General features: G+C 39.4%; 4 protein-coding genes across 6 annotated transcripts; all 4 read right to left on the bottom strand.

The window, feature by feature from the left end:
- Positions 1-35,211: 35,211 nt before the first annotated feature.
- Positions 35,212-37,665, bottom strand: TMEM174 (transmembrane protein 174). Of its 2 annotated transcripts, none has more exons than XM_063295504.1 (2): positions 36,267-37,665; positions 35,212-35,422 (listed from the first exon to the last, which is right to left on the bottom strand). In XM_063295504.1, exon 1 carries the CDS (start codon positions 36,925-36,927, stop codon positions 36,316-36,318), a length of 612 nt encoding a protein of 203 aa, XP_063151574.1. In that variant the 5' UTR covers positions 36,928-37,665; the 3' UTR covers positions 35,212-35,422; positions 36,267-36,315. The 2 variants fall into 2 exon arrangements, with proteins under 2 accessions (XP_063151574.1, XP_063151575.1); XM_063295505.1 differs by having other exon boundaries at positions 36,320-37,665.
- Positions 37,666-47,497: 9,832 nt separating this feature from the next.
- Positions 47,498-57,240, bottom strand: TMEM171 (transmembrane protein 171). The gene is made up of 4 exons (XM_063295503.1): positions 56,666-57,240; positions 52,776-53,490; positions 50,288-50,429; positions 47,498-49,303 (listed from the first exon to the last, which is right to left on the bottom strand). Coding segments are annotated over exons 2-4 (774 nt in total). The 5' UTR covers positions 53,407-53,490; positions 56,666-57,240; the 3' UTR covers positions 47,498-49,302.
- A 4,881-nt stretch (positions 57,241-62,121) lies between these two features.
- FCHO2 (FCH and mu domain containing endocytic adaptor 2) lies at positions 62,122-149,043 on the bottom strand. Its single transcript, XM_063295506.1, has 25 exons — positions 148,904-149,043; positions 135,455-135,546; positions 126,166-126,240; positions 125,315-125,456; positions 125,076-125,228; positions 123,974-124,078; positions 123,471-123,569; positions 120,396-120,492; positions 115,449-115,493; positions 106,897-106,969; positions 105,267-105,291; positions 102,410-102,467; positions 101,363-101,541; positions 98,657-98,681; positions 95,756-95,798; positions 88,600-88,694; positions 86,298-86,401; positions 86,068-86,197; positions 83,700-83,811; positions 82,544-82,699; positions 73,579-73,711; positions 70,275-70,474; positions 67,001-67,065; positions 65,759-65,923; positions 62,122-65,036 (listed from the first exon to the last, which is right to left on the bottom strand). The coding sequence occupies exons 1-25, from the start codon at positions 148,934-148,936 to the stop codon at positions 65,014-65,016; spliced, it is 2,427 nt and encodes an 808-aa protein (XP_063151576.1). The 5' UTR covers positions 148,937-149,043; the 3' UTR covers positions 62,122-65,013.
- Positions 149,044-158,920: 9,877 nt separating this feature from the next.
- On the bottom strand, positions 158,921-217,583 carry TNPO1 (transportin 1). Of its 2 annotated transcripts, XM_063295502.1 has the most exons (25): positions 217,478-217,583; positions 217,198-217,311; positions 213,307-213,382; positions 211,134-211,283; positions 209,533-209,639; positions 204,122-204,255; positions 202,798-202,879; positions 201,836-201,958; positions 197,407-197,525; positions 195,399-195,459; positions 194,198-194,366; positions 192,612-192,764; positions 187,423-187,648; positions 186,795-186,966; positions 185,831-185,917; positions 185,243-185,350; positions 184,898-185,056; positions 184,721-184,808; positions 176,732-176,830; positions 176,481-176,576; positions 173,781-173,856; positions 172,873-172,972; positions 169,625-169,699; positions 166,993-167,135; positions 158,921-163,917 (listed from the first exon to the last, which is right to left on the bottom strand). In XM_063295502.1, exons 2-24 carry the CDS (start codon positions 217,300-217,302, stop codon positions 167,028-167,030), a joined length of 2,673 nt encoding a protein of 890 aa, XP_063151572.1. In that variant the 5' UTR covers positions 217,303-217,311; positions 217,478-217,583; the 3' UTR covers positions 158,921-163,917; positions 166,993-167,027. The 2 variants fall into 2 exon arrangements, 1 of the variants encoding a protein (XP_063151572.1); XR_010067345.1 differs by lacking the exons at positions 158,921-163,917; positions 166,993-167,135; positions 173,781-173,856.
- Between the last annotated feature and the right edge of the window lie 70,775 nt (positions 217,584-288,358).

The following is a 288,358-nucleotide window of genomic DNA, read 5'->3' as shown; positions in this document are numbered from 1 at the left end:
TGGAGGGCACAAGCTGTAGAAGGCTGTTTTGGTGATGGATGCCTAAGCGTTTTGGACTTTAGTCTGCATAAAGTATTAAATATTTGCTTTGATTGGTATAAAATATTCAATAAGATACATATTTTAAGAAATGGTGAAACTGTAGCTTCCTTTGCAGCCTTTAATTTTTTTTAAAAAAAAGTAAGCTTCAGAAGCAGTTTATGATGTTTTGTTCTCATTAAAAAAAAGCTGAATTCCATTTAGCAGGCAGCTTAACTCATTAGTATAGTCCAGTGTTTCTTACACTTTAAAATAAGTTTCTTGTTTCTTAACAAAGAACAAGCTAAAGAGATAGTTGACTCATGTTACAGTAAAAATGCAAATTAAGATCCTTTTGGGGCAAAAAAGATGCTGGTTGCTTGAAATGATGAGATCATCAGAGGTAGTATGGAATGACGAGGGATGGTAAGTGAAAAAGAACGTGATTTTTGGCAGCTCTGCCTGGCTGCTGGTGTCTGGTGATCACACATTCTAATAAGCAAGTGCCCTTCATCCACTCATTGTCATTTTGGTAGCCAGACCATATTACTAAATTCTGTTCTCTTCACTTTTGCTCTTTGTGGGTGCATTGTGGATCCAAATTCAACATCCTGATTTAAGCCTTTAGAACTCTAAATGGCTTGGGACTAATTCATGTGAAGGACTGCCCATGTTTTAAGATCACTATCAGAAGCCAATTCATTGGCCCATTTTTGATGAGTCCTTCTCAGTACAAACTGCTATAGCTTATGGACGTTCTTCCTAAGGACTCTGCAAGTTGTGCCTCCACTTGCAAGATCTTAAAAGGTTTTGGAAACCTACCGGTTTCACCAGCTTTTAATAAATATGTTTTCTTGGCCGTGCTGTAGTGGCCCTGAAAATGTTGTTTAGATTAGCTGAATTACTAGCACACAACTAAGTCCTTCTATTTATCTTTGCTTTAACTATAGTAATATGTCAGTGTTTTTATTTTTAGATTTTGTTTGCTGCATTGATAGAGCTTAGTCCAGAAAAGTAGATGATAATATTAAGATACAACCCCCAAAATCAAATGAATAACTATTGATTTTATCAGCATGCAAAATATAGGTACAGATTAAAAATGTAGGAAAAACCATCCTTATTATAGCACGACATAAAGAAGAAGTTGTGGGAGGGAAAGCTTTCACCTGATTTCCCCAAGTATTTTTTTGGAAGTCCACAGTTCATTTAAGACAGGGGTGACTCTGTAGGAGGAGGTGCAAACTAAACTCTATCTTCAGTATATAAATCAATTTTTGAGCTTGGGACAGAAATTTTGATAAAGGGCACCTGGAAACCCTCGTGGGATCCCTTCCAATAGTGATGCGACTATGCTTTATGCTGTCTAAATTTATTTATTTTCTACACTTGTTAAAGTCAACCAGTGGATGAAAAATGCTGCCAGATTTTGAGAGATTCACCTCCCACTGTCAAACTGCTTCAGCTTGAAAGTTTTAAAAATAATGACCTTTTACCATGTGTTGGTTATAACTTGAGGTTGCAAAAACGTGTCTTTAATTAAGGGTACAATGCATTCCACTGCACATTGCATAGGAGTCGTTCCACTGAAGAGAAACAGCTTCATTCTGGTTGCTGTTGTTCCAGTCAGAAGGATTTTCCTGGGTGAGATCAGACAACTGATGAGGGGTGGGCTTCCAGTGTGGTCTTTTTTGAAGGGAAGGTGCTGCATCCTGAAAGCAGGGAGATTTTCCACTGGGGAGTGGTAATCAAGGCAGTCACAAGGCTCTGGAAATACTGACTTCATGACTAAAAGCTGCTGCAGGATGTGGGAAGGATAATGTTTTGGCTCTGTAGTTCCACTTCCATGTTGAAATCAGTGGGACCACTCTCAGCATGACTAAATCAATTCTAAATCAATTCATAATGGGAGGAAGATGAGACTATATTCCAGATACAACTCTCTTGTATTCTTCCTTGCACTCTACGAACCTAACATTTGTATAGCATTTTCAAGTGTACATATATATGTGTATATATATTACTCCCTTCAGCTCTGAACACTCAGACTGTGTTATGATCCCTCATACTGTAGATGTGAGTATTGAGGCTAAGATGGAGTGACTTGCCCAAGGCCCTTTTAATGAGTTCACAGAAGAAGCAAGATTTGAACTGGAGATTTTTAAATTTGTGGTTCAACGTTGTAGCCTTTATTTTGTATAGCAGTGAAGGCTGGATGTGAAGACTGGAGGAAATATTTAAGATTAGCACCAGGAGCCACCAGTCTGAAAATTTCTAAGTATGATTTACATGAAGTAAGTATATTTAAGCTAGCATATTTTAATTAAAACAGTGAGCCGAGTCTTTATGTTATCTATATGTGACAGGGAATGGTATTTCCTATCAGCATGAGCTTTACATTGGAATGGTCATAGAATAAACTTGCACATCTTTAGATCTTAGATGAAATCATAACATTAAATATTCTGTTCGTTCTCCAGCCTGGCACCATCTGATATGGTGGGGCTGCAGCTCCTATAATCCCCCAACTGGAAATGCCAGGTTTAGTGGTACACAGAGATGACCTTGATATAATCACAAGATGGCAATCCAACCACAACAAAGCAAACCTAAAACATCACAGACAGGAGAGTCTGATCCACCCTATCCCAAGGCTTGGGTAAATAGCTTATTTCTATATAAGCCAGAGCTTAAATATTTTGTAGTCTCTCTCTGTGTATGGCCTTATTTATGAAACTGCATCTAGATACATGAGATTTGAAAACAGCTCTACAATTACTCTGACCTTTCTTTCACTGGTTAACAAGCTAAAGATGAGGCTTTTCTGTATCCTGAATGTCTTTGTCTTTTCTGAACCACCTTAAAATAAAGGCTGAAATGCTCAGAGTTCCATGAGACTCTTTCTGTGTTCTCCAAATAACCTCCAATGTCACCTGGGTCATTTCACGCAATATTCGAGTACATCCAACAAATGATTTCATAACCTTGCTGCTCCAGAGCTGCCTGTGGTCCAACACACTTGATTACTTCAGCTTCTGGGAGTTGATGTATGAAAAACTTCAGAGAGCTGCAGATTCTGGAAACCCACAAAAATAAGGAGAAATCGCTGCTGGAACTCAGAAACTGCACCAAATCAGCTCTTCTTTGGCCTCCAAGTTCAAGAAATGGATGACAAATGAATGGAGGGCAAACACTTCAGCTGGGTAAAAGGTGAAGCAATATACACATATGAAAACTACAATTCATATCTGTTAGCCCTTTAAGGTAGTTCAGACAAGAAGCACAACCAGAAGTACTAACTCTATTAACAGAATCTTGCAAGACAAGCATTTCTCCCCTCCTTTCCTTTTACTCTCTGGAAAACTAGGGAGGGTCCCTTCTGAAACATTTCCCATGCCCTCCCTCCTTTTGTGGGCTGAGATATCTTATACACGATGGTTGTCCAGTCTGTGGCTCTCCCCCCTGTTCCCCAAGGTCATTCCCACATACTATTACAGTATCTTGTTATTATACATACATATATTTTCTATTTCAAAACAGCTTTCAAATGATAAAATGGTTGTCTGAATATTAAGGCAATTAAACTCTAGAAACACACAATTAAGAACTATAAACTCCATAAAATAGCAATCTTTCCCCAGCCCTGGCAATTCATGAGACAGGCTCAAGATATCCATAGGCCTGAAGGGAGTGCTTCCCTTCCATATTCTGACAACACCATGCAAGAATAGCTGCAAGGTGTGTAAGATCTGCCATCCATTATCTTGGAGGGAGGTCAGGTGGCTGCAATCACTTAAAACAGGCAATTGAGGCAGGAGAAGGATCAGAAATGCAAACACCCGGTTTCACACTGTGATAGTTTTCTGCTGGCTCAAGGATGGCTAGAGAGCATTAAGAATTAACATCTTCAAAAGACTGATCATCATGCCTAAGATCTTTTTCAAACCAGAATAGTTCCCAAAGCCCACTTACAGTACTGTAAATGTGAGAAGAAAGAAAACTTGGTTAATGTCCCTGGGGAGGACATTTTGAAGGTGGGACCATCACTGAGAAGGTCCTATATCTTGTCCCAGCTCCTGTACAGCCAGCAGTGATGACACAGAGAATACAATCATGGATCAACCTGGGGTAGGTTCAGATGTAACCTGTGCTTGTTTTTAAGAGTTTTGCCATACAAGACTGGGAAAATCTGTCAGAGAACATGTCAGCAGTGGGTAGAGCAGTGTTTCTCAACCTTGGCAACTTTAAGATACGTGGACTTCAACTCCCAGAATTCCCCATGGCTAGCTGGGGAATTCTGGGAGTTGAAGTCCATGTATCTTAAAGTTGCCAAGGTTGAGAAACACTGGGGTAGAGGCAAAAATGGGTAGAACAACTTTTCTTACTTCTTTTGGTGGACCCATTTTTCTCTTTCTCTTGGACATGGACATAGATACATAAACACCAGTGTAATCTATTTGCAGATTGATTACATTCAGACTGTGGATTGCATTCAGCCCGCAGTCCTTTTTCATGGCCTATAGTTCTCCTATTAATCCTCTCACTAAATTCCATTGGGGTAATGGCAAAAAATCAGAAGTACCATTTCCTACTATTTTTATGTAGGATATAAAATAAACTGGATACATTAAAAATATTAAAAAGAAAGATGCAATTCAGCCACTCATAAATGGTCCATTTTTTCTCTCTCTTACCTACAGTACATTCTAGTATGCCACTAGGCAACAGGAGATAGTTCTTGCAAGGCATCTTAGTTGATTGGTTGCCAAATGCATATTAACTTAGGTTAGATCACTTAGCCTTGTCTAAACAGAGGCCATTTTTTTTCAAATCCATTATTATAAATATTTGCTTCAGGGAAAAGGAAGGAAAAAGTGAAGCTGGAATATATGAATGAGAAATCCAGCAACCTTCCTCAACCCAGTATCCTCCCAAATAAGAATTATACCTCAACATGGCAGGAGAACCACCAGACTGAGAATGCCCTACAGGTATCAACCTCTGGTCTTTCAGCAATCACAAATGATGCTTTCAAGGAAGGACTATTTCTTGCGTCCTCCATGAAGTGTATCTAGTGACCCTATAGCATTGTTGGAAATAAAACATTTGGCCTGGAACTGCCTTAGAGTGAAGTATGTTGATGCTAGGTCTGTTTCAGCACACTGGGAAAGAAGGACATGGAGATATGTACCATACCCTAGAAGAAGGACAGAAGTCCCGCTACTTATTACATGTGTTCTTTTTTATCTGCTGAGAGCTGTATAAAGTGAGTGGAAAATGGCTGGGCCCAGAGGTGAGTGGAAAATGGCTGGACCTGTCAAAAATGCATTGAGATATACTGCATATAGTAATCTTTCCTTTAATTCTTCACTCAACTTGTTCTAATGTCACCTTTGTCTGATCTGGTGCCCTCCTTTGATCTGTTGACTGGAAGTTCTGAGAGATGTAATTCCAAACCCAGGCAAGGTAGCCTGTCAAGCACAAAGGTGTTAAATGAAGAAAATTCTATTTGAATATGTTTGTACAACTGAGAACTCATTTCACCAAACATTGGTTGACTAATAACACATACCTCAGGAAACCAGGATGATGGTGATGGCGATTGTTCCAGGAGTTGTTACTGCATTTTAACTGTCAGACTGAAGGATCTTGTATACAGTGTTGCTCCAGTGATACTGTTGGCACAGCTCCAATTAATGTTAATGAGCACTGGATCCTCTCCCTTCTCCCCAATCATCCTTATCAAAATAGCTACTTCTCCATTGCTATTAGCTGCAAAGAAATTCCAATTTGCAAGAATAGCAGGAAAGGAGGAGAAAGTTCAAATTTCTCCCTTCTCATCAGCTTCCCTGATCAAAATAACTGTTTCCTCTATAGTATGGGAAGATGAGCATATCTCCAGGGATCTGATGGGCAAGTAAAAATATCCCACAAGCACATATCATTTGGATTCTCCCTTCCACTCCACACAGGGCCTCTATAACCTACTGTCTACATGGAAATATCCCAGAAATTGTAATTTTTTAAATCTGTTTTTCTGATTGTTATATGTTATTTGTAAAGAAGGGATGGTATCATTATCATTATCATTACCACCATGATCAACATCAAAACTAAGAGCCATGGGCTTTCCATATATGCTCTAATGGAATCTTTGACATAATATTTTCAATCCAGAAAAAAAAGGAGGTCATACTGAAATAAAGATGAAAATAAAGAATGGCTGGGCTCCAAAGAAGTGCTTCATTTTGAAGATTTTTGAAGCAATGCATCCTATCAAAGCTGTATCATGGAGTTACACAGCCCTTCACTGCTAACAGCAAAATGAATCCACCATGTTGTTTTTCTTCTTCATTCCACTCTGAGGTTCTCCTCTGGCTGTAGCTGAAACAGCCTTCGGTGCATTTGTGCAGAAGCCTCCCTCTTCCATCTATTGGAAGAGCAGATAGAAGCTCTGAGGAGATACAAAGAGATGCAAAGGGCCTGATAGGGAAGTAAACTGCTTCATCTCATCCATACCATGAGAAGAATGGCCACACCGCTGCAGCATAAGTCAGATTCAAGACACTTCACACAGGTCTACAAACTGGGTTGGCAAACATCAGCTCCCACCCTTCATGCCTTCATTTGCCTGGTTTCAAAATGGTGCCAGAAGGAAATATCTCTTTTTTACGGGTCTCAGACATGCATGAGAGACCTGTAGAGAGGGGGCAGGACTTCAGTCGTATGGTTGCAGCTACCATCTTGAATATTTTAGTCCCCCATGTAGATGTCCCTGAATATTGACCTTTGACAAGATTTCTGTTCTATGCTTGGCAGTCTCCTGAGCAGAAAAAGAAAGACAAAGAGTGCATAAGTGAATGTGTTTGTGTGTGTGAGAGAGAGAGAGGGTCAAAAGGAACAGGAAAGAAAAAGACTGGCACTCAACATTGCCAGTGGCCCCTGCCAGATTAGCTGTGAGGGAATTAGCCCACAAAACAAAAAAACTTCCCTAACCTTTCCTGCCCTTCCCTAATCACCAAGAAGCCATCAGATTGTGGCAGGGTATAAATGCAATAAATAAATAAGATAAACCATTGGGGTAAAAAGGTAGAGGTGATTAAAAGTTAAACATGCACTGAAGAGGAAAAGAAAATTGACCAAAATGCAACTCTCGACTCTGCCTACAATAAGTGCCCCATTACAGAGATCCATTTAAACCCTAGTCCAGTGTTTCTCAACCTTGTCAACTTTAAGATGTGTGGACCAAATCCCAGAATTCTCCAGCCAGCCAGTCCTTCCTCATTCTTCATTCAAGCACAAGCTTGACAGTAGATTTTAAGGGCTGTATAGAGAGGGAAATTTAAACTACATCCTAAGGGGAATAGCCAATTTGTTCTTAGAACCATGCTTTTGGACTAGTATTGCTTTGGCAGCAGCGTAGATGACCTCCCACCTCTTCCTTCAGGCTGCTCCATGCTTTTTTCTCTCCTTTTCCCAGGCAGATCACTCCAAGAGATTTACAAGCAAGTGGTTCACCCCGCAGCATTAGTACACTACTTCTGCCTGATTCCTGGCAATGCCTGGCAGAAGACATCTTGGCATCCAGCTCTAACTCAGAACGCCCGAAGAGTTATCAGCAAAGGGCAGTAAATTATTTGCTCACAAATCATTTATTGGATTCTGGCTGAATGCAAAGTTCCAGCCAAGAGCCAAAACAAGCAAGACAGATGGATACTGCACCCTGCTGTGGTTCTCCTTTGACTAAAGAGCAGAGTGAACAAGGCGGTTTTCTACATGGGTATCCCCATGACCTTTCCACACTTTTGCTGCTTAGGACATCTTTCATTTTCCTGTCTTAGGCCAGTAAATGCTGACAGTCCCACTCAAGCGATCCTCAAGGTCCACAACATTTGTCTAGAATATAAGTGTTGGCATTTGTTTGCCTTCAGGCCCAGGGTGAAGGATTTCTGGGCAAACCCTTTCCCAGTCTAGTAATCCTAAATTCATAAATGAGTGTGTGTGTATGTGTGCATGTGCATATGAATGGCTATGAATAAATGTGGGGGTGGGGTGGGGAGAGAGTTGTGTGAAAGGGTATGTATGAATGGAATGGAATATGATGGGAAAAGTTGTGTATGACTGATGGAGACCTTGAACAAAACACTCCACTTTGCAACTTTTTGTTATAGGTCCCAGTTGTAAAATCAGGGCCTCATCCCAGCCCCACCAAATTGTGAAGTGCCAATATACCCTCCCCCTTCCCCCTCCCCCTCCCCCTCCCCCTCCCCCTCCCCCCTCCCCAACACACACAAGTTGCCAGTCCTTATTTAGGTGAGACTCCTCTTCAACTGCTGTTCTTTTTTCTGACCAGCTCTCAGCCCAGTGGTGAATAAATCAGAAGCTTTCTTTGTTCTTACAAATTCACCAATACAGTAAGTTAACCTAATTAATGGTACATCTTGACTAATTCTATGCAGATGATATAACCTGTAAATATTCACTATTTACTATTTAACACTACATTTAGGACTATAGTTTGAGGCATGGAGGATTTTATGGGCATCAGTGATGATCTCCATTTAAAGAAATTGCAGCTTTAATTATGGAGGTTTGTCCCCTGTGGGTAATTCTCAATATCTTCCAGATGAAGAAGACCCATTGCATGCAATGAAGGCATCTTCTGAAGCCACTTTCTAATTTAATTGTTAATACAGTCAAACAAAAGTATAAACTACATTCTCCTCTGGGATATAGCACTGAAGTGTAAATTACTAATGAGCCAATCATGTCTTTAGTCCTACAACAGCATAAAAGTCATAAAAAGCCACCCACAATGCTTAGGGCAAAATCTTACCATGCTTTCTATCTTTCAAGTTCAGAAACAAACACTGATCTTGAAGGACACCACGAAAAGAACGCTAGAAAGAAGCTCTATATTTTGCAGCAAATTAGGAAGTCTGAATTTTGCAGGAAGTTTTAAATATCTGCAAAAGAGAGAACCCTAAAATACACCCCAGAGTTGCCCAGTGAAGACTGAGCATGGTCAGTGGGCATGGAAAGCTTATTGGCTGTTGGAGGTTGAAAAACAAATGATGGAAGAATAAATTGAATAAAATATGATGGAAAAGAGTGTGAATGACTGACGGGAACTCTGAACAAAAGACTCCACATTGCAAGTTTTTGTTGTAGGTAGGCCCCACTTGTAAAATATAATGACTATATTTGCACAATCCCCTTCTTAAGGATTACTTCCTTAACTTCTTGGACAGCTTTGATAGCTTCAGTGACCCTGAGATTGATGCTAGTGAGAGTGAGAACTCCTGGTAGAGTCACCCTTGCCTACAAGGCCCAAATAGAAGGGAAGAAGCTAAAATGAATTCACAAAGGGGAGTGAAAGCAGGTGGGGTTCTGCAGGTGTGAGAGAAGGCAACACACCTCCAAGAAGAAATTTCGAAATCAGAAGAACGCAATGGCAAATCGCTTTTGTATTGTCATCAAGAAAACTGTGGAATGATTGCAACATTTAGACAAGTTTAGGACCCTTAGGTTGGAAACACTCTTCTACTTGGGGCAAGGAATGCAAGCAGATGATGGTCTAGAAAATAAGTATATGCTTACCTCAGCCGAGTGAAATAGAAGAAGGGACAATGAATAAATGATCACTGGAATGTCCTTGGAAGAACCTATGTTCAGAAACAAGTTGAAATGATGGGCATTTGTCCATACAGTCACTAGGGGTCAGGCTAGACTCAATGATACTCAACTAATTATTGCATAACCTACTAAATCACAAAGGATCCATCACAATGTAGCTTTGTGACACACCCTGTGAAATTAAACCCATTAAGTTAATGCATAACTCTATGTGTCATACAAATTCCAAAAACTGAATCAACTGTGGGTCAAATAAACACAGGCAAACATGTCATTAAAACACAGATGAATATCATAGCTCAGTGACAATCTGACAATGAGAACAAATTTCAATCTCACGGAAATTACCTTACTTACATTTGTTTGTTTATTCAGGCTAATATGCAAGATTGCCAAATTTCTTAGCTAACTTCAGATTCCATTCTTTGACTTTAACAAATTAGGCGGTCATCCCAATCAACTCACACTTCATTGTTTTTCAATCTATATATACAGTAACTGGGAAGTTAATAATACTACTGATCTACCTTGTGGGATGATTGTAAGGAATGGAGGGATTATCTATTTAAATAACTTTGAATGTTTTTGGAAAATTTGATATAAAATATTAAAATGATGGTGATATTACTTTAGTAATGGCACAGACCAATTTATTTTGATTTACTACCTTAAGATAAAATGATTGTTTAGATGAAATCTGGAAGAAACTGAAAAGAAGATGAGTGTCTTCTTTTTCAGTATCCTGTTTGTATGGATGAGAAATAATAAAATAACGTATGAAGAGCCCTCTTGGATAAGACCAAGGGCCCATCAATGGTCAACTAGATGCATTCAGAAAAATACGTAGAGGAGAGCAATAATTCTCTTCCACTGTTGTTCCATATTTAAGTCATCCTATTTGCTCAGGAGGCAGTAAACAGCCATCATGACTAATTGCCAATGATAAGCTGATCCTCTGTGAACGTATAAAGCTACATGACACTAGGTCAGACCACTGGTGTGTTGGACCCAGCACTGTTTATGATGGTCTCTAGTTTTTCAGGTAAGAGTGCTTCAACATTATTTGTTATTTTCTCCTTTTAAGTAGCATGCATAGTCTAAAGCCTTAGGGTCACATATAACCTGCAGACTTTTTGAAGGTCTCAGAGCTTCCACAACAGTTTTTATTCAGTTGCCATGTTTAATATAACAGAACTGGATTTAAAAAAAAATACATGGGTAATAGTCATATTAATGTATTTAATTAAACTATCTTGAAATTAAGTCAGGGGCATTTTGTCCTGTACCTACCCACTTCTTTGTCCTAACCCCCACTTTGAAACATGGCTCTAGAAATGCCACGGCTGGATCACACTTGGCCCCAATAAAGGTTTTTTATGAGCAGATAATAATTGAGCCTACCAGCTTCTGAGTGCAAAGCATATGCTCTTCCACTGAGTTACAATCCCAGCCTGCCTCATTAGTCTTTAATTCTGTTCAGTGTAACCAACGCTACCTACTTTTCAATCCTTATGGCAACAGAGCCACTGCTAGAATGCAGTCATTCACTGTCTTGAGACTCCATGTCTAAAAGGCATAGAACGGGCTAGGAAAAGAAAAAGGGTTGCAGTGTTAAATCTTAGGGAAATAATTGTGCTATTCTTAGGAACTGGGAAGGGTTTGTCTTCCCTCTTTAGCTGATTGAAATAAAATTAAAGGTACAATTCAAGACAGAGCCATTTGAAACTATGTTGGATGAAAAAATGGTGTTATAGCACTGTAATCAAAGGAAAATCATATTATTTCTTTGTTTATTATTTACTTAACATTGTTCATTTATATACTGCACACTTCCTATTTATAAGCCAGCCTCTTTGCATAAGAAATGCATTTATTGAGGATCTTGATATATTGCATGGTACTATACATTTTCATCTGCAGTTATGTGTTCTAGTAGCTAATAATAAATGTTATTTTTCTTTGGATAACTCTGGGAATTGAAGTCCACACATCTTCAAGTTCCCCAAGGTTGAGAAACGCTGCCTTAATCCCTACACCAAACTGGCTCTCAGGGGTCTCCTCCTCAAGCCCTTTGAATGCTCCCAAACCCACCAGGACTTAGTTAAAGCCACGGGAATAAGTATGTAATCATTTGTTTGCACTGCTTTCCCCAGAGAAAATCAACCAGGTGGCTGTAGCTAACTAAGTCATGAATTCTGCTTTCCACTTCACAGGAAATACAGATGTTTCCAGCTGTTTTCTTGCATGTGTTCTTCCTGGTGGAACGATGGACAAAACTGACAATAGACAATGAAGGAATGGGTGCAGCGCAACTTTCCTGAGTGTTACAAATGGCTACATGCTTAAAACATGTACTTTTGAGGCCACCCAAATGCAATCTGGCAGCCGAAATAACAGGAAAAAAAACAACCCACCTCTTCACCAGACTTGAGGGCAGCCTCAAATCTGAAACACATTTAAGCAAATGCTGTCACTACACACGAAGATTCATGCCAGGCCTCTGATAACTTCAGACAATCTCATCTGGCTGGGTTGTTTGTGCAGCGCTGGGGAAGCAGAACAGTCGCAGGGCAGTGGAGTAATCCGGGTTTGTATAGTGTGATCCCAGGATTTGTCGTTGAAGAAAAACGTGTGCAGCTCTCTGATGGTTTGGTGGGAAGGAGCTCCTTTATCCCTAAAAGGAGGAGAAGCTGCCACTCTGATCTAACTCTCAGGAGACACCGTTCTGTTCATGGCGAAGGAGTTAAGCCCCCTCTCATAAAGCCGTTTTAATCACCCATTCCTGAAGTTACAGCACTTATCGTGAGGATCTGAGGAGGAAAACAGTTTTGTCAGCCTAGTGAAATGGCTGCTGCTAAGGTGGTTCCACAGCTAAAACAACAGGACAGCAATTTGGAAAAGCCACAGAGAGTCCGTGCCTCAGAAGACACGCCTTTTTTCTCTTGTCTTCTTCCCACATCATGTATTACATTTGTAAGGTAGACACTGGAATGGCTTTTGTGAAAATGTTTAGGCAGTCCTGTAAAATAATGGATGGGCCAAACATCCATTCACACAGTAGCCTTGTGGGTGTGCAGAAGCACTTAGTTTTATCAGCACTCCAGCCAAAACTGAGATCCTCTTAAGAGACTTCCAGTGCTTTGTAGACGTACATATACAGACATGCGTTCTGCTCAGCTTATGAAAAATATTGTGTGTGATTAAAGAAACAGACACAAATGTTCAGCTATTCAGAGACAATAGTGCAGTAACATCGCAGAAAGATAGAAGGGTAATTGTGTCCATTACTACAAAGATAAATAAGAGATTACTGTAGTTCAGCCTGACCTTCCACATTTTTAGTTGAAATTATGACTACTGTGTTCAGTGAAGCTATAATTCTATGCCTATTTTCTTGGGACTGAGCCCTACTGAATTCTGTGAAACTTATTCCTAAGTGATCATTCTGAGAAACCATGGAATACACATAGTAGATTCAGTTCAGTACTGGGAATCCACCTAGGATAATTTGGATAGACAGTGATCTTATACAGGTGCAATGTACCCTACATTCAGGCTGTGTTTTTTATTTGTTTAAATAGTGCTGTTGGTCCTCACTGGCTTCATTCTTGAAAGTGAAGTCCTCATTGTGGTGCCCAGAGGCACCAATATACTTTCCAGGATGTTTTTAAGGCACATAATTAGATAAACAAACAAACAAAATGAGAGATTGGCATATTGCAAATAAAACCACCAGGATCATTTGGACTTCTAAGGTTTCTCCAATGTCCTGTGTAGGTCCCACAAATATTCTTAGAAAATGAAAATAGTACAGAGTTGCATCCCATGCTGTGCTTGGAAGCATGCCCACCTGCCCAGATAAAGGTTAGGCTGGATAGGATAGAGCATCCTGGTGGATTAGAGGACCATGATAATCAGTTTGCCATTTGGTAGATTGGTGTTTATGTTCTCTCAATTCCTTTCTGTGGAAACACATGTATCTCTCATCATAGAGTATATCATTAAGTCTGTAAGTTTGTTTATTTATGGGATTTGTTAACCACCTACAAGCAAACAGACTCAGGTGGCTTACAGAACTTACATAGGAATACAGTACAAAATCAGTATAGTGATTAATTAAAACAGTAAATACAAATCTAATCAATTTAATTTAAATACCAAAAGTCATAATCTAAAATTACTGGGGCTGCAATCAATCAATGCAGGGGCTGCAAAATCAGTGTTATATGGTCCCAACAAATGCTCCCAACAATGGGAGTCAGAAGGTTTGCAGACTGTTGCATTTTGGACCAATTGCAGTTTTTGAGTAGTTTATAAGGGCAGCCCCAAGTAGAGCATATTACTGTAGTGTAGCTGGGGCGTGATAAGTGTATGAGTTACTGTAGCCAGGTTCTCCTGCCCCAGGAGTGTCGCAACTGATGTACAGGTTGAAACTGGATAGGCCCCTCTGGCCATGGCTTCTCCTTGCAGGAACCATGAGTTCAAAAGTATCCCCAAATGGCAATTCTGTTCCCTGACAGATAATGCTTGCTCATCAAGCAACAACTTTAGTGGTGACGGAGAACCCTTCAGCTTGTTTCCTCCCATTCAGACTCTGACCGCCTCCAGTCACTGGGAAAGGACAGTGACAGCATCTCCCTCACAGCCCAGGGTAGAGACAGACTGAATAGCTGGGTAACATCAACATACTGCTGATACTGCACCTCAAGCTATCAGATGACCTCTCCCAGGAGCTTCACACAGATGTTAAAGACAGGGTGAAGAGGACTGGCCCTTGTGATATCCCACATATCTAGGAGCATCAAACCAATCTCTCCTCCCCCACTATCATAGATCGGAACTGTCCAGTCAGGAAGGAGTGGCCCCATTGAAGAACAAAAAGTATGAAGGGCAAAGGTAGTTTTTGGCCAAGTGGATGATCCTTTAATATCACATACAAAATCATCAATCCCACTATTGTTCCAAAAATGTGCACTTTGAAGCAACCCAAACACATGAATGGGTGAGGCTGACTATAGGCAAAATATTTATTTTTGCATGGCAACAACTTTTAACTACTTGCTTGCAAATACTGCATAACAAAGTTTGCTGCAGATCAAGTTCCATGCACTCTCATTTTTAGTTGCTTCTCAATAATGTTCACAATTTTTCTCTGGAATCCACAAATTAAACTCTCTGTCATGTTCACTGATTCAATGTAGTTTATACATCGTAACATTTCACATGCCATGGTGCTGACACGCGTTTCTGCTTGGGAGGGAGCTGCTGTGAAACCTTGTACCAAGCTCTGTATCTGTGTTCATTACAATGGAATGTGTTTGGGTTATGTTCTCTGTTCAAGGACTTTTCCCGCAGACCATCAGAAACCGTTAGGAGCACCTGGGATTGTGAACTTGGGAAGATTCTATGGGGGGATGGATCTCATTTACACCGAGGATTTTTAGTTTGCATTTGGCATGCTTTTATCATTCTCAGCTTTCTCTGTGATCCTGCATACTATTCTTTAATAAATCAGATATCTTTGAATTCCTGCTCATGAGTCTGATAGTGTTTTAGAATAAGCAACCATTACATAAAGCTGAGAATCACCAAAGTTGTACCGTTAGCTCTTACCAAGATTAGTTTCTTGTGAGGGAAAATAGTTAACGATGGCCAAGTCTAAGCTCACGATCTGGGGACTTGAGGAGACAGCTAGTTTGATGCCCGAGTCGACGGTCAAGAGCAGAGAACTGAGCCTCACCCCAGAACCTTCAGATTTCCGGAAGGAATCGAGTTCCAGTCCTGAGGTAGAGGAATCTGACGATGGGGGAGAACCAGAGCAACCGGCACCCAGCGAATCGCCTGCAGAGTTGATCACCTGGGATGAAGCGGGAGAACCCCAGCCAGGGACATCCCAGGCGTCCTGGAAGTATTGGTTCCTGCTGACCCCAGACATAGAATCTACCACAGTATCAGCAGAGAGACAGGCTAACACACAAGGGAGGGAGGAATCTCAAATCCCTGAAAGGCTAAGAGTGATGGAGGCCAAAATGGACTTGATGGAGTATATGCTAAGAAACCTGTCTCTGTCATTGGGGGGGCAGGGGAGGCACAGAGGAGATCCCAGCTTCATGCAACCATCCCCCATCCTCCCATCTGGACCGCCGGCGGAGCAGGACCAGAGACGGCTCCAGGATGAATCTCCACCCCGCAGGGCTCGACCATCAGTGTCCCCACCCCAAAGAGGGAGAGCTACTGTAACCTGGGGCCCAAGGACTCAAGCAGCCGCCGATTCCGCTCCAGCAGGAGTGGGGGTGAGAGACTTTTCTGTCAAGTTTGATGGGGATCCAACCAAGTTATCTTTCTTTCTAACTAATGCTAAAAGTTACATGAGGCAGTTTGGAGCATACTTCCCTTCCGAAGAGGCTAAGATAACTGCCATTGCCACCAAGTTGAAGGGTCGAGCGGCTGACTGGTATGTTCAATTAAGTGAAGCTGACTCCCCTGCACTTGATTATTTTGATGACTTCATGTGGGTGTTAAAGCTACATTTTGAGGATCCTCTGGCCAAGGCAAGAGCTAAGAAGGTGCTGAAGGATCTTACCCAGGGCCAACTGTCTGTAGCTGATTATGCCCTGGAGTTTAAGGCTCTAGCTGGGAAAATCCCCGACTGGTCTCAGTCAACCTTAATAGAACGGTTTAAAGAGGGACTCAATCGGAACGTGCTACGGTGGGCGTTGTGTAGGGACGACCCAGAGTCATTGTACTAATGGATCTGTCTGGCAGGCAAGGCTGAGCACACTCAGCATACCTTCATTCAAACCAGAAGACCTGAAAAACCACCCGCCACCATGAGGGGACCCCGAAGTGCTGCGACTGCTGCCTGGCCAGGCTATAGAGCCTGGGATGAGGAGAGAGATCGGCGCTACGCGAGGGGTCAGTGTCTCCGATGCGGAAAGGAAGGGCATCAAGCAGCTGATTGCCCAAAAGCCAAGGCTGGAGATTGAGCATGCAAGCCACTGGCCAAATCGCCCCCCCCTCTCGCGGCGGATGACAGCAGCCAAGGGCACAGCCAACGCTGAGGAAGTATTCTATTTCCCAGGAGAGGCTGAAGACGACTCTAAGGAGCCGGCAGGAAACGCCAGCCACCTGCCATGAAGAGTGCCTGCGGGCAGGTGGAGGAGGATGGGCGCGAGGATGCTATGGTGAGTGCTGACTGTCCCATTTTAGCAGTGAAAGTGAAATTGGGCTCCTGCACAAAAACTACAGAGGTCTGGGCTTTGGTTGACTCTGGGTGCTCCAGGTGTTTAATTCACCCTGATCTGGTTGCTGCTTTGGACCTGCCTAGCTTCCCCCTCCAGCAGCCTTTGATCTTCACACAGTTGGATGGTTCAATGGCAGGGGCGGGGCCCGGCAACCCATTTCACTGGAACTGTCGCAATGCAAATGGGCAGCCACCGTGAGACTTTAAAATTCGTAGTAGCACCTGTTGGCAATCCCTTGGTAATTCTGGGGATCCCCTGGTTGACCTATTGAAGCCCATATATAAACTGGGAACACAGAACTGTGACTTTTAAAGATGGGTTTTACCAAGCTCCTACAGCGGAGAGAGCTTCACGTGCGGGGGTTGGAAGGGCTGCAATCGCCATGCCGCGCCCTAGCTTGGCACATTTAGAAGGCTTGCCCGATCGATACCAAGACTTTGCAGACGTTTTTGGGGAAATGGAAGCAGAACAGCTACCCCCCTCATCGGAAAACTGACTGTGCAATAGAGTTGTTTCCCAACGCTCAATTGCCCAAGCCAAAAATTTATCCAGTCAGTCAGAAGGAGCTTGAGGCATTACGGGACTTTATTGACAAAAATCTATCAAGGGGGTTTATTGAACCTCCAAATTCCCCAGTTGGGGCCCCTGTGCTATTCCGGGAAAAGAAAGATGGCACGCTTCGACTCTGTACAGACTATCAAGGGTTAAATTCTGTCTCAATTTTCAACAAGTACCCTCTTCCGCTCATGAAGGACATGTTAGCTCATTTGTCTAAGGGCAAGATTTTCTCCAAGCTCGATCTTCGTGAAGCCTATTTCCGCATCCGCATACAAGCTGGAGATGAGTGGAAAACTGCTTTTAATTGCCCATTGGGTTCATTTCAGTACAAAATCCTCCCTTTTGGGTTGGCAGGGGCACCCGGAGTCTTCATGCAATTGATTAATGAAGTATTACATGATCATTTGTTTAAAGGGGTTCTGGTTTATTTAGATGATGTTCTCATTTACACTGAAACTGAGGAGGAACATGAACGCCTCCTCAAACAGGTGTTACGCAAGCTTAGAAATGCCAAACTTTCCAAATGTGAATTCCACAAGACCCAACTTGACTATCTGGGCTATAGGGTGTCTGACAAGGGCATTGAAATGGACCCTGCAAAAGTCCAGGCAATTTTAAGTTGGGAATGTCCCCGCACCCGGAGGCAATTGCAAAGTTTCCTTGGGTTCAGTAATTACTATCGTCAATTTATCCAGGGGTTCACTGAGATTGCTTTGCCCCTCACTGATTTACTCCGTACCAAGGGCTTGGGGGAGACAGGCAAAGTAGAAAACCCTGGGGCGGTGTTGAATTGGACGCCTGAATGCCAGGCAGCATTTGAGAAATTAAAAACCCCTTTCACTGCTGATCCTATTCTACAGCACCCCGATCCTGAATGCCCCTTTGTGGTCCAAGTTGATGCTTCTGATTCCTCAGCTGGGGCTATATTGTTACAGAGAGATTCTGAAAATCACTTAAAACCATGCACTTATCTGTCCAGGAAATTTTCTGAAACCAAACACCAGTGGCATGTTTGGGAAAAGGAGGCGTTTGCTGTAAAAGCCGCTTTGGAAGCCTGGTGTCACCTCCTTGAAGGCGCTAAATGCCCTTTCGAGGTTTGGACCGATCACAGGAATTTGGAAGCCCTCCACACCCCCCGGCGTCTCAGTCCTAAACAAATTCGCTGGGCTCAGTTTTTCAGTTGTTTCAACTTCCAGTTAAAATTTATCCCAGGAAAGAAAAACTTTCTGGCCGATGCTTTGTCGCATTTACCTCAGGATTTTGACCAGGGGGCAGATGTGGTTGGGACTGTTCTCACTGAACCACAACTGGGTTTGGTTGCTGTCACTTGGAGCCAGACCCATGCGCAAGCAACCCCACCCCCAGCCCAGTCTGGGAAGCGGAAGGTGCAAGTTCCTTTTCAGTTACAGAAAGACTTTCTCCAGGCAGTGAAATCTGACACTTGGTTGCTAGCTAATAAAGACACTGTTTCCTTCGAAAACGGTCTGGCATGGGTGAAACACCACCTTTATGTACCTGAAACTTTAAGAGCTGAGATTTTACAGTGCTCCCATGATGATAAACTTGCTGAGCACTTCGGTTTTGTCAAAACATTACATTTGGTTCGTCATCAATTCTGATGGCCTACCTTGAGATGCGATGTAAAAGACTATGTGGCTTCCTGTCCTGTTTGTGCAATGTCAAAACGTAAGGGGGGAAACCACAGGGGCTTCTACAGCCCGTGGCCAGCCCGTCCCGTCCCTGGGATGAGATTTCTATGGATTTTATTGTGGATCTTCCTCCCAGTCAGAAGAAAACCGTCATTTGGGTTGTAAAAGATTTTTTTTCCAAACAGGCACATTTCATTCCATGTGCATCCATCCCGTCAGCCCGGCAATTGGCGCGCCTATTTCTCCTCCACATCTACCGCCTCCATGGTAGCCCCTCCCGTTTGGTCAGTGACTGCGGGACACAGTTTACTTCCCAGTTTTGGAAATCATTTTTAAAATTGATTGGCACCAAACAAGCGCTGTCCACGTCTTCCTATCCTGAGACTGACAGTTCTACTGAGATTTTGAACTCCACTCTTGAACAGTTCCTTAGAGCATACATTAACTACCATCAGGTGGAGTTACTACCTTTTGCTGAATTGGCTTACAACAATGCTGTCCATCAAAATACTGGGCAAACTCCTTTCCATGTGGTTTCTGGTCACGACTTTGTTCCCACCCCTGAACTGCCACAACCCCCTTCTCAAACATGTTCTGCCTCTGACTGGGCTATTAGGCTGGCTGCTTCCTGGCCGGTGATTCAACAAGCTTTGGCTGATGCCCAAGCTGCTTACAAGTTTCAAGCCAATAAGTATCGTTCCTTGCAACATGACTTCAAGATTGGGGATCAGGTGTATCTATCTACCAAATTTATCAAGTCACCCCAACCCTCTAAAAAACTCGCTCCCAAGTTCATTGGTCCTTTCCCTATTGTTGGTCTTATCAATCCAGTTACTGTTAAATTGGACCTGCCTCACAATTTGAAACGCTTGCACCCTGTTTTCCATTGCAGCTTGCTCAAGCCTGTCCACCACTCCTCCCGCTGGCATCCCCAACCTCCTCCTCCTGCTCCGATCATGATTGACAGCCAACAGCACTTTGAGGTCAAGGAGGTCGTTGATTTTCGCAAGCTTCGAGGCATCCTCCAGTATCTGGTCCGATGGAAACATTTTCCTCATCCTGAATGGGTGTCTGCTCACCATGTTAATGCTCCTGATTTAGTTCACCGTTTCCACCTTGCTTATCCTTTAAAGCCTGCTGCTTAGTATTTCACAATGTTCACAATTTTTCTCTGGAATCCACAAATTAAACTCTCTGTCATGTTCACTGTTTCAATGTATAGTATACATTGTAATGTTTCACACGCCATGGCGCTGATGCACGTTTCTGTTTGGAAGGGAGCTGCTGTGAAACCTTGTACCAAGCTCTGTATCTATGTTCATTTCAATGGAATGTGTTTGGGTTATGTTCTCTGTTCAAGGCCTTTTCCCGCAGACCATCAGAAACCGTTAGGAGCACCTGGGGATTGTGAACTTGGGAAGATTCTGCGGGGGGAGGGATCTCATTTACACCGAGGGTTTTTAGTTTGCATTTGGCGCGCTTTTATCATTCTCAGCTTTCTCTGTGATCCTGCATACTATTCTTTAATAAATCAGATTATCTTTGAATTCCTGCTCATGAGTCTGATAGTGTTTTAGAATTCGCAACCATTACATTCTCCCTCATAATCTTCACTAGTTCAAACACCTTCATAACTTTACACCTTGCATGTTTTTGCTTTATATTATGGTTATGAGAGGCATCTTTGGTTTTCTGGTAACAAACTCATACTAAATGTCTTCTTCTTGCAGTATAAGCAGGTAGTGTTCAGTGCACTACATGTTCTTTGGAGTGTTACAATAACCCACAGCAATAACAAGGGATTTCTGCCTGTGACTGACCTGAATCCTGGAAAATTGTGTCCTCCGGATTCTAGCAACAGTTGTGGCATTTGCTGGCCATCTCCTGCTGCTGTGCCCAATCAAAGGAAATATCTATAGAGATGCTACATATTGTTGCCATTAGGAAATTTTCTTCTTGATCACTTTCATGTAACCCAAGGTAGATGCTTAATCCAATGTCAGATCTTCCTGCTGTAGATGTCTACTCCACCTGTTTCATGATACCTTTTTCCACGACTTGATCTTCAAGTGTATCTATCTCTTAAGTTCCCATACTAACATGATTAGTTAATTCCCTAAGAGCATTAATGTATGCATTTATTCATTCATTAGGTGCTTGCATTCTGTGCCCAAAGTCAAGCCATTATCTGACAAACCTCATGGAGTGAAATATTTATCCAAAACAGCTTTACTTTGGGGGAAGGTACCTTTTTCTCCTAATGGGTTTGAAAAAAAACATTGTACTTGAGCTGCCAAGCAAGGCACCAGGATAACCCTTTGGATAGCCTCTTTCTTCTTGTCCAGCTTTGACTGCAATTCATAGAATGCAACTATATCCATCCATGGCTTGTACTCTGTATTAATATTCAGGGGCTGGGGAGCAACAAGACTAGAGTGGACCATGCTTATGCAATGTTCCAGGATCCCACCTTCATTGCCAACTGTTGTGTTCTTTCTTAGAGGGTTCTTAACACAGAATCTAGAGTAAGTTGTAACTTTAAGTCTTTATTAGTTATCAGCTTTAACAGCACTATTATATTTTTTGTTTCCCTCTCCAGTCATCTATAAGTCTTTCCTCTGCTGCAATGTCTCCCAGAGTTATAGCTTTTGCATTACTGTTCATGACTTAACCAGTGTTCTGGTGCACAGTTTTGGAGAATATATTCCTGACTGAAGACTGAATCAACAATTAATATCAAAAGCAGTAGGTATGATCCACATCTATAGCAAAGAAAAGGAAATGTTTTCCCCTAAATCTGAGGAGGAAATGCTATGGTCAACATTTTGAGCTACTGGAGGAAATATAAGATTTAATATAAATAATAAATAACAGTAATAATTTAGTGTGGATCACAAGCTCATTAACTGTGAGAACTGAGAAGCAGAAGATGTAATTTAAGGAGGGTAATCAGAACATCAGTAACTCATCAGTTGCAGGCTACATGCCATCAGACTTCGTTCCATTGGGGGAACTAAGGAAATTTTTGTGTCTGTTCTGAACATATCTGAAAGTTTCAGGATCCCATCGACTTAGCTTTTGGTTGTTTTTTACATTCAGATCAATCCAGATATTCTGATTTATTTGAGAGTCATCAACATAACTATTTTCAGAGTGGCAAATGAAATAAAATATTACAGTACAAGACAATATTATAGTAAGAAAAATAAATTAATGGTGAATAAAATTGAAGCCATGCAACACACAAATACTCACATACCCAGACATCCCTCTGGAAAACAGAAGGTTCTTCATCTGGTGGAAAAACCTCTGGATGCATTAAAAACCAGTCATGCAAAGGAGGCTGATTTTTTTTGTTCCCCTACTCCAGTCTTTGTCAGCTTGGCTGTGCTGACTGGGCATAATTGAAATTGTAGTCCAGCACATTTGTAGGGTTAGCCTCCCTAGACCTACCCAGTTGTGACACTCATGCTGTCTGGAAGCTTCGTTTCAGAATTTCCCATCATGAAGTGAGGGGCTGAGAGTTGTCATTCAGCAACAACTAGAGTGCCACAAGTTCCCCATTTTTGGCATAGATGCCTCCAAGCTGATCAGCATTAAGTGAGAATGTTGTTTAATTGGCTCCCAGGATGACCTTTGATAACAGTGATAAATTCATTCAGCCAGAAGAAGGTCTTACCTGTCCAAATGTGACTCAATGTCCAGTTCTTCAAATACTGAATTCAATAGTTGGTGACAGAAAAGATTAGTCCCCACCCCTGCTTTTAACATGTAAGTCTACAATTTACAAAGCAAATTAATTAAGGGGGGAAATGGTTGGATATGAGGTTGGCTGCATAATGAATGTAATTACTTTTTTATTAAAATAAGGGACTTCCCTGTTTCTGGCTTTCTGACTATTGTTTCTCCTTGGCGACACTAAGCAGGGATGGTCTGAGTGGAAAGTTGCTGGAGCTGCATCTTGCCACCAGTGAACAGGAGAAAAGAGAGGGTCAGAGTAAGGGGTCTGTCCCAAGTGAATAGTGCTTTGATTTAACAGCTCCAAAGGCTTTGAAAACCATTGGCCAAGAAAAGTTTGCCACCAACCCATATAATCTCTTATCAGAGGCCATTGAAAGCCCTGGCTCCTGGGGTTAATTCCCCCATCACAAAGTGTTTGAATCAGCCCTAAACTCACATTGAGATGAAAGCCACCAAGCCTCTCCCCTCCTCCTCCCCTGCCAGCTTGCCCTGCAAAATCCACTGAGATCAAGCAACTGGGAAGGATAGAGCATGTTCATCTGTTGGCTCTCCAGCAGGAAGGGCAAGCTCAAAATAAAAACAATAATTAGGGATAATTGCTTGTGTCCAAACACAGGCATTAAAGCACCCCTCCCTTTCCCTTTAGTACTTTGTGAGCTGGAATGAAAGAGACACCCCGTTTTGACAGCTGGGCAGGCGAACAGAATGGGTAGCAGATGAAGTGAGACAGCTTCAGGCATCAAGAGGAGGAAGAAGAGAGGCACCCTGGAGGCAACCAGGCCATAATAGGTCCCACCCTCTCCTTGCCTGATACTGAAGAAGCCTCACCCCCACCTCCAGTCCCACCCATTCCAGCCAACTTTGTCCCGATGAGGACATTCCCAGGAAACACCTTCATAAGCAGCCACTTTCCTGTGGAAAGTCCACCCTCCGTTGTCTAGGCAAAGCATGGCAAATGTTGTGCTTCCAAAGGAGTGTTTGACTTTTGTAAATTCCTTATCTGGACTTTTTCTTTGAGGTTGTAAATGGCTTTTGCCCACTCCATGCTGGCTGGGGAATTCTGGGGGCTGAAGTCCACACATCTCAAAATTGCTAACTTTGAAAAGCACTGCTTTAAAACAACAACAAGCAATGGCAGGATTAAGCCTGAGAGTTTCTCCATGCATGCAAAGCATATGCCAGGCATATGACTGCTGTTCCAAAATACAAAATGCATCACAAATATTGATGAGTTTGGTAATCTTGGCAGATGGATAGAACCCAAAACAAATATTCTGATTTAGGTGCAGCAGGATCAAATATCAAAACATGTCCCTAACATTAGGGCAAAGAAAGAGTTAAAGAATCTATTATTAATATTTTATAGAAGGAAGGAAAAGTTTGAACACTTAAAACCCCAAAATTTTAGTATTAATAGAAGCAAATTAATGCTTAAATGGAGAGGTCTTGAATTAATCAAAATGCTTTCTAGCAAAACTTGGAGAGGATGGCCCCAAGAACCATGGGGACTAATACCTGAGGTCACATAATCCCAAAACATTTTGCAACTATTGCTCTCTAAAAAGAACAGATCCAATTTTCAGATGCTGATCTTTAAGGTTTTTTTATTTTTGGGAAGATCTTTAAAAAAAAGTTAGGTACACACTGGATTTGAATGTATGAAATTCATAAATATAGGGGTCAGATGATACTTCCTTTTAAAAAAGGAATATGGATTCTTCCAAATCTTGAGTTGAATATCTGGTCACTTTGGATCAATTTTGTCATTTCACAAGATGAAATACAGCAGTGCAAATTGAACTAGGATTGTTCTGAGACTTTGTGCACAATTGAGGCTTTTGAAAACAGGGACTATTCCCTGTATTTGCACAAACATTAGACTAAAATGTACATTACAAGTCTGTGGTTTGGTGTATCGAATTACATGTTACTGAATATATGAACCCCAAACTACACAATCATATTTTAGCTTGGTATGTTGTATGAACCCACCCCTTGTGTTTCAGTATGTCTTACAACCATAGAAAATTGAGTTGAGTAAACCATGGTTCAATAACCAAGAAGGCATTGTGTGAACCAACTACAATGCAACACCCCACCCCTACCCTGACTATTTAGCTTTGATTTCATCCTCACTGGAAATGGCTCATCAGAATTAATTTGCCTGCAAATACATCTAATTCTGTTACAGAGTTTTAAAAACTGAATTACATATATAAAATCCTCCTTATGGCCATCTTTTCATAATTTTAAACTCTGTGCAGAATACAAATATCAGGAATAACAAGTAATATAGTATACATAATACCATAAAATTACAAAATTATGAATTACAATTAATCCTTTAAAAAGAAAAAGAAAAAACATTGTTATTAATATACAAAAAAGGAAAATGAAAAGAAAAAAAGAAAAATTATACACACACACACATACAATGTAAAAATGTAAACGTAAAATGTAACCATGTAAAAATCACTAGAACATTATTAAAACTACTTGCTTGAAAATTATACTTTTCCTTCCCATTATACCCTGGCTGTTGACTGCAACCAAAACATTAGGAAATGTTGCTGATTTCTATTTGAATCCTTTAAAGGATCCTTGAATTCTTTGTAGGGAAAAATAAAAATAAAAAAATCTATTTTGATTTTTCTTTTCCCCTACAACCCATACTCTAGATGTCTAAGTTTGCCTTGCAGTGTAATATATGATATATAAGGGATTCATTCTTGTTTGAATTTAGTTAAACTTCCATTATGAATATACATTATTAGTTTTGCCATTGCTGTGTATTCTCCAAATTTCCCAGTCCGATGTGGTTGGTGAAGTGTCTCTTTTCCAGTCTTTTGCCAGATTTGCCCTTACAGCCATCAACATGTAATTTAATAAATTATATATATTTTTTGTCTATATGTTCTGGAACAAATCCTAGTAAAAATATTTGAAGTTTCAATTCAAAATATTTTTTTAGATTTTTTAAAATAATAATTATTTCTTTCCAATACATTTGAGTTTTTTTTTTTTGCATAACCATTACATATGATAAAATGTTCCTTCTTTATCATAACATTTCCGTTTTTATTATATTATTTGTTTTTGAAATTATTGATGGAATTATCTACCATCTGTAAAACATTTTCTACCCTTTTTCCCTTGGTTGTAACTTGGGGTGGATTTTGATTTTTTTTTTGTAATTCCTCCAATTGTTGTATCACAATTGTTTCTGTAAAAATTTGCATCCACTTCATCATGCAAACTTTGACTTGTTCTGTTTCTATCAGTTATAAACTGTTATCTCATCTATAACAGTTTATGTGTGTGTACTAATAGGTGATCTTGGTTCAGTATAAGTATTTCAAATTCTGTCATCTTCCTTAAAATCCCTCCTTCTTTCTCAAGATCACTTTTTATTTATAATAATTTGTAAATATCTCAGCCATGGTAAATTCCTACCCTCACTGGATCAGTCTTGCGGTGTCTTTAATCTGTTTCTGGAATCTGAATGCACCATACTGTATCTGGATACCTAATTACACGTTTCCTGCTGTAATTATCCCTGAAAGCATTTGAAGGTGAGGCTAGTGATGAAATTGCTGGACTTATTATTCATTTTAAGGAGTTCCGTGTTTTTATCAAACTTTGTCTTATAATACGACCTGTCAGAGTTCAGCTCTTGAGTCCTTGCGTGTGAACAGCATTAGCGCAGCATCTCTCCGGCGCTCCGCAAAACTACCCAACTTTTGCCAGGCTTCAGCAGTTTTAAGGAGCACCATGACAACTAATCGGAGGATGCTTAAAGCAGCGGCAATTTCGTCTCCGGCCCCGATCCGCCAAGGTGGCCAGGCCAGGGCAGGCCCACAAGGGGCCCCTTCCGCGCGCACCGGCGACCCTCTGCTCGGGGACAGCCTGTGGGAAAGCGCGCGCGCGGGTCGCGCCAGGTGGAAGGGTAGGGGGCTCGGGTGGCCGGTGAGGCGAAGCGCCCTCCCCCTGCCCGAGAGGGGCGGCCGGCGCCCCGCCCTATAATCGCCGCCGGCTTCGGTCGCCCGGCTTGCCTCGCGGCCCTGCGCAAGGTCGATCCCGAGCATAAGGAGGGCGGCGGGAAGAAATGACGCACGCGCACGATATGCGGGGTTCCGGTTTCTTTGTAGGCAAATGCAGATCAGATGGGGACCGTGAATTCATCAAAACAACGGACTAAATTACACTCTGCAGCTTAATGTATACAATGGCATGCGAGCTTCATTAGGAGAGCCACATCCGATTTTGGGGGGTGGGAGGTGAAGCCAGCTGGATCGCAGATTAATACATGGAGCAGAGCCGTCCTTTTCTTTTTCTTTCTCCCCTTACCTCTTTGCAAATAGGACACTCTAACTCTGTTTACCGGAAAGAATTCCATCTGCAAATTGCATTTGTAAGAGGCTAATTGAATTGACGAGATAGGCCTAGAAATTGGATATGGGGTCTTTCCAAGAACCAGAATGGAGACGGAGGCTTATATTTCGCCCCTGTCAGGTTGTTGCAAATAAGTTAGCATTTTTCTTTTAAAACATGCAAAATCTCAGCTGAAGATCTCACCTGCTAAAAATGATTCTGGTGGTTTCTCAAAGTCACGTGTTTTTGCCAATACATTACATTTGCTAAATTTATGCTTTGCTAATGTTGTGATTCAGGAATCAGAGAAGAGTAGTAATTGGTGAAGACCCCTCCAGTCATCCTTATCAGTAGTTTGTCATTGTCCTCCTCCTGGGGTATTTGGAGTATGTTTTAAATATCTCAGTTTAGCCCACAGTTCTGAATTTCCTGGTATTCTGTCATCCTAGTATTAACCAGGAGAGACAATGTTATTAAGATCAAGGTCTACCAGATTATGAGGATGACCCTTCAGGGAATACAAGGAATAGTGTTGAAAAGATTAGTAGATAAGATGTGCTCATGTTGGCCATAGCAAAGCTTCCCCCCCCCCTTTTTCCTTCTATCCTAAAACTAAAATCTGTATATTTAACTGATGAGTAGGGTACTCAGAACTTAGTTCTGAGTAAACATGTCCATAGGATTATGCTGCACAAATATAAACAGAGGAGAGAAAATATAATTGTTTTGTATAGGATCTACTGCAGGGATATGCCAAGCAGTGCTTGACCTTCTACCACGTTGGTGTGTGTGCTCATACCTCTTAGCGAAAGCATGCTGCATATACTGCGCTAGCAAAGTCTCACTGCTGAGAGAAGTATAATGTGCATTGTTACTGCTTAGTGGCAACCATTCAGACAAGCCACAGAACAGAGGGTAAGGAAAGAGAAGCTGGATGATGCTAGGCCAGTGCTGAGGCTGGCTGCCTTTTGCCCTCCTCAGCTGCCACCTAGTGGCATCCAACAGGCTGATGAATTCTTTCTCCCAACTGGTTGTTAAAGAACTGTAACTTGAAGAATGAGGGCCTGTGGGCTTTTCTTCATGGAATAATGTTTTGTGTGGGTACGTTCAAATGGAGCTCAGTTATCTTGGGCTCCTTCTGGGCAGGGGTTTAGCGCTATTCTGGAACAACACTATTGAACAATGCTACACCCAAACAGTGGTAAACCGCAGTGCAAAAGAAACCTGGCAATCAGCTGATGGATGGATTCCCACGCAAAACACTTGTGCCCGACCAAGGCAGATTGGCAGGCGCTATTTGCATACAAGTTTGGCATTATCCCAGAAGGGTGCTAAAACTGTTCCAAAGCCCCCTAAACAACAACTGATATGCATGGGGAGAGTTGTGCCTGAAGCAGCAGAGAGAGAAGCACCTTGTTCTAGCTCCTGCTTCACTGTGGAGCTCTCCCCCGCCCCCCACCATTAGCTGCTGTTCAGGTGGATCCAGGTCTCCAGGCAGGTGAATCTCTTTGGAGTCCTAGCAGGTTCAGGTGGAATGGCCACTTTGGAAGAATAGGACTTCCTGTTGTCTACAGCAGAATGGCCTCCAGAGATGGTGCCCAGGACCCAAGGGGAGGGGACATGCTGCATCAGCCAAAAATGGCAGTAAGTGCTTGGTTCATCCCACCACCAGGGGCCATCTGACTGTAACACCAAGCAAATGGTCAAAAGTGTGTCAGATTGCATCTGTGGCAAAACTGCTGCAATTTGTTGTTTGCTTAAAGGGGAAAATACAACTTTAAACAGAGTTTATTCTGCCTCAGTTATGGGTTGGGGGTGAGATGAGGACAGGATAGAAAAAAGATGTTGCCAGCGATGTTGGTTAGGTGTAAATGGGAAAGTGCCTCACTTTATTGCTTTTCCATCCTTCCTCTCCTTCCTTTTTTCTTGTATTTTATTTATTTAATTTTTATCCCACCTTTATTATTTTTATAAATAACTCAAGGCAATGAACGTACCTAATACTCATTCATCCTCCTATTTTCCCCACAACAATCCTGTGTGGTGAGTTGGGCTTAGAGAGAGTGACTGGCCCAAGGTCACCCAGCTGGCTTTCATGCCTAAGGTGGGACTAGAACTCCCAGTCTCCTGGTTTCTAGCCCAGCACCTTAACCACTAGACCAAACTGGCTCTCCAAAAACTGGAGAGTAAGAATGTAAGTATGAAGGTAAGGAGTGTAACATATGGCTAATCTTTAAAAATTCTTTTTGATTAAAGAGTAAGGTGAAAATACATAGTGTACATTAGAGAAAACAGTTCATTACAAGTGCTTTGCAACTTTTCATTTGCACATATGTAATTTGAGATTGTTTCGCTATCATACAGTATAATTCCAGTTCTGTCTGGATCAAGCTGAACATTTGTCACTCTTAGAGGTCTCTGTGTGGTCCTCACTGATAAATGACAAAGGGTAGCATTTAGTAACATTATCTCTGGAGAACAATAACTTACTGCTATATTTGTAATCAATTATTGTTGGCTGTTCTCTTTCAGTGGGGTAACTGAATGAAAAAGAACTCCTTCCTGGCTCTCATCCCTTCATGCTTCATCTTGGGAGTCAAAGAGAAGGGGGAAAAAAAGCAAACTCAATGCTATTGCATAAGCCTATGTTTTTTTGTCCATTTTGTGCATTAGATGCTGTACAGAATTGGATCATGGGATACGGCTTAGTTGCAGGGTATGTGCTTGCATGCAGAATGACCCAGATTCAACCCTAGGCACCTCTTGTTGAAAGGTTGCATGTCATGATGAGAAACAGTTCTTTGCATGAAGTTCTCAAGAACCAGTGCCAATAAGAATGGACACTATTAAGTTTGGTAGTCCTGACCTGGCATGAGGTGGCTTCCTTTGCCTGTAGTTCTGGTTCTTGCAAATCTTCCTAGCTGTGGTCACTATATTATGTGAGAACATGTACATAATGTGCACTTCCTGATATTAAAAGATTAGAATGTAAATAAGGATTGTCCAACAGGTCCTAGCCTCCTCTGGGCCACCTTTAATGGGAATGAAGGTCAAAGCCCAATCTCACCAAAGACTGGATGAAGCACCAGAGAGTCCATGCTCAGAACTTCTCCTAACAGGAAGTGCCTTCAGGCACCAAATTGCAAGGGCCAAATTTAGCCAACTACATTTTTTTTATAGGAAAGCAGAGGGAAACATTGTACTTGGCTGCTTACTAGTAAGGGGGAAGAGCCTCACTTGGGGTCCCATCCCTGATGTAAATGCATACAGAGGATGCTCATACCACTTACATATAACTAAATTGCCTAACCATCTCAAACAGTGATGCTCACAATCCTAATTTGTTGGAAAATGGTGTGTGTTTTTCAGGCTAAATCAGGGTGTCTTACCATTAGAAGAGTCCAGCAGAAATGCATGTAGGGAAAAGAGACAGAGAAATAGAGAGAATAAAGTGGCATAGAAGCACTGGAAAATAGATCTGTGCCATTGCAAAGCCAGTCCAGCATTCCTTAAGGTAGCCTGCTGCCCTCGGCTATAGAGGACAGGGCTGCCCTGAGTGTTAAAGGACACGTTGCCAGGATCTCTACACAGGATTGAGGGGAATCATCTTGTACTTTGCTTTAAACAATAAGATGTATCTTAGCCTGGCCATGTAATATTTACAGGAATATTAGTGCTTTCAAACTTTTCATCTTCCATGTGCTAAATCCATATTCTACATCAGGGATAGGCAACCTGGTGCCTTCAAGATATTTTAGGGAATTCCCATGATCCCTGACCATTGTCTTATGATTCTAGAAATAGTGGTCCAAAACTAGCCTGCATCCAGTTCACATCAATATGTCATACATTATTCATGGAATAGATTCAAGTGACTATGTTGCCAATTTGTTCTCTGGACATTGTTTTGGGTTAGTTAATGTATGGCTTATATTTTTGGCAAACAATTAACATGCAAAAACATTATCACATGGCTTCAAGGCATCTTACCACAATGCATGGATGAACATGCAATATTTTATGTGCTACAGTCCAGGTGCACATTGCTTCATTGAGAATTAGGCCAACATGTAAGATACACTCTGACATTTAGACTTTTGAGATGACCTCATGTGACTTCACGGTGCCCAGTCATTAACAGTGCAGGAGAAAAGAGAAAAATGAATAATATTTATTCCTATCAACACAGGCAAATGCTGTTTGTCTACACTGAAAGCAGTGGAGCAGATTTTGCACTGATGTACTTTCCAAGGTTTCTATTAGTAGTAAAATCCATAGAAGATTAACATGGTGCTTTCAACTTACCACATATTTTGGCAAATTGCTGCTAAAGAAAATACTATAAAACCAGTTGGTTCCTTTCTGCCTAGGCTCTAAGCCAGCTTTTCCCAATCCGGTGCCCTCGAGTTGTAATGGGATTGCAAACTTCTGAAATTTCAAGATTCTCAGCCAGCAGGGTCTTTAGGAATTTGGGGTGTTAACAGCTCTAATCCATCTGAAGAACACTAAGTTGGCAAAGATTCCTGTAAATCCTCTGTCTTTACATGATGGGATCCTTGTAGGAATGTTAGATTCACATGTTTATTACAGCTTTTGGCATCCTCTTCCAGGGAAGCAACCCATGAAAGTTGTCAGTGGATGTGAAGTGTGTGCGAGGGGGGAGGGCAGTTTCCTTCTGTGGGACCAGCATGGCTATCGACAGCAAAACACTCTGAACTGTAATAACAAGAAGATTTTGTGGTAATCTCCTGACTATACAGAAAGTTAAAATCAGAGCCATATGCAACCAATCATGCCAATGATGTATTACTTGTCTAATCATTAACCTAAAGTGCCATATAAGAATTTGTAATCTGTAATAAATCGTTTTGCAGGAATGATTCAGTGTACTACTGACTAATGCGAAACAGGCTTCTTTTCACAGGCAGGGGTCTGCCAAATATTAAGGATGGAACGATTGGGGATGCGGAGTTTCTACTAGAAGAGGAAAAAGAAGATTGGGGATATTTAATGACATAAATTATAGCAACTGTAAATCAATAAAACATCAATGGCGGTTTGCAGATTATTGGGTTTTAAATGTAGGAAGATGAAATTAACTAACAAGAGCTCTGCCAGGATTATGGTGTCATTACGGTTTGCAAATGTGGCTTCAGCTGCTTTTTAAATGCTTACACGTGGAAAATTCTTGGTGGCAGAATTCTGAATATTGGAATATTCCAGAATGTGAAATGCCAATGAAAAGAGAATGAAAACCCAGGAAGAAGAGTTTCCAGTTTGCTGAGTGTTTTCCTGCACAGATACATAAACTACTGTTAAAAAGAAAAGCTGAGCAAGTTGGTTTTGTTTTAAATTTGGACTACATGTCAGTTGGCTTGTGTTAATCTATGTGCCACTTCACTGTAAAGTTAAGCAAGAGGCAGGAGATTAGAAAACCCAGGTAACGTGGGTGCTGACAATGGCCTTAAAGATAAAATAAGCAAATAATGAAGGAGCAATGAAGGAGACTGGGACTCTGTTGGTGCCTGATGTGTGGGCCCCAGATGTTGCTGAATGGCAACTAGCAGCAGCATGGGCAATACAGGTAGTCCTCACTTAACGACCGCAATTGGGCACAGAATTTTGGTTGCTAAGCGAATCAGTCATTAAGCAAATCTGATCCCATTTTACAACCTTTTTGCGGTGGTCATTAAATGAATCATCAGGGGCATGAAGTGAATCACTGGGTGCGTTAAGCGAATCACACGGTTCCTCATTGATTTTGCTTGCCAGACGCCAGCTGGGGAGGTCGAAAATGGCAATCACATGACCATGGGATGCTATGATAGTCATAAATGTGAACTGGTTGCCAAGTGCCCAAATTGTGATCACGTGACTGTGGGGATTCTGTGACGGTCGTAAGTGTGAGGATCGGTCATAAGTCATAAGTTTTTTTCAGCACTGTCGTAAGTCCAAACCATCACTAAGCGAATGGTTGTTAAGTGAGGACTACCTGTAGTTAAGAATGCTGGGAGATGTAATTCAGCTGGAGTGCTACAGGTTATGCGTGACTGTTCCTCAAGTATCTCTGTAAATGCTGCCTTCTGATCGGAGGGGAAACTCCAGAGATGAGAAGGTGAAATGCTCATACCTAGGTGTTGATACATTTTTCTTTTACTGATCTTTGAATGCTTTTCAGATTGAAAAGCAGGGCAAACTCTTGCAAAGACCTTTGACTAGAAGAATTGTGGGAGAAAAGAATGAAAGGTGCACTAATGAATAGTAAGAATAGTCATGCTTCTTTTCAAAGCTCGTTACATCACTGCTACAATCGCTGAACCTGCCAAACCCTGACCAGTTACTAGTTCAAGACTTTTTCACGAGTTTGCTTCCATTTCTATCCATTCTTAAGGCCATGAGGAATGCAGTAATGAGTCATACCAAGCAACTTCCCATTGTGTAATGTCTTTAAATACAAACAGCCTCAACTCAGTAAACTCAAATCCTGAAATTCCCTGTTCTCCTTTTTCAAACTTCATCACCTTGCAACATTTAAGAATTCCCTCTAAGTTAAATATCATTTGGCATTTGGGCCAAAATTGCAGGGATACATGCCAACCCTGAAGCTTGTAAAATTGTGTGGCTGTCCCTGGATTCATGATGTGGAGGAGTTCAGCCTCTGCACTGACACCCATTTCCAGATAAGCCAACATGGGCCATGTGAACCTTGCTTTTTAAAATGTTGTTTAAAAAATGAATGTTCCATCAGGTCTGCAGCTAGAATCATACTCACTTCCTATACATGCCAGGTTTGGCTGAATCATACAACAACACTGTTGGAGTAACGAAGTGACGAAGTAAAATGTATATTAAAAGCTTTATAAATATAAATTAGTGATGCTTGGCCACCAGTCCACATAATTTGCACCTCTACCAGTAATACCTTTATGGAAAATTGCAAGGGAATAGAAAAAGCCCTAAAGTGGATTTCTCTCTCTCTCTCTCTCTCTCTCTCTCTCTCTCTCTCAAAAAAAGGAGCAATACGATTATAGTTAATTTTTAAAATGGGACTAAAATTTGCCTAAAATAGAAGAATTTCCATCCAAGGATAAGGCAAGATGCCAAGAGTCCCCAAACTGGCCAGAGAAGCTGGAGCCCCCGCTCTGCCATGCCTGGGGCCTGGCAATCATCTCTCATCCAAGGTTTGCTGAAGATTCAAAGCCAGGAAGTGGCTAAGGTAAGTTTTGAAAGCAGAGGCACAAAAATGTTGCTTTTGTTGAGGAGCAGAGCAGTTGCTGGAGCAACTTTTTCATTACTGTAGTCATCTTGTCCTGCTTGCTGAGCTCATCTTCACTGTCTTTCTGCCCAACCTTTTGGACCTCTAGTGTTCTCAACTTTGGCAGTGTTTCTCAACCTTGGCAATTTTAAGATGGGTGGACTTCAACTCCCAGAAGTCCTCAGCCAGCATGCACCCATCTTAAAATTGCCAAGGTTGAGAAACACTGCTCTAGACAGTGCTTTTCTAATCACAGTCTAGTATTGATTGCTGTACTTTAGTAAGTACAATTTTTAAAAGATTAACTTATGGGTTGTCTCTTGTTCCATCCTTCCATTTGGCTCAAGAATTACTACAACAGTAATTTAACGTGTGAGTACTGTCTGTCTTTGATTCTCCATTTGCTGACTTGATGAAGCCTGAAATAGGATACGTTATTCCCAGGCGTTCATTCCTGCTTCTTAAAATCTTCTTGGAGTGAAAAGCATTGGTTGCTTCTCAAACTACCCCTGCTCAAAAAAAGATTTAGGTTTCACACATAGCCCAGGGTTAAATAAAAATTGAATATCCATTTGCAAATTATTCAACAGTCCAGCGGGCAGGGGGAACAGGTGAACTGGAAAGGCTGGGTGATTTTAGAGATGGAATCAAATGCAAAATGTTGCATACTTAGAAGGAATATGTCCACTTGTATTTAGTTCAGCTGCTTGATGAATGAACAACTGTTTTCAGCAAAAAATAATTGTCAGTAAAACACATATATCTGGTTTACAGTTATTCAGTTTATATACATTGATGGTCTTACCAAAGCAGATTCAATCCTTATGGAGATAATAGGCAGGTCTGTTTATGGCAAAGGTGGGAACAGCTTCTCATGAGGAGGAGGTAAGGAGTCACTGCAAAGATCTTCATCCAGTATCTCTTCAGGTTCTTCAAGACTGTTAGTTGACCTAGAAATGGGATGGGTGGATGAGCAGGGAGAGAGGCATTTTATAAGGCGCAACAACCAGCCAAAGATACAAAAGAGAGACCAATAAAAACCAGAATTTTAAAACATATCACAAATGTATTTTGCCATAAGGGAAAGACGGGGTCTTGGACATTTGTAGCTATTGTGGGTTTCATCTGCATGTGCAGTGTGTGCCTGCAAAATGAAAGTGAGAGACAAAGGTGCACTTAATGTACAAAAGCTTGATGATGCAGAAAGATCAATAGAGATTAGTGTGTTCCAATATTGTTCTCCTTATGCTTTTGTTGGAAAATGTGTCTATTTAAAAGCGGATGCTTTAATTATCACAGCAAATTGAATACTGAAACACACTGTTGCACCTTAAAATAAAAACTTCCGCTATATCATGTATAAGAAAATTGGAGGGACATGACTGTTTAGTGTGTAGATAAATGCATTTGGAATGTGTGGGGATGCAACCTTCTCTTTACTTTTACTTTATATGTTCTGGACCTCCAAAAGTGAACTCTAGGTTTGAAACCCATGAAGCTCAGGTTGTGATAATAGATTATACACCCAGTAATCCATTCCTGTTATTCTGATAAAATTATTATAAACATTAGGCTAAAAGAAAGTTCTTTCAAGATAAGAGAGGAATGTACTTGAGAAAAACACCAACACGTAGAAAATTAAAGATGCCTAATGCATGCCAGTCCTTTACTTAGCTGGAACAGCAATAGCTGTAGAACTGAAATGGTTGAAGCTTCAGGCAATGCTTTCACTTAAAGCAGTAACTGGAATTTACCCAAGGAATGATAATGACTTTACTTCCTTAGTATCTCTACCTGGACCTTGTAGGAGCTTCTGCCCTGAAGTGCAACACTCACAAATAACTTACCTTTCACTTGCGGTGTCCACTGTAAGATAAGCAGAGTAGTTGTCTGTAGAGAATGCTGAACTACCCATGGGACTGGCATTATCAGAATGAGGATTAAAAACAGGAATTATTGATGTGGAGCCAGGGTGAAATTCAGAATGGCTCAATGCTTGGTGCCAATTGGCGGCAACCCCTCCCTGAGTTGGAGAAGGCGGCAGGTAAGGCACCACTGCAGCTCCATGGAAAGTGATGGGCTGGCTAATTCCAGCAAAAAGCCCGTTATGTGTCCTTTCTGTGTCAGGTGCCCTTTCTTCGCTCTGGTTGCATGAGTTACAGGTGGATATTTTAAATTTGCACACAGCAATCAGCAAAAATGTCACACCCACTGAAAGCAGAGCAGGTCCAGGCAATCGAGTCCATACAAAGTGAACGACACCTTCATATTTCACCCATCCCATCACAGTAAAGGTGAACCCTACAACCCCCAAAAAGACTCCAGAGAAAAGTAACGCAGCACCAGCTTTGTCATCATCATTGGACACAGGAATTTTAGAGCTATTTGGCTGACAAGGAGAGACAGAAAGCCCACTGGTAGAAGTCTCTTCCACAGTGTTGTGGTTCTGTTCCATTACACTGAGACCAGTTCTGAAATATCCTGAAAAAGGATGTGTTTAGAAAAGTATGCCAAGCTGGAGGTTCCTATTTGTTACACAAGAACTTTGTTCACATTAGTGCAGTTAAGCAACTGCAGACTCTGGACTTTCTGGTCCTAAAGGGGCCCTTCAGCTTATACTGTGTGTTGCTCCAAGTTTGTCTTATCCTACCTCCACTGTCTCCAGAGATAAACACTTACACATAACTGCAGTGTTACAGCTAACATAGTGTTCTAAGGGAAGTGCATGAGTAGATTACAACTCAAAAAACCCCCCGTCTTCAAAAGTAAAAAGATACAACTAATGGGAGACCAAAAGGTGGGATGAGTGATGAATCCCCTTCATACTTTTCTGTTACTACATTCTCATTTACAGGAAAAACCCAAAATAAAGCTAACTGGGTACTTGCCTTGTCTTACCAGTCTTCTCTTTGACAGTGTGTGTTGTTAGATTTTGGGCATCTTCTGTAGGGATTCTATGACTATTGGAATAAGCATATAATCACCCCTCTACATTTCCAGCTCCTATGTAGCTGGAGGGCCTTTCCCCACTACTAGGTTACGGTGCTATCCACCCATCCTTGAATCAGCAGAAAACTATGCTGGTTTGGATTTTGCTGTTTTATCCCAGTCCTGCCCCTATTACCTCTGTTCCCAGTTGCTGTCAGTCACCTGACTTCCTTCCAAAGTAATGAGTGAGAAAGTCCTACCCACCTTAAGGGCTGAGGATGAGATGAAGGCAACATCATGAAGGCACAGTGAAAAAAATTGTTGCTGGAATATCTCTGTCCTGTGGAGAGCTACAGCTGGGGATATGACTGCATTTAGGGATCATTTTAGGCAAGACACATATCTTTCTCCCAGAATATAATTACAATTAACAAAGAAATCCTCTAAAAGATTTTGCTCTAAAGCATTCTTTGCTCTAAAAAGAATAGAGATCTGAGACTTTTGAGTTCTCCCAATTGGTAAGCTGTACATTACAAGTTTACAGATGGGACACTGTTGGGTGGTGGGACCCAACAGTGTCCCATCTGTTTACAGCCTAATTGAATATGATTCCTATCAGATATGTAGATCTTTCAAACTATTTTTTTCCTTTGAGCTTCTTCCAAGTAATGTTCCCAGAGTCTGTGATTTGGTCTTTTATAAAATATGTGCCGAACAGTATTGTCACAACTGATACTTAAGCTGTCTGCCAGGAAATACTTTATTTGCTTGTTGGTCATAATATTTTAACAATTATAATACAGCCACCATGATCCGTTTATGCCTGCACCTCTTATTTCTTGTCTGTGCCTGAATCCTAATTCTACTTAAAGTTTCATGCTTATAATAGAAATTCAGGGAATGCCTTTTTGCTCATATATTACACAGCTCCACAAATGAAAATAACTTCTAACTGTAGGCTTATTCATGAGCCAGCTTGTTTTGCATTAATGCCTTGTTGAAATGCTAATTTGTAGTAGCAAATGAGGAAAACAGCATCAGAGCTGTCTTGAGTCAGAGGATGGACATGGCTATGTTACCGATATTTGGTCTCCAAAGTCCTTGATGAACACTAGTGGCATAAATGAGCTGAAAACTGTTTCATAATCTGGTAAATGTGTCTTAATATAATAGCCTAAAAACTTGCTTCCAATTTGTCATGGAACATTTTCACAAGTATTGTAGGCTCACAAATTGTCAAATGATTTCTAACAGCCCTTTTTAAAGCAGCTTGCAACAGTTTAAAGTCAAAATAAAGAAACTGGCTATGCAAAATACAGTAAAATGAGAAGGTAGATGTTCACAAAAAGCCTGACGTCCAGCTGGTGGCCCAAAGCTACCAATGCTTTGTGAGGACATTGTGGGTTGCTCCTATGGCAGGCATCAAAATAGGAATAACATTGTTAAAAGTAGTGTCAAAATCTTGTGTGTTTGGAAGTTATCACTCAATATTTTGCAAATTTTCAGGCAAGAGTTTTGGTAATGCTGCAAGGTTTTAGCCACTGTGTTTTTTAAAAATGAATTTTTCATTTAATTTTAGGGATCCAGGGATGTCCTTGGGTGGGTGGGGGTCACTTCTGTGCCTGCAGATTCAATATTATCATTCCTTGGGTTATATGGTAGTTCTCAAACGCTTTCGATGATACTTGAGTAGTCACACTGAGGAAAAGAGTGGGAACTGACTAAATGAATAAGAAACACTTTGCCAGATACTTGAACTTACCAACCTAGGGGACAAGCAAAAACTTAGTGCAGTAGAGTGTTCCAGAATTCACATGCTGATCACCATCTGAGTGATTAGAGGTACAAGATTTGGATGGCAAAAATCTGAATGACCTCCAGATGGGGGGAAAAGTTAAAATTCATTATTGCCATCTAGAGGTTGTTTTTATTTTTATTTTTTTGGTTCAAATCTGGTAACCCCAGCTTAATCTCTGATTCTAAGAACATCCAGAGAGGAGGCATTCATACAGATGTTAGCAAATGGGTAGGTTAATATAGAGCTTAATACTATACAGTTAGCACTTTACTCTGGGCTGGGAAGGTTTGATACCTACTGGGACTTTCCCCATGCTATTAGCTGCACTTATATTAGTTCTACCCTCTTGTTCTTGAAACATGCTGTTCTATTATGTCTTGCTCTTGAAATGTCTTAACTCCCCAAACCAGATCAAAACTACATTCTGTAACATTTGCTGAACCTGTGGTATTCTTGGGCAATCCATGATAATCATAGTGGCCATGAAGTCCTGAGCCAAAGCTGAGAGATAATGTAGGCCCGGATACTGAAGTCTGTCTTTGAGCTTGTCTCCGCTCACTCAGGCAAGGAGGCTGTTGGGCAACAGAGAAGAAGAACACCAGCAAGATTCCATTATTGCTTTAATCCTTATACCCACTTCCCAGGCAGACTGGCTTCCTGGGGAGGCAGAATTCCAACAGATGATTGCACCTTCTCCCCACTCCTTCCTATATGTGAATATGCAGCACCGCGTACCTGATTGGGCAGGGCTGGATCATGCCTGCCTCCCCCTGCCTGCAATTCACCCATCCAGGACTCAGTGACGAAACCATGCCAGCCTTTTAATCCCTGATCATACAGTGAATGCCTGCTGCCTTATCTGGAATGGTTACAATACCCCAAAGTGAGTAGGAAGGATAGCTAAGTTCCTAAACTTAGTGTTGGGGAAACAGGACAGAGTGGGAAGTAGCCACCAATCATCTCACAACTCTGTTCTTCTGATGTTGTCTCTGAACCCCTCTTTATCTGTGCACACATTGTCCTCAGAAACAGCCAGAACAAAGTGAGGTAGCCGAGATGGACTGCACTGATGGGGAAAATGCATATAGGCAGTGTTGAGGGAATATGTTAATAAAGAGCTATATAAAAACAACCTCCTCTCCTACTTAGAGTCCTCACCAAGAACTTGCTTCACCCACTTTCTCCTTTCTTCCATTAAGTACCTTTCAGGGGGTTGGCAGTGCTTTTCCCCCAAGCTCTTACTTACTGAGCAGAAATTTTCCCCAGTACTTTTTCCCTGTACTTAGTGATTTTCCATCATAGTTGTTTTCACAATACGTGATTTGATTGTGGCAGCTGTAGCTTCTAGCGAAATCATATTGACCATTTGCAAGGATTGGGATGTGGCCCCACCCCTATGATGCTGCTCATATGACTTAAACTGATGGTAAATTCTTCCCATTCAGTCCAGCCATCACCCTAGCCTAAAACGTGGAGAACAAAGCAGCAACCTTCTTTGGTGTTCCAAAACACCAGAATTGAACCGCATGTTCACCATGAGGGTTGGAGATATTGTGGGCTTGGATACAAAGATCTGGAGTCTCCTGCTGCCTAAAGCAGGATGTCCTGGGAAGATTATGCTCAGGGGCTGGAAGCATGTTGGCAACAACCAATGGGGCCAATAGGTGCCGCACTGATCCCGCCCCCTATGGGTCATTTGACCGTGCACCAACTGAACAGTCAGTAAAGTACGTCAGGCTGCGTCCACAGGAAAACTGCTGTGGCTTGTTAGCTGTTTAAGGGGGAAAGCACTAATTTCAATTTGGAACAGCTAGGGATGGCTTTAAGGTGCCTCAAATATGGCCTGGAATGAGAAGAAAACAGTGTCGTGAGGACATTGCAAAAAAAGATGTGGCCAGGGTATGTTCATGCTGTTGTTAAGTAAAAGTGGGGAAGACTCTCCGAGCAGAATGAGCCAAACTAGGTGTTGCATTGTTTTGCTTGTTCTTCACAGAGCAGTTTGTATGATGATTCCTTTCTTTATTTTGACTACATCCATACAAGCCCCTTTTGGTGTTTTATCATACTTTGCCATCCCCCGTTGTTTCTGAGTCTTAATTTTTTTTGACACTCTCTCTAAAAATCCAGCTTACCAGCATGTACTAGACTTTTGTACAACCAGTTGATGACTTCTGCATCTTCCTTCCTCCCTCCCCTTCCCCTTCTTGTTAGAATTTGCAGTTGTGCCTTTTTAGGAACTCCTGCCTTTCTTTTCCTATGAACTTTTGCTGCCGTGAAGTGCTACTTCCTAGCATTGCTTAGATTGCAATTAACATCTTCTTTAATTAAATGTATGCATTTGACTCAGCTTTAAATTGTTCTGTTCACAGTGGAATTGACTTTCTAATGGGTGTGTCTTGACTGCAGTTTTAGTTATTTATTAGAACACAACCTTCATATTGTCATGCTGATTATCAAGGTAATGGAGGTATTTCTTAACCCCAAATCTTCTCTGGTAATTCCTGATAGGCAGATGAGCAAATAACAAGTTAAGCAAAAGAGGTCAAGCTCATAGAACAGGCCAAGTGAAAAATAAACAGATGTAGTTGGTATAAGCCTGTCCGGACTATTATTACAGTAATCACAATTCCTGTGAAATCAGTCATCACCACAGTTGCAGAGCTAAAGCACTAACTCACTTCAGTTTCAACTTGGTATTTTTAGCCATTGTCTAAGTTACTTATCTAAGGACTATAAATACTTCAAACAGATATCATTTATTAGTAAGCATGAAGTTGCAGAGTCCATCTCAAAGCATTACAAAGTATTAAAGCACTACAAAAACAATTCACAGAGGGGTAACTGTTCAGTGTACTTTCAAGCAGCTTTTCTGCCTGTCAAAGAACATGTTCCTATGATTATGGACCTGAATCTGGGAAGCAGCTCCTCTTTATCATTTCATGCAAGTAGCTGTACTATTACCCTACTAACATTGCTATTAATGCTACTATATTTTTCTATCTTGCAAAAGGGAACTGCCAGCATGGTTCTACACAGGCACATTTGACTACAGAAAGGGAAGCTTTACCAAAATGTGGGGCTTGTGAAAAAGAGATGGAAAGGAAAAATGAAGAGGGTAAGATTATAGTGCCTGGAGGTTATTTAAAACAATAATAATTCCACAACGTAAGAAAAGATCAACCTAGTAGTATTAACAGGAGGAAGAGGAAACAGAGAAAAAGAAAGAGGAGGAGGAAAAGAAGCAGGAGCAGCAACATGGCAAAAAAATTAAAAGGAGAACAAATTAGAGGGGGAAGTGGTTGGCTGTTAGACAATGAAGGAATGAAAAGGACCATCAGAATACTGAGAATGTAGAGAAACTGACCAAATATTTTTGCACCTGTTTTCATTATAGAAGATACTATATAGGGCAGATAACTAAACCTGTATTGACTTTCTCAGGGTAGGAATTGAAACAACTAGAACAAACTGAGGAAACAAGAAAATAAATTAGGACATAAAGCATAGGATCCTGGTGGCATCCACCTAAACATAAATGTGAAATTGCTCACTTTCAAGCAAAAATATGTAGTTTGTCAATTGAATAAAGTTCAGTAGCAGAAAACTGACAGGTAGTGATTGTTCAGAAATGCACATGTCCAAAAATAGTGCAGCTGATAGCTCAGTGGGGTGATGGGTGAAATGAGAGGGAGCTCACATAGCACATTGAGAAGCACCCTCCTGCTTCATTCCTGTCCTCCAGCTCACTGACATATTAACCAACTTTTTTTTCTTAACACTGGTTTGCCAGCTGTCCAGGCCAGTACATTTTGAGTCCAAAAATATCCCACCTGACAGGTTAGTAGGTCTGAAGGGGAGTGGCATGAGTAGGCCACAACTAGGGTCCGTGTCATCCAGGGCAAACACGGATTCCACGCATTTTGGCACACACCCCCAGCGCGGCGTCCAAGGCACGTGCCCCGCTTGCCCCCCCCCCCCGCCCGTTGCGGCCCTGGGCATGAGGGAGTTCATATGGCTCATTAACAGAGGTCTCTCCTGCTTCAGCCTAGGCCTGCTCTCTGCCCCACTGGTCTGTCAGCTGGACTATTTTGGAACACAGATTTACTGGTGTTTTAGAAGACTGATCAATCTGTGTTCACAAGTAGCCTGAGTGATAAGTCACAGGACCAGCAAAGATATTGCATGGAGCATTGGGGGCACTCCTGCCCTAACCTTGGGCCCTCTGCAGCACCTGAAGCTGTCACTCAGACTAGAGGGGAAAACTGAGTGTCCCCTTGAAAGACCACTAAAAGGTGTTTAAGGACAGGTCTAAATGCTTCCTGAAGAATGCTAGATTTGTGTATGTGAGGAGTTCATGTACTTCCTTAATGGCACTCTGCAAAGTAATGGTCAGGCATTACATGGACAAATGCTTCTGTGAAAACCAGGTGCCTGATCTCCCCTGCAGCCAATGCCAAGGTGGATATGGAGGACAGTGCCATGCAATCAGAAGGGGAAGGGAATGTCTGCAACAGCCCAAAATGAACAATGGGATTTGGAGAGATTCCAGGCCCTGGTCACAACATCACCAACTTCATCGACAAGATGCTGTAGAATGTTTGTATGGCAAGGTTTGCATTAGCAGAAGAGTTAAAACCAAAAGCTAGAGGTTGTAAACTGCCTCTGTAGTGGGCTGATAATAAAAGAAGAGCTGCATCATGAGGACACGTCATCTAAAGACATTGGTGGAGTATGAGGATAAGCCCCCAAAGAAGCATTTCTTCACACAGTGCATAATTAACCTGTGAAATTCTTTACCATGAATCATAGTGATGACCATTAACTTTAATGGCTCTAAAAGGGGACTGGATACATTTGTGGAGGACAATGATCATGGTCTTGAAATCTTTCTGCCACTTATTGACTGACCTCAAGTGCTTGAGCAACAACATGGTGTGGTAAGTGCATATGCTTCCATCCTTCAAAATACAAGCTGTTCTCTGTATTCTGTATAGCATTACCACCACCAGTATTTTCATAACTTAGCCTGAACACAGGACAATTCAGATTTACAGTTTGCATTTATAGTGAATGCCAGACCTTTTCAAACATCTTTTACACTCCTTAAAAGCTTTTAGAGTGGGCAAATGGCTAAGTCAGCATGAGTAAAACTAGGCCTCATGATTATGCAAAAAAGAATTAATCAATTTCAAAGCTCAAGTTAAAAGAACAGCTTTACTTAAATAGTGTAACAGAATGAAAAAAATATGCTTGTCTTACAGGGGAAAAAAACTATTTTCTTCTAAACCTGGTATCAGATATAATATTTCTGGTAGATTGTAATAAGCATTTTGTGAAAGGCTTGTGACTTTGGAGATTCAAGGAGGGGAGCAAATAAAGAGTAAACTTTTCTTGTTCATGTAGGCATAGAAGCCATTCATAAACATTATTGAAGATTCAGGACATCTACCATAATGGTGAATAGGAATAATTGTTTTCCAGAGAACATTTCAACATCATGACATATCCACTCCTCAAACCCTACAAAGCAGTCTGAAATCGGTGTATTGGGTTGTTTTCAACCTTGGAATGCTGAGAATACAAGCTTCCATTGAACAAATCAATGTTTTCAAATTCAAAACAATTCAAATTCAAAAATCAAAACCAACCACTTTTTGTAAGAACCATTTAATAAGTGCCCCAATCTCTGCTCCATAAAGGGAAATAAATCATTAATGCCAATCCATATTTTCACTAAAGGCTGCATTTGTCTGCTTCCAAGGGGAAAAAAAAATCTGAACGTAAGTAATGGGGTAAAGCTGCCTGGCTGCTAAATCATTACCCCTTCTATTTAAAAATACCACTTTAAAGATATAATCATGGATGTGTTACAATAATTTTGCAACCAAGTATTGTCCCTAATGCCTCTAGCTATGGTTGTAGGCTCTAAAGATTACTGAAGAGGGGAACTGAATGTGTTAAATTTTAAATGAAATGCTTACTTTTTAGAGTGCATGATCTAGAATTCATTGTAAGGTCAATTTTATTAGAGCTAACAGATCTGAGCTGTAAAAATCCAGATGACCACTAGATACAGAAAACTAACCCTAGCAGTTGGTTCATCTAATGTTTGATTAGAGTTTGCAGCCAAGACCTGATTGTCCTAAACTTCAGGAGAAATCTGGGAATACAGGTAGTACTTACTTAACAACCATTCATTTAGTGATGGTTCGGACTTATGACGGTGCTGAAAAAACAACTTATGACCAGTACTCACAACCATCGCAGCATCCTCGTGGTCACATGATCACAATTTGGGCACTTGGCAACCAGTTCACATTTATGACTGTCCCAGCATCTCCTGGTCACAATTGCCATTTTCAACCTTGCAAGCAAAATCAATGGGGAACTGTGTGATTTGCTTAACGACTCCGTGGTTTGCTTAATGCCTGCAGTGATTCACTTAATGACTGCCCCAAAAAAGGTTGTAAAATCAGGTTGGATTCACTTAATAACTGTTTTGCTTAGCAACCAAAATTCCAGTCCCAGTTGTGGTCGTTAAGCAAGACCTACCTTTGCTGAATTGGAGCATATGGGGCAACCCCAACAGCAATTCCTTAAAGAAGTTGCATCTTTTCTTGGTATGAGCTTTGAAAAATGCTTTCCTTTTCAACTCCAGATCATTGCACAGATCTGCTGTTTCACATCATTGCTATTTCCACTCCTTGTGTATGACCAAAATCCTCTAATCCCTTTCCACATAATAGGAAGAAAAAAAAACCCTTGCGTTTTAGACCCCTGCCAAAGAAAAAGGAAAAACAATGTCACTCTGCTAACCCTAATCCAAAGGCATCCTTAAAGGACCTGGAGGAGGATTTGAGGCTCAGGAGTCTGGAAGTGGAACAAGGCAAGAGTTTTCTCCAATGGGAAGTTTTATCTATAATGTGCATATATTCACCTTTGCAAAAATAAAGATCACTTTCCTTCCAGCAGCGTCCGCCAGAGGGGGTCAAAACAGGCAGGACGGCACCACAATGCTGCAATTAAAGCCCCACCCCTTTATAATGCATACAATATTGACACACATACAAAAGGGGCAGGCCTGCAACTGACACCTTGCCTGCTTTGATCTCCTCTGCATGTGCCGTGGCTTCTTTCCTTCCTTTTTACAATACGTTGCAGTGCAGTGAATCCAGAAATAAACTTGTTCATCAGCTGAACTCAGCCAACTTCTTCGGAACAGAGAACCGGCAGAGGCCTCCTAGGGAAATGCTTTGGGTTAACCAGTTAAGAAGCATTTTCATTGGATTTAAGCTAAACACAATCTATATGCAGGCAGGAAGTTAAAAGAAAAGCTTGACCGTCTTAGAAATGGCAGTAATTATATAAACGTGTATCTTGTCTAGTATCTTTTTACTTCTATTGGGGTGTTTGAGAGATTACCCTTAGAGACTAACCACTACAGGAAAAGTGGTTGGCATCAAATATATGTAAGGGAAAACACTGAATGTAGTACTGTTTCGTTATGCTTGTTTTGTCAGACTTTGCCAGAAAGATGAGGGGTGTGCACACATGTATGCAGTAACACTACTATTATTTGGTGTGTACTGATACCTAAACATAATACCTTTTTCTCCCCATTATAAGGATTCTGGGAGGTAGGTTGGGCTGAGTGGCCCAAACTTCTCTGCAGATGCCCTTTACCAGCTAGCTTCCAGGTGTAATTCAAGCTAGTTGTCACCTATAAAGTCCTTTATGGCTTGAGGCCTGGAAGGTACACCACCTTTTCCCCACTGTTTTTGCCTGTCCAGTAAGATTTGACAGGATTGCATGCTCTGGGTCCCACTGGCAAAGCAGTACCATCTTACAGGACCCTGAAGCTGCTCTGACCTTCTAGAATAGCGGCTGAAGTCTGCATGTTGTAATACAGGAAAGTCTTGAAGACCTGGGCATTTCAGCACTCTCCAGCAGTGTTGTGTGACCACACTTGTGATCTGTGTTTGTTCATTGCACTGTTGTTCTGTTGGTTTCCTGATGTAGCCTTTTTCTCTTACCATTATACTATTTATATCGTATCATTGTACACTACCTGGAGTTGGTTTGGTAACTGAGACAGGCAGTAATTCAATTAAATGGACACTGAACTTCCATGGAGAAGCAGAATGGACTTGAACTTGGATGTCCCCACTCCCAGTCCACCTCTTTAATCCCCACACTATGCTGGCTCTCATAATTATTCCTCATGACTACAGTGAGGTCCTTAATTCAGCAAGATGAAATGTGTCATCTGATGCACTAAATATTTACAACACTTATGCTGTGTTTTGCATTGTGGTATTTAATAAATTAAAATGTCACACTTACAGTATTGGAACATGAGCATCTACCCAGACACCTTCAATACCTTAGGTCTCCTGGGCCTTTACAGCAGGGGAAGAGGAGGAAAAAGACACATAAAGTCTTCAGAATTATTATTTCATCCAGTCTATGTTGCTCCTAACACTTGCCCAGATAGTCAGTGATTTTCTCTGGGTATTTAAATCTCACGCAGGGGTGTTTATGACGGTTCCCTTCTTGAATACCTCTTTGAAGTAGGAGTTGACCAGTTGCAGGCATTCCATTTTGGCTTCTGCCACAGCTACCTCTATGGCTGGGCCTCTAAAACGAAGGTGTGTGGCCTGTGGTCTATGGGCAGTACGCCATCCACTCTGGGTAAGGCTCTCAAAGCCACCAAGGGTTGCTGCTGAATGTTGACAGTGGCACTAGCATATCCCAGTGCTGTCAACACTTCACGTCAAAGGATCGTCAAGTGCTTCACACTTCTTCTGCGCTGTCCTTTTTCTGTGCCCTCTCCTTGCAAAGAGCCAAACCTTTGAAGCAGAGCACAGTAAACCAAGAAGCCACAAAATGTACCTGTTCCCTCACCCATTTCCTAATCCTCTATTGCTGCCAAGCCTATGGAGTGTCAATCTCTTCAAGCAGCAATGCACCTCTTTCCACTGTTACCATTGCACCCCTCTTCTTTACCTTCCATGGAGTAATACCTCTTTCCCTTTACTTGGCTGCTTAGTGAGCAGTCAGGCGACCTTTAGGGCCACGAAACTTCCAAGTCACTTGTTTGCCCCCCTCAGCAGGTCCTTGCTTGCTCACTCAGCAAATGAAGTTTCCAAGACATCTATACAACTTTACACTTGCCTCCCCTGACCTTTCCACCACCAATGAACTGCTGGATTCTAAAAGCAACCAATAAGCCTGTAAAACTACTGTGCTCTCCATGTTTTTTTTTTACTCATTCTGCTTTCTACTTCAGGCAGTGCTTCCAGCCCACTTCCTGGTTCCTTCTTTCTAACTCAGGATGCCAAAGCATCCTTCAGCATATCTTCTGGACTTCTTAGGCAAGGTCAGGCAGACTCCATGAAATTGAGCTGCTGCTGCTGCTGCTGCTATCCCTGCCATAGTAACAATAAGAAAAATGGATGTGTACGTTATCAGATATACATTTCCTGTAGGAATGGGCTGGATGGCAATCAAAGTATATTACAGGTCGGGAATCAACCTATTTTACAGGTGAAATGGCTAACAAATCATTAACATTTCCTTTGTCTTGTAGGAAATAAATGTTGCCACCTGTTTCTGGACAGGCCCATTTTCTCCATCCATGTTCCAGCCAGTTTCTTTGTAAAGCCCCCAACATATTCTGTATGCCTGAAGGAAGACTCTGACTTGAAAAAGGTTGAACATTCCTGATGTGCAACTTACTACTCTCTTTAATGGGTTCTGAGGAAATGCAGGATTAGCTTTTTCCATTCTCCTTTCAGCTTATTTTTCTCTGGAATTCCTGTAGTTCTTTTCTTGTCTTTGTTTATACCTATTCCTTCCCCTGTCTTTCTGCTTCAGCTCTGAATATTTCTTACAGTTGGTGATAAGCAGATGGTAATGGATTAGCTGAGTATGGAAGGGAGAGGAAGACAAGACACATTCATTATTTACAGCTGCTTCTTTTGCCTTGTAATTCTGAGATGACTCAGAGGAACAGAGCGAACTGATTAAGTTTTAGAAGGCAAACTGTTTCCTGATACTGCAGAGCTCATTCTCTCCGCGGGCCTGTTATTCACAATTCAATACTCTGCAAAAACATTAACAAAAATAAAAATATTAATATATGATATTAACGTTTTAGATATAGGCATATTACATTTGCCATCCAAAATGGCTAACACTGATGATGATGATAATACAAACAGTATAACAACTTTGTAATGTTAAACTTAATCTTAAGAACAGTTTGATAATGAGGAATGTGTGAGAAGTTAGTGAAAATGTGGTGAGCTACTCTTCCTTGGAGCTATTCATGCAATCACAGACAAGCATCTACCAAGAATGCTCCAATTTGGATTCCTACACAGTGCAGCGGTTGGACTTGATGGTCTAAATGGTGCCTTCCAACTCTATGATTATATATACTATATGGTAGAATTGCATCTGGTACAGATGTTGTCATTTTAACACTCCCCTTTTCTAGCGTGCAAAGACTAAATATAGTTTTATATGTGATACGTTTATCCATGTGCATGATCATCTATAATTAATATGTCTTTTCACCAAGTGAACTTGACTTACATTCCTATTTTTCCAGGAACATCACAACAGTATCGTATACAGCTATTGATTAGACTTATAATCACCTTACATACTAAGGAGATTGTAATTATTTACTTTTGTCTATATCTAACTTTATAATAGTAAGACCAAACTAGACATGATGTGAGAGAACTATTAATAGATAATCAATAATTTTTAATACTTGAAAGCAGGTGCACTTAACAAAGAATTAATAAAGAATCAGGAAGGTGGACGAAGGTAGCTACTCTGTGCTAAAATGGCACTGTCTTTCTATCTCTACATGACTAACAGCTTATCTAGAAATTTAAAAAACGGAATTAATAATTACTGTTCACACCAATCTAATCCCAAGCTTCCCCATGGCTTCTTTTAATTGATAGGGGGAAAAGTTTGCAAGACTAATTAGGAATCTTCCATGTCAGGCCTCATTTGTTGCTTATTAATAAAACATTTAAGTACCTAAAATTAAAAGCAGAAATGCCCTTACCAATTAATAAAAATACTGTGGTATGGTGGAGGATTTTCATTTAAAATACATTCACTTGTTACCAAGCTAGGAGTTACTGTCTGTAGTGAACAATCAGAAAAATAAGGTGGTGGTGGTGGTGGAAAAACCATTACAGTATCACCTGCAAAAGAAAGGCAATGTTTTAAAATCAAAATCTTCTGCAGATTTTTTTGGAGCAGTAAATAAGACAGCCATGCTTTCAAAACGTATTTCACTACAAATTAACCATGAGTTGGAATATTTACTACATATCTTTAAACGCTTTTCAGATTTTCAAAATAATTACAGTTTATTTTATCATGTATTGAGTATTACTGGTATCTTTTTATTCATCCTAGTGTTTTCCCAGTTGCAGGGTCCACTTTTCAGATGAATGAACGCCATTTCATGCAATCAAAAGCAGCAACCGAGTCCAGCTGGATGATGTTCACGTCCACGCTGTGTCCTGCCACATTTGCTTCGGTCTTCCATGCGGGAATTTGCCATCGATGTTGAAGTGGTAGGCAGTGCAGGCGACGGTGTGGGGTGCTGCTTGTAGAACGTGGCCATACCACTGTAGGCATTTTCTCCTTGTTTTCTCCGTTATTGGTGCAACAGCCATCTGCTGCCAGACTGTACCATTGCTGCCGTGCCAAGAGGGGAAACGCCTAATGACCAATGGAGCATGTGCACCTCCATGGCATGTAAAGGGCGCTCAGCATGTTTGGTGGTTGGCCAGTACTCAGCACCATACAGTGCTAAAATATTACTGATATACAACCACAGAGATACTACACTAGAGATACTACAAGAAGTAACATTTATATAAAAATATTATGTTAATTTATGTCTACAAGATCAAATTAAGTCCATGTTTAAAATTCCTGACATTTTATCTACCTAGGTTTTATACAGCTTTCTAACTGTATAGGCTATAGATAGAACCTTAATCAGGCTAGAGAGAGAGCAAGTAGACTTACATTAATTAGGTATAAAATACCTAAAATCAGTGAATATACCCAGCAGAAATATAAAGCAATTCACAAGAGACTTAGTAAGCTTTTGTTTCTGATGTTTGTCTACAATTCTTGAAAAAAAAAGCATATTATGCTGGTAAATGAAATACTGAATAGATCCAAAACAGGACTCATAAACTCCGTAAGATGGATCACAAATTTTAGAGTCTAATATATGGAAATGAAATACCTCACAGAACTGATATAAGGATGTTTGACAGAAAAATAGAATATAGAAATGAGGAATTCAACATTTCTTAAAAAGTAATTTCAGTGCATTGTTTTTAAAAATACGATTTTTATAAATCACAACAAACATGCTAACTATTTTATGTCTTAGAGCTTTAAGCTTATAAGATTCTCATTGCAAAGCACTCTAGCTAGCAGTCATCCAGTTAATGGCATTTTAGTTAATTAATCATATTTTTTAGCAAAAGAATTATTCAATTAAATTTCACTATTGTTCTAAAGCAAAAGATGGTATCTTTGCAGGAACATCATGTAAAACAAATCTGCATTATTCCACCCACTCTTCCTAATTTTCTTCCCCTCCCAATGCCTGTCTCAACTTTTGAGAGCTGAAAACAAGTGGAATATTTCCCTTAAGTAATTCTTGTGAAGTGACACTGAAAAGTAAATCTGACAAAGAATTTAATTCAAATTGGAAAACAGTCCTAGATTCCAATTCGATACATGGATTCGTATCACTTCTAAAATATGGGTTTCCTTCTTCATAAAGTCTGTATTTTAATGTTATGGGACTTCTAAGTTAGAATAGACTTTTAGTAGTATGGACAGAATTTATTGTAGTTCACAATTTCATTTTTTATGATTTATAGTGTGCTGACCATGGTTTCTGATATTTATGCTTTGCTTAGAGCTTAATGGGGACTTTTAAAACAATGTAATATATTCAGTTAAAGGTAAAGGTTTCCCTTGACATTAAGTCCAGTTGTGTCTGACTCTAGGGGGTGGTGCTCATCTCCGTTCCAAAGCCAAAGAGCCGGCGTTTGTCCGTAGACACTTCCGTGGTCATGACTACATGGAACGCCGTTACCTGCCCGCCAAAGTGGTGCCTATTAATCTACTCACATTGGCATGTTTTCGAACCGCTAGGTTGGCAGGAGCTGGGACTAGCAATGGGAGCTCACCCCGTCATGCGGATTCGAACTGCCGACCTTCCGATCAGCAAGCTCAGCGGTTTAACACGCAGCGCCACTGTGTCCCTCAATATATTCAGTTACTCACAATCAATTAATGATATACTGGAAAATGATAATCTCCATGACATTTGTAAATCCTTGGTTTACTTATATGTATTTTACTCTTTTACCCCTTTCTTTTGTTCTTTTTTCTTTATACATTTTCTCTAAAATGACTAATAAAAATATGAAGGGAGGGAGGGAGGGAGATACCAAGAGCTGCCTACTGATAACTGATAAAAAAACCATCTGGCTGGTTTATTTACTTACCGACTGTAACTTGAAATGATTCAGAATTTAGTTGTTCTTCTTCGCTGACAGAAGATTCTTGGATGAGGTTTAAGTTTTGTTTCTTTTTAATGTGAGCTATCACAAAGAAACATAATCCAATAAGCACGATTAAAGGACCCATAGTTTGAACAGAATGAAATCCACAGTCCTGGAGTTCAATACCAGATGTATTGCTATGGTTAAACTGCTGATAGCGCCATCCTGGGCTGCATCCAGGAATCCATATGCCAAGGACACTAATAAGCATCCCACTTGTTAAAAATAAAAACCCAAAGACAAGGAACTGAGCAAACTGACAATTTCCTCGACAAAAAACAAATCCATATACCTGATCATCTTGCAACTGCACATCTCTGAGATAATCTTTAGCTCTTGATTGTGCCAAAATTATACAAACTAATCCAACAACTGCAAGCAGAGGCCCAATGATTTTGAAAGCTCCCTTACAGTCACCAAAGGCTCCACTTGGACATGTCTGTAAAACAAACATTGATAGCAAAAATCCAGCACATAACAATGTAATGCCAAAAACAAAAAGGAAAGAGATAAATTTCCTAGGATGTCCATTATCTCCTTCCATTCCAGGCAGGGAACGAGGAACTGAATACATTATTATTATATTTATCCTCTTTCAAGCTGAAGTAGAATATGTTTTCTTCTATGGAGATCAGAATTACCTAACTCTTCAGTAGGCCTGGAAATTAAAACAAAAAGATAAATATAATTATTAACTAGAGGGCATAAAAGGACAACACACTATCTGCTTTACAACTTTCCCTGAAATCACATCAGCATACCTGTTTTTTTGGGAAGTATAATTTGAACTAAAGGCTTTTTTAACTGGTACCATATAAAATCTCCATTTGCAGTACCAGCTTAGTTAGTTAGAGATGGTTACACCCGGTGTTAACTACTGAACATGCTATAAATGGGGCTTGCCTTAAAAACTGTGCAAAATGCAGCAAGGCAATCAGTGCAAGATACAGGACTGTATGATTCATTGGTTGGCAACTGTTTAGCAGACATAACTTAAGCTGCTGGCACAATCAGATTACTTTATATGCTATGCAATTCTATGAATAATTCCTCAAAATTAAGTCTGAAGGCATAGGACTAAAGCCATGAACTATTATAAAAAGTAAAAAATAATATAGATTTCCATCCAGTTTCTTCTAATCTAGACATCTCTTATACTTTCCCTGTATATTGGCAATTTAGTTCAAAGCTGAAAACAAAGCATTCAATAAAGTTTTCTACTCCCCCTTATAAAAAGGCATATAAAGACTGAGAGAGATTAAAATAATAGCAAAATTAATTCACCAGAAAATAAAGGAAAAAAACATGGACCTTTTAATTATATTTATAAAATGGGTCTTTTCTATGCTAATTTGTTGTAGTGCAGTTAAGAAGACAGATAGAAACCTGAATCAATCCACTGAAGGATGATGGCCTCTTCATTGAAGGTTATGGACCATAATCTACCACACTGATTCAGTATAGATTGGTACATAGATGATTCCAACTTCCCAGTCTAAGGCTGAGAGAGAGTGACTGGCCCCAAATCACCCAGCCAACTTTCATACCTAAGAGAGGACTACAATCTGGATCACTCTACTCCTAGTCTAGCATTTTAATCGCTATACCATAGTGGCTCTCTTACACATACTATCCATCCATACATCTTTTCTTAATACTTCCAAAATCAGGGAAAAAAGAATACAAAGAACTCTTGGTTGTTAAATGAACAATTGAACTTCTATGCTTGAAAAACAATGTATATGTTTGCTATGAATTTTAAAAGTAAAATCATTCTAAAATTAACATTAATTAGTTTGAAGTTCTGTCAGAATGTTAAATATCCACATTAAGAGTTAATGATAACATTCTCAAAGCCACCATTTCAAAACAATTAAGTTTCAATAAATCCACTGGTATGATAAAATGATCTGAAATATATTCACAATTTTAATGGCACTACACCTGTACAAAGTATTACAGGTAGAGATTAAATGCATTAATGGCAAAAGGAACAAACAGAAACTTCTTGTGGTAGAATGCCATTGCTTTATCTTGACTGTCATTACATTCCTATACATGCTTATTCAGAAATAAATCCAGTCCAATTTGCTCCCATGTAGGCAAGATTGCAGCTTAATTTAGCTAAGAATTAAAAATATGAAACACTATTATCCTGCAGAATACCAATAAACTCAAGCTTTAAAAATCTTGCAGACCATAGTGCCTATACATGTGTAATTACAAAGGATTTTCAGTGTGCTCAAACTGTCTGAAATATTAAAATGATGTGAGCCAATAAAGTATACAATACTCTACAACAATTAAGTACTGAAAAGTGATTTTTATTCCATCTAGCCCCCAAATCCTAAATAGAAGATTCAAATGATAGAATGGATACTATACACTTCTATCTTCAAAGAAAGTGGAAGAAACAGAATGTGTACTTTTCAAAATATGTAGTAAGTTAGGTTATAGATTTATGTTGTCATAAGCAAATTATTTATCTAAACCAGAGAGCTATGAATATGATCAAAATGCTACCAGCCACTAGATGCAACTGTCATATTTAGTAGAGGTAGTTATTAATAATATCTCAAGGAGAGGCAGAATATGGGTGAGAAACAGACAACGGTAGCAAGCAGTTGCACACAAACTTAATTTTGTTCTTTAGTAAAATGTTCATGGGCATATGTCTGATAGTACTTTCTTGCTGATATCTGAAGCTATTCTTAGCTACATTTATAATCAAACATATGTTTGTTTTATGCTAAGTCAGCAAGAACATGCCACTTAAGAACGAATTCCTGCCAGCAGAATTTTTTGTAAACTCACTGTCAGGTTTGCATATTTTCTGTCCAGTTAATTTTTTTTTAATGTACCACTACATACCTCACTTTATCCCATTAAGATGGTAATAATGTCAAAACTCAATCTGTGTTTGCAGGACATACTGAACCATTAACTAGCTAATCACATTTTAGTCTTCTATGTTCTGTGAATCTAGTCTGTATTTATGTGTGTTTATGGTTCAGTGTGTTATGGAAACTTATAAAACTGGGTTATTCCAATTAATCATGGTTAAGTTAATCAGATGCAAATATCTGGGAACACAACCTCTTCTGAGTAATTTTAGGATAGTCATGTCAGCTTTTTGGAATAAAATGAGGCGCCTTGTGGTATTCTATGTAAGTTATTATGACCTACATTTTGAAGGACTGGCATCCATTTCATGAGATGTACAAAAAGCAATCCTAGTATACTGGAACAAGCAGGAGATCCAGCCTTTGAGTACAAAAGGCAGCCTTGCGCCAACAAAACATACATACATACACTCAACTGGCAGATAGCAGTAGCCCAAAGGCATGGGACAAGCAGATACCACAGCTCCCTGGAATGGTTGGTGCAGTATTTCAACATGAACATTTATTTGCAGGGAACTGGATCTGCAAAGTGAGATATTGCATGTTTTGATGTGCAAATTTTTCCTCACTGGAATGCCACCTGTGCTCAGTGAGGGCAACCACCCACACAAGAGTGGAAAAACAACCCTAATTTCTGGCGTTCCTATTTAAAAGAACCCATTTTACAACCCAACCCTACTGGCCGAAACATCAATGACAGTCAATTGCTTTCTCTTACCTGATGCTCTCCAGACGTGTTGGGCCAAAATTTTAATTTCCATCACCCCCTCCCCTCTCCAGCCTGCATGCCCAATGGCTGTCGTAGCTAAGGACGAAAGTTACAGTGCAAATAAAATACTTGCGGAGCGGAGATAACCTGTTTGAAGACTTACTTGCACGTATGAAATAAGCTCCTCACGTTTAAAACAAAAACAAAAACAAAAATCCTACCGGCGCAGACAGGCTCTTCTTTTTGTGGCTGGAAAGGGATGGCGGCGGCGGCGGCGGCGCCAAGAAGCTGCAATCAAGGAGTTAAGCCGACCCTGGAGCAGGCATCGGCCTCGGTCTCAGTAAAAACCCTGAAGGGCAGACCCGAAGGGGAAAAAAAAAAGCTTCTCCGCACCAGCCGCCATTCCTGCCTGCAAAAGCCCAACCGCAGCAGCGCAATTGCGTATCCGTTCGTTTCTCCCACCCTCCTTTCTCTGGGAGGCTGAAACCAGAAGCGTGGCTACTACTACCTTACACCAGACAGCCTCTTCCTTTCTCGGCGGGCTCTGGGTCAGGGGGCCGAGAAGCTTCTAGCCTTCCTCGGGCGGCAAGCGCCGACTCGCTGGCGCCCGGAGTGACCTTGAGCCGGAAAGCTCCCGCGGTTTTCCTCCCCGCTCGGGTCCTTCCTCCGCAGCCTCTACCCGGTACTTCCCCAGTCGACGAGCCGCGCCGGGAGAGCAAAGCGCGCACGCCCTCTAGGGTGAAGCCCCTTCCCGAAAAGGCGCGCCGGGAGCCGCGGCGATGACAGAAATCGGGCTCTTGCGCCAGCTTCTCTCTTCAGATGGGAGGAAGTTGGCATTTTAAAGCGTGACGCGTACGATCAGAGTTTGCAGGTGCAAGGTGGCAATTTCATGCCCAGGGAAAAAACTCTTCAAGATGGTGCATCACTTCTACAAGAAACAGATGCTTCCACTTTTTTTTTGAGGGATAAACGTTCACTACGTTCAGTGCAGCAGGAAAGGATTATGTAACAAAATACAAAAATTCTTCAAAAAACTTGGATAATTGTGGAATTTTGGTCTCTGTGGACATTTTAGAAATATTAAATGTTGGCATGACAGATAAGTAACTGGAAATGTGTGCTTGTAATTGTAGCAGGAACTTCATTGCAACTACAGCTGAGGAATCCCAGCAGGAGGAAACCCCCGTGGTAGAGCTGAACAATACATAATAAGGTGTATGTTTTGTCCATGTGGGCCCCATGAAACTGCTTCTCTGCATGGAAATTTTACCCACGGCATTGATGCCTAATGTAGGGGAATTTGTTGTTATGCTTAAAATCATCCAAGCCACAGGTGAAAATTCTACATTTAAGTGTACATGGGGAAAGTATCTAGACTTACATAAATCAGAATTGCTGCTTTGAATAGGCTGAAATATTTCCCTTGAGTTTGGATAGGAAGACAGGATGTGTATTTTATAAATATTAAAAACACAATTCATTAAGAAGATACAAATACCTGCAGATGTCTACCTAACCACTGCAGGTCGTCTCCAATTTTACTTAAATAATAATTGTGTAGGTTTCACCATCAGGTAAATAATAAACACTTGATTTTCTAATATGGCAGGGGTATGGATGAAGCCACTGTTTACTTAGCAATAAGTAAATCTAGAGCCAGTTTGGTGTAGAAGCCGAGACTGTGAGTTGTAGTCCCCCCTTAGGCACAAAGCCAGTGGATGACTTTGGGCCAGTCACTTTCTCTCAGCCCCAGGAAGGAAGCAATGGCAAACCACTTCTAAAAAACCTTGCCAAGAAAACTAGAGGGACTTGTCCATGCGGCCTGAGAATTGGACACAATTGAACAGATTAAAAAAAAAAGAGCATTTTCTGATTGATGTTTTCAGGACAGCTATTGGATCCAATCATTCTCAAGATGTTTGTTTGGGACCTTGAGTTTTGTTTTTCACTGCTCTAGTTTTTGGGAAGCTGCAGCAAATTTAGTTTTAAACTGTGAGTGATCCACTTTTCTACTGGAGGCAATCTTGCCATACCCCGCTTCCTGTCATTATCCAGAGGCCACAAACATGCTGCTTCTCCACTTCCTGCATGCTTACCACAACCTCACCTGATCCAGCCAGCATAGCAATATTCATCTATGGTTTCAGTAGTTGGAGGAGGTTCTTGATGGCAAAACTCTCACATACTTTCAAACCAACCTTATGGGTCACAGTTTGTATGCTACTGGATTACAGTTTGCATTACAGTGAGTAAAAAAAACACTGGGGAATTACGATAATTAGCTTACATTTTAAAAATTTATATCCTATATTCTCTTCATAACTACATCTCCAATTTTTTTCCCAAATCACAAAGGAACACAAATACATGCATAGAAAAATATGGACCAGGAGGGTGGTGGAAGATCAGCAATTTCTTTCTGTATGTAATGGGTATGTTGTTGTTGTTGATTCGTTTAGTCGCTTCTGACTCTTCGTGACCTCATGGACCAGCCCACGCCAGAGCTTTTTGTCAGTTGTCAACATCCCCAGCTCCCCCAGGGACGAGTCCATCACCTCTAGAATATCATCCATCCACCTTGCCCTTGGTCGGCCCCTCTTCCTTCCTTCCACTCTCCCTAGCATCAGCATCTTCTCCAGGGTGTCCTGTCTTCTCATTATGTGGCCAAAGTATTTCAGTTTGGCCTTTAATATCTTTCCCTCAAGTGAGCAGTCTGGCTTTATTTCCTGGAGGATGGACTGGTTTGATCTTCTGGCACTCTCAGAATTTTCCTCCAACACCACAGTTCAAAAGCATCGATCTTCCTTCTCTCAGCCTTCCTTATGGTCCAGCTCTCGCAGCCATATGTTACTACAGGGAACACCATTGCTTTAACTATGTGGACCTTTGTTGTCAGTGTGATGTCTCTGCTCTTAACTCTTTTATCGAGATTGGTCATTGCTCTTCTCCCAAGGATTAAGCGTCTTCTGATTTCCTGACTGCAGTCAGCATCTGCAGTAATCTTCGCACCTAGAAATACAAAGTCTTTCACTGCTTCTACATTTTCTCCCTCTATTTGCCAGTTATCAATCAAGCTGGTTGCCATAATCTTGGTTTTTTTGAGGTTTAGCTGCAAGCCAGCGTTTGCACTTTCTTCTTTCACCTTCATCATAAGGCTCCTCAGTTCCTCTTCGCTTTCAGCCATCAAAGTGGTATCATCTGCACATCTGAGATTGTTAATGTTTCCTCCAGCGATTTTAACTCCAGCCTTGGATTCCTCAAGTCCAGCATGTCGCATGATGTGTTCTGCATACAAGTTGAATAGGTAGGGTGAGAGTATACAGCCCTGCCGTACTCCTTTCCCAATCTGAAACCAGTCTGTTGTTCCATCGTCTGTTCTTACTGTTGCTACTTGGTTGTTATACAGATTCTTCAGGAGGCAGACAAGATGACTTGGTATCCCCATACCACTAAGAACTTGCCACAATTTGTTATGGTCCACACAGTCAAAGGCTTTAGAATAGTCAATCAAACAGAAATAGATGTTTTTCTGAAACTCCCTGGCTTTTTCCATTATCCAGCGGATATTGGCAATTTGGTCCCGAGTTCCTCTGCCTTTTTGAAACCCAGCTTGTACATCTGGCAATTCTCGCTCCATGAATTGCTGAAGTCTACCTTGCAGGATCTTGAGCATTACCTTACTGGCATGTGAAATGAGTGCCACTGTTCGATAGTTTGAACATTCTTTAGTGTTTCCCTTTTTTGGTATGGGGATATAAGTTGATTTTTTCCAATCTCATGGCCATTCTTGTGTTTTCCAAATTTGCTGGCATATAGCATGCATTACCTTGACAGCATCATCTTGCAAGATTTGGAACAGTTCAGCTGGGATGCCGTCGTCTCCTGCTGCCTTGTTATTAGCAATGCTTCTTAAGGCCCATTCAACCTCACTCTTCAGGATGTCTGGCTCTAGCTCACTGGCCACACCATCAAAGCTATCCCCGATATTGTTATCCTTCCTATACAGGTCTTCCGTATATTCTTGCCACCTTTTCTTGATCTCTTCTTCTTCTGTTAGGTCCTTACCATCTTTGTTTTTCATCATACCCATTTTTGCCTGGAATTTACCTCCAATGTTTCTAATTTTCTGGAAGAGGTCTCGTGTCCTTCCTATTCTATTGTCTTCTTCCACTTCCGCGCATTGCTTGTTTAAAAATAATTCCTTATCTCTTCTGGCTAACCTCTGGAATTTTGCGTTTAATTGGGCATATCTCCCCCTATCTCCGTTGCCTTTTGCTTTCCTTCTTTCTTGAGCTACTTCTAGTGTCTCAGCAGACAGCCATTTTGCCTTCTTGGTTTTCTCTTTCTTTGGGATGTATTTTGTTGCCGCCTCCTGAACAATGTTGCGGACTTCTGTCCATAGTTCTTCCGGGACCCTATCTACTAAGTCCAGTCCCTTAAATCTATTCTTCACCTCCACTGCATATTCCTTAGGAATATTAGTGAGCTCTTATCTAGCTGATCTGTCAGTCTTCCCTAATCTCATTAGTCTGATCCTAAATTGTGCAAGAAGAAGTTCGTGATCTGAACTACAGTCTGCTCCAGGTCTTGTTTTTACCGACTGTATAGATGTCCGCCACCTTTGGCTGCAAAGGATGTAGTCAATCTGATTTCGGTGTTGTCCATCTGGGGAAGTCCATGTATAAAGCCGTCTCTTAGGTTGCTGGAAGAGAGTGTTTGTTATGCACATTCAGTTGTCTTGGCAAAATTCTATCAGCCTATGTCCTGCTTCGTTTTGTTCACCCAGGCCATGCTTACCTGTAATTCCAGGTGTCATTTGACTGCCCACCTTAGCATTCCAGTCTCCCGTATGAGGGGTATGAGGGGACTTTTATTATTCCACAAACAAGGAACAGGAGCAGACTGGATATTTTTTTTTCTTACATTCTGATACTAGTCAACTGGAAGAGAGAGTGAGCACCGATGTTCTCTGGAAGTGCTAGATTCACAAACCTATAGCCATAATAGTGCTCAACAAATAGCAAAGACAATGGTAAGTTGATTAACAGTTTCACAGAGACCTGGGAGACGGAAATGTTGATGGTTTTGAAGTGCTCAAAGACAAAGCATTTTACATCACTTGTGTATTTGCTTTAAGATATCACACACTATAACTGTATGTTATGGTCTCACATGGGCTAGTTAACTGAGTTCCACTTACCTCTAGAGTGGCACAAAAAAACCTTATGATAACCAAAAAGATGATTTCACAAGTAGGTCGATAAAAACAAATGCTGAACATCAGAGGACTACGACAGCATACCTTTAAAACTGTTATACTGTAATACATTCCTTTCCAGTTATTTATAATGCTGCTATACTGATAATGATTATGTCTACTAGTAATTAAAATCAGCTATTCTGAAATACTTGCTTTCTAAATCAGCTTACTCAAAAGTAAGTCTCAGTGGTTTCCTTAGGACCTACTTCATGGAAATCAGCAGGATTACAGCTTCACAACCTTTTTGGAAAGTACTTGATATAATATGTGGCCTTGATGGTAGAAAAGGAACAAATTCTAATGGTGAAGCAGAATCAAATGCATCACCTTGTTCATAAAATCTTACACTTTATCGAAAGACTGCCCACAGAATGCTTGAGGATAATCTATGATAGCATATAAATACCAACAATCAGATTGTAAGTTATATATTACATGTTTATTATAGGTGCAATTTTTAAAACATCTTGTAAAAGATCAGATGTATTTACAATTTCTCTAAGATTTATATTGCTCTAATTTACAATTTTTAGAAACTGAAGACCCTTCAGGTTTGGGTTTACAAATTCTCCCAAGAGGCAGCTACAAAGGTGATCTCTTTATAAACAAGCAAGATCCAGCTTGCTACATGAAATTTTCATCAGATATGTTTTATTTATATACATCCATATCTTTAGATACAGATTTTTCTTTTAAAAATTCTATATAAAGTTGCATGGCTTCAAAATTATAACCTGCAGCCTTTGTGTATGTGTATTTGAGAACATTTGGTAGTAAGGCTAGAAAGTGCTGAAATTTAGCACTAATTTAGAAAGAATACATGATTAAAATGGAAGATAAAACTGAATGACTTTCAAAACTAAGGTATTAAACTGTTCAGACAGTTGTAATGCATTAGCAGATTACAATTAAGAATCCATTAAAAGTCTGCACCATTTGAAATGCCAATTTTAGTTAAAATTCTAATAATTCCATCAAAATGATCATTCTACAATATAAAAATTAACTGTGTAGTGCTCTAATGGAATCTTAGTTTTTTCTGAAACAATGCCAGCATGTAAAAAGTAATTTTTTGATTGCAATATAATCAGTTATTAATGTATGAATTATTCAAGCTTTTCAGTATTTGGGTTTATGTATGTGTGAAAACATCTACAATTGGATTAAGTTTTGGTAAAAAGGTAAGACTGAAGAACCTTGAGTGACAGGCCAGAGTTGACCATCAAATATAAAGTGGCTTTTTTTTTCTTAGGAAGGGAAAAAAGCTTAGCTGCCATTTTTCCCCATCCCAATAATGTGCCAGAGAAATATACATCACAATGTAGTATCTTTCTGAGAGACATCATATCCCACTAACAGATGAATGTTGTTGGGCTGCTGAGGGCAGCATATCTATCACATGAAGTGATGGCAAAAGTTTTATTTGATATTAAAAGCAAAGCAGAAGAAAATAATTGATCCATGTATCTTTAAAAAGAAGTTTACCACATTTTAGGTCTCCGATTTTGCCCACCCTGAAAGTCACTGATATTCTCTCTCCACTTTTGTAGGCGCTTAATGGTCCCACAAAAGGGGGAAAAGGGCTTTTTCACTTATCCTGAGTATAAATTCCTTTGATGTCAATAGAACACATATAGCTATATTTGTAGTGTGCTTAGGATTCATCAAAATTTACTAGCTGTATAGAACACTGATATATTAATCCACTATTTTACCCATCAGAAGTATTGTACACTGAATTAGTTATTTTAATATAACCTTTTGTTAGGAACTGGAATTGAGAAAAGTACTTAATCTCTGGTACAGCTGCTGACTATATATTCACCAGCCCCCAATAACTTTTGATTTTTGCAATTAATGTCTTAAAAGCATAAGACGTAAGTTCTAAAAACAGGACTTGTATTAAAATTATCTAAATGGGTCACTTTCATTTTTATGGCTATTATCTGCCTCTCTACCTAATGTGGCCATAAAATGTTTGTTGAAATTACTATCGGTAATCATTTTTACTCAAAACAGACCTTTAAAACAACACGACTGCTCACAAGCACCACATTCATGCTGTATGTTTGAAAGCATGTGAAATTCAGCTTTTTGTGGCTAGCAAAGGGAATGCTGCACTTTTAAAAATATATTATTATTATTATTTTAAAATTTAATACTTTCAGGATTTTCCACATCTTTGGTGATATTTTAAATCTTGATACTGTAATGTTAACTGACAAGAGTTAAAAAGTTTCCTTTGTAATGGCTGCATTTATTGCATTTAACCCAACAGAAGTTATTTTAAAGGCTATTTTATAGTTATTTTATGTTTCGATTTCCAAATACCAGGTTATATCCAATTGTGCCTATCTTGCAGTGACAGAAATTGTAGTGGGTGATTGGCTTCTCCCTCTCACTTGAAATGCCTCATGCCCCCCTGAAATGTGCATGAGAAGTCCTAAGTAGCCTCCCTAGCAAATTTGAGGGGTGCATAGACTGTAGAACACAAGTGATTCTTCCATTCTGCAAGCAGAAGATCATTTGCATCAAGTTTACTGTTTGGAAGATCTAGATAATGAAAAAAAGGTAAAGCAATGAGAAGCACATAAACATTTGACAGGCACAGTTTTGAAAAGGCACAAACATTACACATTTCATATAAAAATAAATAATCTACAGCATTAATTAAAATTACAACTCCCATCGTTAACTAATGGCAGAAGTAAATAACTCTGTTGTACATTGCAATTAAAAAAACATTGCACTTTACATTTTTAAAAACCATCTCCTATAAAACACTGGTCTTTTAATTATGTATGATGTATGGAAATAAAGTTATTTTTATAGACATCTCTAACAAGGTATGACACATGAACATACAAGAGTGAAAACAAAAAATATTTTGCCACTGTTCTGTTTATGGAATGGCAATACTCGAAACTGAAAAATATACTTCAGTAATATAGAAAGTTAAAATATACTTTTGTTTAAGGTATCACAAAGCATCACACACTTTAAATACCACACATGACTGCTATTTTGGCTCTGAGGCTACATTACTACTAAGTATTTCAGTATCTTCTTTCGCAGTATTGCAACTGATTTTCTATACAGTTGGAGTTTACTTCAGTGCTATTTCAAAATAGAGTATTTTTTAAACTGACTTATTTTCAAAAGTGCATTTTGTCAGGTATAAACTCCAAAAACTATGCAATGTATTTTCAAAAATTAATGCATGTTAAAATAGTGTTGGAAAGATAGTAAGAGAATGAACAAAAATTCTTATTTCATTAGGGGAAAAGACTATTTTTCTTAACAGGCTGTTCAGCAATCTGCCATATATCGTCCTGAAAGACATAAAAAGTTCCACAGTTATTATCTTAATAAACAACATTAATAGAAAAATACTTTTTTAAACCAAGCTTCTGTATTTCTTTTGCTATCATGGGCTGTGTGCTTCAGTCCTCTGATCGTGACGATCCCTAACCTCCCTCCTAAAATTGGGATTTCAAGAATTGCATGATTCCTGCCACCCGCCCCCCAACCCTCCCTCCCTGGCTCCAAGGATGGAAGACAGGCTGGGTACTGCTTGGTTGCAGCCAAGGAACCTGGTGTGCTTCATCATGAAAGGCCCAACTGCCAAGCTCTTTGTTGCCCTTTCACACAGGAAGAGAGTCTTCCCGGGCACAGAACTGTTAAATGAACCAGAAGAATGGGCAGAGAACTACAGTACTTGGCTGGGTCCCGAAAGTCAGACAAAAATTGTGGACTTTTAAAGGTTGAATATATTCCCTCTGTGCGTGTGTCTACACATACATAAACATACATTACATCCACAAAAACATATTTTTAACCAAGATGAAAAATTAGTATACAGATTCTTGTTAAAACAGAACACATTTTAACAACTGATAACAGGGTTATGGAGTTAATTTGCTGTACACACCCGTAACAAAAATTTTACTTTTATGAATTTGACTGCTATAAACACTAATGACATACTGATTGATTGTCAGACATTGCAAATTAACTCTATAGGTTATCCTGAGAAGAACATTATCCTTCTTACCAGTGGCAAACCTCTTCTTAATTAGGGAAAGCCGATAGCCAGTGCCTACTAATTCAACATCTACTCCAGAAAGAGTGCTTCCCTCACTGATAAATTGCACGGCAAGTGTTGTTGGCTTACTGGGTCCTTCCGAAAGGTCAAATTTAGCTCTGAGGGAGCCAGATCCTATTCAGGGGAGAGAAAATAAAATAATAAAGGAGTTTGCTTATTAGCACAGATACTGTAATACAATTGATACTATGATTACCTGATAATACAGGAAAAACAAAGATCCACAAAAATGTATACAATAATATTTCTTTTAATGTTCAAAGTGCCACAAAATTCTTCATTATCGGCCAGTTTTATTACAGCAGGCATAATAGTGGCTGGAGTTTAACACACACTGTTATTATAAACTGATGATATCATATGCATTGATAATTACGTATTTTTCTATACCAAAATATAGTGTCATTTTACAATAATTTGTTAATTTACTAGACTATTCAATTAATTGGAGTAATTTCATATATTTCCTATAGGATCTCATGTTTCTATTGGCATTTGTATTAATTGGAGTTGCAGTTGTTCTTGAATTCTTTTAAGTATCTGAGACTATTTATGGCTCACACACATACAAACACACATGCATATACATAGATTTAATCTGTGTATAAATCTCAGATCAAAACTGACATACAAATGTCTATTCAGTTGATCCACTACACACCCATTTCACATGCTTAAGAAGATCTCATTTTAATATATTGAACCAAAGCATTTATACCTTTCTTTCTAAATTGACTGTAGCCTAAATCTACTTCATTTTTCCCCTTGTGTTGTTAAGGCTATTCTGTACTGAGATAGGTTGGCAAAACTATTATTTTTCTGCAACTCAATATAGTATGTACTTTTATTCATAATTTATTATACTATAATTAAAGCAAAAATTGGATAATATGGTTCAATGCCAGTTTTGATATTGCAAAATATGATAGTGTTGATGAGAAAAATCTATCATAAAATATTTATTTGGGGAGAAAAACAATTATTTATGTTTCCTTATACAGAATATATTTGGATATTTTCTCTCTAAAAGGCCCCTCAAATAATAAATAATACATTGATTATAATATATAGTACAATTTACAAGGGCGCTGCAGGACACTATGTTAGTTTTTAATTGATTATTTGTCCAACTCAAAACACCAATCATAGTTTTCTTATTTATAACAGTTAATTTAAAATATTTCTTCTTACCACCATTTTCTGATTTTTCTGAAATACTAGCTAATTTCCACAAAGCTTTCATCTGTTCTGAGTTCCTGTAAGGAAAAAAAAAATTGTATCTGGCAGTTCTCCATACTGCTACACCGCATCTATTCTCTTAGGTGAGTTTTCAAGCAACTAAAAGCATAATGATAAGCAAGTATATATTGGACTCCAGCCTCAGACAGATATTAGATATTCTACCTGGAAGGGATTGTCCTTAAGGTAACCTGGAGCCAGGCCATACAGGGCTTTTCGGTGATAACCAAGACTCTGAATTAGGTTCAGAAACTAACTGGTAGCCTATGAAACAACCAAATCTGGTGTTATATGACAAAATAGTTCTTACCTGCTAACATCCTGGCTGTTACATTTTGCACTAATGCTGTTTCTAAGACATGGTCAAAGGCAGCCCAATATAGTTGAAATGGGTGGTAATGTGGATATGGGCTTCACAATCTTAATAGGGCTGCAATTGGTGCACCAGCTTTAGCTGGGTGAGGGCCACACTGGCCATGCTTCCACCTGTTTCAATAGGAGCCATGTGTCCAGGGTAATCCCCAAGTTGTAGACTGGCTCCTTCAGAGAGAAGGTGATCCCTTCCAGAGCAATAACCAGGGCCACCAATGAGCCAGGATGTTTCTGCGCACAGTAATTCTGTCTTGCTGAAATGGAACCTAAACTTGTTTTGGCCCATCCAGGCCCTCACAGCCTCCAGATCCCAGCTCAGAATTCCAAAGCATCTCTGGTTCAGGCTAGGGTATTGATGTAATTCAGTGTCATCAGCATGCTGTTGGTATCTCACTCCAAACCAGTGGAAGACCTTTTCCAGCAGCCTCATACAAATGTTAAATAGTAATGGGAAGAGTTGAACCCTAAGGCATACCACACTGGAGTAACCATAAACTCAACTGCTTATCTCCCATTATTATTATTAAGTGAAACTGCTCACTAAGATAGGAGCAGAACCACCGCAAAACAGTGCCTCCAACTCCTAGTCCTGCAGGTAGTCCAATAAGAACATGGTCAATAGTATCAAAAGCTGCAAAGATGTCCAAAATGTCCAAGAGGGTAGCACTCTCACCCTCAAGGGACCAATGCTGTCTCTGTTCCATGCCTAGATCTAAATCCAGACTGGAAGGACCCAGGTAATGTACTTCATCTAGGAATCTCTATAGCTATTTCCCCAATACTTTCTAACACCTTTTTCAGAAAGGGAGGATTAATACTAGGTAAAAACTTTCAAGTATAGCTGGATTGAGAGATGACCTCTTCAAGAGACAGCACCTCACTGTCTTTTTCGAGACCAAAAGGCAGTGCTACACCCTCTCCTCTGAAAAGCATTCAACACCTCTTCCAAAAGCAGTCAACATCTCTTGGGTCCAGCCATACAATTCTGACACCTCGCCCCACCATCCGCCACTCCAAGAGCCCAAATAAGCCTAGAGTGGCATAGATTTAGCCTACTCGTACTACAGAGAATCCTATTCCTCAGTTCTACAAGTTCAATTCCCAAATAACATTGCAAGACTACACCAACCTCCAGTCTCAATTATGCCTAAGGAGCATTCCGCTCTGAGTGAATGTGAGCAATTTTGTCTGTGAAGATTTCACAAACATCACAGTGACCAGCAGAAACACTGTTCCATCAGTTTCTTCCCAAAAGGGAACAAGTAATGAGAACAGGGCCACTGGGTGTGAGGTTGTAGGGGCAATAAGAACACTTGACACTCTTATTGTTGTAGTATAAAGCCTTAATATGGGTTCATGTCTCCATCAAATTTAGTGTTTTTTTCCAACTATCCTTTAGGCATCTCTTCAAAGTTTCATTTCCTAGAGCTCCTTGGTAAACCAAGGAGCACGTTGGTATTAAATTACAGAGACCATTCAGGAAATTTTGTATCCCAAGTTCTATTCCAAAAGGTTCCATTCAGATAGTTAAGACCCCACCCCAACACCCTCATGAGCCCATCCAAGTGGACCATATGAATTCATTCATTTCTCTTGCCAAGATCAAGAATAGCAGTATTTGCATCTTCACAAGAAAGTGATCTAATCACAGCAAGGGACAGAGGACAACATCCCCCACCTTCCAATCAAGCACCATCTGCTCTGAAGTGAACAGAAGGTCTCCCACTTGACCACCCATATGAGTCAGGCTGAGATAACTTAAGACAAGGCCATGGTTGCCGTGGAATCTTAATCACCTTTAGACCCTACCCAAGGTCAAAGATATTATAGTCCCTCAGCACTAACAGCCTGGAAACCTCCACCACCAGTCCTGTGATAAGATCCAAGAACTCAGAAAGGTCCCTTGCTGGGTAGTGAATTGGATAGTACACCAACAATCACCCTAACTTGCCCTTACAGCCCAGTGCTACATAAAGGCTCTCTCATTTATTGAGAGGAGTGGGAATGAGGAAGGAATGATCAAATTGTTAAGGGGGGACTTTCAGAAAAGACTACTCAGTCCTGAGAAAGAATGTGTGAAAGAAACTCAAAATAGCCCCACTGTGAAACCCTGGCAGGCTTTCAAGATTCTGTTATTCTACCCTACAAGAATAAAAAAAAAAGATTACTGGAATCCTTGCCATGCCTGTTTCTTGACCTTGCCTACCTCAAAGGGCTGGCAATAATCTTGAAAGCCTATCAGGACTTCTCAGGACTGTGTAGTCTGAAAGTCCCCCCCTTAATGGTTTGCTAATTTCTTCCTCATTTCCAAGGCCAGGTCTACATTCTTTTGCATCCATGCACCACTGGAGTAGCGCATCTCATCACAGTAAGGTATCAAGAGCAATCACTGCCACTTCTACCCTTCATGCCTAGGCTGCTGCAAGACCTAAAACCCAGAAGAGCAACATCCCCACCATGATCCAACCAGGTTTCAACTATATACACCAAATAGGGCCGTTTATACCCCACAATATCATGGATGAATGAAGTCTTATTCCAGACAGAATAAGACTTCTAGCTTAACTAGCAGCAGGAGGTGGCCAAGGATCCCACAATTCAGTATCTAGGTACTCAGGCAGGGGCTCACCAGAAACGGACCTGCAGCAAATTTCTTATTGTGTATCAGCCTAACTTCTGTCATACCTCCCTCATCATAAAGTCCCCATTGGTCTCCCAAAGCTTCCCTTTTTCATTTCTATGAGAACTGCTTCAAGAACCAATAATCAATGCATTTCATAAATAGTTTTAGAAGATAGGACAAGTATAAGTATCCTAACATGAATTTAATGTAGTATCAATAATAAAAAGTTACCATTTTGCTGGTGGAAGTGATTGCATATTTATTACACCTCCATCAACTGGTACAATGACTTGTATGTTGGATAGCATACTTGGCACTGCCATAGATGCCGGATTGTATTTGTAATCAACTCTTACATCAGTTGTGCTAGCACTGCATTTCCAATATGTGGCAAGATTCAGAGGTGTAGACTGGATACCGTTTGATGACACCTTTGAAAATAATAAAATAACAACTTTTAGGATCAGTCCTGAAAATCCCTTAACTTCCAAAGTTCATTTTCCGTTTCATATACTTTTGGCCTCTAAAAAGCCAATTATTATTAGAGTTAATTTTGCAAAAATACATATTTTGAAATGTTTCCATTATTGGTATTAATAACTATGAAATAGAGGAGTACTGTTAAATGCCTCAGACTGGAATTATTTACAAAAAAAATGCCATGTAATAGGAAATGGTTAAATATTGTAAGCTTCAAAGCAGGATCTTTGCGGTCTAATAGTTTTGATTGCCCTGGGAAATGATTAAACCAGGAACATGAAAAGAGGAGTGCTGATTCATCTTTTGTTGATTCTGTTGAATCTGTTGGAATTTCTCAGCAACTTTCAGTACTCTTAATTATTGTTGATGCCCTTCTGGCCATCTAGCCTGGAAAGGGACTTGAGAGCACTGTTGGTTCTGCTTTTTCTTGAAGTGTTCACAGTATAGTTCTGAATAACTACTGTTACCAATGGACTAAAAATGGAAACAAAATGCTGTCAAGGTGGATGCAGTTTTGGTCAACAGGTCTGTACATTTGGTGAAGAAGGATCTACCTGTTTTTATGGGGGTTGCACTTTCCATTCAAAAGGTCAAATTCATAGATTTGAAATGTTCCTGTACTGAATTTTGCTTCTGGAAGTCCCCAAGTGCAGCTGTGATTAGGAACGTTTTGCCCAGCTAAGGTTGGTGTACTAATTGATCCTTTTCATGCTCACAGATGCCTTAGTTACTCAAGGATATATTACTGTGAACAGTTCTATGTAGCACTATCTTTGAAAGAATTTAGAAAATTAAATTAGTGAAAAATACAACTGGTTGTATTTTTAATAGTTTTAACAGGATTCTTTGAGCATCTGACTTCTTTTTAGCAGCTGTTAATCCTTTCCAGACTCAGTTCAAAATGTTCTTATCTTTAAAACCCTGAATAGCTTAGGATCCTAGAATACCTAAAATAATGTGTACCACATGATCACTGAAAACAGCTGGATAACTCATTTTTGTGCATTCAGCTTTACTCTGAGGTGCAGTTATGGCTAGGGTCAAACCTTCCATGCTGATTTGTGTGCTATAACTGGACTTTTGTGGCTTCTAATTAATTTGTCTTTTGTTTCCACCACAGGTTGTAGCAAACCATCAGGCTTACTGCTTGATAAATACATCCCTGCTAATATTTGCTAAGATTGAATGAAGTGATAGGGATAGATTTGGGGTGCTGCGACAATGCTATGGTTACATAAAGATACAACTCAGGGTTGGAGAGCCATTAGAGTCTACTGCTAATTTAGATTGGGTGCTGTGATCAGTCAAACAACTGTGAGTGGAGTGGATTACTACAGTTAGTATCTGGCTGCCTATCTGTATCAGACAATGCTATATACTTATATCCTATTTCAGAAGTCTTTTACTGTGCTTTTGGATATAGTTTTAAAACAGTGTATTATACAGACTGGCAAGGAAAGAGATTCTTCTTCTGCTGCCCCTTCTTTTAAATTCCCCTTCTTCTTTTACAGTTCAAAAAATATTCTCATTACTACAAAAATACTGTGCTTTCTTATTCAGGAAAAAAAATCTTCCAATTACGTAGTACTCAACGTATACAGATAGCAGTGCTATTCTAGCCTTTTGTTTTAAACTCAGGCTTCCTTTTCTGATTCTGCCACTTTATGGATTTTCCCTGGAGTTTAGGGGTTAGAGAATTACCTCCATCCTCTCCCCAGTATGGAAATCTCACTTCCCAAGCCATACATGTAGGGAGGGCAAGATCTGCTGGTAAAGGGAGCCAAGAGGCTGATGGTATATGGAGCATTTTCTAAGAGGGGTGGTACTACTAGTTGGCATTCCCTCCAGCAGAAGTAGAAGCAACATCATGATGACTTTTTGCCATGTCAGCCCACTCTCCTCTGTTAACAGCCCAGGGGCTGAGGGTAACAAGAGGAGGAGGAACTGGTCCTTATTGAATCTGAGTCCACAGCTGCCAATGTTGGTGACCCAGAGAATCAGCAAGTAACTCACCACCACCAATGAAGGCATGCTGCAAGTCAGAAGGCAGTGTAGCACAAAGATACTTAGGGACCTTGAAGACCCCTGCTATGCTGCTTGCAAGCATTATGAAGTACAGATCAGCAAGAAAGCACTAAAAACATTTTGATGTTAGGGATTCTTAAGCATCTGCTCAGGAATCATCCAACCATTCTTGTTACATTTGGCAACAGAAGATAACCCATGCTACTGACTAGCAACAATGCACCTGCACCCAAGCACAACAGATACCTGAAGCACAGGGTAAAGTGAGCAAACAACAGAATATTCCAAAGGTATCAGACATGATGTGAGATATGGTGCTGATGACAGCTTTGGATGATAGCTTATCAGCATGCTGGAAGATACTGGCTCCCAGAGTACCTCTGGCTACTTCCTCCTTATGACAGAATCCCCTCTACCTACTTCAATCTGCAGATGGTACCTTCCCTGCTAAGGCTACTAATATAATATTGTCTTGATTGTTGGTTGCACCCAGAAGCCCAACATCAGAAAGAACATGCAATGAGTGTGCTCCTTCCCAAATTCAATGAAGTAACTTAGGAACCATCAAAAAGATTTTCAATTTTCTATGCTGCTGAAGTTTTGGTTGGTTAAGCTGATTGGTTGATTATGCTGACTAGCTAGTTAAGTAGACTGATTAAGTTTTCAAAGTACATTTAAAAATGCAGAGTCTATTTGATCTGCTTAGTTTTGTGTCAGTGTGCACTCTGCGTACATACTCTTGTATTTTTTGAATAGGCTTATTTCTTCAAGGCAGACAGCAAGCCAAGTAAATATCTGCTGCTTTCATATGCTTTGTAGGTGGGGTGGTAATTCATGCTGCTATCTGCCACTTAAGTAGTTCTGAACATGTTTAAAAAATTCCCATAAAAATAGAGGTAAATGTTTTCTATTAAGATGTTTAAAAATGCTGAAATTAACTACATTAGATAAATCCTTTTTCTCTCATAAGAAAAATACAATCTAGACTGGTTAAGATCTTCAACTCCCAACACTAAAGTACAAAAATTACCTGATACTTCAGAACTTCTACATTATAATAAGAAGCAGAAGGATTCTGCTCTGATAGCTTTTTGAGGTAGACTGTAACAGCTTGCATATCCATCCAAAAATCCCTTGTACTGGAATCACTTTGTGATGGATCACTGTGTGCAAAATGTAGGGATGAAAACAGATTATTTAAAAACTTATCTTACACATTGGTAATACTTTGAAAGATTAAGAACACATTTACTACCCAATCCTACATGCACAAAGCACATAATGTTTTTATACCATGCAGCAGAACTCTGTTTAATATCATAACATTAAATATGCACAAATTTTTACACTAACAGAAAAAGCTGCTATAAAACATAGCGACTGCTGTGCTGCCTGTACTCTTCCACATTTTTCTTGTTCCTATTTCTTTGTATCCAATTTATATATTTGAATATCAACTGAAGCCCAACTTTATGCTTTTATGAATATGATTCTGAGGTAGAACTTACAGTTTTGATATTTGTTTTAAGGTAACTATTAAGAACTGGTACAGTATATTGATTAAAAGACCAAGTTACAAATTTGAAGTTCTTCATGTCTATGTTCTTTCTGCCATGAACTCACCATACGATCTGTACTCTTTCTGCACTTCAGTACTTGTTCTCCAATATGAGAAATATGTCAGAGGACCATAATATAGTATATGCAAACCATTTTTAATATTTAAGAGCACATTTTAAGTATTACTATGTTCTAATTTTCAATTATTAATAAAAACTATAAATAAATATGAATAATCATTTTCAATTACTGTGGTGAAATTTTTGTGGCAATGTATTACTTCTGTATTCCTCTATGGTATATCTCATTTTAATAGAGACTGAAGTATTAAGTACCAATATGAGGCTTATTTCCATGTTATACTGCATTCATGTAAATGGGTATGTACCTATGCAGAACCTGTATCAGGAATCTTCCAAAGCTGAGGATTTTGTTGAAAAAATGCTTCACCATGCATGTAGGAGGTAATTCTGGCTATTCTCCTCACTTCTTTGGGACCAAACCATTTTGTCAGGACAGGGACTTGTTGCAGGGAAGGAAAGTGGGTCATATGCATCTATAGATGACTCCTTCAAATTATTAGGTGAATAATCTGTTCTTTACCACAGTCCCTGAGCACCACATATATAAATGATTAGCAAGTTTAACTTTCAGGAGCATGGCAGGTGTACAAAGAAATAGCTACCCAAAGAATGTACCAACTCTGGCATGATAAACATGATGAACATACATGGTTGCGAACATGCAGCTTTGTTACTAAAGTTGAGGAAACTCACAGAAGATAATGCTGTTCTTTATTACATTGAAGAAGTCTTAGAAATCTCATATGAAAAAGTGATGGTTTCTTGAATCTACCTGGCAAACTATTATGCAGAAGCAGGTATTTCTACCTTCAGTCATGAAAAGCAAAGCAATAAATGCAGAGACTGGCAGAGTTTATTTATGACAGAGACCTTACTACAGTCCAGATGGAAAGCATGCAATTGATGTCCAAGACAGGAAAGCTTACTCAATGTCAGAAAAAAGAGAGGGAACAGATGGTAGCAGAACTGACTTGATTTACATGAAATTCCAAGGCTACTTTGGGCAGAAAGATAATTTCTAGCCTCAAAACATTTTCTTCTCTATGGTGTTGTAAATATGGTTGATCTACATGCAAAATCTGATTTTTGCGATAGCATGACTGTCACCAAAAAAGTCTTTAAAGTCTACTATCATGACATTCTGCAATGGAACTGTCTGAAATGATCTAAGATGTACAAGTTCAAAGCTTTCAGCGCTGCAAGGAGTGTTAGACAAGTGATTGCAAGGATTGTTCAGTCTTGGAGATTTCTGGTTTGGTATGGCAATGTTCTATCTATGACCTCTTAAGTTTAAGGGTCTCTCTCTAATCTCTGAATGCTTAATTGAGAAGTAGAAAATGTCTTTCTTTGCTTAAATTACTGTTCTATGAGTCCAAAGAAGACAAAGAAAGCAAGCATCAACCTCTTCTTTCTCCAAGGAGAACAGTTTCTCAGAGCTGAAGCTGGAGAATAGCTGAAAGCTGAATTTATTCCTGACCAAAAAGAGAAACAAGTCAGACAGACATAAGGATACACAGAGTTGCTTATAGCTTTAAAAGTTCTAATTCCTGATTTATGGTCTTTTAGAATGGCTGAATGTGTACAGATAACAACTGCAGAGATAATGAAATAAAACTTTTGGGAGGTGACTCAAGCTTGATGTTGTAGATCAGAAAATTCGAAGTTAAAAGCTTTAGTGATTGATTCAGATGAAAAAAAGCATTACCCAGCTTGGAAATTCTGAGGAAAACAAGCCACAGATGTTGAAACAATGTTAAAATAAATTGAGATGTTCAAGATGAAATAACCCATTTACAGGGTTTGCTTTGTAGAAATAATTTTGAAAAATTCCTTACAATGCTCAGCAAGACCAGTCTTTAGAAGTCTTTATGAAGAAATTCATATGTGAGATTTCTTCATTGCAGTTGGCATCCAAGCTGAACACTGAAACTGCTGATCATGTGGGTTTCCATTTCCATTTAGTACAGAAACCCAATCCTTTGGAATCACATTCTGCATTTGTGGTGAGATTTTTTAAGATCTACAATCCTATTCTGCATTTCTGCAAGTTGCATCTTCAGAATGTAATGCAGGATGTATATTATTTCTCCAGAGCTACCTCCACAAACAATTCAGAAACACATGTTGTTTAACTAAGCTTATTTGGCAGCTAAACAAGAGCACATTGTACTTTTTTTTCCAGTGGTATCTCTAGATTCTGGACTAAAGAAGTCTTTGATCTGAAAGCTGCAGTGATCAATGTTCTTTCTTAAATATTAGTTTTTCATTTTTTTAATACCTGAGAAATATTTTAAGTTAAATTAAAATTCTTTTTTTCCTTGACCTACAGAAAGTGTTTTTTAATATGTGCAGGGTTTTTTTTAAAATTAAGGCATCTTTATTAATTTCCTGAAATGTGTAATGCTTTAGATGTCCTTCTGCAAAGAGACAGATACTTACTAAACTAGGCAACTTAATTATGGTTGAAGTTTTTAATCATATTTTAGATCCTTCTTAGACTGTAATACTAATCCAGCTAAAAGGAACACAAAACTGATATGGTGTTGATACCAAAATGAAGTAATATATGTTGTCTTCAAGTAACAATCTGAAGATAGGCATCACTGAAGTCTACAATCTCCATAATGAAGGAGGGGGATGGAAGAGCAAACATTTGGAATTTTAGTCCCGACAAAATAATTTAATCTCAGATTAGACAGAGACCTGCATCCTCCACTGATGTTGTGAAACAACAGGAGAACCACCATTTCACGAGAATGTGCTTTTTCATTTCTGAATCCAAGCCTCTTGAGATAAATCGGCAGCACACAGCCACATGTGGCAGAGGACAACAAAACTTAACTTAGAACCAACTTAATGATAGAACTATAGTCCTCTGAATGTTCAACTATCTGTATCTGCTGCTTTGAGAGTAGATATGCTCAGTAAGAAATACACTACTTACCTCTTTCTTGTTGTCAAGGAGATAAAAGAGAAATGAAGACATTTTCTCCCACAAAAAACATGTTAATAGTAGGCCATATGGATATGATGACTGGCAATTTTAAAACAAAGTTCAGCCATCCAATTTATGGCTCTCTTTGTCAGTTGATGTCAGGTGTGTTGGGGTGTAAGACTTAAATGGAGTTGCTTCAACTACAACAACATTTAGGGAAAGCTGCTGAAAGATGAAACATTATTCTCTTGTACCTTGCCAATATCCCCAATTATTTGGAAATAGTTTATAGATGCTGATAGCTGCCAAGTATGCCAGCTTTAAGTAAAACTGGTAGTGGTGGAATGGGTTCAGAGAAATTATCAGAATGTTGTTTTGTTGTTTATTTGTTTAGTGGCTTCCGACTCTTCATGACTTCATGGACCAGCCCACACCAGAGCTTCCTGTCGGTCATCACCCCCAGCTCCCCCAGGGACAAATCCATCGCCTCTAGAATATCATCCATCCATCTTGCCCTTGGTCGGCCCCTCTTCCTTTTGCCTTCCACTCTCCCTAGCATCAGCATCTTCTCCAGGGTGTCCTGTCTTCTCATTATGTGGCCAAAGTATTTCAGTTTGGCCTTTAATATCATTCCCTCAAGTGAGCAGTCTGGCTTTATTTCCTGGAGGATGGACTGGTTTGATCTTCTGGCAGTCCAAGGCACTCTCAGAATTTTCCTCCAACACCACAGTTCAAAAGCATCGATCTTCCTTCTCTCAGCCTTCCTTATGGTCCAGCTCTCACAGCCATATGTTACTACGGGGAACACCATTGCTTTAACTATGCGGACCTTTGTTGTCAGTGTGATGTCTCTGCTCTTAATTATTTTATCGAGATTGGTCATTGCTCTTCTCCCAAGGATTAAGCATCTTCTGATTTCCTGACTGCAGTCAGCATCTGCAGTAATCTTCGCACCTAGAAATACAAAGTCTTTCACTGCTTCTACATTTTCTCACACTATTTGCCAGTTATCAATCAAGCTGGTTGCCATAATCTTGGTTTTTTTTGAGGTTTAGCTGCAAGCCAGCTTTTGCATTTTCTTCTTTCACCTTCATCATAAGGCTCCTCAGTTCCTCTTCGCTTTCAGCCATCAAAGTGGTATCATCTGCACATCTGAGATTGTTAATGTTTCCTCCAGCGATTTTAACTCCAGCCTTGGATTCCTCAAGCCCAGCATGTCGCATGATGTGTTCTGCGTACAAGTTGAATAGGTAGGGTGAGAGTATACAGCCCTGCCGTACTCCTTTCCCAATCTTAAACCAGTCCGTTGTTCCGTGGTCTGTTCTTACTGTTGCTACTTGGTCGTTATACAGATTCTTCAGGAGGCAGACAAGATGACTTGGTATCTCCATACCACTAAGAACTTGCCACAATTTGTTATGGTCCACACAGTCAAAGGCTTTAGAATAGTCAATCAAACAGAAATAGATGTTTTTCTGAAACTCCCTGGCTTTTTCCATTATCCAGCGGATATTGGCAATTTGGTCCCGAGTTCCTCTGCCTTTTTGAAACCCAGCTTGTACATCTGGCAATTCTCGCTCCATGAATTGCTGAAGTCTACCTTGCAGGATCTTGAGCATTACCTTACTGGCATGTGAAATGAGTGCCACTGTTCGATAGTTTGAACATTCTTTAGTGTTTCCCTTTTTTGGTATGGGGATATAAGTTGATTTTTTCCAATCTCATGGCCATTCTTGTGTTTTCCAAATTTGCTGGCATATAGCATGCATTACCTTGACAGCATCATCTTGCAAGATTTGGAACAGTTCAGCTGGGATGCCGTCGTCTCCTGCTGCCTTGTTATTAGCAATGCTTCTTAAGGCCCATTCAACCTCACTCTTCAGGATGTATGGCTCTAGCTCACTGACCACACCGTCAAAGCTATCCCCGATATTGTTATCCTTCCTATACAGGTCTTCCGTATATTCTTGCCACCTTTTCTTGATCTCTTCTTCTTCTGTTAGGTCCTGGTCATCTTTGTTTTTGATCATGCCCATTTTTGCCTGGAATTTACCTCCGATGTTTCTAATTTTCTGGAAGAGGTCTCTTGTCCTTCCTATTCTATTGTCTTCTTCCACTTCCGCACATTGCTTGTTTAAAAACAATTCCTTATCTCTTCTGGCTAACCTCTGGAATTTTGCATTTAATTGGGCCTATCTCCCCCTATCACTGTTGCCTTTTGCTTTCCTTCTTTCTTGGGCTACTTCTAGTGTCTCAGCAGACAGCCATTTTGCCTTCTTGGTTTTCTCTTTCTTTGGGATGTATTTTGTTGCCGCCTCCTGAACAATGTTGCGAACTTCTGTCCAGAGTTCTTCCGGGACCCTATCTACTAAGCCCAGTCCCTTAGATCTATTCTTCACCTCCACTGCATATTCCTTAGAAATATTAGTGAGCTCATATCTAGCTGATCTGTGGGTCTTCCCTAATCTCTTTAGTCTGATCCTAAATTGTGCAAGAAGAAGTTCGTGATCAGAACTACAGTCAGCTCCAGGTCTTGTTTCTACCGACTGTATAGATGTCCGCCACCTTTGGCTGCAAAGGATGTAGTCAATCTGATTTCGGTGTTGTCCATCTGGTGAAGTCCATGTATAAAGCCGTCTCTTAGGTTGTTGGAAGAAAGTGTTTGTTATGCAGAGTGAGTTGTCTTGGCAAAATTCTATCAGCCTATGTCCTGCTTCGTTTTGTTCTCCCAGGCCATGCTTACCTGTAATTCCAGGTGTCATTTGACTGCCCACCTTAGCATTCCAGTCTCCCGTGATAAAAATAACGTCTTTTTTAGGCGTGTTGTCCAGTAGGTGCTGCAGATCCTCATAGAACTGCTCTACTTCAGCTTCTTCAGCATCTGTGGTTGGGGTATATATTTGGATCACTGTGATGTTAGATGGCTTGCCCTGAATTCAAATTGAGATCATTCTATCGTTTTTTTGGATTGTATCCAAGCACTGCTTTAGCCACTTGACTATTAATTATGAAGGCTACTCCATTTCTTCTGTGGTCCTCTTGTCCACAGTAGAAGATCTGGTGGTCATTTGATGTGAAGTGGCTCATTCCAGTCCATTTCAGTTCACTGACGCCCAAAATGTCTATCTTTAATCTTGACATCTCACCAATAACCACATCCAATTTGTCCTGGCTCATAGATCTTATATTCCAGGTTCCAATGGTGTGTTGATCCTTAGAACATCGGATTCGCCATTCACCACCAGCACCGTCGGCCGCTAGCCGTCCTTTCGGCTTTGAGCTAGCTGCGTCATCATGTCTGGGGCTAGTTGAACTCATCCTCTGTTCCTCCCCAGTAGCATTTTGACCATCTTCTGAGCTGGGGGTCTCATCTTCCGATGGTATACCGACATATCTCTGGTTGTACTGATCCATTTAGTTTTCACAGCAAGAATACTGGGGTGGGTTGCCATTATCTTCCCCAGGGATCGCATTTAGTCTGACCTCTCTGTCATGACCTTCCCGTCTTGGGTGGCCCTTCATGGTTTAGCTCATGGCATCATTGAGGTGCTCAAGCTCCAGCACCACGACAAGGTAACGATCCTTTGCTGAAGATGGAATAGGTTACCATTTAATTATCACCTGAGATGGAGACTGATGTCTTATCATTCCCTCCAAACCAAGCCTAAGAGTGGAAGCTCACCGTCTACAACTTTTGTAATAGCAATGAAGCATTCTACAGTCAAGAAGTAGCAGACAAGGGAGGCAGCAGTAAACAGAATGGGGCAAGCATACTCAGAGCTGAGACAACCTTTCAGAATATAGTTTATGGTAATTTTTTCTATTTTATGGCACTTTCTGGTCTTGTAGGACACGTAACAATGTCATAGATTAGCAAAGGGATGGCAGATGAAAGCCCATCTTAGAGGTCTTGAACAGAAACAACTGTGCTGTTAAAATGAGGAAATAGCCCTAAGCAGCCTTAGTGTCAAGGCCTGTATGTAGGCACTGAGGTCCAGAGCATTTTCTCCCATGATAAATCCCAAGAGTAGGGTTGATTCCTTCTTTCCTGTTTAGTGAACTTCAGTCCACACAAGAATCCACAAGGTGACCACCTTTCAGGGACAAGAGGTAAAGTGAATGGCCATTAATGGGTAGTAAGTTTCTACTGTAACTAAAACATCTGTGAATAAATGAGCATTCAGCCATAGGCCCAAAGGCCTTATTGGAAGGATGCAACTGAAAGTTGAAATGACAATCTTGAAGACCATGTTCTTTACAATTATAGAAGCAAAACATAAAGAGGAAGGAAACAGTTTTCTCCTCCAAGTCCTATGGAAATTTCCTCAAAGGAAGTTCAGGATGAATATTGAGAAAGTTCCTAAATCTCTGCTAATGTGGTGGCTCAAAGACAACAAAGAGGAAAAGCTGAAACTGCTTTATACAGTCACAATAAACGGTAGTGCCCATGAAAATCCCTTAGCTTTGAATGGTTCCTGACATAGGTTTTATACAGGTATACACCCATTCACGTAATGCCATAGAGATCACAACGAAAGAATCAAATGTACTTCAGAATAAATGCTGTTCAAATTATGTTTTACACAATTCCCTTAACATGTTGCCCAGTAACAGAGGCAGCTAGCGTAAGGCAGTAGTTTTAATCACTCCCATATGTGGCTTTTGCATACCGGTTTCAATCAAATATGAAGAGCTGCTCATATTGTACCTATTAATCAGATAAATCAGAATAAAAAGAGTTTCTGGGATCAAGATATAAGCTTTAGATTTGGTTATAGGGAGTCAGGATTTAATGTGTTTTGTGTCGAGCAAATGAAAAGAAAAAGGGAATACTAAAGATGGGTCTACAAGAAGTTACAAAATTAACTAAATCAAAGAGCAATAATGTTTAGGAGCATTATAACAATGAGAGAATTACATTTGCATTATATATCCAGTTGTTACAAGAAAGGAAAAGGAAAACACTTAAGCATCTGATCTACATGATTCATAAATGGTTTTTTCCCCCACAATTTCCTTTTCATTTTATGTTAGTTATTTTTGAAACTATAAGCCTGAGATCAGGCATTGTAATGTTTGAATTATTCTTTAAGCCTCTCCAGAAGTATTTCAAGTTGAAGAGACATGACATGACATGACATGACATAACGTATCAGACCATGCTTTTCAAGGATAGATTAAAATTATTTAGAATGGTTTTCTGAAATGATATACCTCTATATAATTAATTAATGACAGTTAATTTTAATCAGTCCCTTAACTACAAAAGGCATTTTTATTAAATTATGAAACTTAAACAAATGCAAAAAACACAAGGGTATTTTTTGGAAAAAAAACATATTTTGTAGGTTGAGTAGAATGAAAAAATAGAAAGGTAATAAAGTGTATAGTTTTATAATAGATAAAAGATACAAAACCTGTACACAAGTTGCACATTTGGAAGAATCTGCTCTAGTTTGCTTGTGTTTTTTACCCTAAAGCAAAGCACAGCAGGAGAGGGATTGCTAGTGAAGACTTTAATAATCCCACTTGGGAATGATACTGTCATATCACCAGTGATTTTCACAATACATCTAGAGAAAAATGTGAAAAGGCAAATGTTACTTTTACAGCTAATTACTGGACACACAGTAAAATATATGATTGGATTTGAACTGTACATTTACTCGTTTATACACTTAAACTGGAAGCAAGTATTAGCTGCCATTTTTAATTTACTGAGCTTGGTTCCCTGCCTTATCTCGTAGAATTCATGTGAAACAAAATGGGGAGCTGGTGTTCTTCACATAGTCCTGCACAGAACAACTTTGCCACCCCTTACTTTCAGGAGATGCTGAGCATCCAAAGCAGAGTCACCACCTTTGGAAATGCTCCAACTTGAATTCCTGCAAATGCCATTCTACACCTCTGGGGAAAGGTATATGTTGGCTGGGGAATTCTGGGAGCTGAAGTCCACACATCTTAAAGTTGTCAAGTTTGAAAAACACTGTAGACAACCTACCAACGCTTGCATTCAGTCCAGCAAATACAACATGCAAACACAACCTTCATTGTAGATGACATGGGTAACTTCTGGTCAGAATTTTGGGGAGAGGACTGATTAAAGTTCCATAGAATGGACAGTCACTTTTCTTGAGGTCCAGTCCATGATAAGTATATAAATAAAATGCATTTGGTGGAATTTTGTTAAAAGAAGTAATGTTTTAAAAGTAAAACTGAAAGGCCTACAGAATAGTTTAGCAAAAGAGATAAAAATAGTGCAATAATCATGCAAGCTCAAAATACAATAGCTATTTAAAAATGTGACACTAGGCACTAATGTATTTACTGAAATATATCAATAAGTGAAGTTTCAAATTTTGTTCTAAACTAAGAAGGAAATCTTATCTGCTTTTTTCAATGTAAAATATGACATTCAAAATGAATTATTATATCAAATTGTTATTATATCGAATCAATTATTATATCAAAATGAACTGTTTTATTGTGAACTGCCCAGAGTCCCCTGTATGAGAGAGATGGGCGGTGATAAAAATATGATAAATAAATAAATAAAATTACTATTTCACTGACTTTGTGGGATCTGCTCCTTTGAAGTAGGCATTTACAGATTCAGTTAGGGCTACTGCAACAGGCAATGTATCCTGAGTTCCTAGGCTGACAGGGCTAGGACCACGTGAAGTTCCTAGAATACATAAAGTATAAGCTTCAATTAAACAATATTAACTATACCTTTGGATGATTTTAGTTATACTTTTCATGACATCTGCTGTTAAGTATTATGTATAAGGTCATGCAGAATTCAAAATACTGCACTAAGCAACTGAAATTCAGTGCGTATAAATCTTTAAAAAATGCCTTATCAAAGTTAGTTAGGGTTACTGCGTGCAATTATGAAAAAGAGCTCAGTATTAATAACTCCAAAATCAAAGTAAGGTCAAACATAATATAAACAGTGAAGAAACTATAAATAGAAATGTTTTTTTTCCTCAAGAAATAGTTTTATAATGAAATAAGGTGGTTTTCAATTGGCGCTTGTATTAGTTGCAAAATGTGGACCTTTTTCTATTACATGTGATGCAAGTCTCTTTTTAGAGATAGCACCTTCCCTAATGTCATGTTTAAATTTAATTTATAGTGTTAACATGGAGATATCTATCTATCTCCATATTAACACTATAAAGCCATATATTTCTTTACATTAATTCTATATTTTATTAGTGAAGTATAACAAACCAATAAAATTTTAATAAGTCAGTAATATTACACTTTAAAAAACTACATAAATTAAACTAAACACAATGGGGAAAAACAGCATCAGGCTCTGCGACACCGGCTGAAAACAAAACTGTCAGGCTCTGCCTGCTACCCAGTAAAAACACAGATGCTAGCGAAGGCTTAGGTTCTGGTTTTATTTGAGCATAGGATGCATGCCCTTAGAAAAGCTGAGAGTGAGGAGAGCGCGCCGGAACGAGATTTAAATAGCCCGCGCCGGTCAGCGCTCCACCCCTCCTTACTCCGGGTGCGCCCCGAGCCCTGTTGGTTCCGTTGCCGGTAGGTGAGGGGTCGTGGAGCCCCTCCTGTGCCTCGGGCGTTTCCTTGACTGTTTTCCCGGCCGGTGATGGTTCATTGCCGGGCGATCAGGTTCGTAATCTTTTGACAGCTCGGGCGTGCCTCGTGGTCTGGCCTTGTCAATTACCTTCTTTGCAACATTGTATCTCTCTCTTCCGCGCCTCCGGCTAGAGTCAATACTTTGTTGCCAGCACCTGTTGCTCTCTTTTGTTAGCTAGTTGCCTTTTCCCTTAATCCGCCCGGTACCCATTTCCCTGCATTGTCATGCGAGCCGTTGCGATGTCACAAGCATCGCAACGGTGATCATGACAAAAACCCCTTCTCACACCATGCATAGGTAGCTTTGTTATATTATTTAACGCAAGCACAGCAGAAAACAAGTGGACCCTGCAGCTAGGCAGAACAAATGCTAATAACAGCAAACAAATGAGAGGGTGAAAAGCTAAGGAAAAAATCCATAAATTCAATCCTTAAAATTACTAATTAGAACATAGAGAAACATATTGCTCTATCTTCTCACTTTTAGAATATAAATACATTTCAACAATTGATAAGGAACACAAATCTTGGATGTAATATTAAACACACGAATGTAGATCTTGTGTATTTGTTGGCGTTGCTTATCTTTGCAGTATTCTTACTCTGCATTGTATTGGGGATTAGGTTTTAAAGGATGGAACTCATTTGTGGGTAGGTTCTCTCTGCCATCTTAAATACAGTTCTGTGAAAAAGCATTCAATTCCTTTCAGAGTTTTTGAATTTTTGTATATGTCAGTCACTAACTGTTACCAGACCTTCATATAGGGTTCACTGATACATAAAGTTAGTCTAACTGAACACGTAACACCTATTCTGAGCCCAAGTGATTGAATTGTTGGGAGCCTTGGTGTCTAGCCATTCCTGGAAAACACCATGTCCATCCACAATAAGGTTGTATATAATCTAGTGATGGTCAAATGAGCAGATTTGGTATGTATCATTGAGATCTGGTTAGGTGGAGATAGAAGAGTAGCACTGCCTGAAATCAACCTGGTTGTCTTTCAGGTCCTGCAGTTACTGTTTTGCAAAACTGGGAATAAAAAATCTCAGTCCTGTTTCAACTATCACCCTATTAGCTATAGGAACTGCCTGCCTTTTAGTTGGAAATTGATTTTAATTGTGGTGATAGTTTTTGATTTATGAGATGTTGGTTTTATTGGGTGGATGGGTGGGTGCTTGGATGTTACGTTATGCATTTGACTGTAAACCACCTTGAGACATTGTGATTGGGTGGAACATACAGTAAATCTTTGTAATAAATAAATAATAAAGATGGCTTTTTCAAAAGTTAAAAACAATGTGAAGGTTATCATGGCAGACCATAACTTACCAACTGTGGGTGTATTTGCTGCACTTAGTGAAGCCGAAGATGATATTGAAGAAGAACTCTCTGCACGTGCCAAAGGGGCACATGGAGGTGGACTGGAATTGGAGGTCAAAGGAGGGCTGAATGGTCTTGGCTAACAAATGGAATTCAAAAACATTAATGTATGCATTCAAATTAATAATGCTATGATCAGAGAAGTAAAGATCATTGGAGTCAAGATGTAATGCACCTACAATTTCATTAATTCCACTGAGTTTCCCTGAAGTCAACTTTGGTCTAGAAGCTGGTCTTGGGGGAGGCACTAATGTTCCTACAGAGAGAGGGGTTGTTGGTCTTCCTGGAAGGCAATAACAGAATATTAATCTGTTTGTACAACTAATTAGTAAATAATGGCAAAATGTTCTAACAAAATACTTAAACCCAAGATTAATTTAACAGCATTTTAAGAGTCCAAAAGCAGCCTCATTAAAAAACAGCTCAGCCATAGTCACCACAGTGCTGGTATTATATAACTAAATATTATTATCCATAGCTTATGAACTGTGAAGAATTTCATTATAGCTATTGTGTGTGTGTGTGTGTGTGTGTGTGTATACACACACACATACATACAATATACAATATAGCTATTGTATATTCAAAGCATCCATAAAACAGTTTTAATGAATCACATAAGAAGATTGCAGAAATGGTTACACATACATAGGATAATTCATGTAATGATAAAATTACGTGAGTTTTGAAATATAGTATACAAAATATTTTATTGTTGAAACTGGTAGAAAAGAATACAGGTATTCTTCACTTTATTCATCAATATTGTACTATTACCGCTGACAATCAACAAAGTGTATCTGAAGTGGTACTTGACAGTGTTATGGCATGTGCCTGAGCTTATCAAAAGACAGGTTTAAAAGGAGAGAATACCATGTTTAAAAGTTACAGTGAGAACCACCACCAATACCTCAACAAATTAGCCAGCAAATCTGTTTCTTAATTACTAGTGAATTTCCTTTATCTGACATACCAATGTCATTTATTCAATAAACTTAAGACATGCTACAAGGAGATAAAGAACTATTTTGTAAATAAAAGACCTGTGCCAAATAATATTGCAGTAGGAGGGAACACAGGGATTATGAAGAGATTAGTGTACTGCCTTCTCAGCAAAAATTAAATCATTAATTCTATAAGTCTTTACAGAAACATTTCAATAACATTACAAAATATGTTACAAAAAGTTGTAATCTACAATTACAGAAGTCCTTGAGTTACAACAGTAACTGGGACCAGAATTTCCAGCGCAAAATAACGCGGTTGTAAAGCACAGCATCACTTAGTGACAGCAATCCTGGCAGTCCCCATTGCCATCATTAACCAAATTCCACCTGTCATTGGGTGAGGACCCACGCTGATCCAAGCCATTTACGGTTGGGATCCTCCCAGCCCCAAGCCTCTGTAAGGTAAGGGACTGCTTCCTCTGCAACTCCCCCCACCTGCCTATCTCCCCCCCATCTCTGCTCTTTTGGCTGCCCTGGGCTTCGCTAGCCCTCCCACCTTGGGCTCTGCTCATCCCGTTGTCTCTAGCTGACCTTCACCATCATCTTCCTTCTGCTGCTGCTGGGGCTCGCTGAACCTGGCCCTTTGCGAGATAACTGCTGGCTGCACCAGGCCTGTTTCCTAAGGCCACACGCAGCCTTGTCTAAATTATAGCTTTCTCGCAAGGCTTTAGAAGGCTTCAAAGCCTCACAAGAAGGCCACATGTGATTGTCCCTTGCCCAAATCAAGTGCAGCCTTCTTGTGAGGCTTTGAAGCCTTCCAAGGCCTCTCAAGAAAGCCGCATGCTGGCTTGGGAACAAGGCCAAGCGCTGCCAGCAGCTGCCTTGCAAAGGGCCAGGCTGGGCGCACCTCATCAGCAACGGAAGGAAGAAGATGGCAAGGTCAGCTGGGGGCAGCAGGGGTGGCAGGGCAAGTGCATATAACTTTCACTGCTGCCAGTAAAACTTAAGCATGCATATTTTGATACTAGATTATATCTGTTTGTACAAATTACATGCTTTTCAATTTTTAGAATCATAAAGAAAAGTCTCCTTCAAGTCAAACTTGACTCCTGTTGACATGAGACACATCCATGAATATTTTTCTTGGCAGCAGTACAGATGTGGGTTGCCACTGCATTTCTCCTGGATGTTTTTTTGTTTTTTGATTATCCAGGTAAGAAGAAATCAAACCCTGTTCACCTTTCAAACCCAGACAAGGTCAGCCAGGTGCTACCACCTGCTAAGGATTGTAATCACTCTCAAAATCCAATAAGCAAGATTAAACAGAAAAACAATTTTTTGAGGGATATTGCAAAAAGATTCTTGAAGTTATATTATTCCTCTAAAAACTACGCTACTGTATCATGGAAAAAGTCCAGATTTGAATGACAGTAATAGTATATTTTATAATACTTTTACATAGCACACACTACTGGGTATGTGTCTATTTTTTCAAAAGCATAATTTCAGTTTTCAATTGACTGAAATATGTTACCTGATGAAGAAGATGACATTGTTGAGGTCAGGGAAGATGAATCCCCAGAATTTCTAAAGAGTGGGTCCCATGCCAAGAGGTCATTGTTACTCTTCCTAATGGACAAGACATCAGAAAATAAATTCAAACTATACATATGTATAAAATGCATCTCACTGAAATCAATCAATCAATCAATCAATCAATCAGATCTTTATTACAGTCATAGAACAGCCTAAGGAGCATACAGGATCTAAAAATATACATCAAGAGTAAAAATAAAATAAAAAGCAAGAATAAAATACATAAATTAAAAACTTGAAGTATATAAAAAGCAAGAAGCTAAAATAAGGGGTGGAAGCTTTAGATGGGTGTAGGGGAGCACAGGAAGTATGTGGAAGGCTGTATCAAGTTACAAGGCACTCTCATATGGCTCATTAAATCTAGTTTATAGAGTTGAGCCCCGAGCACAGTAAAATCAGATGAATTTTGAGCACTGCTGCATAGAACCTGGTAACATTGTATGTTGTATCAGGGTTGGTATCTGAAAGCAACAGGGTGGTGTAAAATTGTCCTGTGCATCCTGGGTCAACTTACTACAGTATCCAGTACAATTATAGCTGACTGTGCATAAATTCATTTAAAAACTACATGAACTTATTCTTAGTTAGCTAGCTAATGTTGTTATTATAGCAAGTGACCAAACTTGAGTACAATTTTAAGGCAGTTAGAATAAAAATAAAACAGAGCATTAAAAAAAACTCTAAGATTTAAATTTTAAATACACTGAAATAATTTATTGAATTGCCAAGACTGTTAAACAAATTACCAATATCTAAAAACAATTCTTAAATTTAATTAAATGCCTAAAGAACTCCCCCCTGCAATTCATATGAAGAGATAAAAGGAGGAAGGGAAGCAAGATTTGCAAGAATTTGTTACTATAGCCATTCAAACAAAAGTAGTTTTAGGTCTATGCAGTGTCTGTTTCTTGATCTAGCCTGCCTTGTAGGGCTGACAGCTACTTATGTGATACCTCTAGGAAGATAAACATCAATAAATGAAGAAAAATTGGTTAACTATAATTGATCGTTATTCAATACTGTTTTAAAATTCTGCCCTGAAGGTATGTAAGATTCTAAACAGGGAAAACTAAATTATCTTCTGATGAATAGCAATGATGTTTGAGCAGAATTTAGCTTCTCCTGGAGATGATCTCTGAGGTAACTGCCAAGACAGGAAGAAGAAAACAGGCATCTGTTTTGCTGTGTCTGGTTGTTAAGAGATATAATTGAGTCTTTATGCCAATTTAAATAAAAGGGACAAAAAGAAGGACATGTACTACTGATTTCCAAGGAACTTCAGCATAAATAATCTTGTATAAGTATGCTGTTGAACCTCTCTTCCAGAAAAGCTAAAGATAAGACAATGAGCAAAATTTGATAGATAGATAGAGCTAATGTAATGTTCTTCCATGTTGCTGGACAAAAATTATTGGTAAGGCATTTGGCTGCTGTCAATCTTGAGTATGCTCAGATTGTAGACTGTTGTAAAGTTTAGGTCCTTTTGTAAATTTAATTTGAAAATCTAATATTTTATTTTTGACAGAGCTCAGAAGTTCCATGGAAAATCTACAGAATCTCAAATTGGACTTTAATTCAATTACCCATGAAGGTATAAAGTTATCTCGCAAAGTCAAAGAACGTGAAGGGCTACCAAAGATTTTTTTTCCATTCAATCATATCCAATTCTCAGAGACTGCCTGGACAAGTCCCTGCAGTTTTCTCGCAAGGTTTTTCAGAAGTGGTTTGCCATTGCCTCCTTCCTAGGGCTGAGAGGGAGTGACTGGCCCAAGGTCACCCAGCTGGCTTTGTGTCTAAGGCAGGACTAGAACTCACTGTCTCCCAGTTTCTAGCCCAGTGCCTAAACCACTATACCAAACTGGCTGAATAAAGATTAGTTTGAGTCAGTATCTCAGATGGCACAGTTGGACTTAATCCTCTAATTTAGTCAGGACTGTTTCTACTCTTAATAAGGGATCAGCAGCTGGATTAGGGCCCTTAAGAGATTTTTACTGGTCCACTTCTATAACTGTGATAGCTGCAGATCTATGCACCACAGAGGAGACAACCCACTACCTCTGCCCTGAAGATTTTAATTGTGGCCATGACCTGCCTCTTATTGTTGCAGATTGTGAACCAAAGAATGGTCCTTCTCATAGGTTAAACTTTGCAGGAATATAGATCTTGATGGAAAAGAAAATACTGATAGGTTTAAAAAATCAAAATGATAGTTTAAAAAAAAAAGGAAAAACTGTCCTTATAATCACTGAACATCTGCTTTGGTGAGCTTTGAGGTATGTGTGCAAAAACAGACCTAATGCTGTCTCTTCTGCAAATGTTTTCTTCAGAATCTGTGATTATGATGACAATGAGGAATAAATATTATCATTATTTATCTATTATCTTCTCCAATGCAAGACATGTACATTTATATTCAGTACATACACAACACAGGTAGTCTTTGGTTAACAACCATTCATTCAGAGACTGTTTGAAATTACGACAGCACTAAACAAGGAGACTTACAGCTGGTCCTCAAAGTTGCAGCCACTGAAGTGTCCCCATGGTCACATGATTGTGATTTGGGCACTTGGCAATCAGCTTGCAATTATGACATTTGCAGCATCCCAACATCACATGATCGCTATTTCCAATGTTTCCAGCTCGCTTCCCACAAGCAGTCAATGGGGAAGCTGGCAGGAGGTCGCAAATGAAGATCACATAACATTGTACTTAATGACCACAACTGCTGTCATAAGTCAGCACGGTCATGTGACATCGTGCTTTATTACCGTGTTGCTTAGTGACAGAGTTCCCAGTCCCAATTACCACTGTTAACTGAGGACTACCTGTAAAAGTTTCTGAAACTTTCTGATTTAACATTTCGTTTGTGGTAAGTCTAAATGAGAACAGTATCTTTGGGAGAACTATCATGAATTGCAAACCTATTTTCAGGGTGAAACCATTAGGTTGACTGATTTTGATTGACTGAGTGAACAAAGAGAGGAAGAGCCAAGGGAGGGGAAGTTGCTGAATGAGTATTGCTGCTGTTTCCTGACTGCTTATTGACTGGTTCTTCTGCATAAGATCCTAACCATAGAGAATAAGTAAAAGTAATGCAAAATTTGGGAGGAAGTGACCCAAATGGAGTTAATGGAGTTAAAGATACTACAGAAAGAGAAATTGGGGCTTAATTTTACATCTACACTAGATTTCAGAAGAATCAATTCAGTAAGTTCCTAGGAACATTCCCAAGATGAGAAATTCTCAAGATAAAGGGAATGCAAGAGGACAAGGAACTGCTCTAAAATAAGATACAGAAGCACATCATTCTAATGAGAAGAAAAATTTAAGCAACCACCGTGGGTGCATAGAGAGCTTTTAACTGAGCTAAGAGTTAAATGGGACATGATTAGGAAATGAAGGATCATCAAGGAAGAATACCAGCAAGTAGCTAGTATATGTAGATTGCACAAAAGGATCCTGGGTTTGCAAGAGAAGATAAAAGCAACAAAAAAGGCTCATTTACCTCTGTCCATAGTAGTAGGGAGAAACAGGAAAGGGTGGACCTGCTGTTTGGAGAATATGGTGGGACAGTAAAGGTAACAGGGAGAGAGTAGAGTTCCTCAGCTCCTACTCTGCTTCAGTCTTCTTCCCAGAGAACAGAGTTCAAATGGATCTAAGCGGAACAACTGACACAAGGAGTAAGTAAAGAGATAATTAGCTACCTGGCTACCATGAACAAATTTATGTCTCCAAGATCAGACCAGTTACATCTAAGAGTATTTAAAGTACTTGAGGATGTAATCTAAAGCCTCTTTCTGTGGTCTTTGAAAAATCATAGAAGGCAGGCATTGTGCCAGAAGAGTGGAGATGAACAAATTGTGTCCCTATCTTAAAAAAAAAAAAGGGGGGGGGAGGGACAAAAACAGGAACCGTAAATATAGACTGGTCAGCTTGACACTGATTACAGGCAAAACTCTGGAAGAGATGACTAAGCAGTTGGTCTGCATATATTTAGAAAAGACTGGTTGGAAAGAACCCGCATGGATTTATCAAGAACAAGTCGTAGTGTACCTTGATTTCAAGGAAGCATTTGACAGAGTCTCCCATGAGATTCTAGAAGAAAAGATGGCAAAATATGTTATCTTTAAATGGATACAAAACTATCTGAAAAATTGTAAGCCCCACATTTATATCAATGGTTAAGTTGGAAGTATTGAGGGTTCCCTGCTGGTCTCAGTTCTAGGTCCTATACTGTTCAACATATTTTCAAAAGGCTTAGATGAGGGTTTAGAAAATATGATTATCAAGATTTGCAGTTGGCGCAAGAGAGATGGACTGCAAACGTTTTAAACAATATCAAATTTCAGGAAGATCCCAACATGCTGGAACAATGGGCATAAATCAACAAGATGAGTTTATCAGAAACAAATGCAAAGTCCTTATTGGAAAAAGTTGAAAAAAGTCAAAGACATAAGTATAGGACTATGGGAAGCGGTATATGCAAAAAAGGATCTGGGTTTCTTGGCAGAACACAAACTGAACATGAACCAACGTGATGAAGATACAAAAAAAAATCTTAGGATGAATCAACAGAAGCACAGCGCTAAGATCAAGATAAATCATTATTCTAGATTCTAAAGGGCTGTCATGCAGAAGATCGAGCAGAATTATTCAGACTAGCTCCAATAAACAAGACAAGAAACATGTCAAACCGTAGAACCCTTGGTCCGTTGCAAATGGATCTATTTCCAAGGGAAGAGCTCTTTTCCGATCAGTAAAGCAATGCCAGAGTGAGACCTTTTTCTCCCAAGTATACAGGAAACTACCAATCCTGGCATGGAAATTTGTTCTCCCAAGCAAATTTCAGGGAGTTGGGGGTGGGCAGCGTGGTTCTGCGCTGGTTCACCTCCTTCCTCCAGGGCCGGTCCCAGTCGGTGGTGATAGGAGATGAGAGATCCAACCCTCGACCCCTGCTTTTTGGGGTGCCGCAGGGTTCGGTTCTCTCCCCTCTCCTATTTAACATCTACATGAAACCACTGGGTGAGATCATCCGTCACCACAGGATGAGGTACCATCAGTATGCTGATGATACTCAGATATATATCTCCATCCCAGGTGAAGTAAGTGATGTGGTCTGTGCCCTTTCTCAGTGCCTGGGGGCTGTGGGGGCCTGGATGGGGAGCAACAGGCTTCAGCTGAACCCTGGTAAGACGGAGTGGCTGTGGATTGATGGCTCCTTGGTATCCAGGAAGTTGTCATCTTTAGTTCTGGATGGGGTTGCACTGCCCCATACGGAACCTGTGCGTAACTTGGGGGCCCTCCTGGACTCACAACTCCTGCTCGAAGAGCAAGTGGCAGTCGTGGCTAGGAGGGCCTTTGCACACCTTCAGGTTGTGCGCCAGTTACACCCTTTCCTAGATCGAGATGCCCTCCGGACAGTCACTCATGCCCTGGTCATCTCCCATATAGACTACTGCAATGCACTCTACATGGGGCTACCCTTGAAGAGTATCCAGAAGCTTCAGTTGGTCCAAAATGCTGCTGCGCGAACAGTGATGAGTACTCCAAGATCAGCACACGTAACACCTCTACTGTGTGAGCTGCATTGGGTTCCAGTTTGCTTCCGGGTCCAATTCAAGGTGTTGGTTATCACCTTTAAAGCCCTACATGGCATGGGGCCAGGCTACCTGAGGGACCGTCTCATCCCTATAACATCGACCCGCCCCACCCGATCATGCAGAGAGGGCATGTTGCGGACCCCGTCTGTAAGAGAATTTAATCTGGCGGGGTCCAGGAGGCGGGCCTTCTCTGCAGTGGCGCCCGCCCTGTGGAACATTCTACCCCCCGAGGTGAGGCAGGCCCCTTCGCTCCTGACCTTCCGGAGGGGCTTGAAGACCTGGTTTTGCCGCCTCCCCTGGGATGGGAAGGGCAATAGCTCTTCCTGGGGGTGGCTGGTGATGTAGAGTTCTCCCGACGGAATGGAAATCTCCCACTTGGATTTTATATTTATGTTTTTATTATTTTAGTATTGGTGATTTTATGATGTGAGGTTTTAAGGTGAATTTTATTGTAAACCGCCCAGAGTCCCCCTTTTAGGGGGAGATGGGCGGTGATAGAAATGTGAATAAATAAATAAATAAATAAATTCTGGAAAGGAGCTACTTTTAGAGCCATTGGCTGTGGGAAAAAAGCAAGTAAAATGCCTGCAGACACATGACATAATAGAAGAAACAGAGAAAAATGCAAAAAAGTTCTAGACATCTGGAAATAATATAAGAGGATTTGTTTCTCTTTTTTCCATTAGTTTAACAAGCAAAAGTAACCAGGGTTACTATGCTCTGGTGATTTAAAGAAACCGAGCAGGAAAGCTAGAGCCACACGTCCTTGAACACAGACAATGAAACTAGCGGTGGAGTGCCAGCAAAATGCCTACTTTTTTCTAGAAGGAGCCAAAGGTAGTATAGACACACATAAAGAACCATATGAGTGACTGAACGGAGATCACAAGGAAGTTACTAGTTTCTAACAATGGGCTGCAACCATAAAATTATTGCTGCCGCGTGGCTCTATACAATCTAAGTGTATTTGAAAACAGTACTTGTAATTGTTCATAATAAGAAGTTGGCTGTCTTACAAAAGCAAGACAATGATTTACACATATATTCATTTTAAATAGTGCTAAGTTTATATTTACAAATGTGGAATGTTTAATCACCATAATATAGCTAGTTACTTTTCAATGTATAACTATTATTATTCTGCTGGTACTGTAGTATCCTGCATTTCACTATGAAAATGGTAAGCAAAGGTTAAAAAAAAATCAATAAATGTGAAATGTTACTCAGTGTAAAACTGTACCACATTCATGCTATAAATGCTTTTTTGAAGTTGAACCAAACCAGTACACAAATATTTATCTATATGAGCACAAATTAACAACAAAATAGAATGAAGAAATGAATTTTAAAAATGAAAAATCAAAACACGTTTCCCAGTGCCTAAGCTGTAGTATCAAATCCAGCTGTGAACACCGCAATCTGGAAAAAATACCCTGGAAAATAATATTCAATGCCTTTCAAATAAGCATGAATAATGAAGTTGAAACTTACTCATTAGATGAAGCAGAAAACTTTGATTTTGTTAATTCTTCACCTATTTAAAAAGATATAATTGTTAAAAATATATTTAATTAACAAAAATCAGCCAGGTTTTTATAAAAAGTACAATTCCAACTGATAAAAGTGAAACCAAAAACTCACTCAAATGTGGAAGAAAAATTGATATGTACTACAATTTAAATTATCTGGTTTTGCCATATTTTGCTCAGATGTGCTTCCTAATACAAATTCTCATATGGGGGATATTCCAGGAACAAGAAAGAGATGACAACGCTATCAGATGCCTGAATCTGCTCCAGCAAGATTGTTTCCTCTCTCACCATATGACCATCTAACACTAACTGTCCTGTCGGAAGGCAGCCTCAAAGGTTGAAAGAAAGAATTCGATTATTCCTCCAGTAGGTCTTGTATTGTTTGATTGCAATGTTAAATGTAATCATTTATAACTTACCCATTATGTGTCATAAATGCAACATATGTATATAACTTCAGGGAAAAAAGTGGGATATAAAACAATGCAATAAATAAATAAAAGTTGTAAAACCTTTACGTAACAACTCTGCTGAAAGGCAACTTATTCTATATATTAATCTAAACTAAAGCTTTGAATTCTAGGTTGATTCTGTGTTCATATAAGACAGGGACAATCCTCCAGATTGTCTGCTGAATCAGTAGTCACCCCTCCCTTACATGAAGAGAAAGCATCTAAAACCTTTGGCTCTTCAGATATTGCTAAACTACAATGCCAGCAGCCCCAACAGCTCCTGAGGAAAGAATCAATTCCTGTTGATTCCCGTGATAGCCCATGTCATGTATCAAAATGGCCACAAATTGATTTTTAGCAGTGAAGTAATTAACACTTAGGAAACTAAAACCTGGAAAAGGAAAAAGAAATGTGGAGTCCTTGGTGCTCTCTGAGCCTTGAGGTTTTCTTGCAGACGTTTCATTGCCAGACTAGGCAACATCTTCAGTGCAAAAAGGGAGTGGGCCTTGCTCTCTGTTTATATACTTTCCAGCTTGTGTTGGTGGAGGTGTTGTTCTCTCCTTGGGAGTTCCTTGATTGGGCTGTTGTGGGCTTTGGTTGATTTGTGTGCTATGGTGATAAACCAACTAAACTCTTCAAAACTCTTCAAAACATCTTAAGTAACCTAAAAGACCCAGTAGCCCAAGAAGAAAAAACAGGAGTTATTTACAACATACAGCGCAAGGACTGTAGCAGCCACTATGTAGGACAGACAGGCAGAAGACTAGCAGAGCACATCCACGAGCACCAACTAGTAGTCAGAAGACACGATGAGAACTCCTTAATCACACAACACATGGACAGACTAAACAATTCTTGGTTGACTGGGAAACTGTGAGCATCCTAAACCAAGCCAAATCCAAAAACACCAGAGAATTCCTGGAAGCCTGGCACTCAGACAAAGCAGCCAGCAACAGACGCATACAGGTAAACAACATTTACATACCATTCAAAAGAGACAATAGAAAAGCCAAAAGACCAGAACATCTCCTTGCCAGCAATCAACACCCAGATACACAAAGATTAACACTAGAATTAACACCAGATGAACAATTGAACAGTACATTATACCTTAATCAAGGAACTACTAACTCAGTCAATCAACCAAGCATCAAACAACAGCCCAAGCAAGGAACTCCCAAGGAGAGAACAGCACCTCCACCATCACAAGCTGGACAATCTATGGTATATAAACTGAGAGCAAGGCCCACTCCCTTTTCGCACTGAAGATGTTGCCTGGTCTGGCAATGAAACGTCTGCAAGAAAACAACAAGGCTCAGAGAGCACCAAGGACTCCACAGTTCAACCCTGAGCTACAAATATTTGCTTCAACGGGAAAAAAGAACTGTCTTAGATTACTACATTGAAATAAACTTTTTTTCCCTGGGAATTCAACATATAGGTAATATATGAACTTTTGTATTGAACAAGGTATAAATGAGATGAGATGTTTTTAAAAAGTAAGCAGAAGTAGGAGAGGGGCATTTAGATTAGGTTTTCCTTTCTTCTTGTGCCATTTTTATTCTTTTCAACCCAACAGAATGCTGGAAATTAATTATATAAAGGAGCTTAGAATTCTGTCGGCCCCTCAGTATGATAATTTCTGAAAACTGAACAGAACTGGATGAAATTTGATTGGCGGGGTAGGGTGGAGGGGAAAGTCCGCAAAAGAAAGAGTGAGTTCAAAAATGTGTCTAGAGGTTGTGGAGAAAAAACCATCTCAGCAATGGCTTGGTGATCATCATAGATTCCAATGTCCTGTCTAGTCTGGCTGTACAAAGAAATGAACTTTTTACTCTTTGAGTATGTAGGAGTATAGATTTAAAATGTATAGGTTTGTTCTTATCGGTTCTCTCTGCTGTTCTAATGACGACTAATTCTTTTAGCAGATACAGCCTACGGGGCTCTAAGAAAACCACTTGAAGAAATACATATAGTTATCTACATGTTAAAAGTGCTACAAATATTTATCATAACTTGAAGGGAACTCTCTCTTTCTCAGTTTGATACCGACATAAAGATTTATTGTGCAATACATATTCTAGTGTCAGAATCTTTCAAATTTCCTTTTACGTCACCAAATATGATAGTGCCACCATTAACAAATATTGTGTTAAGGATATACTGTATATCTATATTTTGGGCAAGTGGCCGAAAATACAGCTTTTTAAAGTTGCTTACTTTGGGAAAAGACTGCTTTGAGTACTCTCAGTACAGAAGAAAACCTGATTGCCTAGTACTCACATTATATATACATTTTCATGTACAAAAAACATGGATTACACAAGTCTATTTTCATTAAAAGGACAATTAATCCGATATAAACATAAGAAAAAGTCACTGATATTCAGCAGTTCAGACACACTTACTAGATGCATTCCGGTTCATTTGTGCCTAAACGTATGGTAATGAAAAAACAAAATTTAGTAAACACATATTATTTTCTTTCTAAGTTAAGGGAGAAGTTGAAGGCAGGAAAATATTCAAAAGACAACCTCGGATATTAGCCTTAGAAAAATGAATGACAGATATAAATAAAGTATCTAGGGTTAATGTTTAGGATCTTAAATTTGGAACATGAGGTGGCATCATTACCTCATAATTATTTTAAGCAATACAATCACCCCAGTCTGGTTGCTTGACATTACTACAGAAGTCCTCCCTGTTTTAATTATCTGACTTAGTGAGGCTGGCTAATATGCATTTCTAAATAATAATAATAAAAACAACTATAGACAAGTTAAGTAACAGGTATCACTCTATACTGGAAGCCAATTATTCAAATAACCTGCATTTATAACAGTAGGTCTATAAAGGTGGTTTCAAATAGCCTCTGCACGGTGCTCCGAATTCTGAACCTACCATGAAAAATGTGCACTTAACTAATAAGAAACTAAATGTTGGAAAAGACCTAGATAAACAAAATAAATCATAACAGTAGCTTGTATGAAATTGATACACCAATTCACTCCCTTGGTATGAGGTATTAATTACTGCATGGCCAATCAAAAATGAATATTGTTTACTGGAACCATATTGCTGAAGGTTAGGTGCCTGTCAGGACCTCCTGAAAGAAAGGAAAATCACCTCTAAGGGCTGCCTTGGAAGTGCAGCTTGTAAACAAGCCCCATTCCAGCTTTGACTTGGGGAAGACAAGGGACTTTTTTTTTTTAGGTTTAGACTTGTAAGGCACAACTACTTTTCACCTCTAAGATAAGAAGAATGGCAGAATTCACTGTCCAAATCATACTGAGCTTAAAAAGACATCAGGAAGGTCACAGAAGGCCAGTGCTATTACAACAGATGCTATGTTCCGTCTTTTATAGGTCTGTGGCTGAGAAGAAGATGGTAATTCATCATGGTAGAACACTGACATTAGCAAGAAAATTGTTGGCTTCCAGTGGTAAAGAAGAGTAAAACCAGATCCTGTTCTTTTGGTACAAGGCTAATTAGACTCCAGGTCTGAAATGGCTGATGACCTCCTATTTTAAGGAAATCCAGCAACATGGAAATTAATTGCAATATTTCTTTTTCTTTATCTTTTGACAGAACCAGAAACAAACTTTTTAAAAATACACTTAGGATTTTATTGTCTGTCTTATTGTTAATTGGTTATTGCCAGGACAAACAACTATAGTTTTCATGGCATAAACTAACTGGCAGCTTTGAGTGAACTGCATATTACAATCACAAAACATTACAGTATATAAAATCAGTTACAATATTCTAGCTGCATCACTTCCTTATTATTAAGCAGTATGATACTGCTAATTAAATATGATTTAATACTTACAAGACTATGTCTCTGTTAGAATGAGAAATAAAATAAGGAAAACATAATTATACAAGTTTTGTACATGTTATATGTACAAAAAGACATTCTTTTCTAACTTTCAAGGCTGAAGCATCAAGCTACAGCGTTAATAAAAATAAAGTTTAAAAATAATTCTATTGTTTTTAAGGGCAACATTTCTTTAAAAAAAATTCACTGACCTGATAATACCACTGTTTGCTTGATTGCATTTTGTAAAGTGTCCCCTAACATAGCATATGTTTAAAGTTGCAACTATCCATCCTAGAGTAAATTTGGGCCTCTAGAATCTACACTATCATGATGTTCCCACTCCCACAATTTATATAAAGTTGAAAGCTGTAATAAAGTAGTTAGCACCATTTAAAAAAAAAAAAAATATTAGTCTTTTATGGAGTTTTTGAATATATTATTGTTAACTACCAGGATTGTTGATTACCTTGTATACAAGTATTCACCAATAAATAAAGTGGAATCTACGGACTAACTTGAAATATCTTCAAACAGAACACTTTAATTTCTCCCCATGACATCTGGGAGAGTTTCTCATAATTGCAACTGAATGAAAGTCAATGGACAATGGGAGTGAAATACTGGGTAATGGGAATGATTTCACTTCCAAAATCTTGAAACAAATTCAGATTGGGAAAAGAGGATTTGTTGTTACTCCAGATCATCCCTACAAAATGCAAGCTATTGCTTAGTAAACTTTCTGTGACTGGCTATACTGAAGAAACTTTTCTTTTCTTGTTTCTCACATTTCAGATAGTATGAATAAAGGAGTCTAACAAAAATATTACTTTGTATCAAGCAATGGGTAGGACTTAACTGGCAAAATTTCTAGCTCTCACAGGTCACAAGTAATTTAAATCTCTCTTTAGCTGAACATAACTACAGCACCTGACTTCAATGTACAAATGATGCTGGTTTGAGCTAAAAATACTATTTGTGCTTACTGAACAGGTATATGATGCAGGGCTGGACAGATTTGTAGAAAATAGCTTCACATATTAGATTAGGGTAGTCCTTTGTAAACAATGAAGCTAACCGACCTAGCTGGTTTCTTTCCTTTGATGTTGTTTCTCTATTTGTATTCATGTACTTCCTTGAATGTAACACTGTTTCATTACTTCTCTGAAAAGTTTAATACTACATTCTGCAACATTCTAAAAATAGTTGTGCTGAATGAATTAACATTCCTAAGAAAGTATTTGTCATGGCATATTGTCCCCACTATACTAAAGAGTGTGCAAAGTTTACTTACAGATATAGCTGGTGAAAGTGTGATGTTCCCTATTGATTCTTTCAATTCATCCAAAGAAGGCACTGTATAATGAGAACTACAGTCTGAGTGCACAGGTTTGATTTCCACACGGAACTTTCTTGGCTCATCATCTTCAGAGTCAGAATCAGTTGAGGAATAGAAGTGGTTTTCTTTGGCATGTTATTTGCAGTTAAGGAAAAGGTTGATTGATCAATTAATGCAGGGTTCTCAGACAGTTCTATGATGAATGTATCCCAACCCACTGAATGAATAAAACTGATTTCTCATTGGGGTTAGGGCCGAGCAAGAAATAAATATACTCCTTATATTTAATAATTAAATTGTAGTCCTTATATCATGGAAAGGAAAGGATGTCTTATTGCCTTAAATCAGCTTTCCATAAAACTCCTCTTAAAATGCTGCAGCTTGCAAAACACTGGCAAGCTGTAAGGTGCCTTTAGCACTCTCAGTGTAGCTGCACTGAGATAAGAGACAGCGCATCTGTTCTGTCCCTTCCAGCCTAGCTCTGGCTGTCCCTCCCAATACTTTTGCAGTTGCTGCTTCCTCACAGCCCTTCTCCTCTTCCCAGGGGCTGTAATAATTGCCTCTGCAGAATGAAGGTCAGAGTTTTGCATAGAAGCCTCACCCTTCCAGGCATGATTACCTTTCTTTTGAAAGGAAAAGTAGTGTGTTAAGAAAGAAAGAAAGAAAGAAAGAAAGAAAGAAAGAAAGAAAGAAAGAAAGAAAGAAAGAAAGAAAGAAAGAAAGAAAGAAAGAAAGAAAGAACAGGGCTGTGGAACTGTTGTGAGGCTCTGCATTCAGAATACTTTTGCATCAAAATGGCAAGCTTGTGAGGAAAACACTCTTTAGCAACCATCTGTCCATTATCTTGCAACCCTCTTGGGGTTGAGACCCATAGTCTGAGAACGCTGACTTAATTAATAATATCACCGTATGCAACTACTGCAAATAGAATGTTTAAGGTTTATAAAACCACTTTAGTGCTTTATATATTAAAGTAATGTATAATAACTTATCAACAAAGGATATTCTGACAATCTTTAGGTTTAATGCTATACCCTTCATCATCTACATCTGGAATGTTCTGAAAGAAAAACAACTTATTTTAAAATATTTTTCAGTATAACTCATACTAGATGGAAACAGATTAAAATACATGAAAACAGTTAAAAATGCTACATGAAAACGGTTAAAGAGTACTACATGAAAACAGTCTATTAATTCAGTCTGAAAAGCCTTGGCTGAAGAGATCTTTCTCAAAGCAGAAAGAGCAAGTGCTAAGTGCCACTCTCAAAATGGGCCCTTCAAAATAACAACCTTCCCAACATGCCCATGACCTTTAAGTGCATCTTTAAGGCCTTCCTCCACCTGCTTAATATCCTGGCAGATTTTATTTTAATCTACTTATGAAAGTCGTAAGAGTGGAGACTTCAAAAATAATAGGGTAGTGCCAGAGACATAGGCATTAGTGCAACTCCTTGCGGTTAGCCACCAAAGCCAATCATCCTTTGATCTATGACTTGCAGGAAGAGGATTATCTTGACAAAGTTATATAAAATGTTTGAAGATCGGAACATTCTAACCTTGAAACATCCCATTACCAGAAGTGGTTCAACTTCAAAATGAACTGCACCCTTATTTCAGTTCTGAAACATTTCACAAACCATTTATCTTATCTATTTCAAACTGGCTTCAGAGCAGGCCATGAGTTTCAGACTGCCCTGGACAGCCTGAAGATCAGTAGTATGCAAAATAGTTTGAACATTTGAATTTGACATGCCCATTTCATACCTATAAAATGAATGTAATATTCTGCTTCAAACGTGAAAAAAGTTCTGAGTTTTGAACTCAGAATGGTGTTTTTTAAACTGCAAGCAGTACCAGTTTGAAATATTTTACACACCCTTATGGCTGATATTTATTTTCAGATCAACAGAGGAAGTATGACTCCTTGCCCTCTCCATATCATCAGTCCAAGTACCCATCTGGATCACTTGAGATTTGGGAATAAGTACTTTTTACAATATTTCCATTCTCATATGTCAGGAAGTCAAATGGTGTTGCTTGGACACCTCAAAGTACAGTAACCCCTGTAATTACACAGTAAATCCTATAATTAACCCCCATTCTTGCAAATGTGACTTATGACCTCATTACTATACAGTTAGCCTACTGTAACATACTCTACAGGAGCTGCCTTCAAAGACCATTTGGAAGCTCCAATTGGTACAAAATATGGTGGCTCAGTTATTGGTGGGTGTTGTTACCTGCTAAGAGTACCTATACCTGTCCTATGGATGCTATATTGGTTACCAATAGGTTTCCAGGTAGTGCTGATTCTAACCTATAACATCTATAAAAGGTACTTGTTCAGGTACCTGGAGGACTGCTGCCTCCTACCAGAATTGTCCCATCCAGGACATGCATCCTCAGAGAAGCTGTTGACCACAGTGAATTCATATTAGATTAGGCATTGAATAAATGGAATAAATTCTATCTTTATTCATTAGCATATCCCAAAGTAGCCATGATATGTGACAGTTGGCCCAAGGAAATAATCATCATAACTCTGCACTATTATCCTCAATCCCATAGGACAAAACTTTACTTCAGTGTACAGTAATCCTTTTCTCCAAATTGCCATTACTGTATTATTTAACTTATTAATTATTAAATTAATAATAGTGAAGTTGTATTACATACTATAAAAGAACAAATGCAGGGCTGCCTGACCATTTTTTGTTCCGAAAAGCGCAACACTTACTTTTCAAATAATTTTCCAATTATCAAGTCAACACAGTCTGTGTAGCTTGGGTGAATATTACATAATTTTTTTGATAGCTATCTTGAATGGAAAAGAAAACCTAATATCAATCACTGATGGAAGCTTCTGACAAAATATTTGTTCATTAGCTTTCCTAGAAGTACTTCGTATACAATATTTTCTACTTACAGGCTATAAAATACCTGTCAAGAGTTGCTTTGGATTGTAATGTAAAATAATATTCTCTGAGGAACTAAACTCCATAGTTTTTCAGATGATTATAATTTCTGACTTAGACTAACTATCCGTTCCATGTAATTATTCAAAAATAGTATTACAAATACTTGATTAAATTTTGTTAGTTTAAAATTTTTGGTCTAACAGTTTTTATCTACTTATTTCACTGCACCTAATAACTTTTATTTCAAAGTATAGAAGACAAAGTAGAGACCAACTGATAAAATACCTGACCATAATAGCAACAAAATAACCTAGATGTAAACTGCCTTAATTCTGTAACATTCTGCTAAGATACTACTGTTTGAGAAGGCAGAAGTTTTATTTAGATCTACTATAACATCTCTGGGAGATTTGTGGTAGATTGGTTAAGTGTTCTAATCTCCAATACTGACCAATAACAACAAAATGCCCCCCCCCCCATTATATGCTGAAATCAAGAAAACATGGACTAAAACGATCAACCTGAAATGCTTGTATCTCTGATAAACAAGACTGTATTTGTAAATATATGTAAACACTTTGCTATGAATCTGAAGCTCAGTTATTTGAAAATTGTTTTTATTCTCATGGAATATCGTTCATACCAGTTGGCATGACCCCAATTTTTGCCAAGAGGTCAAAGCATATTCCAGTTGCCCATGTGGAATAATAACTTGTCCTGCTGAATCAATACCAGTATAATGTCATTATTTACAGATTATTCTTCTGCATGTATACATACTGTAATTTTATTTCAGCCACAGAAAGTTCTGTCTTTTTGCCATTTGGATTAAATTCTGATAAAATGTCCAAAGAAAGTTAGAAATAAAACTGATGGAGGGCATACACTTCCTTGAAACTTTAACACTATTCTTATATATTTCAATTAAAACTACTTACTACTGAATCTGCATCTGGACATTCTCTGTAAAAAAAGACACCAATAAATCAGATTATTGTGCAATTGTTATATGAATCTTCTGAATTTATCCTGCTATATATATAACCTTACCATCTTTGCAATCAGTGAATCAGTGTATGTGACATTTATTTAGTCAAGAAAAGACTTACATCTTTCAATTTCAGTTAAAAATTGTTAAGACTACACATATATAAACACAACAACAGTGTACTTAATGTAGAAGATGCAAATAAAAATCATACTGGTAATAAAATACAAGATGATTTAAAGTCTTGCTGGAATTAAAATTGTTCCATTTCCTATACAAACGTATTAGAGAAGTGGACAGAAACTCTTGGACAAGTGAATTCCATAATTCTGATGCCACATTTTTTTTAACCAACCAGCAACTGCACTTTAGAAAATGGTAAAAGAAACAGCTGCATTGTTAAAAAATATATAACTGATCAAAACTTTATTTTATACCGGATAGAATGTTATTCAAAGGTATGTGGATTAATCTCACACAGCTCAGAGAGCATACGTGCTTCCTTCATTGTTGGAACTACAAAATGCAATACACTTTGAAACTCCCCAGAAATTGGTAAAATTGATATGCTAACCCAAGTTAAGAAAAAACTGCTATGAGGATTAATTTTTCCAGGTATGTGCAAACCCCTTCCAAAATAGAAAAATCCCCAAGAGAAGGGTCAGCAGTAGTGATTGAAAACATTTTTGCTTGGTTGGTATTACATTATACTATCAGATCAATTTGGAAAGTAATCACAAGATTCATATTATGCATATCAAATATATCTTGTAAAAACACTGTTTTGCTTTTTAAGGTTATTCTTTGGCAAATCAGTTTCAGTTGTTTACCTTCCCTTTAAAGATACAACCAATGTCAGTATCAAAAGAAAAGCTGGTTGTGGAAAATAAACATTCTAACTCATAGTAAATTGCCATTCTGAAGAAAAACCAGAAAGAAATTTCTATTTCTGTTTGACAGAAAATGGTGAAGGCAAAGGTTGACAATTAGGGATTAGAGTTTGTTGCTATTCCAGATTGTTTGGGACAGTAGAATTCCCTCAATCCTGATACTATCAATTTAAAACAGCACTTACACTAACACAGACGTGAAAGCAGAATAGAGTGTAATATAGAGCTGAGAGGTTCCTGAGAAACTTCATCAATCACCCCCACACAGAGTTTTGACCAGGACTTAAGACAAAACAAATGGTTAGCAAACTGTCCTTTGATTCTTATGATTGATCAAATTCTCTTTCCTCTCCTTGACAGCAAAGGGCATAAAATACAGTACATAACTTAAGTCCGATAAAGAAAGTTCTCAGCTCTGGAATTATTGTTGGAATACACTTATAGTTTGAACTGACAAGTGATCTTATCTTGCACAAAGTAGCTAACATAAATGTCCATGTTTAAAGAATATATATATGAAATTCATTAACATTATTAAAAATGGGCACCCATGTTCCAGGTTTAGAAGAGCATAAATCTGAAATTTATTAATAGTCTTTAAAAAACAGAAGCTCATGACATTTTACAGTAAGAATTATGACATTATTTTTCTGCTTTCATTTGTAATATTTTTGTCTGAAACATACTTACATAGATTCTGGATCTTTTTCCTTCTTTATAATCCCTGATAATCCAAAATGCTTCCTTTTTCTTGGCTTTATTCCTGTAAATAAATAATTATTAGGTGAAAATTAAAATGTATATATTATTCAGTATATATTGAAATAATGCACAAGTATAGTAAATATGAAAATACTTTATTTCATGAGATTACTGTATGTCATTATACACATATACAAAAGTACTGCCAATAAACTGGAATACTCCTACACCAGACTAAGCTTCAAATTTTTTTATTCTTAAACATGACACTGAATCAAGATTTCTGGTTACATCAGGGGTTCTCAAACATTGTGGTGCCATGAGCCCCTAAAATTACAAATGACTTGTTTGACCCTTCTCTACTCTGTTAAACCTGCCCTGGTCTGCTTGGTCAAGTTGAAAGGCAGCTTGTCCAGGCAAACACAGTGCACCTCCACCACTTCAAATTTGCTCACAACTTTCCATGGAATCAAAACCCAGTTAGGTCTGTGGATTAGGCCTCTTAATGTTTTCCTTGTGCTGATCAAAAGGCAATTGAGTTAATTACATCAACAGGCTTTGGGCTAGGCTGGCTGGAGCCCTTGGCTGGAGCCCCTTATTTGCCATCTTATTTATTGTTATATGTTTTATTTTATTTTTATTTTTTGCGTGCATTTTGTTGTTTCACTTTTCATGCTGTGAGCTGCCCAGAGGCGATTGGAATTGGGTGGCATCTATGTTGAATAATTATAACAACAACATCGTAACACACTAATGTCACACCATCCTAGCCTCTACCTAACTTTCCTAAGTTGTGATAGAACTCACAGTTCAATAATAGGCCATGGTTATTATCTAAGAAATAGCCTGGTGACTCAATGCTCCTTGAAATGCAGACCATCTTACATAATGAAGCCTAGTTGGAATATAATTGTGAAGACATCAGCGCAATGGCACACATGACAATAACAAGGAAACAGGGGAAGGGGCTCAAGATAAGTAGCCATCAACTTACAAAGACTGAAGGACAAGAGACAATGGCTAAACGGATCGCGAGGCACACCCAAGCTGTTAGCGCTAACGCAACGGAGATCGCCCAGCTGACAGCAATCACCGGAGGAATAGGGAAACCGATGATGGGCGATCCCAGAACGCCAGCGGGGCCTCGCAACCCCTCACCTACCGGCAGGACAGCGTGTTGGACAAAGGGGGGTGACGTAACCGCGAGTGAGGGGGCGCTGACCGGCGCGGGGTATTTAAACCCCGCACCGGGGCGCTCCTGTCACTCTCAGCTTTTTTCCTATACTGTATCTACACTGCGAATAAACCAGAGCCTGTTTCACGGAATCAGCGTCTGTGTATTACTCGGAGGTAGGCAGCGCAAGACATAAAGCTGAGAGTCATAAACTCAGCCTCGCCGAGCCCCACCAGACGATAACGAGCCGCGGGAGGAGTAGACGGTGAGAAGACCAGGAAGATGAGGCCGGCGCGACGCGGACAAGGGGGGCGAGCCGCACGGCAAGAAGCAGAGGAGGACCGATCGAGGCCAGAGGCACCGCGGACTCCCGGAGCCATGGACGCCCACCCGACCCAACCCGAGCCTCAGCTCCAACCCCAAGGGGAGATGGCGACGGAGGCAACCCGGCCACGGGAGGGAACAACATACCTCCCGAGACCAGCGGAGAACCCCGCGCCCCACATCGCACCCCAGCAACGGGCGTGGAGCGGCAGCCCAACGGCGGTAAGCACGGGGGAAGACGATGAAGCAACCCAGCAGACGGCGGAGGAAGCGGACCAACGGCCGAGAGAGACTGAACCCCACCGGCAACCCACCCCCGCCGACACACCGATGGAACCGGCCCCAGCGGCGGCGCGGATCGCGGACGAGGACGCACAAGCTAGACTCGCGGCCATGGAGACCCAACTGAAGGAACTCCGGACCATGCTTCAGTCGCTCATGCCCCCCGCGCCGCCCAACGACGTCCCTGCACAGGTCCACACCCCGAGCGAAGCGCCGAACCCCCACGGGCCAAATGAAGGTCAACAAACGGCCCAGGCGGACGACACCACAGGCCGGGAAGCGAGAGGAAGGGGCGCACAAAACGCCCGGGCCCCAAAGGACTTCCCCATCTTCTTTGATGGGAACCCCGCGAAACTGTCGTTCTTTATCACGAACGCCAGGGAGTTCATGGGGAGGCACGGACACTCCTACGACTCCGAAGCGGACAAGATCGCTGCCGTGGCGATCAAACTACAAGACCGGGCGGCGGACTGGTACGTCCAACTGTATGAGTCCAGCTCCCCTGCCCTCGCCAACTTCCCCGCCTTCATCAATGAGATGAAAAGCTACTTCGAGGACCCACTAGCCAAAGTGAGGGCAAAAAGCACACTCCAAAGACTTAAACAGGGCACATGCACTGTCCCGGACTACGCCCTCGAGTTCAAAGCCCTCGCAGGGAAGGTCAACGACTGGTCCGAGACCACCCTGCTGGAAATGTTCAAAAGGGGGCTCAACCGCGACGTACTTCAATGGGCCCTCTACCGCGACGACCCAGAAACTCTACATGGGTGGATCCACCTCGCGGGGAAAGCAGAACACGCGCACCGCACCTTCCTCATGACAACTACGGAAGACACGAACAACACCTGCAAAAAGGTACCCGCATCACACGTGGGGACGGCCGGCCCCACATACCCAAAGAAGAAATTTAATCGGGGGCCCTGCGGGAGGTGTGGAAAACTAGGGCACAAGACGGCAGATTGCTTCGCCAACCGACCGCCGACCAGTGTGCCTAAACCCACCCCGAAAACTAGCCCCAAACCACCTAACCCGCCGCCGCCCCCTCACCGCCGAATGACCGGAGCCACAGCGACACCAGAGGAAGGCTGGGACGCCTACTGGGGGGAAGAGGACGACGTAGACCCAGACCAGCCGGCGGGAAACGCTCCCCGCCTGCCCTGAAACGCGTTGCGAGGCAGGCGGTGGGACAGCAGCGCGGACCACCTCGACGGAACGGCGAAAGCTCCGTGATAATGGCGGCAATCAAACTCTCTGCCGGCAACGGAGCCACCACGGCCGCGGCACTAGTGGACTCGGGGTGCTCAAAAAACCTCATCCACCCCGACTTAGTCGCCAAACTCGACCTCCGCTGCTTCCCCCTCCCCAAGCCGTTGGCATTCCACCAGCTGGATGGCTCAACAGCGGGAGGGAAACCAGCCACGATGCAAACCGAGCCGGTCACCCTGCAAATGGGCACTCACACCGAACGCACATCGTTCGTCGTCACCCACATCGGACGACCCATTGCAGTCCTGGGAATGCCATGGCTCGCGACAAACAACCCACGCATCGACTGGGAGACCCGCACCTTCACATTTGGTGACGGCGAGTATCGGGCACCAGTTCCGGCGGGCAGAACCAACCCCACTGTGGGACGAGCAGAGGCGACTACATAGGACAACGCCGCTACCACGGCAGACCTACCGGAACAATACGCCGACTTCTCCAAGGTCTTCGGAGAGGCGGAAGCTGACCAACTACCCCCCCACCGCAAGACGGACTGTCGGATCGACCTGCTGCCCGACGTCCCCTTACCTAGACCAAAGATCTACTCGATGACCCCGAAGGAGATGGCAACCCTCCGGGAGTTCATCGATAAAAACCTAGAGAGGGGATTCATAGAGCCAGCATGCTCACCGGTCGGAGCCCCCATCTTATTCCGGGAGAAGAAAGACGGCACCCTACGGCTCTGCACCGACTACCGGGGCCTAAACGCGGCTTCCCTGTCCAACAAATACCCCTTACCCCTGGTGAAAGACATGCTCGCCCACCTGTCCATGGGCAAAGTCTTCTCCAAACTGGACCTTCGCGAGGCGTACTACCGCATCCGAATCAGGGAGGGGGACGAATGGAAGACTGCGTTCAACTGCCCCCTAGGCGCCTTCCAGTACAAAGTGCTGCCGTTCGGACTCGCGGGGGCCCCCGGGGTGTTTATGCAGCTCATCAATGAGGTCCTGCATGAACACCTGTTCAAAGGGGTCCTTGTCTACATAGACGACGTCCTTATCTACACTAAAACGCACAAGAAACATGTGACCCTAGTCAGGCAAGTCCTCGACAAACTCAGAAGGGCGCAGCTCTATGCCAAACCCACAAAGTGCGAATTCCATAAAGCGCGCCTAGACTACCTGGGGTACCGAATCTCCGGAGACGGCATAGAAATGGACCCCGCAAAAGTCGAGGCGGTGCTGAACTGGGAACGCCCCCGCAACAGACGCCAACTCCAGAGCTTCCTCGGCTTCGCGAATTTTTACAGGTCATTCGCCCGGGGGTTCGCAGAGATAGCCCTTCCCCTAACGGACCTCCTCAAAACCAAAGGGGTGGGGGACACCCGACGCGCCAAGAACCCGGGCACAGTATTGAATTGGACTCCCGCGTGCCAGACCGCATTCAACAAGCTGAAAGCGCTGTTCACCACGGAGCCAATCCTCGCGCACCCGGACCCAGAACGGCCGTTCGTGGTCCAAGCCGACGCCTCAGACTTCTCCCTGGGGGCCATCCTACTCCAAAAGGACCCCACAGGACTCCTGAAACCATGCGCCTACCTGTCGAGGAAATTTTCCAAGACAGAAAGGCGATGGCACGTCTGGGAGAAAGAAGCCTTCGTGGTAAAATCAGCGCTAGAAACATGGCGACACCTACTCGAGGGAGCCACCCAACCATTCGAGGTCTGGACCGACCACCGGAACCTCGAGGCCCTCCGAACGCCCAGACGCCTCAGCCCAAAACAGGTCCGATGGGCCCAATTCTTCAGCCGCTTCAACTTCCAGCTGAAGTTCATGCCGGGTAAAAAGAACTTCCTGGCCGACGCCCTTTCCCGACTGCCCCAAGACGAAGAGCCCGCCCCAGACACCATTGGGACGGTCCTATCCGCCTCGCAACTGGGGATGGCCGTGACCACCCGAAGCGGCGCTCGGAGGCAGCTCGACTCTACGGCGCAACCGACGGCGGGACAACCTGTGACCAGACGACGCCAACCGCAACTACCAGGGGGGATACGCACGGACCTCGCCGCCGCCCTCAAAACCGACCCCTGGTTCCTGGCAAACCCCGACAAGGTAACGATGGCACAGGACCTGGCATGGGGGGAAGGCAGAATCTATGTCCCGGACTCGCAACGCCAAGCTATCTTGCATAGATCACACGACGCCAAGCAAGCGGGACACTTTGGGTTCCTTAAGACCCTACACCTAACAAGGCGTCAATTCTGGTGGCCCGCGCTAAGACGAGACGTGAAAGCATACGTAGCGTCCTGCCCAACGTGCGCTAGGGCCAAACGGGCACCAGGCAAACCCGCGGGGCTTTTACAACAGGTGGCAGAACCCTCCCACCCATGGGAGGAAATCTCCATGGATTTTATAGTGGACCTCCCACCCAGCCAGAAGAAAACGGCCATTTGCGTGGTGAAGGATTATTTCTCGAAACAGGCCCACTTCATCCCCTGCACGTCGGTCCCGTCCGCACAACAACTAGCCAAACTCTTCCTCATCCACGTGTACAGGTTACACGGATGTCCCGCACGTGTGGTGACCGACAGGGGCACACAGTTCACTTCTAAATTCTGGCGGGCCTTCCTAAAGCTGACGGGGACCCAACAGGCCCTATCCACTGCCTGGCACCCCCAGACGGACGGAGCCACAGAGGTCCTCAATGCCACCCTAGAGCAATTCATACGCTCATATATCAACTATCATCAAGACGACTGGGCCGAACTGCTCCCGTTCGCCGAAGTCGCATACAACAACGCCGTCCACACGAGCACGGGGAAAACTCCGAGGTAGTCTCGGGGCGCGACTTCGTCCCCATACCGGAGCTACCACAACCCCCGGAACCCCAGGTGGACGCTAGCGACTGGGGACGGAAGATTGCGGAATCGTGGCCAATAATCACGGCAGCGCTGAAGGATGCACAGGCGGCCTACAAAGAGCAGGCCGACAAGCACCGGCGCCAACAACCGACGTTCCAGGCGGGGGATATGGTCTACCTATCCACCAAATTCCTAAAGTCACCCCAACCCTCGAAAAAACTGGGGCCTAAGTACATCGGGCCGTTCCGAGTCACGCAGATAGTGAACCCGGTGGCAATACGCTTGGACCTGCCACACAACCTACGGAGACTCCACCCGGTGTTCCACACCAGCCTCCTGAAACCGGCAACCACCTCTCGATGGCACCCAAGCACGCCACTGCCCTCACCGGTGATGATCGACGGGCAACATCACTTTGACGTAAGGGACATACTCGACTCTCGCAGGCAACAGGGAACTTTACACTATTTGGTCAGGTGGAAACACTTCCCCCACCCAGAATGGGTGGCGGCGCACAACGTTAACGCGCCTGACCTGACCCGGGCTTTTCACCGGGCATACCCCGACAAGCCAAAACCAAGACTAGCAAACCGTCACCTGCATAACCCCTCCCCCGCGGGGCCCCCCCGCCTACTGTGCCCCAAGGGAAAGGGCCCCCCCAAGCCCGCGACTTGGGTGGACCTCCCCCCCCGGGACTCACCCCCCCCGCCCCGGGCCCACAAGGCAGTAACAAGCGGTCGCCAGCACCCTCCCCCCGCCCCGGGCCCACGGGGGAGTGGCAAGCAAGTCAACAGTGCATCCTGGGGGCAACGCCCAGAAGCACACATAACAAAGGCGACGCACTTAGAATAAAAAAGAAGGGCCCTACCTGGAGCTGATAAGCACCCGACCAGCCACGCCTCTCTCCTCGTCGAACTGAGCCAAACAAACAGGGTGTGGCCGGAGCATGCGCACGCCCAGGGTGTGACCTGGGCATGCGCACTAAGAACACACCCTAGAGAGGCACGTGGTAGAGGGCGGAACAAAGGGAGGGGCGAAAAATACTCCGGCGGGAAATTTAAAAAAAAACAAAAAACCATTTTGACAGCTCTCCTGGTAAAAAAACCAGAAAACCGGGGGGGGGGGGCCACTATTCGGACAGGGGGCAGTATGTCATGAGTGCCGTTGAGCTGAAGACATCAGCGCAATGGCACACATGACAATAACAAGGAAACAGGGGAAGGGGCTCAAGATAAGTAGCCATCAACTTACAAAGACTGAAGGACAAGAGACAATGGCTAAACGGATCGCGAGGCACACCCAAGCTGTTAGCGCTAACGCAACGGAGATCGCCCAGCTGACAGCAATCACCGGAGGAATAGGGAAACCGATGATGGGCGATCCCGGAACGCCAGCGGGGCCTCGCAACCCCTCACCTACCGGCAGGACAGCGTGTTGGACAAAGGGGGGTGACGTAACCGCGAGTGAGGGGGCGCTGACCAGCGCGGGGTATTTAAACCCCGCACCGGCGCGCTCCTGTCACTCTCAGCTTTTTTCCTATACTGTATCTACACTGCGAATAAACCAGAGCCTGTTTCACGGAATCAGCGTCTATGTATTACTCGGAGGTAGGCAGCGCATGACAATAATGGTTTCTTGTAATTTCTGCCATTGCAGATAAAGTTGGTAAAAGAAATAGCAAGCAGAATGAACAGTTCTCACAAGTTCTCACATGGTTTTTTCCAATTCCTCATAGGCAGCTGAAACATACTGCTTCTGTGAAGCAACAATTTGCAGCATGAGAAAAAGAGTATGGCCACTGTGAAACGGTGGTCCTAATACCCAGCCTTGCTGTTAGACCAAAAGACAGTAGCTGAAAAGACCAGATCAATTCTACTGGCAAAAATAGTTTTATTGGAGTAACCAAAGTGGTTTCTGTGCTAAATAGAGGATGCATTTCATAAAAGATCAGTGGGGCTTCCTTCTGATTATTATAAAAGGGGCTCATAACCTGCTAAAAAAAGCACATTTAAAAAGGGCATATATAGGATATGGAAGGAGGAAGATGTAACAAAGATGAGTGCAATAAAGTAGACTGAATATGTAAGGATGGTATCAGGAAGGCTTCTGTCTTCTCTTACAAGTAGAATTATGTCCACTCCAGGACAAGTAGAATAAATGATGTAAGGATGGATTTGCAACCTAAGATAGGTAAGAAGATAGTTTTAAAAAACAACTACCTACTTTAAGTCAATAATAAATCACCAGAGAATCCCAGGAGGCTAAAAAAAAAGGTTGTAGGTAATATTTTATTTCCATGTATGTACTCTTCAAGAACTCTCACAGACTAAGTGGAGAGCCAGAGAAGTACAGTGAATATATTTCACATATTTCAAAATGGGAAAAGGACACATGCAAAAACTTAAAAGTCTTAAACTAAAGATACTTATGGGAATGCTGAGAAAGTGTGTGCTTCTTATTCAGGGAAACTTTAATTATGAGGATGGGAAAATGCATATTTTTCTGTTGCTTCTATGATGCGACTATATAAAGCAAGCTCTAGCTCACAATTGAACCTCTTACATCAGAAACAGACATAATATTTTCATTTTAACTTATTTCACTTAATATTTTAACACACATTATTTCTAATGATTACCAAAAAGAGCCTAAGTTGGATGTTTTAAATCATGTTTACAGTGAAGAAAAACTTACCCTCAACTGCACTGGCTGTATTACATTCTTCAAATTCAACCAGTCCTTAAAGCAAGAAAAATGTTATTCTTTAGTTAACTGTTTCATGCTATGCAGCAGTGTATTATTGCTTGTCCCTATGGTGCAACTTAGTATAGTGATATTCATGTAGCCATCTTGGGGACAGAGTTCCTGGTTGTAGGAAGGATATCTTTAAAGATTAAACACACACACACACACACACACACACACAGAGCAAGCTTTTAGCTTTTATGTCAAGACTACAGAAGAACCTGAAATCTGGGGCAAATCTCAGAGACAGCCTGAGCTAGATCTTGGTAATACATGCCTGCATGTTCACTCACTACCAGATGAGAACTTATTGTCCTGGCATTTTACCATTAACAACCTAAGGCCAAGGTCACTAGTGATCCTTCCACCAGGACCCAGCAATAAGGCCATTGGATGTGAAGTGATGAAATGCTGACCACCCCCACTTCCATTTCTACCAGGCCAGATATATATATATATATATATCTGCTTGCACTTATAAGAAGTACCAGAATTCACTGAATTGTATCAACAGAAGAGTGTAATCAGATCACTCCACAATCAATACATTTATAACAATAACTGTTGACATTATACATACATGCAAAAGATTATTATATACATATTATCTATATATTTAAACTTTTTTTAGAGAGTTAGGATTGCTAGGCTGTTGACAAGGGTCACTGAATACACAACTCCATACAGATTTAAAAAGGTAAAGATACCCTTCAAACTGAGCTTGACTCCTGGTGACTACATAGAAAGATCAATGTTTTTTTTCCCCCATTAATAATATGGACATAGCCTTCTTCTGGGTGTTTTTCCTACTTCCCAGTCTGGTCTACAGCCCTGGGATTCCTTGGTAGTCTTCCATTCAAGTACTAACCAGACCCAATTCTATTTAGCTTCCAAGCACCGACAATGTTGGCCACATGCTGCCACCTACTGAGTGCTCAGACAGATTTACACAACTCCAAACTGATTCCTCAGTTGATTTCTGTGTGCATTCAAATTCAATCATAAGTATAAAGAAAAGCAGACTTGTGATTTAAATAGAGAAAATTAGATGGCTAGACTGTAGTACAGATTTTCAAGGGGATAAACAAGCACAAATTAAGTCACTTACCAATCATCATCATCATCATCCATCTAAATAGGAACCTACTAATTATTTTAAATATGGAGACAGAGCAAATTCTACTTTGAGGTTCTTATGTTTTGTTTTACACCAGAAATTTACAGCACTAAAGGAAGAATAAGAAGTCACCTGTCACTTAATCAGTAACAGCTCTGAAACAGTTCGGTGTCCCGCCAATCAATTTGAGAATGGAGTAATGGCAACTGATACAATTGAAATACTCAGTTTAAATTAAAGACCAGTTAGAACATATGTAAATAAAAAGAGAGAAAAAAGAATGGATGCTGAAAAAATTTAGTAGGTAAACAGTACTGAATATTCTTAAACTGCATCAGTAATTGAAGATTAAAGCAGAAAAAAAGGATTAGGCTTTCTAAACAATCACAAACTAAAATGTAATACATACAGCAAATATCAACATGTGGGAGCATTTTCAAAAGCAACCCCTACTTAAAAACCGCATTACTACTAAAGCTACTTCTTCATACAGATAACAGAAAAGACAGAATGGCTGGTTTTAGAGGAAAACAAAAGATTCCCTTCCCTGCCCCCTATCTCCCAGTAGGAACTCATGCATGAAAGGAGGACAATTTTCTCAAAACTACATATGCCTCACATGCTGCTTCAAAACAGCAAAGCTTTGCGTGCCTGGCTCAGTGCCAGTTGACAGCTCAGCTGGAAATCAATGCACATTCTATCCCTCTTGCAACATGTCACTTTTGAACTGTTTCTGCAGTAGAAAGTTTATTCAACCTCTTTCTCAAATGCAGTGGACCGACCATCATTCTGCTATTTAATCATAGTAGAACAAGTTATTTTTTTGACAGCACTAAAGCCAGAGTGCAATTCCTAATGAACAGCTTGATACAAGTGGAATTTCAACTGTTTTAGCCTCAATTAATTTTGCTGTCAAAACAAATGACTGTTCCTAGTGTTCAGATGTAAAAGCTCAATCACAAAGGTTAATTTTGTATTATAAAAACACACACAATCTTTCTGTTGCTAACTACTGATGCCATTTCATATTTAACATCAATATAAATATTGAAAACTGAATTTAAGAGAAATACATACTAAATTGTAAATCTTCATGCTGCATTCTTTAACAATTATATCTATACTCATTGCTAAATGAAAACCAAGTTGTTCTATAAAATTTTACAAATTTATCACAATATTTATTATTCACATAATCACGACACAATTAGTTACTAAAAAGTTAGCATATGAATAATAGTATAATATTTATATTTTAAAATATTTAATATAAGACAATTGGTCCTAATGGTACATGTAAATGTAAAGTAGTTAACATTTCTTGAGATTTTTCTTTTTGGAATGAATCACTGATTTTCACAATTTGTTTCAGAAAACTTAAAATTCATGTTCATTTTATATAATTCCTTAACATGAAAAGTTTTATTTACAAAAAAGTTTACAGAGAAGTTGGGACAGAAGTTGTATTAGTCAATACACTGCACCAAGTATTTTGGTGAAATACTTATAGTAAAAACACATACTGAACTTGGGCAAAATAGGATACTCTAATGCAGGCCTGCACAACACGTGGCCCACCAAGCAGCCTGGTGTGGCTTGCTGGCATTTTTTTTGAAAACTCAACAAATCTACTGCTGCTAAATGTCACCACCAGGAAGGATCCAACTCTTCTGCCTAGTTTTTTGAAGCCACCTCTGTCCTGAAAGACACTCTACAGAGTGCTTCCAACATTTCCAGGCCTCACCAACACTGCCAGCTCCATCACGGCTGCTGCACAGCTATTCACCAAACAGCTGATCAGTGTGCCAGATATTGCTTTACAGCCCAAAATTATTTTTAATATATCAATGTGGCCCTTTCCCCTCTACAAGTTGTGTCAGCCTGCTCTAATGTGTTTTACATGAGAAAACATGTCTGGTTTCCACGAACTTTTTATCTTCTTCACCCCCACTCCAAGAAATTGGGTTTAAACTGAAATGCCCATTAGCATTTCACTTGTAGCTGCCAGCTTCAAAACAAACACCCCTCCCCAACCCAGCATTCCTTACTACTCACTGGTTCCGAAACACTCTCCATGCATCATTAACTCAACACACCTACCTACTCTGCCTGTTTCTGCTTGGAGGAGGAGGAGAATTCAAGGTGTAATATATTCTGAATTCTAGCTTCAGCAGAATATAGACATATAAACGTGATGTAGTTTTATTAACTTTTGAAAGTTGGCATTAGCTTTGACTTTGACAATCAATAATAAATTAACTTATTTTATTTTATTTTTATACAGGTTTTAAGAGTAACCATGTTGCTTTTTCTTGCTGTGCTCTGGAGACGTCTCAGCTATTTTCCTCCAAGGCTTGTACTATGGGAGTAGGCTGAGAGAAGTCTTCTTCCACAGAACTGCCAAAGTGCTTCCAGGCTGGGCAGATTCTGCAAACACTTGAGGGCAATACCACAATGAGTAATAAAGCTAACGCTTCTTAGCAGAGAGGACCTTTGGTCCTCCCATCAAAAGCTTTGGCTGGAAAACATCACAGAGGAAGCATCACCCACCTCTGACAGCCTGCCAAAAACTTCATACTGAAGGTCTTCAACAACGGACAGCTCTGGCAAGCACTGTAGGCAATCTCACAGCATGTCCCAGTGCATGCTGAAAGTCCTGCAGGTTGGATTGCTTCTGCACACATGGCAGGCAATCCCAAAACTGATGAGTCTAGAAACACGTGGACCAATGCTAGGAAGGATAACTGAGAGAAGTCTTCTCCTGCAGCGGAGGACCAAAGCAGTTGAAGGCCACCTGAATTGCTTTGTTTAGGCAAATCAGGTTACCTCTGATTTTTGTGCAATCTCATGTATGAAAAGTATCCAAAAAAAGAAAAGCACGACACACTTTAAAACTATTTTTCTACAAAATAAATGTTATTTTAGGGAGTCGTCATTAGTTTTCAGACTCAATAAAACATATTTAAGTTCAAGGTGAACATAAATAGGACTTTTTTTCCCAAATATAAATTTTATCTGGTTGGCATAATTAGTCTGGATATAAGCACATTAAAAGTTAATCTCTAGACTGAGCCCATTTCACTTGAGGTAAATTGAATTAAAGGAGGATTTTCAATGTAAAAGTATCAAGTTTCATGGTTTCATAAAAATGAATGTTAACAGTTTAGCAAACACTGAATTACAGCTGACTTTATTTTTAAGGTGGAATGATACACATGCAGAAAATATATTCTTTCTATCTATCTACCTACCTACCTACCTACCTACCTACCTACCTACCTACCTTTATATGGCCACCCATCTCAAATATGTGACTCTGAGTGGCTTACAATTAAAAGACTGCATAAAAGAGCTAGTTTGGTGTAGTGGTTACAGCACCAGGCTAGAAACTGAGAGTTTGTGAGTTCTAGTTCTACCTTAGGCCCAAAGCCAGCTGGGTGATTTCGGGCCAGACACCTTCTCTCAGCCTTAGGAAGAAGACAAAGGCAAACCACTTTCAAAATCTTGCCAAAAAAACTACAGGGTCTAGTCCAGGGAGTCATGAGGAGTCAACACTAACTTGAAGGCGAATGAATGAATGAACAAAGAGTAAAATAAAAGCTATATAACACTATCGGCAGTCAAGGTATAAGAAACCAACAATAACAATCAATATAACCACTGAACAGACTCTACTACATACTGTATCTTTATGTAAGTTTGGTGGCAGAACCACATCTTTATGGCCTTATGAAAGCTATTAAGTAAAGAGTCACCAGTAGATTAAAAAAAAAACTCACCAGGTCTGTCTCTGCCTGTGCCTTTTAACTCAGCAAATTTTTTTATCAGACTTTCAACTGTTGTGTTTGCCATATTATTTATAAATTCTTCATGGACCTTTGAGGAAAAAATAGTACAACTGAAGATGATGGAAGGATTTCAATACTTTACAACTTTCTGAAGAAGTTTTTGGGGGTTAGGGTTAGGAGGAGCAAAGGTGAAACAGAAAGGTAGACTGTGTTGCTTTCCACTTGTGCAAGAATTAAATACAGTCTAATATTCTATAAAGCATTTTTTAAATATAACTCTGTACTACAAAGTTGATAGGGACTCATTTCTTATTTATTTATTGCATTTTTCCACCGCCCATCTCAACAATGACTCTGAGCGGTTTACAAGCAAATTTAAAACAGTAAAAAATTAAATATTGATTAAAAGAGATACATCATAAAATATACATATACAAATATACTAAAACCTCTAAAATATAAAATACGACCTAAAACCCAAGATGGTGAGATCGCAGTCTTGCTAAAATTCCCCAGACCACATCAAGGTGCCAGCCATCCCCATGACAAACTATCCCCCCTCCTACCCCAAGTGAGGTGGCACAGCCACGTCTTGAGCCCCTTTCAGAAGGCTGGGAGAGTGGGGGCTTGCCTTATCTCTGGGGGTAGCTTATTCCAGAGGGCGGGGACTATGGCAGAGAAGGCCCTCCTCCTGGACCCTGCCAACTGACAATCTCTCATGGACAGGGTCCGTAGCATGCCCTCTCTGCTTAACCAGGTGGGACAGGTCAATGTGATGGGGGTGAGGTGGTCCCTCAGGTAACCTGGACCCATGCCATGTAGGGCTTTAAAGGTGATAACCAACACCCTGAATTGGACCCAGAAGCAGACTGGCACCCAATGCAGCTTGCGCAGCAAAGGTGTTATATGGGCTTTCTTTGGGGCTCCTAAAACTGCTCACACGGCCACATTCTGGACCAGCTGTAGCTTCTGGATACTCTTCAAGGGTAGCCCCATGTAGAGTGCATTGCAATAGTCTATATGGGAGATGACAAGGGCATGAGTGACTGACCAGAGGGACTCCCAACCCAGGAAGGGGCATAGCTGGCGCACAACATGAAGTTGGGCAAAGGCTCCCTGGCCACGGCTGCCACCTGCTCTTTGAGCAGGAGCCGTGAGTCCAGGAGAAACCCCAGGTTCTGCACGGGGTCTGCCTGGGGCAGTGAAACCCCATCCAGAACTAAAGATGGTAATTTCCCAGATACAGAAGAGCCCTCAACCCATAGCCACTCCATCTTACCAGGGTTCAGCTGAAGAAATGGCAGCATATGAAAGGCTTTATAGCAATCAAATTTAGAAAGATTTTATTCAGAGAAATGCTCTCTGCATCAACTCAAATATTCTGAATTTTTTCAGCTTCTGAGACAACTGAGATACTAAACAACTTGTTAAATCCTTTAAGACTAAAAAACCTACTATTAGTTTTTATAGATATTTGTTATCAATAAATCAGTTTGATATGCAGATGGTAAGACATGAATGGAATAAAGAATAAGAGGTTCCTATATTGCCCAGACAATGGGAGAGCATTTTAACTTCTACAGCAAGCGTGTCAATGGACCTTAAATTACTACTTATACAAAAAATAATAATATTCAGAATTCACTGGACTCCATTACGTTTGTATAGAAAAGGATTGTCTAAGACTACATGCTGTTGGAGATGTAATAAGGACAATGCTTCTTTCAAACATACGTTCTTACAATCTACTATACTTACTAAGTTTTGGGAGAAAGTAGTGGATCATATAAATGTGACTGCAACAAAAGCTAAAATTTTCAGAGGACAATATTCTTCTGAATTACATACCTAATACAAGGAATTTGACAACAGGACAATATAAATGGATTCTCCATGCCCTTACTATGGCCAAAAGACTATGTTGCAGCATATGTATAGATATGTTAGATAGATAAATGTATGGCCCCATTTATTCAGTGGATTGAAGACCTGGTTACACTTGCCACCTATGAGAGGATAGCCTATAGATGGAGACCTTGTATGGATAAATATAATGAAACATGGGACTCATTTTTACAAAACATAGTAGTTTAGGAAAAAGCATGTTGTTTATATAATTGTATTGTCATCCATCCATCCATCCATCCATCCATCCATACACATACATACATACTTGCATCATATTTGCATTAGATAAATATATATAGAATTATAATTGTTTATTGCTGTAATGACACATTATATTTTATATTTTTATTTTATTTCTTTGTTATATTCTTATTTTTTAAGCACTTGCTATGTATTTTTTAATAACATATGTATCTTTGTGTAGGTTTTTTCCCCCTTTTTCTGTCATTATTTTAAAAAGCAGCAAAAAAAAAACCCTCAAATATTCTGAATTTAAAGTATTTAGTACTCTCAGTTTCTTGCAGCCTCTGTGAAAGACAGAGCCAGGCAATTTCATTCTCCAACTTTTCTTAATATAATTTCTTTTTACCATAAACTTTTAATCCATTAACATGGATTAATTTTCTGAGGTATAGAACACAGCAATCCTGCATGAAGTTAAGGTTTTTCTTAAAAGCACAATTACAGGAAAGGAGAAACAGGCTGAAATGCACGCACACAGAGCATAGGAAAACTTCCAGTGATCCAAAGGAAAGAACCACATGCCAGCTTCTGTCTTAGAAGTTAGCTAAACAAAATCAAGAGGCAACTACTAGTATAGCAAACTACCAGAAATATGAAAGTTTAATTATGCCTTTGAGAAAAATGCATTATTCACATTTTACTATTATTTATTGATAAAATATTTGCTCCATACATAAACGTTTTGTTCTTCCTCTAGACGTAAAAACATTTAAATTTAAAATATTCTTATATTGTATAATAAAAAATAATGTAATACAATATTTAAAAACTGCATTGCAGTTATCCCATTAAATTTTCCCAAATGATTTAAAACAAATAATAAATACATGCTGGGATGGGATGGGATGGCAGTTCAGAGGCAACAGTCTCCCTAATTCAGAGCATGATTAATAAAAGATGCTATCAATGACTCACCTCTCCAATCTGTAAATGAATTTCGTTTACTGTACTTGAAAAACATTCTATAATCTCCTTCATATGGAAGAGATGCATTTCTTCAATATCTTGAAATTTCTGTAGTATAAAAAGATTTTAATTTAATGCCAATGACAAAAGAGGCTTATGTTCAACAATTCTCAAAAAGAACATTAATGCGTATAAGGAACAACTTGGCCCAGATTAAAAAAAATGTCCCCTGAGCTAGGACTTATGCACAAACATTTCCTTTGAAACCCAATTACAAGTATTTTTATTCAGCCTGGATTTTGTATTCTCATCTATCAGATTCATTGCAAAATGGTACAAAATAAAGAACAAGAAGACTGTCTGTAAGGGGGGAATGAAAAATTAAATAAGGTTCTAGATATTTTACATATAATGGGTTGGATTCAGACTTAGATATGCTTGGAGTACCATTCTGGTTCAGTGAATCTGCTTCATAATAACTTTTAATTTAACAAATTGGAGATAAATCTTACCTGGGAAGTTTCATTCATCTTCTGTTCAAACTCAGATTTTGCTAAAGCATATTTTTCTACATATAATTTGTACACTTCAGTAGCTTTCTTGGATTTTACTGCCACCTAGACAAATCACAGAGAAGGAAGATATTTTACCATAAATTTAGTTCTGGCAACAGATCTGGCTGGGCTTGGGAGCAGAATTAGCCAGGACTTATTGGGACACCTGTTAATGCTTGAATAGGAGACTGCGAGGGGATCCCAGAGTTACAGAGTTACAGTCAAAAACAAAACAACACGCTGGAAGAAGGCAGTGGCAAGCAACGTCTGTACTATTACCAAGAAAACAGCATGAACAGTTGAGTTCAAGCAATCTTTGCCTTTTCTTACATGGAATAGTTTGCTCTCAGAATAAATATCCATTCTTACCACAAATAACTCATATAAAAAATGAACAGAGCATCTGATATGTTTTACATTAAAAATAAAATATATAAAACAACATTTTTTTAACAGCCTACATAACAGTTTCATCATAACATATGTGAGGAAATAGTTGTTCAATCTGACTATATATTTTTTGATTCCCGTTAAAAATCTGTAATCTCACACCACAAAAATAGAACAGCACCACACTTTATGTAAAATATCAGTAAGTATTGAGAGTGGATTTAAGTAACCCTCTTTCAGATTTCAGATGAAGAATGGCTCCAAACAAAAATAAGTTCTGCAAAGAGTAGTTACATGAGGGAAACAAGCATTTCTACAATTTGTCAAAGCTAAACAAAATCTTGCTTTTTTTCATCACCACACACTATTGAATACTGGACACCTTAAGACATTTGCCTTACATATTGTCATCAGAATAAATAGTATACATGTTCAGCAGTCCAGGACATAATGTTTAGGCCAGTATATGGACCTTTGTGGAAAAAAGAAAATTTAGCAAAAATTATATATTTCTGCTTAAATGTTTGCTAATATACACACACAGAGAAACTATTCCAGTAAGCAAACAAGATGTTATACTGCTAATACTAATGTCTCACCTAGAAAAAAATCTAATGGTTATTTTTCATGCTGAAAAATACAAAAACAAAAGAAAGGCTTAAAAAGTTACCTTGTCTATTTCTCTCTGCGTTGCACCTTCTTTTTTTAAACGTTCTTGTTCCACACATTTTGAATTGTAGTTTTCTTTTGCTTTTTGGAGGGCCTGGGTAATGCTCTGAAAGTTTTGCACTGCTTCCAAAGTCCCTGAAACTTCTTCCTTAGTCTGTTAAACATTGCATGGGTGTCAAATGCTACCAATTAACTATTTTATGTAAAATAATTAAAGTAGATTTAAGAAGTATACATAACCTTTTTATGTGCTTTTATTTGCTCATCTCCATACTTCTGCACTTCCTTTATTAGTTCTTGCAACTTTCGAACAAGTTCTAGGTGACAGCTTGCTAGTTTTTCAGTTGATGATTTGAAAACATCCCAGACCGGTGCGAATGTCCTAAGAAGAAGTGAAAATGAGGACATTTCAGTACTGAAATCATGTGAAAGTAAGGTAATATATTAAGCAATGTTTTTATACAGTGTAGCATGTATTTTTTTTAGAGTCCTATTTAATTATTCCAGAAGCAAATATTGTGTTTACAGTTAGACACTTAAATGTATAAGGTTAGGGATCCAAACCCCAAAGTCAAGAATAACTGCCACAGCTACTTACTGCAATATAATATAAATATTCTGAACTTCTTATAAAAATGAAAAAAATATCATTCGTAGGATTTTCAAATGTCTTTAAATATATAGAACAGAAGCCACAATAGTTACATGGCTTAAATTCAGCAGCCTATTATAGAGATGGTGGTTCTGATGTTGAAAGGTTTTCAAGTAGAGTTGAGGAAAGCAGGATCCTGTTCACTTCATGAGGTTTAGTTCAAACTCAAGAATGGAGTGAGAAATTATTATTTTTTCACTGTGGAAATAATACAAAGAGCACTATATTCCTAGCCAAAGTTCTAGCACTTGTAGATTCTGTTTCTTCCAGGGTCTCAGAGAACCACTGTATGTAATCATTGAAATTAGAAATACTAATGTGATTATGTTGAAAAAAGCAGAAAAGCTACCCCAATGCTTTTAATTTGCCTTTCAAGTATTTTCAATATTTAAAGAGAATCTGAATGAAGCTATATTGCTATTAGACTCCATCAACTTACCCAATCTGAGAATAATTGCTTGATGATTTGGCAAGCTTTGTCATTGACCTTGAATATGCCTCCTCTATTGTAGCCCTATTATGACAAAAACAACCCAAATGCTCAGCAAACAAAATGCAAAATCTATATAGTCCTTAGAATAATTAACTGAAACATTAGTCACAATTATATTAATCTAATACTTACTTGAACTCAACATCTCCAAGACTATAAACTTTCGAAGTATTGATATGCTAGAATAGTGTCACAGGCATGAAAAAAACCTTCAGCTGTTGCTTGTGATGTATAAAGAAAAGAAGCTTTACCCCAGAACTTGGATGTTAAAAATATTCATTTGCTTGCAAACTAAAGAACAATCTTTCATTTGCATGTACACACAAAGCAATGAATGATCTACAAAGCCTGAGTGTCCTCTGTCTATTTATAAAACAAAGCGCAAAAATAGAATTAATCCAACGGGTGTATGTTTGTATAAGAAAATACTCTGAAAATCAGATCAAGCTCAAATACTTATAGGAAGAGAACAGATTTTTCATTCAAAGAATGAGGACTCAGTTTAGATTTCTGTTTTTTCCCTTAATCTTTGTTATTATATCATCAGCTTTTTTCCTCATGAAATTAGACTAAGTTTGCATTATTACTATTACTATTATTTCCTGCCTTTATATATTTGGTCAACTCAAGGCAGTGGACATACCTAATATTCCTGCCTATTTTCCCCACAACAACAATCCTGTGAGGTGAGTTGGGCTGACAGAGAGTGACTGGCCCAAAGTCACCAAGCCAGCTTTCATGCCTAAGGCTTGAACTCACAGTCTCCTGCTTTCTAGGCCAGTACCTTAACCACTACACCAAATTGGCTTTCTATTAATATTATCTATTAATAGATAAAATATTATGCAAAACTTAAAAGGTGGCACAGGATTCGAGTAGATGAAAAGTTCTATTTTATAAAGAGAATACAATTTATTTCATTAATTTTAAACTTGGCTGATTCCTAAAAGATATTTCATATCTTCTACAGTAATGCATCTATCTTAGATGGGTGACAACAGATATACTGCCTTTTCAGTAGTGGTGTGCTGTGAAATATTTTGTCCAGATAAACTTATTGATTATAGATTACTCATGAGATAATTTAAAATTAATTTTTAATTAAATTAAATAGTCCCATCTCTTTTTTCAACTCTCCAAGTCATCTATGGGGTGTTTCTGAACTACTGTTACTAATTTTTCAAAAATATTTTACTGACAGTAGATGTTGCAGTCAATGCTGATTTTATTTCTGAACTAATCTTTTCGCAAATTTTTTTTAAATAGATAAATAAAAAGTAGAAAACTATTTTAAAAACTGTACCGCACAGCTAGAAGGCATTTTACATTTTTATGCCCAGAGGACTGCAAAATATATTAATGCCAGGATGGCATCATGCCTTTCACTTATATTATGTACCTTTTATTAGCTACAACCAAGTCCTGAATAAACTGAGAAGAACATTTCTCAAGCTCTTACCCTGTACAATCTGATTGGATAGAGAAACATAAATCTAGAATCAACTAATTTTATATTTGACATTTCAATGCACATTACTCCAAAGATGGAAGACATTTGTTTTGAGAGATGACTCTGAAATACCTCAAAATTGATTTCAAGTTCTAAATGTCTAATAACCAAAATACAAAGTATATCATATATATATAGGATAAACTGATATGGCGGTAAGATATTACTGATAAACTCAAAAAGACAGATGTTCCTTATTCAAATTACAGCATTCAAGGCAAACACACTGCACAAGCTAATATACAATACTGAAAACAGCATTTCAGAAAAAGACAATCAAATATGGTCTTTGCTGACTGTGACAAACTCCTAGTTTTTCTTTTAGTGCAGTGACACTTCCTAAAGAATTTGATAAACTGAATTTATTAAGAACCAAACAGATGGAATTTAGATTTCATACTCCCCATTTCTCAAGCCTCTGTCATGTAATCATTTATACACTATCACAGCTGGTGAAAATTATACCGCCCCTTTTTAATTCCACAAATGGCTATTAAGAAGGTGAGTTTAAACAGCAGGTAATAAAAACTGAGAAGAGTAAAAAACAAACAAACAAGGACCAGCAGCAGGACACCCATATAATCTCTTTTCAGCTATACATTCTGAAATCCAAGATTGTTTTCAAAGAAGGGTCATTAAGTAAGAATATAGCTTGACAGACTGCATTTATTTTGTGTAGAATTGTCTGTGTGAGAATTCTGTTACTTTCTCCTGTTTTTCCAATATTTCTTTTTTCCCAATAAATATATCTTTATATCTAGAAAGTAAGCTTCATTAGATCATTAAAACCTTCCCCACTTGCAAGACTGTGCATGCTTCTACAGTTACCCCTTACGTTTTAGGATAGGCACAATTTGCTAAGTTATGTAATTCTGGGCTTTGGGCAGGACTGCTGGGGGAAGACAAAGGGGAAATCCAATCAAATATGAGTGAAAACACACATTCAGGATTATGTTGTGGCAATGTGGCAAAACCTCACTATTTCTCCTCTCTTACTGAGCCTACCAACAGCCACCTGGTGGCCTTGTTTAGGGTGACCCGTTTCCTTTTGGAGAGGATGGGACACAGGAACATCTACAGGGCGGCTGTGAGTAATGTTCATGCTATCTGGTGGATAAAGTCAGTTGTACCTGTCAGAGTTGGACTCCAACTGGGCAGGTTCACCTGAGATATTTGCGCACACATGCACAAACACATACACACCTTCCTCTTTTCTGAAGAAACAGCAAGAAAGAAAGAAAAAACAGGATGGAGATGCAAAAGGGGTATCTACATTTAGAAGGGAAGAGAAAAATGACAAAACAAAACTGAATCATAATTAGGCATGGCAATAAGGTAACAAGACAGAGAATGAAAGATAAGAGTGAAGTTCTATCTAGGCATTATAGAAAGAGCAAAATTCATCAAATAAATTCACTAGCCCCTACAAAACATAGGCTATTTTTTAAAATCATCCCACTGCAGCATTTGGGAGGTCATTCAAATTTCCTGCTCATGTCTTTGATCTCAACAGCTGATTCAATTTTTAGCAGGTAAGAATTAGTTAGCCAGTTAAATGCCACTGAATTGGATGCTTCCTTTACTGCTTCCCTAGAAACTTATTTTGTCTTCCCCTTCTTCTACTTGTCTCAACTTTGCCAAGTCATTTTCTTTAATATTTCCATCTTTCACTCACATCACCTGCCCAAATATGTTTTTCTTCTGCTTGCTGATGTTGCCTCAAGGGAAGAGTCACTCTTATTTGGTCCAGGCTGACTGAATGGTTCTTTCTGCAGTCCACCATATCTTTAATAAACATCTCCTAATTCATAATTTGAAAACATTTATCTTCTTTCTCATTGTTCAGCTTTCACACCCATATGCAAGACCATTGTTTTCAGTATTCTTATCTTTCTCAATGAAATCTATGATTGACAATCCTTTGAATTCTTAATACTGAACATTAACCTGGATTTTTAACTTACGTGTTACTTTAATAATGAGCTCCTCTAAGTCTTCTTTTTGGTTAATAAAATGTTATAACCTGCATATCTCAAATTCGTATGCATTTCAACCTCCAATATTGATTCCAGCTGTCATCTCCTCCATTCCTGTGATTTTCTATAATACGTTCACTGTCTCATTATCTCCCCTAGAATGGCTTTGAGACATAGTGAAGATTGAGCTAGGAAAAATGTTGGAACTGGGAATAATTTTTTTTTCCCAACAGCAAACAGTGTTTATCCACTGCACTGGCTCCTGTGATGGATTTCAGTCCTGCCGCTGATTCCCAGGAAGGAAGAAGCGCGTTCCAGGCAGATAAGAGGATTCACAGTCCAGAGACTGTTGCTGGGAAAGTTAAGAGGTTCAAGGTAGCTCCGCCCTAGAGTCTCCCAGGTTATTTACCCTTAGGTCAATTAGAGTAGCTTTCGTCTGACAAGATTCAGTCTGTATGATGGAAGCAATAAAGAACTGGAGTTTGGAATACACTGACTTGACATTGTTCTTGGGCTGGCCCTGACACTCCAAAACCTATGGGGCAAGTAATAAGGTTTTGTGTTAATCTAAAGGAAATGAACAACATTGCTAAATTTGATAGTTAATGATTGCTCAAGATAGAGGATTTGACAGACTCAGTTTGTGTGTGTTTATGTATCCATCTATCCACCCACTCAGCTTAAACTTAATGAAGTAATACTGGCAGACTCCTCTTGAAGAGAAATCCAGACTTTGTTTTCTACCCCACAAGACTTTTTTTCACAAAAATTCTTTTTGGACTCCATGGGTCTTCTGAAATGTTTCTGAGGCTCATCTATCAAATGATGCCTGATCAAGGATAGTGGCATGGAAATTATGTAGATGATTTGATTATTTGTAGTTACAGCTCAGAGAAGCATCTGGAACATCTAAAGCATGTGGTTGGAAGTCTCCACAAAGCTCACCTAATAGTTAACCTCTCTAGGTGTGTCCTTGGTTTCCAAGAGACAAAATACCTGGGATTTAGAGTACACAAGGGAGAAGTTAGACTAGATTCATTTGTCTAAAATAGAGGTGATTCACCAGATTAGACTTCCTGAAATGAAGAAGTTAAAGCCTTCTTTAATTTGGTGTTATTACAGATTGTTCCCATAATTGTCCACCCTAGGGCACAAGTCCTTACAGCAGAGGTTCCCAAACTTTCTCAGTTCACTGCACCCTTAGTGTCTCAGTAATTCTTTCATGGCACCTTTAGGCCAAATGAAACACCTAACAGTTCTGCTAATTAAGTAGTTAGGTCCAAACAATAAGTATTTATGACCTAACAACTGTTTAAAAAAATAGTATGCATAAATTGAAATTTAAAAGATATTTTAAATTCATTCCTAAAATAACAACAATTACTTACCAATGGGATGCATGCACCTGTTGTTTCTCATTCTCAAACTCTGGAATCAGATTGGACACTGCCACCCTAATTTCCTGTTCCAAACTGATTTTTATCACAGCAACCATTGAAAACCCAGCTTTGCAAATAAATGGCATCACAAAACCCAGCTTTGCAAGTTTTAGATGTCACAAACATTTAAAATATCCCAGAGATGGCCCTGTGAGTTTGTTGCAGTGCTCCAGGGCACTGTGCCACACAATTTAGGAGTCTTACAGATTTAATAATGAATCTGGATAGTTGAATGGACTGAGCAATGTTAAAAGACATTTGAGGGCTTGGAAACTACATTGTGTACAGATCCTGGGTTGAAAGGTTCCAGATTCAATTTACCTTTTGCTTTATAAATAGACGCCTCAAAAGATGGGCCAAGTGCAGTAATCATTAGCTGGACTCTGATGAAGAAAATTCTGTCCTGTACGTTTTAGGGAAATTATACCCTTGAGAGATTATATATAACTGAGAAAGAAGCTACAGAAGCCCTGCAATGGTCTACTCAAGTGGAAGCGTATTCAAGAGTAAAGTCTCCACAAAACATGGTCTCTCAAGCTATAGATGCTACGTGCAAATACAACTCTAAAGAGAAAGCAGTTGGAGTTGGTGCAGTTATTTTTGCACCATCCACTTGTGTGGATTTTTGTAATAAATATGGCCATGCTTAGTTTTTGGACATTTGCAAAACACGTATGTGATTTCTTCAACAATCCAAGAGAGATAGAACATTTTAAACCTGTAATTCCCTTTATTTACACAACATTATTTGGGGGAGAGGAATTCTTCCAAGCAACTTCAGTGCTATCCATAATAATTAATATAAAAGTCTATGACTCCATTTCTGCAAATGTTAAAAAATCTACACATTTATAAAACATTCCTGATGACATAGTATGATGGAAATAATTCCTAATAATTATTTCTTGTACACTGGAATTTAATTAAGGATTACTAGTCTATACTTGCCTACAAAATTCTTGTTTGACCTTTCAAAATTCTTTGCAACTACGGGAGCAGATATGTTGGCCTACACCAGTATATTTATAGGAGTATATTTAATTCATTTCAGTTCCCATCAATTATTTAATTGAGGAGGGGTACGTTCGAATCAGTGTTGATTCCTGACAACTATATAGACAAATCCCTGCAGTTTTCCTGGCAAGATTTCAGAAGTGATTTGCCATTGCCTGCTTCCTAGGGCTGAGTGTGTGTGAGTGGCCCAAGGTCACCCAGCTGGCTCTGTGCCTAAGATGGGACTAGAACTCATGGTCTCCCAGTTTCTAGCCTGATGCCTTAACCACTACACCAAGCTGCCTCTCTCAATTATTTAAATATTTTATATGAAAATTCATTATTATGCAATAAAAGAAACAAGGGTACCGATATCATAGCTGAAATCATAAAAATGGACAGCGTTGTTTCAGAAAGATATTCTACAGGGGAAAAAAAACCCTCCACTATATCTGTTATTTCTGGACTTATTAACTGCAATTGTTTGGGGACTGTCAACATATTCTAACATGACATGTCTATTGTTTTTACATCAGGATGTCCAATGATAGAAGATTGATAGTCTCATTAAGAAGAATCAGGCATTCACTCTCTGAGTTTTAAAATAAATGGTCGTTGTGAAATACCTCATGGCACAGACCTAAATTATATTTTTACAAGCATTGACAAAACCTGTTCAGTATTTGTAATTTAGCAGAAAAGGGCACAGAGATTACAAAAGGTAGCAATCAGTGGACAGTTATGTGGCTCTCCTTGTTTTGTAGAGATGGAAATCAGTTTCTGTTGAGAACTATTCTCCTGCCTCACCCCAGATTTATCACTTGGCATTAGTGTTTCAACATTTAGCAAACGATAACTCTGTGAGCTATGTTATATACATTTGAATTCCCTTTACATTTTCTACAACAGATTTAAATTTAAAGAAAAACAAGCAATACCAAAACTTGCCGCTGTTTCCCACATGTGCCTATTATATGATTTTATTAATGTCTTTAAGATAGAAAATACAGACAAATCCTGTATGTCTACGTGGGTCCATATTTTTATTATTGTACGTTAATGATTCCACTTATCTATCAGTGTCCTATGCATCTTCTGTTGAAGAAAAAATGCTATAAACATATTAAGGTAAATGAAATCTGGATTAATAAACTAAGAAAAGAACCAAACACTGAAACTCCTAAGACTTTAATCTAGCATGTTATGCCAAATAGTTCTAAAACAAAGTTTAAACTCATAAAATATATAGGAATCTAGGCAATGAAAAACATGTTGCAAAGAATATTTCACTTGTAGCTTGTTCTTGTAAGCCCAAGCCATATTGTTTTAGTAAGGCTGCAATCTTTCACACATTTACTTGGGAAGAACCCACTGAATTAAACAGGCCTTATTTTTTAGCTGACGTGTTTAAAATTGTACTGTAAGATTGTCAATCTTAATATAAAATTAACTGATAAATCATTAAGATACAGGCACTATTCCTACAACATACTTCAGTGAGTCAATGGGGACAGAGTTAAACATATTGTTAACAACAACAAAAGCAAGTTATTGATCCAGTCAATTTTGACAGTGTTAAATGTAAACCCAAAGAGAACCAGTTAGTCCTGTAATGAAACATCGAAACTTAGTTGACCTAGTTTGCATATCTAGTCATCCAAGAAAAAGAGCTGGAGAGAGGAAAGGCCCTAGTCGCCATTGGAAATGCAGTGCACATATTCTGGTAGCCAGTTAATTTGTTTTCCCAGTTCTCACTGGATGCCAAAGAACCAAGCTCTCCCTGTTCATCAGGATGCTTGCAGAATCTTACAAGTATTTATATCCAGTAATGAAAGAAAATGGTTAAAAACACTCAAGTGGGGCCCCTCACTACAATGTAACAAAATGAACTCACACACTCCCAAAGGTGAACAAATAGCAACACTTGGAGAGACATAGCCACAATTCACAAGAACTAAAACGTCCTCAAGCTGAACTATGGAAATCATACCAATAACTGTCAATCTCCCCTGAGAAGATCAGTCTGTCCCCAGAAAGCCACATTTATCAAATGGGTAAAATGAAGTGGCCCACCCGCCCTAGTCCTGTGACACAACACCAGAAAAAACTCTCTCTCCACAAGGCAAACACATAGCAGATGCTGCACCCAGCCAGAAGAGAGCTCCCCAGGCACAGCCTGACCCCAAAAAACAATCCTCTTGCTGGCATTAGGGTCCAGATTCCAGAAAACACCAGTACCGCATGATAACTCCCTTACGATCCCCAACCATATCTGGAATAGGGAGCAAGCCACACAGGAACCATATCTTCTAAATCAATGCAAACCACATCAGATTGGGGTACCCACTCCTCCAGGTCAAATACAGGAAGGGCTCCCTCCTATACATAGCACAGAAAACATGGGAGAAGACCTGGGAAGAGCTGAAACCACCTCTTATGTCAAATTTCAACAGTTGCAGACAAGATGAAAACCATGAAGCAGTTCAGAGACATCATCATGTATTACAAAATAAGTATGGTAGCATCTTAAACCATTCCACAGTCCAATCAGTTGGCCACCAACGCCTGGAGCAGAGAGAAAAATTTAACTCAATGTGATTGCAAACTGACTCACCAGCAAAGAAAGTTGACTAGATTAGTGACTGAAAGGTGAGGCATATCAGAGAAACAGGGCCATATACAAATTTTGTAATGGAATGTGAGAATGACCTTGGAAGACGGAGGGAAGAGATGCTGCCTAGGGAACAATCAAATAAAAGGGGGAGGAGCCCACAGCTGGGTAATGGGTGGAAAAAAAACTTAGAAAGGATCCGCCCTAACTGATCAGGCAGTAAAAAGGAATAGTGGGTGATTTGTACTTTCAGACTTGCAAGATTCTGTTAATGTAGCCTAACAATAAAGTAGAATTAGCTCATCTGGTCGTGTTTCCTGTCTGGTATACTTGGGAAGGCTAACAAATTTCTAGAAAATTTTAAAATAATAAAACATTAAATTATACAATTATTAATTAAATAATAATTTCATTAAACAATAACAATACATTAAATAATTGTATTTAAACAATTGTATTAATACAATTTAAAATAATGCAACATAAATGAGTATTTAAATAAAAAACACAAAACTATACCTGGAACCTGATGTATATGTTTCAACAACCAGAATTTCCCTGCCAGCATTGTTACTGAATATTTTGGGAGTTGGTCTGGCAAGCATCCAGACTAAGCATAGCTGTTTTAAGGAATGTGGTCTTTAATTTAAGAAAGAATACATAAATCAAGATTATATCAGAATAATAATTTAACAAAGACACTTACCTTTCTCTTATAAAATCTGCTAATTCCTTCGTAGATGTATGGCCATGTTTCATATTATGATAAAGGACATCAAAGCCATTGTTCCTTTCACCCTAATTAAAATAAAAACATTACAGTTCAGACAAGGCACAAAACAAATAATTAAAATTATTAAAAGAATTATGAGAACATGACTTTACTAATCAATGTTAGTGTTATTAGAATTACTGTTATTCTAAAATGGCTGCTCAAGCTCTAGATCAAGGTTTTCAAACCTTTTCAGGCTGCAAAACCAGAAACAGGGGTGCCCTGAGACCTGACAATTATTTCTAGGGTTCACCCACTGTAAAAGACCAGAACCCCTGACAAAGAGGCAAAGTTCTAATGATTGAAAATTGACCGTGTTTTAGTGAATTTTTTTGGTTTGCCCTTAGCCTCTCACAGAACCCCATCAAGTTCTCATACAACTCTACAGCTCTATGAAACCATCTGAAAAACCGTGCTGTAGAAGAATACAGTATCTATAAGAATACAGTATCTAGAGTTATACCAAGTATAAAGCAAACTTTATTTTTCAATAGAAGTTACCTGCATTCCAACCACTGGGGCTTGATTTGCATACATATAAGGAAACTAACGTATAAATAGCTAAAGATGCAAACCTATGGCCAATTAAATGCAATCTAAAGGACATGATATGAGGTCAATTTTCTTGTATAATGCCTTTTTGCTAAATTTAAACCAGCTCTTCTCTAAGTAGAAGTAACTTTATGTAAGGATTCAAACCAAGCTATAAAGAATCAAGTCAAGAATACCCATGCACTTATCAAGAACTTTAAATCAGACTGTTTTATCTACCTACAACTTTTTTTTTTAACCTTCATTTCCTTCTTTTTTGTTCCTTAATAACTTGGTTGGTCAGCTGCTCCCTCCAAATCAAAATGCTTATTTTCATAATCCTGTACAGGTAGTCCTCATTTAGCAACTGCTTCATTTAGCAACAATTTGCAGTTATGATGGTGACGAAAGAGTAATTTTACAAGCAATCCTCGCATTTACAACCTTAACAGGTCTGTAAGCAAAGGACAGCTGAAATAAAATCATAACCACAGTCATAATTTCACTTAGCAACTGCTTTGCCTAACAACCGAGTTGCCTGTTTCAGTTGTGGTTGCTAAACAAGGACTACCTGTAAGTGGTTTTTTATACAGCTGTAGTGAGAGAAAAATAACTTACAAAACTTCCATTTTAAATATGTTTTAAAAAACTAAATAAACAAAGCTTTATTAAAAAGTCATTAAATAAGATTAAATCTACAGGCTCCATTTCTAAATAAAGATACAACCACCACCTAGTGCTTCAGTTCTTTTCCTTCCACAAGTATAGACCCATCAAGTTATCCAGCCAATTACTTGTTCATACAATATAAATCAAACTTGAGTCATCATGAGTGCTGCATGAGGGGGACTTCCGAGGGAGAAATGGCGAACTGAAGATGGCTGTTTTTGCAGAGCCAACAACTGCAGTACGTAAGAGGAGCCGGCACAGATTTCAGCTCTTTGGAACTCACTCTGGATCAAGGAGAGTCCTGGATGTATTTCGTACAAAGGCTCCCTGCATAGAAATCACTTAATTGTGATCTCCAGTGGGTTGAGAGCTCTAGAAGTCGAGGGAAGAAACATCCTGCCAATGCCACAGTTCAGAGCCTTTAAAGGGACACTAGATTCACTTTCACTTCCTCTCTTAATTACCATTGGATACTAACTATTAAAGTTTTCTTGGAATTTAAGAATCTTCCGAAGGGCGCATTTCAGCACACTGGGAGAATTTCCTTTGACCCTTGATGTAAGAAGATTTTTGTAAATTTAAAGATTAAAAAGAATAAGTTTAAAAATAGTAATAGTAAATTGGCTTTGAATAGCTATAGCACCAGAAGGATTTGTAACAAGTTTTTTATGGACTGTTTAAAATTTTATATAAAACATATTTTAAGATTTTGAAATTAACTGTGAGAACTCTCTCCTGGGAAAGTCCTGCCAGTGAAAAATAAACATATGATAAGAGTGGACTTTAAAGCTTAACTAGAGGGAACCAGAGAGCATTTAAAGGCGAAGATACCTATTAACAACGGAGCAGCATTATCTTACTTTAAGAGAAATGAAGTCTGTTTGGGAACAATACACTCAGGACTTACAGTACTTTTAAAAATACCTACTACAAAAATGGATTTAACAGAGGCTATAGAAGAACAGATGCTACCAGATAAAAGAGAGACTGAGGCAGTTTTGGATGTGGATTTGAGGCAGGATCACAAAACTGATATAGGAGGAGATGCTGTGGTTTTGAAAATCGATTCAAAAATGCCAGTGTACAAGACTGATGTGGAAAAAGATGTAAAAATGGAGAATCAAAGGAAAGGGACCATACAAATAATAAATCAGAAGAGTGACTGGAAAGACTTTTTATCTCAGATTTAAAAATAGAGTGTGTTAACCCAATGAAGTTGTTCCTAGGAAGACACAAACAGAAATTGAGACTGTTCCTGAAAGGAAACAAATATATGATAAGAAATGAACATGGGGGACATTATTTGACAGGGTTAAAGATTAAGCTTTTTAAAAGTAAACAGAAGTTCAACAAGGTGAATCTATTTGATCAGGGTTAAATTTTGTATGTTGTGCTATCTGGTAGTTATTAATGGGATTTCTTTCTTGATCAGGACTGTATGACAAGGCTTTAAAGATTTGTCTGTAAGTGAAGAGAGTTTTATTTTTATTTTTTAAGAGAAAAGGATAAATTGGATTATAAAATGGATTTTTAAAAATTAAGGTTAAAATTTGTATGCTAAATCTGGTAGCTTTTAATAGATCTTTGCTAATTAGAATTAAATGATTTTGCCTGTTCTCACTACTATTGCTGCAGCTCCTCGCTGTTAGAGGTGGCTGACAACCCAAGGGAGGATCTCTACTGTACTGCCTAGCTGGGTTCAGTAAGCTGCAGTCAATTTGAATGTGAGTTATGTACATTTGAGTGTTCAGGGCCACCGATGAGCAGGCACCCCCTTTTTCCTTGTCTCCATCTCCATCTAGTTTGCTCTTGCCTTACTAGTTATACCCAATGAAATGAGCAGGGAGCAATGCTGCTTTCTTTTTGGGTATTCCTCATTAGCTGGGGCTTACCTGCCCTGCAGGATTTTCTCTTTCTTAAGTATTGTTGTGGGCTACAGAAATTTACTTGAAGGGCTGCACTTGGTCTGTGGGTTTGAGATCCTGGCATTCATCATGCTATTATTGCCAATGCTTAGCTTAAGCAGCATCTAGGTTCATTTACTATTTGCACATAAACAGAAGCAGTGAATATATAGATCCCTCCTTATTAATACAATTATGGACTTGGATCCCAAAGCTAATCCAAGAAAGTAGGCTTTTCATTTAATGAAACTGGCACTGATGTAGACCATAAATAGCAGAAAATATAACACAGCATCTGCACTGAAGACCCCAGATCTTTAGTTATTCTCACATTCAAATTACATAGTACAGTAGCAAATGCACTTTCCCCAGGTTCCCACACCATAGTGATTAAAGATTTAATGAGAGTCAGATGTGTCGCTTGTGTGTTAAGAGTAAATTATTTTCGCCCAATGGTATTTCCTGTGTTTGTGTAGATATGAAAGACTAAACCTACACACACACACACACACACACACACAGAGCATGCAAGATCTTAAAGTCCTGTAACTGAAAATCCTGTAACTTTCTTCTATGTAATGGGGCCTAAGTTTCTTCAATAAAAATTGTGAATCAGAATTAATTGACTGTCTTCTCAGTAATGAAAAATCACTTAGATTAGTTTTTGTTTTGCAATGTGGCTTAGGTTGCTCAGTTGCTGGATCAGAAAAATGAAGGTCCAAAGAAATGTGTTCTGGATCACCCCAAATATCCCTATGATTTCTGTACAATGAACAGCAACTGTGGATTCAAGATTGTTTTGCATATTGTTGGATTGATCGATCCTCTCTTCCATAAAATGTCATGTTGCTCCAATTATCTTTCCAAGATGGGTTTCATTTATTTATTATCTAAAGATTTTACACAGTACTTTACCAAAACAAAACAAAACAAACAAAACCAGAATAGAAAAAAATGTTCGAAAAGCACTTGATTCAAGGCTTACAACCCAAAGGAGATCAGGTGGAAAAAGAGAAAAGAGGAAGATAAAAAGCTTATTGTGCTTACACAAACTTTTTTCTGTACATTCTAATGCTGAACTCAATAGATACAGTGTAATTAAATATTTCTCACAACATAGGTAAAGGTAAAGGTTTCCTTGACATTGTCCAGTTGTGTCCAACTCTAGGGGGCGGTGCTCATCTCCGTTTCAAAGCCAAAGAGCCGGCGTTTGTCTGTAGACACTTCCGTGGTCATGTGGCCGGCATGACTACACAGAATGCCGTTACCTGCCTGCTGAAGCAGTACCTATTAATCTACTCACATTTGCATGTTTTCGAATTGCTAGGTTGGCAGGAGCTGGGACTAACAACGGGAGCTCACCCTGTCACACGGATTCGAACCGCATAAAGATGGAGTAATAAATAACTAGTTGATTCTTCTTACTATGATCCTTTCATTTCATCTAGTTAGCTGTCCTCTACTCCGTTAGTGCCAGCTACTGATACAAATTTGTCTATTTAAAAGAACAGAAAAGGGAAAAAGCTGTCAGCATATCTAATTGTTTAAAGTAAGCCACTTTCCCTCTCTCTCACACACACACACGTATTAATTCTGAGCAGTGCCTAAGACTGTGTTTTTAACAATGAAGAATATTACTTTTACAAAAGAACAAGCCAAAAATGTCATCTGAAATATTTTTCCACACTCCACAGTAGGGCTGTTTTCATGGAAACATAGTGAAAAGTTTAAACAAGTTCATGGGAAATTATCAAGCAATTAAAGTAGGAGTGAAAACAAGCAATGGTGATGGATAGTCTTTATCTGTTGGAGTTTCCTTCTGTGGGGAAGTCTGTATGATAATTTCAGAAGAAATGGACAAAGAAAAACATATTCTTATGTTTAAGTGAAGTAATTTGAGCTACTATATAGTCTTTCTATGAAGAACCAAAAGCAAAAAATAAGTCTGATATTTTTATTTGCTCTTTCCATCTCATTGTACATTATTCTACCTTGCCTTTCAAAGTAATTAAGAAGATATTACGTATAGAGAATACTGAATACTGATTATATATTTTAATATACCACAAATTCAGAAAAAATATAGCTATTATATTTACACAAAAACACAGTATGGGAATGCATAGCTCAATTTACCTATGTGTTATACAGCCAAACACTTTTAACTGAACTCCATGTAGTTAGTCTTTGAGAATCATATTTATAGCATGAACTTACATACAAAGATCTATTTCCAATCCTTTGTCATCATTATGTTAGGAACAGGTAGGTACAAATGCAAACGTGATGAATCTTTATCAGCAATTAATTGCTTCATCAGTTTAGTTAAATCTGATCCTAGCATGGAAATGAAAGTAGCTGTGTAAGCACTTATAAGAAAACAGCATTATCAAGTGACAAGAGCATTTCCACACTGAAATTCTCAGTACAAAACAGGAAACATATGACAGGAACTCCTTGTTTTGTTCATATACTAAATATATCCAAAGTTCTGCAGAATAGGTAGAGAGCATTACTTTATTATCCCAAGGTATCTGAATTTATACTGTTTAACAGAGCAGCAACTTGACAGTATTTTTATACACACACACACAATTCAGTTCTTGTACTAATAAAAATAGAAACACAGCCTTTTGTAGATATATAAGCATTAATAAATTTGCTACATTTGCCTTGGAAAAAAAGTTAGAAAATTGTAAAATGACAAATAGTATTGTATTTTCATATATCTAATATAAACTATAACGAAAAGATTTGTTTTAGAAAGAGAAATGCAACGGTTTAAATTATTTGTAACTTTTTCCATTATTGACAATTTTCCATGCATCTCACTGCCACTAACATAGAGATTACAATAACCATACTTAAGTGATCTTTACTGATGGAACAAAATAGAATAAGCAATTTAGACTAAAGAGTGCAAAGACCTGAGCTTAAATAAAATTCATTAATCATACGACAATTCAGTCATATAATTCTTTCTGTAATAGAACTATGCATGCTCACACAAGCATAGCCAAACTTTCTTCAGGCTTTCATGAACCTGAAAGAAATCTTCACTGAAGTTAATCCGATTCTTAAAGGTTCCAAGCACCTAGACAAAACGTAAGCTTTAAGGAACACAGTGTTGCCAAACTGTGAACTCTTGGTAACCACAGAGTGGCCATAATGGATCACCCAAATTTATATCACAACTCTGGTCCATTGTCATGAGTAAGGATGGTGAGCAGGGGGCTCCCATCCAGGCTGTAAAGCGCATGCGTAGCACTGAGGAATTAGGTAGCCATTCCAAGAGACACAGATCGGGCCCGCCTTAACCTTTGGGGTTTATATATCTGGGTTTTTCCCACACTTCTTCAGTTTGTTAGGATTTTCCTGTTATGTAGCAGCAACAAAACACTAGAGACCTGTTCCTTGTCTCAGCGTGGTTCCTGGCTGTTAGGACATCCATTGTGTATATAGTTAGAAGACAGTTGTAATAGGTGAACTTGCTGCATAGCTACAGTACCTTCCAAAGGAAGCAGTGTAATTCATTTTCCCTTCTGTTATTTCATCCCTATAGCAGGAAACAGTCCCTTCTTCAAATTTCAGAAAATCCTATATAGTATGGAAATAGTTCCATGCATTAAATGTTTTTCTTCCCAAATATTTTATAAAAATAGGTAATATAAACAGTATGTTCACAAAAACTATGCTTCAGGCATGGAAAAAATGATATGCAGCATTGATATAGGGTATCTCCTCTTTGACATCTTTGATGATTACCCAAGATTCTATAATCAAGACAGGTCAGTACAACTGAAGCCACAGTGAATCTCAGTTGCAGCAGAATAAGAACTTCTGTAATAAGGAGACACTAAACAGGTTCCCTTGGCTAACACGGTTCTAACTTAAATCTTTTCTGAATAAAGATAGTCAGCATCTTGTTATTTAACTATGTTTTGAAAAATTAACAATTATTCCCAACCTAAAGGAACAATCTCCAAAACTACTGGAATTGGAGGTAGGTGATGTCCTGTAGGTTTAAACAAAGTATGTATACAGATTTAGGGAAATGAATAGATTAAATGGCAAACGCTTTGGAAATCAGATGGTTTTCTACCAGCTTCCATACCAGAGATGTGGTGGAGAATAATCATTAGCATTTAACTCCAACCAGTAGAGCACAAATATCTCATAATTACTCATCATAACAGTTACCATTCTTGAAAAAGTTATTGATAAAATTTGATTATTAACTTCACAGGGGAATGAATCACATTTTTATCAGGTTGGAAAGATTATATAAGTTATCCTAATAATAACTATTTTAATAAATGTAGCGATATATGGAAATTATGATTAAATACCGAGATGCATTTTTCTTGGATGTTACCTTGTATTCTTGTTTCTTTCTTGCCTTACAGAATGTTAAAAATGAAAAAAAAAATACAAAATTTAAAAATTCAGAGAATCTAAAAGGAGGAAAATACTTCCTCACAAAACTCCATGTGATCCACATTAACTTGACAGAATCCTTACATTGTAATATAAATGGTGTCTAGGTTGAACTGAGTGCTGGGTTATCCTAGCCTGCCTATATTGTATTATTTTAAGTACAATATATGACAAAATAGCTTATTCTGTAACAGTGCCAACATGTTTAAACTTACTGCCTCATATCCTATTTCTTCATGATCAAGAAAGGAAACTTATGAAGCAAAATGTTAGACATAATAATTGTAAGTATAAACATTAGTATCTACACAGCACAGAGACTTCATAGAGAATAAATAAGGCCTATTTTTTTTTATCCATTGGGCAAGACTGGAACTAATGGGTAGAAATGACTAAGCATAAGATTTCAGCTAAACATAAGAAGAAAAGTCCAAGTACTGCAAGTAGAATTGTTCAGACTTTTACTATTTTGCTGAAAACGTCTTACTAACATATTTCCATTGTATTGCTCCAATCCTTTCCTCTGGACAATGGAAAATAAACCTGCTATAATTTCCGTGCAGCAGCCCTTCAGATATCTAAAGACATGTTCAACATAGTCTCTTTTCCAAATTGAACATAACATCTGATCTTAATTTCAACAGCCCTGTCATAATTGTCTACTACTGGACAAGTGTGGTATATCGTCAATAACCTTCCTAAAATCTGAAGCCAACAACATAACAAAGCACCTCATATGCAGCCTAATCAGTGCAAAATAAAGCTGAACAATTATTTCCCATTATGCTAGCTTTTTTCAACATAGTCCAATAATGTTTTTAAGCAACTCAATTTATAGTTCACTAGGAGATCCAGATTATTCCACATTTCCAACTGTCAAGTCAATCTCCTTCATCCTATATCTGTTCCTTTGATTTTGGTATCTAAAATATTGGACTTCATGTTTATCTCCACTGAATTTCTTCATGTTGCTTTTAATTTTGTCTTCTTCCTTGTTGCTAGGTATTCTCTATCTTATGTTAGCTTTGTGTTTTAGGCATGCTTAAAAACCATTTCCTTCACTGTCATCCAAATAATTCACAAATATGATGAATACAAGGGCTAAGAAAGCTACATTTGCTATCAAGATCTGTCTCCAAAATAACTGACAACTATTAATGACCATTTGTTTTCATATGACTCTGCAAACTGCTGTGGATCTCCCTTTACTAGTATCATCCAGCTATTACATTACTTTGTAGTCAACAAAAGTAATTGCCAAATACTTTGCTGAAATTTATGCTATGTCCATAACATTTGTATTATCTAACAAGCCAACAGTTTCTCTAATGCCCTTTGAGTCCCAGCAATTGTTCCAAATCTGAAAATGAAGAGGTCAAGAATAACTCGTCAGGAAGCTACTGTCTCTTGTTTTTATTTCTCTGTACAAATAGGTAATTTTGCATATAACCTATCTCAGAATCATCCAAGAAGCAATTGCTCTTCCAAGATCCTACCCCAGCTATTTGTAGCAAGTTTTTATGAATCTTATTTAAAAAAATAATAATAAAAACGATTTTATCTCTTGTGAGATTAGTCTAATCCCCATGGGAGGAGGGAGGGTTGAATTCCTAGTCACATGCTTCTAAGTAATATGGCTAGGAGGTTGAATTATATATACTTTTTCTATCCCCCACCCCACCCTGCAATTCCACCTTTTAAACACCAGAAAGACAGTACAAATTGTGAAAGTTCTATCTCTCACACATACACTGGAATTAAGAGGATGGATTCCACATGAGATTTCCCTTGGAATATCAGTGTTGGTAGCTGTAATGATCAAAGCTATTACCCCCAAGACAGAAGGTGAGGCCAGTGAACAAAGTCCCAGAGGATTCTGGAACAAGAGGTTTAAGACCTCCTGCCTTTACTATATAGGTTCAGCTGTTCTGCTACAACATATCTGAATTATCATACACATTTTACAGTTCCTCTCTGAATTAAAAATGTGATATGGAAAACACACACACACACATATGAAACTACACTCTTGTCTTTACATAAATTTTAAGCAGATCCAGTTCAATAGATAGTCTGTAAATTGCATCTGATCCATTAGAGATAAAATATCCAAGGAAGAATTTTTCTTTATCAGAGAAAAGAAAAGTTCTTTTCTGATGACCTAAACTGACTGTGATTTATCAATAAGCAAAACTAAAAAAAAAAGTCCATATTCATTATACATGTTAAGAAAACTCAAAGAGCTTGATAAGGGGTATATTTCAAAATACAACAAACAAACGTTTCCATCTATCTCTTAAAAATGGCATTGGTATTTCAGTTAAGGAATTTGGGAGAAAGAAGTTCAAATAACTCATAGAGTCCAACCTTAATATATTCACTGATAAATTAGGGCTAGAGTTGTACTTATTCAGTTTTCAAGATTCTGTATCCTAATCCCCCCTTTCTTGCCACTGAATCGGATTATTAAACTCTATGAAAATCTTGCTATCTTGATTGTATATTGCTGTTTAGGGCATATAATAATAGAAGCACTAATAATAGTGCTTTATTATATTATTTATATATTATTTGTATTATTTATTATTGTATCTAAAATAAATAGATTTATGAAATCATGGAATTGTTCAGATCACTTGAATTGGAATTTTAGTTTTGGCTCAGATCTGACTTACAGTTCAACAATTTCATAAAACGGTCTGAATTATATACATTATTATTATTTATTCAAATTTTTGCCACTGCCCATCTCCCCCCACAAGAGGGACTCTGGGCGGTTTACAATAAAAACAATCAGTTAAAGCAATAACCATAAAATATAAATACAAATGAATAAAATACAAATACAATGATCAAAAATAAAAAAATAAAAAATACATACTTGTGTTATCCCTACCACCTATTTATGAATAATATGGAGTAAACTTAACTGAATGGATCCAAACTTCCACATCCCTCAAATAGAAGGTTCCTTACATCTATATTTTAACCCTACAGAAGGATCTTGCTGACAAAATAGGAAGACACAGCTTTCACCAGACAGGCCCCACTGTTGTGGTAGGTCTCTCATTTTTCAGAACAGATTTTTTTTTCCTAAGGGAACAAAGCACCGCAGGAAGAAGGGATTACTGGCAAAAGTAGCAGTTCCCTGTTCCAACTCCAAGAATCACATTCAAAACCCATAATTTGTTTTAACTGGGATCAGCTTTAGCAGGTTTAATATAATTGATAAAGAAATTTTTAAAAAGTATTAATGTTCATTATATATGTTAAATAAGTCTAAAATATTAGGCAGCCAATTACTGGCTCTGCAAGTATTTAATAATAGGAATCTGATATTACTACAACTTTGAAACTGCCCAGCTGAATAATAGTGAATCTATACATATTAATTTTAAGAATGAACATAGTAGCTGTACATCTTAAATAGCAGTTCTATTCATAGCTCTTATTAGACTAGAATAGGACCCTTGATATATTTTTTATGTTGGGGGAGCATGAATTTAGGAATGTCAACACCAAACATGAGTATTTTGTGGCTATAGTATGTAGCATAGAGAAGACAATTCTGGAAATAGTAAATGCATCCCCATAATGTTAATACTGCTTTATCAAAATTTTGAAATTACTGTTAGAGGATAGGAAGCTCTTCTATTCTTATCTTTTTTTCTCTTCTCTTCCACCCTCCCCCCCCAATTTAAATTGTTTTGGAAAGTTTAAACAGTCTCATAAACTCTATCAGAAACCTGACTTAAAAATTAATTCAGGTCCTATTTGCCTATTCTGCTTATAGTTAAAATTAAAAATTTAAATACAGAAATGGTTTTCCACTGCTTTCTTCCAGAATGTTTTGGGGGGGTTGATGTTGTTTTTGGAATTTCTTGGTTCAGTTAATACTCCTGGAAGTTCCTAGCCACTGCCCACCCAATATAAGCTCAGGTTAGTAATGCTCCTGAGGTAAAACTTGAGATAATAGATACCAGTATTACTGTTTATTGAGAATAATCAGGAAAAATACGTCTTACATATTACTGACAATGCCTTCTAAATATTTTTCTACAGGAACAGTTGCAGTAGTTGCCAAATCAAAAGCAGTTAAAAAAATACAGGAACTGTCCATATTCATCAAGCAAAAACGTAATAAATGATAGTGAACAAATGGAGTATTTACATCCCAACTTTCACAAGGTCTAGATTCCGGAAAAAGAAAACCACTTCACTATATAAGCACTTGCAGAATTACCACAAATGTTGCAGTGACCTCTAATAAAGCTATCTTCCCTCCATGAAAGTAACCTTTACTACTTTTAATATATTGATAGCAGCAGCAGCAGTCATTTTGTGGATATTGATACGTTGCATCAGTACTGACAAAGACAGCCAAGTTACAGTTACTATGGAGTAGATATCATTGATTTCAATGGGAGTACTTTTGGAGTAAACATAATTATGTAATAGATTTGAGAATGTAAAAGTCATTTCCATAGAAGGAAGATGTTTTTAAGGACTTTCAAAGCTCAACTATTTATATATAAAACTTGGAAATAAAAAAATAGATGAAGTTGCACAAATCTATTCAGATATAAATCTCATTAGATTCCTTATATTTTGATGAGTTTAATTCTGTTTGCAACCTTAACCAGCATTAGCCTGCAAAAGTTCAAAACAACTATTTGTTTCCAGAGAAAAGCAAATCCAGTTGGTAGATAAACATACAGTCCTTCTTTTGAAGTTCTACAGAGACATTTCCATTATAATTTTAAGATAGTAATTAACACTAAACCAGTGTTAATGTCTATGTTAGCAGCCTGTTCATAGTTTTAAGATTATGGTATGCCCTGCTGACTAATAACTACTTGTAAGGTTTCCTCCTAAATTTTGAAGTTGGGGGGAGAGAAAGAGGGCAAAAAGCATCCCCTTGTATAGTTTCACTCCTGGCCAGTATGCACACACAAATAAGCATGGAGTGTACAAGTTCCTAAAATTTCCTAACTTGCCTTTATTTTTGAAATAAAACCCCATTAATCCTTCCAAGTGTGTAATTCAAGTACTCAATGTACTTAAAAATAAAAGCTCAACTGGTAACTTCAGCTTGCCATTCATTTCCTTTGTTTTCCTGCTTTGTTTGCAGATATTTGTTTCAAAAACACTTACCAATCATACATTTAAGAAAAAGAACCAAGAAGGGCAACGAGCTAAGCGTACGCTACGGAGTCGCTGTTATTCCAAAAAGCATTAGCGAAATATCAGTGGCATTTAGAAACCCTGGGAGGGGAGAGATTCCTGAATCAACTTCCATCGAACGAAGCTCTCGCGTTTCGTTCCCAGGAGCGCAGGAAGGAAAAGTAAACAATCCCATCCCACCAGGCCAAGTCGCCTCTTAAACTTCCCTCGCCGACCGCGGTCCCCAAACCCCCAGCGGACCAAGAGGAGGATGCGAGGGCGACCGAGCAGGTGCCCTCCTTCCTCCCAACCCAGGACACTTGGGACACGAGTTCTGCAAGGAAAGTGGCCTAGGAAGGAGCACGTCCCTGGAACTGCCCTGAGCCCCGGTCGGTCTCGCCACAACGACCCCCGAGGTTTCTCTGGCCGCTCCCGCGAAGTCCCTCAGCGAACCAAAAGCCTCCGTCCCAACCGGCGCCTTCCCTGCCGCAGCAACCGACCGAACGGCAGGCCCCAACCCCGCTCCGAAGTGGCGCAGGGGCCGCGAACGGACACCACCGGGTCCTGCTCGCCCAGCTGCCTGCCCGGATCTCGCCGCCTTCCCTGCTATTGTGGGTGACAGAACCCAGCCCTCCAAGAAAACAAAAGGCTGCCCCCTCCCGAGCAAAGCAGCCCCTACCCAAAAACTTTCCACGAAGTACTCCATGACCATCTCGCCGCCGCGGCTCGGCTCCCTCCGTCACCGGCGGCCTCCCTGGAAAGAGGAAACAGACTCCGAACGCCGCCCTTCCCTCACGGCACAACCGCGACTCCCTCCTCCTGCCTCTCTCTCCTGAGCCCAGGCAGGCAGGCGCATGCGCAGGCGCCAGATGGCCGGCCAAGGCGCAGGCACCAAAGTTCGAAACAACATAGACGCTGGAACGCGCCTGCCCGCCTTCCCCAGGGAAGGGATTGAGCAGGCGCGGCAGGGATAGAGGAACAGTAAGGCGGAGCTGCTGGAGTCTCTGGATTTTAGGGGCTGCGAGTCTGGGGGGAAGGGGGCGCAGGCCGGAGGAGGCTGGAGCAGCCCCAGGATCCTTCTGCCTGGATGGAAAGGCGAGATAGAACCCAAACCCCACCCAAGTCACCCTGATCCCTTGTTAGTGGGTTACAGGCATAAAACTGGCTGCGGCCTTTTCAAACACCGCCTGCTAACGAGATACCCTGTAGTTTCATAATTTGTAGTTCACCTTTTGTCTGAAGAGGAGGAGATACTCAGTTGAGCAAGTGAATTTTAGCACAGGCCATAATTTACTAGGTTAAGATGATGCAGAGGAAGAATACAGCTCAGGGGATTACGTTAAATAATGGTGGGGGACATAATATTCACCCTGATCTATTCACAAAATTTGACAGAAGCCCTGTACTAACACATGTTTTGTCTATAGTTTCTTCATCTTTTTGTTAGAATAAAAAGAGAAAGAATGTTATGAAGCCTTTTGAATGGTAAAAGCACCATTGGTTCTGGATTAGTGTTGAGCATAATTCTTGCAATTTCTCAATACAGTGTAACATCCAAAAGTATCTCTAACTCTAACAAAGAGGTGTTAGGGTGTGATACAAAGAGGTGTGATATTTAATTCTGCCTTGTGGATAAAAACACCAGAAAATTACAGGTTCTTTTTGTTATACAGTGATATACAGAAAATAAACTGATTGCAGTAGGTTAAGATTGCAAGGAATTTCTAAGTACTTTTTCAGGGTCATGCTCTTTGTATTTCAAGTAAAATTCAAATAAAGGAATGGCAGTTTATTTTCTATCCTGCCTTATTTATAAAAATAACTCAAGGCGGCAAACATACCTAATACTCCTTTCTCCTCCTGTTTTCCCCACAACCACCACCCTGTGAGGTGAGTTGGGCTGAGAGAGAGAGACTGGCCCAAGGTCACTCAGCTGGCTTTCATGCCTAAGGCAGGACTAGAACTCTCAGTCTTCCAGTTTCTAGCCTGTTGCCTTAACCACTAGACCAAACTGGTTAATGGGGAATAAAGGAAAGGAGTTAAAATCAGCAAGCTACTCTGATGCATAGGTTGCTTTTATATGAGTGGTTCAGTGTAATCTGCAAATCCAGAAAGTTGGGTTGAGTAAACCACGATGTGAACATGACAAACTTTTACAATGGTAGTAAAAAGCTTCAAGGTCTGTGTAAACCAGCCTTCTCCAACTTGGTAACTTCCTGGCATGTTGAAACTGCAACTCCCAAATTTCCTAACCTGCATGTGCTGTACAGGCAGTCCTCATTTAATGACCACAGTTGGGACCAGCAACTTGGTCATTAAGCAAAGCAGTGGCTAACAGAAACCATGACTGCTTATGATCTTACTTCAGCTTTCCTTTGCTGTACACATATGTGAAGGTTGTATATGCAAGGATTGAGTTACCTTTTCATTACCATAACTCTGGTCACTAAATGAGGCAGACACTAAACAAGGACTGCCTGTACAGTATTTAGGAAAATGGCTAGCAATTCCATACTATTGTTTTAGATCTCTGAGGCAGTGAAGATTTGTTGATTTCTAAGTAAATTCCAATTTTAGTATCTGCTAAAAGAATGTTCCCTCTAATGAATTCTTGCTTTCCAGGATTCCGAGGACAGTCCTTTTTTGGGAGTACCCCTTCACCAAACTCCGTAGAAGGGGAGAACAATTGGTTACATCCTTTCTTCTGCAAAAGAGCCCCAGGCCTAGGTTAAACTGGGTTTAAAAAATTAAGTTTAAACTAAGTTAAACTGCACACCTGCACTTTACCTAGAGAAAGCAGCTGGAGTGACCAGATCTCAATTATGCCGTATGGTTAAAGCAGAGGAAATTAAACAATCACCTTAATGACAGACAATCTTGAGGGGAGGGGGTGATGATTATAAAGATACATTCTGCCTTGTTTTCCTCTTGGTATAGGCCTCAGGCTATTAAGCCGAGGGAGGGCAGACATGGAGCAGCTTTCAATTATTATTTTTAAAGTAGAGGTGTCCCTCTGTTCAACAAGGATTTTGTTATTTTGCTAGAATAAGGGATGTATGTTACAACATTGATATCCCTCAAAAGATACACAACAATCCCTTTGGTCCTAAATGGGAAGCCCTGAAAAATGTGTTTTATAGGGAGTTTTATATACTTTACAAGGAGTTCTGTGCTGGTTCTGTCCTCACCAGGTAAGTTTCCTTGGCCTCAATTTATAATTTCAGTAGGCATACTCATCATTGTCTTGTCTTTTGGAGTAAGCAATATTAGGCAAAGTACAGAAAGGGAGTAAGAAATAGACAAAGGCATGAGATAAAATACAAGTAAATTTTATTTAAACAGGCACTTGGCCTCATTTTCTTTATTTAGCTTTTCTCTGGGATGATTTTTCTTCTTTGGGATGGTTTCTGTTGGTTTTATCAAGTCATCCCTATTATTGAGGATTTTTATTGGTTTTTATTGTAAACCACTCAATTGATAGAATTAGGTGGTTCTATAAATTTAATAAAATAAATGTATCATTAATTGTCATGGAAATGCTTGATCTGCATGAACAATAGAACAGATTTTTGCTCATATTGCTTGAAGTTCATTATTTGGGTTTGGGACTATTGATGAAAAAATGTTGGCTGCTGTAATCCAAAACTACTTTATTGAATCTCAAAAGTGCCCAGATTTACACTTATTTAATGTATGGGAGGTACACAACAACCATCCAGCTCTCCTTGAACTCCCATCAGCCTTGACCATTGAACATACTGGCTTATTTTGATGACAATTAAAACCCAGACCACTTAGGGGGCTGCCAGTTTCCTCTTCTTGGTTTATTTTCTTCAACTCCATTCCACATACCCCCCTGGTTGTTTGGAGAATCCATTCAGCTTCTGATCATCTGATACCACCTAATTTATTCAGCTTTTTCTCCAGTAAAGTTAATAAAAATGAGCTCTAATATGGGGTGCTGTGTTTTATCTTCATGATTCTCTGAATATAATTACCCATTTTTGAGAATGCTTCTGTCTCATCCTCAAGATAGGTGATTGCATTTTAATCAACCAACTTGTACTGAACTTCCATAACTATACAAACATGCCAACACTTTTTGAACCTCTTCCAGTCACCACTATCCCTTGTTTCTTTATCATTATCTGCAGCATTTTGAAACTGATACAAATCTTGTATTTTAGGCCAGTTACTTTTAAGAACTTTCTGTACTTCTGCCTTACATATGAAAATATTATTTGAAGAAATGAACTTTAATCCATGAAAGCTTACACCACAGAAATGTGTTTAAGGAATTGTAAGACTATGCCCTATTACATAAATGTAGCTGGTAAAAAAGAATTGGCTTTTTCTCCTGTATCATTATAGAAAAGCCAAAATAATCAACCAAAGCTTTTGAAAAAGCCTGGGAGGTTTAGCTAATTGAAGGGAGAGAGATGTTCCTTACTATCTTGGCCTTTTTACATTTTTATGCAAAATCATAAATAGTACTACATGTTTTTCAACAGTAATTACTGTGACTGGTTTATTCGAGAATTAGTACATTTTTCTTAGTCAAGTTGAAGATCCTATTCACTAAGCTGCAATCTTTTCATACCACATTAATTAAACACTTATTGGGATATATATCTTTTACAGTCAGGACCAGAAATATTGGAACAAGGATAACTGTTTTGGCATTTGGCCTTTGTACACCACCACATTGAAGTTGAAAGGAAACACACCCAGATGGGAGCGAAGTCAGGACTTTCAGCTGTAATTCAAGGGGTTTGACAAAAATGGAGCACTAACCATTCAGGAAATACAGCCAGTGGCACATACACACACCCATCGTTGGTGGCTCATAAGTAATGGAACGAATGGCTGATAAGCAGCTTAATGGCCAAATGTGGCCTGTTTCCTGGGTACCCCATGACCAATCAAGCAAATAAAAAGCCTGGAGGTGGTTCTGAGTGGTACATTTGCATTTGGTAGCTGTTCACTGGAACTCTCAACATGAGGTCCAAAGAGGTGTCCATGCGAGTGAAGGCCATCATTAGGCTGAGAAAACAAAATAAACCCATCAGAGATAGCAAAAAAATTGGGAGTGACCAGTACAAAAGTTTGGAACATCCTGAAAAATAAGGAATTAACTGGCAAGCTCAGCAACAGCAAAAGGCCTGGACCACCACTGAAGGCAACTAAAGTGGATGACCGCAGAATTCTGCTCATGGTGAAGAGGAACCCTTTCACAACATCCAGCCAGGTCAAGGACGCTCTTGAGATAGGTATGTTATTGTCAACACCTACAGTCAAGAGACGGCTTTACGAATGAAAATACAGAGGCTTCACAACAAGGTGCAAACCGCTGGTAACGCTCAAGAACAGAAAGGCCAGATTAGACTTTGCCAGCAAACACCTAAAAAAGCCTGCCCAGTTCTGGAATAAGATTCTTTGGACTGATGAAACCAAGATTAACTTGCACCAGAATGATGGAAAGAGAAAAGTATGAAGAAGGAAAGGAACAGCTCATGATCCAAACTGTAATGATTGCCTTATTCTGACATACTCAGCCTCATAAGCAGGTTCTTAATGAAAACTGATTTATTGAAAGAATAGTGTGCAAATACAAAGAAAGCTGAGAATGACCAAAAGCGCGCCAAATACAAACTAAAAAACCCCGCTTCAAACCTGATCCCGCCCCTCGCCCCACCATAGCAACCACCCCCTCCCAGGTGTTGGTAACCGTTACACATCGGCCTGGGAAAGTAACCTTGAACACATGCAATAACCCAAACATACATTCCTCAGTAACAGTAAGGAGATTACAGCCCGGCATGGCTGAAATTCTCCTCCCATCAAATGGCAGACACGGATCAGGAAATTGACATGCGAAACATTACGATGTATCCAGACCATTGGAACGATGAACATGACACAAACCATACCACATCATCTGTCAAACATGGTGGAAACAGTGTTACGAGATGGGCATGTATGGCTGCCAATAGAACCGTGTCACTGGTGTTTATCGATGACCTGACTGCAGACAAAAGCAGCAGGATGAATTCTGAAGTGTATAGAGCTATACTTTCTGTTCAGATTCAGCCACATGCCACCAAACTGATAGGATGCCACTTCATATTGCAGATGGATAATGACCCAAAGCATACAGCAAAAGCTACCCAAGAGTTTCTTAAGGCAAAAAAGTGGGATGTTCTTCAATGGCCAAGTCAGTCACCTGATCTCAACCCAACAGAGCATGCTTTTCACTTACTGAAGACAAGACTGAAGGCAGAAAGACCCACAAACAAGCAGCAGCTGAAAGCAGCTGCAGTAAAGGCCTGGCAAAGCATCTGGAGGGAGGAAACTCAGCATTTGGTCATGTCCATGGGTTCCAGACTTCAGGCAGTCATTGACTGCAAAGGATTTTCATCCAGGTATTAATGGTGATCATTATGTTCGTAATGATGTTGGTTTGCTCCATTACTTATTGCACCACCAAGGATGGGTGTGTGTGTGTATGCCACTGGCTGTACTTCCTGAATGGTTAGTGCCCCGCTTTTGTCAAACCCCTTGAATTACAGCTGAAAGTCCTGACTTTGCTCCCATCTGGGTGTGTTTCCTTTCAACTTCAGTGTGGTGATATACAGAGGCCAAATGCCAAAAGTTATCCTTGGTCCAGTATTTCTGGTCCTGTGTCTATTTTCCCACATTTTGTTATTCCATAAAATGAACATGCTCTTCAATCTCCTGCACAAAGTTACCATCTCATCCTGCAAATGAGCTGTCACTCCTAAGTGTAGAGTAACTGTTTCCTGTAGCTCTCATTCACCCTTTCTTGTTCTCTTGGTCAGCTACACTGTTGTCTTTAGCTTTACTACCAGTATTTTGTCACTTGTCTCCAAGAAACTCGTATCCACCTGATTTTTTATTTTTTGCTCTAAAACTAGTTTTGCCACTGGGAAATTATGATTCTCACACATACATTCTTGCTTTCATTGAAATCTGAATGTTGCCTGTAACACGACTGCTATTGTCTACAGGTCTTTGTGTTCCACAAATCTGAGGCCAAGTCATAGCATACTTGGTGGTCTTGTCAAATCTTGCTAGATGGCTGTTCTTGCTCTTTCCACCCCCTCTACTACTCTATTTTGAAATCACTTTGAAAGGCTCTATTCCCTTTTATGTTTCAATATGCTTTAGAAGATGGATATCCATTTTTAGTCCATATTATCCTGTTTGAGGCCATTACCTCCCAATTTTTAAAAAAATCTTATACATTATTTCTAATTTTGCACATCTGCATTTCCTTCATACTACACGTATAGAAATATGTTCTACCACTAAAATATGAGTTTTAGAATAGAAACAACTATTTAGGTAATCAGTGAAAGATCACCCTGGTCATAAAGCAGTTGCAATCAACAATGAGATTGGAATTATTTCTTTTTGTTAGAAATAAAACACTTTTGATACCATCTCATCACTGTATCACCTTTCAGAGCAGTACCAAGACCCACAGAGGTTAGAGACTGCCTACATGCAAGATCTAGCACTTAATGGGAATCCCCACCAAATACCCATATCCAGAGCAGTCCTTTCTCTTCCCTATTCTCTTCTGAGCGCTTAAAATAACTGGCCTTCACAATTATTCTTGCTTGGAGGCTTGTATTTCCTATGTGCCATGCCTATAAAGAAAAACTGAAGTCTTAAAATTATGTCCAAAGATGACGTACTAAGTGAATACTCAGTGATTTCCAACATTTCCATAGCAGTACTTTTAAAAGCATGCTCCAAATGTGTAATCACGTAGGGTTTTTTGTTCTTGTTGCTTAGTAAGGCATCTGAAATGATCATCAGCAGTGATGCATTATTGCATTATCAGTCTTGAGAGGCAAGAGATGCTGTTTTAAATCTCTGACATTTGTATGATAGCTTGTTTTAGGGATACACAAGGAGCTGGAGAAAACTATAGCACTGTCCCATGCCCCACCATTTATTCTGTTTGGTACTAATGCTTTTAGTCTGCTTCTGAGGGCAGCCGAGGTAAGACTAAGTTTTTTAAGGTTTTTTTTTTTTAAAGATTAGGATTCCAGAGAGTAAGAGTTACCACAAATAATTAGTAGGAGAAATAAAAATCCACTCTTCCCTTGTGTGTGTGTATGTATATACACACACACAGAAGAGTCAGGCCTTCACTCATTTTCTTTAAATATATATTTCTTTAACCGATCATCAGTTCTCTTTTTTGGGAGAGGTTTTTACTGTAACAGCACACTGTAGATACAACCCTTTCTGCACTGTATACTGGGTGTTCTGTTCAAATTAATTTTAGCTTCACTTATCCGTAAAAGGTCACAGTATACTGAAAACCACAAGTTAAAAGTGTCATTTATGTCCTGACATTTGTATTTCCGTTTTATCTACAATTAACTGCACCTATTGCTACCCATATCCCATCTATACAATGCTCTGCACCATCAGCCCCAACTGCCATTCTACTAGGCCCTAATAGCTTTCCATAAGCTTTTCTATGTCTTGCTACAATTTCTAGTTTAAATTACATTCTGATTTCCTTTTGCTGAATTGCATCTTCTATTGAAGAGGTAAGAACCAGATTAATAGACATCACCAGCTCATATACTTTTTTTTTTGACAGAGCACACTTTAAAAACCAGTTACCATATTTCACATAACATTTAAAAGCCAGCAGAAATCAAGAATGTAGACAGGCAGTTCATCCAATAAAAACAACTGGTCTACTTATACAAAACTTTATGTTCAGTACAACTACATCACCATCTTTAATAGATTTTTCTGGTGCTATTTTCTCTATTACATCTTTGCACTGTTAACTTTTGTAGCTTGAAACTACAGAAAGTTGCCAAAAAACTGCTAAACTAATTGGTTATTTGATTATTTTTCACTTGCATGTTGTCTTCTGCATGTTGCTTCTGAATTGTATGCATCTTCCCAACAATGAAGGCTTTTCTGCTTCTATACTGAATAGACTGAAAGCTCTAATATTCGGGATTGAGCATTGCAGTTCTTACACATGTATTTTAATTGTGCAGCTCTTATTTGGTCAATTTTTAATTTGTTAATCAGTCACTTAAATGAAAAGATAAGCTTTTATATACCCAGATTTCCATCTAAATGAGTTTTGCAAACCAGAATTTGTAATTATCCCAATTTTCCTGGATGTGTCCCTGTTTTAATTCCATTATCTCACTGCCCATTGAAAAGGCTTAGCTTTATATTCCAATTTCTAAATAACTCATCAATTTATCAACCAAAGGACAGGCCCTTGTAAGGATTACCAATTAAGCTCCCCCGGAATGATTTTTTTTTTTGCATTGATTAGAATATTCAGGAGAGGCATATTATGGGTCCCATTGGACCCAGGAAGAAAGGCTTTTTTGCCATGGCACCCACCCTTTGGAACAGCATTCCTCCAGATATTAGACTGGCCCTGACTCTGCTGGCCTTTAGGAAGGCACTGAAGACATGGCTCTGCCACTGTTCTTGGGGTCTGGCAATGGTGTGGAGCTTTTACAATGGCTATGCTGAGTTTGACACAAGGTTGGATTTTGCCACTGATCATGGTTATTTTGGTTGTAAAGTGATGGCTTAATTTAATTTCATCTAATTTCATTAATTTTATTAATTTGATGGTTTTACACTTTGTATCCTGGTTTTTAATTCATTTTTTATTGTTTTTAACTGTTCTGAGCCACCCAGTGTCACTTAGGTGAGATGGGTAGCCATACAAATTGAATAAATAAATAAAAATAAAATAATACTGCAGTCAATTATGTATGTATTTCTATGAAAATGTCTAGGAACACTTAACAGGTTGATAATCAGTAAGATCAGATTATATACAATGTTATCAATGCATTTTCAGATTCAAACCAAGATGCTAGCTTGGATCTATACAGCCCTAACATGACTTGGATCATGGCTACCTCAGGAAGTGCCAACTTGGATATGAAATCTGTGGTAACTGAAGAGCTACTTTATAAATTCCAATTCACTGGAAACCAGGCTAACTCACTCTAGAAACAGAACCTTTTTTCAAATGCCATTAGAGACCTGTGAAAAGCCACACTTTGGACATTCTCCCCCTTGTTCTATAGCTCTGAATTCTATTCTCGTGCTGTTTTTATGTTATTTGTTCAATAAATGTACAATTCTTCCTTAGTTATCCTAAAACTTCCATTTTTGCAAGTGTCATGTTAAATATAGCTATTCAACCATGACAAAAACCCAGTGAATGGACTTTCTTGATGTTATTTCTAATCATCCCAGAAGTATCACTGTCTTCATATCAGACATATTAAATCATGGCAACATTTTTCTGTTGCAAATATATTAAAATATATTAATATTTTAACTTAAAATTCAGTTGGCAAATAAGTCTCTGTTCTGATCCTAAAATGGAAGTTTAATTCATATTAAACTGTATAAAAGGCCCACATCTAAAACCTAGTTCATTTTGTCAATTTGCTGCTACAAAACAAAAGAAAATAAAAAAGAAATATAAACAGTAATTCTATGCTAATTAAATCTATACATTTTTTTCTTATAGCTAATGTTATCCTCCCAAATATCAAGACAAACTGGAATCTACATAAATGAATAATTCAGCTAAAAACAAATCAGTTTTCAATGGGCTCCTTCTCTTTCCATTAATAATCAGAGTGCAGCATCTATTTAAACAATTTTTATTAACATAGTCAAGCAGTGATTAACATTCACGTCTATTATCACATCATACAAATGTAAATACAAAATTACTACATTACAATATATATTCTCTGCATGATCCAAAATATTTGGTGGCCCCAAAAATTCTTTAGAATTCAGCAGCTTATCAAAAATTGAAACCATATTGTGTTTAAAATGAAGCTTTGTTGGCAGAGGCAGACAAGAAAATCCAACTTAATAGTTTGAGAAGTTGCTGAAGGATATGTTTGAAGGGAATATTCTAACACATATAGAAAACACATCCAATTTAATGCTTCCAAGCAAAACTTATACAACCTAAGTTGTCAGCAGAAAGATCTGGCTATTTTACTATTTTAACTATTGTTAGTACATCCAATTCTAATAAACAACCTTATAACAAAGTTGATTAGGAGAAAAAGTGATAGTATCTTTAGGGGGAAAAAGGCAAAAATGTGCCATCCAAAACGTTTTAACTGTACTTACAAAAGTAGTACTGATTCTAAAATGAACTGTCACACGAGAATCAAGTTGTTAGGTGGGGAAAGGTAGGGAGATACCTTATCATCTGTGCTACAATTAATTTGCAGTTTAACTGTCTTGTTTAAAAAGTGCATCCATCCAGCAAAACAAGATTGAATAATTACTTTAATATAACCATTAAGAGTTTTGCTGTTATGCTTTTATTCAGTCTTTTAGTGATGAAACTGCACTGTATGCCCATACTAAAATTTCACTCAGGACAGCTTAACACTGATTTGCTTTGACAAGCAATATGAAGAGTATAGTTTAAGTCGCAGACATTTTTAATTAACTAGCATCTGAAATTTTAGTGCAGTGTTAAATTGTATTAAAATGTCAAGATGTTAATGTAATCACTTCAAAATTAAAGTATCCTAAAGAGCCAAATGCTTACCACAGTACATAATTCGTATACAAAGAGCAACGTTATTTTAAGAGATTACTGCTTGGCATATAGTAGTTTACAGCAGGAAAAAAAGGGTGATTTTCATGTTTATTCTCTAGGCATTCAGAAGTGTTATTGAACATACTCCAGAAGTATTTGTATTAGATCATAATCTGTTTTCTTTTACATCAGGAACATAACTTTGTACTGTACCATATAGTCTCTTTTATGGTGATTTTTGGGTACTATTCATACAGATGCGTTCTTCTCTTAAAAAGAATGTTATACATCCTTGTTAATACATTCAATATGAATAAAATAAGCATTGCTGTCCCATAGTAACTCAATTCAGATATGAAACTTTAAGACATTAGGCAGTTCTATATGAACAACAAACTGGTACTCTTATGACATAAGCCTCTATCTAAACAAAAGGGTACAAGATTATTTACCTGAGATAAAACTAGTATGAATATTTCTTACCCAAATAACAGAAATTTCAGCTTTGGAAATCCTCTTACAATAGTATAAATCTAAATTACACAGTATTTATGTAGCTTAAGTACTTCAATGCCAGTGCTAAAGAAAAAGTCAAAAGTATCACAGTGTCAATATTGTTTATCACAAAAGTAAAATTACTTTTAAAAAAACTATTGGCTATGTATTTTATGAATGTTACCATGACTTCAACTTCAATGTGGCAATAAACCAAGACTACAGTCCTAAGCATACTTACTTGGAAGTGAGTCCTCTGAAATGTATTGTATTTCAAATTATATACGATTAAACACTGAAATCTAGATCAAAGACCTGATTTCTACACACCAGTTTAGAAAAAAATAAGATAAAAATCTTACAAAATGTTATTCATTCCCCTTCAATTGAAAGAAATGCAACAAAGACATTAGATAAGACTTTTTCCCGTAATAGTCACAAACTCAACTACCAAAAAATCTTTCTATATTAGCCAAGTTGAACTGCAAAGGAGATACTTTTACATTTTTTTTTAAAATATACTTTCTGTTACCAACTTAGGTTGATCAGCAGCTTTGTTCATTGTTAGAATCCTTCAAAAAGCAAGGGGGCCTTCAACATGAAAACAAAGCCATATATAAAACAGTAAACACTGACCTCCTGAGGTTCCTACAACAAAATATTCAAGTAGAAAATCTACATCACTTAGCAGCGGCTATTTCTGTAGTTTAGCACACTAAGCACTTAATTCACTGTGTAAGGAGCAGATTTAGTAAGCCGTGCTTGTAGCATGCCAAGAGGCAGAGAACACTGGAATGTAACAAAGACAAACACACAATTCTACAGAACAACATTCAATCAACATTCAAAACTGTCAAGAATACACAAAAAGAATTAAGATGTTTTATATATCCCATGATGCAATATATTTGATTTACAACTTAGTGTCGTATTAGAATTCTCCTTACCTCAAATTCTATACCAAGCAGCTTCTGCAAGTATAATTATAATTTTATTCATTATGAATATGGTTTGCTATGAAGCACTGATTTGTTAATTCTAATTTTAAATGCAGTATTGCTTTGTTATTTTTGTGTGATCAGCTAAATTACAGTAAAACAGTCACATCCCTTTATATTAAACCATGTAATAAAATTATCTCTATATAAGTGGCTTTTATGTACTAATCTTTAATGTTATCTGCAACTGTTAAGTTCAACTACAGGAGGGCCAAAATAAATAAAGGCTTTGTTTTAGAGAATTCCATATAGAAATGTAAACCCTTGCCAAAAGGCAAGTTCTAGCCTTAGTAAATGTTAAGATTTACTTTCTTGGGAATTCACATCTACTTCCTTGATTGAAAAAGCTGCAACTAAAAGGTCAGCTGAAAGTTCTGGCTTCCAACACAGCAAGTTAGTTGAAAGTAGATCACTATATGCAATTTTACTCCAGTGGTTTTAATGGCATAGTAGCATAAACTTAATTGTTCTAGACTTTTATACAGGACATATTCTAACAAATCATTTTCAAACACATCATTTCAAAAACATTTTCAACCCCCACTGAAATTTGCAAAGGAAAAAAAAAAAAGGAATGTATAGGACTTGTGCATGCTCCCATGCATTAAACAAAAACCTGAAATAAGATTTCATAAATTCACACTCACACAAGATTGAACTTCAGTGCAATGGCTAAATCATACAATAAACCTTAAAAAGAATCAAAATCATGCAAAGTCAATCTCTACAAAAATGGTTATCCAGTATGTTTTTTCAAGGTAAAGATGAGACGCTAAAATGTAAGGCGGTTGTTATGGCTTTTCTTTTCTTTTTTGCACAGATTAATTTTGCAGCACTTAAGGGAAAATGGAAAAGTGTGGCTTCATCTCTGACCAGCAGAGTTATTTTCTTTCCATTTTCCTTTATCATCATGGGATACTCTTTCTGCAACCTAAATTAATCACACTTTCACTTTTATAGTAACACAAAATCAAGTGTACCAGTTAGATTTTCACATTCACAGTACATAAGAAAATACACATGGAAAGAAAAGTAAAAGGTAAACTTAACAAAGATTTATTCACAGAAATACAGGCAAATAGAAAAGGGAAGCAGAAAAGCTAAACAAATGAAATGAAAAGGATCCAAACGAACATTCACTCTGTAGCATTTAACTTGCACCCTTGTGTGCTCTCTTTAGGACACAATGGGCCACCAACATGCGCCGATACAGTGTAGATACCCTGCTTTACATATACTAACTTATGCATCTCTTAAGATCATGCTTTGTGGGGGAGGGAAATAATAAAATATAATATGTTGGGTGTGAATAAACACTGAAATGTAGCAATCATGTCATCAATTTTCTACAATTGTCTTTAGGCATCAACTAACATTTATGTAGCCTTTAACAGGTCTTACCTTATAACTCATTTCAGAAGATTTAATAAAAATCACTAATAGTATAACCATGCAGAAAGCACATCACACTGACAGCACAGAGGCAATACTTTGCACAGCTATATCTGCTTTCCACATTGTGCAGGTTACACAATACAATATCAATCATTTTCCTAAGAGATCCTAAAAGTTATTTTGAGGCCTAATTGTAACTACAGTATTTTATACTTATATCTTAATAAAAATAAAATCCACAGAATTTTAAAGGAATTTTAAATGCAGGGTTATACTGCATGAATTGGTAAACTGCAACACAAAACTGGCGCAAAGTTAAGTAATGTATACCACTCTCACTCCTTGATGCAAGCATGCTACTTTTCCCGCTAAAAATATGCTTGATCACTATGATCCAAAATGCATGCCTGAACCTTAAACTGCACATTAAGAATTATGCCTTACTCTAGAAATTAAATCTAATGAAGTACAGCCATCAAATCATATCTACTACTTTTTAAATGTAAAATTAAAAAGAAAAATCTCTCTTCTGAAATGCCCGTCCCCCCCCACCCAAAAATGAAAAGGAGTGACTCATTTGGCATCTTGCAGGTTGCTTCATTTGTTTGCTTTAACCTTTATTACTTCATTATGGGGTTATTTAAATTTGTACACTGCAAGTGCTTACTCCTAATACAGGTAGCAAGCTTCACCTTAACTGTACTGACTTCATTTGTTTAGTTCTTCATCAACATGCAATACCTAGGAATCCCATCAAGATGAAACAATGCAGAAACCCCTTGTTACACCTTTAACTGTCTGTAATTCCCATTCTTCTGTTTCCTTTATTGCATGAACACAATGTATTTTCTCTTTACATATGCCCTATGGATCTATTTTATAATTTCATTTTGGTACAATTCCCCATAATCTTGCAGCATGTGCTGTTGTGAACAGACTTTTTTGCGCATCTTCACATCCAGTGCAGAATTGTAACAGGAGACAGATTTCCACCCACAAAAGCTCCAGATGTTAAAACATTTCCCAACATCAGCTTAATACAGTGACGGCAACACCTCCCTCCCGCCCCTCCCAGTAGGCTTGGGATTGTACTGTATTCCCTACTGGTTTACCCTTCCCCCCAGTAAAGGGTAACATTTTTCCCTGGGTGCAGAGGCTTCCTCCCAGTCTTCCAGACTGAAGGACCTGCAAGAAGAAAATAACCAGAGTTTTTATTTAGAAAGCAAATTGTTTAATAACGATATGATTAATACACAGTTCTTAACACAGATAGGAATACAAATTAATGTTGCTCTGTAGTATGTACTTCTAAAACAAAGCACCATTATAGTATTTTCAGAGTGAAGTTAGTTGCTGTTCCTTGAACTTTTTTCTATTAAATACTTCATCAACAGGTCTCATAATATTTCTAGTTCCATTTTAAAAAAGAGCTGAAATAATAAGCTCAATTAAATCAGAAAAATCACTAATGTCTACAGGTAAGACTGTGTAGGTAGGGCCATCTTCTCTGCTACAGTTTAAGTTATTCTTGATTTAGGAGTTCCAGCTATGATTGTCCTAACAACCATGACAATGATAGTTCATTGAAAGCTCATATATCATGTACAGAAATTACAATTCAGATATCACACATTTACTTCCCAAACTCAGTTCTAGAGAAGAACTGATAAAGTACAGACAGGGACAATTTTCATTATGCATGATTTTTTAAAATGAGCTTACAAAAATTTGCTGATGTCTTTGTAGGGGTGATGAAAATAATCTGAGATTTAAAAAAAAAACCAAATGTGGGGGGAAAAGCCAAAAATGAGCCTTGGAGAAACTGTGATGGTAGTTAGAAAAAACATGATTTAAAGAAGAAAATGTTAGATAAAATCTCAAATTAGCTCTGCCTTAGCTCCCTTGAATACAAGAGGGAGGGAGGGAGGGAAAGTGCTGTTAGACTTCGAAGATTCTGTTACTACAGCCTATATTAATAAAGAAGAGTTTCAGCATTTTTATGGTGGCCGTTTCCTGACCTAGCCTAAGTCGAAAGGCTGAGAGTAGCTGATTGTAGATCATGTATGATGAGCTTTGAAAATATGCAAATCTTTGCATGTTCAGGCTGATTCGATTCAACGTCTACACTCGGAAGAAACAGAAGAGGAGGAGGAGCATTTGGCCCACCTGCAAGAACACTGAAGACCAGCTTTCAAGTAGCTTAGTGGAGTTGTTTCATTAAGGCCAGCTTAACTTTCTGTATGAATTTAACAACTAGATAAGTGGCTACATATATTTGGCCAGACAGAGATCAGATATCATATTCTTATTCCACTGAAAGCATAATGCTGCACACTGAAGCGGGAAACTGATATATTTGGCAGAAAAGTTTATTTCTGCTGCCGTACAAGAACGTCTAAGTGTATCATCAGTAATACACTCAACTATCATTTGTTGTATGTAAGGATAATACCTAGATGTTTCCATGTCTCTTTTGGGGCTAGAGCCTCAGAAGATGAAATGCAAGTACTAATACTTGTGGTTATGAATTCTACGGCTGTCTGGAGGATGGAACAGGGTCCATGTCTTGCAGTGGGGCCTTTCACCTGTGACCGATTCCAAGCAGTGTTAATTATGGATGGATGAGTATATCATTTTCTCTTTGCAACTGCTTTTTCCTAAAAGATTCACAGGAGCTTCCTGAATTCTCATTCCAGCCTGAAGGGAAAACATGATCTGCTGACTAAAATCACACATATTTTATTCCTTTCCAGGCAGATTTTAATCCTAGTATCACAAAGTCAACAAGAAAATAAAAATAGTAAACAACAGTAGAAAAGAAAATTTGGGGCTTTTGTGTTTTGCTTAATATTTTAGACAGATGAGATTCCCAGGATTAAAAAGAGGGGAAAACAATTAAGTATTAGGAAAAAGGAGAAAGTTAGAAGAGAAATGTAAGAAGTCTAACGTAAAAAAGGTATGTATCTCTAACAAACTAATCAATTTTAGAAAAAAGACAACCAGAATGTTCCCTAGAGGTGAAGATGACTAAGCTTAGGCTCTCAAACTTAGGGCATATTGTCAGGAAAGACTGATCGCTTGAAAAGGACATCATGTTTGGTAAATTCGAGGGCCAGCGGAAAAGAGGAAGACCTTCAATGCGATGGATTGATACAATGACCACAATGATGGGTGCAAACATTGGAACAGTCGGGCATATGGCGCAAGACCAAACAGCATTTCGTTCTGTTATACATAGGGTCATAAACAACTCGACGGCAACTAACAACAACATCTCTCTCAAGATATAAACTTACACCTTAATTTTGAGAAGAGCAGGAAAGGAAAAATGAAGAACTTTTTTCCAGAGACAAAGTAGCAAAGTTTTATAATTCCTGCAATTAATAACCACTCTCATCAAGAAAAAGGCAAATCGGAGAACCAGGTAGTCCTCGCTTAATGACCATTCATTTAAAGATGGTTCAGAGATATGACAGGGCTAAAAGAAGTTACTTACGACCAGTCCTCAAAGTTACGACTGTTGCACCCCCCCTGTCACGTGATCATGATTTGGGTGCTTGGCAACCGGCTGGCATTTACAACCAGTTGCAGCGTCTTACAGTCACGTGATCATGATTTGCAACATTCCCAGCCAGCTTCTGACAAGCCAAATCAACAGGGAACCATTGATTTGCATAACGACTGCTGCAATTCGCTTAACGACCACAGTAAAATGGTCGTAAAATGGGTCTGGTCATGTGATGCCTCACTTAACAACCACAATGCCTATTCCAAATGTGGTCATTAAGCAAGGACTAGCTAAATGCAACTTGGTTAGTCCACTAAATTTCATAGGTTCTAGCATAATTCCATGAACAGAAATGACTGGGTTTGAACAACATACTAAGCTAAAATGTGGTTACTTATTTTGTGTTTTTGAGTACTGTGAGAACCTATATTTTGATTTAGCATGCTGTGTGAACCAGACCATTGTATTAAACCATACAAGGCATATTTCATAGCACATTAAGTAAACACAGTACTTTCATTGTTAAACCTGGTTTAAAGATTTATCAGGTTGTATAAATCACTAAATGAGGCTGTTCCACTGACCCTTGCAAAACAACTGAAGAAGTTAGTGCTCATTTGTAGTAGAAAATCCACAGTTAAATACATAGAGCAATCAATAAAAAGAGCACAGAACAATTCATGTACTGGAAACAAAGTCCTACAGGCAGGAAAGATCATGAGAAGTAGATAGTTGAGAGATAAATTATTTACCTCTAATTATGGTACTGCAGCTTGAACACATGAGGTTAAACTCCATAGTAAGCTGCAAGGCGCTCTTTTAGAGGAACAGGAAACTGGTCAGAGAAACGCCTCCAATTTTCATCTCCAACTTGATTTTTAAATCCATGAAGGATCTGAAAATTAACTGAAAGTTAACTTTTTTCAAAGACAGATTACATATGCAAAATAAATTAGTTAGTTATGAATTAAAGGCAGAGTGCCCTAATATTAGGGACTTGTAAATCCTCTGGAAGATACGTTTTAGAATGCATGAGACCACATACAAAACACCTCTTTTTGAATTGTTAAAGCATACAGATCTTTTTCCAGACTCCGGTAGCTGTTTGGAAGCTGCTCTTAGTTATTCTTGCATGAATATGGAAATAGAGCCACTCTGCTTTACGTATATTATAACAAACTAACAGCAAAGACATAACAGTATATTTGTAATATAATGTAATGTCAACATGAAAAATAGAGAAAAGGGACAGAAACAGGACAATTCCAAAAAATAGTAACTAATTGTCCATTTATCAAAAATAAATGAAACAAACTTAAATGTTGACAAACAACACATTCTAACAATCCATTTTTTAAAATCATATTGTCCTTACTCATGACACATATGGACACTTCCCTCTTTTTAATAGTCCATGCCCCAAAGTCCACAATTCTTGATCTTTTTATGAATCTCAAATCCTGGGGTTTTAGCAAGAAGCCATGCACAACTATTGTCCAGAATCATATTAACATAATTTTAGCTAAAGTTATAGCAGTAATAGGACAAGTCAAAACCATATGAGTTAGTGTCCAACTTCTAAATTCTATCCCCAACAGCAACAAAATGGCAATCAAAACTTACTAAACATTCTCTGAAGTGACAATATATATGAAAAATGTTTTGTTCTACTTTATTGCATTTTAGGATCTAAGACCATTATTCCAGAAGTTGCATAAATAGTCAGGTTCATTATCTTTATAAAAAAATATTATTGGCTAAGAAACATAAACTCCAACCATTGTTGAAGTCTAGTTATAAGCATAATGTAGTTCCCCATTATTTTAATTAGGCTGATCCTGAAATGTAAGCTTTTTAATGGTAAAAGAGTAAAAGTTATATTAGTATGCCAATATTTTCCATATATAACTTACAGCACTAAGAACAAGTATTAAAATTGATTCCAACACCAGCAAGGATTCAAATGCTTGCCAAAATTTCAGAGATAAATAGATAAATAAACAAGGGGATCCGAACACAATTTAAAACCCCAATCCATACATTTATCAGAATTACTGCTGTGAACATTGGGTTAAATTTAGAGTAATGAGGTAGGATACCAAATTGATATTTCTGCCCTATCATTAAATCATATCATTTTATGCTGGGCCCCTCATTGCAATTCCTTTATTTTCAGAATTTATAATATTATAGGCAAGAGGATGTAAAGCCAGATTAAAAAGAAAAGGAGAAATAGAGAGCAACAATTATTAATTCTTTTACAAGTATTAATTACTTGTCGTTTAGGGACATATCAATCCAAAGTACAAAACTTTATGAAAACCCAAAGTATGTCAAAACCTGCCTCTAAACTTCCAAGAAACTGTATTAAATGTTTTCGGCATCTATAGAAATAGTAGCTGTTTAATTTGTCTACTGAGGGCTAAAAAAGATTAATTTAAAATCTGAAATGTAAAATTGTTAGAACTTTGCATGACCCTGTATAAATCTAGCCTCAACTACATTAACAACAGGTCAAAGCAGTTGTTAAGACGTTAGCATCCTTATTTATCAAGAAAACAGTTCTATAACTAGAACACATAGTAGGATCTTTCCATGATTAGGGCATAATGAAGCATGTATCCCATCATATATTGATGAAGAATTGTAATTATAACATTTTGAATAAAATATTAAGAACTGTTAATTAATAGATCTAGATTCTGTATACATTTGTCTATGTATATTCTGAACAAATGGTAAAAGTATTTCAATGCGTAATAGCTGGTTTTCATATGTTCTTCTTAGCAATAGGATAAAACCACAATGTCTTGGAATGATGAACACGGAGGAAGAATTATTTTCCTCTGAACTTAGATTAACCTCTTTTGTATAAATATACAATTCCTCCAAGCTCTTCAATATGGAAGACAAGAGTAATAATGGAATCTTTTATTTAACTGTCCTAATGTGTCCAGGAAATGTGAGGGACTTTCTGGCTAACAAGCCATGACAGTCCCATAGAAAGAAAAAATGAAAGGAAAGGAAAAGTTCAAGAAAAAAAATGAAGAGAAATGGAGACAAAAAGTAAACAGGACCTCTTACCAAAACAGGTAGCACCAAGGAACTGGCAGGAAAGTGCTGCTTGCTGCCACCTAGAGCTATAAAAGAAACATTCTTTGGTCCTGCCTACTGGTACAATGGGAAAAGCAACCAAGATAAGGAAATCTTTTAGCCACAGTGGGGAAAAAAATAATGGAATCATCCCTAATTATAGTTCCACACAAAGAAATTATGTACAGCGTACATAATTGCGTATTACCAGAATACAGTGGTTTGGTACCAAACAAAACACTCCTTCTCACACTTTTTAAAATAATATACTCCTTTGAAAAAAGTTATTACCTTACAGAACATGTCTCGGAGATCATCTTTTGGGCTAATCCATGATGCAACAGCATCACAAAAAAATATAAAGTCCTGCAAATGTTTATAGAAATTGTAAATTAGAATTGTCCACTTACAAATGAACAGAAATGCAATAAATTATTTCAAAAATAAGCCTATATTCTTCTGCCTCACAATTCCAAATACCAGAAATACATTCCAAATAAAATGCAATTATCTTTCATACTGATATCTTATATGCTTAGAATTTTCCCTTTTCGAAACTTTAGTCAGCTTATATATATTTGCTTCTTGGTTAATCAATCATATTTGATTATGCAAATATTCAAAGAGGTATTTTCTTAGTATTACAGATTTCAGTTTGTGGAACTCTTATTCTTCCTGAACAATTAAACAGTTTCCTAGAGACATGGAAACACCAAGTTCCTCTGCTTGCTAATAAGGCTTGCCCCTTTCAGTTCTTTGCAGGAAGAAGAAATACAGAAAAGCTCATGATCATGGTATCTCCCCTGCCAGGTAACGCATTTCAATGTACTTTTTTTTTTTGGTAATTCTGGTCTGTGACTGTAATAATAAAGATTGGTAGAAAAGCTCCTTTGTATGAACAATCTGCTTCTTTTCTTCAAAGAGTGGGATAATGGAATCCATACAATATTTTTCATCAGGATAAATAGCTGGATTTAATTTAGAATGTGCATTAATAGTTCATGGTAGGAAAAGTGTGCTGTTGCTGTCTGAGGCATTTGATCTAGAAGTAAGTTCCACTGACATCAAACCAATACAAATGCAATTGCTCTACTCTATTTACCTGAAAAGAAGATAGGAGGAGGAGTTTGTCTTGTTCCTACTCCCAAAAGAATGACTTTGGAAGTGGGACTGAGTGAAAACGCTGGAACATGCATGAAATCCATGGACTGAGAACCTCTTCTATATGTGGACATTGCTATCAGCGAGTGAGAATGAAGCGCTGATCATGGGCGCTCTACTTGTCTGCCTCATTTCAGGTGCTCACCTTCTATGGTTAGGAAATTCTTCCTCTGCTTTCCCTTGTACAGGAGATTTTTGCAGAATTTTTTGATGACTGAACAAGATTAGGTCATAAGCATACCTACCTGGAGAAAAAGCCACTGAACTCAACATGACTTACTGCTGACATGACTTACTGATGCTTGCAGTCTAAATTAACTGATATTTGCAGAGTCTGAGTAATTGATGCCTACTGAGCTTTCTGCAATTAGTCCCTCCCTTCTCTTTTCTTTCTTTCCCTACCCACCATCATCTCCATCTCCATTTTTTCTCTACTTCTCCTTCTCTCCTAAAGCTACAACTTCCTTTCACTGCATCTCCATCTTCTTCATCTCCATTTTCATTATTTCTCCTAGGAGGAAGGAGGGGGACATGCAGGAATGTGTGCATACTTATATGTGAATATTTATGAGAGACACAGAATGGTTTGTGAATGAGAAAAAACTGCGTACAATAGTGTAACAGGGGAATCAATTTTACAAATAGACTGCCTTATTTTACAGGTAATATTAATTAGTGCTTATTAATTCAAGTAATACCAATTTATTTTTTGGTTGTCCCACAGTTCTTTTTTGCAATGTAACCTCTGGCCAGCATCCACATAGTCATATATTCGTATACACACAGACACACACAGACACAATACATATGCACGCACTAACAATGGTTTCAGCTGGAATTGACAACCTGAAGCTGACAAAATAGGAAAGTTGGGCAACTGTACAGAATTTCTGGAAGACTGGCTTAAATTTCGGATTTATTTATTTATTTTTCAAATTTTGCTACTGCCCATCTCCCCCAAAGAGGGACTCTGGGCAGTTTTACTCTTGACAGTAATCACTGTCCTCCTTTCAAGCTAATATAGTATTTAGAACTGATTTTATTTTCCCTTTTGGCCTAGTTCAGATAATGCCCACAATTTCTCTCACTTTAAAAAGGCAACTGGGGGAAAGGAGATTTGGATCATGGATCTGGTGTATATAAACTATTACTAATGATTATCTCCTTAAGTTACCGGTGGGGGGCGGGGGGGCAGAGAAAAAAGGATGACTTTTAGTTCCCTTAATGTATCAGTTACATTAGAGAAGATATGACTAACAGAGTTACTGGAAAGAGGTTAGACACACACCTTTCCCTTCTTCATAGCCCCAAAGCAACTATTCCCACATCCTGAAGAAGTGGGGAGTTCTGACCATCAGCATGTCACATACTTGTCTATCTATTACTGTTTAAATTCCAATTTTCTCTCTATGTAATTAGGCCACAAAAATTTAAAAACAGTTCCTGGCTATAAGAAAGTTTTAATAATCAGTGGCCAAGCCAAAAAGCTAAAGCCAAAATATTTTGCAATGCCCAACTTATAATGGAACATAAAAGTCTGATAATAAGACTTATTATTAATAAGTTATTAAATAATTTTAAGAATATCATTCCTATTACATATAAAAGGAGTTGGATATTTATTTGCTGATAACCTTCTTTTAAAAGAGAATTATGTAAACATGCAGCATATGTAAGATCTAGCGTCTTTATTAAGTAGAGAACTTGCTATAAAAGAATTTTAAAACTTCAAGCACCGTCCTCATGTTGAAGATTTTAAAATAAAGCATATTTGGAACCTGACTATTGCAAGTAACAGCATGGCAGAGACTGTTTTCATTTTACACAATTAACACAATTTTCATTGATTTATACAGTTTAGATACTCTTAGATTTTTCTTAATACAGGTAGTCCTCCAATAGCAACTGCCTTATACAGTGACCGTTCAGTTACAACGGTGATGAAAAAGTAACTTTGTGACCAATCCTTGCATTTATGGCCTTCACAGGTCTGTAAAGCAAAGGACAGCTGAGGATCGTAAGCACAGTCGCAGTTTCACTTAGTGACTGCTTCACTTAACACCAAGTTGCTGGTCCCAGTTGCTAAACTAGGGCTACCTGTACCTTTATATTTGGGGACAGATCAACAGTCACAGAAGCAGCAGCCTACCGATACATATTGTATTTTGTCGGTTAATACCATTTTTTAAGAGTTAAATCTTAGTTCTCTATCAAAATTCCAGAACTGAGTTGCAGGACTCAAGAATTTATTTTTAATTTAGGATGTTGCCTTCCAGTGTTGCCACTGTACTTAGCTCATTAAAAAAAATAAATTTGTAACTGCAGAAGTAAAGAGATGTTTTAGTTTCCTTTCTTATCAAGACCAATGCAAGACTTACTTGGACTACTCCACTAGGGTTGACAGTAATCATGGTACAAATCCCACGGAACGCAGAATCTTTTTCCTCATTGTCTCTTATGTTTCGCAGAGAGGTGCACCTAATACAATAAAGAACCAAGCTTTAGTTTTGTTTTTGTTTTTAATTTAAATTTTAATAGTATTTGATGGAATAAGTGTCACAGTGAAAAAACCTTAAAGACTAAGCAACATAAATGTAATTAATCTTACATACTTTCTACATTACTTTTGTGTATATTAAGTCCTATTTAAATCCCTAAGGGTTGTCAATATTAAATCAGCTATTTTCCTGAACTGCACAGCTGACATTGAACGTGACCTGTATTCCATTAAATACTTCTATTAATATAAATTTTATATATATATATATATATATGAATGAGAGTGTCTGTCACTAAAAGCAGTATATACTGCACCAATATAAAGTTTATGATGTACCAGTAACATGACATCTTTAACGTGTTACAGCAGCAAGCAAGCAATTTGGTACAAATCTAGAAACATGTATCTCAAACAGCAAGTCAAATTGCAAATGATTTGAAGTAATGTAATGCGGTGTTTAATGTTTTACGCTATTTGCATGCATATTATCATTCTGGTGGATTTTAAATGCTTTTAATAATCAAGCTTTGACACATCAAGCATGTGACAATCTTATCCCATGCATCAATTAGTTGTTAGCCACAACATGAAATATATACACAACAGTACTGCTAAAATCCTCACAAACCTGATAGGACAAGATTAGTCACATGGTTGGCAATGATTAAGAATAGTGATATTTGTAACCAACTGAAAAGTATATCTAGAAGTGAGAATAGAGGAAAGAAAGGAAGAAAGAAAGAAAGTGAAGAAAAATGAATAAAAAAAAGATTGAATAATACACACCAGGGTCTTATAAACTGCTGTAGCATGGGGGCCACCTCTTGAGGACAAACGTAACCAAGACGACCAATTGTTATTGCTAAGGTAACGCAATCACGGTTATACACCACCAAACGCCAACCAAGACATGAGCAAATGAGGGGGGAAGGAGAAAAATAAAGAAAAAACAACAAATAACTCAGAAACAGAAACCAACAGAACCTGTGTATGATAATAAACATAAGATTTCACCAGTGCTGTTCATTACCACCCCTAAAAATAAGGGGCAGCAACATGTGGCATACTGTTTGGCAGAGGGCAGGGAAATAAAGGAAAAAGGAATTAAGCCAATGAGAGAACACCAAAATTATGATTAAAATCAAAAGATTAGTTTAGCTCAATATTTTAATACTGTTTAATCTGTGACTATTTCTATTCAGGGCATTTCAAACATGTCTGTTAACATTAATGAATCTTTCCGTGTAATATTTCAAATTAAAATTTAAAGGGATAAATATTCATTTTAAAATCCAAATATATAGCATTAGATCAGAGGTGATTAAAGTCATTTCATAATGCTAATTATTTTATTATTTAAAACTAAATTTAACAGGAAAGAGGGCAATACACATATAGCTTCTCACAGTTAAGATCTGTGTTTTATTTGATATTATTACATCATTTATCACTGTTAAGAAGTGTTTCAAAACTAAAGATCTGACAAAATGTAAAAATAATTTTAATGCTCTGCTTAAACATTTTCAGGTCTTAAGTATGAAAATTTGCCTCGAGATTGGCCATAAACCTGTTTTAATGGTGTTCTCTCAGCTCACAGAGCAATTCTTCAGAAAAGGGAAAGTGTGGGTATGTTTAAGGATTATTTGAAGCAAACTACATGAATACTAAAATCCAGCAGATTTGTATGAAGCAGAGAAGCCTATGCTTAAAAGACATTATGCAACACTCCAGAACAGGCATTTGTGTGAACAAATCTCATGAACACATGCAGTAAAGCTGATGATGCTCTTTTTCACTGTTAGATTTGGTGTAGGATATACCAACACTATAAAAGACAAACTTCTATGTAAGACTATAGGGCTAAAATTAAATATTCAGCTTTGTTTATTTTAAAATCACGCTGTTCATGAAACTTTGATATTAATAATCAAGTTGTTTTTTTTCCTTCAAAAAACCAGATTGGATAAACTTCTTTAGAGTAACATTGCTCAAAATTTATATACTGGCTGAGAAGAAGTGTATGTCACGTATCTTATGTTTAACAGGTATTTTTACTTTGTGTAATACTATGTTGTGCCAGCATAACTAAATCTATGAATTTTGTATTGTGATTTCAGATATTCTATTATTCTAGCAGAATATCCCACAACAAATCTAATGTGCAACACATTCAACATTTATTTATAGTATATAGTATGTCTGGGGTATCCATTTTAGAAAATTTAAGTGTAATTTTCAGGAAAATGATTTCCTTTAACTTCTGCATTTTATTAAAAGAAACCCAGTGCACCAAAGATGGTTTAAAATGGGCATAGTTTTCATTCCCTGTAATGGCTTGGAAGATTTCTTTCATTCTGAAGGATTGTTCCAAAAGATTAAATTATTAGCAAACTCTTTCTGGATAGCACAATACTTCTAAGATGTGAAATCACAAGTATAATTCATTTTCATTACAGAAGTAAATGTACTGCTACACTGCATTTTTCCATTATACATTTTAACAAGCATACGTAGAATGAAACTTGACCCACATCCTTAAAAGTCAGGGAAAAAAAATCAATGTCTAAACTGAAACTGATAACCATTTATTTCTATAACAGATTATGACTTTAAATGTACATTTATAGTCTTGCTATCAGACTACAGCGCAGACATGGATAGCTACAAAGATAAGCAGAATTTTCTGGAGTACTGGAGAATTTGTTAAAAATATGTTCCACAAGTACAGGACAAGGATCAATTCCATTTTAGAGCCTCCTTCAATTCTAATGCCATAACATACATCAACCAAATAGCGTATGTTTGCACAATGTATAATGTCCAGCCACTCAGATCTGTTTGGCTTCATCCTGTTGTCCGTTATAATTATGAAGCCTCAAAAGTAAGCTACATGCAAAGAACTGACAATTTACCTCGTATAAAAAGAAGTCAACCAAATTACTTTAAGTGTAAGTGTAACCAGATTTTAGTAATTTAGCTAAAATTTCTGAGATCTTACACCCTGTTACAAAACAACCTTACTGGAAGGGAGATTTCTGGACAACCTCATCCAAAGTATTGATAGTTTCATTCCAGCACGACAAGGAAAAACAAATTTGTTCTTTCTTAATGCAAAACAAATACCTTCCCATTAGTCTCAATTGTAGGGAATTCATTACCCTAGCTCCAAGTTTGCGCCAAACCTACTACTCATTTGGGAACGCTCTTGAAAACTTGTTCATTAATGGAAGATCCCTCCCCCACCAACACATTTCCAGAACATCTCATTTGCTCAATTATAGAATCCCAACATCAGAGAAGCAAAAGCCATTGAAGCTGATTAATTAATTTGGGAGGACTTGTTTATTAAACAAACTGGATTGAAAAAGATCTAAAGTTCCTCTTGTGTTTATCACCAATGAAATTTCCCTACAATCTTGAATAATATATTTTAAAAGAGCTATCTACATAACTTCAGTTACTGAAAACAGTTCAGTTGTAGGGTACCTGTGTTTTCTAACAAAGTCTTTGGTGTGTTGGGTCTGTTAATGATTTCTACAAGCTGGTGCAAGACCATAGGGATATAAGGCTGCATCTCTATACCTAGAAAAAACAACACACAAAGAATTCGTTAAAATATGCTTTTCATTATGGGCATATTAACATAGCTGACAGAATTTATAACTGGCTACAAGACCAAAGAAAAGTCTATTCAATTGAAAATTCAAACTAGCATTAAAAAAACAAGCCAATCTCACCCATCTGAATAGAAATTTCTCCAATTGCCCATGTGGCATTGTTACACACAGAAATGAACTCTGGGTTTAGGTTGGTTCCCAAAATTGGCATGAAATCAGCTGAAAAGAACAAAATAAGCCTTGTCATCAAAATTCCTCCTCTGCTTGAACTTAACATAAAACTTCAGCATAATACAGTTTTAGCAGAAAGCTCTCTTGAGCAGTTGGCACTTTGACCCCCCCCCCCATATTTATAAAGCCACCCCCCCACCAAAAAAGTTCAGAATCAGAACTGGAAAGTCTATTGCAAACATAACTGAATATATTAAAATTAATCTCCCTTCCAGACAAGGGGCTTCTTTTAAGAATCTAAGGGACATGTGGCTATTTTTGTCATAGGAAACTGTTTTTTAACACATGCAACAGCAGTTTCTGAAGTGCAGCAAGCACAGTATTTATTAGGCTCTAGCCAGAAGCATGGTAGTAGGTGAAAATTCTAAATCTGATCAAAATAGGTATTTAGGAACCACCAAGTAGCAATCCAACAGGAAATATAAGCTTTTGGACATGAGAGAACAGGGTAAACACTGAGATTTAAATATTAATCACCATTAATGGCAATAGGGTATTTTTCTTTAAAAACTGAGTTGGAGGAAAAGGGAACACAGGGCTTACAATGAATAGTCATTTTCTAAAATGGACAGAAAATATCTGGAAACTGGGTTGCTCCTTCCATTTGCTGCAATAGGCAGGACTAACAAAATTTTGTAACAATACCTAGAGCAACAGAAAAAAATGTTTCTCTGTTGGATAGGCAAAATGGCTGGGTAGAGACATACTGGAAAATGATACAGAAATAAAGAAAACCAATCAGAGACAAGTCTGCTACTGACTGGATCCACTGTGGCAGAGACCAGACTGATCATGTGGATATTAAGGATCCCTGAGGCTGCAAGAAGGGAGAACCAACACTCAGAATGATCACACCAGCTAGAACTCCTGCCATCAGCTGGCCTGCCTGCCTGCCTGCCTTCCAATAGGCCACTTCAGTCACAACTGACTGTTTTCTCCTTCCATTAAAAAAAACACCATAAAATACAAAGAAGAAAAGGTGAAGCTCCTCAGAGTCCTTATGACAAAGTGAGCTGCCTGATTATGACGGTTTTGTAATCTGTCTCAAGCTGGAGTTTTGTCTTTTTTGCCAAATGCATGAGAAGTGCCCTGTAGACAGCTAGAAAACTCCTGGTTTTATTAGAATACCTGTGAGCAATCACCTCCACCTTTAAAAGCAAGATTTCTATGAGGGGATTGTCAGACAAAGGACGTTTTTATTTTTTGCTGTGTGGTTCTGTGTAAACTGGACGTGTGGTACTTGTATCAAGAAGCAGGGTGGTTGCAGTCCCTGAAGGAAAGAAGAGAGGATCACCAGAGAAGGGATGGGGAACTGATGACCCAGCTGATGTACGCAGAATCAGAAAGGAAGAAATGCAGAGCACACTAGCTGGTAAAAAAATTGAGCAACAGAGAAAAGAAGCTACGATAGAACAGAGATGTGTGACTAAGCGTGGCTTTCCAAGATGGCTTGGCAAAGGGTTATTTTTCTCTCCTCCCCACTCCTCCTCTTTAACTTAGAAAAGGCTAGAAGCAGGAAAGAAAAATTAAAGCAAAGCTGTTTAGAGAAAGCGTTAATGTAACAAAGCTCAGTGATTAGGTCTCAAAACTGTGTGGATAAGGGAGGGACCAACTGAAAACAGTCAAGTAATTACTGTACAAGAAAGCATTGTAAAATAACAAACAAGATTGTATGTTGTTCCTTAATTAAGATACACACACCCATTAAAGAGATAAGACTACTGTAAACTGGAAATATAAGTACAAATTATTTACTTTGGCTATGGCAATAAACATCACTCTAGATGGAAGAAGTACACTGTGTGTATGCTTGGATTAATTCCTATTCCTTTCTCAGTCTTCAATGGTCCTGAGCACTGGAGCCAGGCAAAAACTCAACTGGAAGGAGGAGTTGGGTTCAATCTCACTTAGCAACTGTTACCAACTCTTACAAATACCTACTAGAACAAGTGAGAGGAGCAACTAAGCTTTTGGGATACCTTCTTCCACTGAAAGAAAAATTAATAGTTCATTATTCTCACCTAAATGAGATGAGGTTCTGAACTAAACTGACATGTGACAATTCAAATAGCCCATCCTTCACTCTTCTATTGCCAAGAAAAAATTAAGTGCCAGCAAAATAGTACATCCATCTCTACCAGAAACCTCCCTGAACACATGACCTATATACGTATAATTGTAAGAGAAAGCTGGTGAACTCTTAAAACCTATTTGTAATCCTGCTTGTAATTCTTAAAAATTATTTGTAATCTTGCTTATAATCAGTACTGTGACCTGCACTGTGATCAGAGCTTCATCCAAATCCTGTAAGATTCTGATTAACAACCATCCAAAATAATGGACCATGTCATTGGTCCATGTTATTGAACACACTGAGCTAACATTCATTGTTTGTATGGAAAAAGTACTGTATGTGAAGCCCTTGGGTAATCAGTCTAAGGGAGTAAATTGGGTTGTAGGTACAAATCAATCAGATGACTATTAGGAATAAGTCTGAGTAGGCCTCCCCATTGAATACCACTACTGGAATTTGCTCTTCACAACACACATGTTTTGGGGTGAATTTGGTCCTGATCAAGAGAAAGCTCTGTGGTGTTCAAAGTGTACAATACTATGGGAGATTCCCCTCAAATCCCAGAATTATAGCAAAGAATCAGCACGCCAATTGTATTCTCAGATGTCATGTCTGATGCCAACTGTTCATAAATCCCAGGGAAACACTGAGTAAGAGTTGTATGACTCTGAGAATATCTGTGAGCATAGACTGTTCTCCAGAAAACTTCCAAATTCTGCCTGGATGATCTAGCAGGCTATTGGAACAATATTCTGTGGACAGATAAGATCAAAGTGTAATTTTTAGACATGAATGGAAAAATTATACAGTCAGGACCAGAATATTGGAACAAGGATAACTGTTTTGGCATTTGGCCTTTGTACACCACCACACTGAAGTTGAAAGGAAACACATCCAGATGGGAACGAAGTCAGGACTTTCAGCTGTAATTCAAGGGGTTTAACAAAAGTGGGGCACTAACCATTCAGGAAGTACAGCCAGTGGCACACACACACACCCATCGTTGGTGGCTCATAAGTAATGGAACGAATGGCTGACAAGCAGCTATACGGCCAGGTGTGGCCTGTTTCCTGGGTACCCCATGACCAATCAAGCAAATAAAAAGCCTGGAGGTGGTTCTGAGTGGTACATTTGCATTTGGTAGCTGTTCACTGGAACTCTCAACATGAGGTCCAAAGAGGTGTCCATGCGAGTGAAGGAAGCCATCATTAGGCTGAGAAAATAAAATAAACCCATCAGAGAGATAGCAAAAAAATTGGGAGTGGGCAGTACAAAAGTTTGGAACATCCTGAAAAATAAAGAATTAACTGGCAAGCTCAGCAACAGCAAAAGGCCTGGAACACCACTGAGGACAAATAAAGTGGATGACGGCAGAATTCTTCTCATGGTGAAGAGGAACCCTTTCACAACATCTAGCCAAGTCAAGGATGCTCTTGAGGTAGGCATGTCACTGTAAACACCTACAGACAAGAGACGGTTTTATGAGTGTTAATACAGAGGATTCATAACAAGGTGCAAACCACAGGTAATGCTCAGGAACAGAAAGGCCAGATTAGACTTTGCCAGCAAACACCTAAAAAAGCCTGCCCAGTTCTGGAATAAGATTCTTTGGACTGATGAAACCAAGATTAACTTGCACCAGAATGATGGAAAGAGAAAAGTATGGAAAAGGAAAGGAACAGCTCATGATCCAAACCATACCACATCATCTGTCAAACATGGTGGAGACAGTGTTACGAGATGGGCATGTATGGCTGCCAATAGAACCGGGTCACTGGTGTTTATCGATGACCTGACTGCAGATAAAAGCAGCAGGATGAATTCTGAAGTGTATAGAGCTATACTTTCTGTTCAGATTCAGCCACATGCCACCAAACTGATAGGATGCCACTTCATATTGCAGATGGATAATGACCCAAAGCATACAGCAAAAGCTACCCAAGAGTTTCTTAAGGCAAAAAAGTGGGATGTTCTTCAATGGCCAAGTCAGTCACCTGATCTCAACCCAACAGAGCATGCTTTTCACTTACTGAAGACAAGACTGAAGGCAGAAAGACCCACAAACAAGCAGCAGCTGAAAGCAGCTGCAGTAAAGGCCTGGCAAAGCATCTGGAGGGAGGAAACTCAGCATTTGGTCATGTCCATGGGTTCCAGACTTCAGGCAGTCATTGACTGCAAAGGATTTTCATCCAGGTATTAAAGGTGATCCTTATTTTATTTATTTATTTATTTGATTTATATTACCGCCCCTCTCCCCCAATGGGGGAATCTGCGCGGTTTACAATAAAAAAGGTAATAAAAACATCTAAATCTCAGTCACAATTTTAAAAACATAAATAAGATAATAAATATTAAATCCAAGGGGAGATAGAATCCCGATCCATAGGGGTGCTATGGCACCAACCACCCCCAGGTGGAGCTGTTACCCTCCCCATCCCAAGCAAGGTGGCAGAACCAGGTCAATTTCTTCCAGAAGACTGGGAGTGAGGAAACCCGTTCTCAACTCCGGGGGCATGATATTCCAAAGGGTGGGTGCTGCTGCAGAGAAGCCCCGCCTCCTGGACCCCGCCAGATGAAATTCCTTTGTTGATCGGGTCCACAGCATGCCCTCTCTGCCTGACTGGGTGGGGCGGGTCGATGTTATGGGGATGAGATGGTCCCTCAAGTAGCCTGGTCCCATGCCATGCAGGGCTTTAAAGGTGATAACCAACACCTTGAATTAGATCCGGAAGCAAACTGGTACCCAATGCAGCTCACGTAACGGTGGTGTCACATGAGCTGATTTTACAGCACGGATAACTGTCCGCGCAGCTGCATTCTGGACCAGCTGAAGCTTCCGGATACTCTTCAAGGGTAGCCCCACATAGAGAACGTTGCAGTAGTCTATGTGGAAGATGACAAGGGCACGAGTGACTGTTCGGAGGGCATCTCGATCCAGGAATGGGCGGAGCTGGCGCACCACCTGAAGGTGTGCAAAGGCCCTCCTGGCCACGACTTCCACCTGCTCTTTGAGCAGGAGTCGCAAGTCCAGGAAGACCCCCAGGTTCCACGCTGGTTCCAAATGGGACAGTGCCACCCCATCAGAACCAAAGATGACAACTTCCTGGTAGCCGAGGGCCCGTCAATCCACAGCCACTCTGTCTTACCAGGGTTCAGTTGAAGCCTGTTGTTCCCCATCCAGACCCCCACAGCCCCCAGGCACTTGGAGAGGGTAGAGACTGCATCACTTACTTCACCTGGGATGGAGATATATAACTGAGTATCATCAGCATATTGATGATACCTCATCCCATGGTGATGGATGATCTCACCCAGTGATTTCATGTAGATGTTGAATAGGAGAGGAGAGAGAACCGAACCCTGCGGCACCCCACAATGGAGGGGTCGAGGGTCGGATCTCTCCTCTCTTATCACCACCGACTGGGAATGGCCCTGGAGGAAGGAGGTGAACCAGCACAAAACTACCCCACCCACCCCCAAATCCCCTGAGCCTACCCAAAAGGATACCATGGTCGATGGTATCGAAAGCCGCTGAGAGGTCCAAGAGAGCCAGGCTGGATGCACTCCCTCCATCCCGCTCCCGCCAGAGATCATCCGTAAGTGCGACCAACGCAGTCTCTGTCCCATATTCCGGCCTGAAACCTGACTGAAAGGGGTCTAGATAATCCGTTTCCTCCAGAATCCTCTGGAGCTGTAGCACAACCACTTTCTCAACCACCTTTCCCAAAAAGGGAAGGTGGGAGACAGGGCGAAAATTGCCCAATATAGTAGGGTCCAGGGATGGCTTCTTGAAGAGGGGGTGCACCAGTGCCTCCTTAAAGGCAGCCGGAAATACCCCCTCACTCAAGGATGCATTAACCATCACCTGGACCCAACCACAAGTCACCCCCCCCCCGGCTAATTTTACCAGCCAGGAAGGGCATGGGTCAAGATGGCACGTGGTTGCATTAACAGCCTGGAGGACACTGTCCACTTCCTCAGGCCCAACAGGATCAAACTGTTCCCATATAACAGGGCAAGTACGCTCCCTTGGCATCTGCCCAGACTCCGCCTCACGCTTAAGAGTCCAACTTCAAATGGATCTGAGCAATTTTGTCCTGCAGATGCTTCGAAAACTCTTCCGATGTTTGTAATGATGTTGGTTTGCTCCGTTACTTATGAGTCACCAAGGATGGGGGGGGGGGTATGCCACTGGCTATACTTCCTGAATGGTTAGGGTCCCACTTTTGTTAAACCCCTTGAATTACAGCTGAAAGTCCTGACTTTGCTCCCATCTGGGTGTGTTTCCTTTCAACTTCAGTGCAGTGGTGTACAGAGGCCAAATGCCAAAACAGTTATCCTTGTTCCAGTATTTCTGGTCCTGACTGTATATTTGGAGAAAATGAAACACAGCGTTCCACTGAAAACACCTCATCTCAATCACATAATACTGTGGTGTGAATGTCATGGTTTGGGACTGCTTTGCAGCCTCAGGATCCAAATGGCTCACAAACACTGAAGGAACAATGGATTCTGGATTGTACCAACAAATTCTACAAGAGAATGTTAGGGTATCTGTCTATGAGCTGAAGCTTAAATGAATGGGAGTCACACAATACAACAGTGAGTCTAAATACAAAAATAAATCTACAGCAGAATACCAGAAGCAGAAGAAATATCACATTTCAGAATAATCAAATAAATGCCCTAACCATATCCCAATTACAATGTTGCAACGTATTCAAATAGAATTTTGCCAAGACAACTCACTCTGCATAACAAACACTCTCTTCCAACAACCTAAGAGACGGCTTTATACATGGACTTCCCCAGATGGACAACACCGAAATCAGATTGACTACATCCTTTGCAGCCAAAGGTGGCGGTCATCTATACAGTCGGTAAAAACAAGACCTGGAGCTGATTGTAGTTCAGATCACGAACTTCTTATTGCACAATTTAGGATCAGACTAAAGAGATTAAGGAAGACCCACAGATCAGCTAGATATGAGCTCACTAATATTCCTAAGGAATATGCAGTGGAGGTGAAGAATAGATTTAAGGGACTGGACTTAGTAGATAGGGTCCCAGAAGAACTATGGACAGAAGTTCGCAACATTGTTCAGGAGACGGCAACTCAGATCACATTATAAGTCACAGCAGGATAATGGACAGTTCACAAACATCGCTATATGGATTAGAGGACAGGAAAACTCGACAGATTTGAAGAAAATACTATCAGTATTAAATTAGATTTCTTTAAGCCAAGGAAGAAAGAAGGCCATGTGAAGGAAACGGATAGGAGCCAAGCACCTGTTTCCCATCATTCTAGATAAGAAATTATGCAGTCAAATATTCCACAAAATATTTCTACCCACCATGGCAAGTTGGTAATAAAATTATAGCCAGTTTGGTCTAGTGGTTAAGGCTCCAGGCTAGAAACCTGCAGACTGTGAGTTCTAGTCCCGCCTTAGGCATGAAAGCCGGCTGGGTGACCTTGGGCCAGTCACTCTCCCTCAGCCCAACTCACCTCACAGGGTTGTTGTTGTGGGGAAAGAGGAGGAGGAAGGTGTATTAGGTATGTTTACCGCCTTGAGTTATTTATAAAAAAATAATAATAAAAGCAGAATAAAAACATATTTTAAAAAATTAGATAAAGAATTCCAAACTATATTTGTACACATATATTTATGGCAATTTTCCATTAATCCAGCAATCACTATCAACTTACAGTATAAAGACCTTATAATACCAAATTAAAAAACACAATGACTATGAGTGGCAGTTCAGCCTACTGTAACTGCTTACAGTATTAAGCTACCTACCAATGCAGGGCTTCACATGTTGAAAACATGCCTTTGTCAAATCCCCTAGCAAGGCAAAAGAACTCTGTCGTACCTCAGGCATTTTATCCTAGAAGAAAAAGAAAGAAGCAAGTTTTTGTTTTTTTATTTAGAAAATAAAACAGCCCCGAGGCAAGAGAGTAAGATTATTTGTCTCACCTGCATACACTGGTACATTAGTGTCAGGATATTGCTCCGAGCCACTAGTTGTTCAATGTTGCCCCCAAGTCCTTCAGCTAAACCACTAAGTAAATCAAGAGCCACAATCATGAAGTCTTTATCTGGAGCTTCATACTGGTCTGGTTGAGCATTATGCAACTAACAAAAGACACAATCAAACAATGTTTAAAAGATTTAAATGTGCAACATTACAATGTATAATTTTTGCTACTTCTATTCCTCAAACCTACAAATAGATCAAAGAATGTTATAATCAAGCATGGAGTTTAAATTCCACTGAAGTTACGTTTTCTAAAGCTATGAAAACTGGTAACAGAAAAATACCATGGCTTGTGCAAGAGTCTTCTGTACCAGGTTCACACAGCGCTGGTAGACAGGTTCACAGTATGGAAGGAAGCCAGATTGCAAGGCAGTGGCAACCGAAGACAGGCACTGAAACAAAGAACACACATTAAGGAACATGAGTGCCATCACACAGTATGTCAAAGGTTTTATTTGCTACATTAATTCTGTTTAAAAAGGCAAGTTTTGAAGGATAAAATAAGTACATGTATTCATAGATTAGGAAACTTCACAACAGTGTGGGGACATAATCATGATGCTATGTTTGAACATACAAGACCAAAGGAACTCCCACTGGTTCTTTACAGTCTAATCCTACAAATCCTTCAGAAACACATTCTTGCAGGTTGACTAGAGGCTACTTCCTAGAAAATCCACTGAACTGCTACATTATGGCGCAATCATATCAGGTCTTGTCAAAAGAAGGTCTTCATGGAGTTTAGTCCTAATTATATGGATGCAGAATTAGGATGCCTCAATCCCCTGTTAAAAGTTGTCATCCTAAGGTGAAGACAAGTGATAAAGTGATGAATACATCGAAGAACTATTTCTAACAACAGCACCAATTACCTCTAATAAAGGGAAAAGATCTTTATCTTCATCCTTTAACATGTTCCATTTTTGGATTAATGGAGGCATAAGCATCTGAATGTATTCCTGCAGATAGTAAAAATTTCATAGAATTTAGGCTCTACAGAACTTTATCAGATTTTTTTTAGTATTTATATAGATTCCCTTGAATTGATATCATTTGCTAATGCTTTCCCCTTTTTCTTTATTGCAGACAAAAACAAAGCTTTATTGACAACAGCTGAGTGCCTCCCCAACAATATTCTTAGCAATTTGAACTCTAGCATTCTTCTCCCACACTTCTGAATTAACAGATATTTGACAGTAACTTTTTGGCTCTGAGCAGGAAAGATATGTTTACAAAATGGCCCTATCTAATCTTGGAATTGCTGGTTCCTGCCTTGCCAGCCTTGTTCCTTGCATTTATGACAAAGCAATGGCATTTATGTATAAATATATGTATTTATGACAAAACATTTGAGGACTTAGTCCTCAATTTATGTAGACATACATAAAGTAGCATTTTATTTATGAAGTCTGAAGTCAGATTTTATAATGTCTCTTAAGAGTCTAACACAAAGCAAGCAAAATTTGAGCCAGTTTGGTCTAGTGGTTAAGGCAATGGGCTAGAAACCAGAAGACAGAGAGTTCTAGTACCGCCTTAGGCATGAAAGCCGGCTGGGTGACCTTGGGCCAGTCACTCTCTCTCAGCCCAACTCATCTCACAGGGTTGTTGTTGTGGGGAAAACAGGAGGAGAAAGGAGTATTAGGTATGTTCACCGCCTTATTTATAAAAATAATAAAGGTGGGATAGAAAATAAATAAAAAAAAATTGGAGTATTCATAAATAATGCAGTAAATAAGTTGGACAAGAAATCTCCAATATTTTTCTAGAATGAATGCTTAATGAAGAAATGAATAAAAAGTCAAGTTTTTATCTAGAATTAATAGTTACAATACTTACTGGTTTGTTTAGATGATGGCCTACAGAATCTGCTAAAGTTCCTATGGCATCATAAAGAATGAGCAAATTCTTATGCTGGTATTTACTAAATGCAAATACCAAAGTATCAAGTATATAAGCAAGATAAGGAACAAGCTCTGTACAAGCCTCCTCTTCTAGAGTAGCAAAGGCACTAAGAGGCAAAAGAAAACATTAGTCCACAGAATGAAGGAACACACTTCTCCCTCTTAAATAAAATAACAAATCCTTTAAAAAATCTATTAACAATCTATATGGAGTCTAAAATTCCAGTGGATGAGGGGAATTATTAGAAAATTTCTACTAAATAAATTCTTACTCTAATAGCTAGAACAGTTATTAGGTAAATAGGTATTTACCTAATACTTAATCCGACTATATGCTTAACAAAAAATGAAAAAGATCCAAAGCAAAATTATAATTCCTTTAGAAAAAAAATACAATGTAGCTGTTAAAAACAAAGGTAATTACAGTAGAGAGTCTAAAAATGGTCTTAAAAGGAGCTTGGTCAACTAGAAAAGAGCTACTCAACAAAAATAAATAAAATAATACTACAGACTTCAGTATGTACCCTAAGAACCATGGAAAGCATTTCTATATTCTGACCTACCTGCAGGCAGCTTCTTGTACTCTCTTGTTACTATCAAGGATACGCTTTAGCAACTCAGTCATTAATGGCTTCAAGTATGTGTCTGGGGGTTGACTGACTACCCAATGTGCATAGCGACTAAGAGTCCAGCAAGTAATGGAGCGCACAAGAGCCTTTTTATCAGATAGGCACTGAATAAGGTGAGGGATTAGCTCGGGAAGATATGGAATCATACCCTGCATACAACCTGTAAGAATAAGAAATGCTTAGTTTAACAATTTGACAACCATACAGTGCTGCTGCTGCGGCTAATATTAATCACAAATGTATGTCAACATGTGAGACTGGCATTAATAAATGTAAGGAAGTCTGGAAACCAGGCAGGGGAGTTCAGTGGATGTGAAAAGAGGCAGCACAGTTCAGAGGTAGGGACTGTGAGAAGGAAACATTTCAAAGAGACTCCACCTTAACTGGCCTGCTATAAAGTCTATCTAGATGCTTACTTCTACAGTTTTCAAGTTTAGAGCTGAAACAAGATTAAAGATCCCTTTCTGAAATTTGTTATTCTCATGTTTTGAGTTTGCCAGCTACATGGGGCTTGACAATAATATATTTTAAGTAGTACATAACTAGGGAAACCAAAAGCAAGATTTCAAAATTTGGGAGAAAACCCAAATAATGCAAGTTAATCTTGTGGTCATCAGTTGATATCTCAATAAAGTATAATCTGATTTCTATTGTAATTGTTTCACTTGATATAAAAGAGAAAATGTGAGCACACAATATAAAAGTTATAAAACAGAATTCAAAACAATTGAAAGTTAATTGAAAAGTACATATATACTGCTTTTCTTCCTCCTACATCAGTCAACAATAAAGAAAATCTTGTTTAATTGCTGAAACTGCTTGTTTTTTGAAAAAATAATTTAATTTCCAAAAATAGGGAGTAAAAAAAGAGAATATATAGCAATAAAATTATTTAGCCACTTTCATATATCATTAAATTTGCTCACATAAAAGAATACTGATAAATCTTTCCATTAAATTAAAAGGAAGACTGTTCATAAACTAAAAGTGAATATACACATTTGATCTAAGATTATAAATCTGGTGTGATGTTGTATTTCCAACACTGCAATCTTTTTTTCTTGTATCCTATCCTTAGTAAATCCATAATTCTTCATAGAGCAATAAATTTCAAATTCTTGGTACATAATTCAACAGTACAGTACATCTTTAAGTCACACTACTTTTGTAACACGGTATTGTCAAATGTACTGATATTAAACCAAAACAGACTAATAGAAGAACAAGCCTGTATTGTATTAAATTACCAATTACCATTACCAATTTTACACTTCAAAGATACAACACGTGCTCTTTTGAACTTTCTGTTGTGGACAATAAATGTGAAATAAAATATTTTGTTGAATTTGTCTCACTTTAGGAGCATACAAAACATATTTAATATACTTTAAGATCATTAGCCACCAATTTCCTATTACTATTCCAATTCTTTATCCAAATTCTTGCAAATAATTGATGTCCTCATTAGTCCTATTTAATTGTTTATAAAAATACTGTAGTCATATAATCATCTAAAACACATTTCAAGTCTGAACAGTAATTTGGGAGGTTTCGGACATTGCAAATGCATCGAAGACAAAATTGTGAAATCAAGAAATGTTTTAACTCAATACGAACATTTTGAGTTTTAGGCACCCACATTCTTCAAGCCAGTTTGGCGTAGTGGTTAAGGTGCCAGGCTAGAAACCAGGAGACTGTGGGTTCTAGTCCGGCCTTAGGCATGACGCTGGCTGTGTGACCTTGGGCCAGTCGCTCTCTCTCAGCCCAACCCACCTCACAGGGTGGTGGCTGTTGTGGGGAAATAGGAGGAGGGAGGAGTATTAGGTATGTTCACCACCTTGAGTTATTTATCAAAATAATAAAGGCGTGATAAAAAATAAATCTAAAAAGTAAATAACTAAATACAGTAGACTCTCAGTTAACCGGCACCCATGGGGATTGGTAAATGCCAGATAAATGTAGTTTCTGGTTGCTTGAGAGTTACTATGAAACCTTAATGCCCACTAGATGGCAGCAGAGAGATACAGACCTTTTGCTGGTTGCTTGAGAGTGCCGTTTTTTTTCCAGTTCGATTTTTCTGCTGGTTGCTTGAGACTGCTGGTTGCTTGAGTTCCAATTAACCGAGAGTCTACTGTAACTAAAAAAGCTGTTCTATTTGCCCATACTTCCAAATAAATAACTGACCTGCAATTTTTAAGTTGGGATTGTTCCACAGTATGTTTGCTATGTAGATAAGGACTGAAATGCTACTTCTATCCCAACATTTTCAAATGTGCCATGCAGCCTTTAATGCTGGAAATACAGTACAACTATTTCTAACAAAAGAAAGCCCCTGCCGTGATGTCAGAGGAATCACATAATACCTTTCTAATTGTGCCTACAGTTTTCCTGAATTTTCTAGAGAATGTGAAGTAAAAATATATGCCAAATGATTATTCATCACTGCCATAATTTTGATAGAGAAAAATCTAGAGGATTGTCCTTCTGATGGCAAATGTCTTCTCAAGCTACTTAAAAGGACTAGCAAAGAAATACAGCTAAGCAAATACTGTATATCAATCTTGAAGTAATATTCTTTTTTAAAACATATACATATACATACATACATATATAAATTTTGATCTGAAATAAGGAACCTGATACATTCCCATGCATACATGAAAAGTTTTCTTGGAATAATTATTCCCAGGTAATTAAATGAATTCAAACAGATGAAACATCCATTTTTTAAAATTCTCACAGAAATATTTTAGCACATATGGAATATATAAGCCCTAGTCAAATTCATCTAATAATCTTTTATCATATTAAGATAATATTGTTAAATGTGGTATGGAAAATTCAAAATTTATCAAAATAGGTAGTCCTCTTCAGTGACTGTCTCGGACAGCAACCATTCAGTTACAACGGTGATGAAAAAGAAACTTTGCGACCAACGCCCGCATTTATGACCTTTGCAGCGTCTCTCAGTCACGTGTTCACCATTACAGTCAGTCAGTATGTGTTATCCTGTGCCTGACCTGTTTTTCCCCTTCCCTCCACCACTCAGAGTAGAGATTGCCTAAGCAAGTTATATTTTCCTGAGCTGCTTTTCTTCATGGCACAGCACCTCCCTAAAAAGTGCTAACCACATGTTAACAAGCTCAGCTCTATGACCTCAATTAGAACCCTCCAGCAGGCTGGGGCTGCTGCCTGACACTGACAAGACCCTAATCAATTTCACACTAAAGGCTTTTTTGCCTCCCCAGCAGAGAGCTGCTAGGCCATGCGAGTGCATTCCTGGATGTGTATTACCCACTGTGTGCCTGCTTACTCTCTTGTAATCCCTTCCTCTCCAATGAATGCAAATTCAAACATTAATTCTCTTCTTGCTAATAATCCCAGTGCCAGGGTAAGCATTCCAAAGGGCAATAATAGTTTGGGTTCAAGACCAGACATTGTTATACTCAAAATGTCTTCCATTTTTCTAAAATGGCAGGACAACAGTTCCAATATAAAATTAAAAAAAAAAAAGATAAAGGTGATAAATATAATAAGCTATCTTAACAGATGAAGATACAATTCTGTTTGTAATAACTGAAGCACATATTGATTCAATTAATAAAAATGGAGGAAATTCATATTTAAACCCTTGTTTCAAAATTTCTACTCTACCATATCAAAGGCCTCTTCTGCATCCAACAAGACTACCTCTGCTGATTTAAATTATTCTGAATGTATATCCAGAATGTCAGTTAGTAATCTAGATAGAGCTGGCTGGAGAATAAAAAATAATTGTCTGTAATGCCAGAGTAGGGGCCACTGTCCATATTTCTGCATCATCACTTAAAAAGGAAATTGGATGACAGCTTGCACAGATGGTAGGATCTCACTGAAGGACAATGGGAAAACAGTTATTGGGGCAAATAACTCAGTATGTGTCCAACACACTTCAAAAGGACAACCATCTGGACTGGTTTCATAAGTTTAATGGTATTATATCTTGAAAAGATAAATGTAAAAAAGGCATCTTGAACATGCCTAATATTAGAAAAAGTTATATTGTAGAAAACTATTAAGAATTGACTCAGCATTATACAATTTAGAATAAAAAGAAAAAAAAGTGTTGATTTGTTGACTTAGAGCCATTATATACTTTACCCTGGTCATCCTTTATAGTCGCAACTCTTCAGCCAAGAGGCTAGTAATTTATCAAGCCTTTCACCTTGCTCCCACTATCTTTGTATATGAGCTTCAATGAATATTCTGTTTCAAATGAACAGAAATAATTACGTTCCAATTTAGGAGATATAAAAGTTTTATATAATTCTGGTATAGATCAGTAATTAATACTTTTCTTACAAAATGGAGCCAGGGGGAACACCATTGTTAAAGAGCCTTTCCTTGGCCAGGAAGAACTGGGAATAAGCATAGTCTGGAGAGGAATTGAGTATTTTATTTCTGAATCAGAGAGTTTTGCACATTCCTAGAAGAGATAAGGGACAGGATACCAGTACTGATGAGGAAAATGCCAAAAGCAAGTGAAAGATCCCATTTTTCTCCCCCATAATTCATTCTTTTCTTACTCTTATACATCAGTGTGCACATGCACTCACATATACACACACGCATGTACCAGTTCATCCTCATTGCAGAGAACCTGCTTCCTGCCCTTTTGTGCTCTTCAACCAGCAGCTCAAGTGCAAGTGGCCAAACTGCAGAGAAGAGCCACATGGACCCATGTACAGTTGGCTGTCTATCTCTAACACTTACAGTCTTCACGAGGGTATTTGGGGGGGGGGCACAGGGGAGCTTAATTTAAAATGGAAATTCCATATGCCTAAGAAGCTCCATATCTGTACAAACTTAGAATGAGTCTATTTAACTCCTATCCACCCACAATGATTTTTTCAAATTTACTTCCAGGTAGCTTTAGGATTATCTCTCTGGTATCTTACTAACGTGTAATTATAAAACATACAATTGAAGCCATCACTTCCCTTATTCTTGCTTGCTCGTGTTTCATTCTCATATTCCTTGCAGCAGGGATGTGTTCTATGTAAAGCACTATGTTTAGATTTATCAGTTTTTTTCCACTACGAATATTAACGGAAGTACAACTTGAACTTCAAACATGCATTTACCTTCAGCAATTGCTCCTAGAACAAGGATGCCTGATTCTTTCACCACCCATTCTGGATGAAAAAGCAATTCTTTTAGAAGGGGCAAAATATGTGGCAGCAGCTCATCACGGAATACATTGGCAAGGACATCAAGGGCAGCAGCTGAACATTTCCCTAAAGAAACAAATATATACCTTTTTGCATGATCTACTATACTTTCAAAACCTTCCTCCACTTCATCTTGCAATATTAGCATGCTATTTGTTGAAAATTATGAAGAAATTGTAACAAAGAATAAAATGCAAAGGACTTAAAATTAACGAACCACACTAAACAACTACTATTGCAGGAGAAGAGATGTGTTAGTCTGTGGTGTCAAAAAATCAGGAGGAGTCTGGTAGCTCATTTTTGGACTACTAAATTTTATTAAAAGGCAAGACAAAAGCATACAGGTAGTCCTTGCTTAACAACCACAGTTGAGACCAGAATTTCAGTTACTAAGCAATGCAGTCATTAAGTGAGGCATCACGTGACCAGGCCCAAGTTTACAACCATTTTTACTGCAGTCATTAAGCGAATCACCACAGCTGTTAAGCGAATTGTGGCAGTTGTTAAGCAAATCAATGATTCCCTATTGATTTGGCTTGTCCGAAGCTGGCTGGGAAAGTCACCAATTGTGATCACGTGACTGCAGGGTGCTGCAATGGGTCGTAAATGTGAGCTGATTGCCAAGTGCCCAAATTGCAATCATGTGACCACAGGGGTAGTGTGACAATCGTAACTTCAAGGACAGGTCATAAGTAACTTTTTTAGCCCCACTGTATCTCTGAACTGTCATTAAATGAATGACCATTAAGCGAGGACTACCTGTATGCCTTTTAAATATGATAGTCGGAAAAGGTGCTATAAGACTCCTGATTTTTTGCTAAGAGAGCTTAAATCCTTATAATTAACTCTGTAAGCAGTATCTTATGTATTTATGTATCAAATTTATATGGCTGCCCATCTCACTAATGTGACTCCTGGCAGTGTACAATAAAACCAATGATTAAAACAAACCTTCAATAACCATTAGGAACAATTAATATAAAATATAAATAAGATCACTGGAGAATGCACCAAAATCTCATATACAACCATCTCATCAGTAATACCCAACTTCAGAACAATTGTTAAACTAAGCTTAATACGACATACAGATACACTTATATATGTTTTACGTTATTATAATGTAGTTATAATCTGCAGTGGTGCCCGCCCTTTGGAATATCTTGCCCCTGGAGTTGAGATGAGTCTCCTCGCTCCTGGACTTCCAGAAGAAATTGAAAACCTGGTTTGCTGCCTTGCTTGGGATGGGGAGAGCGATAGTTCCACCTGGGGGTGGCTGGCGCCATAGCACCCCTTATTGATTATGGTTCCACCTCCACTTGGATTTTATATTTATTTTCCTATTTATATTTTTAATTATAACTTAGGTGGATATGTTTTTACCTTTATTTTATTGTAAACCGCCCAGAGTCCCCCACTGGGGGGAGATGGGCAGTGATATAAATATAAATATAAATAAATAAATAAATAAATAAATAAAAGCTGGAAAAGTCACAAACTTAAATTCCAGTCAGAAATAGTGTCATCATCATCAAGCTCATCTTCCTCCTCCTCCTCCTCCTCAATACCATCTTCTTCATGCTGCTGAGCTACTGTTCGTGAACGGTGAAACCGGGGCCTTATATCTTGTTCACTGTCTGGAATTGCTTCATCTTCTTCAACATCTCCCTATTACCAAAACCAAATAGCAGAATATAAGGAGAGAGAGATGTTTCAAGAACACTTGTCTCTTTTTATGCTATATCAGTTTTTTTTTACTTTTATATGCTGAGTTAACACACCAAATGTATGTTTAAATCTGCAAGAATTAACAAGTAGAAAGTATCAAACAACTTACGAAAATAAGTTAATGGCTAAGAACCACTAAGAATTATTAATAGTGCAATTCTATGCTTATGGTTATAGGCAAAAATTTAGGTATCCCGGTCAGATTATCTATTTCTATTAATCCCTAAGTGAATCAAAGCTGGCACAACCTCTACATAGTATACAGTTTTCTTATTTTGTATCTGTAAGCAACTGCACATAAAAAATACAGGCAGTCCTCGACTTATAACCATTTGTTTAGTAACTGTTCAAAATTATGACAGCACTGAAAAAGTGACTCACAGCTTGTCCCTGCACTTATGACCATCGCAGCGTCCTGTGTCACATGATCAAAATTTGGGCACTTCACAACCAGCATGTATTTATGACAGTTGCAGTGTCCCACGGTCACGTGATCACCATTTGCAACCTTCCCAGAAAAATCAATGGGGGAGGCCAGATTTGCTTAGCTAACCACTATTCACTGAATGACCACAGGAAAAAAAAAGTCGTAAAATTGGTCAGTCACGTGATGCCTCATTTAATGACCGCATCACTTAGCAACCAAAGTTCCAGTCCCAATTGTGGTTGTAAGTCAAGGACTACCTGTAAGCATGCAATCAAATTTGCAGATATTGTGTTTCACTTTGTATCACACAGAAGCTGTCCAAGCTTTGGTTCACTTAGGGACTCACTGAATCATGTATCTTGATCACAAGTTATTAACTTCTCCATACAACAGTACCACTTCAGAATCAAGTTTCACTGAGTATGCAGGAGCTTACTTCCAAGAAAGCGAATATAGCTCAGGACTGAAATATGCCACATTTTGCTAGATGTAAAGAAAAAAACCCCATTTCATGGGTATCAGAGGCAAAATATAGTTATTCCTACCTTCAGCAGAATGATATCTATTTCTGAATATTTCATACCATTTACTAGGACAGGTATCAACCTACAGAGAAAGAATTTAATTAAATTATGGAATATCAATTCCTCAAGTTGTATAATCAGGAATTCACATTCTTTAATATTTTCAAATGCCATTCAAGCCCATGCAAATTACTTAAGAGAAGATGCTGACGTATTGTCTGCTCACTTAATGTTCAAAGATTTGGGCCTGGATTTCAGTGGTGTTCTAAATGACATGGATTTATTTTTAAATCAAATTAAAATTAGCATGTCTTAAAATCAGGAACTATAAAATTTAGAATGTTTAAAGATATAAAATATTTCATTGGATGCTATTTCAGGATATTGAAATATTTTTTTGATTATACATATACATACACGAACACACACATACATATGTATCACAGCCAAATGAAGTGGACCATACTTGGTGGACAACAGCAATCATAACCATTAACACCATGTTGCAGGCCCCACATTTGCTTCCAATTGGTTGAAAGGTGCAATTCATAGTGCTGGTTTTAATCTATAAAGCCCTGTAAAGCTGTGGTGGATTTTGGCAGTGCCGCGGGTTCTCAGGAAGGAGGGAGCACATTCTAAGGAGGTGGAGGAGATAAGCGGAGGCACAGTCCAGGAGGCAATGGTGGGAAAACGAAGAGGTTCAGGATAGCCCCGCCCTACAGCCTCCCAGGTTATGTCCCCTTAGGTTAGGTAGAGTAGCTTTAGTCTGGCAAAATTCTGTCTGTACGGTGTGAGCAAATAAAGGAGTTTGAACGGACTGACTCTGTTGTTGTTCTTGGGCTGGGTCTGACAAAAGCTTAGCTATTAGTTACCTTCAGGACTATTTCTTTCAAGTGGAATTAACCCATCTAATATGCTGCTCATGAGATAAGACCCTCATTTAGAAAAGTGAGGGAGAACAAGGGTGTAGCAACAGTGGTTTTCAGTGATGGCCCCTGTCCTGTGGAACTGTCTATCCTCTGAGGCCATCTATCAGGTATCTATCCAATGGTTTTCCAAAAGCCGGTGAAGACAGAATTGTTATGGAAAGCTTTCAGAGAATGAAGTAAGTATATACTTTGGCTTGGTTTTATTTATTGTTATGTTTGACTGAGACTTTAATTATTTATACTGTAAACCACCAGGAATCATACATTTGATAAATACATTTGATAAATAATAAAAGAAAATTTGACTCCATCACAAATATGCTTGAAGGCTTCTTTCACTGGACAGAAGAAGCAATTACCCTCAGCTTGTACAACACAGCAATTTTTTAAAACAATAATGGATAAGTGGTCTGCAGTCTTGCTACACAACATGGAGAACCCACTAGGTACTTTCATGGAGAAGCAGATTTTTCCTTGGTTGTGCCACATGAAAGTTCTATCTGGTATTAGTGGCTTTTACCCTACTTTCATAAAAGCTATCCTGGCAGACAAAACTATGTTTTAATCCTAGAGCATATCACAATCTTTAGTCAATCTTCAAAGGCTTTAATAATTCAGCTATTTCTATCCTTGCTACAATAGTGATTAACAGTCTCTTCCCAATATAACACCACTATGGCTTTAACATTATCAATAAAACATTCACAGGGGACAGTAAATATGAACAAACATTCTTAGTAACCTTTAATACTTCTTTTCAAAAATCTGGAGTCTTTATGTGATTTTGTCACTAAATACATGCAATTTTGCTATTAAATTGATTACTGAGGCTTTAGAATTTAACAAAAATATGGTAGTGACCAGGAGACATATTATGACACTTCTGAAATTCTGGGTTAGTATCAAGTTAGTATCCACAATTTTAAAGAGGTGTGTCCATGGCTAAGTACACGGGCACAAGATGTTACAAATACCATCTCAATTAAAATGTTCCAAATAATGACTATACAGGATTCATGAAACCTGTTAAAAAGTTTTTTAAAGACTCAGTGAGATAAACATGCATATAAATTTCAAATAAGCAAGTATAATAAACTTACTTTGTAAGATGCCGATACAGTACATCTTTACAAATTGGTTGTTCAGCCAAAGTCAACCAAAATTCACAAGCCTCCAAAGCCACATTTTCATCTTGGTCCTGAGTTCTTTGCAGCATGTACTATATATAACGGTAAGAAAGTAAAAAGGAACAGAAATTGGGTCTCTTTGAAAATATAATGTAATTAAAACCCTTTAATATAACAGTCTAGCATCATATGGGAAGTTTGGAAAAATGAGTTTAATATCTGAGTAAGTAAAGTCAGATACTACCCTCTATATTCTGGCTGCTTAAAACACAACTCTTTTACCTTATGCAAACTTGTCCTAGCAGGATAACATTTTGACATTCAACCTCCAATTCAAAAACATTTAATCAAGTTTTTATTTTCAGAGTTCTGCCAATTCTTCTAGAAACTGGAATCATCATTGTTTTTTCCCCCTAGACTCCCCCATTTTATTATTTAATGATCAAATACTATATGTGCCTATTACAAACTGATTTTGACTGCCCCTGTTGCTATATTACTAATCTTGAAAAGTGAAATGTTTTGTGCCAGTTCACATATACAGTGGGTCTGTCTGTATTTGTTTCCTCAGTTTTTCACTTTTCAAACTCATGTATAGTCTGTCCAATTCCCAAATCAGTACGCAGTTCTTAAAATCTGCAAGAAAAAGTGTATGCTTTTTCACAAACCATCATTTTCATAAACATTTTTATTTATTTATTTATTATTAAATTGCTCTGCCACCCATCTTGTATATGACTACTCTGGGCAGCTTAGAAAGAATAAAAATAATATAAAAACACATAAATACAATATAAATATAAAATTCAAAATGGACAATGAGATCTTATCCTGGCACCCTCACGGGGCCAACCACCCCCATGAAGAGCTGTTGCCCCTCCCATTCCAGGCCAGGTGGCATAGCCAAGTTTTTATTCCCTTTTGAAAGGCTGGGAGAGTGGGGACCTGTCTTACCCCCTGGGGTTCCTTGTTCCAGAGGACAGGTGCCATGGCAGAGAAGGCCCTCCTCCTGGACCCTGCCAATTGGCAATCCCTCACGGACAGTGTCCATAACATGTAATGGGTTTTGTACAGTATTTGACACCATGTTTTTGTGTACACTGTTCTCCAATAGGTAGTTTTAATTTTTGACTGAAGAACCTCACTGTACAATTAGAAAGACTGCATATTGAAATGTAAATGGATTTTTGTTTACATATCAATTTAGCAAGTTAGGAAAGTTTACCTTAAACACACAAATTGAATGAATCTCTCCTCAGCCTTACTATAAAGCAGCCATCTATTTTCTCAATGTTATCACTAATAATTGGAAACATAATTGCTGTGGCTACAGAAATGATTGCTGATTACTGCAGGCTATACCTATCCATGGCTTAGCTCACATCAAGGTTTCTCTATGCAATCTAATATATTAGAAAGAAAGCATGGAGACAATGTGCAGGCAATATTTAAAACAGTGCATTAGCAATAACAACATGTAATGATTTATATTACAAGTAGTCCTCAGGTTATGACCACTTGTTCATTGACAGCTCAAAGTTATGACAGCACTGAACAGGGGGACTTATGACCAGTCCTCAGAGTCCCAGCTGTCACGTCCCTGCAGTCACATAATCGTGATCTGGGCACTCGGTGGCTGGCTCGTGATTATGACATCGCACTGAGCCATGATCACGTGATCACTGTTTCTGACTTTCCCTGCCAGCTTCCCGCAAGTAAAGTCAATGAGGAAGTCAGCAGGAAGTCGGAAGTTGCTCCAGCTCCCACTGCTTTTTCGCCTGCCCACGCCCTCTGGCACCTGCCCACTGCACCCCTGTGGCACCTGCCTGCACTCCACAGCGCCTGCCAGCAGCACCCCACCACCACTCTTAACTCTCACCTGCTAGCCTGCTGGTCTGGGACTCCTGCCTCTTCCTGCTTAACGAGCCACATGATACTGGGGTTACAACAGTAACTGGGACTGCCATTGCTAAGCGATATGGTCACTTGACGCCACACTTTACGACTGCATCACTTAACAATAGAAATTTCAGTCCTAATTGCCGTCATAACTCGAGGACTACCTATACCTTGTAATCCTAAAACTGGAAAATCTTAAGAGGTGTTTTAAGTATCCACACTTAATAGTTGGAGATTTCCAGCTGGTATGGTAACATGCTACACTTATGACAGCTAGATTCCCTCCCAAGTTAAAAGCTAGCTCCTAATCTTTTCACTGTTTTATTACTTTTCTTTAAATTACTGCTTTAGTGCTTTTCATTTGATTAATTATGGGTCCAAAACCTCTAAGAGAAAATGGGACTCGGCCCCTCCTCTCTGGAGGGAGAGCAGCTTATCAAGCAAGCTGAAGAATAGCAGAAAGTCTGCAGGTGAACTTATTCCAGACCCACAAGAGAAAGTAATAGAAAAGGAAAGCTATATGGAATTGCTTATTTTAAAAGCAATACCCCATAACTTATAATCTTTTAGAACAACTAAATTTAGTTGTTCTAAATTTATGCAGATAAAAGCTTCATTCTATATGTCCACTGGAACTTTCTGGAGCTGAAGCAGAAATATACTGCTTAGTATATCTAAGGGGCAGAGTGAAAAAAACAATTATAGTGATAGATTCACATCAGACTCAGCTTGAAAATTCTAATACGCAATATGAAAGTGTTGAATGTTCAAGATGAAATGTCTGTCTACAAAGTGTATTCAAAGAAATAATTTATAATTCCTAAACAACCTTTAAAGTATCAAGCAAGGCCAGTCAATGGTAAATTATAAACAAACAAATGCATAAAAATTGTTTTTATTGCAGCTGATATAGCATCAAACTGAAGCTGCTTCTCTGTCAGTTTGCATGCCCATTCTGTACAAAGACTTAGTCCTATTCTCAGATGTTTGAGAACTACACTACAGGATCACATTCTGCACTGAACTTGGCAAGTAGGATGTTGGGAATGTAATGTAAAACAGAGTATGGGTTTTCCAAATCTGCCTCAGCAAATCAGTTCAGAAGGGGAAGCTATTCAGTAAAACTCATTTGGTATCTAAGTCAAAGGGGAAAAGCCTTCTCCTTCTCTTTTCCCAGCAATCTTCCATTTATTCCCGGATTCTGGTATGAATTTTTTTGATCCAAAAGTTGTATAAATTTTACTATTTTGTTGGAATCACCTGAAGGCACAAAGTAACAGTCTTGTTCAATGTTTTCTTTTTTCACATTTTCCAGAAGGAGATGAGACACCTTGGCTTTGGAGACAGTTCTTACTCTGTATTTTCATTCTATATAATTATTGGGTAGACTGAAAATACAGAGGATCTGATGTCTTAATAACAATAATTTTTTTTTCCTATTTCTTTTTTTAGGCTTGTTTTGTGTTTTTTTTAAGGGAGTCTTTACAGCTTTTATTTTCATTTTTCTTTGTGTGTGTGTGTGATGTTTGCTGAAATGAAAATTCCTTTTTTCAACAAAACGCATAAAATTAGTTTTTTACATGCAGTTTTTTCAGACATAATTTTTAGTTGTCCTTCCAAGAGGAAACAATATTGACTAAACTAGCTGCTTAAACCTGAAGTTGTACCTTTAACAAGAAACTCATTTCTTTTTACACAGTATCATGGCAGGAGCAGGATACTTTTACAGGCAATTAAAATGTATTGCTAACATGGACAAAATTATCTGCAAGAACTTCGTAACAAAGAATAGGAATACTGCATTTTAACAAATTACTGATTAAGGATCTTAAAGAATACAACATCTAATGAACTTAAGATGAGCTTTAACAAAATATATTTATGGCACATCTCAGAGAATGTCTGAGGCTGTCAACTTCATTATGCTGGAAGAGCATAACACTTAGACACTTGCTATGGGACTGCTTCACTATCATCCCATTTTGGTTTCATATTTATAAGTTTGTTAATATGGTTTTGGGAAGAGTAATATGTCTTAAAGATGTGAATGTGATTTTGAATGATGTAGTAGAAAGAATGAGTTTATTGGTTATGGGATATAGCAGAAAAGATTATTCTTTTATGATGGAAAGATAGTGGCAGACTGGATTTACAATGTTGGATTAGTGATTTATTACGGTCTGCTTATGAACTAGCTCTGTGATCAATGCTGCGTTTTAAAAATGAGTTATGTTATATTTATGTTTTTTGTCCTTTAATATGCTTTGTCTTTTTTTGTATTGTTTTGTTCTGTATTCTAAAGCAATAAAAATTCATACATACATGCACTCTCTCTCTCTTAAGGTAAAATGGACCAACAGACAAACATACATAGGACATTTAGAAACAATTCTGAATTACAGATTTGACTTTCAAAGCACTCTGTTACCTATCTATTCCTTATATTTTTTTACTTAAAACTATTCTACTTTCATTCATTTTGAAATAACATGCAAAGTGTTACCTCAACAATGCTAATCATATGAGGAAGTAAGCGGTCCATTCTAACTTCCAGCAGCATTACCAGAGCCCGACAGACATTTTTACGTACTTCAGGCTCCTCGTCCCCAGCCAATGCAAACAGATTCTGTTGAAGGGGAACAAAAGAAAAACAAAAAAAACTGAAGTACTCACCAGATAGAGAGAGAGAAAACTACAAATAAAAATTCGTATTACCAACATTCTTCTTTCAGTAGTCTATAATTTGGAAGCAAAAAATGATGGACTTAAGAGTTTGGTTTCTAGATCACTGTTCTAGAAATATATCGTCACCTTTAATTCAACAATGCAGGTATTTTTATTGCATTATAAACACTACAGAAGTTAAACCATGGATAAAGCTTTCTCAGCTCAGATACTTTTAGTAGACAAGACAGAACTGTTTTAATTTACACAAGAAGTTCTATCTCTTCTAATGCTCAGCATAAGTCAGCTCAGCTAACTACAAATAAAACTGGTATTACATACACATTTATTTACAAGCAAACAGCTACGCCAATCAATCCTGCCAGGGCAGAGAATAGACAGTTTAAGTGCAGGCAAAGAGATGTTACCTTTATTGCACTCATCAACCAGACCCCAGCATAGCTGGAAGACAGAGAAATGGATACTACTTAGACCACATTTTTGGCTAGACATTAATATAAAGCCAGAATATTTGGGCCCTAGAATTGTCTGAAAAACCAACAGCTTAACTCAATTATTAACTCAAGAGAAAATTGCGTATTTTTATAGTTACTGGCTCACCTTTTAAAGCAGTTTCTTCTTAATTGTTGCAACATATTATCAAGAAAAAAAGATGTTACTGTCTGCTTGCTATCTCTTAAAACCAAATGGGACCATTTTGAAGCAATGGAAACTTATTTAGAAAAAGAGGAACACATCATAATTACCCACAATAGGTTCAGTCGAATATGAATCACCCACCTCAAGAAATCCATCGATGTGCAGCATAAGGGCTTGAGTCCTACTGATGATAAACTGATTGACACAAGCAACTGCATGAGACCTATAATACATAATTTTAAAAACTGTAGACACTGATTACTGTAAAAAGTCAAAGGAATAAATTTGTCACTTCTTAGAATTAAACCAAACATCAATCTGTTTTCAAAGGGAACAAATACCTTGCTATTTAATTTTATGAATAAAGCATATGTGTGTATTGCACATCTGGAACAGTTTCAGAAATGTCAGAAACATTCTGTATCAGTTATAGTGATTTTATAGCCATACTGTTGTTAAGAGAGCACCTCTATGACATTAAACTCACTTAGTAGGAGCAGAAACTCTGGTTGCATACCTTCCTTTTTGTTAAGTATTTACTGATCTCTAAGGGACAGTAAAATGGTGAGTGCTGTCACCTAAAATTCAAGAAGCTACTGATTGGTAATATACAGGACACAAAGTTTAATCTCCTTTCAGGTAAATGTCTCAATATCACATACCACAAGAATAACTTGTGGCACATGAACTAAGCTAATAATGAAAGGACTTTTCCAATTCAGAAAAAAAAATCACAGTTAAGTCAGTTCTAGTCAACAGAAAGGGATTTTTTCACAATGTTTAGAGATCTGAGGAAGTAAAAGCAAAGAATGATATTCAAGGCCCAAAACCTGGATAAAAATAAGACAGAATATGCAAACAAAATACCTCTGCTATGCAAAATGCATGGGATATCAGTGGGTTTCTGAAGGCAATTCAAGGTGCTGATTGCCATCTATAAAGTTCTGCCAGGCACAGGGCATGGAGATTTGAAGGACTGCCCGTCTCCAATTGTCTCTGACCATCTGGTAAGATCCAACAGGGTAGGCAGGCTTCAGGTCCCATCCATTAAAAAAATGTCATCTTATGGAACCCAGGAGGGTGCCTTCTCTGTTATGGAGCCTGCCCTCTGGAATAGCACTTTCTCCCAAGGTCTGCACAGCCGTATCCCTTTGTGTGTTCAAAAGAGCCTTGAAGACCCTGCTCTTTCCACAGGCATGTCAGCCCACTATTTAGTTTGAGTTGTGGTTACCCACTCCCTGCCTGGCATAGCCTTTTCTATTTCTGCTTTAATTGGTTCATATTACTGTTTTCAACCTTTGTAAGCCACCCACAGCTGTGTACAAGTGGATGCTCACAGAAATTAAGATAGATAGATAGATAAATTTCAACAGTATACTCATGTTAACTGTTTTTAAAATGCTTCCCTGCAAATCTTGCAGACTTAAATGTTTCAAATAATTAAGTGGAGAAATTCATCTCTTACCTTATTTTTGGACTGCTATGCTTGAAGAACTGTAGAAACTTAGGGATCATGATATTGAGGGGACGATCTAAAGCATCACTATCTAAGATTTCAGCTGAATCTTCACAAATCTTCTGAAGAGCTCCAAATGCACCCTGCCAGATAAATGTGGTTTTTTAAGATACTTCTATAATGACATCAGACACACTATTATTTTAAACATTTGCCTTATCTCAGTGCAAGCTGAATTCGAAACGCTAACATATTTATTTATTTATTTATTCATTCATTCATTCATTCATTTAAAAGATCTTCATGGCCACCCCTCTTAGAACACAATTCTGGGCAGCTCAAAACAGCAATAAACTAATAAACAATAAAAACCAGAAAACCAGAAAGAAAAAGCACCTCAGCCATCCTCCTTGGATGCCTCTAACAAAATCATCCACAGGCTCCCATCCCACCCTACCCTAGTGCCTCAGGGAAGAGCAAGCTCTTTACAGCCTTCCAGAAGACTAAAAGAGGGGGGACTGCCGGATCCTCAGTGGAAGGGTGATCCGCAGGGCAGGGGCTGCTACAGAAAAGATGTACTTCCTAGGTCCCATTAGATAGCAACATTTAAGGGAAGGGACCTGGAGCATGCCCACCCTATTAGACCTGGTGGGGCCAGCAGAGACCCTCAGGGAAAAGCAGTTGCTCAATTAACCTGACCCTATGCCATGTAGGGCTTTAAAGGTGACACGCAGCACCTTGAATTACACCTGGAAACAAACTGGCAGCCAGTGCAGCTCAAGCAACAGCACTGTAATATGGGCAAACTGGGAGGTGGCCAACACTGCACATGCCACTGCATTCTGCACCAACTGTAACTTCCAAGTAATCTTCAAGGGCAGCCCTGTGTAGAACGTGTTGCAATAGCCCAACATCTTATTTAAAAACAGTATTTTTTTTTCAGAAAGTACAATCAGGAAGACCAAACAAGACACTTTTCACTGTAAAGGAAGGAGAAATAAATAGGAATAAAGTAGTATTTTTTTTTCTAATCCAGCCTCTAGCCGAGTATGCCTTTATTTTTAGAACAACATGCTTTCTTTAGTCAGTCAACTAAGATCTCTCCTAATTGCAGAAAATGCCCTGGAAAAGGGAACATTTTCCACTAATCAAAGGTTAGTTATGATTTTCTTTAGCATAAATTCTGTGATATATTACAATAATGCAGTGGTATTATTAAATATTTTTCCCTTTTTGTTTTGTATCTACTTACAATATTGTATTATATGGTATTTTTTGTAAACCAGTCATTATACATTAGATTTTTAGATTCAACACTAACTCTAATTGCTTTAATATTGTAATTTGTTAAATTCTGTTAAGGTTTTTAGAGCTTTGGGGGGGTCCTTTTTTTCTTCTTGATTTATTTTATTTTTTTTAATTCTTATTTCTGGTTAGTTTAATTTTTTTATGGTCGTATATTTGGTACTTTGTTTATATTTTATAATCTTCTAAAAATAAAAAATAAAGTAAAAAATAAGAAAAGGTTCTAGTGATAATTACCTTGCTTGCTCGAACTCTGCTAGAGCAATAGAAATAAACTTGTTCCTTCTGAACTGCAGATGAAAGTTTTAGACTTAAAACTGGATTAAGCTAATCACACAAATATCAACACAAGTACTTCAGACACTATGAATCGTTGATAAGAAAGTATGCCAGGAACATACTTTATAAGAAAACTACTTTCCTGGGGAAAAATATAAATTTAACAAGTAACAAAATTCCCTTCGTTCTTCCTAACAACAGAACAGCAGTCTGCAACTGGGACTGTTGTAAGCTGCCCAGAGTCACTTGTTGAGATGGGCGGCTATAGAAATCAATCAAGTAAATAAATAAATAAATATGATTGTAGAAATACCAGATTTATGAACGTTCGTACTAAACCACTCTGCCAATCCTTCAATAGAGGGTCACGTTACAATAATGTAGCAGCTCGTCAGATCTCTTTAGCTGGCCTAGGAGTCTCCATAGAAAAAATCCTGATAGGCACAGGGTTTTTATATAGAGATTATATATAAAGACAATGCATTTCCCGATTCAAAAATTATAATGCAAAAAACTCCTGAAAAACAACGTCCACTTCTCCCAAAAGCGTGTTAGAGATACATCAGCAATTCTCCTAATTTAGCTTATGAAATATAACCCTCCCAAATGACAAGTCCATGACATTCAAAATGGCTCAGATAAGGCAGATGATTTTAAGCTAATTTTACATTATTTTATATCGTTTTCAGCTACAATGACAAATCACTGTAAATGAATTCATTTGCAATGTAACAGACTACTGGGAATAATGGACACCTCCTCATACCTAGGTTAATGTCCTCTGGCTGGTTCTGCAAACCAAAGGCATACATTTTTCAGTTGATAATTAACTTCCAATTTCTTTTCCAAGCAAATCCATAAAGAAGCTATTCTACCTATGGTGCTTTTAGAGTGTCTGTTTCCACTGCTCCAGATACTGCTGAAGAACTTATTTTAGCAGTAATTAGCCAGATATTCAATGTTCTTCTTTAGACACCTGAACGTTTTTATGAAGAGCTGAAAAATATGAGGTCAGAATCTATTCATTCTGATCATGATAGATGTTAGCCAGTACCAAGATTTTGTATGCCTTTTCATAAAACTGCTCATTCTGGTCTCTCCTCACTGACTGAAACTTGTTTCAAAAGAGGTATTATCTAAGTTTCATGTTTCTAAACTTACAAAAGTTTCAAAAAAAAATTTCATGTTGAGATAATTTAACTCTATAATTTCATTTTGATTTCCACAGCACACAATCCACTGAAACACTGAATCGGAGTTAGAAAGGGCCATTTAAACAGAAGTCCACTTCTGCTCAGTGGAGGAATTTAAAGTATTTCCTATAGATGGCTCCCTAATCTCCATATGAACCCACCCAATGATCAGGTACCCACCATCTCCCTGAACAATTGGTTCCAGGGTCAAAATGCTCTTACTTTTTAGTAGGAGCTTTCTACTATTCAACTGGAATCTGTATTCCTGTAACTTAAATCTTTTATTCAACACCTTGCATTTTAAGGTGATAAAGAACATTGGGTGTATGTGCTATTTCTAGGTATTTAAAGAGTGATACCATATTCACACTCAGTCTCCTCTTCCCAAGGCTAAACATTCTCAATACCTTAAATTTAATTCATTTAGTTTATAGCTCTGTAATCATCCTTGCTGCCCTTAGAATATGTTGTCTGAATCCCTTTTAAAGCAAGATATTCAGAACTAGATACAATATTCAAGATATGGTATGACCAATACAGAATAAAATGGAACTATTACTTGACCTGGTATAGAAAGTACACGTCTGCTGATAAAGCCTAAAATTGCATTTATTTATTTTGCAGCCACATCGTATTGCTAACTCATATTTATTTTGCAGTCAACTAGCATTCCCTGAAATTTTTACAAGTCTTATTGCAAAACTATGTATATCCTATCCTATATTTTTGCATTTGATTGATATTTTCCTAAATGTAGAATTTAGCATTTTTTCTGTATTAAATTTCATTTTCTTACTTTCAGGTAATTTCTTTAACCTATCTAGATGTCCTGCCCTGTCTGTGGGGACTTTAATACTGAACTCGATTTCTCACCAGCTGCAGAAGAAGTTTGTTCTGTCCTGTCATTATGTAGCCTCTCTACACTTTCCACTGGTCCCGTTGATATTTGTGATCAAATCATAGAGTTGGTTCTGTCTTCAATAATTATATCTTCATTAGATTTAGTTTTGCCAACATCGAAGCATGCTGTCTCCAGAACATTTGGGGTAAGAGAAATCAAGGGATCAGACTGTTCCCACTTCAAAATTTGGTAAACCAAAATCTTCTGTTCCAGAGAAATATTTTTATTTGTTTTATTTACATAGTTATTTATCCCTTAATGTAAAGCTTTCAAGTAAAATTTGGTTTGGCAGGTTACAGCAGTAATGGAATAAAATCTCCAATGAAAATGCTTCCAAAAATGCTTCTCAGATTATTCTGAAATAGAACTGTAAAATGGGATGCCCAAATCAAACTTGCTTAATACACTCTTTGCTAATACAGTTTTTTTCCTCCAATAAGAATTGTTAGAAAGTTAATCAAGAAATCAAAAACAGCTTAATGATATGTGGAACACTATGACCCATTTGGGGAGCAGCTGCCTATGATTTAATTCCTATCAAACATTTCAATTAACTCAGGTGGAAGGAAGAGTACACCTCTCCTTTGCAAAGAAGGGTAGCACTGCTACTGGAGAAAAAACAGAAAGAAGGTTCATTACAGAATCCAAGAAAATCTTCCCGTATCTGCTGAAAAATATCATTGGGAAGGACATTTTTAATGAGAAAAAAAAATAAGGTAATATTTTCTAGAGTTTTTAAAGCACTTATCTTCTGTCTTTGAGAAAGCAAGTTTGGGAAGTAAGAATTCCTTCTGAAGGATGATATCAAGGATTTTTGTACAACCACCATGACTGGCATTTCACCAATATTACAGTATCTCATGATAATATATAATTCTTGTTATTGATGAGTCCAAGGACTAACTCCAACAATTAATGATATTTTAGTTTTATTTTAAGTGCTTCTTAGTATCTGTGTCATGCGCTGCCTACCTCTGAATAACGTTCAGACACTGGGTTGCAAAGCAGGCTCTGGTTTATTTCAGGATAGGTACAACGTTGTTAGAAAAAGCTGAGAGTGACAGGAGCGCGCCGGTGCGGGGTTTAAATACCCCGCGCCGGTCAGCGCCCCCTCGCTCTCGGTCACGTCACCCCCCTTTGTCCCATGCGTTGCCCTGCCATTGGTTGAGGGTTTCTAGGATCGCCCATCCTCAGGTTTTCATTCTTCTGCTGATTGCTTTCAGCTGGGCGATCCCCGTGGTATTGCTGCTGATGGCTTGGGTGGCTCCGTGATCCGTTTATCTATTGTTTGTTAGCCGTTAGTCGTTGTGGGTTGATGGCTACTTAACTTGTACCCCTTCACCTATTTCCTTGTCATTGTCATGAGTGCCATTGCGCTGATTACTTTAGCTCAACGGCACTCATGACAATCTGATGCTTTCTTTTTACTGGTATTCAAGCTAAATAGGTAATTTATGGCAATTTCCAGTTTTATTATCTACTAAAAATAGTTACTAATATTAAATAGAATTAACACAAAATAATAATCACTACATTAAAAGATTTAAAAATTCCAATCTCTATCTTATTTCAAATTGTAAAATTCCAGGCAGAAAAACATAAAAGTAGTAAAGATAATAATTACCACACTATTGACCTAAAAAACTGGGGAAAGCATTAGTTTACTCTAGCATTTCAGAACAATTTAAAGCTGTCATAATCAAATACAGAGGCATGTTTAATTAGAAAAAGCAAACCCTCACCTCACAAGTATTGTAGTCTTCAGAATCAAGCAAGCTACAAAGCTTTGGTAAAAGTTCAGGCCAGTTCTGCAATTCTCCTTTTGAGGCAATGGTTGTAATCAAGATACCTTGAATTTGTTTAAAGGAATTTAAAAAAAAGTTACTGATAAGTTGCTTTAATATAACAATGTAACAAATTAATTCATAAATAAGAATGGCAACAGAAAAAAGATTTAAAAACTTATCTCTTTAGGTGACTAGATAAAGTGTGTCTGTGTGTACAGATACATACACTCACATTTTTAGACATAAAGATGGACTGATATTAAAACTGCGTAGAAAACTAATCTGCAGAGGAATGTCCTTGTACACTTCTCAGTTTTCCTCAAGCCACAAAACATTACCTTAACACTAGACAAGTAGATGACATATATAACCCTATTTATATGGTTGAATATAAGGAAGTAGTGTTGGGAATGGGGAAATCTTCTCAAATGTTTGAAGCTACAGGCAGTTCTTTGGTGATCTAATGCACAGATCAACTTTCACCCTTCAAATATAATCAAGACTCAACTTCTACTATTGCCAACTATTGGCCACATCAACTGGAGCTGATTTATCTGAATGTTCAACAGTTGGCTTTCTCATCTACTGATAAGGCAGATACTCTGATTCTATATTCTGGAGATGAAACCATTATGGCAATCAAATAAGGATATAAAGTAACTCCTGCTCATGCAACAGGGATTTTCCTTGCTGTTATTCCCCCATGCATACTCAAATTTGCTCCAAAATACCTTTCTTTCTTCCAAAGATTTGGGAACATGTAGGAGAAACTGCTGACATATACAACTAACACAAACAGAGGGAAGCATGGTTGTTCATTTAAGGCAAGAGTGGAGAACATATGGCTTCCAGATATTGCTGAACTAAAACTTCCTTATTATCAATGATGCTGGCTGTGACCAGAGTTCAGAAACATCTGGAGGACTCCAGGTTTCCTACCCCTGAACTAAGGTATCCAGGAATATACCAATTCAAAATATTATAAAGGGAAAAAAAAGCATTTCGCATTAAAACCACAGCAAGAATCCTAAAATGACAACATTAAAGCTGGCCTTTGAATCTATGTTCGAAATAAGTTCTTTCCTATGCTTTGCTCATATTCCTTCCAAGACCCTTCTATGTTCAGATCATATTCCTTTCAAGCAGAACAATGATCATGTGTTAAGTAAAGGCAAAGAAGTCAGCTTTTTTAGAATGAAGATATTTTAAGATTAAAAATAGATAATCTTTCTGGTAATATACATTAGGGAATTCATATTATCATATTATCCTACATCTAAAGGAGCTAAAATAATCACCCACATTTTTATCATGAAACAAATTAAAAGCAGACGACTTGGAATAAATTTATTAGAAATAAATATAATTTATATAATGTATAATTAAACGTATCAGTTGATATACTTATAGCAACCTAATATTCATATATCTGAACAATCAATTATGGAAACAATTATTTTTGAAGAAAAGGACCCAGCACGCTCAAAAAATGTAGTACTTATTTACAAGGTATTCAGCATAAAGAAACAGAATATAAATAAATATTCATGACTTACCTACAGTGGCTCTGATTAGTGGAGAGGAATCACCAATATTGTTTAAGCATTCGCTTTTAATAAAATCAGTTACTCCATTAGGAAAATTATGAAAGTGAGCTTTGACATTATTCTTCAAAATGAGACCACTCAGTGATCTTGTTGGTTCATCTGTAGTAAGTTTTAAAGAAAAGTCATTTAGGCTATAATCTTCCATATACCTACTTGGGAGCAAGCCCAACTGAAATAATTGAAATGAGAAACATATGCAGACCTGCATTATTTAATATTATAGTATAATATTAAATTGTATGACTCCATAGATATGTTAGTTTGCCATTATCTTCCAAGACTGTGTTAATGGAGGAACCTGAGAGGAATTTTAACTTTAACTGACCTCTGAGATTATTTTATCAATAAAAGCAAGTTAGAAAATATCTTTTTTTTTAAAATAAAACACTGTGGTCTTGCAATGCACCTTCTGATATATCAAGATATTCTGTGACAGCAGTCACACTACTGAGCACATACATCCAGTTTTTCTGTTGTGCAGTTTTCACTAAGCATGGACACACTTTTACTATAGTATCACCTGAAAAACAATGCACTATTTAGAATTCAAGATGTAGAGAACATTACAAGCTTGTAAGGGATTGTTCCATTCTTGCCAGGAATGTTCAACACGACTGTATTTCAACCTTTCCAGAAACAGCTGAAGCTCCAAATGTTTCCAGAATGGTTGCAACAGCATCAGTACTCTTCCAGTAGTCAGAATAGCTGTTTCAAGCTCCAACAATTTCAAAATCAAGACATTGTACACAATACTAGACTGAATTTTTAAAAAACAGTACAGTACAATGAAATTTCAATTTACCAGATCTTGATGCACCATCTCCAAATGGAATGGACTGTTTTTTTCACTGATTTACTTCATTTGGATAATGGCATCATTATGTAAATGACTTCATGGATTCATTATACAAATTATGTAAACTGACACAAATGACATCATTTGCATAACGGAATTATCAAGTGATATGAATGGCAGCAGGTAAGTTTAATATAAAGTCATTTAATATACATAATCCAATTTAATGTATATGAAAGGTGTTATATATCTAATAAATTAAATAAATCTATTAATAATGTATAGCTCTTCCCTTTACAGAATATTAGAGTTTGGGATCTTTCCTTGACCTGCAGATTTATCCTAAAGCCTAATGATATCTTAATTTGTTAGCCTGTAATACCACATGGAACAGTAAATTAATGCTGTCTTCAATAATAAAAAAAGCAAGGGAAATTGATATTTTATTGCACTAAAATCCATCTGAAAGAGCAAGTAGTTTTGTTTAAGAATAGAAATGAAGCCGTTTTGAGAATATAAACCATGATACGCTTTGCAACTTTTTACTAAGAAAAAACAGTTATTTCCCAATAAATTATTCAACTCTCAAAAAAAAAAATTCTTCTAACTATATTTTGGACAGCTTAAGCAAAATAGACTTATTCTGGACAATGTTCAAGATTTGGACAGACTCAGGCTCAATCATATAAACAATTCCATCATTATTATTATCATCATCACCATCATCATCATCCAAAACCACATCCCATTAGAATCCACTTCCTTGTATAATATAACAGGAACAATATGGTTTTGGATCATATCCAGGGCTTTAGAACACCCGAGGAAGAATATATTATATGCTGAACAGGGATATGCATAAAAGAAAAATTATTTAAGAAAGAAGAGCATAATTCACCCTATTCAGTGTTAAATTAGTGAGCTAGACAACCAAAAATAAGCATAAAGTAGTCAACTTACTTCTGCACAAAAATATATCAGAAAGATAAAATGCTGACACACGATTTTAAAGATATTGAAGCCATGTCAAAGTATTCAAGGGTTTGCTAGCATAATTTTAATATCGTAACAAAAAAAGTATTAGAATTTTTCTTGATGCTGCCCAATACATTCATTGTATTATTCAAAACAATTATTTGAAAGAAATTCCATTTATTTTTGAGCAATTGTTCTTGTACACAGAATAAGGAAGAAATACTTCAGTGGAATCTAGTCTGGTGGACTAAACAATCCATGAAGTCTTGGTGAGTGAAGTACCCAGAAACCTTTGAAATTCTGGCCTAATTTATCTAGCTTTGTAATTAATACAAATAATGTAAAACTCACCTTCAGTTTTTAGCTTTGTAAGAACAAATATCAGGTAGTTGTTGAAGTCTGGATACTGATTGAGTTGTTCCAGTTTCTAAAGTAGATTATTTTGTTAAAGGCTATTTCATGTAAGATATGAAACACTGCAAAATTGTATTAAACTCAAGTGAAACTGACTTAAATTATTTTTTAAAATATCATTGCTGGAAGTTTAACAATCTAACTACCAACTAAGTTTAATCAGGACCACTGTCATATAGAAAGCTAATTCAAAACATATCTCATATATTCTTACTTGCTAATGATTGGGATTTTTGTTCCCTAAACTATGATTAAAAACACTAGAAATAGCAGAGCTCCAAGCAGAATGCACAAAGGATTCTGCCTTTTCTTTTTCCTATGAAGATCCACCTTTATAATTACCCATTTGTTGGTTATGTTTATATCCCACTTTGCCTTCAGGAATTTGAGGTAGTGTATGTAACTCTTCTTCCTATTTTTCCCTGCAATAACAATCCTCTGAGGTAGGTTGGGATGAGAGAGTGACTAGTCCAAAATCATCCAGCGAGCTTCCATGCCTCAGATTAGACTAGAGCCAGGGTCTCTCCAGTGACAATCCAACACCTTAACTACCACAGCACACTGGTTCTCTCATTTAGCACTGTTCTATACTGGGTGCATATGAAATGCATCAGGATTACCTCTCCCACTTAAGATAGCAGACATATTCAGGGAACTTTCAAGCAGAATGAGTTTTAAAGGAAATAACATCAATCTATCTGCTGTGATACTACAGCATTGGTAGATAACTTCAACCTTCACCCTTATTTTCAAAGGTTATGTAGAATGTTAAAGTAGTTAAGTGTGGCAGACTGATCCTCAATTGTCTCCTGGTACAGACACTGGCAAGGCTTCAGGAGCTTTGTAATTATGTTAATAAGTTTACATTTGTTTATATTCCATGATGTTCATATGCTTAATTATCTTATAGCTCCACCCTATTCAAAAGTCAGATTCAACGCAAAGCTTTTTGCAGATAGGTATTTGCAAGGTTAGGCTGCAATCTACTTGTATTATCACAGCTGTATTAGCAAGGCTGGGCTAATGTCTAAAATTGCCATCTGAAACTCAAACAGGGAGCAAGTTAGAATCTTTTATGCAAAGTCCAACTTGGTAAAATGCTGTGCTAACTTAAATGTTGTGATTCTATACACACTTACAGAGGTGTAAATTCAAGTGAAGTTACTCTGGAGCAAACATCAATCAGTACATATGTGTATATTTACGATATGCATATATGATTACAGTATTTTGTGTACTTTGTCACCAGAAGGAAAAGGCGCTATTTTCTCTTACAAAACAGCAGTTGAGCATATTAACACAACAGCATATCAAAAATCAAGAGTCTCTATAAAAACACAAATTGGGTTTAAATACTGCACTGCCATGGTTTGTATAACCTTGGTTTATTGAACTACAAATGACTGAGCGATATACTTCAGATTACAAAATATAATGGATAATTCCAATAATATGCTAAGCCAAAACCAAACAAATCACACTATGGCTTACTACAATGTGTAAATCCAGCCTGATGGTAAGAAACAGATAGGACATATACCTTCTTCACAACAGTAAGCTGCAGACAGTTAAGGTATAATTTTCCATTGACAAGCAACTCAGAAGTATGCTGCTCTAACGGAAAGGAGAAAAGCAGCCTAGCAATCAAGCCAGATGCAAGACAAGTCTACCATAAAACTCTGAGATCTGGTTTTTAGCAAGAGTAAGTATCCTGACAGAAGATTGCTTGTAAGCATGGACTGCTATATGGCCTACCAGGACCCCTCTGTATTAAATAAACAAAAGGTAGAACATGTTTTGGCAGTCATAGAGATTTGGGTTTTTTGAACAGGGACCTATTACATTCCAAGCGTTTCTAGAATAGTTAATTTTCCTTACCATATTAGTTTTAAGAAACCATATAGAAGGGAATTTATGTAGTTTTGCTACTTAAAAATGTGTGTATTACTTGTCATGCAAATACAAAATGTAAAATAAAAAAACTACATTAAGAACAAAAATTGTAATAGTAGCAAGGGTTTTCAAAGCATTATAAAACTCAGTAAGGAAGTACAAATCTGCCAAGGAAAATTCAACTATTCCTTTTCAGGATACATGCTGGGATGATCAAATTAAAAACAGTAAAAACATAGTATGGTACTTTACCCAACAGGAAAATCTAGTAGTTGTGTTGCAGAAAATCAGACAAACTAAGACAATTGTCTCATTTAGGAAACCTAAGAATTAATTTTAATGGCTACGCAAAGCATTCAAAGCAATTATATAGGAGTGCAAATAAACTGCTTCTCTTTGGATCTTTGAAGCAGCATGTCTTTTTCAAAGTTGCTTTAAAAGCTCTTCCAGCTTTCTCCATGTGGCTATGCAGGCGCATGCATTTAAATACCCACACATTGTAAAGCATCTCTTCTGAAACTGTGCAAAATCCTATTAATTTTGTATTGTATAGGCAACAATAGCCTATGAAATATACACAGGGGGGAATGGCAAATAGTAGGTTATACTATATGATATGAGAGACTGACTGCAAGGTATTTTTTATTCTTTCTTTTTGTTTTACATGTTCCTGTCTGTTCACTATCTCATATTTACACTCAAATTTCATTTTAAACTGCTTCTTTAGAATGTGAGATTATTCAAATGGATTTCATTTAGCAGGAGTAAAACACAGTTTGGTAACTGAAAATCCAAAGATGCCCTACTTAGCATCAATTCTTTTTGAAATTAAACTACCTTCCTTTAAAAAAATGCATGCACAAACAATGGACCAAAGGTTTAGTTACTGATATAGAAGAGGCATTTACATCTAGTTTGTAGCCAAATCTGTACCCTAGGGAGAAGCAAAAACAATTATTTTCGATCCTAAATTTCTACATACACAAGGACACTCACTACAGTGTTCACCCACACATAAAAACTGCATGTCTGGAAAAAAATAACGGTAAGCTTCTTTGATCTGAATACTTCTAATGTTTATCAATGATAAAATGCTATGTGTAGTTCACAACTATTTTCTATATACAGAACACTTTAATCACTTCTGTACCTGCCTTCAAAAAGTCAATGCACCAAAAGGAAAAGAATTAAACATTTATAAAATTCATCTTATTTTTCTTCTCCAGGTGATCCTCCATGAAATTACAGGCAAACAAGAAGCTACTTAAGTGGCCAAGAATTATTAGCTCCCTGTACGTTAAAATGCCCAACAGAGACACCTAAAGGTACAAAAGACTTATTCTGCCGGGTTTCTGAATTATCGACAAGAATCATTCGAGAGAAAAGGAGCCAACTGGAATTTTCCGAAAGGAATTTAATGGCACAGATGGTCGGATCTACCGCTCCACAATCCCAGCCTGAGACACAGGCCCAGGGATAGGGGCCGAGAGCGGGCCTGGAAAGCGACCGACACCGGAGCTGCTAAAGGCGGGCCAAGCTTTGAAAAGGAAAACGGGGTTTGGCGCCAGGCTCGCAACAGGTGCCGGGCCTGGGCGCAGGGAGGGGGAGGCAGAGCGGGCGCTGCCACCGCCGCCTACAGGCTTCCTTCGTGATTCAAAGCCCGCGCCAGGCCAGGCGGGGGCTGGGCCTGGATCACCACTACGGCCGGCCACCTTAGCGGAGGCCCGGAGGCGTCATCCTCTCCAGGGCGTCGCGCGCGGCTAATTCCCCTCCTTGCCCCCGAAACGACAAAGAGGAGCGGACCGCTGCCCGGAGCCCTTCCTCCGCCTCCTGCGGGCTCGGAGTCATGCGGCAAACCGACCCAGCCGCTGGGCCTTGCTATCTCCGTAGACGCCCCGCCCGCCGTGCCCTCCCCTGCCCTCTTTTGCAGGATACTTGTTGCACGGCTCTCTGCGTTGTAGTGTCCGGGGACTGCGACTCCTTGAGCAGCTGTAGGATCTGCTGGAGCCCTTGCTCGTCGGGTTTCCACTCGTACTCCATCTTGGCGCTCTGCAAACACAACAGGCAGGAGCCGCCGTTAGCGGCAGTCGCGGCGGTGGCGCTAGGCCCAAGCTAGAAGGGAAGCGCGTTGCCCGGTCCTTCCGGTCCTCTTCGCTACCCACGCCCAACCGGCCCCCCTACGGTCGCCCCGCTGCTCCCGCCGAGCCGAACGGACCTGCTGCTCGGTAGTCTCCGCTCCGGCCGCCGCTGCCGCCTACTGTGCGCTGCGCGGAGCCGACTGAGTCACGGAGAAGAATTTGCAATCTGGCTCCGAGAGCCCGGCTGCCCGCGTTCCCCTGGGTCCTAGAGCCTCCCCCACCACACTGGTTGCTCGTCCCCAGACTGGCTAACGCAGCCCAGGAAGGGCAGCATCAAAGCTTAAAGGAGGGGACTGGGCAAGCGCGCGCATCTTTTCCTTTACAGCCGAGGAAGGAGGCCTACAAGTCGTTTGAATGAATGCCACCTATGTACACCTTAGTCCTGGACGTGGACGTGGGACTCAAGCAGTGGGACTTGTGACAGGCTCATTGGAAGAGAAGGCATTTCTTCTCACGCTAGCCCCGCAGTCTTCCTCCAGCGAAGTCTTTAATTTTATTAAAGGGAAATTAGTAATTCCCTCCCAATAGGGAAACCACTTTTCTTTTGTAAAACGTTCAGATTTCCAACTCTTTCCTGGGCAATGTAATCCTCTGCTCAGAAGTGGCCTACATTGCGTTCAGCGTGACCTGCTTCCAGGGAAGATCATAATTATTTATTAAATTTATATGCTGCCTGGCTCCCAGCGACTTGGGGTGGGTTTTTTAGATTTTTTTAAAAGATTTTTTTTATCTTGCTTTTATTTTTTATAAAGAACTCAAGGTGGTGAACAAACTTAGTACTCCCTCCTCCTCTTTTCCCCACAACAACAACCCTGTGAGGTGAGTTGGGCTGAGAGTGACTGGCCCAAAGTCACCCAGCTGGCTTTCATGCCTAAGGCAGCACTAGACCAAACAGCCCTTTTCCCCCTTTTCTGTTCTGATGGAAAACAGCCTAGTAAAATATCCATAAGGAAATTGGGAATACGGTACTTATTTTAAAGGATGATCAAAAATATAATTACATGCTAATTTTGTGTGTGCATGTATGTATATATGTATCATCTTACCACCATGCACACTCATACCTGCAGTTCTTTAAGCATTTATGATAAGGATCCCATAATAACAATTACAAGGAGAGGACCTTATAATAAGCAACCTGGACCTTAGGACACAGCTTAGCTTTTAGAAATGTAATTCATTCCATAGTATTTCTGGAGTGGAGCCAATCTGGAGTATCCACATTTAGAAATGTTGTAGAGCTGCAAAATGATATTTTTCTGAATTTGGAATCAAGAGGGGGGGATCATATTTGTCAAGGCATGTATTTTTAAAGACTTATCTGTTGAATAGAGAAATAGAGAATTGTTACAAGATGAGCTTTGTTACAGACACGGATTATTTCAAAGGGGCAGGAAGATGAAAGTGGGTGCTTGTTATGGGGATCTCTGGCAGAAAGAAGGGTCACCTCCTGATTATTCTGAACCATGGACAGTTCTTAGTAGGAAAAGCCATTTCCTGGAGGCATGACTGAGAGGGAAGCATGCAGTGCTTGCTGATTCTATTCTCCCCACTGAACCATATACATAGGCAAGGGGAGCTGGTTCCTCTGGCTGTTCCATCCTTCCACAAGTCACTACCTTAGTTGCCAACTCCTGATTTGATGGAAAGACATCCTCTTTGACCAGCTGATTCCCATCCATTTTTATAGCTCTTCAACTAATGTAACTTGCCTATATAGGACTATACCTACAATGAATTCAATATTATAGGGGAATTTTAATATACTGTAATTTTTGCAATACAACAGCTGGAAAATAGTGAAGAAACTTACATATTTTGATTAATACAGTATTTTGAACTAAATACTGATTCAAAGCTAATTTTTTCAGACCCAGTGAATGCTAAATGGTAAGACTGCATTCTTGTTCTGCAATTTTAAGGATGTTGTAACATCAACTTGATCAACTAATACCAGCAACATAAAAATAAGGACGAAGTACATTGTATAGACTCTGAAATGTATGACTACTTCTGAAAGCTCCAAAAATATGTACACACATCAGTAATTTTCAGAAATTATCAGCTGAGATCACTTAATAGATTAGATTATAAACTACAATAGCTATATTCAGTTCACCTGTTAAGCCAAAACACCAAAGATGTAATGGCATACACAGTAAGATATAGCCAAGTGTGATTTGTATAAAATATTTCTGATTAATGTATGGGTAGATATGCATCAGCTCACCTTTCCCCAACTTATTTTGTAACATCTACTTCTTGTTCACTTCCCAGTGTATTTCATTAGTGAGGTCATCCACCACTTTGGGGTTATCATCAGGTCATCCACCACTTTGGGGTTATCAATTGTATCTGTTGACCCTGGGCCAGCCAGGTGAAGCTGTCAAGGTTCTGTCCCAGTGCCTAGAGCTTGGGCAGGCTTGGATGGGGAGGAACCATCTCTGACTCAATCCAGCAAGACCAACTGGCAGTGTGGGTGTTTGGGCCACCCAGATCTGGAGATATTTCCTCTTTGACCTTGGATGAGGTAGCACTTCCTCCTTCAAGGTTGATACGCAATCTGGGGGTCTTTCCTGGACTCGCAGCTCCTGCCTGAAGAGCACATGTCAGCTGTGGCCAGGAAGGCCTTTGCACAACTCCATCTGGTGTGCCAGTTGTGCCCTTTCCTAGATTGGGGGGCCCTTCAGTCACTCAAGACCACCCAGAACCCACCTAACTGGTCCAGAATGCAGTGCAAGCAGCAATGGGCATGCCTCAGTTTGCCCACATAACACCTCTGCTTCACGAGCTGCACTGGTTGGTTTGCTTCTGGGTGTGATACAAGGTGTTGGTTGTTACCTATAAAGCCCTATATGGCATAGGGCCTGGTTACTTGAGGGACTGCCTGTCTCCCATAGCATTTGCTTGGCTGATTCAATCCTACAGGGTTAGCGTGCTCTGGATTCCTTTGATTAAACAATATAATCTATCAGGACCCTGGAAGTGCACCTTCTCTGAAGTAGCACCCTCTTAAACAAGGTTCCCACACAAGATCCTGATGGCCCCCAGTCTGCTGTTGTTTAGAGCCGTGAAGATGTGGCACTTCACCCAGGCCTTTGGTGAGGGAGAATGAGACCCCTCATTTCATCACACTATCTTTTACCTTTATTGTTTATTGATTTTATTCTAATTTCTTTCTTTGATTATTGTGAGCTGCCCAGAGTCATTGAGAGTCAGGGGACATACAAGTTTAATAAATTATTATCATTATTTTTATTTCTCCACACAGAAAGCTTTTATACTGTTTACTTGACTTATACTGAAGTTTGCCGTTACATTTCTGCTCCATTCATATATTTCAAGCTAAGCAAGTTTTGATTTCAATATTTTTATTTAATTCAAATTTGCATCATAAAATTGATATAATACATAAGATTTTAAAACTACAGGACATGATCAAATGCTAAACCTTTGATTATCCCAACCTCAATCACTTGTGACAGACCAGACTCCTCTATATAAAAGGAAAAAACCAGGTTTATCAAGTGTCAGAGAATAACATTAGACTTCTGATAACAGTAGAACAGCATGATTCAAATAATGGATGTCTATTTTTAATAATGCAGTTGTGCTAAGTTTCTCAGTGATTAATACATTTCTAATACTGGAGGTAAAACAAGATTGACAATACTGACAGGAAGGCAACTTCATGTTTTACTAATGAACATACTCTTTAATTTATATTCTTTTCACACTGACAAGCACTTTTACTTTGATGAAGTATTTGAATAACTTCATTTTAATCAATTACGTTTTTCTTCTGCAGTGGATCTGACTAAAATATAAATTAAACACTTGATGCTTCCAACAGAGGTTACTTCTCAGATTCTGATTAAGAATAGTGGGTCTCAAGAGTTGTCATAGATTAAGACAACTCTTGTGTGGCGTTGCGGGTCCTCTGCGGGATGTGGTGCCAACAGGTGATGGCGCAACCGGCCTGGTCTGACCGGGCGGGCTCCTCACGGGAAGAATGACACTCAGCACAACGGTTCGTTTAGGCGGGAGAGAGCCCAGAACAATTGCGCACCTCCCTTTTATTGAACAGGCAAGGAAGTGACATCAAGGGACATAGGGAGGGATAATGATACAAGGAAGTTATATCTTAGCCAATACTTTGCTTGCTAACTACGTGCACTACTGTTGCTGCTAACACCCTGGGATTTTCTGCAACTGCCTCAGCCGATACTACAACATCTCCTCTGTTTTTATTTGTTTACAGACCTTCGATTCCTGTGTCTCCGGGGGCTAAACCTCCTCCGAGTCCAGGGCTCGGTGACACATGGGAACTTGAGGTCCTTCGTTTTTGAGCGGGAACTCTTCCCCTGAGTCATCCGAATCAGAGGAGAGCGCCAGTAGGGATTGTTTTTCCGAGGAGAGCCTCGCATCAGCCTCGATTTTGAGCAGCAAATTGATCTTTGTAATGTCCGTATCTATGGCCAGCAGGCGACGTTTCAAAAATGCTATAAGTTTCCCAAATATACAAGGACCAATAGCACAGATAATAAGAATCAAAATCAAAGGGCCAACAATAGCCGAAATAAGTGTGGTGAGCCAAGGGGAGATATTAAACCATCCCTCAAACCAAGATTGCTGTACCTCGCGTTCCCTTTTCCTATCAGTGAGCCTTTTTTTTGAGCTCCTTCATAGAATCTAGGACTACCCCAGAATGGTCAGCATAAAAATAACATTCTTCCTGAAGGGCCACACATAACCCTCCATTTTTCAGAAATAACAAGTCCAAACCGCGGCGGTTCTGGAGCACCACTTCCGAGAGGGAGGTGAGGGATGTCTGTAAATGCAGGATGGAGGTCTCGATCTTCTCCAGGTCTTCATCTATGCTGAGACAAAGAGATTGGTAGTTCTGTTGACCAGCCACAATACCGGCGATGCCTGTGGCTGCCCCGGCCACCCCCAAGCCCAACAGGACAGACAGTGTTAATGTTGTGACCACCTCACGTTTAACAGTAGGATTAGGTGAGGCAAAAAAGGAAAGCATGTTAGAGTCAGTATGATATGAAATCTTGGGTAAGAGATAAACCTGTACACAATAATGATTGTCAGTCACGAGTTTTGGTGCAAATACACACGCCGACAAGCCGAATGAACATGCCCACATGGAGTCATTGCCTGGTATAAAGAATTGGTTAGCAAACACAGAGGAAAAATTGGCAGTTGACTGGGCGGATTGCCAGGGCGAGGACCAACCACAGACGGGTTTGAAGGTTTCGAAGCGGGTTGTGAAGCATCTATACATATCGCAGCGTGAGGAGTTGGAACAATATTGAGTGAGGTTGGCAGGTATGAGGCCGAGACAACACCCGCGGCCTGACAGGCCAGCAATCGTTTGGGAGGTGTTGCCCCAGCGACAGCCAGTGTCCTGAGTACTAGTGGTGATCTCTTCTGAAGATCCGGAGGCCTCATAGAAAGGAGGGGTAGCAGTGAGACAAAGCCAGCATGAATTAGTGAGACTGGGTCGGGAGGTGTTAAGCATGTGGTAAGAGGCATCGAGAAGTTTATAAAGGGTGTTTCGTCGGGGATCAGCCGGAACAATAAGGGGGTTGGAAGGAGAGGCTTTGTTTGAGCCAATGGGTCGCGAAAACCCAGGAGTGATAGAAAGTTGAATTGAAAAGATCTGTCCGGTATCACCATCGCCGCTCCATCTTCTGCCGCCCCATTGCACGCCAGCAAGCCATGTTGCTTGAGGAACCGCTTGACCAATGGACGTGAAGGTAATGTTCATTGGATTTTTTCGTTGGCCACAACAGTGCCAATCCCTGCAAGACATGGTGGGTCTACCATGGCTTCGCGTTATCGCTATATAGTCCCGTTTTGTTGGGGGGTCCCAATATATGTCACCGGTGGAAACGCAGGACCACTGTCGACAAAAATAATGGCCTGCGCCTCCGCACTGGTTGGACCGGGCTGGTGTCGCAGGCTGCTCAGGGCAAAAATAAAGATGTAAGTGAGACACCTCTTTTGGCGATGGGGTACAGGAGCTTTTATCTATAAAAGCAGTGGAACCAGAGCCCATTTCCGCAAAATCAAAATGGAGAACAGGGAACCACGGCCAAAGAGTTCGATTTGAAATGCGGAATAGGGACACACCCTGGAAGTCTCGCACAGTCCATGTATAGTTGACAGGTCGGTGGGCCTCATGAGCGGGGGGTCGCGCCAAAGCGGACAAAGGAAGGGAAAGAAACACAAGGCCAAACACAAGGCCATCACTCCTCTTGAGCATCTTGAAAGGCGAGGTTACCTGTGTCAACCTCAGAGGCAAGGTCGGGGGTTGGAAGTGATTGAGGGGCGGACTTCACCAAGTACGGTCGAATGTGACGTCCAGGGACCCAGAGAACACGGTCTGGAAGTTGAACAGCAGCGTAACCTCTGCCCCAAGTGATGAGTTGCACAGGACCTCTCCACGTCAGGTCAGGAAGCTGTCGATAATAGACAGGTGGTCGTTGGCGGTCAGCAGTGGGTTGCGATGTGAAGTGACGAGAAGCGGCAGAGGCCGCTGGCTGTCCGGTCAGGTTGAGAAAATTGATAGTATAGAGACAGAGATTGAGAATATCTTGCACCGCTGGGAGGCTGGGGGGCCCTTTCCCCTTGTTGTCAATATATCTATCGAGAGCATGTTTCAAGGTCTGATTTGCTCTTTCCACTATGGCTTGGCCTTGACTGTTGTATGGAATGCCAAGTTTATGAGTGATTCCTCATTTTTGACAAAAGGCAGCAAAAGCACCGCCCGTGTAGGCGGGCCCATTGTCTGTTTTGATTTGCTTTGGGCATCCCAGCGTCGCAAAAGTCCGAATAGAGTGATTGATCACATGTTTAGCGGCCTCACCTCTCTGGGGGGTGGCCATGATGAACCCTGAAAATGTGTCGATGGAAACATGCAAATACTTCCAAGGGGAAAAGGAAGCATATTGGGTTATATCCATCTGCCAGAGCTGGCAACATTCAGTTCCACGAGGGTTGACCCCCATGGGAATTGAATGTGCTTGTTTGCTACAGGCTGGACATTGTTGGACAATGGCCGTCGCTTCTCCTGGAGAGATCTGAAATTGTTTAATAAGGGCTTTCTTGTTCTGATGGAAATACGAGTGACTTTCCCATGGTGTAACCGTGGTCAGGGAAAGGCAAAAAAGGGAGGACGCAGCCGCAGCCGCAGCATCAGCAACATCATTGCCCTCCTGGATAGGCCCAGGAAAGGGCTGGTGGCTTCTAATGTGGGAAGCATGAAAAGGGTGTATGCGGGCGGAGATAAAGTGTTGCAATGACAAAAATAAGGACATGAGGGTGGGTTCAATAGAGGGGGACAAATAAGCCTCATAAAGGTGAGAAAGAATTTGAAAGACATAAAGACTGTCCAATATGAGGTTAAAGGGCTGGTCAGAAAATTCTTGGAAAACAAGTAGAGAGGCATAAAGCTCTGCACGTTGGGCAGAGGGTTGAGGGGGCGTAAGTTGGGTGTGCCAACGGCCGTCCTGCCGCCAGGCGCACGCGCCATAGGTCTTGCCGCCATCGGCGAAAACCGTAACAGCATCCAAAAGGGGTAATGAAGAAAAAGGCGAGCGCCACACAAAAGGCGTGGTCTTCAACAGTTGGAGACGTGGGTCAGGGGGAGGATGGCAAGAGACAATGCCGGGCCAGTCAACAAGAGCAAATTGAAGTTGCTCACTGGAAGCGAACAAAAGCTCCCACGTCGCAAGCGAACATGGCACATAAAGCGCGGAGGGTTCCACGCCCGCCAAGGCTTTTGACCTCTGACGGCCTTTATGAATAAGAAAGGCAAACTGAGAGGACTTGGGTGTCAAGGTCGCCCGTGGCGTGTGCGAGAGGTGGATCCATTCAAGGATCAACAGAGACGAGGTCACTTGAACCAGAGCCGCAGTTGGTAATGCGAGGGTGTTAATTAATAATAAAGAAAACGGGACGTTGTCCTCGATGCGGTCTACCCATTTGGTAAGCAGGGCCTGATTAATCAATTTAACAACTTCCAATTGGGTAGATTGCAATGGAACGACATCTGCTGGGCGTTTGCCTCCTGTTAACGCTGCAAAAAGTGGGGAGAGTTGGCTGGTAGAGAGGCCTAAATAGGGTCGTATCCAATTAATGGACCCCAAATATTGTTGCAATTGTAATAAGGTCGGGGTGGCAGGTAATTGAATGTCCGGCAGCCACGGAGTGGCATGTGACGCAAGGACCTTATGCCCCAAATAATTAAAAGGGGGGGCAATTTGAATTTTGTCTGGGGCGATGAATAGGCCCCCTTGGCGTAATATGTGTTGTAGGTGAGGCAAGGTCTTAAAAACAGTGCCCTTTGGTCCCGGTGCGGCGACCAGGATATCATCCATATAATGATAAACTAAAAAGGCGGGATAAGCATCCCTGTAAGGCTGTAATACCTGAGACACAAAGTGTTGACACATGGTGGGGCTGTTTAACATCCCTTGCGGCAAGACTTTCCATTGAAAGCGAGAAGTGGGGCGGGAATAGTTAAGGGCCGGTACAGTAAAGGCAAATATGTGGGTATCCTTAGGGTGCAATGGAATAGAGAAGAAACAGTCTTTCAAATCGATGATCATCATATCATAAGAGTGGGGGATTAAATTCGGGTTAGGGAGGCCGCATTGAAGCGCTCCCATAGGTTTGATGATGGCGTTAATGGCTCGCAAATCGTGCAGCAATCTCCAGCTCCCCGACTTCTTTTTTAATAAAAACACGGGGGTGTTATAGGGGCTTGTAGAAGACTCTATGTGGCCTTTATCCAGCTGTTCTTGGACCATTTGTTTAAGGGCCCGCAGTTTGTCGGCAGTCAGGGGCCATTGGTCTACCCAAACAGGCGCCTGAGATAATAGGTCCAAGCGGAGCACAAAGGGGGCAGGCATGACGGGGAGACTATTTTAGAATGAGTCTAGCCTGAAATTGGGACATCAAGTCCCTTCCCCATAAGTTGGTGTGTAGTGGCAACACAACGGGTTTGATGAAGGCAGTGGCAGCGGTAGAAGGAGAAGTGACCGCAATCCAGTTAGTGCTAATAAGGGCAGTCTGGGTGCCGCCTACCCCTCGAACTGCCGGGGCGGGGTCGGTAGGCCAGTCAGCGGGCCATTCAGCCGAGCAAACAACCGAAACATCCGCTCCAGTATCTAAAAGACCAGAAAAAGAGCGGCCGTTGAGCTGAAAGGTCGCCGTAGGTCGGGTGGGTCTCAGATTTTGCTCTAAAGCCAGACAATCTGCGGGGCGATCAAGTACTATCATAGTGGCTACTGCTTCGCCTTGAGTTATAGTTATCGGGGAATTTATCATAATTGCTAAAGCCAAATCAGAAAAGGAGTCAGAGCTGCGCAAAAACGGCGCGGCAAGTACTCCTTGAGATACAAGGTCCAGGTTGGGGAATATGAGGACTGGTAGGCCCGGAGGCAATGTGAGAGGCGAGCGGGGCGAAATAAAAAGGTGGTATACATGAGCGGGCAACGAATAAGTGACGGTATCGTTAGCAACCATCTCTACGGAGGATGGGACCACAGCGCCCTCTAGTGGGTCAACCTTGGAGGCGGGGCTGGTTGAACGCTCCTTTAATAGTTTCCCGGCTGACTCGGCGAAGGGGGGGCTGCGCGGCATTGGCTCGCCCAATGAAAGCCCTTCCTGCATCGCGGGCAAACTGTTTTCGGCTTGAGAGGCTGTCTAGGGGCTGGTGTGTTGGCTCCCCCTCCTGGCGCTCTGCATTGCGCCTTAAAGTGGCCAGGTTTACCACAGTTGAACAATTTCCTGGAGGGCGGGCCACCGGATACGTTTCCGCCGCGTTAGCGGCCGGAAATGAAGGCGGATGCAGGGTGGTGGTAATGGCGGAGGCGAGGGCGGCTTTTACAAGATTGTGTAAAAATTCGGCCAGGGTCACGCCCGGTTTGGTAGCGATAGGCTGCAAGACCTTTTGGCAATCGGAGTTGGCATTTTCGTAAGCCAACTTTAAAAGCAACTCATGGCGGGCCTCCACGTTGTCAATTTGCCTCTCGAGAGCTGTTTGCAGACGAGAGACAAAGGAGGAGTAATCTTCTGTCGGGGCCTGGATGATTTTGGAAAAGGTCTGAACGGGCCGTGACTGCACGTCATCCACTTTCCGCAGTGCCGCCATGACACACTCCTTTATGAGCGGGAAAGAGGCCCTGGCAGACATAAGCTGTTGGGCTATCGTGGACCGGTTACCGGTCCCTTTGAGGTCAACGGTAACATAGGGGGGCAGGCCAGCGTTGACGTGAATAATGACCTGTTTGCCATATTCCGACTCCCAAAGAACATACTGGGCAGGGGTCAAAATCATGTTAAAAAGCATCTGCCAATCCCCCAAACAAAGCTCTTGGTTGTGGGAAGACATTGACATGAGGAGGCCGGAAGAATATCTGGACTGAAGACCATAATTCCGGACCGCTTCCTTGAGATCCTTAATCTGCTTCCAATTCAAGGGGGAATGGGCCGGCTGCCCGGCAGGCCCCCAAGTGACAGGAAAAGCGGCGCACATCTCGAACTCATCGGGGTCGAGTTCGCCCGCCAAGTGAGCGGTCTGCAAGGCTTGTAAGATGTGCCCTCCTGGGGGGTGTTCTACACCAGGGGGGGGTGGCGATCTAGAGGCGGACACGGGGTTGGGGTAGGAGCAGTGGGTGTTGTCGCCGGCTCTGGCGGTAGCGACGGATAAAGAGTGGAGGGGCCTGAGGCCGAAGGGTCATAAGGGGGTTGGGGGTTGGGGGTGGCTGTCTTTGAGGCTTCAGCCGAAGACAAGGAGTCGGACGGTGGCAAAGAGGTCCCATGGTCTAATAGGGGCAGGGTGGAAGGGTCGGGGTATAAAGTCGTGAGGGCTGCCATAAGGGCACGCCACACACAAAGGAAGTCGGGTGAAGCTCTAGGCGATTTATGAAGCCAAACTCCCATACGTTCCCATGTGGAACGCTTAAAGGTCCCCTCTGCCGGATAAGCTGGACAATGCTTATCGAGATATTGTAAAAAGAGGGTCAGATTTTTCTTTGACACGGGGTAAACAGTTGTGCCGTTAACCTTTTGTAAACAATTCGCCTTCTTCACTAATGAGAGAAGTTCATCCCTATGTTTGCGTTGAACTTGAGAGAGTGCGGAGCCCATACTTACGATGCGCGAGCCTATGCCAGGTGCGTAGTATGAGAGTGAAGGCAGCGCACCCCTAGACAGGGGTCACGCCGTGTATTTGGAATTGATCACGTCGGGGTCACCAGTTGTGGCGTTGCGGGTCCTCTGCGGGATGTGGTGCCAACAGGTGATGGCGCAACCGGCCTGGTCTGACCGGGCGGGCTCCTCACGGGAAGAATGACACTCAGCACAACGGTTCGTTTAGGCGGGAGAGAGCCCAGAACAATTGCGCACCTCCCTTTTATTGAACAGGCAAGGAAGTGACATCAAGGGACATAGGGAGGGATAATGATACAAGGAAGTTATATCTTAGCCAATACTTTGCTTGCTAACTACGTGCACTACTGTTGCTGCTAACACCCTGGGATTTTCTGCAACTGCCTCAGCCGATACTACAACACTCTTGAGACCCACTATTGGTTGGGGTTTGACTGCTCAGGAGACTGGTGCTCTGTTCCTGATAAAGTTGTCCCCCCCCCGAGAAATTAACGTTTATAGTGTGTCACAATAAAATGTGCTGTGGTGGCAAATTTCCAACCATATAGAACATGATCATAACATGAAACATAACATGAAACATACTTTATAACATGAACTATACTTTACTAGTTTAGACTACATCCAAACCTGGACAAAGATAGCTCAATCCCAGATTAATGTGTATTAAATAGGATTGCCCCTGAAGATAGTTTGAAAACCACAGTGTGTGTCATTTGCATCATGATGTGACAGGCACAAATTACATAATTCACATTATTTGCATGATAATATTGATGCATAGGATGTCTCATGACTTTTTCAGGACACCTATACATAACATAGTAAGATGTTACAAGCATTTTAAGTCTTTTATCAAGAGTATAAAGTTTTATCTACCCATCTTAGGATAAATAAAAATAGGCAAATATCAAAATGGTATTGATTTTTAAGGCTTTTCTTAACTTGAAGCTAAAATACATGCAGGATCACTTGTCTGTAGTTTGAGAATCATCATATATTCTTTTGCAGAATCCCTCATCATCTAGTATCTGAGATTTCAGTATTGGTTCCTTTGCTCTGAACACTTTGACCAGGAATGCCTAAATTTTTGCATATAGCTATACTGTATACCCTAGAAGATATGCAGAGGACTGCAAGTTTAGTTAAAACATATGAAACTTTAGATAATTAAAAAATACCAATATAGTATCAGATATCTGTAGTTATAAGGCACTATGTAGAAAGAAATCTCTTCTAAGATGGATAGATAAAACTTCCAGGCTAACAGTACTTATTTTCATTGCTGTCTGCTTTCAGCAATGATTTTGAGAGAGAGAGAGAGGAGATATGGTGCTAAATCTTCCATTTACATTTCCAGTAACACCCCATTATCTAAATCTTTCTGGACAGATGCAGCTAATGACAACTGCAACAGTTTATATGTGCTTATGCTTTTAACAGAACATTTGCACCACCAGATATGTAAGGTTAAATATTGACTTTAGAGCCCCAACAGTACAGTGCTACCATTTTATTCTTGCATTCAGTCCCGAAGTCTAAAAAAATCATCAGTATACATACATGTATTCTTCAGTTTGACCTATTGTTGAGCACTTCTGAAAATCCTATTAGCTTAATAAGCTTTCACATGTACAGCAATCTGCATTAGATGACAATATTGAATGAACCCAGGTCCAGCAAACTGCTGTAGATATGATTTGGAATGAACCTGCTGCTCAGAGAATTGAGGGAGCCCCATCTTTCAAAGCCTTTGCAGAGTTACTTCAGGGCTGTTCCCCTTCCTTCTGTACATGCCAGAAGTGGAATCGTTCTCCTTTCCACTTTATCACCAGTTGATATTTTGCTGTCTTGATTGAATTGCTGATATATTCTTTTCCTTTTATTTTGAACATACAACCCTTTTTGTTCGTAGCATTTATCAACCTCACCTGCTTCGGAGCTTTTAATTTTTCTAACTTCTCTGTAATTCCAGGCTTCTCTCGGGTGTTCTTTGGGGATAAAGGAAAGGTGATTCCTTGGTGTTTCGTCCTTCTTTCCACCTGTGTCCTTTCAGTTTTCAAATCTTAGTTACATTTATTATGCAGCCACATTGGCATCTATGGCTGTCTTCATTTTTTTTTTTGGTATTTTTTGCAGTTGTGCTTTTAATGCTTACTTTTGGGGAACTCTCATCCATCTCGAGCTCCTTTTTCCATTAGCTTTTGCTCTGATTTCATTAAAATCCATCTTCTTAAAATCCTAGATACGCATTTCACTACACTCACCTTCTGTTTCTCTCAAAATCAAGAACTTCAGCATTACATTCCTTTAAATTACTGCTACTTCCGCTTCCTTGACTATTTTTTTCTATTGGTTAATATGTCAAAGATAACTGATACTGTTTTACCTACCTCCCGTTCTACAGGAGAAAATTATCAGCTTTCTGTATCTGTCCAAATACATAACTTCCTTTACTTTAGTACAATGTTGGTGTATTGTTCTCTTCACTGTAAATTTGTACCTGCCTGTTTCTTTCAGATATGCAAAACTGAAAAAAAACCCTTACATTTCTAAGAGTTCTATATTGTAGTTTCATTTATAACAAAAATTAAAAACATTTAAAAGGATGTACAAATAATACATTTATAATTATATGAATAAAGTATAATTTTCTGTATTATAGTCCAGTTTTTATTATTTTAAGACCAAACCTAGATGTACATGTTACATTTTATAATGTAACAAAATGTGTATATATCTGTTAATGGTGTTAAAAATAAGTATCAATTATAGTTTAGATTTTCCCCAAATTTCTGTTTGTTTCATCTGAAACAGAAAAAAAAATCTTGCTCCAAAATTTCTGGAATTTTTCTCTCTCTACTATAAATTTATGTCACCAGAATTATGAACTGTCAGATACATCTAATTTGTTTCTAGGAAACCATAGGATTTTGTTTCCTTTATATACTTTCCACACAGTAATATATTTTTAATTATAATACCCTGACTTCATATAAATATCTTATGAATAAATGGACTAGCAAACTTTTAGGAATTTGGCAGTATTTTGAGATTTAGTTTGACAATTCTGAAATTAAAAATGATTTATGATTGATATATTAAAAAGTGATTTCTAAAATATGTGACTCCTTGTTCAAAAAATCTGATTTTTTTATACTGCAAACCTTCATAGAGTTACCAGCACATAAACATCATTGAACTACATGGGACTGATGGCAGGGCTGCAAAGGTTGGCTGTGTCATGCTAACCTTAGTTAACTGTTCACTAAATTAACATAACCAGGTTCTCACAGTACACTAACAACTGTTCAGGTAGCTACATTTTAACCTATCCTGTTGTGTGAACTCAGACATGGCATTGAGAATGACACATACACTTGCTTGGGGTGATAAACTTAATCTAAGTTTTTTATTGGCCTAATTTCTCTTAGCAAAGTTTTCTGTTAACAGAAACATACTCTTCTTAGTTTTCCATCATCTGTTCTCCATGATGAAACTATTCTAGAGAATATACAGTAATTTGTTTGAAATATGATTTGTAAAAGGACAACACTAGTAAAAACACTGGAGCATAACTAAGAAAAATACTATATTGTATTATATTGTATGATTAATATATCTATACAGCATTCATCTGCAAACTATCCAAATTGCATCTTGTAGTATTAGAGACTGGAGTCTATAAATTGGAAAGATATGCTACTCCAGAGAAATACTTTTTATCAAAGAAACAGCTTCAGTTCATGAAAGCCATCTTGAGGATCCTTTTATATTAAAAAGCAAGGCAGAAAGCAAAAAACCATTCAGAAAGTCTGTTTCCCAGATTCCAACTGTGAAGTTATCGCATATCCCTACACTCAGTTTTAATCCAGATGGCTGCTTATGATGGTTACCCCCAGATAGAGGGGAACCAATCAAGACATGACACATCCTTTCCATCTTACCCTGATTAACAGAATTTTGTCTGGGGAAAAAAAAGAAACTCTCTAAAAAATCTTAAGGGTTACAAAAGGAAGATGAGTTTAGATATGCACACAGTCTACTGTGAAAAATACCCAATTTTTCTTTCCTTGTAAGGCATTCTGAGAACTGCACCAGCTAAATCCAAGGCTGTTGAGCTTCTTTATACCTTGTGGCATGACGTGCTGGACTATACAGGGTCAAGGCTGGCTCAGCACATCTTCAGTAATCCAAGCAAAGGAAAATCATACAGACAAAAAAGAAATGCTAGAGCTACGTGGCATGATCCTTTCCGAGTCCAACTGAGGCTTTGGACTGCGAGACCCCCCAAATACTTTGCCCTACTGAGCCTAACCGGAGTTGAACTGTAGCGTCTCTGACATGTTGGCGAGCTCCAGTTTAACCCGATAGATCCATGTTTAACGACAACGAAGATCCTTGTCTCTCTACAGAGGAGTTAAAGCCAGAGGCGTAGCTGAACGGGTAACATATGGCGGCTCATTAATAAACTAACGCCCGGTCTGCGCGGAAGGCGTCGGGACGCACGTGGGCCGCGCTCGAGAATCCCCAACCCGCCTCGTTAGGAGCTTGGAAGTTAATTCCGCCCCGAGGCACGAACCAGCTTCCGCCCCCACACTCCTCCCCGCCCCTCCCGTGACCTCCGCCTGACCTCCTGCGCTCCTCCAACCCACGCCTGGCCAATCTGCCCCATTAGCTGGGGGAGGGGCCGGCCCAATCGCAGCCTCGCTTCTTTTCGCCTCGTGGCGTCAGAGAAGTCCCGGCGTCCCATTGGGCGGAAGGCGAGACGTGGTGGAAGAGCTTGCGGGGTTTCGCTGAGGGTTGTAGCCTTAGAAACGGTGGGCTGGAGTCTCGAGGTGGGCAAACGCCGAAGCCAGAAGAAAGAAAACTCGGTCGCGACGCGTTCGCATTTAAAAAGCGAATCCCGTGGCACCATTTGACAAAATTGATCGGTTTTTTGTAGTAGCTTGTCTCATCCAGTTTCTGCTGAGGTTGAAGCAGGACCAGTGACTGCCTGATTAACACCATTTAATCCAGTGTTTTTCAAACTTGGCCATTTAAGATGCGTGGACTTCAACTCCCAGAATTCCCCAACCAGCATGCTTGCTGGGGAATTCTGGGAATTCAAGTCCACACATTCAGCGTTCGAAAAATACTGATTTTATCTTACCCGTACGTTACTGATTCACAGACAGATTGTAAGTTTCAGTATTTTGTGGCATTTTCATTACCTTGTACCTTCTAACGTTCCAACATAGTCATTGAGGTCTTATGGTAATTATGAATAAATCAGAGCTTAGTGGCCTTTAAAACATTAAGTATGTGCACCCAACATAATTACCCAATGGTCTGTTTAGCCATGATTTATTGAATAAGCCATAATTGACTGGATTTACACCATCCATAAATCAAACCATGGTTTGCAAACCACAGTGGCAAAGCTGACACACAGTACACCACAAATCACATTTGGACTTTGGATGTTTTCTGAACGTAGTTTGCTGTTTTTTCTGAACTGTCTCATGGCTATTCTGCTGGAAAATGAGCAAGAAATATTCCAGACCACATTCTACAGATCGCTTCTGCTGGCTGTGCAATTCCTTCTGACTGGGGCCAGCCAACATGGAGAAGAACACAGGAGCAAATTCCTACAGAAATATTCCAAATCAGGAGTCCCCTGGATACTCTTGCCTTAGACATTCCACTCTCAATAGCAGGAATTATTCAACTATGTAGAGTCTAAGTGTCAGGTTGTATACAGACAATAACCTTACTTTCTAAATGTATTTGCTGATTACAGAAATGAAACGAGAATGTTAGCCTCTCAATACTGAACAAGAGAATGGACACTTAACTGTGCCTCAGTCATAGACAGAAATCAGATGTGGGACCATAGCCATTCTCCTGAACATTGAACAAATCTGAAATATTTTTTGTACACATGGGCTGGTGGTATTTTATCAGAGGTGAAAACAGTGCATATTATCCATTACTGCACTTAATTCTAAACCATCTGTGCAGCTGAAAAATGCAAGAAATGTATTCTTGCCTTACTGTAGAGAGAGTTCACTAATCTCAGAAAACAAGTGTTTTCTCTGTGCCAGAGAACTGGGCATGTTCATGTGCCTGTGCACCAGAGAAAGTAGTCCAGTTTGGCTTGCTTTACACTATTTACACAGCTGGCTTTAGTTCTGCTGCCCCAGTTCTTCACATCTGGGAACATTCCTTCCCTCTTTTTTCTTTCTGCTTACTGTCCTCTTATTTTCTTTAACTGTTATCTGGCAATTTTGATACTTTTGAAGAAGTAGAGAAATAAACCTCTTGCTGTTTAGTTAAGGGAGTTAACTAGCAGTTGCCAGATAAGATAAGGAGACACAAGTATCCCTACCATTCCTTGCTTTTTTAGATGTGTGTCTAAAGCATGTGGTAGATCTTTAAAACAGAAAGTGAAAAGGACTTTGGAAGTTGTTTTCTTAACATTTTCACAGATCTAATCATCTGAGGAGTTTAAACAAATGGTAAAATGACTGGCCAAATATTTTTAAATAATTGCCAAATACTCTAAAAGCATTAAGTTTATTGGAGCAATAGTTTATTACTGTTGTGTGCTCTTTTTAAATAATTTATTACAATGTAAACATTTATGATTTAAACACTTCTTGAAAAATATTGGTTATTAGTTTAATTATATAAAATTATACAATTGTAATATAGGCATACAATTTTATTTATAAAATTAAAAAGATAAAGATTTCTAACCTATTATATATTAAACATACCTATATGGTGAAAGAGTACTAATACTAAACTGCCTTTTCTTTGTTCTTTAGGGCATTTTAATAAAGACAAACACTTAAGAAATCAAATAGCAAGTTAACAATTACTGCAAATGAAACTTAAAAACTCACACAAAACAAACCTAAATTTTATCTGATGGTAAATTTAAAGGAGAAAAAATGAAAGACAAAAAAAAACAAGCTATTAAATTCTATAACTTTCTTCAATTTCATTGTTATGATTCAATTTTTGAACAATGAATTAAACCTAAGCTATGTGGAATGATACTCTCCAGTCTTGCCTCTCCTTCAGTACAAAGCTAATATAAAGGTTGAGAGATGACAGATTTCATTGAGCCAAAGTTTAGCACTCTTCCATGAGTACATAATTATCTTTTTCACTCCAAGCTCAACATATCCACAGTTCTTCTAGATGGAAAGAATCAAATTTGGGAGATAAAGTATAACAAAACATTAACATTTTTAACCCTTAACTGCCTTCACCATAGAATTGATAGTTAACCAATAGGAAATTACAAGTGAATATGCTCATAATATATCTACCAAAGTACCTTCAAATTTACGACATCTCCAGTTTAGAAAGGATAGGAATTAACTTTTTAAAAACGTTCTTTGAAGACCTTGAAAATATACACACACACACTGTGTATTTGCTCAATCAGGTGAGTTTTTAAGCCATAAGAAACGTATCTAACTTTCCTTAAAACCTGAAGCCATTGATTGGGCAATATCGGATACTGCAATTCTCTGTGCCAAATTTCTTATACATTCTCCACAATTATTTTTGTTTTTTTTAGTTTTGGTAATAATAACTGTTGGTTTAGTCTCAGAAAAAGCATTCTCCAATGCAGTACACTTAATGCCTCTAGAGTTTTAGAGGTTATAAAAGCATTGGGTGACCTTGGGCCAGTCCCTCTCTCTCAGCCCAACTCACCTCACAGGGTTGTTGTGGGGAAAAGAGGAGGAGGAAGGAGTATTAGGTATGTTTGCCGCCTTGAGTTATTTATAAAAATAATAAAGGCGGGATAAAAAAATAAAATAATTGAAATTATGGACAAACCTTGCACATAACAGTTGTGTTAACTGTATGTATTGCCATTTATTATATTCTTTTTTTAAAAATCCCAGAATGTTTACAGGGATCTTTATTCAATAGTTAGGTAAGAATAATTATTACATTGTGAGTCCATGTTTTCCAAAAAAAGCATGTTGCCAGCCAAATCAAATTTAACTTTTCTGCCCAATAAAGCCCAGACATATCCACACTCAATGCTGGAAAAGTAACCAAATTCCTATGTAATTAGAATCAACAGCATACAGTACGAGCATTGCAAGGGTACTAAATAGTAGTTCTCAAGCTGAGCCCACAATGGTAAATAGTTAATATCATTTCCAATCCACTACATCATTGAAGTTAACAAGCCCAACAGTATTGTTTAAAACCAGAAAAATTAAATCCATCAACATAAGAGAGTTATAACTTTAACAAGGAGAACCTGTGTAGTTGCTCCTTCCATAAAAATTAACCATCAATTTATCGATCTATTTAAAATATTTAAGTGTAACTAACATGGACTTTGCTTTCAAAATACATACCTGTATTAATATAAAATTAGGGTATTTTCATCTACCTCTTAATGTCCTCTTTTCTCTAGGTAATGTATTTTGAAATGTTCTTATCCCCTACATCAGATATTTTTCTGGCAATAGTAATCCTTTTGGACAATATACGAAGTCTAAATTTTTCAATGCTCTTATCAGCACATCATTCTTAAGGCAACATCAAACTTGGTTTCAACATGGGAACTATACTTTCTGGTTCCTACAGCAGGCAAGATGACATCATGAGTGGTCCTAGATTTCTGGAACACTAACTGCATTCCAATTTAGATATGCCTATAGTTTTAACAGGTGGCTAATAAGACAAATTTGGTTATGGTGCTAAGTTTATGTAAGGGCTGAATTTGGTGAGGTAGCAATCAGCAGTTCCCAGGCTATAGAAAACAGTTATCTAAATGTCATTCAGCTGGCCTCCCAAGGCCGTCAAGAGAACAGACTAGTATCTGTTAACTTGGAAAAGTAAGAGGAAAAAGCCTAAGTTTAAACACTGGAACAGAGACTTCTATAAAGGCTTTGACTTCTTTATACTGCAGAATGCAAACCATATTTTGGGCACAAGGCTTCATTTTTGTTTGGAATAAAGATTATAATTGAGTCATGTCTGAGGGTCTTCTACCAAGTTAAGCCAATTGTTGAATAAGGGATTAAGGGTCTGGAGACCAGAGATTTATTGCCTTGTGCTTGTGTGAGATCTAACAGTTTATTCCATGGGTGCATAATGACTGCCAACTAAGAGTCTTCCACCAACCAGTATTAGAAGGATGCCTCCTTAATGGCAGAGCTTTTTGATTGTGGCCCCCATACTTTGGAACTCTCTGTTCTGGAGGTCTGCCACCCCTCCTTCGTGGGATTTAAAAAGCAGCCAAAATGGCCCTATTCTACCAAAGTTCTATCCCTAGGTGATTACTAGAGACATTTATCATGGGGCAGGTGTTTAGAATTCCTATATTGTTTGTACAGATAGTCCTTGACTTACAACCATCTGTTTAGCAACTGTTCAAAGTTATTACGGCACTGAAAAAAGTGATGACTGTTGCAGTGTCCACACAGTCATGTGATCAAAATTTGGGTGCTTGGCAACTGGCATGCATTTACAATGGTTAAAGCATTCCGGGGTCACATGATTGCCATTTGGACCTTCCCAGCTGACTTCCGACAAGCAAAATCAGTGGGGAACTGTGTGATTCACTTAACAACTATGTGGTTCACTTAATGACTGTGTGATTCACTTAACAACTGCAGCAAAAAAGGTTGTAAAATCAGGTGCAAGTCACTTAACAACTGCATTGCTTAGTGACAGAAGTTCCGGTCCCAATTGTGGTTGTAAGTCAAGGACTACCTAGCTGGTCCACGGTTTAAGAAAAGTTCCATTCCTAAGTCTGTCCTTAAGTCAAATTTGTATATAAGTCAGAACAGTTATTTAGCATCAATTAGTCAAATATTTGTCTTAGTATATAGTATATATTATACCTTTCTATGCATATAAAACACTTAAGAAACACTTCCAAATATACTAAAACATCTTAAACATAATAACACACAAAGCAGTATTGTGTATTTAACCCAAAACATTGTACTTAACTCAAAATTTTAATATAATAGTCTTTATGGCAGTCCATTCTTAACTAAGAGTTGTCCATAAACTGGGATGTTAAACCAAGGACCTGCTATATTGTTTTATATTTTTCTCTTTTGTATCCCATCCAGAGAACTCTGATTGTTTGGGGTGGCAAAAGCTCTAAATGAATGAATAAATAAATGTAAAGGCCACACTTCAAAAGCAAGAAAGGTAGTGCCCATTTTAGAAGGGGGTTTCATGAGTTTTAAGCATTTGCAAAGCTTAAGGGATGATAATGCCTCTTATATCCCTCCCACCCCCTGGCAAAAAATTAGGAAGACATTTTGATCTCACATGGGAGGGCACAAAAAGGATGCTATCAGGCCATACTTTTTGCATGCAGGATTAATCTTAATGGCTGTCTTGCTATCAAAGGACAGTGTCATGAAATTAGTAAGCTGCCTTCTTTTCTGTAGCATTGTTGTTTTTATGAAATATTTCATCACAGATGAATAATAGATATATTTACTTTTATTTATCCAATTTCAAGGCTACCCAACTCCTTAACAACTCCAGGCAGCTTACAGATAAAAAGGAAAACAAGGGGGAATGTACTGCAACAGAGTAGGTGTATTTCCTGGGTCCTGTACAATGACATTATGTAATTGAGAGGACCTGAAGTGCACATACTCTGCTTGATCATAGCAGATGGGAAGAAACAATTGGAGATAAGCAGTTCCTCAGATGGTCAGGCCATATGCCATGAAGAGCGTTAAAGTGATAACCAGTACCTTGAATTGTACCTGGAACCAGTGCAGCTCACAAAGCAGTGGAGTCATGTGAGCATAACACAACGCCCCCATCATTGACCGTGTCGCTGAATTCTGGACCAGTTGTAACTTCCATGGGGCAGCCCCATGTAGACCACATGAATAATAGATGGTCAACTGCACCTCAGTTTAACAGTATTGGGCCAATCAGTCCTAGCTGATACCCAAGACAAATGATTAGTTTGTTTACCAGCAAGATAGTAGTGATTTTCTGTAGTATATATACCTTTATTTTAAAAAAGAGATGCAACTGTGAACACAAAGACCAATCTCTTTCTACTGGAAGTTCTAATCTGTAGTTAAAGTCTGTTTCCAAACAATTCCCATTTGTTAACTCTGGTCCTCTCCTCTGGTGAAATAGAGAACTCTGATCCATTTTCTCCAGGACAACATTTCAGATATCTGAAGACTCATAGTCATCTCCAGGCTAAACACACACAGTTTCTTAACTGTATCTTATAGGAGTTGTTTTTCAGGTATATACTTCAGGTATATACTTTTCAGGTATATACTTATATACAGTTGTTTTTAGTATATACTTTCAAATGTTGCAGATCAGTGAAGCTTATGGCCATCCTATTTGCACGAAATTTTGGATCCACCTCCAGAATCCTGGGGCTTCTCCTATCCTAGGAGGTACTTCAACAACAGAGATGACTCCCCTTCATAGTAACCATTGGGATGTGTATTTTTTCTTTTGCAAATAAAAATAAAATAAAAATCAGTATGAAGATAGGACATAACTGGCAATTCATTTCCCTCTTGTTGGGAGTGGAGATAATCATGTTTTCCTGCAGGATTTGTGGCAGGCAGCTCATGATGGGGTAATGTTTCTTGCTTTTTCTTCTCTGCTATTTGAGGTCAGTTGGTTTCTAGCTAACTGTGGACTATCTTCAAACTGCTTTTGAGAGGGTGAGGAGTTGAAGGGTAGCAGAGTGGAAATACCTCCTTTGTCTCATCAATTGCTCATTCTCAGGAAACAGAGAAGTTTATTATTGTGGTACTGTGATTATCTCCAACTGGACTGTAAAAATCAGTTTTAAGATATGCTTGGGGGAAAAGGGAACAATCCTGATTTCCACATTTGGCTCTTTCCCCGTATCTTCTTTTAAGATTATGAAAGAATGATCTTCTGCAAGAGTAATCTTTGGCAGCCTCAGAAGTACATTAATCCACTTAGAAAATTGGCAATATCCAATTTTCAAATACTGCAGCAACTTTGCAGCATGTAGATAAAATCTGTATTGAGTTGGACAGCCTTATAAATCTAAATCTAAAATAAGATAAAGATAAGATAAGATAAGATAAGATAAGATAAGATAAGATAAGATAAGAGTATGGAAACCAAAGGGTTAGTTGAGAATCTATCTTTAAAACTTATTTTGCACTAAAGTGAACTGTTCAGGAATGTAACAGTTGCTGTTTTGCTGGGTGTCAGTGCTGTATCTTAATGTAGTTCATCGCTCTGATCCAGCACAAGGGAGACATTCCAACAGTTCCGAGCTCAGACATCTCTTGGCTGACATGCATAATTCAGCTGGCATGAACTCAGTAATAAATCCTACAAATATATATGCTGGTAGTACATGAAATGATGTCTTATGGTATCTACAGCTACATACAAAGCACAACAGAGAGATCCTAAAAAGTTGCTAGCTGCTTTTTTGCTTCTTTATTTGAAAATTATTTTTAAAAAGCAATCAAGTGTTCAATATTAAATGCCCCTAAAAGCTCCCAAACCATTTTTTGGGAAAAGGTGTTAAGTCTAAATGAGTGTATTTTGTTTAGTGTATTTTGTTTTCTACCACAATGATCTACCCTGATGATGCTGTCTTATGAATAAAACATGTTAATTTCTGGACATCCTTTTTACCTGACATTCATCAAATTAATGAATGTGGAGTAAAAAGGATAGTTAAAAGAGACATGTAGGTTGGTAAAAGTAAGGTATAACTTTTAAAAAATGCATGAAATAATAACGTTAGAACATATATTTTAGAAAAGATCCTGAAAATTATCTATGTTTAATTTTCCATTCTTGAGCAAGATTCTGGAGCAGATAGTCATTTCTGAATTGCCCTTTTGTGTGTCATTATATCACTGATACCCATACTTGTCCAGTGCAAGACACTTTAATTCTGGGCTCATATAATGCATTAAATCCTAAACTGGGGTTACCAAAACACAATTGCTATGGTTGCATAACATGCTGTGCCAAAACCAACCAACCATGTGATGACTTTATATGATGACCTTGTTCACACAACATGCTAGGACAATGGCAGGGTTTCCATGCCATGCTGAATCACAAACTACCCAACTCCAGTTTAATCTAGCCTAGCATATTGTGCAAACACAGCCACTGCTTGGGTCTTTCTAAAAAATTTCTGGATGAGCAGCCTTTTAGAGGCCAGGGGCTGTGCATAAGGTATTTGGAAGGGGCAAAGGCTACAGTAGGCAGAGTGATATTACAAAATTTGGATTGTCGCAATACATGCATTGAGCTAGAGTTTTTTTTCCTTTTCTCTTTTTTTAAAAAAGCAGTTGAGTTCTTTCTGTTTAAATCATGTAAAACCTCTTTGGGGGTTACAATATAGTTTTCATGCGTTTCTCACTTCGAATTGCTTATTTTAAACAATTACACTGCTGGATATTGGAGAGAGTTCCAAGGTCCATAAAAAAGGTCGAAGGGCCCCCAAAAATCCAAGCTGCCAAATCCTGCTAATTTCTGTATTGCAATACCTGAATTGCAGCCCAACAAATAATTCTAGGTCTCTGGAATTATAAAACAAATAATTCTAGGTCTAACTGTAGTGAGTGCAAAGTTTAAAAACTGTTGCAGTCCTACTGTGGATGTTACATTTTTCCTAAACCCTCCGTTAAGTTCTTTGATGAAAAATGAACTGTGTAATAGCCTTTATATTGTTCCCGCTCTGTGTGTGTATTACCAACACTGAAATCCACCATAGCCCTATGATACATTTCATATTTTGTATGAATTACAAGCCACAAGAACTTAGTTACATGACAGAGTACTGTGACTTGATTTAACCATAACCATTAAAATAATTCTTTTGAGATAAAAGAATCTTTAAATATATAGCCTACTGCTTGATATGCAAGAATTCCATTCAACTTAACATTTTCTTCCCCTAACAACTAGCATCAAAAAACCTACAGAATGAATTTGCTTATCCTGCTTTAGATATCAGTGTATCAGCCTTGGGAGAAAGTAATACATTTTATAGATCCTACTTCTACTGGGAAACCACAGAGGATATAAAATACAAAGGTATCTTTTTCAGGCCAACTACTGGAGGAAAAAACTCGTATCATTTTTACTAAGAAATAAATAAAAGAAATAACTCAAGGGATGTAAAGAATAGCTTTAAAAACATATTAATAATTTGTACCTAGCTTCTACAGGGCACACAAAAATGGAGAATAATTCATTATAAATCAACAAAACCATAATTTTCATTTTTTTCATAACAGAAGCTATGCTCCACTTCGATATCTTCATTGTCTAATTCTAATTCTAATGTTGGTATTACAGATGTAAAATGAACCTGGCTCATCACCTAATTAGCAGATAAAATTAGCTGACATGTTGTGCTACAAAGTAAGCACCTGGCATATCCTTCTAGTTTGATTAAAGAACAGTGGGCAGATTCAATTCTAAAGTAGCAATGCAAATATGACAAAAAAAGGAAATTTGCTTCGTCTCGTATTGTGCCAATTCAGTCCCTCAATTTTCTTTGGGTAGCACAGACATAATTCTCACTGTAGATGCACAAAGTCCTGGCGCATTTTTTTGAAGACAGAGTGGAGCTCAGTGGCAGAGCACACACTTTGCATTCTGATGATCTCAGTTTCAGTCATTGGCATTACCAATTTTAAAAGGATCAGGTAGCAACTGATGCAAAATATTTCTGCTAGATACCAAGCTGGTTGAAAATTCCAATTCACCTGCAAGGCCCCAGATTGGGGAATGCTGTTCTATGTTAATAGTGTTACACTAGATTCTGTACAATTCAATCTCCCTGCTCATGATTATCACATGTTGAAAATAGGTTATTTCAGAACTTGTCCTAACTGCCAGGAAACACGCTGAGACAAGGAACTGGTCTCTAATGTTTTATTGCTTGTACATAACCGGAATCCTAACAAACTGAAGAAGCGTGGGAAAAACCCAGCCATATAAACCCCAAAGGTTAAGGCGGTCCCGATCTGTGTCTCTTTGAATGGCTACCTAATTCCTCAATGCTACGCATGCGCTTAACAGTCTGGATGAGAGCCCCCTGCTCGCCATCCTTACTCATGACAGAACTGTTATGTACTGATTTTATATAAGCTTTATTAAATCAGTGAATGGTGCAGGATATACACAGCAATCGTTTTTTTTTTACTATAATCTCATACATACTTGGGCCAGAGCTGCTGTTTCTACAACAGATGGAAATAGTCATAAAATTATCACACTAAAGTATAATACACTATGCTATATTGTACCTCTTCAGCAAAGGATCGTTACCTTGTCGTGGTGCTGGAGCTTGAGCACCTCAATGATGCCATGAGCTAAACCGTGAAGGGCAACCCAAGACGGGAAGGTCATGACAGAGAGGTCAGACTAAATGCAATCCCTGGGGAAGGTAATGGCAACCCACCCCAGTATTCTTGCCGTGAAAACTAAATGGATCAGTACAACCAGAGATATGTCGGTATACCATCGGAAGATGAGACCCCCAGGTCGGAAGATGGTCAAAATGCTACTGGGGAGGAACAGAGGATGAGTTCAACTAGCCCCAGATGTGATGACGCAGCTAGCTCAAAGCTGAAAGGACGGCTAGCGGCCAACGGTGCTGGTGGTGAACGGCGAATCCGATGTTCTAAGGATCAACACACCATTGGAACCTGGAATGTAAGGTCTATGAGCCAGGGCAAATTGGATGTGGTTATTGGTGAGATGTCAAGATTAAAGATAGACATTTTGGGCATCAGTGAACTGAAATGGACTGGAATGGGCCACTTCACATCAAATGACCACCAGATCTACTACTGTGGACAAGAGGATCACAGACGAAATGGAGTAGCCTTCATAATTAATAGTAAAGTGGCTAGGGCAGTGCTTGGATACAATCCAAAAAACGATAAAATGAGCTCAATTCGAATTCAGGGCAAGCCATCTAACATCACAGTGATCCAAATATACGCCCCAACCACAGATGCTGAAGAAGCTGACATAGAGCAGTTCTATGAGGATCTGCAGCACCTACTGGACAACACACCTAAAAGATATGTTATTTTCATCACAGGAGACTGGAATGCTAAGGTGGGCAGTCAAATGACACCTGGAATTACAGGTAAGCATGGCCTGGGAGAACAAAATGAAGCAGGACATAGGCTGATAGAATTTTGCCAAGACAACTCAATGTGCATAACCAACACTCTCTTCCAACAATCTAAGAGACGGCTTTATACATGGACTTCCCCAGATGGACAACACCAAAATCAGATTGACTACATCCTTTGCAGCCAAAGGTGGCGGACATCTATACAGTTGGTAAAAACAAGACCTGGAGCTGACTGTAGTTCCGATCACGAACTTCTTCTTGCACAATTTAGGATCAGACTAAAGAGATTAGGGAAGACCCACAGATCAGCTAGATATGAGCTCACTAATATTCCTAAGGAATATGCAGTGGAGGTGAAGAATAGATTTAAGGGACTGGACTTAGTAGATAGGGTCCCGGAAGAACTCTGGACAGAAGTTCGCAACGTTGTTCAGGAGGCAGCAACAAAGAAAGAGAAAACCAAGAAGGCAAAATGGCTGTCTGCTGAGACACTAGAAGTAGCCCAAGAAAGAAGGAAAGCAAAAGGCAACAGTGATAGGGGGAGATATGCCCAATTAAATGCAAAATTCCAGAGGTTAGCCAGAAGAGATAAGGAATTATTTTTAAACAAGCAATGCGCGGAAGTGGAAGAAGACAATAGAATAGGAAGGACGAGAGACCTCTTCCAGAAAATTAGAACCATCGGAGGTAAATTCCAGGCAAAAATGGGTATGATCAAAAACAAAGATGGCAAGGACCTAACAGAAGAAGAAGAGATCAAGAAAAGGTGGCAAGAATACACAGAAGACCTGTATAGGAAGGATAACAATATCAGGGATAGTTTTGACGGTGTGGTCAGTGAGCTAGAGCCAGGCATCCTGAAGAGTGAGGTTGAATGGGCCTTAAGAAGCATTGCTAATAACAAGGCAGCAGGAGATGACGGCATCCCAGCTGAACTGTTCCAAATCTTGCAAGATGATGCTGTCAAGGTAATGCATGCTATATGCCAGCAAATTTGGAAAACACAAGAATGGCCATCAGATTGGAAAAAATCAACTTATATCCCCATACCAAAAAAGGGAAACACTAAAGAATGTTCAAACTATCGAACAGTGGCACTCATTTCACATGCCAGTAAGGTAATGCTCAAGATCCTGCAAGGTAGACTTCAGCAATTCATGGAGCGAGAATTGCCAGATGTACAAGCTGGGTTTAGAAAAGGCAGAGGAACTCGGGACCAAATTGCCAATATCTGCTGGATAATGGAAAAAGCCAGGGAGTTTCAGAAAAATATCTATTTCTGTTTTATTGACTATTCTAAAGCCTTTGACTGTGTGGACCATAACAAATTGTGGCAAGTTCTTAGCGGTATGGGGATACCAAGTCATCTTGTATGCCTCCTGAAGAATCTGTATAACGACCAAGTAGCAACAGTAAGAACAGACCACGGAACAACGGACTGGTTTAAGATTGGAAAGGAGTACGGCAGGGCTGTATACTCTCACCCTACCTATTCAACTTGTACACAGAACACATCATGCAACATGCTGGGCTTGAGGAATCCAAGGCTGGAGTTAAAATCGCTGGAAGAAACATTAACAATCTCAGATATGCAGATGATACCACTTTGATGGCTGAAAGCGAAGAGGAACTGAGGAGCCTTATGATGAAGGTGAAAGAAGAAAGTGCAAAAGCTGGCTTGCAGCTAAACCTCAAAAAAAAACAACCAAGATTATGGTAACCAGCTTGATTGATAACTGGCAAATAGAGGGAGAAAATGTAGAAGCAGTGAAAGACTTTGTATTTCTAGGTGCAAAGATTACTGCAGATGCTGACTGCAGTCAAGAAATCAGAAGCCACTTAATCCTTGGGAGAAGAGCAATGACAAATCTCGATAAAATAGTTAAGAGCAGAGACATCACACTGACAACAAAGGTCCGCATAGTTAAAGCAATGGTGTTCCCCGTAGTAACATATGGCTGCGAGAGCTGGACCATAAGGAAGGCTGAGAGAAGGAAGATTGATGCTTTTGAACTGTGGTGTTGGAGGAAAATTCTGAGAGTGCCTTGGACTGCAAGAAGGTCAAACCAGTCCATCCTCCAGGAAATAAAGCCAGACTGCTCACTTGAGGGAATGATATTAAAGGCAAAACTGAGATACTTTGGCCACATAATGAGAAGACAGGACACTTTGGAGAAGATGCTGATGCTAGGGAAAGTGGAAGGCAAAAGGAAGAGGGACCGACCAAGGGCAAGGTGGATGGATGATATTCTAGAGGTGACGGACTTGTCCCTGGTGGAGCTGGGGGTGTTGACGACCGACAGGAAGCTCTGGCGTGGGCTGGTCCATGAAGTCACAAAGAGTCGGAAGCGACTAATCAAATAAACAACACAATATTGTACCTGCTATAAGGAAACATGAGTCAATATATGATTTCAATCACCTTTTTTTAATACTTCCAAATTCAAGAACTTGGATATTAGTGTCAATATAAATCCTTTGGCAATATGCTCAAATCAGTCATTTAAAAGATAGCTTTTTATGATTAATAGGTGAAATTATATCTAAGAACAATCCTTTTGTGGTTCTTATTCTGCCCAGTTTTAGAACCTTTAAAAGTTAATTAGGTGGAAGTATGTACAACCTGCTACACTGAGGAAGGATGCAGCCACATCATCAGCTGTCATCCTTTTGCTTAATATGGAAAGTAAAATTAATGGTTTGAAGTGGTTTAGTAGACATGGCGGGAGACAGCATGTTAGGCTGTTAACAGCTGCCTGAATCCTATATAAATATTTCTCTCAAGCTCAAATCTCACAGCATCCCCTTAGCCAGTTTCATTACAATGGAAGTAGGAATGGTACAAGAATCCCAGCAATTTCCCATCAAAACGATCATATATCTGTGTATCTTAGGGGAGGGTATTTCTGATTCTCTCAGAACCTCCCAGAGTAACAGAACAGAACCTTCTTTTCTTTTCTTTTTTGATAGAGGGGAATGGCCTGCAGCTGTTGTTTAGGTAAAATCTGTTGAACCTTCATCTGGATGAGAACCAACCCTTACATAGTGGACTGATGGGGAAAGTCAACATATAACTGTGTTCTTTCTTCTGGGTATATCCATATACTGTTTTGGCCACTCCTGTTTGACCCTCATCCTTGCCTATATTTGGTTCCTGACATATTTTGTGTGGTTCTTGAACCAACCCCCCCCCCCGCCCCCCAGACACCCATGAAGTAGACAGGAGCTACTCTTCTCTGCAGCATAATGAAGCAAGGCTTCAAGTGGCACCATAGCAGGTGGACAGGAGTAGACCGGAATTGATATCTAAACGATAGATTTTAAAGAATTACTGGTTTTATTCAACATTCTGAGGATAAACAGCTAGACCCTATAGGCAGAAAAGTAATAATTAAATAGAAAGGGGAAACTGTTAGAGTAACCAGTTGAATTTAATTTTGGAAAGCTCCGGAATGGATAGTCCAACTATTCTCCATGGGGCTAGTATAGTTTCTGTCTGCTGATTAGATCAAGCGCATTACAGCAGCAACCTGGTTTTTCCCATTGGGCCAGGAAGTCAGATGGTATCAGACTTTCGATGTAGTCCAGACCAGGAAACCAAAGTTATGAATGCTAATACTCCTTTTATTATAAGGTTACAGTAACAGAAACTTGCAAGTCTGAATGTCCCTCTTCCCTCCCTGCCTTTACGTTCAAGAGAACTAGGGAGGGTCAAGTCTGAGATCCTTTCTCAAGTTGCATTCCTGCTTTGGACTCAGATTTCTCTTATCTGCATTGTCTGGTTGCAGCTTTTCTTCCTGTTTCTCAAGGTTATTCTCACAGCGCATTACAGATGGCCCCATTTTAGGGGAGTTTTCTACTGTATGTAGATATATGAACTGCCCCAGGCATGATATTTTAAATTTTGTTGGTTATTTTCCTATAATTTTAACTGGATGTTAGCCACCTAGCATCACATGGCAAGTGGGTGGCCATACCAATTTAGTAAATAAATAAATATAAATGATAAATACTCCAGGGAGGTAGGTAATATAAATCTAGGGTGTGACCATCCTTTGCACTGATGATGTTACCTAGTCAGGTAATGAAACATCTGCAAGCAAACAACCAAACTCAGAGAGTGCCAAGAACTCCACAGTTCAACCCTGAGCTACATATATTCTTTTCTATTGTGACCATCCTTCCCTACCACCAATAATTCAGAAGACATTTGTTTAGAAGCCTTCACTATTATAGAATATAGTAGTTTAAACCTCTGTGGAAATCACATGTATACACAAGCTGGAAGACCTGCCCTATATTTTAATGTTGGAAAAAGCTCAATATCTAATGAATAAGTAATGCGTGCAATAAATGGCACTAGCTCTAAACTTAAGTGATGTTCTTGTACTCTTTGTGCTGAACACTCTCTGTGCATTTCAGCTCCTTTTAGTCAGAAAGCCCTTGGACAGATGCTTTTCCCAGGGATATGTGTACTAAAATATATGTACTATACTAATATAAAACAGCTCGAGTGGTGTAGTGATTGAGGTATTGGATTAGGAAACCCATGTTCTAATCCACCTTAACCATGGAAGCTGGCTGGATGACTTAGGGCCAGTCAATCTCTGTCAACCCAACCTACCTCACAGGGATGTTGTTGTTGTTGTTGTTTATTTATTTATTTATCTAAATAAATAAATAAATAAATAAATAAACAATATTGCCAGAGACAACCGATCCTTCAGGCTCACAGCCTCTGCGGAAGAGTCCTTACTGGAGACAGGACTAGAAACCTACTCAGAACCAAAAGAACACAAATTTCCCAATACTATGATAAGCAATTGCATGGAGCGACACAACTTTCATCTTTCAAGAGTTCTCCTGAGGGGTGGGATGGAGGGGGCAAGGGGGCTCACAGGAGCTCCTTGTTAAATGTATGGGGATTGTCAGATTCCTCTATGTGTGGGTGGTGTACATGTGTAGTACATGAGAGAGAATGAGTGGTATATACAATTAATTTTAAAAATGTATATTTTATTTTAAAGGCAATTCAGTGGAGCTAATAATCATTTATTCAATTAATAAATATTGGTGGGTTTTTCCCCTGGCTGTGCCCTTTAATGTAATATGACTTCTCGCATATCTATGCATATGCATATACATGTATGTGTATGTGTGTGTATAACTGGCTTGAATGCCAGACCTTAGGAATAAACAGCATGATAAAAACACAGCTTTTGAATTTCTCCATTGTCTGACTACATAAGAAGACAATGCTATACTAAGTAGCTGGATTTCTGTAGTCTTTTTAAACTGAACCAAATTGAACTTAATCTTTGCCCTGTAGTTTGGACCATTTTGGCCCCATTCAAAGTTCTTGTGTGGCCCTTGGCCTGAAAATGTAGCACATTCTTAATATGATCTTGTCTAGCATTTCCACCACAATGAAGATGGCATTTTGTTCTCTTTCTGGTGCTTCATGACGTTTGGACTCAAATATAGTTCACTGCATCTTTGACAAGTTAGTGATAGCAGTAGAGACAGCAATAATCAGTATGAAACTTCTAAAGTATTGATAGGTTTCTGTGAGTTTGATTAGTTTTCTCTTTCAACATGACACAAGTTCTATATTATTTTAAAGAACCCAATGGTTGGAAGTTTTTTTAACGCTTCCTATCACTTAAATTTCTGTTGCATGTTTTTCTAAAAGCCGCAACGATCAGAAGTCTTTAGGAAGATGCCAAAAAAGCTTTTAGAAAACCAATGGATTAAAATAAATCCTATTATCTCAACAAGAGTGGATTATCATCTCAATAAGATTGGCTATATCTGATATTCCTTCAAAATATATAATAATAAAATGTCCATAAATAAAGGTCCTTCAGAGTACCTCCCCCACCAAAAAGTGGCTATATCTGGATTTTCTATACAGTGAATATTTTTCCTCCTGCATAGCTTTTATTATAGTTTTCCTATTCCCTCCACCCTCATGCTATGGTCTAATTCAGAGCCAATCTGATTCCCACAAGGTGTACATATATACATAGCCATCATACTATTTTAGTATCTTTTTGAAAATTGGAATGTGCTTCTAAGTAATTGCAGTAAAAGACCTATTTTGCCCCACCACAACCACCCAGTGGATTGGGCTGAGAGAATGACTGGCCCAAAGCTTCCATGCCTAAAAGTAGACTAGAACCTGGGTCTCTCCATTCCTACTCCAACACTTAACCACCATACCACAATAAAACTCATACTGAATCTCTTTGGGGGAAAGCAGTGTTATGCAAAACACTGAAAAGGAGTAAGCTGAGGGAAATTAAAGGCATGAGCTAAAGGGAAAAAGTGCAGCTAAAACTAATTTATGCCAACATTATGCACAATATCTCTCCATATTCTGCAAACATACCCTTGCAAACTATCTTTCCTTTCACTGTGTCCCATACTCTGCTTCATATGTTGTGTTTTTCTTATTTAAACTTACCTCTCTCTTTTTCAGGATCTCATCAGCTCCACCCAATAACTTTCTCATCTTCCTCTCAAGTCATTCGCCCATCTTTCATAAATTTGTCTTATAATTCAATCCTCGTTTATTCTCTCTATATGCCAACTCACTTCAACCATGTCTTTGATAGTGGTCATTGTCACTTTTGTATTGAGTCCATCCATTCTTGACCATATCTCTTCTTGTTTTACCACACATACCTCTTAAGTACTCTATTGCCATTGCACTCAACAGACAGTATCTTTGTTTCTGTGGACATATCCAACTGCCACTTTCATATAACAAGGTGGACAGAAGTGTCATTTGTTTCAACGAATACTCATTTCATGCTACCTTCTACCTTTCTACCTTTCTACCTTTCCACATTTTATAATTTCTTCATATGTTTCCCCATTTTTAGTAAACATTCTACCAAAGTACAAACATTTCTCCATTTGCACTATTTTTCACCATTTGTGAATAACTTGTGATTGCTCACTCCATGTTCTCTATCAAAGATAATTACATTAATTTTCAGATCCATTCTCTTTGTTCCATCATACAGTCTGACATTCATTGCAAATTATTCAGGCTCTGACCCAACAGCATGGCATCATTGGCATACAAAAGTACGTGTACGATCATGTTCCCAATCAGCACATTTTCAACATCACCAAAAATATTGTTTATACATTTATCTACTGTAGCTGTAGACATTCCTTAGAAAACTCTATTTTTGAATATCTTCCAGGTCAAGGGCAGGCAACTCCTTGTGACCGGGAGACACCCTTTAATTTTTTTGGCATTGCAAAGTGTGCAGAGGCTAAAGGCACCTATTTTGCTCCTGAAGTCTCCCCAATAACAAAAAGCAGCCTGATATGGGGACATGAAATTTTAACAAGTGAAATGCAGTTTAAACCTCTACCAGGCTTCAAAGAACTTGTGTTATACTTAAATTCCCCTGATCTATCCCAGTGCAACAAAAAACTGAAAGATTTTGCCCTGGGCGCTGCCTTCAGACTGTAAGCTGTGAGTTGCCCTCCTCTGCCACTGCAAGATTCAGCATGGAACATTGGAGTTGAGCTGGATAATGTCCATAAATATTTGATTTGGGAGGAAAATCATAGATCACTGAAATATGAAAAGGAATATAGGCCTTAGCTTACTTTTTTCATTAGTTGATTAATTAAGTACTATTAAGCTGGTGTTGACTCTTAGAGACCTCATAGCTAGACCTTCTTCAGGATTATTTATCCCCAACCCAGCCCTTCAGTTCACCCAACAATGCAATCTTTGCCACTGTTGATTCAGTCCGTCCACCATGCTACTGGTCATCCTGTTCTCTTTCTGTCCACTTTCCCCAGCATTATGGACTTCTCAAAGGAGCTGTGTCTTTACACAATATGTCCCAAAATATTATAGCTTGACCTTGGTCATTTGTGCCTCAAGTTAGAACTCTGGATTTATTTATTCTATTATCCATTTATTTGGGTGTTTTGGGTTATCTGTGATGCTGTCAAAAGACTTCTCCAACACCAAAGCTCAAAAGTATCAATACGGGTAGTCCTTGCTTACCAATGGTAATTGGGACTGGGAACTCTGTCGCTAAGTGATGCGGTTGTAAGGCACAACATCACATGACTGCACCAATTTATGGTGGCAGTTCCAGCAGTCTCAATTGCCATCATTAGGCGAATCCTGCATAGTCGCAGCTTCTTGCAGTCACATGATTGCCATTTGTGACCTCCTGCCAGCTTCCCCATTGACTTTGCTCTTTGGAAGCCAGCAGTGAAGGTTGCAAATGGTGATCAGGTGACCCCCGGGACACTGAGTTGTCGTAATTGTGAGCTTGTTGCCAGGTGCCCGAATTGTGATCACATGACTGTAGGGATGCTGCAATGACTGCAACTATGAGGACCCCTTGTAATTCCCCCCCCATTCAGTGCTGTTGTAACTTTGAACAGTCACTGAACAAGTGGACATTAAGTGAGGACTACCTATACTCTTATCCTGCTTCTTCAAACTCCAACTTTTGATTTCATAATAGGTCATTATTGTTGCCTGCATGATTCTCTTCTTCATAGATGCATCACAACTTCTTAATGTCTTTTCCAAAGCATTCTTTGCTATTCTACCAAATGTTAGTTTGAGGTATATTTCTTGATTGCTGATTCCTTTGTTGTTGTTATTGTTGTTGTTGTTTTGGTGCCTTTGAGTCAGTTTTGATTCCTAGCGGCTACCTGGACAAGTCCCTGCAGTTTTCTTGGCAAGATCTGAGAAGTGGCTTGCCATTGCTTGCTTCCTAGGGCTGTGAGATAGTGACTGGCCCAAGATCACCCAGCTGGCTTTGTGCCTAAGGCAGGACTAGAATTCATGATCTCCCGGTTTATAGCCTGGTGCCTTGACCACTACACCAAACTGGCACTCTTATTGTTAACAGTCAATCCTAACAAGCAGAAACTATCTACCATTTCAATATCTCCATTTTCAGTTCTAAGGCTGACTACTGTACCTGTTGTTATTCGTTTGGTCTTCTTTATATTTAACTTTAGTTCTTTTTTTTCACTCTATTCCTTGACATTCATTATGAGAGCTTGCAGATCATTTGTATTTTCAGCTATGAGAGAGTAGTCATCAAAATATTGCAGATTATTGATATGTCCTCTGATTTTAAAACCTCACTCATCTGCTTTTAATCCAACTTCCAAGATATATATTAATGATATAGGTTGAATAAATAAGGAACAAGCATACAGCCTTTGCCAAACTGGAGCCAGTTTCTTTCACCATGTTCCATGTGGACTGTGGTTTCCTAACCTGCATATACGTTTTGCATGACAACAATTAAATCTCTGGGATTCCACATTCCTAAAGACATTCCATAGCTTGATATGTTTGACACAAAGAAAGGTCTTTCTATAATCAATGACACATATATAGACTTCTTTTTGGTGTTGCTTGGCATTCTCTATTATCCAGTGTGCATCAGTAATAATGTATCTTGTTCTTCAGCCTTTTCTAAAGCCAGATTGAACATCTGGCATCTCCCTTTCCATGTAGAGCTCTAATCTACATTGGATGATCCTAGCATTATTTTGCTAGCATGTGAAATTAAGGATTTTGTGTGATAGTTTGCACACTCTGTTAAGTCTCCTTTCTTTGATATTGATACATGGCCTGATCTCTTCCAGTCTGTTGGCCATTGTGTCATTCTCCAGATTTGCTGGCATAATTTGGTTAGAACCTTCATTGATTCTTCTTCTGTTACTTGCCATATTTCTGTAAATATTCCATCAATTCCTATAGCTTTCTAACTTGGTAATGACCAGAGTGCTGACCTAACTTACTTTTCTAGTACTAGAGGTTCTTGTAAATAATAATAAAAATGTCTTTTAAGGTCTCTTGGATGTTGACATCCCCACTTACAAAATTTCAGTGTACCCTTTAATCTTTGATTTTCTTTGAATAGATTACTATCTGATCGTTGGCATCATTTAGCGTACCAAATTGAGGTTAGAACCTTTTTCTGAGATCAAAAGACTTTCCTTCTTTTTCTGTATCTGTTTCCATTTTCAGTGTCTTTACAGATGTTGTTTTAATACTGCTACTTGTCTCTTCTAACTGCTTTCCAATTTCTTTGTTAAGTTGCTTCATGAGATTTTTGTCTTTCTTGGCTTTTTTTTGCCTCTTCTTGGCAATTTCCACTATCTGTTCTGACATCCAATTTGCTTTTTTGTTTCTTGTTTTTTTTTCACATTCATCCTTAACAACTTCTTTGATTTCTTTCCACCATTCTGGTTTCCTATCAATGGGATTCAGGACAGTGATTCCTGATGTTTTCCATGAAAATGGTGGGCATATGCTCAATATTATATTGTGGGAATTGGTTGACTTTGTTCTTTAACCTGACTTGGAACTTACACACGAGTAGCTTGTGATCTGTTTTTCCACTAGCTTTATATAAATTTCAGATTCTTACAGTTGACTTTTGTCAAAGAATCCTGCTTTTATCATTTTTTGATTTAAAAAAATCATTGAATGGGTAACAACATCTGACAGATACTTTTCAGTTTCCATCGCCCAGTCACAGCACTACCAGATCCAGCCTACGCATTTACAATATCTTTCAAAGATTGTTAGCATTTACGTCAATGTAGATGATAGGATTATTAATTGCTGCAGGTTTCAGGAGGGACTCTATGAGGAAAAAAAATCCAAAGACAACTAATGCATTTATCACTACACCCACATCAAAGATAAGGTATTTCTGAAGACATTTTAAACACCAGGAATTAAAACACATATTGCAAGGGAAAAAATGACTTGTATATTCTTTTCATGCAGCTTTTTTAAAGTAAGAAAAGTGTTTGGAATGCATTTTGTGAATGCATTTAGAAAACAACAAGATGGAATGTCTTCAAACATTTATATGCTAACCATTCTATTTTAGGAAATAGAAAAAGCCTCTCTAAAGCAATTCACAATCATTATACAGCATAGCAAAGTTTTAATAAAAGAAAGGGAAAGTAACTCCCATCATTCCACAAAACAAATGTTAAAAACAACTCTAATTCATCATAAAATATATTTTCTATCTTGTAGTCACCACTCAGATATGCTGAATTTCATGGTCCATAATCTCCAGATATTTTATGACCCTGAATTTACGGAAATTTAAATCCAACTGATGTGGAGAATATCAGATGGGGAAAAGCTAAAAGTAAGCCTTGTTTCAATAATGTTTTGACCCTTTTACAATGAATGTGTGTAACAGTGAGGTGTGGCATATTTTTTAGAAAGAGCATCTCAGTATCTCTGTTGCTCAAGAAAATGAAATAATTGGTGCTTGAAGCAGGATTATGTATCTATTAAATGAAAATACCAGAATTAAGCAATAACAAATACTACATCATTTTGACAGCCATAGCTTATTTCCTCAAGATATCAAATAAGCCAGTGTACTTATCCGTAATTTTAAAAGAGGGTGAAAAATTTACTATATTAACTTATGCTCAGTGTGATGAAGGTTGGAAGCCACTTCTTTATTATTGTTTTTGTTTCTTTTTTCTTTTCTTTTCTTTTCTTTTCTTTTCTCTTCTCTTCTTTTTTTCTTTTGTTTTTCTTTTCCCTGCACCTTCTGAACTTTTCTTTTACTTTTCTTTTTCCTTCAAGTTTAGCTTGTATTAGTTTTTACTGTGTTTACTAAAATTTCAATAAAACTATGTTTTTTAAAAGGTATCAAATAAGCCAATACAGGACAGAAGTAATTTAGAAGTCCACCCTTACTTATTTATCATATTCATATATTATGATGGAAACAATATACAAAGTACATATACAGTATATTGTTTGGTATGGTTATGTGCATCAACTTAACACACTGATATGAAGCCCCTGTCTTAAAAATAATTTAAAAGATACTGTTATTGTTCTGTATTAAAAGTCTGTTTCCTAGGCAGTGTAAAACACTTGTGCAAAGTCTTATAGGGAATCCATCCTAAATAATCTATATACTATATTACATTGTAGTCAAATATGAAGAGATAATAGGAGGCAAATTGTCTCATTCTAAATGCATGGGATAAGCAAGAAAAGAATAGAATTTCTAGGGCTTAAATAGAACAGAATTATGTCAAATTATGGTTATCTCCCACTGTAAGTAACCTTGAACTCTGTTAGAAGCTTTGTGCAAAATTAATTATAATAAATATATTTTCAAATCTCTTAAATGTTTTAACAATCAAATGATCAGCATTTTGCCTATCTTTAATTACTGGTCTGTGGAATTTGGCTTCTTCCACATAAAAATGCTTAAGCTTCATATCTGGATAGGATCCAGGGAGATTAGTGCTGCTGTTGCTTGAAATCATTCGAGCGTTGTGAAGGAACTGCTGCAAATCTGGCAGCACACCAAGGCCAAAAGTCACCAAGTTGCATCAGCAAGATCACTCTTCCCACTGAAAGGCATTTATTATACTGATTCATATTTGAACAATTAATCATTTCCTTTTCATCCTAAAATTCCCCCAATCCCTACCCTTCTAATCTAATGAACTATTTTCTATTGATTGATTGATTTGTATTCCTATATGGGAACACACGTGCACTTTTCATCCATACAACCCTCAAAGAACGTTGCCCTGGGAAATAGTTTGCTAAAAGGAAAAATAAGACTATTCATTTTATTTGCTGTCCATCAAACTCAGCTTTCTCTTTCAATATTGAGACTTGTAAACAACAGATGAACCAGAAGATGCTGGATATAATGCATATGTTTAATTTTTAACAGGCAAATGACATGACTGATGTCACTACATATTGTTCTATAGTATGTTTGACTTAGATTATTGATGAATCTTCCAGTGTGTGCTAGCTGCAGTTTAAATAACTTGCCAAAAGCAGAGACAAGATTCAGATAAAGAACATCCTGATTTGTAATTCCAACACAATAATTAACCATGGCTTCTCCCTTTTGGAATTCTTCCATTTAGTTGCCTAACCTGCTGTTCCTTATTCTGGGTGTCAATTGTGTCAAGAGGTCAGAGAAAACTCTTTAAATCTGAATAATAGTATCTAACGAGAATCCATCCTGGATTCAGTCCAAATAGGCCATGTAAAAAATAGCATAACAGAGTCCCAAAGAAATATGGAGGATTGCTCAATATTTGCTGACCTTGTAAACATACTGTCTTGCATAGACAGCAAGGCTATTATTTTTCCTCATTTTCTCCTAGCACATTTCAGCGTTCCTGTTGCAGGCATGGACAACAAGTGCCATCTATCCCAGCAACAGTGGGTTAGATTGGTAGAATGAAGTCAGTTGCTCTTTCATAATTTTATGGCATCTTAAAAATAATGATGGTGTGAAATCAGAAAGGTTACAATATGGATGCAAAATGAATACAAAAACCCCCATCAGCTGGATCAGAATTTGTGAGTCTCTATATGCGTTGCTTATCTGAAATGTTATATACTGTGGCAGTATGGCATATTGGATTTTGACTATCTTTGACAGGTGCAAGAATTCCGGACAGCATGTACATTTGACAGGCAGTAGTCAAAGCATGCCTGGAGCTTTAATAGCTGTCATAGCTCATTGAAATTAGATTCAGATAGGAGCTGGGACATCCAATACCAGTCTATGAAACCTAATGTAACTTTGAAACCTGATGCAGTTCCATTAGTACATAATCCCTACACTGGAGCCACTCCAAATCACTAGCCTGGAAGCTCTGCTATAAGGTACATTGATTATTTAAAACAAAAGTACCCAGGAATGAGATTAGATTTGTAGCAACTTCCAGAAATATTGTTGCAAAGTCCATGTTAATGTTTAATGTAATATTTAAAAGTATTTGGCACACAAAGCTGAGGTTTTGGGGATAGCTAAAAGTGTCACTGGCAAAAGTGCTGTGGTTGGCAAATTATTCCAGCAAAGTTCAAAAATAGATATATAGATGATATACAATCTATACACACTGAAATGCAAATTATTCAGTATAAAATACATATATGTGAATGTCCAGTGCAAATGCAGATACTCCTTGCTTTTTAGCTTTGTACTTGGTGACTCTAGATGGAATCTCAGGGTATTCAGAGTATACTGTCTTTGTAAAAAGGAGGAGTGAGTTGCAATAGTCCTATCTGTGTACACTGTCTCATATTTTCAATCAAGTCTTATGCAGAGACCTGGACATCATTAGCTCCTTCTCTGCTTCCTTGTCTTTGTTACAAAATAGGTGCTGCTGCTTCATATTCACAGTCCTTACAAGAGTCCTCATCCTTACCTGGGGTGTCCATGATTATCTAATTCCTACAGCTTCTCCCACTCCAGTGAAGTTTCACCACTTCCATGGAAGTGGTATTTGAAAGTAAACTCATCATCCCCCAAAGGTTCTGCATATTCTTACAGGAAAACTAAACAACTACTGAACTGAACAATCTAAAACTTTGGGACAATTCATAAATGAAAACAATATTTTGCCAAAACAAAGAAATAGAAGAGTGGAGGCATTCCTAGCTAAAAAAGATTGTTGTTTATTTGTTCAGTCGCTTCTGACTCTTCGTGACTACATGGACCAGCCCATGCCAGAGCTTCCTGTCAGTTGACGCCACCCCCAGCTCCCCCAAGGTCAAGTCCGTCTGCTCTAGAATATCATCCATCCATCTTGCCCTTGGTCGGCCCCTCTTCCTTTTGCCTTGTTCTGACGTTGTTCCTGGGATCTGTTGGAGCCACTCTCCGTTTGGGGGTCACAACCTGAGTGCCCCTACCACCACTGGGACCACTTTGGCCTTCCTGCCCTTAAATAAAGTGGTTCAAAGAAGTGTTCTCACTTCCCCAGTGAGCGATAGGGCTGAATTGGGCGGTGGAGGGATTGAAATAAGGGCACCGGAAGCTGATTATGAACAAACTACTTACTTTTTGTAAGAAATGTCTAAACTTAATGTGATGACACTCTGTCTAACTGATACAGAATGGAATACCCAAGTAAATATTTATATTATGATTGCTTCCAAATTCCACTTTTTGAACATGAACTTAGCAGTAGATTGTTACATAAGCATAGTAAAGAGCCATTTCCAATTAGGGAAATTATTTCTGCAAAATGTTTAGCTGGTCTCAGTAAAAAAAAAAGCCGCCAGAAAATATTACAATGTCATAGCAATTTTATAACTTTAATTAAAATGATGGGTGGCCACTGCTCCTATATGTTTGTTGCAGAAACAGAGTTAAATATTTTTCAAGTTCTTTTCTTGGTCTGGAAGAAGACTATCAATTGCTAAACAGGAGAACTGGGGTGTTTAATGTAGTTGCTCTGTATTATTCACAAAGGGGGACAGAAAATCATTTTCATTTGTCATCCCTATCTTCTCCCATCTCATTCTTCTTTCCAGAGAATATCAGTCAAGAAGAAAAAAAAAGAAATAGCTGCATTATACCTTTTGGGAATGTTGGGTTCACTTTCCATTGTCAGGATTAGGCATTTTAAGTATTTGTATGCCACTTGATGCACCAGATGTATTGTGTGAACCCAGCCATGCTGAATTGTAAACCATGGTTTATGGTTTAGCATGCTATAGGAACCCGGCTGATTGTGGCTTAATCAGCAAGCTATAGTAAAACTGTAGTTTAATGTGATAGTTGTACTCAGCCAGTAAGAAAGGGTTTGGGGAGAAAATGAAAGTGGTCAGAGGAATCTCTTGCTTTCATAGTAAGTGGAATATTCGACCCATTCTTTTTCAGCATCTCTCTCTCTCTCTCCCTCCCTCTTCTCTTTCTGTTTTACCAATCTAGGAAAGCACTTTAAAGCACACAATGCCAGGCAGGGTAAGTACAAAATTGTTATATGCGTTTATGGAGGAGAAAGATTGTCAGGACAGAAGCCAGAGATAAAAGAGTTAATTCTCCATTTTCTCAGCTCCACACTGTAGTCTCAGTATAAGTATCTTCCAGATACTCTTCAAGGGTAGCCCCATGTAGAGCTCATTGCAATAGTCTATGTGGGAGATGACAAGGGCACGAGTGACTGTTCGGAGAGCATCTCGATCCAGGAATGGGTGGAGCTGGTGCACCACCCAAAGTTGTGCAAAGGCCCTCCTGGCCACGACTTCCACCTGCTCTTTGAGCAGGAGTCGCGAGTCCAGGAGGACCCCCAGGTTCCCCACTGGTTCCGAATGGGGCAGTGCCACCCCATCCAGAACCAAAGATGACAACTTCCTGGAAGCCAGGGGGCTGTCAATCCACAGCCACTCTGTCTTACCAGGGTTCAGTTGAAGCCTGTTGTTCCCCATCCAGACCCCCACAGCCCCCAGGCACTTGGAGAGGGTAGAGACTGCATCACTTACTTCACCTGGGATGGAGATATATAACTGAGTATCATCAGCATATTAATGATACCTCATCCCATGGTGATGGATGATCTCACCCAGTGATTTCATGTAGATGTTGAATAGGAGAGGAGAGAGAACCAGACCCTGTGGCACCCCACAATGGAGGTGTCGAGGGTCGGATCTCAACTCTCCTATCACCACCAATTGGGAACGGCCCTGGAGGAAGGAGGTGAACCTCAATAATCAACTTTTCATCCAAAATCTTCTTGGTCTTATTCCTACCCTTAAACTCTATTTTTAAAAAAGAAATTTAGGAGGCCAAAAATATTAATCCTGCCTTTTTCTATGATACCACCACTCTTCCATTGATGCCGCCTGGGGAAATCCAGGTGAAAAGGGAAACAAGCTGCAGTCCCTTATCTTGGGAAAATTGCCCCCGAAAATAAACCACAGGGAAGTTACACATGGATAAGCATGATGTGTGAACACAGCATCCTGTGAGATTATTTATGATTTAATAAAACAGATCTAAGATGTTAAACTCCACTTGTTTGAGCTAGATTTCCAAGAAAGAGATAAGCAACCTGGTGCCTGCAGATACCATTGTATCCGTGAGACTTCTCTTAGCATAAAATGTGAATCCAAACATTGTGGTTGGTAAACTATGGATTATAGATCATGGATTATAGTTTCTTGTCTCATCTAACTTTGTTTTAAATATAATTTTAATAAAAACAAATACATAGTAAACTAGCATGCTGCAAAACAAAATGCTAGTTTCAAGCATTATATTTATTTACAGGAATGCCTTTAAGCTGCAAATGTCACTGGGATGGTAGAAAGCATCCTGGGGGAAATTTAATCTTCTAAAACTGGGTTTCTCAACCTTGGCAACTTCAAGATGTGTGGACTTCAACTCCCAGAATTGCCTAGCCAGCATGGCTGGATGGGGAATTCTGGGAGTTGAAGTCCATACATCTTAAAGTTGCCAAGGTTGAGAAACCCTGTTCTAAAATTTAGATATTTTGTGACTAGCCATGCCCACCATATACTTCCCAAATTCCAACCTTGCTACCAACCCAAGAAGACTATCTCCTGTTCCTAAGGTGCCATGAGTCCCATGTGTGATGGTTGCCTTATCCCCAATGAGACACGGACTCACTTAGTTGGTTCTAAGGATTTCCGGTTTATTAGGGATAGGATGCATACACTGAGAAAGATGGGAATGAGCACATGGCGTGCGAGGTAACCTGTAAATACCCCCGGTGCGGACCTGGTCCACCTCCACCCCCCATTGTCCCAACATCCGGCTCCGGAGCTCTTGATGGGCGATCAGGGTGCGATCCCGGAGTCTTGATGGGCAATCAGTGAGATTAGCTCTGATTGCCTCTGTCCTCGTCTTGTGTCCGGCGCAGGTGTGTCCCCTGGGGTAATGCAGAGATGTCGGGTGATGGCTTCTCGGGTCAGGGCAAAGGTATGGCTTCTTTGTCCTTATGGATATCTGCCCGTTAGTGATTAAAGGATTATCATTAATCCCTTCCTCTTTCTTTCCCTTAGCCGGAAAGGCATGTTCCCCGTTGTGATGCATGTATGCATCGCAACGGGGGACATGACATACTGCCCCCCCCAGAAAACTTCAAGGCGCCGGTTTGTCAGGATGCGCTTCATGGAAGCGTTTGACAAGCTGTTGTGCCGAGACATGCCGCGCCTGTACCCACTCCAGGTGGGGGAAATGTCTCCAGCGTACCAGGTACTGGAGGGTGCCCCGTATTCTTCTGGCATCTAGCACCTCTTTAATTTCGAAGTGCTGTTGTCCATCTATCATGATGGGAGGAGGCGGGGGGGGGGTCTCGGTGTGCCACTTTGATGAGGTAACCGGTTTCAGTAGAGAACAATGGAACACCGGGTGTATGTGTTTCAAATTGTGTGGCAATTCTAACTTGAAAGTTACTGGGTTGACTATTTGTACTATTGGGAACGGGCCAATGAACTTGGGGGCTAACTTCTTTGAGGGCTGCGGAGACTTAATGAACTTAGTGGAGAGATAGACCTTATCTCCCACTTTGAAGTCTGGCTGCGCAGCCCTTTGGTTGTCCGCATGCCTCTTGTAGGTTGCTTGTGCTTCGGAGAGAGCCAGCTGAATAATTGGCCAAACGTTGGCTAGCTGAGCTGCCCAGTCATCTGGGGAACAGGGCGGGGTTGCTGGTTGTGGCAACTCTGGGATCGGAACGAAGTCTCGACCATAGACTACCCGGAAGGGGGTGTGACCCATGCTCTGGTGCACTGCATTGTTATATGCCACCTCAGCAAAGGGGAGTAAGTCTACCCAGTCGTCTTGCTGGTAACTTATAAAGGAGCACAAAAATTGCTCCAGGGTGGAGTTAAGGATCTCCGTAGAGCCATCCGTGTGGGGGTGCCAAGCAGTGGACAGAGCCTGCTTGGTTCCAATTAGCTTCAAAAATGCCTTCCAGAATTTAGAAGTAAATTGTGTACCCCTATCTGTCACCAAGCAGGAAGGGGTACTGTGTAATTTGTAGATGTGGTTTAAAAAGAGGCGTGCCAGCTGTTGAGTGGAGGGAATGGAGGCGCATGGGACAAAGTGTGCCTGTTTAGAGAAGTAATCTTTGACCACCCAGATGACTGTTTTTCTCTGGCTAGGTGGCAGGTCTACAATAAAGTCCATTGAGATTTCCTCCCAAGGGCGGGAGGGGCTTGCCACTGGCTGCAATAGTCCCTGGGGCTTCCCCCCTTTTCGTTTGGCCATAGCACATGTGGGGCAAGCAGCAACATATTCTTTTACATCCTTCCTAAGAGTAGGCCACCAGAATTGTCGCCTGACCAGGTGCAGCATTTTTACGAACCCAAAGTGCCCAGCCGTTTTGTCGTCGTGAGAATGGCTTAGAACCTCTGCTCGCAATTGCTCCGGCATGTACAAGCTATTTTGTTTCCAAGCCAGATTATTTGTGAAAGAAAAATTGTGTTGATTGGCTTGCAACCATGTATCCGTTTTCAAGGCTTGTGCGAACTGCTGTTGCAAGTGCGATAAAATTGACATGCATCTCCCTCCCCTTGCGAGTGGTTGTGCCAGGGTTGCGCTGCGTTCCAGTTTGGCTGCGCGTGACAGCTTGGCAACCCAGCTGTGTGTCGGTCCACGCAGTACCTACAATGTCGGATGCCTGACTGCTAAGAAGTTCTTCCTTCCCGGTATGAACTTCAGTTTAAAATCAAAGCGGCTGAAAAATTGTGCCCAGCGCACCTGCTTGGGGCTGAGGCGTTTCGGGGTGCTGAGCGCTTCTAGGTTTTTGTGGTCCATCCAGACCTCAAAGGGGCAGGTGGCCCCTTCCAGGAGGTGTCGCCATGCCTCTAAGGCAGCTTTGACGGCAAAAGCCTCCTTCTCCCATACATGCCATCTCCGTTCTGTCTCAGAGAACTTGCGGGAGAGGTACGCACAGGGCTTCAGCTGGTCATTTAAATCCCGCTGAAGCAGGAGTGCCCCGATCGAAAAATCGGAGGCATCCACTTGGACTACAAAAGTCTTGGTGGGGTCAGGGTGTTGCAGAACTGGTTCTGCTGTAAATAGGCTTTTGAGGTGATCAAAAGCCCTTTGGCAGTCAGGAGTCCAGTTCAGGAGCGCTCCCGGGTTTCGTGCCTTGCGCGTGTCGCCCAAGCCCTTTGTGCGGAGTAAATTAGTTAGGGGCAAAACAATTTCTGCTAGTCCCTTGATGAACCCCCTGTAAAAATTTGTAAATCCGAGGAAACTTTGTAGTTGCCTCCTAGTGCGCGGGCACTCCCATGCCAGGATAGCCTGGACTTTTTGATGCCCCTCTCAGAGATTCTGTAGCCCAGATAATCTATCTGCGATTTGTGAAACTCGCACTTAGAGAGCTTGGCAAATAGCTCTGCTTTGCGGAGTTTTCTGAGCACTTGCTTAACCAGGCGTTCGTGCTCCTCTTCAGTTTCAGAGTATAACAACACATTGTCTAAGTAAACAAGTACCCCCTTGAACAAGTGGTCATGCAAGACCTCGTTAATCAATTGCATGAATACCCCTGGTGCCCCTGCCAACCCAAATGGTAATACTTTATATTGAAATGACCCCAGTGGGCAATTGAAAGCTGTCTTCCACTCTTCCCCCTCCCGTATGCGGATGCGGAAATAGGCTTCTCGCAAGTCCAGTTTGGAGAATATTTTCCCCTTTGCCAGATGTGCTAATATGTCTTTGATAAGGGGCAGAGGATATTTGTTGGATATGGACGCTGCATTCAAACCGCGGTAGTCCGTACAGAGTCTCAATGTCCCGTCCTTTTTCTCTCTGAACAGGACTGGGGCTCCAACTGGTGAGTTTGCGGGCTGTATGAAGCCTCGCGCTAGGTTCTTGTCCACAAACTCCCGCAATGCTGTCAGCTCCTTCTGGGTCATTGCGTAGATTTTGGGCTTTGGCAAGGGTGTGTTGGGGACCAGTTCTATTGCACAGTCCGTCTTTCTGTGGGGTGGGGGTTTGTCTGCTTCTTTCTCCCCAAACACATCTGCAAACTCCGCGTACCTGTCTGGCAAGCCTTCCAGGGCTGGTGCCTCCAGGTGTGTTGTTGTGGACGCTGCTCTCCCCACCGCAGCACGGGGAACTCGATCCCCTGTAGGTGCTTGGTAGAAGCCGTCTGTAAATGTGATTGTTCTGGTTTCCCAATTGATGTATGGGTTCCTTTGTACCAACCACGGGATGCCCAGGATGATTAAGGGTTGGCCCACCGGTGCCATGATAAATTGCAGTCTCTCCCGGTGGCTGCCTAGCTGCAGCGCCACTTCTTCAGTAAATTGGGTGACCAGGCCCCCTCCCGCTGCTGAACCGTCCAATTGGGTAAATACTATGTGGTGCTGAAGTGGATAGCAGTGGAGCTTTAAACCGGCCGCCAGGTCCGGGTGCATTAGGCACCTGGAACAGCCCGAGTCTATTAGGGCCCAGACTTCGACCGATTTCTCGGAGGAAGTTAACTTTACTTTCACGTACAGGGTGGGACAGTTGGCACTCACCCAGATGTCGCTGCGCCCCTTGTCCTCCTCCACCTGCTCTCTGGCGCTTCTTAGGGCAGGTGGCTGGCGTTTCCCGCCGGTTCTTCTTCGTCGCTCTCCTCTTCTTCAATGGAGTAAGGTATATCTTTTGCTCTGATTTCTCCACTAGCCACTGGCATCTTTTTGGGTGCTGCGGATGGTTTGACCAGCGGTTTTCTTGGTCTGTCCATTGCCTTTGTTTTCGGGCAGGCTGTCGCTTTGTGGTCCTCTTTCCCGCACCGAAAGCACTGACTCTTGGCGAACCCCGCTCCCTCTCCTCTTTCCAGGGTTGGGGTGGTGGTCTTACCGGTCCTGCAGCGGTCTGGGGCCCCTTTACCAACTCTGCTTGCTGCACCGCCCTCTTGGCTTGCAGGAAGGTTTCCTAGGCATCTTCCGCCTCACCGGCCAGCAGGATCCATTCAATTAGGGTTTTTGGGTTGCTTCTACATAATGCCCACCTCAGAACATTCAAGTTCAGGCCCTCTTTAAACCGTTCAATGAGGGTAGACTGCGACCAGACCTCCACCTTTCCAGCCAGTGCTTGGAATTCCATGGCATAGTCTGCCATGGATCGTTGCCCCTGTGTCATGAGTAAGGATGGCGAGCAGGGGGCTCCCATCCAGACTGTCAAGCGCATGCGTAGCACTGAGGAATTGGTCAGCCATTCAAAGAGACACAAATCGGAACCACCTTAACCTTTGGGGTTTATATGTCTGGGTTTTCCCACACTTCTTCAGTTTGTTAGGATTCCTGTTAAGTACTAGCAATAAATATTAGAGACCAGTTCCTTGTCTCAGCGTGTTTCCTGGCTGTTAGGACATCAATCCTAACAAACTCCTACTCCCATCGAAAGAGGGAGGAACAAGAAATTAAGGAGATACGTTTGGAATGTCTTCAGAAAACCAAGAAATGCGGCTCACCATCCTTACTCATGACACCCTGGCTGATTTTCCTCAGGGCTCTTTTTGCTCTCTCCTTTTCCAGGGGATCCCTGAAGTGGAGATCGAGTGCCCAGAGAAACTCGTTGCAGTCCTCGAGCTGTGGGGCATCTGCTTGGCATAGCTGCACATACCAGTCAGCCGCCTGTCCTTTAAGTTTGGTCACAATGGCATTGATTTTGCCCTTTTCCGATCTAAAACATGACCCCCATTCTTCCAGGTAGTTCTTAGCATTCGTTAGGAAGAAGGAAAGTTTTGTTGGGTCCCTGTCGAATTTGACCCCGAAGTCTTTCACTGCTGCTCTCGGTGGGCTCCAAGCCACATCTGGGCATCTGGGCGTACCTCGGGCTGCTGGGGTTCTCCGGTCTCAGTGCGGGGATTCTCTCAGCCGGACTCCGGGCGGCGTTGCCTCCATCTCATGCCGGCTCCAGCCTCTTCCCAGCGGTTGTGTCTCCAGGGTGGGAGGGGGGGAAGATGATTTCCTGGCAGGTTCCTCGAAGTGAACTCTGCCCGGTGCTGCATCAGCCTCCTGCCGTCTCCTTCCTCTCCCCAGCTGTCGCGTCTCCGGGGTGGGAGGGGGGGTGATGGACTTCTGTGCCTGGTTCCACCTCACCCCTTCCTCGGGACTCCCATGCCACCGACATCCTCAGGAGCAGCTGCTCCATCGACGCCAGTCTCTCTTCCACAACGCTCAGCCTCACAGCTGTCCATGAGCCCTCCTTGGTTCGACCGCTCTGGCGTCTTCCCTCGGCTCCCGATATCGGGGATGACAGCAGGTCCCGCGGCTTCTTAAACGCCCCGAGCGTCCTGGACAGGGATTTCGGCGTCTCGTCCACAGTGACCCACTTGCCTTGCGACTCTCTGGTGGCTTCCAGCATCTCCTCTTCCTCCGAGCTCGATCCCGAACTCTCCTGGACCTCGTACTGTCGGGGAATCGGGTTTCTGACGATCGCTCGTGTCGCGGAGTCGGGTGACCCGTTGCCGGTCGCCTGGTAGTCGCCTCATCGTGGGTTGATTCTTTCCATCGCCAGCTTGGGTCCCTCACAGACGAAATCTGGAATGGTGCTAGCGGAAATTTTTTTTTTCCGATTCCCGTCTTTATGTGATGGTTGCCTTATCCCCAATGAGACACGGACTCACTTAGTTGGTTCTAAGGATTTCTGGTTTATTAGGGATAGGATGCATACACTGAGAAAGACGGGAATGAGCACATGGCGTGCGAAGTAACCTGTAAATACCCCCGGTGCGGACCTGGTCCACCTCCACCCCCCATTGTCCCAACGTCCGGCTCTGGAGCTCTTGATGGGCTATCAGGGTGCGATCCCGGAGTCTTGATGGGCAATCAGTGAAATTAGCTCTGATTGCCTCTGTCCTCGTCTTGTGTCCGGCGCAAGTGTGTCCCCCGGGGTAATGCAGAGATGTCGGGTGATGGCTTCTCGGGTCAGGGCAAAGGTATGGCTTCTTTGTCTTATAGATATCTGCCCGTTAGTGATTAAAGGATTATCATTAATCCCTTCCTCTTTCCTTCCCTTAGCCGGAAAGGCATGTTCCCCGTTGCGATGCATGTATGCATCGCAACGGGGGACATGACACCATGGTACCAATAAACACAATTATGCCACCAAATAATTGTCATGAAAAAGGCAACGTGTAAATGAGCTGTAAGCAACTGCAGACAAGCGTAAAAGAATATTTTAAAAATGGTTCTTGCACAAAGATTGGTTTTTGAACAATTGTACTTGGAACCCTGCAGACAAAGGGTGTGTCCAAAGGAATGCTCTAACTAACAGTAGTGAATCAGTCCAGGCTTTATTATGCTCTTATCCTCCTTTCAGGGAAATATAGATGACAAAGCACATTTCATTTTGTTTAGGTGTTCATTTCTTTCAAATCTGCCTTTTAAGTAATTGCCCCTTTCAGAAGTAAATGTATAAGTAGGAGGTGGGGGGGGGGAATTATCCTCATCTCTGTGAAATGCGTGTGTTGGCTGCTATTCATATGAGAGTTTGTAAGCTTTTCAGACAATTGCTATAAGTTTTGTTGTGTCTTTTCTATGATGAAACAAAACACACTAGAGTCAGGAGTAGGGTTTTTCTGTTGTCTGCTTTACTGAAATTTATAAAAGAAGTAACTCCAGTGAGCCTGCAACAATTACAACATATATTAGCAGCCCAAGGTAATTGAGCAAGAGTCCTGGATCAGAGGCGTGCTTAATCATCCAGTAACAATAATAATGCGACATCTACACCCTTCCTCATGAAGATGCAAACCCATATTATGTTCACAAATCTAAGCCCTGTGGGGGCATTGTTATGCAGATGGAATAACATCTGTCAGCCCCAAAGCCACCCCTGTACTGTTGAGTGTGGAGCAATGACCTGCTGTGTGTCTGCTTTAGTGGTAAATCAGGAGTTACAGATGAATCTCCAACCACATCAGCCACAACTACTTCTTTCAGCGACTGGTTCTCTTCAGTTGCTCAGGAGTGTTATCAGGAGCAATCTCTGCCACATAAGAGAGGGCCAGACCTTCCTTTGTTTTTTCTGTGTCCATTATACTTTCCTCTTGCTAGTGCAGTTGGTTCAGTGGAGAAGTGTCATAGTTGCGATGGAAAGGCTATCTTCTCTGGTAAGTGTGGGTTATATTCTGTGAGCGCTGTGTTTGGGGACACCATTTTCTTTGCTCTTGTGACGGTTTGTTCACACTGTTTTATCCACTGCCATTCCCTCCTCATTTCTAATAAGGTATTCAAAGGGTACAAGTCTGTAGCTAAATTTGGCAGAACTCTGTTAAAATAGTTAACAAAACCTAAAAAGGATCATTGCTCTGATATGTCTTGTAGCCTGGAGGTATTCAGGACAGCTTTCTCAGTACACTTGTGTAGGTCTTATTGTGAAGGGTACAACTGCAATATGTAACAGGTTTAAAACATGCACATCGATTATGTCATGCTCAAAGACTGTAGTCCACCAATCTCTGCAGTGCTATCTTGAAATTTTGCAGATGCACCTCATTATTTTCTTAGGTGACAATGACGCCATCTAAATAGCACTAGGTGTCAAGATAGCCTTGTAGCACTTGGTCCAGAGCTCTCTGCCAAGGCCCTGGTACAGATGCTATTCCAAATCCTTAGTGTGTATTTATGGTTCAAAACACTTTGGAATCCTCTTTCATTTCCATTTGTAAATAAGCCTCTGCTGGACTTATTTTGCTGGAATGATGTTCCTCAGCACAGTTAGCAAAAATGCTCTTAATTGTAGGCCAATTTCTAGGGAAATTAAGTGTGCTCTCCCCCAGATTATGTTTTTAATGGTTTTGTATTATTTGTATTATTTTGTTAATGATTATTATGTTTTTTGTTATTTTGTTATTTTGCTGTATTGTTTTTATGTTTTTAACTTTGTACACTGCTCAGAGTCACATATGTGAGGTGGGTGACTCTATAAATTTACCAAATAAATAAATAAAGCAAGCCTGTAATGGTCAATTAATGGTAAGTCTAAAATCACTATGGATCTGACAGTTCCATTCTTTCTAGCTGCTGGAATCACATGTATAGCTGATGGACTCCAGTTAACTTTTGAAGTGTGCACCTTTTTGCATAAAGAACTGTGCTTTGCAGAGGCGTCCACAATGAGAGGGCCAAGATGGCCGGCACAACTGTAGATTAAAGCCCCACCCCTTTGCATATGTGTGCAGTGGCAACACACATGAAAAGCAGTGGGGTTTCAATACTGTGTCTGGGCCCTCCATCTTAGCCCTTGCATTGCAGTGCTCTCTGAAACTTGAGTGTAGTATATTATTCCACCTTTGATGTGCTAGAAACCAATGCCATCTTTGAATGCAGATGTAGCATCTTCCAATACATTTTCAGCTTACTGTCATTGATCTGCATGAGAGGAAGTGCTGTGTTCAGGCAGTTGATGTAGCCCCAGTCAAGCAGCAGCTTACTTAGCCAACCATAATCTCAGAGTATCAATCCACCAATTTTCACAACATATACTAAGCCCAAAATGCTTTGCTGCTTGTTGTATTTTACAGTTACAGATACCATTCCAGTGGAAATAATCTTTTCACTAGGATAAATTTTCAGCTGTATTTCTGATGACTTTAGTTTAGGATCTCTGAAATGTTGTTCAAATTCATGCTATGATACAATTGATACAACAGAATTAATGTCCAACTGCATTGATATGGTTTGCCAATCGCTTCTGGTGTGAGCCATATTCCTGGTCTCATTTCACGTTTTAGGCTATAATTTCCAGGTTAATTATTCTTCTTTCACTTCTATTATCAAATTGTTCATCTATAGCATGAACCCCATTTATTTAAATTTGTAGATAGATAAATAAATTAGGTAAGTGAGAAGTGGCTTGGTTGTTTGGGAAATGGTTTGCTTTTCCCTGAGTAATAGGTCTGTAAACACTTCCAGCTTTTTCATGTTTTCTGCCGTTTCTCCTTTAAATCTCCTTTGAGCTGGTGGGTGGGAATAATAGACAGCTGTGATGGGACAAGGGAGGATAGGCGATGAAATATGTGTCACAACTCAGGGATGCAAGCTCTACCTGTTATATACTTGAGTGAGACATTGCAATGCAAGTATAAAAAGACATCTTAATACTCCTTTCATCATTTTGCTATCATCGTAGTTAGGAACAGATACTTGTGGTGGGAACCTTTGCCACAACAATAGTACAGTTCATTTTGACCTGTTACTCTCTGTCTGTTATTGCAGGTTTATATTGTACATATAAACTTGCAGTAACAGGCAGAGACATGCTGGCTGGGGAATTCTGGGAGTTGAAGTCCACACATCTTAAAGTTGCTGAGGTTGAGAAACACTGCCCTACAGTTATCTCTAGCAGCAGTTTCCATGGAGATAGTAATTTCAAATACTCTGTTAAATGTTAAATCTGTAAGAGTCTTTTTTAGTGCTTTCTTTCAAAATTGTAGAGACTAGCTGATCTCTCTATGTATTGTTCAACTCTTCACCAAATTGACAATGTTGAGACAGCCTCTTAAGTTCACATATGCTGCAGGAGGCCCTCTTTCTGTTTGTGCTCATGAAATCTGAAAGACTTCACAGTCAATAATGGTTTGGACACCAAATATTCCTGCATGATTGCTCTGCAGAGTGGTTTTGGGCATCAGCCTTCAAAAGGCATGTCAAGGACCAGCTGTAAAGGTGGAGGGACAGATCCAGAAGATTAAAAAAAATGGAGATGGGGCCTGTTTTATGTGTATGTGGTGAGGAAGAAGGCATGTAAAGAAGAAGGCAAGAGAGAGAGAGGGCAGAGAAAATATTGGAAGGACAAGGCAGAGAAAGTGACAAAATAGAATGTGTTGTTAGGGTGGGAGAATGTGGCAGTCTGGGGGAGGTATTGGGAACAGGGAGATCATACAGAGAGGCAACAGCAACAGGTTAAAGCAAAGAGTGAAGAGAAAGACAAAAGGTAATTGGAGGAGGAGGCAGCTTAGTACTCAAAAATTGGTAACCATCAGAAGCTGTACCTATCATGTATGAATTTGTCCAATTCAGCTCTTGAAGTAGGGATGGCAAAACCAGTCATTTGCAGACTCATCCAATATCCGAAATAGAATGTCATTTTTTCAAGGGAGGAGGCAGTAAGAGAAACAGTGATTAGCTTGATTTCTAAGTTGCCATCATGCCCAAAGCTTATCATCACTAGCAACAAGATTGCAGTCTTTGAGCAAGTTGATATATCAGGCTAAGCTATAGTTCATTTAATCATGGTAATAACGTGATTTGCAGATCATTATGGCTGGGTTGCCCAATGCACAAAACTGAGATCAAACAAACCACAGTGTGTGGGCCTAGCCATTCACTCTCCTCTCCCTGTCCTGAATCTTCCTTTATCACACAGCTGCCCATTAGTCAAGCCCAGTATTCATATAATATTGCATCCAAGTTCTCAATTATCTGTTGGGGTATGTGAGAAGGCTGGTTTCACTCTGAAAAGGTGTATTGCACTGTTAGGCCAGCCAATGCACCTAAGTTGAGACTTCAAGATGACACAGTTTGTCTTTTTGAGATCAAGTGTACATGGGCAAAAGCTTTTCACAGTAACTGTCAGGAGCTGACTGGAAGCATTGGAAGAAAGGCACACACCTGTGCAGCATATCTGCAAAAGCCAGCCAATAGAACTGCCACAGGAGGCAGGTATATCACACTAGGTATATCAAAGCAACATGGCTGCTTCTCTTTTGGAACCAAGGGAAAAGGCTGTTCTTGTTGCTTTGCAAAGTAGCTTCAAAAAGTACTTTGATTCAAAACATAATCGACACCCTCCTTTCAAGATTTGCAGAAGTCTACCTGTGATGAGTTCTGATGGTGAGCAGGAGGGGGCCACTATCCAGGGGCAAAAACGCATGCGTAGTTTAGAGACTTTGAGCTGTCTAGAGAAACAGAACAGACCTGCCTTGACTTTTGGGGGTTTATCCGTCTGGGTTTTCCCACGCTTCTTCAGTTTGGTAGGATTTTCTGTCTACTATAGCAATAATAAAGCACTAGAGACTTCTTCCTCGTCTCGGCGTGGTTCTTGCTTAGTCAGGACACTATCAATAGTAATTCCACTCCACCCCTCTAATCCTAGTTTAGAAAATCTAAACTAGGATTACTGACCAGCTATTTTCCCCCAGACTGGCATTATTTTAAACCATCAATTGTCTAACTGGTTATGAATTCAAAATCTAGCAAATTGTCCCAGTTTAAGAGGTTGGCTGGAGTGCATCAGGGGTTAAACTGAGAACAAGTGCTGGGTTTCCTAGAAAAGAACATGGAAGCAGAAATCTGGAGAGGAAATAGTGGGATCCCTTTTCTGGGGTAGAAGGGAGGATTTTAAATTTTTGTACTGGAGGAACAGGAGGAGCTCCACAAAGAGAAGGGAGCACAAGAAGTATAGGAGGCCCCACTGCAAATGAGGAGAGGGGGAGAGGCCCCGTTGATTTTTGCCCTCCCTCTGTCTTGTTGCAAGCACTCGAGAAACAGGTGGCTTTCCAAGGCTGCAATTCTCCTTTTATTTCGAATCTGCTTTCCTATTGAAAGGCACATGTCTGTGCTGAAGCCGAGGACATGCTGGCTGTTGATGTTGGCAGCTGTAGTCTAATATATACTGAGTGAAATAACCCAGTAAGGCTTCTTTTTCAAAATATCAAATTTGGGAACTCTACCTACCCTCCTTTCTAATTTATTTTTTCTTGGTTGCTAGCTTTTTTCACTTATTCTATATTCTTCTTGGTCTGTATGTGTGTGTATAAAATTTTGTTGTTTATTCGTTTAGTCGCTTCCGACTCTTCGTGACTTCATGGACCAGCCCACGCCAGAGCTTCCTGTCGGTCGTCAACACCCCCAGCTCCCCCAGGGACAAGTCCATCACCTCTAGAATATCATCCATCCATCTTGCCCTTGGTCGGCCCCTCTTCCTTTTGCCTTCCACTCTCCCTAGCATCAACATCTTCTCCAGGGTGTCCTGTCTTCTCATTATGTGGCCAAAGTATTTCAGTTTTGCCTTTAATATCATTCCCTCAAGCGAGCAGTCTGGCTTTATTTCCTGGAGGATGGACTGGTTTGATCTTCTTGCAGTCCAAGGCACTCTCAGAATTTTCCTCCAACACCACAGTTCAAAAGCATCGATCTTCCTTCTCTCAGCCTTCCTTATGGTCCAGCTCTCACAGCCATATGTTACTACGGGGAACACCATTGCTTTAACTATGCGGGCCTTTGTTGTCAGTGTGATGTTTCTGCTCTTAACTATTTTATCGAGATTGGTCATTGCTCTTCTCCCAAGGATTAAGTGGCTTCTGATTTCCTGACTGCAGTCAGCATCTGCAGTAATCTTTGCACCTAGGAATACAAAGTCTTTCACTGCTTCTACATTTTCTCCCTCTATTTGCCAGTTATCAATCAAGCTGGTTGCCATAATCTTGGTTGGGTTTTTTTGAGGTTTAGCTGCAAGCCAGCTTTTGCACTTTCTTCTTTCACCTTCATCATAAGGCTCCTCAGTTCCTCTTCACTTTCAGCCATCAAATTGGTATCATCTGCATATCTGAGATTGTTAATGTTTCTTCCAGCGATTTTAACTCCAGCCTTGGATTCCTCAAGCCCAGCTTGTTGCATGATGTGTTCTGCATACAAGTTGAATAGGTAGGGTGAGAGTATACAGCCCTGCCGTACTCCTTTCCAATCTTAAACCAGTCCGTTGTTCCGTGGTCTGTTCTTACTGTTGCTACTTGGTCGTTATACAGATTCTTCAGGAGGCAGACAAGATGACTTGGTATCCCCATACTGCTAAGAACTTGCATAATTTGTTATGGTCCACACAGTCAAAGGCTTTAGAATAGTCAATAAAACAGAAATAGGTGTTTTTCTGAAACTCCCTGGCTTTTTCCATTATCCAGCAGATATTGGCAATTTGGTCCCGAGTTCCTCTGCCTTTTCTAAACCCAGCTTGTACATCTGGCAATTCTCGCTCCGTGAACTGCTAAAGTCTACTTTGCAGGATCTTGAGCATTACCTTACTGGCATGTGAAATGAGTGCCACTGTTCGATAGTTTGAACATTATTTAGTGTTCCCCTTTTTTGGTATGGGGATATAAGTTGATTTTTTCCAATCTGATGGCCATTCTTGTGTTTTCCAAATTTGCTGGCATATAGCATGCATTACCTTGACAGCATCATCTTGCAAGATTTGGAACAGTTCAGCTCGGATGCTATCGTCTCCTGCTGCCCTGTTATTAGCAATGCTTCTTAAGGCCCATTCAACCTCACTCTTCAGGATGTCTGGCTCTAGCTCACCGACCACACTGTCAAAGCTATCCCTGATATTGTTATCCTTCCTATACAGGTCTTCTGTATATTCTTGCCACCTTTTCTTGATCTCTTCTTCTTCTGTTAGGTCCTTGCCATCTTTGTTTTTGATCATACCCATTTTTGCCTGGAATTTACCTCCGATGGTTCTAATTTTCTGGAAGAGGTCTCTTGTCCTTCCTATTCTATTGTCTTCTTCCACTTCCGCGCATTGCTTGTTTAAAAATAATTCCTTATCTCTTCTGGCTAACCTCTGGAATTTTGCATTTAATTGGGCATATCTCCCCCTATCACTGTTGCCTTTTGCTTTCCTTCTTTCTTGGGCTACTTCTAGTGTCTCAGCAGACAGCCATTTTGCCTTCTTGGTTTTCTCTTTCTTTGGGATGTATTTTGTTGCCGCCTCCTGAACAATGTTGCGAACTTCTGTCCAGAGTTCTTCCGGGACCCTATCTACTAAGTCCAGTCCCTTAAATCTATTCTTTACCTCCACTGCATATTCCTTAGGAATATTAGTGAGCTCATATCTAGCTGATCTGTGGGTCTTCCCTAATCTCTTTAGTCTGATCCTAAATTGTGCAAGAAGAAGTTCGTGATCTGAACTATGGTCAGCTCCAGGTCTTGTTTTTACCGACTGTACAGATGTCTGTCACCTTTGGCTGCAAAGGATGTAGTCAATCTGATTTCGGTGTTGTCCATCTGGGGAAGTCCATGTATAAAGCCGTCTCTTAGGTTGTTGGAAGAGAGTGTTTGTTATGCAGAGTGAGTTGTCTTGGCAAAATTCTATCAGCCTATGTCCTGCTTCGTTTTGTTCTCCCAGGCCATGCTTACCTGTATTTCCAGGTGTCATTTGACTGCCCACCTTAGCATTCCAGTCTCCTGTGATGAAAATAACATCTCTTTTAGGTGTGTTGTCCAGTAGGTGCTGCAGATCCTCATAGAACTGCTCTACTTCAGCTTCTTCAGCATCTGTGGTTGGGGCGTATATTTGGATCACTGTGATGTTAGATGGCTTGCCCTGAATTCGAATTGAGCTCATTCTATCGTTTTTTGGATTGTATCCAAGCACTGCTTTAGCCACTTTACTATTAATTATGAAGGCTACTCCATTTCTTCTGTGGTCCTCTTGTCCACAGTAGTAGATCTGGTGGTCATTTGATGTGAAGTGGCCCATTCCAGTCCATTTCAGTTCACTGATGCCCAAAATATCTATCTTTAATCTTGACATCTGACCAATAAGCACATCCAATTTGCCCTGGCTCATAGACCTTACATTCCAGGTTCCAATGGTGTGTTGATCCTTAGAACATCGGATTCGCCGTTCACCACCAGCACCGTCGGCCGCTAGCCGTCCTTTCGGCTTTGAGCTAGCTGCGTCATCACGTCTGGGGCTAGTTGAACTCATCCTCTGTTCCTCCCCAGTAGCATTTTGACCATCTTACGACCTGGGGGTCTCATCTTCCGATGGTATACCGACATATCTCTGGTTGTACTGATCCATTTAGTTTTCATGGCAAGAATACTTGCATTTAGTCTGACCTCTCTGTCATGACCTTCCCGTCTTGGGTGGCCCTTCACGGTTTAGCTCATGGCATCATTGAGGTGCTCAAGCTCCAGCACCATGACAAGGTAACGATCCTTTGCTGAAGGTGTATAAAATAGCAGTTGATAATTCTTTGTACGCTTTGATTCAATAATGGGAAAGCTCATCTAAAGGCATACTGCTGTAGCAACCTATGAATCAGCTCCTAAAGGCATTCTTCCCTAACTCTGAATATAATTCAACAAAAAATGGAATGTGGTAGAGATGCCAAAAGTTTCTTTTTGGACCCCAAAGAGTCTGATAAGGTCCCCCAGGTGTTGTCTTTATTCAGACTTCATGCTTTTCATTTTCTTCTACCATCAAAATCAAAACCAGGCCTCTGGCCTTTGGAGGGTTCATGTCAAATCTCATTGTGCATTTGGTTTAGGTTCACTTTATCATGCTTTTTCCATTTGTATTTTATGGCTCAGCCTTAACAATGTGGTATCAGGAGAGATGATTTTAGGGAACAAAATGTTCAGCTCAACTAGATGATTCATGCAAACAGAACACTTTTTAACCAAGGCACATAGTGACATGTGAAACAACTATTCCCATTACTATTCAGAAGGCAGTACCAGCTGCCTCCTGGTTTCATTAATTCATTAAGGAGTTGTTGATTGATTCCAGCAGGCATTGTACCTGGTGCTCCAAATTATTAGAATTTGTTTTCTCTTCTGGTAATGAAAATTATGAATATTTTGCATACATACAGCTGTGATGAGCAACTGTTACTATGCAAATCTGAATGAGTCAGCCTTATATCACAGCTTAATTTCTCTGTGAACCATTTACCACACAGTAGTTCTGTGACACTTCTGAAATATAATATGTCATCCCAGCTTCCTAAAGCACTGGAGAAGAAAATCTTTCCTTGGTTTGTTTTTTCAAAATGACACTTTCATGGACCATTAATATTCTGTCATATATGATTTAAAGATAAGAGAATAACCCAGGAATAGGGTAACATATATAAGGATGTTGCTCAGAATATATGAAAAGTATATACTGAAAATGCAAACTGAGTTTCAAATGTGTTTTTTCACAATTTTCAAATTTTGTAATTCTTTTCATGTCAAAGTTTATAGAATCCTTATTTGTCCCAATTATTTTATAAATATTTTATTTGTTCTTGTTATTATTATCATCATCATTATTCTCCTCCTCCTCAGATTTCAAGGTAGGGCAAAGAGTTCTCATTTATTCTCAGAAAACCCTCTGAAGTAAGTAGGTTGAAAATAGTAATTAACAATGTTGTTCATGGCTGAACAGAGGTCTGAACTTTGGCCTTTGTAACTTAAGTCTGACATTATAAACTGCTGTCTAGTATTGCGTGGTATGATTAAAATCTATCATCTCTGTCTTTTCAGTAAAATGTGAGTTGTGCATAGCATAATTTTAAGGAGTGGTTGATGGAAAAGAACCGATTCTCCCTTGGTTTCAGTATCTATCCACATAGCTGATTAGTATTCACTGGATCTCTCACAGAATGTAGTATTCCTTATTGTAGACAAAACCTGCTGGCATACCTTTGTGATCTAGAGTAGATCAACAACGATTACTGACTACTTATTACCACTTAATAGCAGCTGCTTATGGGTATACAATATTATTTTCTTAAGAACTCTGATATATAGTAAATTATATGGAACTTAAGGTATTTATTTCTATGTAGAGGCCATGCTATCAAAAGTGGAAATTGCAATGATAGATTTTAGATGAACTTTGGGAAAAACTTCCTAACGCTTGCAGATGTTTGATTAGGAAACACGCTGTGCCAGGTTGTGGCATATTCTTTTTTGATGGATATACTTAAGGGAAGACTGAATGGCTATTTCTCAAGAATATTGTAGTTCCATCTTGCATTGCGTGTTTTCCTGAGCTGAGCAGAAAGATAGAGTAGATGGCCTCTAATGTACTTTCCAACAGTATGATTTCGTGATTACTTCAGTATATTCTTTCCACATCTGGTAATAGTTTACTAGGCTATAGTTTGCAGCAATTGCTAAAGATATTATGAAAGCTACGTTTGAGTGAAGGAAACAAATATTTGCAGATAAATAAAGAGCACAACAGCCACTTTCATTTTGAATTTAATTTTACTGTTTACAGATTAATATTTTAATTATTTATCTTTACTAGAAATTTTCATTTTGTCTTTTGAGCTATTTTTAGCTTTATCTTGCTTCTCAAAGAAATATTATCTCCCAAATCAATTTGTATCAATTAAAAAGCAAAAGAGAATGTGGTGTCTGTTGGGGAGGGGATTATATACTGAAATAAACTTGCAATTTTCTGCGGGACTCTGGGAATTAAGATCTAGAAGATGTCGAAGTTGGGGAAGGCTGCTCTAAGATGTGCATGGAAAGAGAAGTGGAATGAAAAAGAAGAGTAAGGATGGATTTGATAGTGCTAGAATGAAGGGCTTTTCTGTACTTCAGCCTTAAGCTTGTTGACTCCAACTGGCTGGAAATAAAGCCAGTTATAGAAATCCCTTTCCAGATGTCCTTTCCTCTGCTTTGGCCATGTTGATGGTCTGATCTCTCCAGACTGCATTTACCTTCCTCCCTGACTGGTGAATGCCTCTGTTTCTTTACTGCTTTCACCCATTCCAGGAAAGCAAGCACCAATCACTTTCCTTTTCAAAGGCTTGTATTTGAGGGCATGACAGACCTTTTGTATGAGCCCTTCTCCACTGAGCCTCCCTTGCACTTTACTTCTTCTCATCTGGGGCATCTACCCATGGAAAGGAAGGCAGGTAAACAGGAAATGCAGGTAGAAGGAGAAAGTAGCAGAACTCTTGTCAATTTCACCTTTTTTTTTTACTGTTCCAATACAGTGATGAACTTGTAAAAAAAAAAAAGCCATGGAGAGCAGTGACAAGAGGAGAGAGTGTTCATGCCACAGCTCTCAGTAGCCAATTACAGTGGAGGCATTTGCCTACAATGAAATGAAGTGCAGAGGTGAACTGGAGAACATCCCTTCACTGGCATAAATCAGAAAACTCTACTGTTGACGCATAGCAGGAAAAGGTGAGCAAGGTGGTCTTCCTGGTGAGCTGGGATGGGCAGAGGACAATAACATACATTCCTGCCCTCAAGAAATCAGTGGTCCGTACTCATGCTGGTTGTACAGATCTGTCCCAAGTGCTAAATTGTGCATAAGCATCTATATCCAGTTACAGCCATGTTTTTTTCCTCATTGTTGGTAATCTTGGTCCAGGTGTCCTTGATGTAAAAACTCTCTATATTATTTTTTCAGGATTTCCACAACATCCTGTTTTGTTCTTTATTAAACCTTGACCAGAGATGAATGTTCTACACAATTTCTAATATCTAAAATGATTATTTAACAGAATCATACTTAATGTTTTTTTTTTAAAGTAGGCTCCTACAATATAGATTTCCAATAGGAAAAAAAGATGCAAAGTGGGGGAAACTACGTCAGTAAATCGTGCATAATTAACATATTCACCATGTGAAGACAACACACCGCACAATATTAATGATTCCAGATTAGGCCATTAGGAATGCAGGGAAATTGTTCATTTAGTGCAATATTACTGACATTGGATTTCCACACGATGATGTTGTTTGTTTCATTTTGGCTTTGTATGTTGTCTGGGCCTAGCTATCATGACTTGGCAACGATGGAGAGTGCTTTAGCACAACATGTGAAGTCTGCCAGTTGTGACTTATTCAAAAACCATGGCTTAGTGTGATATGTGAACCCAGCCACTGACTAGCATCAGCTCTCCAAAGGGTCATTTATGAGTCCTATCTGGAGATGCTGGGAACTGAACCTGGGACCTTCTGCATTTAAAGTATGTGATCTGCTATTGAGCCACACATCCCCCTCCCAGTATGCCTGGGGTGTACTTTCCCCTGTGCACGTGGCATAGTGCAGATGTAAAATCACTTATGGGGACTTGTCACTATGGCACGTTTGAAGGAGAGTACATTAATAACCATGGGGAAAGAACTTTCATGAAAGGACTTTTGTACTCATTCTGTACCTGGGTTTCTGGTTTAATGATGTTGTTTCTCCAGGACAATCACATGTATACGCTAGGAATCTCTGGAATTAAGTATTCATTTTGTATGTCTGAGATTATTTGACAGGGCTTCATTTCCAGATTTAGGAGTAAAGGAAGTCAAATCATTCCCTAGCATTAGTACATTGGATTCATTTACTCATGACTTTTCTGTGATGTCTACAGACAGAAAATGGTATTATTTATTTTTAGACTTTTAGCTTCCTGGAGATTAATATTTAAACTTTGATTATTGTAATAAAGATAAAGCTAAAACTGCTTGTGTTATCTATTGTCACTAGACAGTCATCTATCTGGAGACACTACTTTTGGAATATAGGCTCCCCACTGGGAAATGTTGGTTGGATTCATATGATACTTTCCCTTGAGTAACCATGATTTATTGGGGATTTCCATGATTCACTAAACTATAAATTAACTCCACTGACTAAATTTGCACAAGATACTAGGCTAAAATGTGGCTGATTAATTAATACATCAATGCATCACATGAATGGTCTTTGAATATGTAGTGTCTCAGTCTGTTCCTTAGAAATGTAAAGCTTTGCAAAATTGGTTCTCTGGAGTTCGCAAAAGCACTTCAGAAGGACAAGGGAGACTTCTGATCTAGAGCTAGGCTTTATTAAATGTGGGTTGGGTTAAAACCCCAAGTTATTAAGGATTAAATGTTGCATGACAGAGGCACTGTGGCTTTCTATATAGAAAGGACATGCGGTTACTTCTTTCAGGTCATGGACTGAGCATTGATTTATGTCCTTTTGAAATAAAACAAACATCTTTTTAAGGGATTCCACCTGGTGAAAAAGCACAATAATGTAGAGCTTTATTTATTACATAAATGTATTGCAGTATTTATAGGCAGCCTTTTACAGACTGTAACACTGAAATATAAGATAGTAGCTCTTCTTGGAGATCTAATAGCAAAAGGGGAAGATGTTCCAAGGGGCAGGTGCCATGGCAGAGAAGGGTCTCTTCCTGCATCCCATCAGATGACATTCCTTAACAGATGGGACCTGCGACATGCCTCTTCTGCCAGATCTGATGGGACAGGTAGATGTAATTGGGGACAGGGGGTCCCTCAAATAAGTGAGGTAGTCCCTCACTTACATACCAGAGTTGGGACCCATGACTCTAATTTCACATGTTAAATCAGTGGGTAAAGACGAAAATAAGGACCTGCTGTATCTCCTCTTCTTCACATTGCCACGAATTCTCTGAACTACATTTTATTTTTTCTAGCACTGGATTCCCATCATACATCACTCTGCAAAAAGGCAACCGGCTAATGTGATGCCTTAAACACTAACTTATTTATCACAAGCATTCCAAAATAAAGCTATTAGTCCATAAATCTGTTATTATTTAAAGTATCAGACACGAGGTTCACCAAACTAACATTTGAATGACATTTAATGTGAGGAACAGGTAATCTTTCATTCTTCCTTCAGATCCTGGTTTAAAATTCTCCTATTCAGAGTTGCCTTTGGAATAACCTCCTAATTAAACCAAATTCTGTATATCTGAAATAACTGCAAAGTTGTCTATTTACATCTACTCTCTATTTCTTTCTCTCTTTCTACTTCCTTTCATCTATTTTTAGAACATAATCACTTTGGATCAGAGACCTCTCAGATCTCTCCCTTGCCAAATGCCAGTCATACAGATGATAAAACTTCCTGCCAGGACTAAAAGCAAGCCTTTTTATTAAAGCTCATAATTGCCTTGTTTTCTGCCTTGTATCAGTCATTTCTGCAATGCCCCTTCTTCTCTTTAAAGTAGGAATGATTCCATCAGTGAAATAGAAAAAAAAAGTTACATGGTAGTAATACATGGTAGTAATATAACTTGTCACATGTTGAGCATAGGCTTGTTCTAGAAATGATTAGCTGTTCTATAAATGTCACTCTTTTAAATTACTACCTCTAAAGTTGAACACTAGGTGTCACATTTAGACAACCACTTAACACAGTGAACTTACCTGGGGTTATAAAGGAAGACTTCTTGATAAACATTATCAGCAAATGAGTCACATATCTATTAGATTCTGTTGTCCTGCATACATTTATTTGTTTGTTTGTTTGTTTGCAAAATTTATGAGGCCACACCAAATACAAAACAGGGCTATATAACAAATCAAAATAACACTAAATGCACAACCCAGGCTGGGTATAACAAACTCTCTCAACAGAATGGACCCATCTAATACCTTGGGTCTAATGTGCAGGAAAAAAGTCAAGTCTTCCCAGCTCTATGAAAGCCCAACTGAACCTTGGGGTGTGGGAGGCTTGTTCCAAAGGACAGATGCAGCAACAAAGAAGACATGTCTCGAAGGTCCCATTAAATGACACTGCTTTAAAGAGGGACCTGGAGCATACCTACCCTGTCCCACCCTGTGGGATGGAGAGCAGTAACCCACTTCCTCAGGACTAACGGGCTCAAATCCATCCCAGGAAACAAGCCACATTGTGCCAACTCAGAGAAAATCCAAGTGATTTTATCCACCAGGTGCCTAGAATAATCTTCACAGCAGCCTTATGGTGCCCTCCTGGTCCCTCCTTACCCAGAAGCAACTGGGTCAACTTAAATAAGGCCTCTGGCCAACAGCCTGCAGATTCAGTAAGAGCTCACATTGTGCTGCTTTTATTACCACAAGGTAATCCATAACAAAGATTCTTAGATGTGCTTGGTCAGGTTCATTCTTCATCTTCTGCAGTATCTGCAGCATCGCTCTAGGTGTCTGTTCTGCTGTTTCAACTCCAGGAGTGCCACTGAAACCAGAGCCCCTCCAGGATTCATGGACAGAGAGAGTCTGCAGAGGCACCATCCACTCTCTTGGTTTTTTATTTGTATATCCCTTTTAATATTAAAACATCAGCCAGTTTCTTTTGTAGGTCCAGTACAACATATTTTTCCATATCATTCTTGTAACCTGTCATTTTTAAGTCCACTTTCAAATCAGTCTCAATTTTGTCAGGTAAAACGTGTTTCTCTTCCATATCTTTTAAACATAGTCTAGAGGCAGACACTCTTAAAATTAACTTCTGCATTCATTGTTCAAAAATACCCTTCAATATATCCAATGTTAAAATATTTTGTTTCATTCTGTATTTGTAAGTCAAGTTTAAGTGTTCTTTTCCTTTAACTGTAACATTTAGTTCCTTCTAGTTCTCTCTAGTGTCCAATTTTTAAAGTCTTATCTTTTTTTTTAAGAATTCAAAACAAAAGCATTTTCCCACAGGAAGGATTCTTTACAATTAATTCCAAAATTTTATTTCAGATTTATCTGGACCCTTAGTCCAGACCCTTTGTAACTTTCCAAAATCAAAGTTTTCTTCACTTTTTTGCTGTTTATTCAAAATATATATATATTTTTAAGTCCTTAAACATGTATTTAAAACATCTTTCACTAAGGATTGAAGGAAACTCACTCAGTGCTGTAAAACTTGTCTATCCAAACATTCCTAATAGCTGAAAAGCAGTTAACAAGCAATTTCCGAAAGTGATGGAAGTATGCAAACCCAGTGTCCTTTCAAAGGCGCTGACTGCGGTTTGAGCAAGATGGTTATTCCCTCGTCTCTCAGAGCTCTAAACCCACTGGAGACTGCTGCCTTGAGGTCTCCTTGCAAGGAGCAACTGTCTGGAGCACTTGTGGGCAATCTCAAGTCCTCTTCTTGTCCAGAGAGGAATTATCGAAAAGCAGGTCTACCCGCCGGCTCTTCATTCTGCCACGGTCGTCTGTTCTGCTTTTCATGGAGCCATCTTCACTCTGCCATTTCTTCCCTGGAAGTCTAAAATCGTTGGCCTCTTGAGGAGGGGGTGCACCATCGTTTTCCTCAAGGTCAATGGCACCACCCTGTCTTTCAACAAGGCCAACACCACAGCATGGACCCAACTACATTTCACCTCCTGATTGCCTTAATAACCCAGGAGGGACCTGAGTCCAATAAACAGATGGCCAATCTAACAGAGCAGAGAACCCTGTCCATTTCCTCAGGCATCATCAACTCAAACTCATTCAAGATTAGAACAAAAGGAGAAAGCAAAGCACTCCAAATAAACGGAATAGGTCTTATACAGCAATATAAACAAGTATAAAAATATGCACTTCTGTCCCAAAATCCTAACTTCTCATATATATAGTGCAGGAATATGAACTGATACTAATAATGAGATTTTGAGGTTCTGATGGATAACTCAATGAGAATATCAATTCAGTGTATGGCTGCTATAATACATTAAAATAAATGGCCAAATTGCCAATATTGCAATGCCTTTATATAAATGATCACACATTGTATATGTGTATGTTCTGTTCCTCAGAAAGGAAAGATGCATAACTGAGTGGCTGAAATGATAACGTTCAATCAATTATGGAGAAAGGCTACAACATTTGGGGATTTTTTTTCCTTAAAAGGCAAATAAGCATTTTTTTGGGGGGGGTCATAATAGAGGTATACAAAATAATGTATTGACTTGAAAAAGCAGATATGAAAAAAGCATTCTCCTAGCACCAGAACCCAATGTCATCCATCTGAATGGCGGGGGATTTCAGAACAGATAAAAGGAAGTACTTCTTCACATACTTCACTTGTGGAATGTGCTACCACCAGATGGCCACCAACTGGGACACATTTTAAATGGGCAAATTCATGAGGAACAAGGCTATCAGTCATTATTATTATTAGTCATTATGACCATGGGTTACCTCCTGCCTCATAGACTTTATGCCTCTCAATATCAGGTATTGAAAAAGAAGCTGCTACATTCCCACTCCACCAGTGTCTGCTACGTAGGCATCAGCAAGGGCAATCAAAACAATCCTGTATTCATTTTTATCTTAAATTGGCTTGAAATATGCACCTTATTGTGATTCTGCTAAGTGCTGGCTAAGTTTAAAGTCAATAGATGGCACTCTGTCCTTGAACTAATATGCTCTGACCTTATTAACATTGCCTTCTTACATGAGAATTATTGTTTTCATAAATGCTAAGGACACTTCTTCATTTGGATGTATCATCTCTCAGTGCTGCTAATGTGGAATACAAAGCAGAAGAGATCCACTTTTAAATCAAATATGTTTTCTTGCCAGTGCAGTTATGTAATTGAATTTTAAATTGCAAACTGAGGACATGCAGAATTCTGCACCCAGTACTTTTTAAGGCTAACTATCTGGCTAAGTTTGCAATCTTACAGATGCTTCCCTGAGAGAAATCCCTCTGAAGATAATAGAACTTACTTCTGAGTAGACAGATATAGACATGCCCAATAAATCTGAATATTCTAACCTAATAATTCACATTCGGCTGCTCTGACCTTGTTTTTTTTCTTTCAGGTTCAGCACAGATGGTAATTTTTCATTTCAGCCTTCCTAAAGTCCAGTTATAAAATGTATCCCACCATTTCTTAGCCCCACAACAGGAAAATCCTTTAGTGGAGACAGCTGTTGTCAGGAAATACACCACAGCCTGAACATTGTCTATGAATGGAGTAACAACTCTCTGGCAATTCCCTGTCACTGAAGGTGTGCAGTGTTTTCATAAGGTGCATCAATATAAGTACTTGTTTTTCTACATACTGTACATCCAATATCTAAGATGAAAGGAATGAGCATCGGGGTGAACCCATTCCAGTGCAAAATGTGCTTCTAATTCTCTAGGGCAGGGTTTCTCAACGTTGGCAACTTGAAGATGTGTGGACTTCAACTCCCAGAATTCCCCCCAGCCATGCACCTTCAAGTCACTCTTGACTCCTGGCAACTGTCTGGACAAACCCATGCAGTTTTCTTGGCAAGATTTTTGGAAGTGGTTTGCCCTTGCCATCTTCCTAGGGCTGAGAAAGGGTGACTGGCCCAAAGGTCACCCAGCTGGCTTCATGCCCAAGGCAGGACTAGAACTCTCGGTCTCCCAGTTTCTAGACCAGTGCCATTAACCACTACACCACAACTGGCTCCCTCTCTTTTCAGCAGTTGACATTAATAAGTACTTGAAGGGCTATTTCCATGAAGGCCCTCAAATGTGATAGTAAACCATTCCCATAAGAAGTCCTCCTGCTAGGTCAGCAAAAAATGTGACTTGCCCAGCTCTGGTTCTTGCATTTAATTTTGTTTTTAAAGGATTGAAGAGCAGCAGTTGTGGTGTGAAAGTGCTGTGACAGTCATCCAAGGAGGCAAATTTGGTCACTATTTAGATGTGAGCCCACTGGAAAATCCCTGGGCTATAGACTAGACTGGAAGGTCTAAAAGAGATTCTAGGAAAAGGCAACGATTATGGTGGTTATATCTTTTTCCCCCGAAATATCAGTTCACTAAGTGATCTTAAGCAATCATTGTTTAATATGGGTACTTTCAGATAGATGCTTTCTTGTGTAAATCATTATTTCATTTATAACATTTCATCGGGAACCCAGAAGATGTCATTTTCCATGTGCAGCCTTCGTGCATTTTCTCACCCCTTTTTATATCTATTTTCTGACCGGGAAAATAGTCAAAGTAGAGGAGGCAGAGCAAGAAAATTCTGCCTTTTGATCTGTAGAGCCAGGGGTCCTCTGTAAAAGCATCTTTAATTAACCCTCCTCTCAGGGATTAAGGCACTGTAACACCGTGGGTTGGCCTCCTCCTTTTTTTCTGCCTTCTTAAAGGGGTGAGCCTTTAAGCTGACTTACGCAGTCTTCTCCCACCTGGCAAGTTGTGATTGCAGCTGCTGAACAGGCTGGGAAATCAGAACTGTAGCCCTAACATTGCTAGAAAAGCTGACTTAACAGAATTGCCAGGAGTTCAATGTATCAGGCAGATCTGCTGCCTGCACTTCATATTTCATCATATTTAACTGCCTAGCCATGTTTTCCGTCTTGTCCTCCAGGCTTCACTTACTGTCTCCACTGCTTT

Source organism: Candoia aspera, chromosome 2, assembly GCF_035149785.1.
Source record: "Candoia aspera isolate rCanAsp1 chromosome 2, rCanAsp1.hap2, whole genome shotgun sequence".
Taxonomy (NCBI): Eukaryota; Metazoa; Chordata; class Lepidosauria; order Squamata; family Boidae; genus Candoia; species Candoia aspera.
This window is presented reverse-complemented; position numbering and strand designations above follow the sequence as displayed.

Excerpts from the sequence above, each read along its gene's own strand:
- TMEM171 (XM_063295503.1), bottom strand. The coding sequence starts at position 53,406 with ATGTATTCAGTTCCTCGTTCCCTGCCTGGAATGGAAGGAGATAATGGA. Across the intron at positions 50,430-52,775 it reads ATCATTTCAAGTTACAGTCG|GTGATACTGTAATGGTTTTT; the intron begins GTAAGTAAATAA and ends TTTCTTTTGCAG.
- TNPO1 (XM_063295502.1), bottom strand. The coding sequence starts at position 217,302 with ATGGAGTACGAGTGGAAACCCGACGAGCAAGGGCTCCAGCAGATCCTA. Across the intron at positions 202,880-204,121 it reads CATAGCAGTCCAAAAATAAG|GTCTCATGCAGTTGCTTGTG; the intron begins GTAAGAGATGAA and ends TATGTATTATAG. Across the intron at positions 173,857-176,480 it reads GACTTTGTTAGAAAACACAG|CAATAACAATTGGTCGTCTT; the intron begins GTACCCTACAAC and ends GCGTTACCTTAG.
- TMEM174 (XM_063295505.1), bottom strand. The coding sequence starts at position 36,927 with ATGGAACAGAACCACAACACTGTGGAAGAGACTTCTACCAGTGGGCTT. Across the intron at positions 35,423-36,319 it reads GTGGACACCGCAAGTGAAAG|GTCAACTAACAGTCTTGAAG; the intron begins GTAAGTTATTTG and ends TCCCATTTCTAG.
- FCHO2 (XM_063295506.1), bottom strand. The coding sequence starts at position 148,936 with ATGGTCATGGAGTACTTCGTGGAAAGTTTTTGG. Across the intron at positions 125,229-125,314 it reads AAATAAAAGCACATAAAAAG|ACTAAGGAAGAAGTTTCAGG; the intron begins GTTATGTATACT and ends AATGTTTAACAG. Across the intron at positions 105,292-106,896 it reads GAAAAAGATCCAGAATCTAT|AGAATGTCCAGATGCAGATT; the intron begins GTAAGTATGTTT and ends CTTTTTTTACAG.